Below are 275,457 nucleotides of genomic sequence, written 5' to 3' on the forward strand. Positions count from 1 at the left end.
TGAATCTTTTCAGTCTGGGTTTAAAGCTAATCATTCCACTGAGACAGCACTTGCTAAAGTGACTAATGATCTCCTCTTAGCTATGGATTCAAATACTTCGTCGGTATTGTTACTACTAGATCTTAGTGCTGCCTTTGACACTGTTGACTTCAATATTTTGTTAGAGCGTCTTAAAGGTTGTGTTGGTATTTCGGGGTCAGCACTAGACTGGTTTCGTTCGTATCTATCAGACAGGACGCACCGAGTGGTCCATGGCAATGCGTCCTCTGAACTCTATAAAGTTACGTGTGGTGTCCCACAGGGATCGGTGCTAGGACCACTTCTATTTAATATTTATATGACTCCGCTTGGGGACATAATACGTAAATATAATGTTAGTTTTCAATGTTATGCGGATGACACCCAATTATATATGCCATTATCAATGACAGATCCGCGGGACTGTTGTAATCTTGAGGCATGCCTTGCAGAGATCAAGCAATGGATGTCTCTCAACTTCCTTCGTCTGAACCCAGATAAAACTGAGATGTTGATAATTGGTCCAGCTCGTTATCAACAATTATTTAAGGAAACCGCTATAACTCTGGATAGCCGTATTATCACTCAGAGTGATACTGTAACTACTCTCGGGGTAATATTTGACCAAACGCTCTCCTTTCAACAGCATATTAAAAATATAACCAGAATAGCATTTTTTCACCTTCGTAATATTGCTAAGATTCGCCCAATCCTCTCGACCAGTGATGCCGAAATTATTATACATGCATTTATCACGTCGCGCCTGGACTACTGTAATGCATTATTCTCTGGTCTTCCCAAGTCCAGCATCAAAAGTCTACAGTTAGTGCAAAATGCTGCTGCGAGGCTGCTCTCACGGACAAGAAAATTTGATCACATTACCCCAATATTAGCCAATTTACATTGGCTCCCGGTCCATTTAAGATGTGACTTCAAAGTTCTTTTGTTAACCTATAAATCATTGCATGGCTTAGCGCCTTCATATCTCGTCGACTTAGTTGTTCCTTATGTTCCGTCTCGTAACCTTCGTTCGCAAAACGCTAGTTTTTTAGTGACACAGAGGGCCAAGAAAATGTCTGCAGGGGCTAGAGCATTTTCCATTCGGGCTCCAGAGCTCTGGAATGCCCTGCCAATGGATATTAGAACTGCTACCTCAGTAGAAACATTTAAGACACGTTTAAAGACGTATTTCTATGATGTGGCCTTTAACCTCTCCCCGACCCCACTCCCCCACCCCTCCCCGGCTGGGGAGGTGGTTAGGTGACACCCATGCTGACGATGGCTATCTAGATTCTCGTGGACCAATTCACCATGAGGGAACTGCAGTGGAATACCCTCCTGGAGGACACTGCCAGGACAATCGAAGGCACCTCCGACAGCTCTTGGCTTTGGCCTGGGCATCCACTTTTTGGTTTCCATATGATGTATTTTATGTGCCCTCTTTGCATCCATTGCAGCCTGGTGATCCTGAAAGGGGGATCCTTCCATCTGTGGTCCCTTCTCAAGGTTTCTCATTTTTCCCCTTGTAGGGGTTTTTTGAGTTTTTCCTTGCCCTTTTGGGAGCCTAAGATCAGGGGATGCTTTGAGAATTATTGTCAATTGATTGTCTATGTGAAGCCCTTTGAGACTGCTTGTGATTTAGGGCTATACAAATAAACTTGACTTGACTTGACTTGACTTAAATCTGGTTCATATGGCGAGATTTTAAAATGATCGTCCGTCTTTCCGAACTTTGTATGAGAGACCCCACACAAAATGAAAACGGCAAGAGGCAAAACATCAGACCCGAACCAATTTCATTCATAAATATTCTGACCTCGGACAAGAAATCTCCTAATACCTCCCGATTAAACATATCTTCAGTGTAAACAAACATGGCGGACAAAGAAGCTACAGTTTCTGGTTTGTTTTTAGCAGACTATTTGATATAGGATGAGCATTCCAAGCGGAAAACTCAACTCGTAAGTCAAGGTACCACTATACTCAGACACACATCCAGAATTGTAATCTCACTGGTATACTAAACCACAAAACATAGTGTATCTGACATTACATTCAACGAGTTTTCTGAACGATTCAGTAATGACGCTAATTTGTGCTCTCCAAATGATTTGGGGCTTGAATGAGGGGAGAAAACTTCAGGTTGGCGTGGAGGCACAGACCACAGGGATGAAGAAAGGAGAAGTCTTTTTGTTCTACTTGCTTTTCAGGTGAGACTTTTGCATCTCTTTAGCAACGAATCGGGGGGCCTCGGGAAGTATCCGTTCGTGCATGGCTTATCGGGAGAAAACCTGGGAAACTTGTAATCCAAAGGGAGATCTATGAAGAAAAAAATATATATAGAAAAATATTATCATATCTGCAGGCTACCGCGGGCCGCATAAAACGATGCAGCGGGCCGTATATGGCCCATGGGCCTTATGTTTGACACCAATTACAGTTTGTGTCTTTTTTTTTTTTTGGGGGCGGGACCTACTTGCTATGTGCTCAACACTCGGGATGGCCATCGTGCTGTATTTGTGAATACAATGGCAGCACCAGGTCAATTTCTGGATGTCCTCATCCTCGCCACCACTTCTATGGACATCAACAAAATAGGAACCCCACTGGTTGGACATTGTGGACGGTGACTTCATGCTTTCCTGTTGAGACACAATGCAAAGCGTATTTCATTTTTGAACTCTTCATTTCCACACAATGACATGAGAGCTTACCTCAAACTTGCCCTTTTTCTCCTGTGGCTCTACCTGAGCTTCATTTGACTTTGCTGCATCACTTTTAGGCACACCCTCCCCTTCCATTTCCTCCACAATCATCACCGTTTCCCACTTTGCAAAACTGCTGGCAGGGAACATATCCGACCTCATGCTATCTCCAAAATACACGACCTATAAGGTGAAAAAAAAAAAAAGAAGAAGTTAACATGAAAGTGTCAGGGGAGAATCCCGCCTATTGTGTAGGAGTGATCCTCCCCATGACAAGTAGGAATTTTAGAGACATAAGGACATGAACGAGGACCTCAATGCTAGTTCCAAAACATGTTTGTTTCTGTACTGTCCTTGGCCCATGTGTATTTTAGGTTTTGTCCTGGAATAGTAGTCAGTATGCCCTTCTCTGAGCAAAAGTACAATAACACAGGATATATAAAAATTATAAGGAGTAAAGAAGACATGACTGAAAGATTACATTTGATAATATGGTAATATACAATTTTCTTCTCAGGAACACGACGGCTATTCAAAAATAAATGACCAGTTTGCACTCTGCCAAAGAAACAGCAAACAAGTCCAAACACCTCACATTCCAATTCCATAAATTGAGCTGCAAGCAACACTCAATGATTTAAATCTGTATGTCAAAACTCAGTAACTTCAACTCAACATCCAAAATAGTTTTGAACACATTGTTTGTGAAGATCAGTATTAAAAAGACTTTCCGCAATATGCAAGTTGGTGTTAATACCTTGGGCTCTGCTTTTCCTGTCATGGTTTTAAGCAGTTCATGGAGGTGCATCCAGTTGCCTTGGGAGTACCAACCAGGTTTGTCCAAAGATGGCATATCTTCACTTTCCTCGACATCATTCACTGGAATTGAAGGAAGAATGAATCCACATATATCAATAAATAAAAATAAATGATGTGGTTGACTGTGTGAGAGCGCTCACCAAGATTTTTAAAGGATCTCTGTTGTGGTTTTAAGGAGAAGAAACCAGGCTTGAGGGCATTTGTGATGATGATATCAAAAAGCTCTTCAAAGTCCTTCCTGCAACATGAAAGAAACAACAGTGTGTTTTCTATTGAAGTGGGGGGGGGGGGGGGGGGGCGGATCTGTGAAAGTTTCCATACCCAAGGATGTGTTCACAGATGAGTCTACAATAGTCACTGTGTGAGCTTGTTATAAGGAGAAGGACTTTCCCTGCATTCTTCATGCTACTGAGCCAAGTCTTTACGGACTCGGAGCAAGTCTGCAAATAACGGCCAGGGTCTCTCTTAACATTGGGGAAATAAGTCCCTGCATCCTCTGAAAAGACAAAAAGAAATAATTACGATAATTTACGATAAGTTAAAAAAAACCAGTAGAAATAAAAATACCTCTGAAAGTTTCAAGTTCTAATAATATTATAAAAAATATGGCGAGTTAGAAAAAATTCCATACCTCGAAATGCCGATGTGTTGTAATTGTAATCAATGGCAGCTACCATGTCTTTCCAAAAATCGGAATTCACTTCATTACCTCGCTGTTCACAAAATATAAACATGTTGTTTTTTTTTTAATTATAATTTCAACAAGTATATGAAACTACATACAATACACGTTTTTAATGAAATATTACCTTGTGCAACATGTCCACAATTCTTCCACAGAGGAGGGCACCAGGTAGATCAAAATAGTTGTCGTATAAATAGTATTTAGCTGCATAATTCAAAATAGAGTAGTCGTGAATTAATAAAAACTAATGATATAGTGAAATATTGCAAAAAAAAAGGCCTTTTTTGGGGCAGATTTAACACAACAGATTAAGCAACAAATAAAATCGTGGAAAATTACCAGATCTTGCAAAAGAGGTATTGAGGCTGTTAAAGTGCTTCCACTCCCTTTTTGGACCATAATGTTTAATGATCTCTTCAGTGCTCAGGTCAGTTGTTCCATGTGTTGCTCTAATCAAGGAAAGCATTGAAGGACACTATTAAAAATGATGAGATTGTTTCATTGGGTAAAAGCATACCTCAATACTGTTCCATCTTCAGAAAGCTTCACTAAGTTTCCATCTTCAAGGTCTACCACAAGGCCCTTAAAACTGGACACATAATGAAACATTAAATACCCATTCAAATAAAGTTATAAAAATGTTTGTTTCTATTTGGAAAATTTGAACACAGAATATAAATGACTAATTTATAGCTATTATTAATATTATTATTTGCAGTACAGCAAAAGAACAAAAAGTAGTCATGAGGACTACACAACAACCAGAAAAAGAATAACAATATGTTCAATGTTGACAACTGTTGACATGCTTACTCAACTTTTATTTAAGATGTTTGTCCAGGTCCCAAATTTAATTTTGGTCACTTCTCCATCTGACTTACCAAAAATCCCAAGTAGCAGGTGTTAGGTTTAATAGGTCCTTATCGTAGCCTTTATGTTCCACCAGATACCTGGCAAAGCTTTCGTAGATTAGCTGCAAAAACAGATATTATCACATTACCCAGAAGCAATAAAATAAATAAATAAAAATAAAATAAATTTACTCTTACTACTTAACATTGTAGCAGTATTAAGTTCTAAAATGATATCCCTAAATGAAATATTTTCAAAATTGTGAAGAATGGCCTTATTTTGAGAGCGAATGTCACGACACACACACACACACACACACACACACACACACACACACACACACACACACACACACACACACACACACACACACACACACACACACACACACACACACACACACACACACACACACACACACACACACACAAAACACCAGTGCAGGAAAATCTCCTACACAAATAGCGACAAAGAAAATACATTATCTAGACCTAAAATCAAACATTAAAAAAAATGTCATTTATTTATTTTCCCGATGAATTCATCTATGCGTTTCAAATGAATTGTGTCCACACTTTTTTTTTTTTTAATCAAAATTGTCCATCGAAATCAGGACGTGCCATTGTTCATATTCCTTTGTAATCTGCAAATACATTCAAACTTTAAACACATCCAAAGAACGTGCATGATGCATTTCTATGAGTTCCTCATCAAAAGCGATCACTGCAATATGGTGTGAAGTGATTCTCCACTGCGCTGTGCAGCGTCATGTAATGCAGGTCGGGAGCATGCGTTTACCATACTCACCTTGGAGGTCTCCTTCAGATGATAACGGCAGAGAGTATGATCTAAGTCAAAACCAATAACATCACTATCCAGCAAACTGAAAAATTCGCTCATCGTAGCTGAAGCTGGAAAACCTTCTGGAAATGTGCAGAATCGGTCACAATGAACACCGTGACATATACTGAGCCAAACAATAAGATGACTCAAGTGTTGGTGAAATAATAATGCGGTCTTAAAGTTTACTACACTGCTAAAGTTAATAGTACAGCAGTACCGGTTGGTTTAATACATTTAATATGATATTCTTTCACAACCTTTGGTGTAAATAGCTCATATGAGGGCGCATGCGTCTTCTTCGTCTTTTTGGAGAGATACGGAGGGTGGTATGGATTTAAACAGCAATACTGCCACCTTCCGGTTACAGATGGAAAGGTATTTGGTCACTTCTCCCATTTGAAATAATGTGTAGAGAAAAACGGCTTTTTAACATATCACAATTTAATCAAAATTCACAAAGCATGTCCACAGTGTCGATGTTTTTTCCTTCATTTTTATATGCTAATACAATTATTTTTTATATATTTATTTTTTGCATTAGTTGTGAGAAAAAAAATGCATTTCAATTTTTAAGTCTAAACATATAGAAAATAGAGAAATTCTTTAATTCATGAGCATCCGAAAGAGCTTTCATTTCCTAAGAAAAATCAATATAGAGAAATATAGCTATTTCAGAATTTTATTTCATTAACTTATTTTATTCAACATAAAATTCAGTAAGATGATCTAAACAATAGTTTAATATATAATCACTTCATGATATTAAACACTTGTTAAACTGTACAAAATTACCTACGTGGTCTACTTATCTACTTTGTTAAAATGATACACAATTATATTTGCAAATCAGATACAATACCATAGAGTGAAACTAGGAAAAGAACTCTCAGGTTGCTCAGTACAGCAAAAGGAATGACACCCACTGATAACCAGACACACAAAAGTTGACAACAAGAATAACAACAAACATGTTTTTCTAATTATGTTTTAAAAAGACTAACTACAGTTACTGTACATGAATCTTCAAGAATTTAGATTGCATGCAATCAGCTGAGGTAAAATGTTGTAAGTATGATTCACTCATTGTCATGTATTGTTAAAAGAACAGCAGGTCACAAAGTGGAAAGAATGCAGCTAAGTTGAATTGCAAGTACAACTGGTTCATCGAGATATTTGAAGAGTATATTTAGTACTTCTTTGCTGAAAGCAGAACCTATTCGGATGTCAAAACACAAAACCGGGAGGACAACAGCGACAGCTACCTCTCAGGGTGTCACAGTATTACATCCGAAGTCAATCAGGTTCTAAATTTAACGAAGAAATTTCAAAATACATATTCAATGTATGTATGGATTCAAGTGATTTTCTTTTCAATTGATTATTGAGTGCTAATATTTAGCAGTGTCATCATAGGAGGTTGCACGCAGGTCAAAGAAGTCCTCCAACTTCCACTGCAAGGTCTCAAATGTTGGCCGGTCTTGTTCATTCTCATTCCAGCAAGTCGTCATTATGTCATACATGACTTGGGGGCATTTGATTGGACGTGACATTCTGTAGCCTTGGGGAACTTGTTGGACAACCTGGTAGTTTGTCATGTCTTAATAAAAACAAAAACAAATTGTCAAAGCTAATAAAAAAAAAGGAAACATGCTAGTTGATATAGTGTCTTTTTTTTTTTTAACCTCTTCTTACCTGGGTATGGCATTTTACCAAATGTCATGATCTCGTACAAAAGAATCCCAAAGGACCAAACATCAGATTTGATTGTGAATAAGTTGCGATGGATGGCTTCAGGAGCAGTCCATTTCACCGGGAATTTGGTACCTTCTCTTGCCTCATAGACTTTTTCATTCTAGATACAAAACACAAATGAAATTACACAATCAAAATACTCCAGAGTCACCAACATTTCTTCTTGTTTGACAGTACGCATACCTGAAAGACCCTGGCGAGACCAAAATCGGCCACCTTGCATATGTTGTTTTCTCCTACCAGCACATTCCTGGCAGCTAGATCTCTGTGAATGTAATTCTGCAACTCCAGAAAAGCCATACCAGATGCCACCTGAGCAGCCATCTCAATCTGGTCAGTGAGATGTAGTTTGGTACCCTTGTCCTCTGAAATTATTTCGAGAAAAGTAAAAGTCATTGTGTGGAAGTTGTATATAATTATTCTTGTTATTATTCTTCTTCTTCTTATTATTATTATTATTATGGAGCCTGCTAGCATAATGTAAATTGTGATGCGTTTAAGTTCCACAGAAAATATGGGAATTTCGGCCTTTGTCAGAATTTTTCTCAACCCTCTTTCTCACGTCAGATTTTCAATTCAGCAAGGAGATTAATTTAAGGAGCCGGATATAAAGAACACATATAACAGATTTCATGATATTTACTCGTTTTAAGACCACTTTGAGTATCAATGGTGGCGTACTTCCTCTCTCGCGCTCCCTTGCGATTAATGATTAGTCCAAGGTATGCGACTGTGCATTGGCTTGATATACATATAAGATTTTTAAAAAGAACATACTGTGGAGGTATTCGAGCAAGCTGCCATTCTTCATCAGCTCAGTGATTATATAGAAGGGCTCTTCCATGGTGCAGACAGCATAAAGTTGGATTAACTTGGCATGCCTCAGTTTCTTCATGATTTGAGCTTCTCTGAGAAAATCATCTGCATCCATGGTACCTTGGAGATGAGACAAAAGACTTTTAGTATCAGAAATACCAAACCTGAATTGTCGCCCTGTTTCTCGCGCCACTAAAATAACCTACTGTTAGTGACTTACCAGGTTTTAGGGTCTTCACAGCAACGGCTGTGGTGTCATTCCATAGGCCCTCGTAAACCTCTCCAAATTGACCTGCTCCTAGTTTATGTAGGAGCTTGATGGAATTGCGGTCAATCTCCCATTGGTCCACAGTGTTATAGGATAGACCATTAGTCTGTGGAGCCTCAAACTATCCAAACAGACATTTTCAATTTGTTATGCAGTGTTCAATATTAGCATTGAAGAAGCTAAAATTTAGCATTCTGACCTTTTTACATGGTTGTCCCAGACACACACATAGCCCATCTGCTTGTACGGAATAGTGCTGCACTAACTTCTTCAACGAGTCAAATACTTTGGTCCTTGAGACATAGTAGAGACCTTCTTCTGTTTTTTTTAGTTTGTAATGCTTCACCTTCCCAAGGTTTAACACTGAAAGGCAAAAACATGATGAAAATATCTCCTGGGTTAACTTGGTTTCACTTGATTCTTACCTGAGAGGGAGAGCTCCCCTGGTTGGGTTTCACAGTTTCTAATTAGGTAGGCTCCTTCTTGATTCTGTCCTATCAACATCTTCTCTGCATCCGCCCTTTTTGTCTCCGGAAAATACCAACTACACATTAACGTGAAAACAGAAAAGAAGTTTTTCAGACATGTCAGAAAAAGTAAAGTTTTTTTTTTTCTTGACGATTAACAATGCAGAATCTCTTGAAATGCTTAATAATAATAATAATAATAATAATAATACACACATTGTTTGAATGTAGCAAATAGCCTATTCAAAATAAAAATAGTTATCAATAGAACTACACAAAAATAAAAGTATTTTGCTGATTGATCGATTGTATTCCATATTGCATTCATAGATAGGTTGAAAATGAAATATAAACATATCTATAGGCCAACCTGTGAGTTTTTTTTTTTTCCACTTTAAACATACTTTTCTATATTACACGCAGGCCCGGAAGAAATAGAGGGTATTTTATTTTACTATGGTATGTTGTATATAGTTCTCTGACAATTGATGACACATTTAATAACAATCATCAAGTTTTGTATACTATTACCTCTTTTAAAGTTAGATACACGTAATGTATTGCAAATCTTATTTTTACTTTCGGTCTTCTTTTTCAGACAAAAGAACCATGACATGACGTCATAATCCTTGAGCAGCCAAAACTACTTTTAACATGTAAACAAAACAGGATAAACCTGTGTACACCACACCGTTTCGTCAATCAAAACAGCTCCAGAAGATCTTCCAGTAACCCAAATTCCTATCTTCTCTCGTTGCATCTGTACTTTTAAAAATGACGTCATATTATTTAGGTAACAATGTATTTACTAAGTATTCTTTTGGAGTAATATGCCGTAAGAAATCTTGACATCTTGACAATGATTAACTTTTGACAATTACTGATAACATTATAGGTCAATATTAAAAGCATTTTTTTTTAAGATTAAGTTTAATATTGGTCAAATCTTGAAATAGTTGAAAGTACGGGCATATTATACATTAATACTATAAAAGAAGAATGAAACAAAATCTGATCATACTTTGCAATTCAGGAAATGGAGAACATGACGGGTAAGGGCGGCACCAAGACTACTCACGGTTCTGCGTTGATACTCTCCACTGCTGCCACATAATTTGCGGGAATATAGCCCTCTTTCGACGCCGAAAATCCAATGAGCCCTTTTGCAAACCACCAGTCTTTGGTATTTTTATTCAGAACTTCCAAAAGGTCACCTGCATTGAAGCTTAAGTCCTCCTCGGTACGAGCAGAGTAGTCATAAAGTGCGACATGGCGATTCTCGATATTAACATGATCTCTCAAATTTGCCTTGGGTTGGATTCTTCGGACAGCGTCAGAGTTTTCAATGACAACAACTGCTTCTTTTTTCTCGTCTTCTTTCTTAAATCGACTTGGACTAGGTTTTTTAAAATATGTCAGACAACTCTCCCAACACACTGAAAACCTCGTTTGGATATCCATGCTCGCAAGTCAATCATAGCAATTCATTTTTGAGTACATATTCCAATTGAGGTCTCTTCTCATGATTTACCACAAGACAATTTGTCGGAGCGCAGCACTAGTCCTTGGTGAGCATAGTCCATGGTTGACACCTGATGAGGTGTCTGGGGAGTGTCACTTTTTACGAGGCAATGTTGCCTTCAAGTACCACTGGAAAAGTCGGGAAATTTCCCCTCCTGATTTATGGAAATTCTAACACACGCACGCACACACGCACACGCACGCTACTACATAAAAAAACACACAAATACTTTACATACGTGTAGTGATGTGTGCTAACAGATGTCACCAATAGATGTCAGTATAAATTCCATCCATTCTCATCACTGCTTATTCTGTAAGGGGTCTTGGGGGGTGCTGGATCCCGAAAAGCGGACCACACCCTGAACTAGTCGCCAGCCAATTACGGGGCCAAGTCAAAATTATTCAATTAAATTTGTGGCACCGTTGTGAGTGGCAAACTGTTCTAGAAGTCTATTGGGTTATCTATCTATCTATCTATCTATCTATCTATCTATCTATCTATCTATCTATCTATCTATCTATCTATCTATCTATCTATCTATCTATCTATCTATCTATCTAATCTAATCTAATCTAATCTAATCTATCCATCCAGTCCGTATAGTTGACATAGCAAACTTCCCAACTGTCTTCTCTTGCACTCTCTCCCCTGCCTCTCTCCTTTTTCCTGCCTTTCTTTCCATCTGCATGTGATTTAGACACACTGACTCAGGCAGTGGGGGGAGGGCAGTTTGACCAAGTGAGAAGATTCAGCTCTGGCAACGAGAGAGACAGAGAGAGAGAAAGGGAGGCAGTTCACACAACTTTGTTTATTCTACTCAGCCTGGGCCAGAACTAGGCAGAGTGACAAATCAAGACATTGGAGCAGTGGAAAACGGAGTTACGCAGAGACTCTCCCCACTGTGTGTCTGAACGGACAGACACAGATTGAAGGGAGTCCAACTAAGCCAAAACAGAATAGGCTATGGCTCCTAAATCTATTTGCTACCTCTGCCTTTTAGGCATTTTCACCGGGATTGCTTCTGCTGTCAGATTTGGAACAAAGCAACAGACATCATTGAAAGTAAGTGTTTTGAAAAGCAGCATTGATTTTTTGACACCAATATTCATCGTGTAGATAGTTCATGCAGGATGGATATTGATAAGTGTTATTTTCAATTGTGTAGTTTTGCTTTGAAGATTCCTGCATGGTTTTAACTTTGAAAGCCTCAATATCTTCTAGTTAATGCTTTCACTGTCTCATTTGCCCCACCCTGACTAATACGGTTTTACTTTTCGATAGGTTGTCATGAAATGTTACACTGTTTTTATTTTCATGCCAATATCCATATTTTATATTGGGCATTAGTTAAACAGGGATTTTAGAGTGACTTCATTTCCCAAATATGGAAAAACTATTCCTTACAGCATGCCTGATGAGGATTTATTCATATGTCTCCGAGTCGTCTGACTGCATGGCTCAACTCCCACAGATTTACTGTGAGCAGTTAGGGTGACATTCTCATGACCCGACATTTTTTTTTTTCCATTTGAAGGACATTCCAGGGGAGTTACCATGAATAAGTTTGTCGTTTGTGTTCCTCCACAGATCACAGGAAGGAGATTCTGAATGCAAAATGACATTTAATAATCAAGCTGTTGTCATTTGATAAACAGAATAAAATAAATAAATAAATAAATAATCAGAAACTTGTTTTTGTGTTTAACACTATTTTCAGCTTCACGGCATACCGAAGCCGAATCACAGCGACACAGGCTATAAAAGAAGTTCGAACAATTGAAAGACTGTGACTTTCTCTAAAAGACGGCGACTAGTTGAATGTCATCTTTGTTATCCAGCAGAGTGAACATGGTGGGAGGGACACACCAATGTGAAATGAATACTGACTCTGCTCACCAAATTTATATAACGTCACACCAAGAGAATGATGTCTAATGTTTCCAAACAATAAAAATATCGATATTTATATCTAATTTACCTCTACCATTTATATACAGTATCATAAAAAGTCCATGAAATGTATACATGAGCAGCAGGACACCATCTTGAACAAACACAGATAATTAAGAAAAACAATATGGCGGAACTCGCCCGGAAAAAATAAACTTCTGAAGAGGAACATCATGTAATAAAAAGCAGTAGGAAGTTCAACTACATAAACAAAGATGTCAACTTTGACACGACTCAAGACAATGCTGGCATCAGAAGAGTCAGAGAAAGATGTTTGTGTAACAAATGACCAATCCTATAGAAAGATGTACACAATGCAGAACGTAAAACTCAAACTTTGAATTTAGATCACGTTGGAGCAGAGCTTCCTGACCATCTGTTGGATTTCCTATAAGCACTTCAACCCCCTTCCCATGCATTCTCAACAGCGTAAGCACTGCAGCTGTTTGACACGTCATTCTGTGGTCAAAGAGCCAAGGCCTTAACCGGGTCCAAACACTTTAGGTGACTTTAGAAATGGTAAACAACAGATAGTGTTTCTCAAATGTGATTTCTCACTTGGTTCGTTTTGGACAGTAAGAATCATTCAAAAGGTTTCATGGATGGACAATGGAACATCTACAATTGCAGTTGAGATTCCTCATAATGAAAAAATCTGCTGAGCTAATGATTAGAACGTTTTCAAATGGACCCCTTTAGCTGCCCAACAATACGCCTGACATAAATTAATGTAACAAATGACCCCTCCGGCTGCTTACAAACATGTCTTTATAAAAAAATAAAAACTTTCTATACAACGTGCTTTTGGGATTAACGCAATTTCCACATTTTAGAGTTCAAAGTCTGATTTTAATCAAAAAAGTAAATCAAAAAAGATAAATCGAGATTTAGGTCTATCTGGGGTGGCACCTAGGTCTCCCAGTGTCAGAGGGCAATTATCTCTCTGATCCCATTACAAAACATCATTGTTCATCCACTCTATTTTTTTAATTGATTATTTTGTCCACTCTTTAGGTGTGTGCTAAGGGATTTTTCCTGAGTGAACAAAACAAATGCTTGCCCTGTAACTGCAAAGGCCATGCGGATCATTGTGAGGAGATCACGGGAATTTGCTTTGTAAGTTAACACATTTGTTTCAAAGACACAAATTTGATTTATTTTAGGAAATGAATGCTACTTGTAACCACATTAGAAAACCTTAAAGAAGACATGCATTTTATTTGATTGTATTTCAGAATTGCAGCGATCACAGCGTGGGTGATTTCTGTGAAATGTGCGAAGATGGTTATATGCTAGCACCTAGCCAGGTTGGACGCCATAGCTGCCAACCCTGTGCCTGCCCTCTCTCTGTCCCCTCAAATAAGTATGCATGTCTGTAATTTTTTTGCACAATATAAAAATTGAACATTGCTAAGCCTGTTTTGCAACAATTCTGCCTGTATTTTTCTGGCCAGTTTTGCAGTCCATTGTGACAGACAAGGTGACATTCAAAGGTGCAAATGCAAAGAGGGTTATGCTGGACATATCTGTGAGAGGTGAGACGTGTCATCCATCGAGGTCAAGAAGAAATTTGAGCTTTATTGTAATAATAATTTCTTTGTCCAGGTGTGCACCGGGTTACTATGGCATGCCAATGAAAATTGGTGGTTCCTGCAAGCGATGTGACTGTAATGGCAACTCTGACCCAAACTTGATTTTTAATTGGTGCCACAATGTAACCGGCCATTGCCAACACTGCTGGAGTAACACCGCTGGTCCGAATTGTGAGAGGTGTGCACAGGGTTTCTACGGCGATGCCATCACTGCCAAGAACTGCAGAGGTTTGGTCATAAAAAATGTTAACAGAGTAATTTAAATTTGTGATGTTCCAATAATAAACCTGAGTGACGTTAGACTCGTTTGCCAACTCAAATGAAACATAAATATGTGACAAACACAAGATTTTAATTAGGTGAAGGTTCTCCTTCAGGCTTTGCAGTTCCAAAAATAAACTTTTCACAATACCTGTTACACAACCTCTAACACAATGCTGTGTGTTCCATGTCTCTCCCAGAGTGTGAGTGCAACAAATGTGGTACATCCTCATGTGATGACAGGACAGGAGTGTGTCACTGTAAACCAGGCGTCACCGGGAAACTCTGTGACCGCTGTGAGGTAAGACAAATCATGGTAAATCATTTCATTTCTGCCGTTAATTGGATGATTGAAAAAAAAAAACCACAATAGGAGAAACATAGTTGCAGTAATTTTAATATTGACACGTAAATTTGTCTTTGCGGGCCACATAAAATGAATTGCTGGGCCACATCTGGCCCCTGGGCCTTAGGTTTGACCCCATTGTTGTTGTTTTTTTTTGGTACTTACCAATACTTTTTCAGGAGGGTTACTCGGGTTTCTCCAGCTGCCAAGGATGTCAGAGATGTGAATGCAGGCCAGCTTCTCTCCGTCCCACCTGCCATTCCCTCACTCACAGCTGTCTGTGCCGCCCGGGTGCTGGAGGACGTTATTGTGAGAGATGCCTTCCAGGATTTTGGGATTATAGCCCCTCTGGCTGCAAGAGTAAGTTGTTGATTCATCATGCAATTGTTCTCAAGACCACTTAAGTGAAAAATGATCCCTGGCTACTCTCCAATGGTAACGTATGGTAACAACTCCCCAGCCAGAAGCAGTTTTATGGATTTCTTCCCCCACCCTTCCATTTCTAACAGCTGTAGAACATTTTTCAGTCTTTATGCCAAAAGCCATAATGATGTATGGAATGCATTTTTACATTGTTTTACAGAATGTGACTGTGAGAGCAGTCACTGCGATATGCACACAGGAGAGTGCCTACCAGAGTCTGCAAATGTTAACCTATGCAATATCAGTAAGATGAGTTACCTACCAATCAGGAATTTAAATAATTTCAACCTTGATCAACCATATCTAAAATTCTTTGCAGGTTGCGATGAATGTATCTGGCATGTTATCGGAGATTTGCGGCTGTCCAATAAAACACTGGACCATTTGAGGGTTGGAGTGTTGAATGTTTCTACTGGAGCTGCGGTTAATGATAGAGTCAAATATTATAACTACACAGCTCAACACCTGCAGGTAAATAAACAGATGTGTATGTATAAAAAAAATAAAAAAATAACATTTTGAATGGTTGACAATATATGCATGTCCTTGTGTGTTTCAGAATCAGTTTTCTACCTGGAGAAACAAACTGTCTGAAATAAAAACAGAGACTGGGGAAGTGGAAGACTCAACACGGGAGGTCGTGTCAGATATAAAAAAGCTTAGTAAATCGGTCAGTAATGTTTTTCATTTTTAATAATGTCTTTAATAATGTGTAATTTTTAATAATGATTATATTTTGATTTTAAAAAATGTGCAATTTCCCTAGAATTACAATTGATAAGGTTAAAAGGTTAGCTTAGTGCACAATGTCTAAATTAATTGTGTTTTTATGTTTTATGTTTAAATTAATAGGAAAACACAGTGAAGAGTCTGGGGAGCCAGCTTGATGAGGAAACACAGCAAACCCTAATGCTAGCTAAACATTTCAGCAAAAATCTCACTGACCTCAATACGCGCATTGAAGGTAACATATCGCTTAATTGATAGTTTTATAATCTATTTGTGTTTATATTTAACTTTTTAAAATGTCTAAGAATCTGTATGCAAAATCCCTGATCCTAAAACATATTTTTTTTTTTTTTTTTTTGTTGCTTTTTTTAAACCAAGCATTAGATTTAATCTATGACCCCAGCACACAATAACACTGTGATATTTTTGTTTTTGTCTGCAGAAATGATCCATGAATGGGACCTGTACAGTGTTTACCAGGAAGCGGACCCCGAGTTGGTCAGAAGAAACACAGATGAAGCGATAAGTGTTGTGAGCAGAATGAGGAATCTTGATTTGTCTACACAAGGGCCTTTAACCATTGAAGAATCAACTGAAGCTCATGATTGTAAGTATTAGTACGTTTTTTTTGTAAATGAATATACAGCACATGTCTATTGAGTGTAATACAATTCTCGTCTTGGCTTTATTTAGTGTTAAGGCGTATTCGTCAGTTGGAGAAGAAGTCACTGATTACACAAGGTCATCTGACCCCACTCAAGTCGAATTTGTCTCGCTTTACGACCAAGCTGTCTGACGCTGAGTCCTTCCTCCAGAATGCAACTAGTACAATTGAGAAGACGCGGGATATGAACAGCGGCAATGTCCTCAAATTCCAGAGGAATGAGGTAATTTCTCATGACCTTCAGGGTTAAGTGAATGCAGCTTTTCTTGGATCTCTTCCAGCATTTTTTCTGCACACGGAGTATTTAATTTCATACAGTAAGCATATGTTGTAGACCCTAACCTAATAAGGTTAAATAGATAAAAAGAAGAAAATAGATAAAAGTATAGCATGTCTACGTCAGAGGTGTCAAACCTAAGGTCCGGGGGCCAGATACGGCCCACCACATCATTTTATGTGGCCCGTAAAGACAGATTTTGCATTGACCATGTGTCATTACTTAAATTACAAATTGTCTTTACGTTTTAAAAATAGAGATATTGATGGACTTGTCTAAGGTGAGTCGGAGTTCAAGCATGATTGAGATTTCCTTTATAACGCACTGTAATGTAGCACATGAGTTTTGACGTTTCTATTTCTTGTAACAATCAATTTCTACTTCTATTTGTTGGTGTTTAAATGTTTTCATGTTTTTTGGGTTTGTTTTTTACCATCAGGAAAGCCTGCAGAAGATGACAACAGAGTTCGTAGCTGTTTTGAACAGTACGGAAAAAGCCAGAGAGATAATTTCTAAATCACAAGGAAATGTGGATGAGATGGATATGTTGGTCCAGGTAGGATTGCCTTTTTTTTTTTTTTTTTGACATAAAACTTGCTGCATAATGTTAAAGTGCTTGACTGGCTTTCTTTTCCCAAACAGAATATTACACAGTACCATGCTGCAATTGATGGTGCCAGTCAAAAACTGACGGAAAAGATGAAAGAGCTCTCATCTGCTGACACTGAATTGGTTGGAAGGGCAGATGAGCATGCTGAAGATCTTGAACGACAGGCCACCAAATTAGAAGAGTAAGAAAATTGTCTCAGTAGAGCATCGGTGTCAAACCCAAGGCCCGGGGGCCAGATACGGCCCGCCAAATCATTTTATGTGGCCCGTGAAGACAAATTTAATAAAACATATGTTATCCTATGTCTCAGGGACCTGCGAGATAGTGATACCAACGGATTTGTGCAGAAAGCCATAACTGCTGCCAATGTCTACATCAATATAGCTAAATACGTCAACGACGCCAATATCACATCACTTACGACCTTGAATTTATCCGACACAGCAAATGACGTAAGTTGACAGAATCCAAAACAAATATATATACCGTATGCTCATCAACTTTATGTCCTATTTTTTTCCACGTTTCAGTCCGTCACTGTGATCAACATGCAGCTTGTTGATCTAGTGGTAAAATGCGACAATGTTTTCAAGGAGTCTGTTTCATTGCATTCTGAACAAATAGGTAGGGATTATTCAAACGTTATATCCCGACATTGTCGTGTATGATTTTTTTTCTACATTGACATCATTCTTATTCCAGAGGTAAAAGCCGAGGTGGTTGATAAAATGAAATACATTGAGGAGACGAGAGAGACCTTGGAGAAAAACACCAAAAAACTGGAAGAAATTGTGCAGGATATTTCTGAAATTCAAAAAGGTAGAAAAAATACCTCCAGTATTTGCCTAGCTACTGTATGTCAAGATAATACTGTGAACATTTTCTGTGTGTCTGTGTCAACCATAATTCTATAAATATAGACAGATAAATTAATTTACCACAACTTCTGCAAACTTTTCTAGTTAGAACTAATGAGCGACTGGAGTATACACTCAAGGTGGCTGAGGGAACTCTCAACCGATCAGCAGGAGTCCTCGAGACAATTATGCCCATTAGTAACAAAGTTGAAGAATGGGCTAATAATCTGAACGAAAATAAATACTCGACAGTTGCCTATGAGCAAGCCATTGATTCTGCAAAGGAGTCAGGTATGTTATCTTAAATGATTTGAACTAGTCATTTCTTGCCGTGCTCAGTTTTATGTACTTTACAGTGGATCACCTCAATTTCCTTGTTCCTGAACTTTTGGATAAGCTTAAAGTGGTTGAGCAGAAGAAGCCCGTCAATAACATAACTGCTAATGTCATGAGAATCAGAGAACTCATAGCCCAAGCCAGAAGTGTGGCAAAGAAGGTTTGTTCTTACATAAAATATCACCGAGATAAAACACAAGTGGTTCCAAACCCTTGATATAGTTTGAGCTTGCTCCAATGATGCAAATTTGACATATTTTTTTCATTCTAGGTTCAAGTGTCTATGAAGTTCAACGGTCAGTCATCAGTGGAGATTCATGCTGATACCAGTTTGGAAGAACTGAGGGCAGTGACGTCCATCAGCTTATTTATGAGAGTTGACCCAGACACAGACCCAATAGAGGACCGTTTCATTTTATATCTGGGAGACAAAAATGTAAGTATGTAATTATAATCATGTAATTTAATAGTGAATGCACAAAACAAAAGAACTCCAGGAAATGTCGTTTTTGTAATATTACAAAATCTTCTGTAACGTTAGGGTAAGAAAGACTACATGGGACTCGCCATCAAGAATGACAACCTTGTGTATATGTATAAACTTGGTGGTGAATACATTGAAATCCCACTGAGCTCAAAACCTGTCAGCCAATGGCCTGCTGTATTCAACTACATCAAAGTAGAGAGGTACTGTCAAATCAAATTTCATTCAAAGAACACAGTGGTAATATTTCCTTTTTTTTTTTCTTGGCAGGTTGGGTCGACATGGGAAAATCTACCTAGTAATTCCCAGCCAGAGATCCACAGATGAACAGAAGTTCATTCAGAAAGGCGAAGCTCCGGGAACGGAATCACTTTTTGACGTTGACCCAAATGACATGGTGTTCTTTGTTGGGGGTGTCCCGCCAGATGCTACGGTATTTCTTTTGGAATTAGAAACAAAACAACATAATATTGAAGAATTTCTATATTTGAATGATTTCATTTCAGCTCCCACCACCTTTGACTCTGGCTCCCTTTGTGGGCTGCATCGAGTTGGCCTCACTGAATAATGATGTGATCAGTTTATATAATTTCAAAAGCACTCACAAAATGGATGTGGTTGCATCACCACCATGTTCCAGGTATTTTTTTTTTCAGTTTAATATATTCTTAGTGAATGTTGGACTTTTGTATCCAATAACAAACTAATTTTTTTCTTGTAATTGAAGGTACAAACTGGCTTTTTCACAGAGTCGTATCGCAAGCTATTTATTCGACGGAAAGGGCTACGCACTGATCAATAACATAGAACGGAGGGGGAAATTTGGTTATGTCACAAGATTTGATATTTCAGTGCGAACCGTCGCAAACAATGGCGCGCTCTTCATCATGGTCAATGCTGTAAGTGAAAACATTTGGAACGAATACTCAAGGGACACCCTGACGTTGAAAAAAACTGTTGACTGTTGCTTTTATTTTCCCAGGATAAATTTTTTCTTTTAGAAATAAAAAATGGATTTTTACGCCTAATGTATGATTTTGGATTCAATGAGGGGCCAAAAGTTTTGGAGGATAATATACCAAAGCTAAAAATAAATGATGCAAGATACCACGAGGTATGTTTTTTTTTAAGATATATATTTTTTAGAATAAATACTCAAGATAAATAGGCAAATTTTAATTTCAACTAATATGTTGCCTGTGTTTGACTCATGGTACAGATATCGGTGATCTATCATCAGTCAAAAAAAGTTATTCTTCTGGTGGACAAGAGTCATGTTAAATCTTTGGAGAATCCCAAAACTACTTTGCCATTTTCAGACATCTACATAGGTGGGGCACCCACACACATTCTATCGTCTAGGTGAGTAAAAAAAAAGCTGGAATTAATAATATTCAATGTTAACGCTAATGCAAAATCATTTTCATGCATTTGCTGGACAGTTGAAAGGTGTGAAACAAAAAAAAATGCAAAATTTTGATTGATGTCACCAAAATATGTTTTTCTTGACAGGCCCGAGCTGTCTGCTGTGGTTGGCCTCAAAGGTTGTGTCAAAGGCTTCCTGTTCCAGAAAAAAGACTTTAACCTCTTAGAGGAGCCTGGCACCATTGGCATCAGTAGTGGCTGCCCTGAAGAGTCCTTTGTAAGTGACATGCTTAGTCTTTTTTTTTTCAGTATTAGATTACGTGACATGTTCATTTATTTTTTTCCCAGGCATCTCATAAAGCCTATTTCATGGGTGAAAGCTATTTGGGATCTTCAGCAAAGATTTCACCATTTGACGATTTTGAAGGAGGCCTCAACTTTAGAACTGTTCAAACCAGTGGATTATTATTCTATCACAATGAAGGGGTATTAAAAAAATAAAAATTCTAATTTAATTCATCAACATGTCTTACTTTAGTTGCTGGTGCCATTATTCGTAATAATTATTATTAATTTTTTTTGCATTTTTATCGTTTTAGCCGGACGAATTCAGCATCTCCATTGAGAACGGAGCAGTGGTGATGAACACACGTGGAACAAGAGTAAAATCACATAAGAAACACTATAATGATGGAAAGACACACTTCTTATTGGCCTCAGTGAATAATCAAAAGTAAGCATTTGATTTTACTTGAATAAAACTTTTTGTTTTTTTTATGCAAAGAATTACTATACATTTTGATAGGTGTGGTCAAATAATACAATTTTTTTTATTCCGCTACATTTTATTCAGTTATTAATATTTTGCTACATTTTTAGTTATTTATTATCAATGAGACTCAATAACAGTATTTTCTTTTCACCCGAGGTATTTATTATTGGTGGACGATAAAGACAAGCAGGAGAAGAAACGACCACAATCAGCCACAAGACTCGCTTCTGATTCATCAGTAAAGAACTTCTACTTTGGTGGATCACCAAGTGGTATCTTAAAGAACTTTACAGGCTGCATTACTTATGCCTACATAAACAGGTAGATCACTTCTTAACATAAGAAGCATGTCAATTGCCTGAAATGCTAAAATTGCTTCTTTCAATTAGTAGATCAATTTACTCAATTTACTCTTTATGTAGGAAAGACCGAGATATCGAGCCGGAAGACTTTCAGCGCTACACCGAAAATGTCCAAACTTTCCTGCAAGACTGTCCAGTGCAAAAGCCGCCTGCTACTCTTTCATCGAGAAACAGGGATGACGAACATATAGCCAAACGTAGGCAATCACGCAAGGTAAAAAAAAATAAAATGAATTAAAAGAAATTCAGGAAATATTTGTATTGTTAATTTTGACCAAAAATCTAATTTGCTACAGGTTAACAGGGATGAATCCATCCACAAATTAAGAAGTGACATTGCTCCTTGCCATCTTGCAAGTCACCAAGCAACACAACATGCCTACCAATATGGGAGCTTTGCAAACAGTAGGCAGCACTACAAAGAGCTCCCCAAATCCTTTTCTCATAAGTAAGTCTTCTGAGGATTCTTAAGTATCTTAAAAGCTTTCTCCAATAAAATAACCTCACTGTTTTTCTCCCAGGTCCAACTTTTCCTTATCCCTAAAGACCAACACATCATATGGCCTCATTTTTTATATATCTGACATCCAAGAGAAAAATTTTATGACTCTTTTTCTAGCCAATGGTAGACTTGTATACGCCTTCAATGTAGGTGATCAGCGAGTGGAAATCTGGAGCGACGGAAATTACAATGATGGAGCATGGCATAATGTAAGTTGATGATATAATAATATAATATATATCAAATATATATACAATTGTACAGTAACAATAACTTCTGCTTCCTTTCTGAAGGTAATTTTTATACGTAATGGAAATATGGGAAAATTGGTCATCGATGGGCTCACAGTGATGGAGGACCGAGTTATGGGAAAAGTTGTGCCCTGGCATGTCAGCAGTCCTCTCTACTTTGGAGGCGTGCCTCCAAAGCGAGCACAAAAAAATATTCAGGTATGGATTTATTTTTTTTTTTTTTTCAACTGCAAAAACTATTACTCCAATATGGAAAAATATTTATTGAAAAGGACCTGAAAGAAATAATTATTTCTTATATGCAATATATAAATGCTAGATAGATGTATTTTTATATATATATTTTTTTTTCTTTAGAGTAACTCAGTAAACAGCTTTTCTGGCTGTTTGAGAAATATTCAGCTCAATGGACACTGGTTGTCATCAGCGGATGAAACATTTGGGGTCACGCCATGTTTTGAGGGACCTACTGAGGCAGGAACATTCTTTGCAGAGCAAGGAGGATTCATACTTTTGGGTAACTTTTTGCTCTCCAGTATTTAAACCCCTGACATAAAACAGTAGGGCGTGCCAGATCTGGCCCTCGAGCCTTATGTTTGACATAAGCACAAAATAAAACTAACACATTTTTATGTCAAGCCAACCTCACAGAATTTCTTACTTCCATCTTTTAGACGTACTTGACTTGGGACCTAGATTTCAGCTAGAAATGGAGGTGCGACCTCGTGTGACATCAGGCGGACTTCTCCATGTGCCCATAGCAGAGGGTTATTTTTCAATATACATTCATCAAGGAGCAGTAAGTATACGCCACACATTGATTATGCTCAAATAAAAAAACATCTTGGAAATTTTGAAATGAACAGAATCTATTTTTCAGGTCATAGCTGTTTTGATTGATGGGACGAATGAATTATTGGCAACAGTTTCTCCAAGACGGTCCCTGTGTGCTGGCCACTGGCATAAAATTGCAGGTAAGTATTATATTGTGGTCAAAATGCATTTAAGAATTTCTTCATAAGATGAACATATTTTGTAAAGAAAATGCATGCGATATTTCCGCAATTTTATTTTTTAATTCAAATAATTTTCTCATATAATGGCAGGCAATTTGATTTAATATTGATTTAACCTGTTCTGTCCAATTTTATCACAGTGATAAAAGATATGAACAAACTCAAGTTGCAAGTCGACCAAGAGGTCCACAGTGTGGATGGATCTCTTAATCTTCATTCTCCAATCACCGGAAAGATTTATATTGGTGGAGCTCCAGGTTAGTTATCTCCCAATGTTTGTACTTTTGTATCTTTTCAAGATTTTAAAGATTTGTCTACCTTTCAGATCTCTCCCTTGCAGGAAGCCATGTAAGCAAGGAGCCTTATGTAGGTTGTATGAAGAACCTGAGGATCAACAACAGCGACGTAAACTTCTCTGACGCATCTCTCGTCAGTGGAGCGGTCAGCATCGGATCCTGTCCGGCTGTGAAACAACAATAAAAAAAATATCCAACTGCCATATTAATCACAAGAATGAGGAAAAATATAACAATTTTTTGTTACAACCACACTAATGGCATTAATCAAACTGAAATACTCAAAGTATACATTTGGAACATATTGTCCAATCACACGGTATGCTAACCTTGCTAACTAACAATGCATCAGGTTTCCTATCTTGTATAAATGGCATCATTTGGGCAACACAATTTTCTTTGTATTAAATGTGTTGAAAAAATTACATTGCAGCTTTGAGTGTCCAATTCCCAACATATATACTTTATATTATATATACACACAGTTTCTCTGGCCTGGCTAAATGTGTGATGGTTAGCATGCATCTCTAATAAACTCATAAACCATATTTAATAGTCTGTGTCACAGATCGGAGCACGGTGACCAAATACTGCTTGGACCAATTTTTATTGACGGGAAAAGGGGTAGTGGGGAGCAGGAATAACTGCAGGTGTCCGCTCGGATAAGGCTCGGTCGGCAACGGACGTCCACTTGGACCAATAACAGAAACAGGTAACAGCCGACAGGTAACGAGCCATGCCAACAGGTAACAATCAGGTGAGAAGAATAGTCAGACATAGAGACTTACACAATCAGGTGGCAAAGTGAACAGAGAAGTCCAATAACATGGTGAAACGACAAGGAGATACACGTGGGCAGGGTTTAAATACACATTGGAGCAGATGACATTGATTAAGGTGATTACGGTAGACGCACAGGTAGGAAGGGGGGATGAGAGCGTCTGAAATGTGTAAAATTGCCCTTTTAGCACCCAACAACTAACTAGCAGTTAACTAACATGGTCTGGTAAAGTTGACACTGGGTCAGTACAAATGTGAAGGAGTCAGGCACTGAAAACAATGGACCAAAAATGTTCCTGTTTCCTGTTGCACTTTGAAGACTTCCTTTGTAGTACATGTTTCCAAACTTAGTCTGGGACCTGTCGGAAATTGTTTGTGTTTATACATTCTGGACCGCACTCATGTTTTTGTTTCAATTCATTTAAAAAAATTAAAAAAAGACAATTGAAGCAATTTTCTCTTGGATTTAAGATTGAACGGTGATAGCACCTGGATGGGTAAAAATCAAACTGCCAGAAGGGTAACATCTCATAGCAACTTTATTTAATTGGGGGAAGAAAATAACGATAAATTTTTCAATTTTTTGGAACCATAGTTCATCAAATTCATTTTAAATAGAGAATGTTTCAAGGCAATCTTTTCAAATATCATAGCTGCGAGGATACAAAATGTAATGAACCATCCATTTATAAACATATATTATGTTTATATATATGACACCCCTAAATATTATTTTAACATGACTTGGTAGAACTGGAAACACAAATAAACGGTAGTTGTGAGCTGACTTAAGCAGTTTGGTATCACTAAAAAATGCACAACCTATATTTTGCATTATTAAACTGGATCTTGGTGAAGCCAATTGAATGAGTCATATTATTAGGGCACAGTGATTACTGCATGTCAACGGAACAGTATACTGTAGCACAAAGAGGCAGGCATTATTCCCGCTTAAGCACATCGTGGTAAAAGAGAAAACCCAAGGCACAAATGGTGGCATTTTAAAACATATTCTTTTCACATACAGATTCTTATGGACTCATCTGAATATCTAGCTCTTTCATTTCAAGTGTTTCATCATTTTTGTTCTCTTTGGTTTGCTCAACAATAAGCCCATTATGTGACTTGTAAGCTTCTACAAACAAGGGAAATTCAGACAAGCTCGTATTACACTCTTTGTCTTCGGTTTCTTTGTGTTCGTCATCCCTGCTTTTTTCTTCGTTCATAACGGGCGTGCTACAATCAAAGGTGGCCGTCATCCAAGCGTAGGCTTCGCTATGAGGTCGCCGACTTTCTTCTGTGATGTTTTTCTTTAAGTCTCTATTTTTGTTGCGTTTTGCCAGTTTGGTGACAGAACTCAGGCGATTAAAAATATTGTCCTCAGAGGTTGTTTGGTGGTTGGACTGAGGGTCGCACTGGTCAGTGCCCTTTAGTCGAAGATTGTTCAATTTAGTGTCAATACTCTCGTGGGAAGAGGTTTTGTAGCTGTTGGTATCTAGACTGTTGAAGATGGCTCTACGTTCTGGAGAAAGCATATCCATAGACACCGCACGTTGATCCAAGCCGAGTTGTCGTTTTTCCATACTTCGGATCGTGGCGGCTCGTTGAAGTTTGTCGCTGACCTCAACACTCATACGTCGCCTTGTCTCTCTTAGCTCTGCTCGGACATTTGCTTTCCACTCTGCTGCGTGAGCCTTGATTTCCCCAACCTTGGCAAAACAATACACAAATTATTTATTTATTTATTTATTTAGTCATTTATTTATTTAGTCATTTATTTATGTATTTATTAGTGCATTTGACATGTTACGAAAGACGATACAACAGACATATTCAACTGATAGTTACCCACGTTGCAAAATAATTCATTCCAAAATAATTCATAATACAACTAGATGATGTCAAACATAGGTGTCAAACCTAAGGCCCGGGGGCCAGATACGGCCCACCACATCATTTTATGTGGCCCGCAAAGACAAATTGTGCATGGACTTCATTTGTCAGTCACAAAAATGAGTTTGACACCACTGATGTAAAAGATCTGAGTGAATACCTCTTCTTTGGTCTTTTTGGATAGTACCCTCAACCAGTCGCCAATCATGTTGAGCACTGCAGCAAAATAGGCCAGACCACCCAAGATCCAAAACCACACCAGTGGTCTGTACCACTTGCGGTACTCAATCCTCCGATTTCCACCTGAAAATGTATGAAACAAAAATATTTCAGAGATATAAGCATTGTCATTCTTTTAGTTCCAACAGAAAATGTTTCACCTGCCACATAGTCTCCTATTCCAACAGTAGTCAAAGTAATGACGACAAAATATGTCGACTCCAGAGCTGTCCAACCTTCGATGTATTTGAAGATCACAGCTGGGATGGTCACAAACAGGATGCAGCCAGCCAGGATGAAGAGGAGGGTAGATGCTACTCTGATTTTAGTTTGACTGATTTGGTTGTGTTTGTTCTTTCCAGGAGAAATCACACACAATAAAAAAAAATGGTCCAATAATCGTCGATAATGTTTTAAAATTATTTTTCTTGGTCGGGTGTGTAAAAAAAAAACTATATATATATCAATTGTATACATTGAACTTACCCGGAACATCTTCTCAACTTTGGCAATACTTTTGACAAATATGGTCCCGAGCTGGTCACCAACTCCTGCTAAGAGGAATCCAAAGAGTGGGATGCCAAATATTGCATATAGAATGCAGAAAATTTTTCCTCCCTCAGTGCTTGGAGCGATGTTACCATACCCTATGAACAGGGAAGATAAGATCAAGATATATTTTTATACAAATATATAAATCAGAGACAAGCAAAAAGTGTTCAAATATTTTGGTAGTAAAAATTACAAGCAATATCGCTTTTTGTTTTCAAAAGTGAAAATAATTTGTAATTTTAATAATAACACAAAATCAATACAAAATTTGTCTTCACGGGCCACATAGAATGATCATGGGCCGTATCTGGCCCCCGGGCCTTGAGTTTGACACCATTTTTTGTTTGTTTTTGTTTTTTTATCGTACCTATGGTTGTGATAACGGTTCCAGCAAAGAAGAAGGCACTCCCCAGATCCCAGTGGCTCGAGTTATAAGAGGTATCACCCACAGGATTCACACCAGCATTCACAGCATCAACAGAGTGCTGGGGAGTGAAGCCAAGAGAGAGTCAGTTGAAATAGTTAATTCATTTATGGTTGACTAACTATGCTCCAGTTCCCTGTGACTCAGTGGTACGGAAAAATGGATAGATAGTCGGCAATAAGATTATGAGATCACAATACATCAGCACCTCATAAAAAAATGCAATAAAAATTATCTTTGAGGTAAGTCTCAAGACAATAATATCTTAAGTATAGCTTTTATTTTTTGGGCTCAAGGGAAATGCTGTAATATGGTGTAAGATTATTTACTGCAGTTTTCAAAGATTCGATTTGGCTTTGGATATTCTAAAACTTCAAGTGCAATAGAATGATTGGCTTTTTCTCACGATTGCATTCACAGAAATATGCAATGTGGAAATGATTAGATTTGACATTTCCAAACAGAGAACAAGCAAGACAGAAAGGGTAATTTATGCAACGAATCATCTTGAATTATAAACCATGACTGTAAAGGAGACTGCAATTTTACATATCTGAAAAGGTGCTTATAAATACATGAATAGGAGATTTGAAGTAATGTGTCGGCGGCTGTTACGGTCACATGACGCTACGAAGCTATTTTGTACTGTTTATGCCGAGACTCAGAGAAAACAAAACATCCGACTTGAATTTTTTTTTTTTCCAGTTCTATACTTGGAATAAGGAATGAATGGATTATGAAATGATGACACAGAGAGAATGTTTTTTTTTCTCAAGTTGGCGCTTTACTAAAGGACTATTTATTCTTTTTTCATCTACTTGAAACTAATGAAAGTATTCTTGTGTTTACCTCAGTAGTAATCGGCATTTTTTTTTGTACTTTTCAAGGTGAAGTGTGGTTTTATCAAATTACAGAATGACATTACGATGTGTTGACGATAATGGGGTCAGATTGATTGGAAGCTAAGCTTTCACTTGCTTTAATTTCCTCTCTCTCGTACTGAGGTAAAACTGGAGTATCGATCCGTGTCTGGTCTTACTTTGATGATGGCCTCCAGCTCATGTGGAGACACACAGGGATGTTTTTGTAGGAAAGCTGCCTTCTCTGCCGTGATGGTGATCTTCTGGTTGTTTTCAAAGGGCTGCTCTAATGCTTGGAACACCAGTCCTCCTGCTACCAAGTAGGCCACCACCACCACAAAAACCGCCAGCACTGTCTTAAGTTTCATCATGGTAAAAGGAGCTGCACCTTCAGCTACTGCTTCCATGCTGGCTACCATGCTGGTGGGCCGGGAGATGGAGAGTCGGGGTAGAGAACAGCCCATTGGGTTCTGCATGGTAGCCACGCTGGCGTGCACCAGGCTGGATTGAAGCATACCCGGTTGCATCTTTTTGGGTGGGACCAAATTGGTCTGAACTGCCGCTGAAGAAATATAAAAGATTTTTTTTTTTTTGACATTCTGATATGCAACAAATGAATTTTCAGATTGGCATAGTTTTATATTTTATTTTTATATTCTATTAGAGCTCCCATAAAACAATATAATACACCCTTTAAGAGATTTAATATGCAGTAACTGTTTTGTTATACAACATGTAAGTTTTCATCTAAAGGTTTATAAGAGTAAGCAAACGTAGCAAATTTCTCTTTGCCAGGGTTTGTTCAATGTTGAAAATAAGTCAAAAAGTTGCAAAGACATTCAGCAGATATTCCCAAAGTTGAAAATTGAAAACCTTTGCTACGTGCGCACACAATCGCAAACCACTCGGAAAAATGTATCGGACAAAATACTCCGATTCAATAGGAAGCAATATTTTCCCTCAAAACATTTATCAAGATAGTGTGAACAATTCACTTTCCGAACACTTACCCATGGTCGCCTTGAATGCTAACCACTGACAAAAGAAGCTAAATGACTGTCCTTTTATATCAGAGTGGTGTCCTGAACTTACCCTGCCTTGTGTTTGTAGCTCATTACACATAGCAGGTGAATAACTCCCGAAAAGAAAAAAAAAAAAATGGTGCCAGCATGGGAATTAAAAAAAAAAATCACAAGGCCTACTAACAATGTATCTATCCCTAAAAAATATATATAATATAAAAATATATATGAAATAATAATATCTATATTCTTATTATATATAAAAACAATATAATAAAAATAAATACATTTATAGAATTCTTAGATCTCCCAATTTGTTTTCATTTAACTGATTTGACCTCTTTTAGTTTCCTCATAGAAATGCAGTATTATAAGAAGCATGTTGCCAAATCTCACACAACACACTTTGCTTCTTTACTGTGTCACAAATGCAGTGGAAGTGTGATTATATTTGCATTTCCTAAAAATTATCCCAAAATGACAGCAGTGTCATTTGATATTTCTATTAAGTATATGCATTTCCTGTTAGGGGAACCACCACTGACCACTCTGTCGCATATGAGTGACACCTGCCACGATTGCTCGATTACTTCGAGTTATGTAATTCTTGGGTTGCAATGTGCCAAGAATGGCTACAATTTTCACATTATCCCAAAAGACATCCGATTTAAAGAGACACCAAATGGCTGAAATTCATCATATCCACAGCTGGATGAACATGAAGATGCTGTGATAGAACGTGACATTCATGCAAGATTTGAGGAGGTTGTACCCATAGTGGATGAGGTAATGCTAAATACAAAAACAGCAGTGGAAATCTCTCCACTGCGCCAACACTGAAGCCATTGGATTGGCAAACCTAATTGTTTTCCCACCAATTTTCAATATGTGCTTAATTAAATAGAAGTAATATGCCGCAGCTATTAACCATAAACTTCACCATGCAGGCTGAAGCTTCCTTCACTGCTGTATTTTTCTTTTCATTTTTTTTTTTCATGACCAGAAAAAAATATTTGTGGATGCACATGTATTAAGGCAAGACCTGCATACTGCAGCAATTAAACATTTAAGTTCAAATAAACTAAACAAAACTAATCCATTTAATGGAGGATAAACAAAAAACAATTGACAATCTAACCTGGTGACGGGCTGTTCCCTGGTTTTCTTGGTTTTTCACTGGGAAATTTCATCTTGAAGGTCCAGGTTTCTATAGATCAATCTATATTTCTTTAATATCTTGCAGCCTTCCGCGTTGCCTTTAACCGAGAAAGGATGGAGAAGGGCAGCGAATAAAAACACATCCTATACGGCGAGATTGTCTGCTGTAGTAGACTGGGATGGCTTTTTTGGAGATGCGGTTCCTTCTTCTTCTCTTTTACCTATGGCGCACCGCCACTGCATCAGCATCGGGGGAGTCAGGAGGGAGATAAACAAGACGCATGGACTCCCAGCGAGGAGGAGACAGACGTACGCTTAGATTTTGGAGGATTTTATTGGACGTCGTGATCTCGCTGCGACAACTGCATTGCATCGTGCGCATACAGCTAAGCTATGTGTCGAGAGATGATGATCCGATGATTGCTGCAGAGGTAGTGAAGATTGGAAATATTATTGCTGCAATCCTGGGAGGCTCCTTTAGAGTGAAGTATGTTACATTGATCCTATTCACAATGATAGTTTGTATTGACCTATGTGTATTGTGTGTCATAGGTGTTAAACATAAGGTCCGAGGGCCAGATACGGCCCGCCATATCGTTTTATGTGGCCCGCGAAGACAAATTGTGCATCGATGTCACGTGTCGATATTAGGTTTAAAATTGTCTTTATTTTACAAAATAGAGGTATTACTAGCAATTTTTTATTGTCATTCATCTTTTTTTTAAATATTGAAACAGTTTTTACTTGTCTCTTATTTTAAAACTCGTTAATCATCAGCTTGTTGTACAAACAATAATGATGAAACAAAATAGTACTGAAAACAGCTTGCATGTGGTAAATATTTAATGAGATTTTATATTCTCAAAAGGATTAAACAACATCAACAATAATATTTTGGTGCGCTAGACTAAGTCCTGAATATATGTAGATAAAAATATCAGTGGTGTATATTTTTTTATTGTTTTTTTATGTATTTGTTTTGTTATGGAAATGATTCAAATGAATACCTTTGTTTTTTGTTCAACTAATTCAAATAAAACAATTTTGAAGATATAGAGGTATTATTTCACTGCTTTTTATTGATGTTTTAAGTTTTTGCTGTGGTATCTCACCATTTTTTGTCTTTTTTAAAATTATATAAATTAATTTGACAGCTGCTGCTTGTTGCAAACAAAGTTGGTGTTACATTAAAACATTTTGCAAATTTGTCTTCAGTCTCTGTGATCCATGATGTTTATGATCTGATTGGTGGTGATCCCTAATTGCTGTCCCTGTGCTCAGCCGACCAATCAGTGCAGGGGAGAGTGACGTTATCTGTGATTGGTTGAAATGTGCCACCAGGTGTGTTCTTCAAAAAGGACTCTGTGCATTCAGCCTGGCTGTTTGTGTCCTGTGAGTTGTGTTGTAGTCTTTCTCCATTGGCTTGTGTCACGGGGATCCTTGGGTTACGACGTCCTCGAGTTACACTGTTTCATGTTGACAACACGTCTCATATATCATTTTTTTTATATTATTGATTCATCTCATATATTTAAAGCTTTATTTCGACCTAAGCGGTTTTGCGTCGTAAGCGTCGTAAAGGTATTCTAAGATTCGTAACGTGCGGGAACTAGTTGGTGCGAATACACCGCGAGAGAACCTGTGGACCGAAGAAGACTGCGTTACTGCGTTACGACGTTACTGCGGACTGGACTGTTACGTCGTTTCACTCATGCAACGCCCCTTCCAGTGTGCAAGGCAGCTACAGGAATAAAGGTAAGGACTTGTTTTTCTCTTTTTTTATTACTGTACTATTTAATTTTAAAACTGTTCCGACTTACACGGAAATTCGGTTTACATCGCCGCGTAGGGACAGATCAGCGTCTCAAACTAAGGACCGCCTAGAAGTTGTGATTCATTTCTTGAGGCATCGTTTGCTAATTATGCTATTTTTGTGTGGAAATCTTCAATAGCCAAAGAACAGCCAGTTCAACTGTTACAATGGCCACAACTACTAAAAAATATGAAATATTACTCACAGGAAATAAGAAAAATGGGTTGGATAGTGTGTCACCAAATTTGGCCAGTAGATGGCGGCATTTGCCTTTCCGACTGCACCAGACTATTATCATTGCATTCATAGGCAGTTTAGACGCCCTCATTGAATTTATGCCTAGGGGTTGCAAAAATGAATAGATACTTTCTTTGATACAATTACATTTATTGCACTGATCTTTGATTTTCATTGACTTTAAATGTTAATATATGACTTTCACTTTCTCTCAAATGTGGTATTTAGTTCATTGCTATGTCATCCGGCTGTTAAGTTTTAGTGCCCCCTCACGCTGTCTGTGCCATCATGTCAGAATACATTAAAATAATAGGCCCAAATTAAATACGTTCCATTAAATTGAACCCTATATACCAGGATCAACAAATGGACAGCTAAAAAAAAAAAAAAGACTACCAAATAAAGATAATTATTGCAATTTATAAAGCTGCTGATATCATTGAGCATCCATATCTGGTTGATTTATGGACATTATGTCAACACACACAAAAAGAAGCTTAAAAGAGGAAATTCAAAGAGGGATGATTTAATGCAGAGTGCAAATCCACACACCATGGATGTGTTCAAAAAAACCGTCCAGTGAGTCTTTGTTTGGAATTAACAATTAAAATTATCCAATGGCAACATAATGAGATGGCTGGCTTCTGTCCACAATGCCCAAGGGAATACAATATACACACACGCACACACTTTGAATGGTTAATGACCACCCAGATCTTTAGTGACAGTACAAAGCAGATCCAAAAGTAATGAAAGAAGGGGATTTTTTTTTTGGGGGGGGGGGACATATAGAAAAGAGTTGGGATTTGAGTCATTTCAAAGAATGATGTATATAAATGGACTATGAATCATTTGTTAAACTACAATTCTTAAAAGGCAAACTAAGTTTGTTTTTCTTTAATAGGATGCTATTGGGTATCATGGTGTGTGAATAGTTTGCATAACCGACGGGGGACTCGCAGTTTTCGCTCCTTTATTTTATTATATATATTATTATATTCATCACTGAATGTCATGCAGTCTCTCTTGCTGCTACATTACTGGATGTTATGCACTTGAAGTTATTTTATTACTTGTTGCTAAACTCTCATCACTATGTAATTTTACCTGATTAATGTCACGGAAGTATTAGCTTGGAGTTAGCATTAGGTTAGCTCTGCTTTATTGTATTATCGGTATTACCAAAACAAATCTTTTTACAATATCATAAAAATCCATAAATAAGACGCATTGGATTATAAGCCGCAGGTTTTAAAGCTTGTGCAAATTTGTACAAAATTGTGTTTGTTTGTCTACACTTTTTTTTTTAAATATGTAAAATCACATTAAATTAAAGAAGTAATTTTACTTACCACACTGTGCTAGATAAGGATTTTTTTTTTTTTTCTAAATAGGCAACGATATTCTCCTGTGTCCAGTGTTGGAGATTACATATCGTTCGTGTGTTTTCTGTGAGGCTGACTGCTACAGGGTGATTAATGTGTTCATTTCCCATTATTAAAGACTAGAGCAGCGCTGCGGGCTACAGATATAGGACCTCGTCATAAATCTTAGCCAAATGAACAGTCAAATAATCGCTCATCGAAAATGAAATCTGGGCTCATTAATACTGACACCCAGACTGGGGGGATGAGAACACACACACACACACACACACACACACACACACACACACACACACACACACACACACACACACACACACACACACACACACACACACACACACACACACACACATACCAACCAGTCTCGGGCATGAAGTCACACATTCGCATGAATACACACAAAAATTGATAAACAAAATGTGGACTTGAGGGGGATTTGGTCTGGTCTGCCACCTTGGCGCACCACTCAACAATGACAGGCTGATCATTAGACGAGCACACGTACACACACACACACACACACACACACACACACACACACACACACACACACACACACACACACACTCATGGGCTCATTGTGTGTATCTTAGCTCCAACACACAAGAAAGCAGTGACCCATTAGTGCAAGACAAAGGGATCACAGGCCACAATTGGAGCCATAAATAAGATCAGTGTTACATACAAACACTGAGTTATGTTATGTTGATCCACGGATGACTATCACTTTGAAAACATTGGAAAGAACAATGAGGAAGTCGGCCGCTTGCATCTTACATGGCTTGCTTCATCTCGAGTGACGGGTCATCCAATAATAAGAGAGGCAGAGCAGCAATGGGTAACGTGCATGCTCTCAGCGTCATTGTTATTTTGATCAACGGATAGAAAATGATGACAATCACTTTGTAGCTTCTGACTCAGGGGTGTCAAAGTCTTTTTTGTCGCGGGTTGTATCATAGTCGTAGTTTCCTTCGGAGGGCCATTATGACTGTCAAGCCGAATAAATGTTTGAATGGCTCATGTTATATGCAGTATAGGCTGCACAACAAACTGATGAATAAGTAGTTCTGAAATTAGAACTGTTCAAATTTTTAAAAAGATGAATGCTAATAAAAATTGCTTGAAACTTTTTTTTTTTTTTTAGAGGGAAGACAATTAGCAGTTTTATTATTGACACAAAGTCGATGTAGTTTGTCTTCACAGGCCAAATATAATTACGCTGTGGGCCAAAATTGACATCATTGAATAAATCCATCATTTTTTTACACACTTCCTCCTATTTTGTATGCTTATAAACAAGCTATTTTTGTCAATGACTCAAAACTAATCGCACGAAGACCTGATTTTTTTTTTTTTTTTTAAAACACATCACATGAATTTCTAATAAAATGTCAAATATTTAATGTGGTTTCCTTCATTGAGGTTACAGGTCGGGTGGCAAAACTTCGTAAAATCAGTGATTCAGTAAGTCTAGACTACAATACTACATTTTTGTGCAATTTCCGTAAAGTACAGTATCTTTCATTCTGCATATAACACTATCTGTCCCACAATGATGCAAATACACCCACCTCCAACAACCACCCCACCATACCCCTTGCCCCTGCTCCCCATCCACCCAGGTCTCTGCTGCCCTCCTTTCTCAGTCAGTTCTGACAATGCTAATGATTCTCACTGGGGTACAGGATGACGGGTGACAGAGGCAGCTCGACCGAGACTGTCTTACGATGGTAAGGGGGGGGGGAGTTGACGTTGGTGTGTGTGTGTGTGTGTAATGGGTGGGGTGGAAGAAGAGGTCAAGGATGGTGGTGCACTGGCCCCTATCTGGTGATGCGTCGAAAAAGATGCATATTTGCCTGACTAAATGGTAATTTATTTCATTTATGACAGGGCCTGACACTCTGAATCAGGATTCATTCAGATCTCATTGGCTGGCCGAGTTTGTGTGGGAGGGATGAGGTAAAATGAGGTAAACAGAAAGAGAACATAGGGAGAAAGAAACAAAATGGGCATGGAAATAATATGCAATGAGGGGCGACGTAGCCCCCGGGCATGGGACATGTTTTGCTTGTTTCCTTATCGTTAGTGTATTTCTAATTCAAATGTATGCCTTTAATAATTCACACGCGGCATATCAAAGAATAGGGTGGAATATGTGTGTGTTTGAAATAAAGCAAGAATTATTTCTCCTGAGAAAATGCGTCGACCATTCATTTCCTAACAAATTTGGGAGAGAAAAGGTTAGGTTGATTGCATACGTGTTGATACAAAGTAAAAATATAAACAGTAATTATATATGAAAAATATTAACAAAGTAGTTCATTCATACTTTGATGCCTGAACATGACTTTTAGCATCTGGAGATGATAATTATTATTAAAACCTTAACAGTATTTAAGTATTTATTGTGTCTAATAATGATCACGATTATTACAATTATTCTTATTTGCTATAAGTACTATTTATTTAAATTAAATCATAAAATAAAATGAATCTGAATCTTGACTGAATACACACTATACACTAAAATATTCATACTTGAAAGTTGGAAAACTCCTCCACCAGGTTTCAGTGCCGAGCCTGGAGGTAGCAGTCAAGTCGGAAGCACACTGACCGGAAACAGTATGTTATTTTAAAATAAAAGCATCGAAACAAGCAAGTGGGGGCATTGAAACGTTCTAAAAAAGAATAATAAAAAGCCTTCAGCGACATTAAAAAAAACTTTCAGTATCAACTTGACTTTAATGGAGCGGCAATCATTGAAATTAAGTAAAATAATAATATCAGGACAAATGGGACTGCCAGAGACACCCATATTGTCTAGTTGCTAGATAGGAAATAAACAATATACTTTATTCGTATTTTAAATCACACATAATGCATGATACATTTGCACAATGCAGAACGTCATGGCATCAACTTTTATTGTGAAGGCAATAACCGGAAATTGCAATTGTCAACGTTAGCTGAGGATGGCTGAATCCAGCCTTGACCAAATTCCGTCATCAGCATACACTGCAGTTCTCCCTTCATATAAGTGGCTCCTCAGCCAATCTGCGAGTAGAGAGCGTGTCGGCGCGCACGGACAGAGAACACAATCCCCCCCCCCCCAAAAAAAAAAAAAAACAAGGAGGGAGTTTCTATCCAAGACTTGGAACTGATGCGCAGATGAACATCAAACACACGCACTGATTCTCACAGATGAGATTTAATCCACAGGAATCAAGTTTGCAAATTGCGCGTTAGTAGCGAGGACAGATGATGATTACTTTTTTCCTCTGATCACGTTCTATTGATTGTCATTCCACTGATTTGCCAACGGGACTATTTTTTGATAACTAGGAATATACTTTTCTGACTCTTGGATTTTTCAAGTCATCCCTGCTTTTCAGCGTCACTTCTCTTGTACGCTTGAAAATTGCGCTCAACGATGGCGCAAAGGGTAAGTAACACAGTATGATTATTTTTTTATATATATATTTAGTTTAATCTTTTTTTAAAATATGTAGATTATAGTTTTCAATTATATGTGGAAACAAATTCCATCATGTCATATATGAGCGGAAAAAAAAACTCATCATATATATTTTTTCTTATTAATTATTAAGACATTACATTTAATTGAATTGTCTATCACCTAAGTACGATGAGTTGGCTCATTACGGAGGCGGGATGGATGGAGTTGGAGTCCCGACATCCATGTATGGAGACTCTCACGCCCCGCGGCACCTACCCCAGGTCCACCACCTGAACCACGGGCCACCCCCGCATCCCACGCAGCACTACGGAGCCCACGCACCGCACAGCATCATGCCAGGCAGTATGGGCAGCGCAGTCAACGACGCGCTGAAAAGAGACAAGGACCAGATTTATGGGTATATTTATTTACAGAATAAAACTATTTTCCCTACAGCGATAATAAGAAATGTGCGCAGGAAAATGTTGATTGGTATGAGACACCTTAAAAATACAAATATTGTCAAATAATTCCAGTTTGAAGTCGACATTAATTTTAAAGTTTGCATTATTTGTCATTAATACAAAATTCCGAGAATCAAAACATGGAAATAATTTTCATTAAAACAAAAAAAATATCATATATTTCTTGGGATTCAATATTTGTTAAAAAGGATTTAATTGATTTATTTTGGTATCAGGTTGTCCTTTTTCTTTTCCTCTGCAAGGCCAACATGCATGATTGTTATCTTAACGGGAGTTTGACGTTCCTGTGCTGCAGACATCCTTTATTCCCGCTTCTTGCGCTCGTATTTGAGAAGTGCGAGCTGGCGACGTGTACGCCAAGAGAACCTGGAGTTGCAGGCGGGGACGTATGCTCCTCGGACTCCTTCAATGAAGACATCGCGGTCTTTGCCAAACAAGTAAGAACGTGCAAATAAAAATAGCAGAAATAAAAATACTCCGTTCTGGTCATTAATATTATTCCTGCATTCAATTGCAATGATATTGACAAAATATTTGCACGTTGTTTTCTAATTTCAGATCCGTGCAGAGAAACCTTTATTTTCTTCCAATCCAGAACTGGATAACTTGGTGAGAACATTTCCTTTTTTTTTTTTCTTTCCACGTTGCTGCGCTTGCCTGGAGCAATCACATCCCTTTAGGGCGCAGTTATTAAAATCATTGTTGTATTCATAACGCGCATAACGTTTTATAAAGCCCCTGAAGGCTTTGTGCATTGGCACTGTTGATTGATGGTTTATTGCATTTCTTTTTTTTCCTTTTAGATGATTCAAGCTATTCAAGTGCTGCGTTTTCATCTACTGGAATTAGAAAAGGTCAGTGGCAGTAAATAATAATGTGTTGAGGTTTCTGATAACTTTTCTTGTCTGAGCTGTTGAGTAAAAATGTAAAAAAAAGAAAATCAGTCTTTAAAATGATATTTGTTTTTATTTTAGGTGCACGAGCTTTGCGATAACTTCTGTCATCGGTATATCAGTTGTCTGAAAGGTAAAATGCCCATCGACTTGGTCATTGAGGAGCGAGACGTCTGCAAGTCGGACTTTGATGATCTGTCAGGATCTTCTACCAACCTCGCAGATCATGTGAGTTTACTGGATCATAAAAATGTCTCCTCATTGTGTCGTCTTATTCATCATTATGGTGTCATGGTACAAGTAGAACTCGTGGGATACAATAAATCAGAAGGCCTCCATATATTCATGTTCTTTAATGTGATTTTTTTTTTTTTCATCAAGATCAATAACATCTTGAGACCCAGAGAAAAAAATAAAAAAAAATTTTTACACCACATAATTCTTAGGGGTGAAAAAAAATCAGTCAAAATAATGTCAAAACATGTTTTTATTTATTGATTACAATATGCTTTATATATGACTCTGTTTTATGCAATTTAAAGGTTTTTAAAGTCCATCAAAGCATGAATGCTTGAAGCACCATAAAGCCATTAGAAGTACTAATTGTATCCTAACTAGTCTGGTGTGTGTCTTACCTGATAACCCAGACAACTGATAACACTCACTGTGATATCGACTGTATGTTAACTTTAACTCGAGCTCTGCAACGAAGGAAGAAAATGCATTGTTACAAGAGCACCTGGTTGAAGTTAGCCTTCAAAAATCTTCCTTTTGTTGTTATTGTTAATATTATTATTGAAGAACGCTCAGTTGAATACAATGGTGTCAAACTCATTTATGTCGTAGTTTCCTTAAATTGTTGTTCAAATATTTAAAAAAGATGAATGCTAAGAAAAAATGCTAGCAATAGCTCTATTGGTAATTTCAGTATTGTCACATGAAGTTAATCCACAATCTGTCTTTGCGGGACCACATAAAATGATGCGGCGGGCCTTATCTGCCCCCCGGACCTTATGTTTGACACCGTTGACTCAATACATAAAGCATCCTTGTTTTGTTTTTTTTAATAGACGGGATGTGAAAAAAATAAGTCCTTCATTAGCTTGATAAATGTAGCAACACATGGCGTTTCTTTGAGTCGCTTCGTTTACAGAAGAGTTGCAATTATTTTTGGGGGGAGAAAAGAGAAAAGAGGGGCCATGGTGGAGAGGCCCCCCCTCCCCTTCGCTTTTGTCCTTGTGCTTCTTGTTGTCATCTGCTGAGCTCTTCATCTGATCACCATCAGGCAAACAGCTGACGCAAAGAGGTTGAAGAGGGGAGATCTACTGTTTGGCTTGGGCTTAAAACCGTCTGAGTACCTTGACCAAGGCTCCCAATAAATACAGGGCTCCTACCTAAAACCGCTCACAGAAACCACAAGAGCTTCACAAGGTTCACATGCTGCAGGATTGCCAGATATTCACTAGAAATCGACTTTTTTTTGTTTTCTATCGGGTTTGATTTCAAATCCACCACAGGCAGAATGGTAATTGATCTTTCATACGATGTTTAACTTACCGCCTTGCAATGCTAATTGCTGTCTTTTGTAAAAAGTGCATAATGGAGCACTTACTGGACCTACTGGACTTTCCTCATCTATCCCCCCTCCCCTTCCCTCCTCTCTTCTTTACTTTTATTTTCTTATCTCCTGTCCCCCGGTGTGCGGACCTTACCCTGACCTCTCAGAACCCAGCATCCTGGAGAGACTTGGATGACGCCCACTCCACACCCTCGGTAGGAACCCCAGGACCGTCCAGTGGGGGACACGTCTCTCAGAGTGGAGACAACACCAGTGAACTCGGTAAGAAAACCCGCCGACAAGTCTCCTCCATATCAAAGCATTGTATTTTCCGTGACCCCTCTTAAGCTTAGGTGACTCGGTGGGACAGTTGATGTACTTTTGAAATCAGAGACGAGTAAAAACTGCTCAAATATTTTAAATAGATGAATGCTAATAAAAATTGCAAGCAATTTTTCAATTCTTTTTAATAAAAAGTGAAGACTATTTGTGATTTTAGTATTGACACATAAAGTCTTCATGGGCCACATACAATGATATGGCGGGCTGTATATGGGCCCCCGGGCCTCGTGTTTGACACAGATGGTTTATAGTAAGATAAGGGAGGATGAGGATAAGAGTTTCCTTCGAATTTTATACATGATGGGTAGATAAGGTCGGGTTGGAAAGTGGCAAAACAAGCTGTTGCCAGTGGCAAATTGATTTTGAGTGCAAATTTAAAACGAGACGGAGTGCAAATTTCAGTTTTATAAGATTTGTTTGTCAATGACAGGCTTGCCTTTCAACAATTAACAGAAATAAAGGAAGGCTTTTTTTTTTTTGTCCAGCCTGCTGAGCCTTGGCTGCAATTCATAAATCAGAACTCTGACAGTATTCAAACTAAAAGTTGCTTCATTAGGGAAGATCCCTGACAATGGCATCCTGGGTTCAACTCATTTGGAAGTGATAAATAGATCTTTATTTTCTCTCTAAGTGTGGCCCTTGTGTTGTCCTAATACTATCTTAGCAGTTAATGTGGTAATTGGAGGCTATAAGAATTTTATGGTTTGTTTTTGTTGTTCTGCCCTTTGGCGGGAGTAAAAATAGAAAGGACTTTAAAGCAACTTTCCAGCCTCTGCCCATCAGGCATCAATGAGCAGAGCATTGATAAGAACAATAGGAGGATGCTTTGCAAGACAAGAGAAACTGAGAGGATTAAGTTAACAATCAGAACCAGATCGTGATTTTTACTTTGATATTGCACCATGCATTTAAAAAAAAAAAATCATTCTTACCGCATCAATTTTAGAGGAGTTTCTTGGAGTTTTTTTTTTTCCCGCTTATGTAAAAGTCAAGTCAGCCTGGGTGTGAATAGATTCTTTGCTTTAGGGTTTTTTTTTTTTTTTTTTTTTTAGACAACAGTGGGGGAAACCTCAAGGTCCGTGGCCTTTTGACCTGGAAAAGAATACATTGAGGTTGGGGGTGCAGAATATCCCCCGTGGGGATGTAAGGGCAGAGCATTTTATGTATATGAAACAAAGGCAAAGAGGAGAATGGAATGATCAGAGCTGCAGTTGCTGCAGCAGGGTCGGCTTGTGTGCTACCTGCTGAGGCTCCTTGGGTTCTTGCTTTATTCTCGGACTATGATACAGAGGAATCAAACTGCGGTTAAAAAGCATTTTGAGACTACAGAAGTCCGTTCCATGTCTTTAATGGATGCCAAACTCGAGACATGACTTCATTACGTGTAACTCTGCCCCCCAATTTGGTGGACAAAGCAACACCACTTCATTAAGCTTAGTGATTTTTTTTTGCTCCCAAATGTACGGTCAATTCATAATTGAATCTGCATTGGAGGTTATTGAGCAAGCAAATGGAGAAATGAAATAAATCTGATAGTAAATAAATAATAATAGTAAATCAAAGCATTTTCAAAATAATAAAAGAAATAAATCATAGAAAATAATAAAATAATAAATAAAATCTAAATAATAAATAAAATCTAAATGATGCAGAACAAAAATTTAAGGATGGATGTGTCGTGCATCCATAATATTTTATGTCATCATTTTTTGGAAAGCGTAGTAACTAGTGGAGGCTTCATGGAGCATCAGAGCAGCCGCAAATTTAACCACCACATTTTTAACAATTCATCTCTAGTCATTGAAAATCATCATTCATAAGTGACTAGACTTTTTCTTTATTTGCACAATATTTACCTTTCAATAACTCTGGTTCTATTAATTCTGTAAAATATTCTCTTATGTAATTATTGCATCAAGTGCTTGTTTTAACATTACTGCAGCGTGAATACTAACTCGCAAAAGCAACCAATGTCATTTGGGAGCGCTGTGGTAGTAGCAATTGGCTTAAAACCACAGGGAAAATGATCCTATCCACTCGTGGTTGAGCTTCTGGCTGCCTACTTCTCTGTGGCCTCCCAGCGTTAGGTTGTTTCCTTGTAAGCTGTGTGATATGTAAAGGGGGTCCCCTTTGATACAGCTACCCCCAGGGTTACTGCTGTTGACCACAGCTAAGGGGGGGCTGAGCTATCCGAGGAATGTTTGGAAGAGGTCTGGGGGTGGACAAGGAGAAGATTTAAATGTCCATCACAAAGAGTGAGATAAAACAAAAGGCGGGAGAAAAAAAGATTTGTATTTTAAAATGTATTGTAAGGAACAGGAAATGTGGAATTCTTCTGTCAGACTCAAAGTAAGATGGAATGTTTCATGCTATGGTTGCTCACATACCGGTGACATCACAGATTCACATGTTTGCATCTGTCATGGATCTGTGGGTGTTTTAGAAAGAAGGGCAGACTCCATGGGAATGAAGGAGGTGGGACTTGGGGAAAGAAAAATGACGCACACACACACACACACACACACACACACACACACACACACACACACACACACAAACACACACACACACACACAAACTGTGGCATTTGCATAGAGTGAAACATATTGTGCGTTAACTCTTGAACCCGAATCGTGTCATAGCCACAGTAAGGCCTATTTGTAGCAGTATGTGTGTTGCAACATAAAACAGGGCAAAGAGCAATAAAATAAAATAAAATAAAATAAAATAAATTAAATTAAATTAAATTAAATTAAATTAAATTAAATTAAATTAAATTAAATTAAATTAAATAATCCTTCAGTGGATCATGAGAGATAACCATCCATGCAAAAACGGTTGTGCCTCAATTTACGAGTACCAAATGTTTATTGAGCTGGAAAATCAAACACAAACTGAAACAGTTGAATGGAGCATGGAGCAATCGCTTGATAAAAAGCCAACCTGACTGAATGCAGCTCCTTACTAGCCACGCCCCTTGCAGGTGCACCAACACGCATGTGTGTGTGCACGTGTGTGACTTTTGGCTTAGTTACACTTCATAAAAACACCCAATTTATTTCCTAGGTGAGTGTATTATGACCTTGGTCACTGAAAATTTAAAATTTGTATTCAAAGTCAAGTACCACTCTCTTAAGAAAAAAACACTCAAATGTTTGTCATGCTTGCAGAAAACATTCTGCCATTCTGATTACAAAATGCAAAAAGTGCTCCACTTTAAATTTAATCATCATGTTCAGATCCCAACACAGAGGTATTCCCCGAGACTTGGAAACAATCCAGACTGCTCCATTTGGAGCTGTGCATCATGCCTAATAAGGGAAAGAGCTGTGTGGTGTCACTGATGATGGATCAGGGACCTGCTGAGCTCATTAGATAGGCATGCTGGCTTTGCATCACTGATGCAAATGGGGTACAGCAATCAGTTCTGCTAAATGCTCCCCACTTTGTCTTTTTCACACACCATCCACTGACTGCTCGTCACACCATAACAGTGTTTAAAAGAGCAAAACATTAGACCAAAAAAAAAAAAAAAGAGTGTTATTATTATTAAGAAAATGGTAATGTTACTAATGTTAATGTAATGTAAACTGTGGCACATAATGGAAATTCTAATTCTCTTAGTTCATCTTTACAAACATCTTAATTATCTCACACTCATGTTTAAATACACCAGTTAGTAAAATGGGTGTATTTGAATGTAATAGTGGGGGATAGTATTTTCTAAAAAAATTCTCTTTTGTCTTTTTCACATTGCAGTCATAATAGGCTCCATTTGATCAATTCTGAGATTAAATTCCAATGAGGAAAACAAAAAACACGTTGCAGAATTGAAGTAAGTGCATTTTTCAGTGTTAGGTGTGTTAAATAAATAAAAGAGCAGGAAAAGGCAGTGTTGAAATAAAAAAGCATTAATATATAACAATGTCGAAAAGAGCAGAACGAAGAGTGCAAATTCTTCTTCATATCTTAGGGTGCTGCTTTTTGTGTATGTTTTTCTTCTTGGCCCGGGGGCAATACTCCAGCCAACCCTGCAGTAATGCCCAACCCTCCACCTCCACCCTCCGGTGGGTGTCACGCGTGCAGACACTGGCAGGCAGCGTGGAGCGCGCCCTGATGGGGGGGGGGGTGAGCAGGGGCATGGCAGAATTGCACGGGTGTACGACTTTGAGACTGGACCGTCACACACTGCTTAGATTGGCTGAGTTGCCGGGGAGCAGTCAGAAGCGATTAGTGTAGCAGAAGATCTGCCCTGCGGCTTTCCCCTCTCTGCTGCACAAGAAAGAGGGATGAGGCGAGTAGAGATGAGGAGAGGTAGACCAGGGTGAAGTGGGGAGGGGGGGGGGGGGGGGTGACATGCCATACGAAGAGATAATTAGTCTGAGCCTAGCGTGTTTTTTTTTTCCTTCTGTACTTTTTGTTTTCTTTCACTTATTTACATTACGAAAGACGACAGGTAGACTAAGCTCGAATTGATGGAAAGTATTATTTATTCAATAATAGTGTATTTGATTTCAAAGCAGAAATATATTTGATTAAAAAGTCAATATTTAAGTTTGACATAAAGAACCTATTTAAAAACAAACTTATGGATACTAAAGAAAACGCAGACAACAACACAGAGGCTGTCTCATCTCTGGATGCCATCCGTCAAAACTCCCACCCTCTTCTCCCCCCCTCCCCTCATCCATGGAACACATCCTTTTTAATGTCAATATTCATTAGCTGAAATATTTATTCATGAATATGGCTCATATAGATGCGCTTGATTGATGCATCCCTAAAAACAAAAAGACATGCTAGGGCAAATCTTAAGAAAAGTAGGGTTTCTGTCCCGCCTCGGGGGAGGAGTCTCTCAGATGCATTATTCACATGCCCTCCAGGCAGGCTTTCAAGGCTACTCTGCCCCGAGGGCAAGAAAAAATAACCACCACTGTTAAAAGTAAATCATCTCGGCTGATGCACAATTAATGGCAGAGAGGGAAGCAGAGTGCCCCTTGCGCAAAGCAGGGGCGGAAATCCGAAGCCTCCTGCCTTGATCCGCTTCGGCTTTCTTCTAAAATCAAACAAGGATGCTGCTAATGGCAGAATCCAGAGATGCAGACGATCGTGACGCAGACGTTGTATGGGATGCTTGGGGGATGGGAATTTTGGTTGAACACAAGGGTAATGAATTTCTTATCCTTGCACCCAAACGTGCACCTCACGTCCAAGTTTGAACAAAACAGAGTTTGATGTTATCGGATTTGTATTTTATACTCTGTGTTTATTTTTTTTTTATAAGGAAATCATTAGTCTCAATTCAAATAGAGGTCACATATAAATAAATGTAGCACAGTGCCTGTTCATTATTTCACGTTGGGTACACAACTCCTGCAGTCATTACTTCATGTCAAGCCAGTGACTCAGATTGTATTAATAGCTCTTTGGTCTTATTGAGCTCCCACACCCCCAAAGTCTTCTTCATTATCCAATGTCCGGGGGAGTCAAACAGAGGTGAGAGGAAATATCTTGTGTGAGCATACAACGTTGCCCTTTTTTTTAATTTTTTTTGGCAGGGCTGTATAAAGTCCTGGGTGCAAATGTAATTTTTTTTTTCTTAACTTGTATAGGAGACGGGCTCGACAACAGCCTAGCATCACCGGGCACAGGAGATGAAGATGACCAAGATAAGAAGAGGCAGAAGAAAAGAGGCATCTTCCCCAAAGTGGCAACAAATATAATGAGAGCGTGGCTATTCCAGCACCTTACAGTAAGACATTTCGATTTTTGTTTTTCCTTTCCAATTGAAAGCCATGGGGTATTTCCTCCAAAGCATCTGTGTCAAACCCGAGGCCCGGGGGCACAGATACGACCCGCCACATTATTTAATGTGGCCCCCTGGATACAAATTGTGCAGCAACTTCATTTGTCAATACTAAAGATACAAATTCTCTTCACTTTTAAACAATACAGATATTTCTAGTAATTTTTGTTACCATTGATCTTTTAAAAAACTGTTTTTATTTATTGTTTGATCCTCGAAGAATAGACCTTCATGTCAAGGTCCAATTTGTACAACTATTCCTTGGTTTATACAGATATCAACATCAGAAAGAGAATAAAAGCGAACTTGGAGTGCTTTACCTTTTGTCCAAAGTCCAAAAGATCGAGCCAGTTGCTTTCTTCTTCTTTTTTTTCTTTTCGATACTTCACACTGTCAGATGTGTCATAAGCTCTTAGTCGTTTAGTTTATAATAGGCCCACACAGATCCTGTACTCATCGTAATCCCTTCCTTTCCAAAACCCACCTTTTAGATTTTGAGATGGAAAAAAAAAAGGAAGATAATTGAATTATCCCTTTTCTGTTCACAATCCTCTAATTTGTTAAGCAAAAGTGTTTGCAATGGCAGGATGTGCCAATGAAAAGTGTGCAAGGAGACTTTGGGCTTCTGAAAAGACCATTGCAACACCCAAGCGATCAAGCATTCATCAGTTGTTGAGGTTGTGAATGGAGCTGGATTATGTTTTGTCACACGTTGCGGAGTAAGGGGGGGCTCCTCGGTCGTAGCCTCGTGCTTTTGTCACCCCATTCTGAAGAGACTTGAAAGACCCCCCCCCCTCCCCTCTTCTTCTGAGGTAGCTACCAAAGAACGCAGCTGTAAAGGTTCCAATTCATTATATCATTCATTATGGTCTCATTAGCCTGGTCAAACCGTTGGTTTCCATGCAACCTTTACATATGACCACATTCAAAGATGAATGCTAAACTTTGAATTTAGTCATCACACGCTGGAATTCACTGATGGCCTCACACTAAGTAAAATGGGAGTTGGCCGGCTATTCAGGTGAGGTCTGCAATATGAGACCAGATATCTACGGAAGCGTGGGGATGCTAATGTGGAGTAAAAAAAATATATATAAATATTGACTGGCAAATACGTTTGAATGTACTTGGGACTGCATTGGAACACATTTTAATATGATTGAACATAAATACATTTAAACATACTTGGAGGTAAAAAAAAAATTCCCCCAAATTGCGCATGCGTGAGAAAAAAAAACGATTTTGTTTTTAAGCATTTGAGCTTTATTATTCCACATAATAAAAAAATATTTATTCATCTTGTCGCCACGGGCGTCCTGAAACCTATCCCAGCAGTCTTTGGGTGGGGTATAATTTATATTTGAAAAAGATGAATTGGAATAAAAATTACTAGCAGTATTTCTATTTTTTTGTTTTTAAGTGAAGACAATTTGTAATTTTAGTATTGACACCTGAAGCCGATACACTATTTGTCTTCGCGGGCCACGTAAATTGACGTGGCGGGCCATATCTGGCCCTCTGGCCTCGAGTTTGACACCCATGTCATTCACAATCACACCTATGAATCGTGTCGAGTGGTCAATTGGCCTACCATGCATGTTTCTTTGCACTCCCAAAATTTTAGTCAATTTCTGCTTCAGCAATATCGAGCACTATTTGTGTGAAAATTCAAAGTTGAAACGTTGATGAGGAGTCGAAAATAGGACTTGTTGAGTCATCAGTTCAACCCCTAAACCTGAAAAGAAGTTGAAAATGAAGTGCTTGGAAGCTCATCCTTCACTGATGACCACAGGAGGCAGCTGATGGCCTGACAGCAGCAGAATGGCGACTGGCCCACGACCCTGTTCCCAGTACATGGGTCACCTCTGTCTGCCATCTGCCGCCCTCCTCCCTCCATCTCTCTGTCTGTCTCTCTCACTCTCTCTCACATACACACACAGGAGAGATGGAGAGAGGTGGGGAGGGGTTGCTCGCAGGGTGACGGGGGGGCCTGGCCTTACCAAGACCCCAAACAAAAGACACTATTGTGCCCCTTTACAGCCCACCCGATCGTTTGTCAAGCAATGTCAAATAATGTCAAATAATGTCACACAAAGCCACGCGCTTTTAGCCTCAAGTGTTAACAGGGCCAAACATTGCTCAGGCAAAGTTTTTTTTTTGTTTTTTTTTTAGAATATGCTTGCAGTCACATGACTTGATTGTCAATATTAACATTTAATTAATTTGTCTTATCCTCCACAGCACCCGTATCCATCGGAGGAACAGAAGAAACAACTAGCACAAGACACCGGACTCACTATTCTTCAAGTCAATAACTGGTGAGTGAGAAAAAAAAAAAAAGGGAATACATACATGATCAAATCTAAAGATGGAAATGACCACATTTAGCTTTGGAAGCTGTAAAGCGGATGTCAATGCATTCCGATTCATTGTGCTGCCTTAGGGATGTGTTCATGAAAAAGCATTGGCAGACCAGTTAGTCTTATTATAGCCTGTGGCTACAAGGCTAAACCTAAATCAATAGATTTTTTTTTTCTTTTTATAGATATGTTACAAGGTTCTAATACACCAGATTGTATCTGTGGTAGTGAAGCGTATTAGTGAAGTCCCTGGAGATACGGCATTGGTTTCCAGTTTGATTGAAACTGCCACATCCTGAATGTTTTAACTGAAGAATTAGGAATTTGATATGCCATGAAAAGATGGGGAATATCAACCCAAGTCATGTTAAAAATAACTAATTTATTTTTTTAATTTGAATGATAATATCTAATTTAATTTATTTTCATTTTAAATAAATGTAAATATTCAATAAATGTAATTTAAAATAAAATTCTGTGACATTTTTTGTGGTCAGTTGTGGTCATAACCTGGGGAAATAGTTACTGTATATATATTATTTACATTGCATATGTTTGATTTCCAGGTTCATCAATGCAAGGAGGAGAATAGTTCAGCCAATGATTGATCAGTCCAACAGAGCAGGTAAAAATAAAAAATCATAAAATAATATTACTGAAATACAGCCACACAAATTTAAACCGATTTAATGCATGTTGTGTTGAAATGTTTTTTGTTTTTTTTCTGTCAAGTGAGTCAGGGTTCAGCTTACAGTCCAGACGGCCAACCAATGGGAGGCTTTGTCCTTGATGGACAACAGCACATGGGTCTCCGACCCGGAGGTAAGCGCCTTCAAATGACATTAAAAAATGAATGGAGACAATGCACCCTTATCATTTATGCAATTGTTATGGAGCTCATGTGCAACTCATAAAAGTTAAAGACTTTACACACTCTTGTTTCAGGTCCAATGGGGGGAATGGGTATGAACATGGGCATGGACGGGCAGTGGCACTACATGTAAGCCCACATCACTGAGGCCAGCCTCAACAACAGGGTAAAGTAAGTATTTTAGTGCAAATTTAATTTATGAAGGTGGTGCACATTTTTTTTTTCAATGTATTTCTTATGATTTTTTTTGGTTTTATTGTGAGGTGACCTTATTAAGACACCGTTGGGAGGGGACGGGGTGGTTAAGCCAAGAGCGAGACGGCAGATATATTCATTTATTGACCTGCCTATTTACTTACGGTCAGTATTGTGAGAAAATTGCGAGAATGATTCAGATTCGTTAAAATCTGACCCCAAAAAAAAATGCCGCGTTGTACTCAGATCGTGTTGTATTGAAGAGGTGGCCGAGCCAAGAGGGCTTGTCAACGTCGCTGCGTCACGGCTCTCCTTTGGCTCCCCTTCTTTCAGGCAACATGGCTGTACCCAAAGCATCTAAAAAAAATAGGTTCGTAGAGCCCTTATAAGATTACCAGTGCAACCAAAAATATACTTGGAATTTTTTTTTTGGAGATCATCGCTTTGAGATCATCTTTTGTGTATGAATTAATTATGAATGTATTATATTGCTCCTTATTGATGTCGGTCCACACAAGAGGAGCAGCGCAATGTCCAGTGAAGCATGATGCAAAATTCTTATTCCTATATAAATATTCCATTTTAGTATGTTATTATTGTATGTTGCAATACTGTACAGAGGTATTTATCTCATTCAAAAAAGTAGGGGCCTGGAATTATTTTTCAAAATAATTATGTGTATCATATAATGATATTTTGAAAAAATAAATAAATCAAAAAAATAATTAAAAAATATAAATATATATATTTAAAAAAAATTCTTAGACATATGTATAAAGCCTACATTACAACGAGTTTGACAAAGGTGGCCTTGTTTGTTCGATGATCCTTGTCATTTATAAATAGAAGTGGAAGTTGCGTCACATTCCTTCGCTACCATCTTTTCTTTGCCCTATCCACATTTATTTTCTCCATCTTTTTCTCTCATTAAGAATCAGGCTAATCCCACCCCTTCCTCTTCCTTCGGCCCCCCGATCAGCTTCATACTGCTGCTGACAGTTTCTCAAATCAAGACATATTGCCTGCCGAAGGCATCCAAGCACAGAGAATTTTATTTAACACCCACACTCCACTGCTCAATGAGCCACGCTGTAATGACACTTACCTTGATTAATAGAGCTCTTTATATGTAAATAGGGGGCTGCATTTGCTTCATTTTTTATCCAGTGGGCCAATATTGGCCAACACAGCTGCTTCGTTCCTTGTCTCATAATCCATCCCAATGTTGCTAATGAAGTTCAAATGGTATCATTCATGATGCTTTATGTGAAAAAAATTTCGAAGAAAGATCGACAATGGCTTTTTCCAACTAGAATAAACATTATATTGTACATGTATTTGGCGGTGATTTAATCAAATTACTTCTCATTTAATGATGAGTGGCTAGTTACTGTGTAGTTCAATGAAGCCTGGTGTATTTTCCTCCCCCAATTTCATCTGCAGTGAGAGCATATGCTGACTGCAGCAATAAATTTCCTCAGGACTGCAGAAATATTACGCTTTTCCATGCACAATAAAGCCAAAGCCATAACATTTAACCAGCATGGAATACATGACTGAGTCTGCATTATGTTTTCTGCATAGGCCTGGCACTCTGACCTATGCACATGCAATGCTTGTGATATTTGAAAAGTTATTTTCAAAAATTAGGAGGGTACTCTGGAATGAAATATGAAATGATGGCTGAACAGTTTGTCCTTTTTAAACAGAATTGTTGATTTTTATTAGTAGACTGAAAAAGGACAAAACGATTACAATAACCAAATGCAAAATTTTAAAAGTGTAAAAAAATTATAAACAATAATTTAACACTTTATTCTGCTGGCGATAAGAGGAAAGTGGGTCTTGTGCTGACTTATGACTCCAAGTATGTATGTTAATCATACTATTGTCTGATAATGTTTATAAATATATGAATGGATAACTATTATAACAATTCTTATATCATTACATATAATTATAATATTCAGCAGAGATATGTAAATTATAATGTTACATTTGATTATCTTGAAATAAGTATATGGTCAAACTAAAAATCGGAAATTATAAGGCTTTTATTAGGTGTTTCTTTCAAATTTAGACTTTACATATTTATAATCATGAGTGTGCCCCAAAGAATGCCTGAATTATTTCCTGTGTAGAGCAAATGTATTTTTTTACTTTTTAAGGGGCATTAAAAAAAAAAAACAATGAAGACATTTCTGATATTTTATCTACTAAGATATAAGACTATTGTCCTTCTACTACTTTGAGGCAAATACTCGATGATACATTTATTTTATTTTATTTATCAAGGTTATTTGCCATTATTTTGACATACTGAGAGCATTATTTTGCCCACATAGGCTCGTGAGTTTTATTTCTTACCCATCATCTGCCTTATGTTGATCTTTCCAGGCCTCCATGGTTGGCTCAGGGATCTTCATTTTGAGGAGCTTTGGAAGCAGCCGGTGCATTTCCACGTGACCACCCCTTGCGCCCCACTTCAACTTTGTTGCCCTGTGGCTTGCACGCACACGAGTGTTGAAGATCACATGTCGGGGGTAAAAGCGTCACCTGTAGGCAACTTTTTTTTCCCCTAATGCAGTTGAAAAAGAGACTTAAGTTTGAGCTCTAACAACGGGAATTGAAAAAGACCCGGTGAGGTGGGGGGGCTGCTATGTAAAATAAAACAAACAAACAAAAAAATAAAATAAGACATTTAGAAGAAAAGCAGTCACGTATTTCCCCGCAGTTTCATTTTAAATTATTTATTTATTTTTATAACACAACGGACCACAGGGATGACACTTTTTTTTTTTTTCTTTCTTTATGAATCCAATCTGTGAAGCTTTACTTCCATATTTGCATCTCCTTTCTAAACATCAATGTACAGACACAACACACGCACATACACGCAAACACTGGAATAGATTTGAAAAATATGTATAATAATTTCAAATGTTGTGCTGTATAGATTTGTGCTTTTTCATTGCGGCTTTTTTGTTTTGTTTTATTTTTGGGGTTTTGAAAATACAGTATTGTTCTTGTGACCTCACCACACATCTCCAACTCATGTTGGTTTCTATTGCATTTTCTTTTCATGCTTTCCTCTGTGTGCAACTGAAGGGAATTTATAAAGAGTTCAATCTTTTTTGGGATATTGTTTTAATGATTTTCTTTCTATCACCAAAACAGAAAAAGTCTTCACTGCAGAGCCAAAATTGAGATCAAATAAAGAAGGACAAAGCATAGTGTGTTATGAAAAGAGAAAGATGGTGAGGTCAGTGTGTGGGCGTTGGGAGAACAAAAAAAAAAAAAAAAGCAACAAAATTAGTTGAAGGAGCAGGTCACGTATCCAGCTTCGGTTCGATAGAAGACGGAATTGCACTTGTCTGCTGTTATTGGATTGATCGTGACAGCCATGATGGATGGGCCGACTCCTAAATTCAGGAAAATAAGAAAGAAGCTGCTGCAGCTGGTTTTTCACGACGCGTCTTTGTTTGGGAAGGTTTGCACGCGTGTGCGGGCTTGCGTGTTTATTTAAGTCTGTGCGTTTCTGATTTGATGGTCAAAGATAGGATGGCATAAAAGAAAAAAAAAAAGTGCCGAAATTTGTGGTAGTCCTTTTATATACCTTCTTTATGAAAACGGAATAAATTATTTCGTTTTCAAAGCAATAACAACGCTTTATTCTTTCTCTTTTTTTTTATCCCGGTTTTTGTTGCACGGTGTATGTACTATGGCCTGGATTAAAAGAGGGAAATATAAATAAATAAATGCATAAACTGCACAGAGGAGCTCATTTATCACTGTCAGACGCCAACGATCCTCAGAGGCTTGAATCGACGAGAGCACAAGCCTGAACCGTCCATTGAGCAACTGTAGTTTCATAATTATTTCTAATCAATAAAAATCGAAAAAAAAAACAATTTAATAAGTTATAGATTAAATTATTTTTACTTGAGTTCCTCAACAAAGAAACAATTTTGATTTGACTCTTGATTTAATACAATGAATTATTATTATCATTATTATTATTATTTTGTAATAGTAAAGGACGTCCATTATTTTTCACTATTCAGTTCAAAGAAAAATAAATGAAGGCTGCGGACCAAAATGATTTCTATAAACGAGGTGCATGTCTTTAAGATGCCGGTTACGTTTAGATTTGCATGTATGGTGTTTCAATAAGAAATTTCACAGCAAAAAAAAATAATGTTGAATAGCCTATACGTGGCATAATTCGTCTGAATCGCCGTAGCAAGCATGTGTTTCCTTTATATTTGATGTTTTTTTTATTACAAGTTAATTCTAAAAAATATCCTGGCTGTAATGTCGGTATATTATAATATTTCTAAATATGTTTACAAGTTGTATATTTCTCATGAGAGAGGCATTATTTCTTATTCAGCGTGCAAAGATTTTCCATATATTCTCCATCTCTCACCATGAGCGCCAACAGGCCTAATTGGTTCGCTTCTGCAGACTGCGCGCAAGATAAATGCGTTGTGAAAGCTGCCGGAAATGCGCGACGGCCTGTATGAAATATAGGTCAGAGCTGCAGCAAGCTGAATGCAGAACGATGTATCACATGATTTCCAATCTCTATTTTACACTGAATTGCACCATAGTGCCGCAGTAATGCTGCTTAATTGTTTTTTTTTTAATTAACAGCATAGGAGTAACGCTTGAAAATATTCAAAAAGAAAAAACATCTTTTTTTCTACTTTATTAATGACATCATTGCATGCATGACGCAAATACGTATATAGCCATAAATGCAAAAATGGAGACAATAACAATCATGTGAATTAGAAAGAAAGGCAACGGTAGCAATTGACGTCTCCTGCAAAATACAAACACCTATTGCAATATGTATGTAATATGTGTAATACAAATAACATTAATTAATTCATAAATCATTGAATTAAATGAGGCCATACTGAGTGTTGATGGGGTGAAATGGTGAATCAGTGCAAATGCACTGCTTATGCAATTATGCAGCACAACAATACATTTAAAAGAAAACCTGCAATATATAATGAGTAATAATGTCCCTAATATCACCATCTTATTAATAATGCTAAAATAAATAAATAAATAAATAAATAAATAAATAAATAAATAAATAAATACGAGGTCAACGTGTGCACTGAAAATGAACTCCCTCGTTTGCAAAAAGGCTAATTCTAAAAGGGAGCAGTTTTGTCAATTGAGTTGAGCTCACTGGTATTTAACATTGGTCAAAAAATATTTAATCTTTTAATTTTCATTTCACAGTTTATTTTTGTCCAGATATATATCGGAATATTGGAATCTAATTTCCCTCTCTGTAAAGCTCGGTAAGGTGCATTTTAAAAATGCAGCAAACAATTTGGGTAAAATAAAAAAAATACAACTGTGCCTTTATAAAACTCAATAACTATGCAGACTGTCAATGTCAAGCAAATGCAACAGCAACAGGTGGTTCTGTTATATCATGGCCCCAAAGCAGCTTGAAGACAGCAGAACGATGAAATACATTAAAAAATATATATTTTGACGTCAAACAAAGGATACAAGCTAGGTGAGTAAATAAATAAGTACAAAATTCTACCAATTTTGTGGCAGTCTAGACTCTCTCTCTCTCTATCCGCTCTCTCTCCCTTTTCAGTATATAATACAAAATATATAACACATTTTGGAATTCGAATTAATCTGTGTAGATAATGCACGTTTGCTTGAATATAAAAAACATGTTGGCTTTAGGTATTCAATAATTTCCATAGCCTTGTCAAATAAGTCAATCTCAACACTAATCAAGTCATGTGGAAAGTATCAAGTTACACAAATGCTGATGACTTCACCATACATTTGATGGCAAGCAAAAGGAGCAAGGCTAATGATAGGAGACACGTCGTGACCCAACCTCTGGGTTGCCTATGTCAAACATCATTTGATATATGTATGTCCGTGCCTTCTAAATGACTCATTTGATTCTTTTAGCCCTCATCAACATGGGAGATGTTTACCTCCAACGTGGATGGCTGATGCACATTGTTTCAATTTGAAATAAGGGAACTCATATGTGGGAAGAGGCCCAGGAGGTAAAAAGTCAGAGGTGAGAAAATGGTCAGGAGCCTTTAATTATAATTGTTACTTTTACTTTTTAATGTTATGATGCTATTTAACTGCCCCCCCCAAAAAATCTCTACAAAAGAATCAACTGTACAGACAGCTCAACTTTTTAAATTCAATTTCGTCTCATATAATTCAGTTGAATGTTTCAAATATTTTCAATTTAAATTTCTTGTTTTGTCATTGTCAACTGGTCAGTGTTGTCTCAGAAAGTGACCCAGACCTAAAGTGTCCTATTTCTTTGCTTTTTTTTTACTCGGTAAATCAGTGATTTCTGTCAGGCTGCTCCATCTCGCCCTGGAGCTGCATCTGGCTTTGGACATAAATGGTTTCCTTCAGATTAGAGGGAAAGTGAGTAGGATTCGGACAGGCACGCTGGACACAGAACTTGCCACACTGGTCTCTGTTTTAGAATTAAAGTGACACATGTCATCCCAGGTTTTTCACCTGACATTTTTGTCCGCGCTATTGTCCAGCTACGCTATAGTTAGCACATCACCCGACCCCTAAACTCACTGGTCCTTGAATCTGAGGCCTCCTCTTTTTTTTTTTTTTCCACATGGTGGAGAAATGTGTCACTTTGTGTATATTTTTTAGTGGCAGTCGAGAAAGTGTAAGAAATATTGAAATATTTACATTCAGAGACTTTTTATCTTTCTTCATTTGAGTTTAATCATTTGACATTAGTGTCACCTTGAAAAAGATTGTCAAAAGTAACTTGGTTACTGATTACTTGTGTTTAAAAGTAACTAAGTTACAGCAGCCTAAAATAAAAATGCCAACTGTTTTTGCCATTTTTTTTTTTTAATCGGAACAATTTTTATTGGTTTAAGCATAGTTTTTATCAAAATTATTCAAAAACAGCTGTCTTAAACTAGGATGCACTTTTCTCTTTTCTTCAGTTCTCTTCAGCCTAATTAAAATAAATCAAATACATGTGAAGGATAAAAAATTTGCTCAGAGCTGAGGTCATGCTGTTGTTGAGTTTAAAGAATGGTCAAGTGCAAAAAGAAAAATTGGGAAATTACTTCGAGGCTCAGACTGTATCCATTTCCTTTTGGCCTCAGATTACAGCTGAGCTTTCCATTATGTCAACTAGCCATCATGGAGGGAAAGCAGCATCAGTGTGATCGTATTAAAAGTGAAGTGTTAGCAAATCCAAGGCTCTTCTTAGATTACATTTAAGAGAGTCCTGTAAAAGCAAGTTGTATTATTTTGATATAACAAAACATCCATTTCAACCCAGAACTAGTTAGGAATTAACTAAGAAGTGGACTTTTCCTTGTGAAACTTGGGTCAACGACAAATTTTTTTTTTTTTGGATGGAATTAACTCTTTGCTAAGAATTCATGACAAGTTGAAAAGGCCTTTGCCCTTTTGTCTGCAATGAGGCCTGACAAGGTCATTTCATAGTAGAAGCTTGCCCAAAGCAATCTTATCTGATAAAAAGCACGAAACATGCTACAGAAATATTTGACATCCACTCCCCCTTTAAAAACGAAATATTTTAGATGGTAATTATTTATGACATCAACTCTTTTTGTATTCTTAACTTATTTTTCTCATATTTATGGATTCATTTAGTTGTTCAAAACTTAGGTGAAACATTTAAAATTTACTTAATGGAGAAACTGCTTTCTGGTATACAAGTGATTGTGAAAAGTGAAGACTGGACATTTTAAATCTGATCCGAGAAATGCACCAAGGTGACTGAGAAAAACGATAATGGTAAGTGGACTTTCCTAACTTGCTTGTAACCCAACAGCTGTGAATGAGAAAGGAAAATAAACCATTAAGGTTAATGGGTCTACTCAGAGTGTATATTTAGTTAGGTTGATAACATCAATCACTTGGAGTCATTGTAATTACATCATAATAAACATTCCTCCAGCACAAGCCATCTATGCTTGGCAGTATTTGTCAACCACTAATATTTTGCAAGAATATTAGTCATGTAATTGAGAAATCTATGACAATGAACAATAAATAAATGAATGTAATAAGTCATAAAACATAATTATAAAATACCTGTCAATGATTTACACTCCAAAACAATACCCCAATTGAAATTCCAGAAAAATGAGTTGCGTTTTAATTTAAAGTACAGTGATATGTCTACTTACGAACGCATACACCTACGAACCTTTCGAGATAGGAGGGAATCCTCTCAATTTTATTTGCGTCGTCACAGTCTTTGGGGCGGCTTTACTATATAAAGTAATCGGTGCAGTCAAACGGTTTCTCTCAAATCCGCCATGTTTATTACTCGGAGAGACTTTTGTAGTCCAAACAACTCAACGATTTTTCGTTTTATTGAGGGTTCAGTTCCTTCAGTCTATGGAAAGGACCGACACAGTAAAGCGGTAAACTTGAAATGACACAAAAGTAACAAACTTTATTTCACTTTCATATTATTGCGTGTCTATGATGCCCTTGTTTTCATAGCATTAGCATAGCATTCGTCTTTCTGCTGATTTTAGTGCTGTGCGCTGTTTGTTTTCACTTCTTGTGGGTGTATTTTGAGTAATTATATCTGATGAATTGCATCAAATGTGCTGTTTTATTTTTGGGGATTGTGTAAAATTCATTCGTTTGCTTCTCGCTAATACTCGCGCTAGCATTAGCTTAGTGCTTAGCTAAGCGTTGACTGCAGTGTTATATTTATATCGTGAGGGGGTTCATTTTGTTACGTGTTATGTATGGTAGTATGGACAAGTCTTCTGCTGTATCTCATCATCTCACTTCTTTTAATCAATCAAAAACTAGTAGCTAGGTTCCTTTTCTTTTCTTTTTTTATATTGTCATTCACCGCTTCTACGCAAGGTACGTTCAATGACCACTCACACAGTCGGAAAACGAACTAATTGCACCAAAAGGTAATAACGAATATGAGCACAGGACAATTAGTAGTTTGTGAAAGCAAACAATAATTTATTCGTCGGACTTTAGTGTGTCTTCTCGGGGGTATTTTTTAGAAAATTAAAAGCCCCCCAGCAAAGTTAGGTCAAAGTCAAAGACCAACAGGGCAAAAAGTGTGACTTTTGGGATAATCTGGCACGCATTATTTACTTTTACATTGATTCCTAAAGAAAACGTTGCTTCTAATTACAAACCCGATCGTGGAACCAATTAAGTCCGTAAATACTCCAAAATGACTCTCAAACAGTTGAAATAAAGAAGATGCCCACTCACACTTGACCAATGTGATGAATGAATAACCTCGGCTTGGACTCATCCATCACCTCACTTCTGTGCCTAGCAAAGAGCAATGTGACAGGAACGGTCAAATAACGTTTAGCACACGGGGAACCCTGTGTTTGGGGAGAGATTATTACTGTCACAGCTTTAATGGATTATCTTGGACCAGCAAAGGTTCAACCAATGAGACTCCGGGGCTGTGCATTAGCATAGCTATCAGAGGTACAGGCAGGCAGCAGCAGGTTGGTGATTGACAGATGGAGGTGGCTTGCCCAGCATACATGCAGCCAGTCTCAGGCCAAGCAGCAAGGAGCCAATTATATGAGGAGAAACAGGGTCATTCATCATTCAGTTAGACACATGTCCAGGCACACAAAGGGGAGCTGGAAGCCTCAGTTAGCAAACCGAAATGGAGATGATGCTCATTAGATTGGACTGTCTGGTCTGGGAGTTATACAACAATCGCAGGGTTCACATTTAGAGCACATTACAAGCCAAATAATATTAATTGCAAAAAACGCTGGAAATGATCCGTTCCGTTGTCAAAACAAACAAAAACACAGATCATGACGGTGTGTTAATCAAAACACTGGTCATGCTTCATGAAGCTTCAACTCACCGCCCTCCACTGATCACACACTATAAACCAATGCATAACAGTGAAATTAACAAACACTTGACATTTGCTCTTCAACCAATTACTCAATATCCAAGGCTGAGCACATGTTTAATCAACATTCCGAAACCCATGGGACAAAAGGAAACGCTCTGCTCTACCACCCCTAGCCACATTAGGACTCATCCCTTGGGTCCTCTTGGCAGGCGTCATTGTGTACCTTCTCCTGCAGACCAATCGAGACAATGTCATCCTCTTGGTCTCTGCATTGCACATGGCACTGGAAAATGAGAGCGAGAGAAGGACAGAAGAGAGGAAGTTGAGTTCCTCACAGCAGGAGGTGTGCTGGGCAGATGACTCCAACAGCATCTGGGATGTGCTCAGCAAATGCATGAGTGGTTTACAAATATGTAAAGAAGATAATGACTCCTCCATCCATGCAGTAGCAGCTGTACTGTGTGCCCCGTTCTGATCTGCATGAATTCAACAAGGGGTCTATTCACCATTTTGGAAGAAATCAAAAATAATTTTAATAAAAAAATATTTATTTTCCAAAGATTGTGGGAAACCATTTTGGAAAAATTAAAAAGAATAATAAAAAAAGAATCAAAATAATTTATTTTCCAAGGATTGTGCTTGCTCTGAAATAGGATTAAAAGAATTCATCCAAAGCCCAAAATATATATTATTATTATATATTGCCTTTGCATTTTTGTGATCATGTAAATATTTCTTTCACACAGGTATGCATGCACTTTTAAAAATGTATGGAGTGAAATGTTGAAGGGGGGGGGCACTCCCTCCACCCGCACCTCTTCTCCCCCTTTGCATTCATCAATGTCAAGGTATGTAGATCTTAAATTTACTATTTTATTGATGTATTTCTTATTTAATTAATATTGCATATTCAATTTATATTCTCGCCGCAATTGTGCTATATGGGGGTTAATGAGTTCACGTCAAAGCTATTTCTTTTGTAATTATTGAATTCAAAACATTCAATATCCAAACTGCGTATCCAGAAAATTTAAAACAAAGTAAATTTATCAACACAGTGATTACTTACTGTATGTACGACAGGTGTCTGCACGTTTTGATAAATACAGATTTTTTTGTATTTAGGATTTCCCTGCCTTAATCTGTGGCTAAAGCCAATCTGTGGATCGGTTTTTACTTTCTGGCCCTGCATTTCTAATTGCTACCAAACAGTGACAAAGGAGTAGCAAATAGTTGCTAATCTTCTCAATAGTCGCTAATTATTATTATAATTTTTTTGCCTATTAAATCACACTTGCATTCATACCCAGCATACAGAACCGAAAGTCCAAGGGAGAGACTTGCAGGCTTTGAGCGTGCACTGTGTTCGAATCACTAGATTGCTGATCAATCAGAGGATTACATCTGTATGTATGTGTGGTGCAGATGTAAGTGGATGTGTCACCCAATGATGGATGACCAGGGGAATGTGCTGCATCCCTGAAGTCTTATACAAGCGGCCCAATCCCCCCCCCCCCCCCCCTCCATCCATCTGAGCCTGGCCCGGGCTACCTCATCTGTCAGGGAAAAGCCATTTTCTGTGCACTGGTGCATGATGCTTAAGGTTATTCCATTTCTTTATTACAAACCTGGCCCCACCAAAAATACTGTACAACCAATCTAAAACAAAACACCCCCGCCCCCCTCCTATAGAACACCTATATTAAAGATATGGTTCACTTCAAGTCATATTCAGGATTAATGAACTTAATTTTGCTGTCAGACAATCATTTTGATTTACATAGCAAGGTGCATGTTGTGTGTGGTTAATGTGAGACTGGTCGTATTTGGAGACTGAGGGAAGCCACGCAAGGGAGACAAAGACAGGGCCACCGTCATCATTAATCTTAGTCATTGAGCTAGGCTGGCCCAATCTGCATGACCAGGCCAGTGACAAATGCCACTATTGGACTGGGGCGTCGCATCGCCCCAGCTTCATTTCCCGTTAATGTCAAATCCATCACGGCCCGGCCCTGTCCTGCCATGTCAGAGGAGATGAGACTGGTCGTGGGTAAGAATTAATTGGATGGACAAGAGCAACTTGATAGTCTGGTCAGTGGAAGACTTGCGAATGGAAGATAGCTACACAAAAAAGCGTGCGGAAATTCTGACCTTTACCATTGTCGGGTTTAGTTTTGGTTGGGGATGGCAATCGTTATTTTTTTAAATGGAGCAAAACGTTATCTTAAGTGCTGCGATGATGTTTTATCAAGAGGCCATCAAATTAAAAGATTCTTCAGGATCCTTTTAATGGAAGACCCACCTTTGTTATGACTCTGTTCAATTCAAAATTCACCCAATAACACACGACTGCCCTCTAGTGAGAGATGCCGGAAATACAAGTGTTTCATAAAATAAGGCTTACAAACGTTTTTTATCAATAGTTTTATTGCAGCTTTGTGAAACATTTATTTTAGCTGACTAATATAAAGTATAATAAATATTTTGCAATGTTAGATATGTACTATTTAAAATTGTATAGCTGTTTAGCTGAATTGATTGATTACTCATATTTGTTTATAGAGCTAACTTTACTTTTTGGTCCCACAGACCACAATGACATTTCCTGCATTGTTTTTATTTCACTGATCACCACTTTGTGCGCATGTGTGTCGCTGTTCTTTTTTTTTTTCTTTACGCTTATGCGTGACATGGAAATTATGTTCTCAAGATTGACTTCTTGCCTATGAGGGACAGACTAGGCCCACGTGGGTCATTGATGGAAACTCAGGGACTGACGGACAATGGCCACTTCTGATAGTAGCCATTACATCACTTGCAATGTAGCTGTTGGTTGAATGTAAACAAACAACTTTTCGTAGGTTCACCCGTTGGCGTGCAACATGAGATTTTGCAAAAATAGGATTGATTTTCTTTTTTATTTCATAATAACGTTATGTAATCTTTAGTTTCAGTCAAATGTTATAAAAAGAAACAAATAATTTATTTGTATTTAGTTTATAAAGTACAGAAATGGGAAGATATAAATAGACTTACAGGGGTTTATTATTTCTGTAAAACATGTCATATTAAGAGATTGTATTTTTATAGTGGATGATCACATGACCCTGGATTATTTCAAGTTTGTACTGTACTGGATTGTGGATACGAAGCAGGAACATATATGGAAACCCCCCAAAAAATAAAAAAATAAAGCACAGTATTTTGCCAGACATTGACACATGTAAATCCTGAATGAAATTGACAAGCTCATCTTGTGACAAATTAGACATAATGTGGCATCATTCCCTCCCCACACACACTGCAGACAGTTAGCCCGAATTTGCCATCTAAGTGGACGAAAGCTTCAGCCAGAGGAGACTGTTGAGAGGTCTGACAGCAGTCTGATAACATGCCCCCTCCGAATGATCCAACCAGGCAGTTTAGCCCCTCAGCCAAGTACAGAGACATGCAGATCCCTGTGTGTTAGAATGATTTTGATGCACATGCATGATGAGGGATGAAGGAATTTCTCATTTGCATTACTGATGGGTCCACAGCCTGTCATATCCTATGGGAACTTGGCAGTGGAAGTTTGGAAGAATATTTTGGGGGATTCTTTTTTTTTTTCATCTGTTGTGGACAAAATTGTTATTATTTTTTTAAATTCTGCTTTATTTTATTTTGTATTGATAAACAGTACTTGTCGCTCAGGGAGATTCTTATTCATGGGACATGCATAAAAAGTGTATGGCAATGAATGCAAGAGGTTTCATGGTACTTGTAACTTGACAAAAAATCGAATTCAAAAATAGGATTTTTATTATGTATGATGAATTGGCATGAGGCTATGATGGTAGTTTTAAGTAGCTCAGTTGTGATAATTATAGTAGTTAGTATTTCTAATTTCCTAGCCCTAGTTGCAGCAAATGTCTGACTGATATCTTCAATAACACATAAATAAATAAACATGATAAATATTAGATTGACCATCTGGTATGCATACCGTTTTTGAAATCACTTTTGCTTTGAGAGGGATTATTGCTGCCTCTGATTAACCAATAATGGTTATTTGTAGAATGAATGAATGAATGAATAAATTAAATAAATCACTTTTAGGACATGTGACAATTTAAATATTAACATTATTTGATCATCATGTGAACAATTATGATTGTATAAATTACTAAGCATCTTATTTATTTATGTATTTATTTATTTATCTATCTTAAGTGTATTTTTTTTTATATGTGATTGAACACAAGCTTTCGTTTTTTTCCAGGGTGGTGTAATAGTATTTTTCTCTCACAAGGGGGCACTCTTTCATTACACCATAATGTCTCTATAACCTTGCTAAAGAGTCAGAACACCATGAATGAATGATTTTGTAATATGTACGGTCTAAATTTTGTTTTGGGAAATAAGATTGATGATTTGGATACTTCATAGTGTAAACGGCTGGTAATAAAAGCTCATTATGGACATGATTGAACATAACACAGGCAAAGGGAATACCTGAGCATAAAATCTAATGAGTTCTGGCTGGTTCTAATTCATTCAATTGATTAAAACCACCCATCAGAAAAACCCAAATGTAATTTACTTTCTAAATTTATCACGTTCACTTTAAACAGGGAAGTCAAGATTAATTTTGACCGCAACTTTGCTCCTTATCATTAGGACCACAAACAATTGAGTTTGTAGCCATGCAAAACATCTTCATACTGTTTTGTAAAACAATTAATTCAGATGGCGTTAAGCGCTAATACTAAAATGCATTCCTTTTGTGTCCTTGAGATTCCTGTTTAGTACTTGAAGGATTTAACAATGAAAGTCGAGGGTCAGTCCATTCCTCTAGTCACCACAACGGCATATTTTATAGGTCAGATGGTGATTACAGGGTAATTTAATCTGTGACATCGCTCTAGTTACATGTAGACATAAAACATAATCCCATGAGCACCTCTCTGACCTATGGGGCTCTTTCTTTGATTGCGTGAAACATCTGTAGCCAGATACTACTAGTAGAGAAATAAACACAATCGGGACAGTAATCCGTCATCCTGCGTATTGTACAAACCAACCTTAAATGTATCTTTTGTTTATTGTGTCTTGATTAGCCATCTTTGTTGAGATTTGCATAGATCGCAAATAATGTTAATTCTCTGCCTCAAATTCACAGTCAAAGGTTAATCTTATTACCCACCCCAATAACAAAAGTACATAATGTAAAGTGTTTAGAGCACTGGTGTCAAACTCAAGGCCCGGGGGCCCAGATACGGCCCGTCATGTCATTTTATAATTAATAATAATAATTAATTAATAATGAATAGTCCTTTACAAATTAAAGTTACCAAAAAGCTAGCGCGCACCAAAGCTCATCATAGCTGAATGAGTTAGCTACCAACTGAAAATCATCAAAAGCATGGCAAATGCACGCGTATCTTTATGATTTCAACAAGCCTCTCATTTGAGGCCTACTGTAAACCCGAGCAAATCATTGCAGAGATTTAATAGTTGCAGAGATTTAATGGTTGCATGAGAGCGACATCTGTCAGTAAACATCTGGAGTCTTCTACTCGTTTGACACAATTACGTCAACAGGAAATGCTCATCAATACCAGAGATTAAACATAGACATACAATAATGAAAACATGTTAAAACTTCTGCTTGTGAAGTCTCCACGTGAGGAAAAATGCAAATATCAGGTTATTGTGAGAAGAAATAAACATGTGGGTCAAGTCTGTGTGACATCAGAGGATTAAGGCCACAGTGGGTGAAAAGGATATGAACATACATGTTAAGTTAGTGTAAAGTAGAACAAGAAGGACAATTTTGGCAGTTAGTGACTATTGTCTTTTTTTTTTCTTTTGAATTTGAATTTTCTAAAGCATTAAAAGTGGAGGTGACTATTTTTCGACGGCAAAATTAAAAATCCTATAATTGTGTGTTATGATTCATATGATGGTATTTGAGTGATGATAGTTCATAGACAGGACAAGGTTTCAGAGAGACAGCTTGTTGAGAAATGGGCTGCTCAAACAAGGCCGTATGGGCTGGAGGTTAGGGTCTACTTCATTACCTGGCAATCCATGGATCTGCTCCACAACAAATGACCTGCAAATTGTTAACAGGTTCTGACAAGGAAACTAAGACTGCTTTTTTTTATGACATTGTTAAAATGAATATTTAAACCACAGACTTGCTTTTTTGTTATAAGTGGGGACTAAATATTGAATATTTAATATTATATCTGCACCTTTAAGAGTGACCTCAGACAAACCAAAATGCAAACAAAAAGCTAAACTAGATGGAGCGCTCTTTCATCCTCATTTATACTTCCAGACGGACAATGGTCCTGACATGCCAGTCTGTTGTTGAACTCAACAGTCAGGAGATATCATGATCAACTTTTTCACATCTGCATCGGCTCCATGTTTATATGGTAAAAGAAAGACAAATTATGTCTTTTAATATATTTCTTGTTTCACTTTCACTAAAAAGCCAGTTTATAAACTTACATTTTTTAAGTTAATATAAAATTAAAATGATAATTATATACATAGATAATTAAAAAAACAACATATTATAATTAAAAATGTAATGTATAATTATAAAATTATAAATATATATATATAATAAAAGATACATATTATCATTAAATAGAATATATAATAAAAAACATTATTAAAGATATAATATATGATTGTAAAATTTATTATAAAAATGGCCACAAAAAAAATCTGCAGTAGTATAAGGTTCACTCTGGACTTTGACCAGCTTTATCCTGGGTATCCCGTACCACTGGCCTACTTCACCTGAAAAACACTGAGACTGAGAGGCAGCTGTAAATCCCATAATCCACACATGCTGCTTGCCGCTGTGTGATTAAATAGACCAGATACAACTCTCTGATTTAAATAACACAAATATGCCTAACGGTGTCTCCATCGAGGGACTGAGACACACAAAACAAGAACTGTTTTGAAGGAAATTACACCAAAAGCAGCATTTTATTAATGATTCATAAAGACATTATTTTTATAGCAGCGTATCGTGTAGACAAACAATAAGTTACCGACATCTGAATGAAATTTGGTACAGTAAAGTGTGTGTTTGTGTCAATGTCCTTCTCTCCCAAAATCCATGCCTTGGCCTGGAGCATCTTTGGGTGCTTGGTGGGCACATCCAGGTGTCAGCACATTGCACCCTGGCATGTCACAATAGATATTTCACTTGGTGACAGTCTGTCACATCTACGAGTGACCTCCAAACCAGAGTATCAGTATAACGTGACTCGTGATGTCACATGTAGTGATGGTGAGATGAGGACAAAGCTGGGCAAACAGATGAACAAATACACAACACCAGAACCTCACCCGACCATTCTTCAAAACGAATGGAGAAAATAGTACCATATTTTCAGGACTATAAGGCGCACCATTAATGCATCATGTCAGAGTTTTAATCCAAATCAAATAATTCTCCATTTTATCTTTTTTATTTCCACTTCAGACGCAACAAATTACTTTATAATCACAAAATAATGATCCATAGTCTTCTTGATTCATGATTCATAGTCTTCAGCGGGCCACATATGATTGAATGATTGAGTTTAAATTTAGGAATTTGGTCCATATATAAGGCGCACCGGACTATAAGGCACACTGTCGGCTTTTGAGAAAATTTTAGGTTTTTAGGTGCGCCTTATAGTCCGGAAAATACGGTAAATGATGTTCTTCTCATATAATTTATTATATCAAGGATTGTCCAAATAGCTTTGCTCAGCAAGCCCATCATAACTGCTCCTAACTGCCATAAGTGCAATGTAACGCCTCTGTGAACACAAATACAATATATGCTCCAGCACCTAAAGCGCAATTGGACCTGATCATGCAGGACCCTGACTTATCCCGGAACCATCAGTCAGGGACGTTCACAGGGACACATTGGTGTGGTGTGGTGTGTTGCAGAAGAGCCCATTTATTTTAGCCTTTGATGGATCACTGACAGTTCGCTATAGACTGTAAATGTTGTCCAGCTATGTTTGATAAATTGCTAAATACGTTTTCAGAACGTTGAGTAGAAAAAGACATTTGCTGAGATTAGCAGTTTAGTGATAATATTATATTGTGTGACCCTGCACAACTCTGGGACACTTATAACATCGTCAGCAAAATGATGTTTATAGGTGGGGTGTGAAGTCTTCATGGACTGGAAAAATCACTGGAGGATGGTGAACTCTCTGATCAGTTATTTTTCCAGAATTGTCGCAATGTAGAGATTAAAAAAAAATAAAAATCGAATGTCACTAAATGTCCAAAAACTGCAACCGCTTTCATTCATTCACGTCATGGCAAATTATTTGTATTTCCAAAATCATCACAATGAAAACATTGCGATTAACTCGATCTAACCATCAAATCTTAATAACGAACTAATTGAAATTAATTTCTTTGTATTCAAATACAAACATCAGTGAACGTAACAAAGTATTTTGTGAGCATATATTTTTATTTCAATTTTACTATGTCAAAGTTTTGCTCGTCAAAATATCTGAAGCTAAAGAGACTTTAGAAAAATAAAATAAAACAATTTAAATAAATATGCCTGAGCATGCTAAGTGTGTTAAAGCCTGCTATAAATGAGAATTTTTCTAGTGCATTTAAATCTAAATATACTTACTTATATATTTACTTTTGTCAAATCAGACATCTGGCATGCCCTGTTAGAATCATATAGAGTACATGCAATACCAATATTTTTGCACTCTACTATCCCATAGCATCTGGATTCTTAATCTGGATTAAGGGAGCCATATTAATGCACTCATGCAATACACTAATGTCAAATAGGTCAGACTTCATTGTGTGTAATTTGGTGTCCAAGCCAGTATACCACTGTTCCATCTTAAGTAGTTAATTTTTGTGAATCCAAGGTAAATTCTCGACCCAAAACGGATTTTTCGTGATGTGAGATGACAATAGAAACCAGTAATCCATTTTGCTGTGATATTAGGTCATGGATAGATATAAATCGGACACATTGCAAATCAATACACCAAAATTAAACCTACTATAATTGTTCATAGGGCTCATTTTTATTGCAGATGTTTAAAATACATGACACATGTTCAAAACCTGTGACATTAGCATTTTCCATCCATCCGTTTTCACACGTAAACAAGCAAACGCACATAGGCGAACAATCATGGAGCCAACATTCGCACGTTTGGACTCTTCTGTTAATCTAACATGCATAACATGCAGACTTTTATTTTTCGCAAAAATATTTTGTGGTCGTCTAAATGTAGAAGTTGGTATTTCGTTACAGAAGTTACCTTAATATAGTGTGTTTATGATGTACTGTACATATATGGCACCGATTTAAATACATACATAAATAAATATATAAATAATTTATAAATAAATAGATGAGAGCGCTTTGGTTAGTAGAAAAATGGAAGGAGACCTCCAAGTAAGGCCGATGGTGCAAACGCAGACATTCAAAACAATGAAAAAAAAAACAATTCTTTTAAACAGATAAATATATATATATAAAACAATATACATATCAATATCCACAGTATACCCTCTGTCTTAATTTTTTAAGATGCACTTAAATATAAAACCAGCATCTGCAGTGGTTTCTAACCAAACAGTCCAGCCATTCATGTCCATGTTTTTCCCCAGAGACAAACTTACATAAGTGTACATCAAATGAAAAAAAAAAATTGATGAGATATGTCAGCCATCTAATGAGAAAGTCCAGTCCAAGACAAAAGTCCTTTAGAATTTGCCACTATTTATCTTCTCAAAGAACATTATTATAATTTCATATTTAAGTTACTGTAGTTTCTTACACAGCTGTCCTGCAGCCTTTTCCTGTTACAAATATTTATACATATGCAGAGTCACTAGACTGAGTGCGTCCAAAGTTGGGCATACTCATCCTTGGCAAGTCTTTGTTGCGGATTTCATAAATAGACTTCCTCCTGGCTCTCACTCCTCTGACAGCAGCTTTGATCTTCCTCCACCCTAGATGGTTTAGCTCGGCTAAGTTGAGCACCACACAAATGCCACTGACTGCAAACATGAAGACTAAAAACACCGTCTTCTCTGTTGGCCTGGAAACATAACACTCAACATCTTTTATGCAAGGGTATCGATCGCACTCATACACAGCGGGCACATTGAATCCATAAAGGAAATATTGACCCACGAGAAATCCTATCTCGAGTGCATTTCGGAACACCACCTGGATGATGTAGAACCTGGATATACCTTCCTGCCTTCTCATTTTGGACTTGGTAGTCCGCACGACTGAATTGGGAATGTCCTTGACTTCAAGACAATCAGGCTCCGCCTCCTTGTTAGTGTTCTCCGTGTTTTGTAGCCCCCCATTAACAATAGTGTTCTTGATCTTCTTGCTGTCGTCTCTTTTCATAGAGTCTTGGTCCTTATCCAGGGAAAGGTACACTGTGGAGTAGCGTCGCTCCTTCTGCTTGGCGGACTGGTGGACAGAGTAGGTAATAAAGCAAAGGCTGGGGCAGCAGACCATAATGATCTGGAACACCCAGTACCTGATGTGAGAGATGGGGAAAGCTTTGTCGTAACAAGCCTGGTTACAGCCTGGCTGTAAGGTGTTACATACAAACATGGACTGCTCATCGTTGTACACAGTCTCTCCGACTATTGCCACAATCAGAATACGAAAAATCACCACCACTGTCAGTAGGATCCTGAGGAAACAAACATAGGCATTTAGCATTTTCTGTATAATTATGTTTTTCCCCGACATTTTACATCACAATTTGTCATTTTAGTAATGACACAAAGGTGATGAGAAATTTGTCCTTGCGGGCCACTTTAAAAGATATGGCGGCCCATATCTGGCCCCCGGGCCTTGGGTTTGACACCTATGCTTGAATATTATTCAAATCTTCAGAAACTCGGTTTTTAAAGGTGTTTCACACAGTGGCGTAAATTCCCTGACTAACTCAATGCAAAGCAGCTGTCCAGCAAAATTTGCGCCACCTTGTGGTGATGTTGCCTGGTCATGTGAAACTAACTTTCTTGAGATTTGAATCATGCCCAACAAATGCACAAACACACAAAACAGTTCCTCTGATTCACTCCAAATAAGGCTCGTGCCAACCTCTCCACAAGTTGTTTTGCTACCTCCGAGATTGAACCTGATAGGCTACATTCTCAGTCACTAGAAGTGTGCATACTTGTGCAATCGCATTATCTTAGGTGGTCAGTTGTTTATTTTTTATTACCCTCTAGAAATGATTGTTTTTGTTAAAAAAAAAAAAAGGTTTCAAATGGTGCACACCTTGAGGAGGGTGTGCATACTTTTGCAACCACATTTTCACATGAGTTGTTTTTAATCACTAAACAATACATAATAAACAGCAGTAAATGCAGAAAAATAATTTTGCAATCCGCTTTTATACAAATGTCACCCGATTATTCCATTAATTGATATAAAAATCAATTCTGGAAGTATTTGATAGTGACAGCCCTAATATTGGACTCCTTAACAGCAAAAACTAATTCCAGCAATTGAACGATGGGGCTTGAAAAGATGAAAGTCCTCATTCTTGTTCAAAATGATGAAACTTGAAATCTCATTGGAAATAAAATTAAAAAAACTTCATGATGATTTATTCAATTTATTGCATCTCAATTACTGCCATGAGCAAATTAGATAACCAAATTTGCTTACACTCAATCAGTTCATCAGACAACAATCATGTTCATCTTAATCATTAAAGAATGAGACTTATCCAATTTAAAGCCTTTTATATGTATGCTTCTACGACTTGCAGCACAGCTTTCAAATATGGAGTGTTTGAAGAAGTGCTATTTATAGAACAGCGCTTATTTCTATTTGGGCGGGCTATGCTAAGATGAAAAGGAGTCTGACTCCTTATCAATGGATTGGACCCTGTCTAGTCATGATACTGTTAAGGTGCTGTCCATTTCTGAAATAGCATCACTTCTGTAAAATTCATCGGTGTCAAACTCGAGGCCCGAGGGCCAGATACGGCCCACATTATCATTTTATGTGGCCCGTGAAGACAAATTGTGCATCGACTTCATGTGTCAATACTAAAATTACAAATTGTCTTCATTTCTAAAAATACAGTGATTGCACCCATTTTTAGTACCATTTATTTAAAAAAAATAGTTTTTACTGTTTATACTGTGTATTATGACAACATTGCGGCCCGTGACAAAAATGAGTTTGACACTCGTGCTATAGATGCAAACTTTCATTTGTCATTTTTATTTGAACCAAATGCACCTTAAATTTCTCTACATTGTAAAGTCGTGTATCAATCAGAGGTTCTTGATGAAACTCTTACCTTCCGATCATCGTCGAGTGCTGCTGGACTGCCGCCTCCAAGAGACGTTCCAATATGGTCCACTCTCCCATGACTGTTCATTCGGATAAAATCAAACTCCGATGAATAAAAAAAATAAAAATAGTGAGGCTAAAAATCTATGAGCGCAAAAAAAGTATCCATGAGGTACAGCATGTTCCAACCACGCCGTGCGTGGGAGTGCCGCCGACGCAACTTCCACACAAGCAAGCTTCGTCTCTCACTATCAATACCGTGTGCCGGCTTAGCTTGTTAGGAGCCCACTGAATTTGAGTGAGCGCGGGGGGGGTTGTTGCACTCTGCGTTAATTCCGCTTTAAGTAGACTTCTCTGCGTCACTCACACGTACGTCCGATAGTCAGCGGGAGAGGTCGGGGGGGCGCACGCTTGTTGAACCATCATTCAATTAACGCTGACCTCTTCTTGCGATAGTGAGACGAGTGAGGAGACTCACGCACGTTTCTGTACGTGTCTCTTACTATATTGCCGTTCTTTTGCAGCTGTCTCTAAATTTTTGATTCTTTCGAGTGGTTAAATTGAATGGATACGCAAAGAATACGTCAAATAAATGAGATTTTACTCAATTATACTGACAGCCATTCCAAACAGCTTGGATGAGTAGCATTATTTATTTATTTTTAACCGTTTAGCAATGTGGCAGGAATGATCACGCTCGAGGAATTTTTCCAGACCGAGTTTTGTCGATTTGCTTACTGCTGTGAAGTTGTATTATGAGTCAGTAAATAGTTTACGTTAACATTGGAAAAGCACATCTGATAGTAAAAGTATTTCTCGTAACTAACTAACTGAAAATACATCTTACTTTTGTTATGAGCTTTGGTTATTATATATTTATATAGTTTTGTTCTATACATATTTTTTTTCAATCTAATTCTTAAGTGTCGCTTGTGTCTGCGATATTGAATAAACAGTAAGAAACATACTAGCAAAAAAAAATATGTTTCCTCTGCCAACTATGTGTCAAGGAAAACCAATAAAGTATAGACACATTACATTCATGCTACATTACGAAAGCCAAAGATAGAGGGAGGCAAAATTCACACTGTAGTCACAATACTACCTTATTTGGTGAAGAAAGTCTACAGGATTATTAGACACACGAGAGACAGGCAGGCTGGCTATATTTAGTCCTTTCTTTGTGGCTGAGGCTGAGGAAGACTATACTTGGTTTCAGGGACAGTAATCTTTTTAAGTTTCTCGCAGGGTCTCTAAATATAGAATGCATGAGGACAACCTGTTGTCTATGTGACAGCATCAAGATAAGTGTTATTGATGCTGCTCGGGTCAAGAACGAAAATACGTTACGGCATCGTTAAATTTCTTTATCGGAGACTAGTAAGAACTGTTAATTTTTTTTTTAAAAAGATGAATGTAATCAAAATTGCTAGAAACATGTCTATTTTTTAAAAGTGATCATTTGCAATTTTAGTATTAGCACAAAGTAGATGCACAATTTTGTCCAAGCGGGCCAAATAGAATTACACAGCGGGCCAAATTTGGCCCTCAAGCCAGAGTTTGACACCTAATACTGAGATGTCCCTGCATGCAAAATGATTATCGAAGGGTTGGCCAAAAAGTCAAATAGCCTAGCACATAAAGGAAAATAGCAATATTCCGGAGTGGATGGTGACATTATTTGCTCTAAAACCCAAATTAGCTTTTAGATGGGATTTTGGGGCCTTCAGTGAACTTCATTTGAACTTGCAAAGCTCCTCACCAGTGGTTAAATGACATTCTCAGAGTTCATATTAAACACATAAGCCGGCATTACTAAATCTGTTTGAGAAGCAATGGCCAATAGTGGCATATCATGGGTTACCAGCGCCCAGGACGAATAAATATGAATTATTATTATAATCTGGAACTATTTGCAATTCCTGAGCCATTTAGAACAGTCCCCACCAATTACATACGCACAAATACGAGGGCTGTCACCATCAAGTTTATTTATCAATTAATTGACTAATCGGATAAAATTGTATTTGCATAAAAATGTATTACTATGGACTGTTGTTTATAATAAATTATTTAGTGATATATATATACAACTAACAAGTTGGTCATGGTGCAACATGAACAATTTTTATTCAATTCACATAGACAAGACATACTGTAAATTACATAGACACAAAGACTAGCTGAACCTTGGCAGCATACAAGACTTGGATTCATGTTCTAGGAACATAGACAAAGACACAATAGACGCACAATATTATTTTACAGTAGTAGCCATCACTGAGTTGTGATAACATGCAGACAGCTTTGTACAAAGTTTTTAATAAAAGCACGACTAATAAAAATGAGATTCATCTGATGGCTGGCATCAGATTTACATACGTTTTTTTTTTTTTTAGATTTGATTATTTATTTTTTATACTGTATGAGAATCATAGTCTTGTGTTTTAAATACAAACAATGATTAATTATGTAATTCTGAATACACCAAGTAAGTGGCTGCATGTAGATCCTTAGTTTTCTTGAAATATAATTTGATGAGGGAATTTGGAACTGTGTTTGCATCCACTTGGTTTTCACCTCCTCCATCCTATAAGATTCTATTTTGCATGTTTCAGGGCCATCTGAAATAGATAGTGGACTAATTAAAAGGACATTTTCAGTATTGCAGACTTCAAATTGCTGAAGAGAGTCAAGCATTAGTGTTTATCTGCTAGCCTGCCTGGAATTCTTTAAGGACTCAAGTAAATTCTTCATTTTTTTAATGTTCTAGCTTTTTTTGTATCAGTCTTGTGAAATTAGAAATAAAATGAATTACCTTGTGAGCAATGTCCGCAAGCTGCTGGGCTGTGTGGACCAGCCCGACGGTCTTGTCTTCAGCTGGAGTCAGTTTGTGCCCACGCTCCCTCAGAGCCACTTTTAACCGATGGACTGCATAACAATCAAAAGTTTTAGTTTGTATCAATAAAATGATTAAATGGAAGACATTCATAGCATATTTACATTAAATTACGACATACATACAGGTACTATATCACACATTTTTAATTTCCTAATATTAAAATGACTTTACAGCATAACTTTATAAAGTATCAGTTTTGAACTCTTGATAGACATATTATTCCTTTTTTGGTTTAATAATTAGCATAGTGAAATATTTTGAGCAGTTATTTATTATTATTCATTTTAAAAGCAATCTTTATTCAAATTGAAATGCATTTATTGTTCATTTGTTTGAGGACTGTATTTTGCTTCTCCTCATAAGTCATGCTGGTGATTTAGCACCATCTAGTGGCCTAAGAATGTAATTACTAGATTGGTTTTGGCACGCACGATGATCAAAATTGCTATGGTGAGGGAAGTCAAATTATTATTATTATTATTATTATTATTATTATTATTGCTTTCCTGGGGCTCAGAGTGGCTTGTACAAATGAAGTGGTACTTGCTGCTGTTTTGCAGTCTGGCACCTCTCCCATCAATTACACGTCTTCTGTCACTGGGTTCAGTGATCTGAGCTCCCCGTAACCAGCAGCTATTGTTTTGCATGGTATTGTTTCCCCCGAAATCAACAAAGTCACCACTCATGTGACCCACCCACCCAGCCATAGAACACAGATGCCTTTCAACTAGAAAGGGGTGCAGAATAAACAATGGACAACAGACAAATAAATCAAATAAAAAAAAATCCCAAAAGTAAAATTCTGGATAAAAACAATTGACAGTAAAAATCAATTACCTCTATTTCGTGAACTTTGGCTTGCAACCATTTTCTTCGTCATATGATTCAAGAAGGCTTTGCAGCGGTAGATGAACAGATTCATGTCTGAGGAATCTGTTATTTGAAAAAAGAAAAAAAAAATCACAATTAACAGATATCTGGTGAAGGTGAAAATTGTACGGAGTAAATTTGGATTCTCAATTTTGCCTGTTTTATGAATTCTATAATGACCACAGAATAATCTGAGGTGAAATAACAGTTACATTTATTTAGTTTTTTGTTTATGGAATATATATATATATAGATATATATATATAGATATATATATATATCTATATATATATATATATTTTTTTTTTTTTCTTCTATATTGTTTTATTGGCCATTAAATCAATGAAGTTAATAATGGACGAAAACATTTCCACAAGGCTTTGTAATCTCATTCTGTTACCTCTTGTGAGTTTGGACGGGCAGTTGATGAATTCTGGTGGTCTGGGTGCAACTAAGCTTTTTCGTCTTGACGTTAGTGTCCCAGATGAACGCCGAGTTAACGAATCACTGGGACCAGCCCCCCCATCCTGGTATGAACCCCGGCGGCTCAATTTGACCAGGCTTCCTGCCTTTCCATCCCAGTAGGTCCGGCAGGCACGATATAGAATCTGAATGAAGATGCACTTTTCTGCTGCTGAGCTGGCCACCCACTTGTCCACAGCATTGACAAACACCAGGTCAAATTCAGGAATGTCCTAGTGGAGAGTAGATAACATGTGAGCAAGGAATTACTCTTGATGAACTCATATCTTTATTGACTCTTTCCGTGAAATCAAAATGAGATAGTGACCTTGTTGGGGTTAATGCCGTTGACCTGTCGTAGCTGCTCCACCGCCCACTGTGATGTCCTTGTGAAGGCCAAGGAACCACTAAACTGCTTCACCTTTGAAATGAGAAGCTGCTGCGGCCTTGTGTTGGTCACTACACAGAGAGCATCAACTGTCGTTTACTGATGGCGTACTAAATCGAATGAATTAAGGTTGTGGAAAAAGTGAAAATAAATATAAAGATATAAAAAAGCAGAAATGTAAGAAAAAGAAAAATGTTGATATTAAAACATTTAAATTTAATGAAATTAAATTAAGATATTAAATATATATAGACTGTTTTGAAAATCTTACATTCTTCATGAAATTCTAAATTGTACATTAATAAAAACTCACCTTTAAAATCTATCAACTTTTTTTCTCTGCAAAAGAGATGCTATTTTTTTTAATATATATATTTGCGTCATGGCACACCTTACATAAAGTGAAAAAAAAAAGTCATATTTGTACCTGAAACACAGATGAATGTTGCATATTTTTTGGGGGATCCTAGGGAAAGGAAAGACATCCTCTTCTTATTTCTCCTCTGTACCTCCACTGCCACCAGCATCCGTTCATTACGAGGGATGAAGACTTCTTTGTTAATGCTAGACTGACTATTCATTGTCGACCTGAACTAAAACGACATGAGGTACTTGGTGAAAAATCAGGCAAGGGTATATTGACATATCGGCAATCTTACATATCTGTGTTACGTACAATAATAAATGTCAAAAGGTCGTACAGAATGAATTTACCTGAGGTATTCATAACAAGCAATGTGGATAAAATGAGAAGTAGACTTAAATGTACATCACAAGAAATAAGACATTATGATTATAAAAAATTGTACCTCACCCAACTTTCACTCATTCAGTGCCATTGACGGTTATAGACGTCAAAGATATTAACAGGGTTAACACAAAGTCCCTTTAATATCAGCTGTTTGACTTACCTCTTCTGGTTCTACTCTTGAATCTCAAAATAAATTTCTTGTTAGTTAGAAGTGAGGTTAGTTTCCTGTTAAGATTAACTACTAGATTGGAGAGCTGTCATGAATTTATACCCTGGTGGCACACCGAGCGGTGTGCCTTGTAGTGAAGGCTCACACAAATCACAGTGACCCATTAGAGGAAGTTGACACTGGAAGCCAGAAACAGACGCTCTCTGTTTGAGACACACACAATCACGGCCCACTGCACTTTATGGCAGCTGGAAATCCAAAGAACACGTTGGTATTTAAATCACTAAATCGTAAATCATGAGATGTTCATGAAATTCTTTATGTGGTTAATCATGCTGTCAATCTCTTTGGATTTTTTTTTTTTTGTCAGCTAAATCTGATGTTGATTAAGTGACTCAAATATGGTTTTTAATTATGCTATAATTCCATGTGGAGCACTTTTGCTTCACTTGTGTACTAAATATAAAATGTAGTTAAACAAAATATTCCTTTTTTTTATCATGCAAATTTGCTGTTTTTGCTACTTTTCCCCAAAAACTAGGAAGTTAGGAATTTCTAGACAAGGAGAATATATGGCATTGGAATTTGCAAACTCGGGGCAGATCACCGATATGTACAATTCTTACGTCACGTTGTGAATGCAAAACCTCAAATGAAAATGAACTGTACTTCCTGGTTACACGATCATTGATTGAATGACAAGATTTATCTTATTCAGTTTGGCAGTCATGTGTTTTAATTGGTATACCGTCTAATAGTAACAGCCTTGTATACAAAATACAAGGAGTTAATATTCTACTTTACACATTTTGAATTGCTTTGAATGATCAAAAAACAATATTTTGCATTTCCAGTTTCATATAAAAAAAAAAGGACACACACACAAACAAACATGCACAGACACACACATTGAGCAAATCAATCAAGTTAGAAATTTTGCTAGTATTCAATTTATATACTGGTCATCTGGTGTAAATGGCACATTCACCAAAATCATGATTGTTGAAACCTTGGCATTGTAGTATAAATAACATGCATTCAAAATTGAAACACTGCATTCAACAAAAGACATCTGAACTTAAAAAAAAAAAAACATAATAAAGAAAATGAATAAAAAGCCCAAATTTGGCAAACATGTTTTAGAAACAGGAAAAATATATTTTCTCATTGAGAGCTATAGCAGAAACTTTATACTGTAAATGTTAGATCAAAGGATGTTTTTTTTTTTGGTCATAACATAAGAAATTTTATTAGACATTAATTTTGAAAATATATAAATCACAACGTTTTTTTGCACTGTTAGTACTCTTAAGTACTATATAGGCTATTCATATTCCTAAACAGTTTTGATGAAAAATAATATTTTGGAACATTATGAACAAAACAATGTGAACCTGGTTACTTGCATATTTTTTTACTATACATTTAGAATATTGCCTAATATGTTATGAATACATTTGGACCTGAAACTTGTCACAGTGGAAAGAAAACCAACCTAAAATTAGCTAAACAAAATCTAAACTCATCATTTTGTGTTTGGACACAGCTTCCACATTACTGAATGTTTTACACAATGCTTGATTTTGCAAGGTCATCATATTGTAAATATGATATATAAATATAAATATTTGGCCACGTCACATTGCTATATGACAAAATTACTCTCATGATAATTGAACGGAAGATGCTATTATTGTGCTCACATGGCAAGATCAATAAAGGCATGATTTTTAATGTGGAACATATAATAGTATAGAAATAGGATTTTTTTTTAACAGTGTAACAACCGGAGGAAAAAAATATATAAAAATATTTAAATACGGTTGACGACTGAGTCATTTTCTTTTTGTTTCAATTGTTTCCATTCAGCCTGTTTTGATATACACAAAGACGAAAACATAGACGAGCACGCACACAGGTCGAACAATACAAATTTGTGTTGTTGTAAAGGGCAAAGTGGGAGCTAGTTTTGAAAAGTAACTTGTCTCTCCGTGTTGGGAAAAAAATGATCACAACAGCAAAGCTGAGCATTGTACTGCTCAATGTTTAGGAGCAATTATGGGACGACATGAGGATACAGATACACGTAACATCGTACAAGTTCAAGAACAAAACAGCACAAGTTGTTTCTGCACAAGATGGTGTGCAAGAACTTACTGAATGTGGTCAGAGGACAAGGCTTTGAGGTCCTGTGTGTGTGTGTGTGTCCGTGCTGATATGAGTATTTGTCAATTCAGTTTCAATTCACTTGGTAAATCATTTCATTCTCTTGTTTAAATAAGCCAAGGTTGAAATAAATTAGAAAATAATCCGTTTTTATGTTCAAAAGCTATGATATATAAATGTCAATAAAATAAATATGAATTTATATTAAGGATTTTAAAAAAAAAATCACATTTTAGAAATAGTACCAGTGTATAAAATAGAATATTTTTTTATTTTGTTGTGAGAAAGGGAGTGCTTTTTTTTTTTTTTTTTTTTTTTTTCCAATTGTGTGAATAGAAAATGAATTGAGTGACCATGCCTTAGTGTGCATGGATTTATTTATTTTTTTAGATGGGATCTGTGTTGTCCTCAGCAGTCTCAGGTGGGTCTTGGGGGCGATACATGAAAGTAAGGAGAAAAAGCGCCACATCATAAGAGCACCAATAGGCTGTATGTGATGTCACCGCTGACCAATAGCGGCTCTCAACCAAGCCCTCTCGCAGTTCAAAGTCGATGCGTCTTTCCAGTTCCACTAAAACGCAGAAAAACAGCACTCGTAGAAACAAATATCAAATTCAAAATATCAAAACTTTTGGACTTACAGGTGGTTTGGTCCAAGACCACTGAAGTGGATTGAGACATTGCTTGCTCAATTTCCCCAATTTCCTCCACTTGTTTCTCCTTCTCATCACTTTCGGGGAGTAGTGTCTTCTCTCCTGCTGCGTTATCCCCCTCTGTGGTTCGACCCTCAAAATCTGAAGGCTCTTCCTCCACTCCTCCCACCTGGCCACTGGATCGAGAAAAGCGAGAGAACAGGATTCCTCCGATCCCCTTTCCGATACTTGCAGCACCTGAAGGGCGAAATGATCATACTCAAAAATGGGTCTTGCATGTTTGGAGATGGTCCTCTTATGGGAACATTTAAAAAAAAGTATCTAACCCATGATGCTGGCCTTGCCCAGATTGGTGATGGACTCTCCATAGTGTCGTCGCGCTTGGGGCGGGGAGGTGCAAGGGCTGGGAAGGCTTTCTGAGTCTGATATCGATGTCGTCTCCTTGGCGAGGTTTAGCAGTGTGGGGCGAATGTGATCATATGGCGTGGGGCTGGTGGTGTTGTACCTGTCACATCCAAGTCACATAAATCAAATTTAATGTACATATGAATACATAAATATGTTGATGTTATTGTTCTGTTAAAATACACTAAAGCTGTATTTCCAATCAATGCCACCGGAGGGCGCTATTTCTTTATTTTTTAGGAAGAACAGGTTGTGAAATGAATGATTGCATGTGTGACCATCCATCCATTTTCTCCTAGTTATCTTGTTTAGGGATGACTAGTTAATCAAAGTTAGGCCATATAAGAGGAAAAACAACTATTCACTTACCAGTGAATTTGAACAGGTGCAATGTTACTGTAGTGCTTTAAAATAAGAGGCTCCAATCTGTATGCCTATAAGAGCAGAGAATGAAAGAATTATTTGGATATTGTTTTCCCATCTTAGTTTTATTGATTCAATGTGTGTATTTCAAATACATTGTAAAACAGAATTCAAATCAGAGCGGCTGAAATGGATCTAAAACTGTAGACTAGTATCGACGTACTCACCACAGGGTCAGTGGGATGAAATATGTTGAAAAGGCGTTTGCAAATTGAGGTGGGGAGGATATGGTCCTGCACGACATTACTACCTGGACGGATGCCTCGTAATGCCAAGAATACGGCCAGTGGGGAGCCCATGCAGAAGAAATTCTCCACCTAAAAGATCAAATAAATTACAGTATCAAAAAGAATTAAAAATGAGAATTGATTAGTTTGCCAATGAATGTTATTACCTTGAATTTTAAAGCTGGAATTGCAACACAAGACAAAGTCTGCAGACCCTCGAATTGATCCTCCAAATCTCTCAACCTGCACAGATTTTTTTAATTATTTTTTAGAATACACATGTTACAAAGAATGTCACAAATTGACAACTTCAAGTACCTTAGGCGTGTGAGTCTGAGCTGCTCCTGTAGATGGCGCTCTTCATCACTTGGCCAGCGGGCCTTTGTTTCTTCTGGATCTGGTACTTGTGAATGATGAAAGCGCACAGGGTCCCAGCCAGTCATGATATCAAAAGTTATGACACAACCTAACGAATGTGACACAATGGACACCTTTCCGTTTTTTTCAAAATCGGGATTTCTTGAGCAGAAAAGTGAGTAAAGACGGTTCAGCTCCAGTGTCAGACCACGGGTAATCTGCAGACAAACACACCAAAAAATTATATTTTGTTGTCTTTCTTAACAAATATTGATAGAACTCGTATATCGTATATAAAACCGAAATTCTTTCCCCAAAGACAAACTTACAGGTAGTCATAAAATAGTCTCACCTCGTCTCTGTAAAGCGGACTAGTGTAGTACATGATGTCCATGGCGCTGCTGTTCAACATGTCTCTAAGACCTCGAAGTTTGTCTGGAGTGATGGTGTCCACCGTGTCTGCAAAAGCCCACCGTGCAATATTATATGTCTCGAAAAGTAACACTGTATTTAAAACATGGGACAGCCCATCTGGGAACTATTTTGGGAGCGTTCGTAGTGCGTGAAATACCAGATGGAAAGAATCATAAATTTTCATGCTAGCGTGTGGGGATGTAGCTCAGTGGTAGAGCGCATGCTTAGCATGCATGAGGTCCTGGGATCGATCCCCAGTATCTCCATATTTTGGTAGCCCAATCTGGTCCTCCATTGTCCATGTCAGTGGCTATTTTAGCAATTTAGCCTCTTTGCTGCTAACATAAAATAAATAAAAATACTCCATGACTAGCTACATAATTTCATAATTATGGCATGTAGTATATATCCTCATCATTAAAGATAAAATCAATATATGACTATAAATCTTACCTTAACAAATTATATAGAAATAAATCTAATGCCAACATTAGCTTTTACCTCCATCAAGAGCCAGTTTCGAGCGCCATTCGACAGGAAGGAATTCAACATGCTCTGTGGTGCGATTAGGAAAGTGCTTCTCCTCCATCTTTCTGGCAGCATCTCTCATCCTGCCAACAAAGAGTGTTCCTGAAAACAATCACCTTGATTGCATATTGTGCTGACTCATTTGTCTTACATGCTAGTGTTTCTAATAATGCGACCCTGGTCCATTTTTTGACCGATGCCATGCACCACAAATACGATGTGAGTAGTTTCCGGTGGAGTGTCCTCAGGCGCTGCCTCCTCTACGTACCCTCTGTGGAGACGTGTCCCGCTGCTTGAAGCTGTGAATAGGACATTGGCATTTTTTTTTTGTGGTCATCTAAGAATATGTAATAGAGTTTATTCATACCTTTAGAAAATCCCAGTTTCTGAGTAACAGTTCGTGCAATTTTGGACGTGGTGGCGTCGCTGTAAAGGTAGACCAAATCCACACTGTGCCAGTCAACATGGCTGCGGCTCAGCTTCAAACTGTGAATAGCTAACAGAAAGTGACACAGTAATAAACACTTGATCATTGTAATATGAATCTTTTTGGGGGTTTTTTTTACCATCTTTGCTGTCTACTGTGGTGGTCACTGCCTCCATTTCATAGGTGTCCCTCATTTGTTGACCACGGAAACGAGCAAGGTGCTCTTGCTCAATCGTGTCACTCTCATCTTCCTCTAAAGGAAGCCAGGTTCCATCGATGAACCACTGACCTCTCATCACGGGAATGCGATCTTGCTCTGGGGAAAATTAAAATCACATTCGTGTCATTCGTATTTAGAGAGTGCGTGCAACTTTTAGCCATGATGAGAATTGTACTTGGGGGGGGCCACTGTACTAGTCACCAAAGGGGTTAATAGTACACTTGTGCTATAATGATGTAAATAATGGGTACTTCTTTAACTAGGCTTATAGTACTGTATTTTTCGGACTACAAGGCGCACCTTCAATGAATGGCCCATTTTTGTCCCTTTATAAGGCGCACCGGACTATAAGGCGCACCATTAATGCATCATGTCAAATTTTTAATCCTAATCAAATCATTCTCCATTTTATCATTTTTATTTCAACTTCAGATGCAAAAAAAAATACTTTATAATCACTAAATAATGATCCATAGTCTTTTTGATTCATGATTCATAGTCTTCAGCGGGCCACTTATGATTGATTTCATGACACAATGCTTCGGGCCAGTTTAAATATAGAAATTTGGTCCATATATAAGGCGCACCGAACTATAAGGCGCACTGTCGGCTTTTGAGAAAAGCGCCTTATAGTCGGTAAAATACGGTAAACAAAAGCATTGGGCGCTTACGGTTCCAGTACACAGGGTAGCATTCCTTCTCTCTGATGTCCACCTCATAGAGGCCTCCTCTCACACACACTGCCTCCATGTTAATTCTGTTTTCGCCCAGGTCCCTCATCTCGTCGGACACCGAGGGCCGTTGGTGTACCACCGACTCATTTTGACCACCGCACTCATCCACCGTCACGCTCTCGTCTGGCTGGATCTCGCCGGACGTGTTTGCGTCTTTGCCCTCAGTATCGACGGGCTCAATGTGGCGTTTAACCTTGTCAGGGTTCTGCTCACTGAACCTTCCATAGGCGGTTTCAATTTTTAACGAGTCATGTCCAACGAAAGGTTTCCACGTCCGCTTGTCTTCTTTGTAAAACCACCTGACCTCCTCCGGGCCCAGTTCCGTGACGATCTCACCCCTGTGCCGAGAGCTGTTAGAACGTATGCGTTTCTTGGTTGACACATTGCCGTCACTTTCCGTGTAGTTCGGCTCGATGTCCAAATACGATGGGCTCGAGTATTCTTCTTCAGACAGGCCCAGAATGATGCCGTCTTGGGGTAAAAGCGGAATGTGTCCATCCAAACCGGGTTCTCCTGGGTCACTCTCGCCGTTGCGGGTTTCCACTCCCATCGGGTTATCGTCGTAGCCGGACACGAAAACATCATTTGCCATGTCCCATTCACTGCTGCTCACCGAGTTATTATCCGAGCTCTGCTGGCGCATAGTCGCTTTGTCCTTCATACTGCTCATGGTTTGGATTCAAATTGTTCCAACATAAATACAACACAACGCGCGCCCCTATAATCCCTGCATAAAGGTTTCTTTCTCCGCAGCTTGGAACATCTGTGCGCCTCCCTATGACCACGACGATTCGCTCACATTATAGCAACTGATTCCAACATACCGATCTAAACCTTTTAAATAGAATAATAAAATATATCTTTTTTTAGGTTCTACATATTCCTCAAATTTTTCCTCGCACATGACAGTTACCGCTGATAGAATAAACGATGCTAGTTTCGAAGGCAAGCTCAGTAGGGGGAGGGGGGGGGAGATTCAGAAATTAACATGAGAGGTTCCGGTTAAACCTATCAAAGTAAAGGCATTTTTGACAGATATGTTTCATATAAATTTAAAAAGCATAAAGAAGTAAATAATGTCGACCAAACAATAGTGCAACTAATTATGTAATTGTTGTAAATCATTTTGTAGTTCAGTTAAAAAAAGTTTAAGTTATCCAGATTGTTTTCTTTTTATTTTAAATCCGTATCAATTTAATGGTTAAATGTGCTGCAGAAAATACATATTTTGTTTCTATTAAGTATTTCATATATGTGAATAAATTTTAAAAATTTCAATTTAGCGCCGGGATGGTTGCATTAGTAAACAAAACGCGTTTCTGTCAAATTACGTTTCTGGGTTTTAACCTCGAAAGCCACCGTAGTTAAACTTCAAGCTGTCATGGCAGTCGTGAGATGTTCCTCTTTTACCGTTTTCGAAAATTCGTTTCTTTTAGCGTCTAATTGATAGAAAATGGCAGGAGGTTTCTTAATTACATTGTATGAGTACTCGCCACTTTTCTATATTAGTGTGGTTTCTTTGTGTTTTGTTGTTACCGCTGCCATGGTCCTCGGATGGTAAGTCGTTTCGCTATGATATTTTACACTGTAAACAGAGCAATCGTCAATATGACACAAGTGGTTTTGCATGTTTCTTTGTACATGGTATGAAGTTTGGGCATTGAACAAATACATAATACAACCTTTTCCTTTTTTAAGGGTATATTTTCTTTGTCAGTCACATATTGTTGAGAAAACCTCTGACATATCAAATATCTCAGATATCGTGTATGGTGATATTGTTTTAGCTGGGCCTCCTATTTTCACAAAATTAAAAGGATTATTAAACTGTATATCGTTCATTTAATGTAGAGCTATTTGTGAAAATATCTGATAGTTTATCAAATAATAAATTCAGATTAATCCCAAAATAGCGAGTCACTTAACATTGTTTTGCTTCAATTTATGCAGGGTTGGTTTTGATGTCCCAGTTATCTTGCGTAGCTCCGATGACACCGAGTCTATCCTACCTACTCCCGAAAAGCAAATGGTTCAAGTGACAAATCCTTTTTCCCTCGAGATGGGTTCCGGATCCGCATCTGTTGCAAGTAAGAATTGGAAGTTTCATTTCATTAAACTGAGCCCTCGTGGTGATGGCAGCTTAGTGTGAATGGTTTTGTCTGAGTTGACATTCTAACATGACATTCTACAGATGGTGTGTGGTTGAAGCCATGTTGTTTGGAGCCGTGTATCTTGAGCTATTTCTGGGGTTGTGAGGTTAGTGCCCTGCAGCGAGCATTGCAGGCCCACCAGGGTGTCTCCAGATTGAGCAACCCCCAGCATTTCCGGGAAGCGTTATACGGCTTCTATCATCACTGCCAGAGCATCTAGTATCCTTTCTAAAAATCTGATATTTTATTAGTTTCTACTTCTGTGATAGTTTGCTTCTTTGACACAATTCTTCTAGTATCAACAGTGAAGACGGAGAAGAACACTTCACTAGTATTCCACCTGAACAAGCACTCTCAGATTTTGGCCCATTACCCAGACAACGCTATCCTCTCGTGGCTGTGTTGACCTTGACGGAACAAGAAGCTCGAGAGACATATAATATTGTGAGTTCTTCGAATATCACGATTTAAGGACCCAACTTATTAGAACAAATCATCTTCTTTCAGGTAGCCAGCGTCACTGTAATTCACGTACCTGATGATAAATACAACTTGTCCGCAAGGATTCTCTTCCAATACCTTCTCACCTCACAGGGGAACATGTACGAATTAAAAGTAGGTTTTCAAAGTCACCACAATCGAATGTTTGTTTTTTACATTTTCAAATGATTGTCAAATCTGTCCTCGCAGGCTCTTTTTATGTCAGCTAATAGCGGTGGAGAATCTGGTCATCCTACCGAACCGATTGTCCGTCCCAGTGAGCCTGAGGAGGAAGAAGAGACTGGAAAAGAGGTAGAGGATGAGGAAGATGATAAAGGTCTGTCAGAGAGGCAGGGAAGAGACTGTGTCGTATGTCAAAATGCAGCTATCAAGAGAGTTTTGCTGCCCTGTAGACATGCTTGTGTGTGTGACAGTTGTTTTTCACACTTGAAACACTGTCCCATATGTCGAGCTTTCATCCAGGAATCATTTGCACTGACTTTTGGTTCTGCTGCATTTGAGCAATGATAGCAGTTAGCTAACTGCTAATGCAAAGTAAACAAATTTGTGTCACTATATTGTGATACTGTATTGGAATGATTTGATATCATTGCTTTTCTATGAACATGAATTTTCTTTAAAAACTGAAGAGAGCCAATTGAGTTAGGCTGTAATATTTATGATACAACTTTTTTTTTTGTTTATTGGTATTGAGATGTTCACATTTGTGTAAATATTTTGTGCTATTTGTGTAGTGAATACACAAATGTAAATTAATTCACATTCAGTGTAATGTTCATTTATGTCTGAATTAGTCAGCCCCGACTGACAACTCGGTACAGAATACAGAAAAAGGGTGACGCCTTATTGAATGTATAAAAACAGTATGATGCATTATTTATTAACCAATCAAATCTTATTCAACTCCCATTTTTAATTCCAGGTTGGAGCTAAATGGTTAAGTCGTTATCTTGTCAGTGGTGAGTTGACGCAAAAGTATCATTTAAGTTTGATGCCTGGTTCTGTTGTATTAACTAGTTGAACAAAAACGTTCATTTGCACTAAAAACAATGAAGATTTAAACTGTTTCAGACAAATGCAAAATTAGACATTAAAATCTATAGGGGAGGAAAAAAAAAAAAAAAGAGATGTAAACAGAACGGTTTATTGCCATATATGAAGTTTTTGTTTGTTTTATACAAGTGTTGAACACCAGAAGTGACAAATCTTTTTGTCCTGCGGCCACAAGATCAAAAATCACTTTGGTAGATGACAATATATTTTTTATGCAAATGCTGTTCCCACAAACATGAATACATTTTTCTTCTGGCCAAACGTATACAACAGCAAATCCGAAAAAACAGTAATATCTATCTATCTATACAGGCTTGTAGTCCAGCTTGGACTCCAGCTTCTTTGAATCGGCCACTTTTCGCACAGCTTTCATGAAGTCCTCTTGTGTGACGTACTCTCTGTCGGCGCGGATGGCAAACAAACCTGCGCATATTAAGTCCAATAAGTGAATAAGGGTGAGGGCTCTTATAAACAGACAAACTAATTACGCTGAATATCTAACCTGCTTCTGTGCAAACATTTCGTAAATCAGCTCCGTTGAAACCGTCCGACAGCTTCACAATGGCTTCGTAGTCTGTACGGAAAGGCAAAAATTAATTGTCTTCCGTCTTGTGGATGATGCATAATTGGAAAAGTAATGTTTTGCTAACCTATTTCGCCATGCTTGGTGATAGGACTGGAGTGAATTTTGAGAATGTCCAGACGAGCCTGTTCATTGGGCAGCTCGATGTCTGTAGAGCAGGTGAAGGCATATTAGTGTCAACATTTAGCTGTACAAAAAAAAAACAATACGAAGGATATCTTACGGATTTTGCGGTCGAGCCGGCCGGGTCGCAACAGGGCAGGGTCCAGAGTGTCGGGTCTGTTTGTTGCCATGATCATCTTGACTCTGTGTAGTGTATCAAATCCATCCATCTGGTTCAGCAGCTGTCAAGTAGCACAGCAACAAACATGTATCACGTGAAAAGTCCTGAGACACTACAATGCCTTATTTACCTCCATCAAAGTCCTTTGAATCTCTCTGTCGGCAGATGTTCCCTCAGAGAAACGTCGACCGCCTAGCGAGAACAACGTAAAATGCTTCAAATTTGACATTTTAAACGTACCCAAATTCAACTATGACACAGGAGCCCAAACTCTTATTGGAGCAGAGAATCGCCATCTCTCACCAATGGCATCAATTTCGTCCATGAAGATGATGCAAGGCTGATGGTCCCTGGCATAGTTGAACATCTCTCGGATGAGCCTGGCGCTCTCACCGATGTATTTGTCAACGATGGAGCTGGACACCACCTGCGGGGTAACATCAGTTGAGAACCTGAACCAAAGGTAAGGCAACTTAATCTGACTATTTACCTTGAGAAAGTTACAGTCCAGCTGACTTGCAACAGCCCTGGCCAGAAGTGTCTTCCCAGTACCTACAGGGTACAACAATCCATCAAAATGAAAACAATGTTATCAAAAATATACAATGACTCATTACAAAACACAAAGTGACTTTTAACCTGGAGGCCCATAGAGCAGGCAGCCTTTTGGGGGGATGATTCCGACTCTCTGGAAAAGCTCGGGATTGGTCAGGGGCAGTTCTATCACCTGCCATAAAATCAAAGCAATATTATTTGTGATTTGACGCTTATTTAGAGACAAGTGTTTTTGTTGTTGTTGTTTTTACCTCTCTCAGCTCACGAATCTGTTCCGACAATCCACCAATTTCAGAGTAGGAGACGCTACCGGGGTCTTCATGGGACATATTGTACACCAGAGGGTCTACCTCTCGTGGCAGATACCTAAAAAAAATAATAATTAATTTCGACCAAGAAGTGTAGATGGATTTGAAATTAGAATCAAATAATTAAAACATTCAGCCAAGTGAGCCTACCTCATTATAGTCAGCCTACCTCATTATAGTCAGCGTAGTCATATCCAAAGCCACTCTGGTGCCTGGCTTCAATTGTGACTTATCCAACTAGGATAAATAAGAAACGACATTTTTAAAATTGAGGTGAGGGTGATTAAATCAAATGAGAACACTTAAGATCGTGAGGTGTTGAGCACCTACCTGTCTGCGACATCCAACCACATATCGAGGACCATTTGTAGCCTTGACAATGACTAATTAAAACACGTACACAAATATTAACATCACATAAATGACAGTATGACAAAAAAAAAAAATTTAACAGGAATCTTACATTTCTCTTCTGTCAGCTGTTTGAGGACTTCTCCAATAATCTGCAGACAGCATTGATGTGGTTAAGCCCCATTTATGACTAAAATGTCTATTATGTTCTACCAATGCAAGACATTAATTATGATCAGGATAATATTTACAAATACTTCTTACCTGACCAACACTCTGCAGAGCTTTGAGGTCATTCTCTGACTTTTCATACTGTTTAGTTTGTTCTCGCAGTTGTTCTCTCACTGAAAATCAAATGGGGGTGAAAGGTTGCGTTTTAATTTCAAAATAAACACGGAAAGGACTTTTATTCAATAACTCAAATTAAAAACGCCTCCAAGAACTGCTGGCTAGCTGGTTAGCAGTAATATAAATGCTTGACATAACACGACAAACTAACGATTACGGGTTATGTGACGTTATTTACGTTGATGTTCTTTTTTTGCAATTCAACATAACTGGGCTTATTTGATCCACGTTAGCATATCGTTATGATAGTGGACTTCCATTCAAATGTACTACGATGCTCACTGCATGACAAAGCACTAGCTAGCCAGCCAGCTAACAGATACTGGTTGTATGATACTGTCATTTATATAAGCGCAATACAAGTGTACACTGTCATTAACTTATCGATACATGTTAAATTGGATCTTACGTTCTTTTAACCGCCCGTCTACTTCCTTGTGTTCCAATAATTTTTTACGGTAATCTTGCAGCGCTTTCTCCCTGTTGTCCGCCATGATGCCGCAATGGATTCTGGGTATCAGCCGCGTCACTGATTGTTTTTGCGGGTCAGGTCAGCAGCGCCAGCTTTGCAGACTTTGCTGAGCTCGCTCTCTGCAGCAGAAAATTGGAATAATTCATCAATGAAACATACTTTAGGAAATTAATATTTGCTTTGTGTTTATTATATTGTCACGTTGCTAGGTTGTGTTTTACCATATGGTATTAGTAGCTCATTCCTGCACTAGATAAACGTGTGAAAGACACCCCTGGAGCACCCTAGGCCACCCCTGGTACCTAAAGTGCCGAGGGCACCCGCTGAACGACGCCCGGGCAGAGTTCCAGGCGTTCGGATTGATTTACATGAGCTCCCGCTGGAGCGCTAACGGGGAAATGTCGCCCTCTGGCGGACACGCCTTTGTAAATGAATGGGAGCAGACACGCAATGACAAGACGGATACCGAGATAGTGTTTTGACAACTATGGGTAGTCGTCAGAAAACAGAAGAAAACTTACAAACAAATTTTACACATTTTGATCGTTTTTATTATTTTTATTTTAGTTTCGACCATTAATTCATTCTGAAGATTGGCCTCTAGAGGCGCTGTTTCCTCCCCGGCTGCTGCGTGCAGCTTCGCAGCCGGAAGGCCGCCGCGACCGTAGCTGCCTGCTGAAAAGGAACTGCGCAGCGCCGCTGCTTCAGGAAAGGTGCTGTCTGTTTGTGGGGAAGCCAGCACACAAACCTGGACTTTTACAAATAACCACCACCTCTTCGTAAACATCTAAAATGACAGCGGCCAGCATTTCTCCTCTCTTCGACAGTGAATTTTCCGACAAGGTAAATGAGAGCGATCGCGGACCGAGTTTAGAACAAACATGCTAACGTTAGCATTGACACTTTTCTGTCAACTAAAATTAAGTCGGGTTACGGAACGGACAAAAAAAGACTTAACATATTTGTTACACGTGGTTACGCGTTACGTTTCCTCAATAAGGTGAGCACAACCATTAGTATGTGATGGTCGCTTTAGTGTGTAATCTTTACGCAAAGTTTGCAATATCACATCTGATGACATGAACAATGTTTTTGGCGCTAAATCTTTTTTCGTCTGTGTCATTCAAAGTTTTACTTTAACTTTATTAACATTTGGGCTAGAAACTAAAACGAGCCACAAGTGTTACAACTTAATTGACTGCCAGTGTCCAGCTGTTTAAACAACGCCAGTGTGACGTAACAATTCGTTTTTAGCTGTTGTCTATAGTGGACGAGGTAGCATTGCCAATATTTTTCTGGCCATCGCGATTTGAGCATAAATTGCAATTTTTTTTTGTTACTTTGAAGGTGATATTTTGATTGTGATTTATCACCTTAATTCGTTGACATTTACACGGATTTTTTTCGCTCATTTTTTAAATAAAAAAAATGTTGCTCACCCTCAAACACAACTTTCTCAGGCTATAATATGTTTTATTTGCTAAAAAATAATAAAGCTGATCAATTTGAACATTAATGATCTTTTCTTTGGCATGTATTCAATGAAAAATAGGTTGAACATAATTTGCAATTTTTTTCAATTATGTTTAACACAACGCCCCAACTTAAATAGAATTGGGTTTGTATTTAATTGAAAAAAACCAAACTAAATCTACCGGTCACATTTGTGTAAGTGGATGAAAGATTTCCTCATGCTGTCTCATCCTTTACGTGACCATTAAGAGACAGCCAGAAGTCCCAACGAATATTATTTGTTGACTGTCAGTCCTGCAACAACAAACACAGATGTCATGCAGTGACTAGGAAGTCAGGCCCTCGTCTAGGCTGCCATTTCTAATCTCTATTTCCCCATCTTTGCCTTCCGCTCTCAGACCAAGATGTTGAACTACAACCAGGTGTGTGCCGGCGGAGGCGTCCATGTCAATTCAAGCCGCTACAAGACCGAATTGTGCCGGCCCTTTGAGGAGAACGGCTCCTGCAAATATGGAGACAAGTGCCAGTTTGCCCACGGCATGCACGAGCTACGCAGCCTGACCCGCCACCCCAAGTACAAAACCGAGCTGTGTCGTACTTTTCACACCATCGGATTCTGTCCGTACGGCCCTCGCTGCCACTTCATCCACAACCCCGAGGAACGCCGCGGACCTCCGGCACTCCCGGGCTTCAACAAAATGGCTTGCCCTCGCCTCCAGCACAGTTTCAGCTTCGCGGGCTTCCCCAGCTCTAGCAGTTCACAAAATAGCCCCACCTCGGTCACCCCGCCTCCCACTCGCTCCACGGAAGACCTGACCGAGTGGTCCAGCAATCCGTTCACCTACTCGAGGCAAGAGATGAGCAACCTATTTGGCCCCAGTTGGGGGCCCCCTTCTGCCAGTGAGCCTCAGCTTCCAGCCCCACTCTCCCCCACCATGCCATGCTTTTTCCAGCCAGCCTCAGAGGGCCCTCCAAGCCCTCTCAGCTCTTTGTCCGACCAGGAGGGTTACCAGAGCAGTCTTGGCAGTCAGAGTGATTCCGAATCCACCCTCCTGGATGCATCCCGCCGGCTTCCCATCTTCAGCAGGCTCTCTGTTTCTGATGATTAAGATGATTTCTTAAGACCACTCTCCTCCTCCCCTCACTTCACAGCTCTGTTTACAGAATTACTGGGATCACAAAATCAGATGCCTTCTCTTTTTTTGTACCCCCCCCCCCCCTCCCCCTTTTCAATTGCAGTCAAATCGATTTAACAAAATGAACAATTACTAACCCAGTATCGTGTCCATGCGCAACGCCCCCCTGGCCGGTGCCATGTTGAAATGAATGTGAACCATTGTGGAATGTAGCTCCGATTTTCTAAAGCAGTCAAACGCACACTCGGTAATGAGCGAGGGCAGCGTGTGAGTTGCATATGTTGGCGTTGCCACAACTTTTTAAACCTCCCTGTTAAAGCTCAGTGTTTCATTTCTAAGGATCACCTCAGCTAAGTGAACAATAGGACATCAGTGGAGATTAGATTGTTTCTTTGTGTGTTTGTGTCTGTTGAAGCCAACAATTCTCCTCATCAAACTTTGTTTCTTTAAAAAAAAAAATGCTGAGGCTGCAATCTTGTAGATTTATGGTGGACACAAACGCATCATTTATGTCGATTTCCGAGGAATTTGATTTGACACTCGCGTCGCTAGTAGTTGCCATGGCTTATGTTTTGATTCAGTTATTTGATCATTGAGCCCCCGTGATGCCTCTTAGTTTTCATTCCGACATGTTGAGCAGTCGTTTATGGTCTCTCATTCATTGTGGAGATCATGTCTTAGTTGATGTCCTTGTCAGCCTAAGTGCTTTGGTTGATTTCCCCCCATGTTCATATCTATTGTATATTTATATTAGTATCATTATTATTATTGTCTAGTTTATTCCATAAAGCCCTAAGCGTATAGGCTTTGGTTGTCACTGCTTATTTAACAATTTCTATTTATTTCGGATCTTAAGCATTTTTACGTTGTATTTATCTGTTGACGGAATAATAGTATATATTTTCTTTTGTTAAATTATGATCTTCCATAATCGTAAGATTGTGAAATCAATTTTCTTTTTTTTCCCTTTTTTTTTTTTTACAGTAATATATTACACTGCAATGACATTTATTTTTGTTCTACTTTGTTTTGGAAAATTAATCTAAATTTGAAAACAAAGTGTACAAAGGTGTAGCATTTTTATTTATTTAACTTTTGCTCCTCCCATGTGTTGGACTCCAGGTGGATTTTTTTTTTTGTGGTCTGAAGGCACAAATGCATTGCCAGCTTGTGCAGGTGGTGTTCATGTTCTATTACCACAGTTGGAATTTTGCACTAAATATTTGGGAAACATTCTTGTGCCTCTTGACATGAATCTACAATCGAGAACAATACATTTGCTAACGGAGGTAAAGTGACCAATGCTAGATAAAGTTTTTTTTTCGTAAATGAGTCCAGTTTACTTCACCACCTGCATCATGCATTGGCAAATGTTGCTCTAGAATGTAGACTGGTTCTGCAACAGTCCTGTCATCATATCAGTCATTTTGAATCGGGATTCATGTCATGTGATGCATCTCGGAGTCTAGAGAAACATCTCAGCTAATATTGAGAGTAAAACAAGCTTGCCTTTTTTTTCCCTCCTCACTCTCGCACAGATGTACTAGCACTTTTTGTCTTGATAATGATGATGTAAAGGTTATTTTTGACCACTCTTTCCCATGAAGTGCCTAAAAAAAAAAATACATTCCAGGTTTCCCAATTTTCGTGCCTTCCTATTTTTATGGTATGAATGCTAAAAACCTAAAATGTATTCCTATAGGTAAAGAGGTTAACAGCATTGGAATTCAACTGCTGCTGTTCACTACAGTAGTATCTTTAATGGTTTATTTTGTGATGACAGATTGCAGTTAAAACCAATAAAAATGTGTTTATATTGGACGTATAAGTGTCTATTTGTGAACAACAAAGCAAAGGTTCAAAGGTTGTCCTTGATAATATTGTCTGAGCCTCAAGAACGTACTGATCATTGAAAGAAATCACAATATTAGGCACACCAAGTTTTAATTGACATTTTATTTGAATGAGCTACACATTATCCTTGAATGAAAAGTGTATGTGACACCAAAAATATGCAGCCAGACAAACAAAATGGAAGGGCCACAAATGACACCATTGTTACCTAATTGACAAACCCTGAAGGCCCCCCCCCCCCACCATGGGAACTGAAGTCATGGGAATGGGTGCCTAGTAACAGCCTGTCAAAGCCTGTTAATGATCTGAGTACCACGAGTTGTTTTGTCTTGACCATAACCAGTCAATCATCATCCTCAATATTTTTCTAGATTAGTAATTAGCAAGTGGAATAACCAAACAGTTTTGTATTTTTTGTTCTTTTATTGCATTATAACTGTGGTCATAATTTTTATTGCACTTGGAGCATCTACTCAGATTGTATCGCAGTTCTCACTCTAATAGCCTGGAGGCTGGGATCAGTGCCCTCATAAAATGTCTCATTATCATTTCCTAAAACACACAGAATAAATATCAGCAATTAAAAACGCTGTCAAGCACCAAAAAAAACAAAAAACAAAAAACCCTCACCATCGATACAGATTCCTTCCTTCCCGATAGTGTAGTTCATCACAGCAAAGGGAGCCATAGGTGACTTGGCGACCAATAACTGGATAGAAATACGTTCTAATGAAATAAAAAAAATGAATTAGCAAAGGTATAAGATTATAATTCGAAATCCCACCTGTCTCTTAAATCCATCGACATATTGAATGATAAATCGTGTGTTGACAATGTGACTCCATGTGTTTCCCAAAGCTGCTGTCACAAAACCTGAATCCCCCTCAGTAGCTGAACCAGAACCTAAAAAAGACAAATAAATGCACAATGCCTCTTGAATTAGTTTATTTAGTGTGAAAGTGAGTTACGTTGGTAAATTGGTTGGGTTTATAAAGAAATAAATATCCTCCTGACAAACTAGATGGAAAAGACTTTCTTACCTTGATGCCCTATGTGAGTTGTGATCTGGTTAGTTAGGACTACCTGGGGAAAGAAAACAAATCCCCAAACCTATTAAAAATGGTCAAATATGTTATATTGTTGAATATAATTAAATTCAACACTATTCATTACAACTTTCCATAAATTTATTGATTTATTCATAAAAAAGGCTTTGGTAGTTAATTCTCAGAACAGCAGCTGTTGGGCGATATGAATATTTACAAATTTTACCTGAGTACCAACTCAGACAAGTGTGTAATTGTATTCATTGCATTTTAAGACCAATGCTATTGGAAAACACCATTGCCATCTAGTGGTCATTATATGGTATTACACTTGCAGAGACTGTGATAATGTGATGGATCACTGACATGCATTGTTTGAAAAAAAAACACCCACCCCATTACCATTGCAGAACAATGTGTAGTACTTACGGCTATGTTGAATTGATGGGCCAAATATTTGAGGGTACTAGCTTCTTTTCCCAGCAGGTTGCTACGGTGCATGAGGTTGCCAGGTAACGTTGTGTCAAATTCCTTTCGAACCACTGAAGCAACTGAATCGAGGATTATCAGCCCCGCTCTGGTTGAGATAATGATCTCCTCCAATCTCTCCAGTCTGGCAATTAAAATAAATGTGTTTAGAAACTAAATGTGATATTCCGTAAATCTCAGTGTTTTGTGCGACACAAAATATATAGCATTGTAAATTTTATTTCCTGTTGGGGGGGGGGGGGGGGGGGGAATTTTAATGAGAATAAATTGGATAATAAATATATAAATAAATTAGGAACTAGTTGTGATTTTTTTTTACAAGTCTACTGACATGAATAACAATGTTCAGAATGGTTTCACTTCTCAAAATTAAAATGACTCTAGTATGATGTACCTGCAGAGGACATCCTTGCAGGTCATCTCCCTGAAGATGTGGACCCGACCTGCCATCTGCAGGATTTTCTCCTTAGAGTTGAAGTAATCTGGGAATTTATTCTGTGCAATCTCCACCAGCCTTAGACCACACAAAGTCAATTTGATCACGAGATAAGTTATCATGCTAACTCATACAGTAGCTGACTCAATACGTAACCTTTCAGCAGAGAACGCAGACTCGGTGTCGATGTAGATTACACTGCGGTCCAAGCCGCCCAGTTCTTTCGGCAAAGTGGCCACAACGCTCAGCATCAAACAAAATTGAGTTTTCCCACAACCAGAAGGTCCTGTTACCTGTAAAGAGTATCATAATCAATTTTTTTTTCCTCTTTCCTCTTATTTTTTTATACTGTTTATTTCTTTGGTGCACCTCTGTAATGGTTCCACATGGAAGACCTCCTCTAAGCACTTTGTCCAAAGGAGGGATTGAAGTCGAGAAGCAAGAATCTGAACGTTTCCAAATCTCCCAGACCTGTCCGGGAAAAAAAAAAAAAAAGTTCTAAAGTATTACAACAATATTAATTTGTTTTTGGGAGAAGGTCTGTGCTTTTGAACTCACCGTGGTAAGTGGAGGAGCAATGGCCTTGCTCACAGTCTCCAACAAGCCCAAAGTTTTCTGGTAACTCAATCCTGCAGCATACATCACTTCATATGCTGTGTGCGTCAACAAATCCTGTGGAACAATAAAATGAAGAGTTAGACATGGTTTTCATTCATGCACATCATGCTATTAAAAAGAAAAAGCATACCAAAAAAATTGAAACGTACCTTACAGTTTTCTATTTTATGTCGTTTAAGTTGTTCGCATAACTCGGGAGAAATTCCGGCTCGTTTTAACGTTCTTGACGCCATTATTATATTTTTGGAATACAGTATTTTTTTTAACCCATTCTAATTTTTAAACAGTTAAAGCAAATAACATTACGATGAGTGCATCACTGGTCTTCTTCGTTTCATATTGTATTTCCTCGATCGATACCAGACGAATGAAATCAGCGATGTAGAAAACACGCCCCCTTTTTGTAATGATGTCACGCTCGTCTCAACCAATCCGCGACTTACGTGTAACTGAGGGTTCAGAGGTCAGAGGTTGACAGCGCGAAAGCAAGATGGCGGCAGGGGGGTGACATCGGCAAGGATTTGTCAACCAATAATTTACGTAGACAAAATAGACTTGTACTGCACTTATAATATTTTAGAATTAGTCAAGGATATTAATGGCGCTGTTGTACAGTCTATTCTGGCGGCTCTTGCTGTTCCTTCTTCACAGCAACAGAGCACTCGTCTCCTGGCTCCGTGTGCGGCTTCGGAACTGGAAGGGGCTGTTGTGGGAGCGGGCGATGGCCACATTGCTACTTCCAATGGCCATGGCTGGCTTCCAGGACCATCGGAGGAAGATAAACCATAACCCCGACGCTAATGGGACTGCTGGAAACTGCAATAGCCGGCACCGGTGGCTGACTGACGGCAGGTCTTTGGAGAAGTTGCCGAGCCACATCGGCCTGTTAGTAGCTGAAGAGGAGCCCAGCTACACGGACATTGCCAACATAGTTGTGTGGTGTATGGCTGTTGGTATATCCTATGTCAGCATCTATGATAACCACGGTAATGTAAATATATCTCCTAAAGAGCTACTGATGTGATATGTGGTTGACACTAAATGATAGTTTCCCCTTCTTAAGCATTTCTTCCCACAAAATGTTGGAATAAATTGGACACAAACAAACATTTATCCTATGCATTCTAAATAACAGTACTGAAAAGATACAATGGCAAAAACATCTCTTAAAATAGATGACGGAACATGCCCTTCAATTTCTTTGGAGTTAATTCAAAATAACTTGAAGTTATTGAAATATATCAACCACTTGATTAAATACCATAAATGTCGATAGACGGTCCATTACTGAATGATTTTAGGTTCTGAGATTTGTAGCCTTGCTTGTAGTTAAAAAAAAATAATAATAATCACTTGAAAGAACAAATATTGACAGAGTTGTTTTTTTGTTTTTTCAGGTATATTCAGGAAGAACAACTACCGTCTTCTCGAGGTGATTTTGACACAACAACAGCATCTCCTCGGTACAGAGGGCTCCAAATACAATGTGGAGTTCCTGAGTGATTGCACCGACAAACAACATAATAATGGTAAAAACTATTCTAAACTGCTCCAGTCCCTTGATGATGACACACTGCATTATGTAATAGTGTACATAATCTTTTATTACCCCACATATTCTGGAGTGAAGGTTAAATCAATGAAAATAAGAGGTCAAAGGAGGTATCATCCCTTTAAGTGGAAAATGTTTGGTTTTTTTCAGTGCTCTCGTGCAAACCCACAGTGAAGGTGTTGTCCCCAGAAGATGGGAAGCAGAGTATTGTTCAAGCTGCGCAGCAACTCTGTCGTTCTGTGGAAAACAAAGAGAGGAGCTCGAAAGACATCACCGTCTCCATGCTTGACGCATTGCTCAGAGGTAATACTTTTATTTATGAAAAGGAAACTGCTTCATATCCGAATAATGATTTGCAAAGCACTGTATTTTTATTTATGATATGCACAGCGTGTCGGTTTCATTGGAATTGAGACTTCTTCTCGTTATTTTATGAATAACATAACCTAACTTATAGTATGTTGATTTGCCAGAGTCAAAGAATATTCCAGATCCAGAGTTGGTGGTGAAGTTTGGTCCAGTCAACAGCACATTGGGCTTCCTGCCCTGGCATATCAGACTCACAGAATTCATGTAAGACTTATGTTTTTTTTTTTTTTTTTTAATCAAATTATGACATATTCACTTAATTTGTATGTAAAACCAATTGATGGACATGTTTCTAGTATTTATATAAAACCCATGGTAATTCCATATTGTATTGCAAATACTTGTAAATTGTTTCTGCATATATTTTCTTGGATTCTAAGTATCGGCCTTTTTCAGCTCCCTGCCGTCTCACAGAAACATCTCTTATGAGGACTTATGGGATGCCCTACAACGTTATGGTGAATGTCAGCAGCGCATGGGCCAGTGACGTACAGGCTGGTCTCAAATTCATCACAAATGACAAGTTCAGGGGTTCAAACGTTCAAGACAAGAAGGCTTGAGTAAGACTGTGACCTTTCATGCCTCTGTCATGACTTGAACCCCCCCCCCCCCCCCTCTGTCCCACACTCTGGGCTTCTCCTGGATTGCTGCGACAGTGAACAAAGCCAGGAGTCAGAGCCGATCGCTCACTTCCTGCCACCAGCTACTACAATAAACTGAAATTCCAAGGCCACTGCAGCATGTTCTTTGAGCCAAGAGAAAATAGCCCTCTGTGACACATAACATGATGAGAGAACTGTCTGTCCTCTGTGTTTGCTGGAATTCAATCTCCAGCTGCTGTTTGTCACTGAGGACTTCATTTTGCAGCAACAGAATATGAAACCAGCCTTTGTGCCACGTCGTTGAAATCTTGCTTCATTTTAGAGAGAACATATTCAAAACATGAGAGGAAGTGCTGCTAAGGGATTAAGTGATTCATTGTGTAAATTTAAGAAGTTCATGTGGCTCTATGTGTTCATGCCCAAAGTCATTGTGTTAAAGTATGGTTCAAGTCATTTTTACTTAAGGCTTCATCTTGACTCACCAGACCTCTGAAATAAAGAAATGCACTGTTTTTTTTATTGCTTGTGTGCTTTTGCTTGACCCACAACGGCACTTACAAAAACAATTATGTAACAATAATATCGTTTTAGCTATGGACAAAATTATGAAAATCTGAGTATACTGGTTGCCCATTGAAATGCATTAAAAAATTGACATTTTTGTAAATCCTAAAACAAAATACTACAGAAGATGCTGACAATATTAAAAAAAATAATCTGTAATGTGAGTATTTGGTGATTTAAAAATATGCATAGCACCACAATCAGTAATCCTCAGTAAATTAAACAATAAATACACCAAGTATTGCTTTCTTTTTTTTGACAGGGGCGGTTACAGCTATCTTCCAGGCGCTACTGAATACAAGGGCGCCCCTAGTGGTAAATTTATTCTACTGTCCACATAGGTCCTGGCTCTCGTTTTGCGGTTTCAAAGGAGTCACTCACAAACCTAGAAGCCGATGTGGTCCACCTGGACATCATCTGAGCTCTTCAACCTGCAACTCTGAACATAGGAGGCTCTTTTTTTTTTTTCTTCTTGAGGCCATTGCCCATCTTCTCCCATCATCCACGAAGCGGTAATGTTCTGATCTCTCCCCCTCGCAATGATGATTTCCGTCGTGTCCACTGTGGAGAGCCTTCCCAGGGGCACGGGGACCCCGGCACCGAGCGTGTACCAGCGGATCAGGAAGGTCTTGAGCAGGTATGGCGTGCCCGCGCTAGCATCCTTTCACATCTAATTGACGTTGACAGTGGTCGGCTCCTCACTGCAGGAGGCTCCTTTTGTTTCAACCTGTAACATCACCTGTCATGTCGTTTTTCTGCAAAGCTTCATCATGTGCAACAGATGTTAACAGAAACACGTTGCGTACACGTCACGCGTGATGTTCAAGTATATTTCACGCACAGATTTGCACGTCTTGTTCGGGTTGTCAACCTGCACCTTTTGATTGTTAAAAAAAAAAAAAGGCCATTGTTTTATTTATTTAATGACATGCAAACTTGTTTCTCAACATCTTAGTGAACCCATGCGTGCACGAGTACACGCCAAATAACTCCCCTTCACTTTCTTACCATCTGCTCTTTTTGGCCCTGGATGATCTTGTCTGTCTTCAGGCGGTTGGACAGACTGCAAGCTGAGTTTGAGATCAGCAAAACAGGCCCGTGGCATTGAGAGTGTGTGTTCGTGCCCGTGTCAAGTCATTTCAGTGGAAACCTCCAAACATGAATTATAAAGTCTTAGAATAAGTGACTTGAAAGACACATGAATTGATCTAAAATGTGCATAGATTATATTATTCGTACACATTCTGTGCTTAGAGAAGATCAATAACCTAATTTAATCACAAGGCATCCTTCCAATATGTAGTTTAATTTTTTTTTCACATGCTTGTTTTTGCCATACTCTATCTTACAGCCACATTCCTCAAATATGCACAGAAGGTTGTTTGATAACTCTAAATTGCCCATATTGACAAGTCACTGAGGCCCCAGTCACTCCACAAACGCTCATTATGGGGGACAAAAAAAACCATCGTCGAAATAGAGCTGCTGCAGTACTGTAAGGTTTCTTCCGGCCACTAGAGGGCAGCAAGCTATTTTTTGATTAGTTAATGTTCCGTCAATATTTTTCTTCTGGATCATTTTTTTACGTGGATCTCGTATCGCATTGCCAACTTTCCCTCTGTAAGTAGTCCCATTTTATTTATTATTAATTGTGTTGCTAGTGTTCGCTGCACATTAAGTTTATCATTATTTATTATTTAATTATGCTAATTTTGTATGTTTGCAGAGCTCCTTCCTCTCTGTCAATAAACTTTGTTAATTAAAGGCATGCATATTTTTCCTAATAATCCTCTTTGTTTTTATTCTCTTACAAATCTATAATATGCAACTTGACACAGGACTCAAACATGATTAATTTATCTCCTGTTTTTTGCAGGGATCTATTTGTGACATTGGCCTTGGGTCAGGTCCTGTCCTTGTTAATTTGTGCCATTGGCCTGACTAGCAAGTACCTGGCTGATGACTTCCATGCTAACACACCAGTGTTCCAGAGTTTTCTCAACTACATCTTGTTGTTTCTGGTCTACACCACCACGCTGGCAGTTAGGCAAGGTACGTACAAAACATGCAGACGCAGTATTGCGACACCTTCTTATAACCGCCACCCAAAAAAAAAAAAAGAACATTGAAAATAAATGTCTCCATCTCACCAGGTGAAGGCAACTTACTGGCCATTTTGAAACAGCGCTGGTGGAAGTATATGATTTTAGGTTTGATTGACATCGAGGCCAACTACCTGATACTAAAAGCTTACCAATACACCACGTTGTCCAGTGTACAGGTATTTTGTATTTACTGACTGTAGGAATAATATTGATGTGGCATTTGCTGACCTTACTGACTCAAATTTCCAAGTCGTAAAATTCAATAATGTTCTCATTTTCTCTGGAGGAGCATCCATTTGGTGACAATGTGATTTATAACTGTGTGATAAGAAATGCAGTGTTTCTTGAAGAGGTTTTTAAGTAGCCGTTAAATCACTTTAGCTGTATTATGCGGGCCTAATGAAGTAAATTACACTCTTCTAAATCGAGATACAATACAGTGCAAAAGTGTTTGATTTATTGTTTGAGCAATGCTCGATCTCAATTTTTGTTCTTTCTCCTCCTCTCAGCTGATAGACTGCTTTGTCCTCCCAGTGGTCCTACTGCTGTCGTGGTTCTTTCTATTGGTGAGATACAAAGCCGTCCACATTGTAGGCACATTATTGTGTCTTCTGGGTATCGGATGCATGGTTGGAGCTGATGTCCTACTTGGCCGGCAGAAGGGTCTCGGTGAGCCGACTCAAAAACACAGTCAGTTTTTATGTTTTTCCATAAGGATGAAATAAGTCATGTATTTTCTTCATACTTTATTGTTTAGGGGAACAAAAGTTGTTTGGTGATATGTTAGTTCTGGGTGGAGCAACTTTGTATGGGATCTCCAACGTCTGTGAGGAGTATATAGTGAAGAACCTGAGCCGTGTGGAGTTCCTGGGCATGATGGGTCTCTTTGGGTCGTTTTTCAGTGGCATCCAACTGTGAGTAATAAATCAATCTGTGTTTAAAATGTAAATCTGAATATTATACAAATCATATTTCATTTCTGAAGATGAAATGAGGATGCAAAAATTCTGCTCCACAAATTGTGATGCACATAATTAGTCCTCAGGAGTTTGTCTATTGAGTTACAGGGCCATTATGGAACACAAGGAGCTGCTGAAGGTTCCTTGGGACTGGCAGATTGGCAAGTTTTGTCCATTTACCTCTCTGTTGGAGTTTTACATTTCTGCAAGTAAATCATTGTTTATGTCACAGGTCTTCTCTATGTGGGCTTCAGTGCCTTCATGTTCATCTTGTACAGCTTCATGCCAGTGGTCATGAAGAGGACGAGTGCCACCTCGATAAATCTCTCTCTGCTCACAGCTGACCTCTACAGTCTTTTGTGTGGCCTCTTCCTCTTTCATTACAAGGTATAGGCTAAATAAATAATCATATTCAAAATACATATTTTTTCTAAAACTATGTTTCGCTTGTGTGTTGCAGTTTTCTTGTCTCTATTTGATGTCATTCTTCTTGATTATTTTGGGCCTGGTGGTTTATTCCTCTGCATCCACCTATGTGGTTCAAGACCCCCGAGTCTACAAGCAGTTTAGAAACACAAACAATCGTCCTACAGACTCCCTCCAGTCCAGTCATCGAGTTTTAGAGCCAACTGTTGCATACACCAGCTTAAGTCCTGAGTCAGGGGGGGAACCTACTTTACGTGTAATTTAGGAAAGTATATGACCTAAAATACTCTCCTTAAAATATTGTTGACTGTTGGAGAGTACCGGTGGATATGTGGGATGTTTTGGCCCACAGTTGTGAGCGGGTAAAACTGGATGATCACTTCCAGGCGTTCTTCTCTAAAAGGAAATGAAGCTTCAGATCCCTTTGACAAATCATTGTACACAACTTTAACGTGTACCTGAAAGAGACTGAATGTTATTATAAAGACTAGCCTCTACAGTGGTGAATGTAAATTATTATGTACATAGTTGTAACAGTATTGTTAGCTTTCTTTTTAGTTCTTTGAAAATCATACTCTTCTTGCTTGATGAGCGTGTGTTTCTGTATTATTATTATTATTTTGTACATTTTACAGTGAAGCCATCTGCTCAAACAGAACTACATGGTCATTATCCATTACTTGAGGTCTTACAGATGGAAATGGAAATAAAAATTTGTACCGTATAGTAAATACGTTTTCTTTGTTTATTTACAATGAAGTTTTGAACACTGAAGGTAAACACAAACATGCATTTAACACATAAGCACGTTTTTATGTTCAAATAAAAAAAATCTAAATAAATTTATTTGTTTATTATATTAATTTATAGTGTATTTAAAAACGTATCCATGGTGAAAAAAAAATGTCACTCCAAGTCTGAAGAGTACCTTTGTGGTCCTGTAGGGGGCAATATCATATATGTACACACTTGGGAAACGACACAGAGCAGTGAAGAAGAGTAAACGACCGTACGTTAAAATCATCCATCTTCTGTTTAGAGACTCGCGGCCATCTCCGAATCCGAGTTAAAAAGAGTAAACATCGACCATCATGGGAGCCGTTCTGGGCTTGTGCTCCATGGCGAGCTGGGTATGTAACACGTTGATAAATGATATATTTCAATAACATAATCATACGTGTCAGTATTTATTAGTAGTTTATTTCCCTTTCTCATTTGATGGCATGACTGTGCAATAACAAAAGCAAAGGCCGTGTGATTTTTACAGTGACGCAGGTCGTTATTGCTTACAAAATGGTGACTTTGGTTATGTATCGAATGTAAAGTTTCAATTATATTGTAAGACTGATGTTTTTAGTCTGGTTTTCTCTTCAAGAATACAAAACCGAAACAAACGACGTCGATTAATGTAACGACATCCGGGGGCTCTGTAGTGTTTGTGTTCGTACATAACAAGCGGTTTGTTTTATTTTTCTTCAATTTGTTAGTTTTTGTCGTGTGTCGTAAACGGTCAACAAGAATCGGCAATGATGTCAACAAAGCAAGCTGATACGAGGTTGGCTATTGCGACACAGCAGCCATGTAAACAAGTCTGCAACAGTTTATTAACGGCCTGACATCAGACTATATTGAGACTCACTCGCTACCCTGACATGCGATTTATAACCTTATCGTGACGTAATATTAGCTTTAATAACTTATTTTCTCATTTAATAACCTATTTTCTCCAGATCCCGTGTCTGTGCGGCAGCGCCCCCTGTCTGCTGTGTCGCTGCTGTCCTAGTGGAAATAACTCAACGGTGACTCGCCTCATATACGCTTTCTTCCTTCTGCTGGGAGTGGGAATTGCTTGTATCATGCTGATGCCTGGCATGGAGGAGCATTTGAAGAAGGTAATGAGTGTGATGAGGACATTGGTAATAATATAATCATGTCCGCTGTGTACTTGCCATTATATAAAATACAGACACGATTATAACTTGGAGTTGTAATGACAATACGATGTAATGATTGTTCATGCTTTCTTTTAGATTCCAGGATTTTGTGAGGGAGGAACGGGTTCATCCATCCCTGGCGTGAAGGGTCATGTGAACTGTGACGTGCTGGTTGGCTACAAGGCTGTGTACCGCGTTTGTTTCGGCATGGCGATGTTTTTCCTTCTCTTTTCTCTGCTAATGATCAAAGTCAAGAGCAGCAAAGACCCCCGAGCTGCACTGCATAATGGGTAAGACCCCAGACAGAGGAAAAATAAGCAACATTTCTATTGTGTCTAATAGTATCTTGAACATTTGGAGGAATTCTGTAATTCATTTTGTTTTGCAGGTTTTGGTTCTTCAAGTTTGCAGCAGCTGCTGCTATCACCGTTGGAGCTTTCTTTATCGCAGAGGGTTCTTTTACAACCGGTAATTTTACCTGTTTGTGATCTATCCACAGTTTGGAGTATATTTATCTCTGATTGGATTGTACATCTTAGTCTGGCTCCAAAATCGGGCAAATTTGTATGACAAGTTTGGGGAAATAACCTCTTTTTTTTTCCTGCAGTCTGGTTCTACATCGGTATGGCGGGTGCATTCTGCTTTATCCTCATCCAGTTGGTTTTACTTATTGACTTTGCCCATTCCTGGAACGAGTCATGGGTCGAGAAGATGGAGGAGGGTAATTCACGCTGCTGGTATGCAGGTATGGCCCTCAAACAAATAGAAAGATTAAATTGAACATTTCATAGCTGTGATGAAATTAAGGGGAAAAAAAAACCCATCAGGCTCTAAGATTACTCTTTGCTTATATTTGCAGCCCTGCTGTCTGCCACTGCTCTCAACTATGTGTTGTCCATGGTGGCCATTATCCTTTTCTACATCTATTACACCCACACCGATGGATGCACTGAGAACAAGGTCTTTGTCAGCATCAACATGTTGCTCTGCCTTGGGGTGTCTGTTCTTTCCGTCCTGCCTCAGATCCAGGTAGCCATCACAGAACACACACACTTTTTGACACGCTATACATGATCTAATGTTTGTTGTGTGTGTGTGAGTGAAGGAGTCCCAACCTCGATCCGGCCTGCTGCAATCCTCTCTCGTGACTCTGTACACGATGTACTTGACCTGGTCCGCAATGACCAACGAGCCTGGTAAGAACTCGAGCATAATTTGTATGATAACTATCAGGACTGTTTGAATAAATGTAACAAATATGAGCAAGTTTCAGTCATGTTTTGTTGACTTTTCAAACCAATGTCCAATTCTGGTTTCACAGATAGAAAGTGCAACCCGAGTCTTCTGGGTATCATTGGGTTGAACACCACCACCCCTTCGAGTGAGGACCATGCAGTCCAGTGGTGGGACGCCCAGGGCCTTGTGGGATTGATCCTCTTCCTCATGTGTGTCCTCTACTCCAGGTAAGGGAACAAGCAGTTGAGCTCTTAAAATGGACGCACCCCTCCCTCGTCTCTTTGTGTAGACTGTCGCCCGTCTGTCTTTGGTCTTTGCAGTATTCGTAACTCGTCCAACGCCCAGGTGAACAAACTGACTCTCACGAGTGATGAGTCGGCTCTGATCGAAGACGGACCTCAGGCTGACAACTTTGAGGAGGGCGATGCGGCCAACCGGGCTGTAGACAATGAGAAGGACGGAGTCACCTATTCCTATTCCTTCTTCCATTTCATGCTGTTCCTGGCTTCACTTTACATCATGATGACTCTCACTAATTGGTACAGGTAAGTAGTTGGAATGGCTAAGACTCACAGAAAGGGATTCAGATCAAGGTTATTGTAGCTAATGAAAACCAAATGAAAGACTATGGGAATTGAAAATAATATTTTTGGAACAAAAATGAAAACGCTTGGAAAAGCTACTTTTAAACTGCATCATCCATCCATCCATGTATAATATTGCAAAGGCAATTGAGACAGTATATTGTGTTCTCCCTCCAGCCCTGACTCCAACTACGAAGCCATGACGAGCAAATGGCCCTCTGTGTGGGTGAAGATCTCCTCCAGCTGGATCTGCATCGCTCTCTATGTCTGGACGCTGGTGGCTCCACTGGTCCTGGTCAACAGGGACTTTGAGTGAAACACACTCATCGTCCCCCACCGCTTGCACATATTAGCCTCGCTTGTGTTCTGTTACTGCAAAGCCCATAAAAAAGTAGGTGTGCTCGCTTCTGCTGGTTGGTAAATGGGATTTTATTTCAGCTTTTAATTTTTCTTTGCGTGCGTTCCATCTCTAAATTGCAGGAGAGTCTCTCTGCTTGTAATTGTGACTCGAAAGCAATGTGTTGTGGTTCCTGTTGTAAATATATTCACGCATGTTTCCCAGTTCTTTCTGTTAAAACTGTTGCATGCTTTTACTTTAAAATCTTAGGTGACAGCTGCTCAAGAATTTGAGGGGTTTAATCATTATTTGGACAAATGTGGAAAGTCTGGAAGTGAAGTCATTCCCGTTATGCTGGAACAGAAGGAAAAAAAAAAAAGATTTCCAAAATAATCCCAAAAAGTACACTAATTTGCTGACTATAAAATGCACCAGTTAAAATTAGACGAAAATGTTGTTGTATTTATATTACAGTTTGAAATATTTGGTGAAGAATGTTGCCTGGATTATTTAAATGTTTTAAATATTTTTGTCCGTAGTGTTTATCATCCAAACATTGACTAACTGTTGTTGTTGAAATAAGCAGGTCTCCAGAGCAGCTGTGATAGTAACTAGTTAGCTGCCTCCACATACAACTGATTCCTAATTTTAGATATAATTAGCTCTACCTTTTGATTTTCAACTTTTGAAGTTTTAGTGTTATTTTTTTCCACACTCTGCACTTGTCAGGTATTATGGCTATAACCTCTGCTTTGATCCAAATCTGACTTTTGAAATGTTAAGTGTATTGTAACGATTTAATAAAACAATAAGCCGAAATGGAACATGATGTATTGTTATACACTAAGGTTTCACCAGACTTTACTTTGACTGCAAAGGTTTTGTAAACCAAAAGCAATGTGATGGAACAGATGTTTATATCTAGTACGTCAGTCTTTGGAGCAGCACTACCAAATAAGCTAACAGACTTTGAGCGAAAGTTAACCTGTGGTTCATGCCTTATGAATTGGTTCATGTAATGACTCCAAGCAACCGCAAGATGGCAGTGCCCCCATTCACTCCTATATAACCCAGCGTAAAATGAACATGTCCAATTTTCGTTTTCGACCAGACGTCCTCCATGTACAATACACTACATAATAAAAAGGTCGCGTTTCCCAGGCAAAATGTCAGAATGGTTTATAACTTTACCCGATGAGCGAGAGACCATGGTTCGAGTCCGACACGAAGCAGACTATGAGCAAAAGTTTGCATAGTGTTAGACTGCGGTTCATGCTTTATGAAGCGGTTCATGTAATGATGCCAAGCTACCGCAAGATGGCAGTGCCCCCATTCACTCCTATGTAACCCAGTGTAAAATGAACATGTACATTTTGCCTTTTCGGCCAGACGGCCGCTATGTACAATACACTACCAAATGAAAAAGCCAAAATTCCCCGGCAATTAATTCAAACGCCTTTTTTTTTTTTTCTTCTAGTGACGTCATCACACAAAGAGTATAAAAGGCGTCAAGTAAGCGACCTCGCCCATTCTGTCACTTACTCTGACAGCGAGCGCCACGCTGCTCTGGTCGCTCCGCCAGCCGCACTCTCTTCCAGAAATGACAAGGTGGGTGTTCAATATTTGTTAATCTTTTAAAACTAACTGCTTTTGCTCTCTTTCAGCGTCAACTTGCACTTTGGGCGTGCTTCCATCTTGCAAGCATGCAAGCTAAAAAGTTTGCAGAAGCTAGCGTTAGCAATTAACATCTTCAACGACCACCAAAACGCATTTGTTTGAATGTAACATGTACCTCCCTCCGGACAATGAAATGAAGATGACGAGGGAGACGTAAAACAAGAAATAAAGTTTGAACATAAATGTTTACTAAAATATAATAATAATAAAAGTACATTTCAAACCAGCAATCTAATGTGAAATTGCAGTAGATATATTGGATAACAATATTTCGGCGTGTATATGCATACACCTTATTAAAAAACTACTGTGTGTTATAAAATAAAGATTGCCCAAAGAGAAGCATAAGTCCCACGGAAACCCAGCGGGTCGTAGAACATTTACAAAGTGTCATTCGGGGGGGAAATAGAAAATGCACTAAGTGCCAAACCCCATTCATTTACAACGGCGTGTCCGCCAGACGGCGACATTTCCCTAATCTCCCCCACTGTAACGGCGCATCCTTTCATGGAGTAAAGTTAGTCGTTAGATTGGAGAAAACGAGCACAAAAGAAGTGCTCTTTCAGTGTGTAGTTCTTTCTTTCCTTGGCAAATCGTTGATCTCCATTCTGGATCACGTTCATTCACTGAATTGTTCACGCAAAGGAGCCGCAACGCGTTCGATGACTTATACGTTGATGCACGGGGAAGGAAGTTGACTCATTGACTCATTCCCTCAGTGATCCGTTCGTTCTTGCGATGAACTGGAAATGGAAATCATTCACTGACTCGTTCACTCCCAGATCCGTTCAGTAGTGAACGGGAAATGCAATTCACGACTCGTTCGTGAACAGGAACTTAAGTCATTTTCTTCGTTTTGTTTTACGGCATGGTGCCACCAGCTTCAATGTGCATGACTGACATCTACTGGTTGAAGTCATATGAACTGAAAAAAGAACGAATCACTTTAGGAAGTGATTCGTTCACTCTCGTTCACTGAAAACATACGTTCTTTTGAACGAATCGGTCACTCACGAGCCGACACTTGTGCAGCAAAACGGTTTCACACAAATCCGCCATCTTTATTACTCGGAGAAACTTTTGTTGTCCAAACAACTCAAGGATTTTTGCATCTCCTTTTGTACTTACTAAGCTCATTAAAATAGCTTTGTTCCAGTTGTCAAGAATGTTATGAAAACAAGTCCAAGGGAATTCAGAGAAGCACGCCTGACAGTGACTCTTAACATCAGGAATGTTGCTTTATGAGAAATGTTGTGGAAAGACAATGAGAACAATAAACAAAATCTAACCAGAATAAATATAAGTATTTACAGTCTATTTGCTAAGGAGAGCTTATCAGTATTTTCTTTTAGCTTTTGACCTGACTGCGGGGCCATGTCGGGGCCATTTTACACCAGCTACAGTTTGTGCCACGTACTTAAGCATAAGATGAGAACAGGCTTAAAACCAATCCAGACCAACAACAAACGTGAACAAATAACAGAAAAGGTTTCCCTTTAACAAAGCACAAGACAAGTTCCAGCTTCTCAAGAGAGAGATGCCCCCAGTTTGTGAACTGTGCCCAGTTTGTAGTCATGGTGAAGAATGTATGAACAGGTGGAAACTAATCCTGGAGTTGACCTGACATTTAACGGCTGATGCAACTCTTAGAAGAAGCAGTGCAATTTCTTTTTCACATGGCAACAAAGCCTCATGTAACAAGTACAGTAATTATAAAATGTTAGCTTAATTTCCTTTCATAACCGGTTCAGTGTAAAAGCCTTATCGTTGAAGGCACACACTGCAGCTAGAGGGGGGATGCAAGATGTCGTAGGGACAAAACAGTATCGTCGCCTCCATGCTTACACCCCATCCATCTCGGGGCAGATGGCCTGAGGGTCGCACAAGTAGAAAAGGGTCTCTTCGCTGGCTTCGGCCTCTGTTAGAGGCTCCAGGCGGATGAGGGAGCTTCGGACGGGCTGCTTTGACTCCACGCTGCTGTCCAGCAGCTCTGACGGCGGTTCTGACCCGACATAGGTGGTTAAAGTGGAGGAGAGCTCTGGCTGGGTGTTGCTCCCTCCGCCCACCTCCACTTCTGCAGGCGTGGTACAGCCATCCAGGAAGGCCAACAGCGGACAGGAAGTGTACTGAATCAACTGCTTGTCTGAACGCAAACAACAAGGAATCAATATGAAGTAAGCAAACAACTATCCCAAGTGTGACCTTAAGAAGTCAAATGTGAGGAAACCCACTCACCTGTGTTGTTTTCCATCAGCTTGCCGTTATTTGTCTGGGCTGGGATCTGTTTGGATGACGCACTCTCCTGGAAACAAGAAGAAATCGAATAGATTAGGATGCTACTTGAAGATTTAAGTACCGGTAATGTATTATATTTAACCTCCAAAGTATCAACGTCGACGCCCGGTTTTCCATACAGCATGGCCTGAAAATCCTCAAGACTGCAGTCAATGCTGTCCAGATAATCCATTAGCTCAAGTCTGGCAACAGGGACAAATACACCAAAAGAACTTGACTTTCTCCACAATTTTTTTATGACAACTTCAAATGCCCAGTCAGAATAACGTCGATTTGTCAAAAAGATAGCAGACATGACTGTAAACCTACTTGCCCAGGAGGTTAATATTCTGTGAGATGGCCCCATTTTCCTTTAGTATGGCGTCCATTATCATGACGGGGTCATCTAGACTAAGACCGGATGATTTATTGAGCTGAAGAGCGCTGCTGGTCGGTCTGTTGCTATCCAATGTGCTGCTTTTCGGCTGTCCCACGTCAGGTTCTTTGACGTCTTCGATGCAGATTGTGCTGCCCTCTGCCTCGGCTTCCAGCACCGGGCAGTCGTCTAAATCTACTTCCACTATTTCAACGTCACTGAGGAAATCAATTCGTTGAATAATATATTTTTTTTGTATACGTCGCCGAATCGTTAAAATGTTAGGTCAGTTGACTCACCATAGCTCGTTGTTTCTGGGTGAGCCATCTGTGATATCGGTGGCTCTCTCTACGTCGTTCTCCGTGAAGTCGCAGATGATGATGTCATCTAGTGCGTCAGAGGCCTTAACGCTATTCCGACTGCTGACAGGTGACTAGTAGGTCAGAAAAATCAACCTCATGAAAAACAATTACCGAACCACTCTAATTATACAGAATCACTAGTCACTAGATTACACATTTGTCATGACTTGAACATTTATAGACTGATAGACACAAATTTCTGAAATGTAATAAATGTTTATTGTGCGTGTTAAATTGCTGGCACTGACCTGCTCTACACAAACCTTGTCATCGTAGATCTCGTGAATATATTTGGTCTTCTTTCCATTACTGTTCATGAGACTGGGCCTGCTTAAAAAAAAAAAAAAATTAAAAAAGCCAAGTGTGTCATCAAATATTGCAATTCATCTCTACTTGAACACTCACCTTTTGCGCTTTAAATTCAGCAGGTGGTTGTTTTGTACCAAAGTGACAATGAAATGTACTAGCTGAAAAAGAAACAAAACCAGGCCCAAGTTGTAGTCATTAAGAAGAAACACCATGTAAAGACCCACATTTACAGTACCTTCTTGATGACTTGCTGCTGCTGTGCATGCTTCTGCCTTAAATCAGAGATCTCTGTCCACAGAGCTTCATTCTCCCTAAACAAGAAAATTAGTGTGAAAGAAAAGTAGGCTTAGATGAGGAATCCAACCCAACTTTCTGGAGGCTGCACTTACCTCTTCAGTGTTGCTAGTCTGACGTCAATGTTTTCTTGCTTGCTGTGAACACTCTGAAAGCTGGCCAAGATCTTGGACAGGTCTTCTTGTCGAATTTTATTTTCTTCGGGACGTGTGTTTGAGACCTAATTGATAGATTTTGACCCCGCCCAAGAAAAACACACAGAAATGACAAATTCTGTTCATCTTTAGCAGTTTCTCTATTTGGCTGATAACATGACAGAATTAAAAGACCAAAATCAATGATGAGCTACATGTATATAAAAAATGCCCCTTTTGAAAACGTGAACATAAGAAATTCAATAACATTCACCTTTCTCTTGATGTTCTCAAGCAGGTCATCCTGTCCATGTTTGAAGTAAGTGTGCTGAAACTCCACAGGCCCATCTCTCTCCTGCTTGATGCCTTGGTCAATGTGCATCACTTTACGGAATCCATCTGAATTTACAAACAAAACCTATTCAATATTGTCACTATTAAGCCAAAATGAACAATATGAAATGTATTTTGATAGAACAAATATATAAAAATCAGGCAGATGGTTAAAATAACTCAACGATTACAACAATTAAAGTAGATCAGAATTTAATTCATTGTACAGTAGACACTGAATTCAAAGGACGATTATGGAGTACTTCTTTTTTTAAATTGACCATCATCTTCAAAAAAAAACTCCAAAGTTTGTGTGTGATCGTGGTCGTAATCGAGACCTCCCGAACCTTCAAAGCTCAAACACCCACCGCACATTCATTCGCCCTTGATGCAATGTTGTATGACAAGCAAGGGATTTTGCTAACTAATGTTCTACTACTTCTCTGATATCTTTACAATAGTTTCTTTATTTTTCCTCCTATACAAGAATAAACCTATAGCATTTCCAAGTTGTTTCACTAGTCTCTGAATTCTCGCGATGTTTGGAGTCGCTAACTCAGACGAATGCAAATAAAAATGTCTTACACATATTGAGCTGCCTGATGAAGCTGGCCATGTTGTTGTGCTTGAAGAACTTTGGGAGAATTTCCTTGGCAAACCGCTGCTCATCCAGCACCAGGAAGCTATTGCCCTCCTTAAAAACAAAATTGGGCATTGTAAAATTATTTTTTGATGCGTCCTAATGTAAGACGGAAATGACTGTTGACTCAGCTAAATTTGTGAGCATACAGCTTTGACACTACAATGTTCCTTGCTAGCTACTCTCAACCGTTCGTGTACACGTTTAGCTGGTCAAATAAAATCCCACGTTCGATTTATATAACGTTTAAATTTGACAAGCCATGTTACTCGTTAACTTGGTAACAGTCACAACAATTCAATACAACTATCCGTGTGCTATTGTAGCGAGCACCTGTTTTTTGTTAGCTTCTCCAACAAGCAGGCTAATTCCGCAGCCATTACCTGACTCCAGCAAATAAGTTCATTCGTGTCTGCATCCTCGACCAGCGTCCACAACTTGGTGAGGAAAGCCGGGACGTTTGAGTTGTGTTTCATCTCGAAACCTGGACGGCTTTGACGAAATATTCTTGGTTTTCGTTTTTTTCGAAGGCTTTGGGGGGATGCGATGCGAATGTTTACCGTTTTGTGGACGAGCCTCCTTCAACTTCCGTTTCTAGTGCTTTGGTGCTGATTGGTCAGAAAGGAGTTTTACGTAACAATCCTCACGTGGGATTCCACGCGTGGAGCGAGCTCACGAAATGTCGACTGTAGCGTATGATTTATTTTTCTTTTATTTTATTTTGACTCGACTGAGCCGCTTTAATGGGTCACTGTGTGCTCATGTCTGTTTAATCTTTAAAAATTGACTTTGAAAATTTCCTATTGGGCGCAATTGTTCACAATTGGCAATTCCTTTTCCGGTTCCAGGGATAATTTTCCCTGCGTTTTAAACTTATGCGTATGTTTTTTCCTCTTGATAATTTTTCCTTTACTGTAATAGTTCTATTGATCAGTTAAACGCGTTATGTTTGACTTTTTCAAAGATAAATATTCAACTTGAAAAATCAATCTTGAATCTTGAACTGTTAAAATACTGTTCGGCAACATTACCTGCCTCACAGACAAGATTCGGGTATTATATATTCGGGCGGGAAATTTGACGTTAGTCAAAATAAATGTTTGTTGAGGCGATGCTGTCCTATATCTTAATTTAACTGTAATTACAGACATTATTATTCTTATTCTTTTTCTTATTATTATCATCACCACCAGGTACGTAGTTAGAAATCGGAACAAAAATCAATTACAATGAAAAATGCTGCAGTTCCAGTTTACTACGCGACGTAAAGTTTGGGGCCTTGCTTAGCTGTTGAAGCTTTTTTTTACACATTGAAAACTACGCCACAAATTTATTGTTAAGAAGCAGGGGTGCGTTTTATGGTATGTTTTTCCCGTTCAGTTTTGACATTTCATTGAACGTTTCGTCCAAACTTGTGGTCATAACATTTGCCTCGTCTGTCATTCCAGGTGGATCTCCATTGAATATGGCTATAAATGCAGAACAGGAGGCTCTGATTAGCCAGATGTTTGAAGCCTATATCACAGAATATCATCTCGACGACATTATCAAGCAAACTGCAATTTCCAATGACGACAGTCATCAGCCTGTTGTTATCAATGCCATGTCATTGTTTGAAGCCAGTATGGAGGTGATTATACTAGAGCTATTGAGTATAACATAAAAAAAAAAAAAAAAATCAAAACAAATGTCTTGGCACTCATTGAATAAATTACAATGATGGTTCTGAATTCCATTGGCAGTACTGTTAACCCATTGCATATTTTTGATGTATTTTCATTGTATTTTTGTGTTATTTGTCTACAGATTGGTAACTATTTAAACGCCTATCCCAATGATGTCTTGACAATATTTGACAAGGTTTTGCACAAAACAGCCATTGAATTGTCAAAGAATGCCTCCGTTAAGTATTTGCATGGATTACCTCCTGAGGAGCCGAGAATGAAAAACACTCTTCATGCCCGTATCACAGGTAAGTTGAGAAAATGAGCCTAATGTCTCTCATGTCCAACCAGAATTTTTCTTTTGCTTATTTTATTAGCTTTTTTTATACGCAAATATTTTAACTTACACTAAATCCCTCATGTTAAATAATTTAGAAGCGAGTGTGTATAATTATGAGTTTAAATTTAATCGTTATAATTTAATTGTGTTTTACATTTTCATCACAAAGGTAGACAAACTACAAGAACTGTTATCATCTCTCTTGTGTGCCCAGGTCTACCAATTTGCCCAGAACTCACGAGGGACAGAATTCCTCGATCGAGAGATGTTGGGCATTTCTTGTCTGTCACTGGGACTGTCATACGCACCAGTTTTGCCAAAGTAATGGAAATAAGCCTTTATGTGTAATCTTAATGAAAAATGTTCCATGTGATCAGATCAATTATTTGTCTGCAGAAATAATACAGATAGCATATTGTCTAAAGTATCTGTTTGTATCTGTCTGTTGTTTCATAGGTCCTCGAGCACGAGCGTGATTACATGTGCGCCAAGTGTCGCCATGTTTTCGTTCAGCAGGCAGACTTTGAGCAATTCTACTCCTTCGTCCCACCGGTGGTCTGCCCCAATCCCAATGGCTGTAACTCATGCAAGTTCAGCTGTCTGTCTGAAGGCTCCGAGCCTACTGCCTGTAGGGATTACCAGGAGATCAAAATACAAGAGCAAGTAAGGTCAATGATGTACTGTGGAATTGCGAAAGGAATCATTTCAATCACCATCCCAATCATAGGTGCAGAGGTTGTCAGTGGGAAGTATTCCTCGTTCTATGGTGGTGGTTCTGGAGGATGACCTTGTGGATAGGTGTAAGTCAGGTAGGATCCCCAAAGTTTGACGACCAAATGAATTCAGATTTTTTTTTTTTTTGTATTGTCAGCTGATCTGATGTTTGGCTTCCCAGGAGATGATGTGACCGTTTATGGGGTGATGTGCCAGCGTTGGAAACCTTTTTATGATGGTGATTGCTGTGATGTGGAGTTGGTTCTCAAAGCCAACAACATCGAAGTTAACAATCAGCAGGGTGCTGCTTCTTTACTTCTGGAGGATGTTCAAAAGGAATTCAAAGAATTCTGGGAGCACTACAAATGTGATCCAATAAGTGGTGAGAAATCAGACCCACTTCCAATATTAAATTCTGCTTGAACATTTCTATTCTCTCTCCTCAATATGTAGGGAGGAACCAGATCTTGTTGAGTCTGTGCCCTCAACTATTTGGCATGTATGTGATTAAACTGGCCCTTGCCATGGTGTTGGCTGGAGGGGTGCAAAGAATAGATTCTTCCGGAACCAAGATCAGGGGTATTTTTTTTTTTTTTCCTGTTCGCTAGACAAAGAAATATACCAAAAGAACTACAAGTTGATTGGTGTGTCTCATTGTGAAGTATCTTCTTCCTCTTAAGGTGAATGTCACATGTTGCTCGTGGGTGACCCTGGTACAGGCAAGTCTCAAATCTTAAAATACGCGGCCAAGATGATGCCACGCTCTGTCCTCACTACTGGAATTGGTTCAACAAGTGCAGGTATGTGACCCCCCCCACTCCACCCATCAGGACATAGCCAATCAGTTCATATTCTTATCAATTGCTTTAGGACTAACAGTTGCAGCAGTGAAGGACGGAGGCGATTGGCATCTGGAGGCCGGAGCCCTCGTACTCTCAGACGGTGGTTTATGCTGTATCGACGAATTCAACAGCATCAAGGAACACGACCGTATCAGTATCCATGAAGCCATGGAGCAACAGTCCATTAGTGTTGCCAAGGCTGGGTATGACATTTATTTTAGGATGATTATTTAAAAAAAAAAAAAAAAAAAAGGATTACCGAAGTGTTATTGTATTCCTCTACATTGTTTTCCTCTCCGCAGTATAGTCTGTAAGCTGAACACTCGTACAACAATTCTGGCTGCTACCAATCCAAAAAGCCAGTACGACCCAAACGAATCACTGTCTGTCAACATCGCACTAGCGAGTCCTTTGCTAAGTCGATTTGACCTGGTTCTGGTTATGTTGGACAACAGAAATCCAGAGTGGGACCGCGTCATCTCCTCTTTCATTCTGGAGGGTACAGGTAAGGAATAAAAACTTTATATACAAAAATTCATTTTTATAAATGTATGTATCATATTTTTGGGATTAGAATATTGCAATTTATTCTTCATAGCCGGTCCTGCAAATAGATAGTATTCATTATTACAATAATACCATCGTTATCCACTAGAGGGCAGCAAAGTACCTCCAATTCTATAATTGCAACAAAACTGTGCAATCGATTATCTGGCAACCTAGTAAAGCAAGAAATAGATAAAGACACCAAATAGAGACCCTGCTCATGAGGAATACTGCGGATACCATACCATTGATTCCATTTTTAATTCTTTGTTTTTAGGACTGCCCTCTGAAAGCTCCCCCACACTATGGTCCATGGAGAAAATGAGGGCTTATTTCTGTGTAATAAAGCGTTTGCGGCCACAGGTTTCAGAGGAAGCCAACTCCATCTTATCAAGGTACTATCAACTGCAAAGGCAGAGTGAAGGCCGCAATGCTGCACGCACAACTATCCGCATGCTGGAGAGTTTGAGCAGACTGGCTGAAGGTGACCATTTGTTTTAAACTGTTGATGATTCATTTCAGTATGAATTAAAGCTGTACATGATTTTAAGAACTACAAATAACAAAACTTATTATTGAACTAACTGTTTCAAATCCACACAGCTCATGCTCGTCTCATGTACAGAGAGACTGTAACGATAGAGGATGCTGTTATGGCTGTCTCTGTGATGGAATGTTCCATGCAGGTATTAAAAATAATCCCTGTTTTGTTAATTTTTTTTTTTTTTTACTCTTGCAAATTTGTAAAATAGCAAGAGGACATTACAGTGTAACTTGTGGAGAAGCTACATATACACATTTGAACCTTCTCAAGCTAAACCTGCACAAAGCCATTCAATAAAATGAGAGTATAGACATGAGAGTATATATATTTTTTCCCATTTATTGAACAAAAATTCCAATTTTTTCTGCACTCTCTTAGGGTGGCGGTTTGCTAGGATGTGTTAATGCAGTGCTCACTTCATTCCCAAATGACTCTGGTCAGCAGTATCGGACACAGTGTCAGGTACTGTTAGAAGGCCTAAACTTGCCCCTTTTGATTCAAAAGGAGATGGACAGATTGGACAGGTGAGTAAAAAAAAACATTGAAAGTGTAATCTCAGTTATAAATTGAGAGTTTTGACAGATACCAAGCTACTTTTTTTTTTTTTCCTCATAAGGCTTGGTAGCAGCAGCATCAAGCCTTCTAGCTCTGATCAGCCAAGTGATCACAACAATCATCACTTGGAAGAAACAAAGACTATCACCAAAACACCATCTGACGTACCAAAGACCTGCTTGAAGGGTGCTGAGCAGGAGAAGGCTTTAGATTGGTTTTACTCCTTAACTGCTTCTCAATCATCAGATGAAATCCTCTCTCCAATATTCACATCAACTCAATGCAATGAAAAAACACATTCCGAGCAAGGTGGAATGATTAAAGAGAAACAACCTGAAGCTCAGGATCATCTGCATGGATCCCACCAACGACATGCACAAACTTCAGGGCATGTGATTCAGAAAGTCTCTAAAAATCTACAAGAGAGAAGAGTCAAGGAGCTTCAACGTAAATCACAGCAAGGACTTGAAGAAAGTGAAGTCATTGTAAATAATGGAAGTGAAGATGTCAATGTTTCAAATCCAACGTCCCATACTGGTTTGGATTCCAGAATTCAGGATAACCCTCGGTGTCAGACAACAACTAAAACCATTCACACTCTGCTACAAGACAAAATTGCAACTTCAGATGAAAATACTCCTTTCAAGTTTTCAGACTTTATATTCAAACCGAAGAAGATAAAATCATCGGTCCAAAATGACGTCATCGATTCCGCTGTGAGTGCACCTGAATGCAGAAAACGTACAAACAAAACAGACAAAGACAGTCAACAGAAGGTCGGCAGCTGTGATAAGACCAATAGTGCTCTTAAAGACAACAAATATAGAAAAAATGAAAAGCATCCGAGCCTCGGCGAAACAAAACAACGAGATGACATAAGAAACCAAGACAGTGACAAGAGTAAAGAATTTTCTACACCATTAAAACCTCCCGATACTTCAAGCGCTACAAAGTCAATAGTCCCCGCCTCAACTCTAGCTAAACTCTCAAGATTTTCTTTCACTGGCACAACGGAACGCAAAACACCAGCGCAGACAGAAAATGGTGGCAAGATGAAGAGAAAGTGTTTTGAATTGGACCCGCCAACAAGTACTCTCTGCGGTTTGAAAAGTGTGTTCAACACATCTCTCTTTGATTCCGGTGAGTCAATTGATGACATTCTTGACACTGACTGGGACAAAGAGGTAGCAAAGAAAGCCAAGGTTTGATATTATCCTCTAGGTTATCAACATAAATTTCAATTAAGAGGAAAATAATGGATGTTGCCTTTTTTTCTTTTTGGAAATTATGCCGTAGATGGCCACTAGGGGGAAACGTTTATCCACTGTAAATCCCCTCTAACTGTTCAACACAACTTCTGTTGCCAGGATTATTCAACTCTTTTTCTTTGCTTGCCTGACTTTGTTTCTGTTGTTGAACCTGTCTGTCCTCAGTGAACATATTTATTTAATGCTATTGCACTCATATTGTGAGCCAAATATGTTTCAATTAACGATAGAAAGACTGACTTTTTCTGATTAATTAAAGTGGATGAAAATCACACTCACTTTATTATTATTCACTATGTTTTTAAACTATAGACACATTTACATATAAATAATCCATTTTATTTCCCTGCATCTAATTTTGAGTCAAATTATTAGTTAATTCAAGTATTAGTAGCGACTTGACGTCAATCTCTATTACCGCAATAAATTCGCAACATAAAGTTTGTTTGTATTTTCACAAATAATTGATTTTTGCATTTCCACAGTACAGGTACAGTATAGACAAAGGTATTGTGAATTTGGAGCCAATGTGTGGACCATCACTGCAAAATGATGTTGACAGTGCTGACCTAATTGGATTTGGATAGTAACGTTACATCAAAAGATGTCATGCGCTCCTTTAAAATGGTAGTAATTAGGACTTTCTTTAACACAAGGGAGATTATGAAGTAGGATTAAGAGTACAGTAAATTATTTCTTTTATTATTGCAAACACTAATATATATGTACAGTTTGCAATAATAAAATTTACTGTACTCTTAATATATATATACACGCATAACAGGACAGCAACATTTAATAGGCTTTGGTTTCCTGTTACTGTTTGTGTTTTTCTTGTCAATCTTCTGCCAGGCTCAATTTTCTGCTGAGCTTAAAACTTAACAAACCATTGCTGCAAATCACTCTCTCTTTCAGATGCAATTCAAAAGTTATGTATTCAATGTTGAAATGGAGTTTACCGAAATCACGAGATATTTTTGCGTGCAAGTTCTTATTCTTTGGTAATTAGAGTTCAACTCACCACAATTCTGACAAATCAGTGTGCGTGTGCACATGTGCGCTTCTGTTGGGCATGTGTGTTTTCATAGCAGGTTTGAGACTTCATACTGGACTGTTGGAAAGAACATGCATTTTCCACTGGATTTAAAACATTGGACATTCATTTTATAGTTGTTGTTCTCCCCATTACTTGATTCAGATTGAAGTCAAGCAGGACAAAAAAATTACTGCTGACACTAGCAGATTTATTTAATGATTAAATATGTTACAGTCTGCCAAGAGGTATTAAACACTGACAAGTGCCAATGCATAAAATTTACTGCACCTTCAAACAATGTCTGATTAAGTGTAATTCAATAGGTATGCCCTTTTGTTCCTTTTTCTATCCCTCCTGCAAACACACAATCATTATGTCATCTTAGCATAAGTAATAATGTCCCAGACACACAGGAAGTTGTTTTTCAGAGAATTAAGTAACCCAATGGAGTCTTTGAAGGCCTAGAAAATATGTGAACATTTGTGCCGGACTAAATCTACCAAATGTTTTTAAGTACTTAAGACAGGTTGAAACAATCATCTACCAGTATTATTTGATAAGTACTTGTGCGTCAGTTTTTCTCTTTTTTGTGGGTCTATGCTCCTCTGCCCACATTGAATAGAAGTAAAAAGTAACAAATGTTCCAATTTTCCTATTTATTATTAATTGTTTTTACAAGTGAAGACAATTCGATGCATAATTTGTCTCTGCGGGCCACAGAAAACGATTGGGTGGGCCGTACCTGGCCCCCGGGCCTTGAGTTTGACACCAATGCTTTATTTCATCAAACCGGAACACATTTTCCTTCATGTGTTTGTAAGATTTCTCTTGTAATTGGACTAAAGGTAAAGCAACTGGTCATGAGTACAACGCACGTGAAGAAGACAGATTGTTGTCACGAGCTTCTTTAGTTCCTATTGAACTATGGCCAGCCTCTCTCACCAAAGTTCTTTTCATCTTCTTTTCTCATTTTTATTTTGTTTAGTTTTTCCCCTGCATTTTTTTTTAGATCAATATTAAAACAAATATATTTCCCCCCCTTTTGTTATTGCTATTAGCTTGTGAGCCTTAATTGATAGCACATGGCTAAGATTTAGGGTGGGATTTGTTCAACAAAGAGGTGGTAAGTAATAGGAAATTATGTGATTTTGTATGCATGTGCCTTCAATTTTATGTTTGTTGACTAGGGAGTGATGCAAGGTTGCAACAGAGCAGGTGGGGAGTTACAAGCCCGGATATCATTAACCAAGGCTGAAGTCACTACTTTGCCATCAACATACAGTACATGGAAATGAGGTCAGTCTAATTAACAGATGGTGGATGAATGAAAACATTTCCATTTATTTGCACACATTTATCATCATAAGAGATGATTTGAGATGTGATTGCTGCTTTGGTTGATTGTGACTTCGGAACTGTTGTCATTTTCAGTTGACATCAAGAGGCAAAATGGCCGCCCTATGAGATGGTTAAAAACTGGTGGATTTTGACATTTTGATTCATATTCCACAAACAAAATAATAATTAGGTGTTTTGACTAGCTGGGCTACACAGAACATATTATAAAGAAAACTTTTAGGTTGAGTTCCCTTTAAAAATAGGCATTTAGCTTACAATTCAGCAATGGAATCGCTAGTATGACTACAAGGATGAAAAACATTGTTGATGAAGAAAGCAATTTTAAACTACAAAATTTGAGCAAAGAATTTAATAAAAACCACCCATCCATTCTTTTTTTTTTTTTTTTATACTGCTTGCCCTCATTAGTGTCGGCGGTAAACTGAGGACTACCCAAGCAGTTAATTGAGCGAGAGGCGGGGTACACACTGTACTGGTCGCCAGCCAATTGCAAGACATTCGAACAAATATGAAAAAGTATCTTGTGTCCCGCACGAATGTGACCCCTAATTATTTTATTTATTTATTTATTTTTATAAATTGCTACTTTTTGGTAACTTGTGTGCACAATCACACTAGACAAGTCTTCAATTCCACATTTTAATTCCCACTCTGAGTGTTTGGCTTGATCAACCAACATTTTTCTTCTTGGACTTCTGGCATGTTATTAGAGCAGCTTTACTTTCAGACCGTAGAATTACAGCAAGCCTCCTTTCTCACCCCCCATGGGTGCAATTCTTGAAGACTCTTTGTCTTGGCTCAGCTCTGTGGCCTTCACAAGTCCAATTGTGGAACAACTTTGTGGTTACTAGTTATGCCTCAGATAATGCACACTCACCTACATGCATTGGAGACAGTAATGTTTGCAATGTGTTTTATTTTTTATTTTTATTTATAGACTAACATTATCAATGGACCAGAAAAAGTTGCTAAGAGAGTTCAAATTAGAAATACACAACAATGCTAGTCCTGCTTCTATGGTTCTGGCAGAGGCCCCTATAGTAGGATTGTGACTTTTAATGAAGCAGCATTGAATTACTGAGGCTATAAATACTCAGATTGTCCCTGGACTAACATTTGTGGAGGAGATAAGAGAGGGTCTGTTTGCTGCCATGTGTGTGTCAGAGGGGCCAGCCTTTGGTCTGCTTCATTTGGTACTTTGTTAATCCGCATTGAGCGTTGAGAGGAAATATGGGGATGAACAAGCTGTATGTTCAAAGCGTCGGAATTCAAGTGGCACCGTGACAGTCTACGGAAGTCGACCGCCTTGTTGATATCAGAAGTGTGTTAAATACTCAACGGCTGTATTTTAAAGAGCAGACAAAAAGCAACAAGAGAACAATACATGGAAGGAGTTGAGTGTTACCAAGGTTAACTCAGCTGTATCACAAAGATAACCTGTTCCATCTGCTCTGATAAGATGAGAAACATCAACAAATCCGTAATTGCGCTAAAAACCATAGAAAATGTTGTTTGGGACGTAAAACTAGACCTAATGACTGAAAATAGCACGTAAATTCAATTAGAATAATAATGATGATAATAATAATAAAATCTGATTATATTCTTTTTATTTAATTCTTTTGAGTAAAGAAATCACAGTCACATGTACACAATATATTTGTAATTTTGCGAAACTGACTTATGCTGATGAATGTACTGTACGATATAGGGAAATGTAATTCATCGATATAACTTGGTAGAAACTTGTAGGACTCAATTTTCGTGCCCAGTGCAGTCTAAATCTGGGCTAAGGTCGAGCTCGACCAACTTTTAGTATTTTCGCAGACCAGTTCAGCGTGACGCATATAAACAAAGGCATTTTGTAGCATTTTGGGCAGTTGATTTAATTTGCCGCCAATTGAAGCGACTCCCATCATTCCCTTTAAATGTCTCGTGCAAGCGGCAGCCTGATTGGAATCTTGTAAACCACTTTAAATAAAATAAATGACTATTTTACTTGTCACCATGTGACCTTTGTAAGGAATGTAGTCGAGTGGTAACAGCTGGGCGTATATGCAGAAGTATATGTGTCTGTTCAAAGGTTACCTGCTGTCAGATGGTCATGTTTTTCTTGAACTTTCTCTGGCGGCATGCTGACTTTCCGTCAGTGACCTATGGCCTCCTCTCAGTGGTTTTCCTCAGGGATTCACAGAGGGCTCAGGAAATACACTTGCTAGCCACTTTATTAGGTACACCTGCACAATCAAAAAACAAGGACACACATTCTAATATGGTGCTCTTGGTATTCATTTAACAATATTGTGGTTGTTTTTATCGTATTGTAGAATAGTACTGTATTATAGATTTGAAACATATTGGTACCCTTCCATAAAACCCACAATGGTCTCTGCAATCATTTGAATTTGGCAAAACAAATACAAATGAAAGTTACATTTTGAGATCTAAAATGATTTACGGAATAAGCTCCGCTTTGGTTTTCGTCTGATGCATTTTTGTTACATATTTTGCGGATAAATTCAGTTGTACCAGTAGCAAAGTGGGTATGCAGTGCATTTGTGAGTGGTTTTGCCACTCCCAGTAGTCTCTTGCATATAAGAACATAACAAACATTTTAATTCGTACCACTTGTTGTAACAGGATGAGGAATCAAAAGCTTGTTTATCGTGTGATTACTGGAACTAAGCATTGACGAAAACAGACTGTAACAATGTACAAACACTTGATACCATTAATACTGAGCCCCAAACAAGATCCCAATGTGACATTCTTCGAGTTATTTGCTGTTCTGATTTAAACACCTCAACACATATGGTGACACTTAAAATGAAAGTTAAATTAAGGGGGTGATTAAATTCACTTTTAAATAGAAATGTTGATTGTGTGAAACAGAACAGTGATTCATTTAACTAGTCCCAGTTAAATTCTTTCCCCCGTTTATTGACGCAGGTTTAGCCACATTACACGTGTTCAGCAATCTTGGGATTTAAGTGCCAAACCTGTAAATTTCCATTTATTTGGATCAGAGAATGGAGCATTTGTACACCAAACAAAACTGAAGAACTTCAAGACTGATTGTTACTGTCAGTTATTGTTTTATTTTTTGATTTTTCAATGAGAGCTGAGAGTGGTGTATTTTGAGCAGTTGTATTCGATGAATTGCATCAAAGGTGCTCTTTTATTCTTGGGGAACACAATAATTTGTTAAATGCATTTGTTAGCTTCTCGCTAACGCCAGCATTAGCTTACTGCTTAACTTGACCGCAGTGCTTGTTTACAACTTTTTTTGATACTGTCTTCCCGCACCACAATGAAGACGGGCTTCTGTCATGATAGATGGAAGGCAACATATGTAGGTCAATTAATTTGCAAGTTTACTTGTTGCATGCTCGTGCGATGTTTCTTTAATGAACAGCCATGAACTCTGCTCCCTCCCACATACAGGAGACTCACACAAATACAATCTCGACACTGCACCTGTCAGCCGTTCACTCCAACACAGCAGTAACCGCAACAAAAGATACGTTTGTCATTTTCATCTGTTACGTATCAGTATGGCCTTCAGCTGTACACCTGTTTGATGAATTCAAGATATATGCAACAGTATATTTATGATCGTACAGTTATGAGTCTTAATTATCGATAAGTGTGATGATGAGCATGAAAATAGTATCTCTGAAATGACAAGACACAACTTAAAGCAAATACAATTTTACCTTTTAAATTTATTTTATTTTAATTCTTTTTTTTTTTTTTAAGATTTATTCCTGCTTGTATTATGAGTGTGTTGGACATTATTGGTATTTGTGTTCATTTGAGTCCATGAAACCATGACTAATAAATATTTAAAGGGTAGTGAATATAAAGTTTAAAAAGCGAGCAAGCCAAAAAAAAAAAAAATGATGGTCCCATTTAACCAAAGCATTTTTTTTCCTCCCAAAATCTAATCTAAACATACTTTTAAGCAAGTACCTGAGAAAACTACTTCAGGCTTCGGTTCTTTAAGCTTAAAAAACAACAAATAGACGCTTAGAATTTGCAGGATAAAAATCCAATAACTCAGTTTAACATTCTTTATTTCAATTTGATTCCTTGCATGGTTTTCGAGTCGTTTCTATGCTGGGAGCAATACTCCCCTCAGATTCCAAACAAAGTGTTTAGGCTCAGTTGTGGCCCTCAGAAATATTGCCTTTATAACAGCACTTTCATTTCCTGAGGCCGTCACACAACAAAGGCCCCAGACAACTTCAATAAAACCAACAACCCCCCTGTAGATTTAACTTAAAAGTCTTCTACCCCCTTGAGAGGACACATACAAGCAGCAAGAAACCAAAATGTAGAAATTCAGTATTTGGCTCTGAGAGACATTAAGGCCGTTTAAAATCGTAAGGAAGTATCGGAAGATACAGTTTGATACTAATTTACTCTTTCCACTTTTACCCTTGATACCTTTTTCCATTACCATGTTACTGTTTGTAAAATTAGTGTGAGTTGCAAAATCGATTATATTTTAGAGGTTTGTTGTTGTATGTGCCCCAACATGGCTGGGGGATTGCGAGGGTCCTTTTTAGCTGCTCACAACTCTATTTGCATTTTATTTTAATCAATTCAATACCTATTCCTTTGATTTAGTCAAATAAAAGTACTCATTCACTCAATTTTTATGTTACTTCGCACTCGATACGTAAATGTCTCGAATCCCGATGACGCGTATTGGTGCATATTTGTTCTTGTGTGTGTGTTTGAGCTGTTTGAGTTTAGCCAGACAAAGCTGTTGCTAAGCTGGATCTTTTGCTGCTGAAGAAATGCAGTCTTTGTCATTATTTGTTTGGGTGCCACCTCCTGGCTGATACTTTGAACACTGGCACCCTGGCCATTCTTGGCAGGATATTGCTTGATCCTGTGGGTGTTCCTAAACTCAAATGCCGTACTTAGTTTTAGATGCATAAAATGAACGTTTCTTCTTAGTTTAGTTACAATTTGGAAAAATTGCGCAATTTCTTTTGTCCTTGTGAGTGTGTAGACGTGCGTGTGTGGACCTCCACAGCAGAAAGCTAGTGAGGCTACAAATGAGGTTGGGAGGCCCTCTTCACAGACACTTGGCACCCATGGGACACAACATCATTTGGACAAAGGGGTATTCATTGGCACTTATAGTCACAATTTTCGTTCTCTCTCTTGCTCTCGCTCGCACATACACACACTTGACTTGTACACTTTTGAGGTGACGTCCTGACATTACATAATCTTAATTAAATCCTTAGGAAGGCTGGTGATGTCATTGGACGCTGAGCATGTGTGCGTCGGCAAAGAGAGAGAACATTGAACGAAATTCTGATCGCTCGCTCTCTTTGTCATCTATCAACAATAAAAAAAAAAAATCACAAATATGCATTACAAGGAGAGTTCCCCACCAAAAGATTTGGTAAATTATTGAAATTATTTATCAATTAAAAGAGGAATTTGCAGTTGAAAATATTATCCAAGAAAAAAATAAACATTTGTCATCATTTGGTTCAAGTAGGATAAGACAAGAGATTTATTTTTGACCTTATTGGTTCAATTCTGTTTGATAGACTTTTAAAAAAAAATAAATAAAAAAAGAAAATATTTAGCATCGTCTTTCAAATGGTGCTCTTCACCTGACATTTCTCTTGATAATTAGACTGTGACTAAATCCTCCGATTTACCTACTTCATTTAAATGGCTTGTATTCCCATGGGAGCATTAAGGTTAAAAATGTCAACCAAATCAAAAGGCTGCTTTGATTTCATTGTGTTCAGTCAGGTCAAGCAGGGCACATGAGTGCCAGCAGTGATGGATAGAATCCCAGGGGGAGAAATTGGGTTGTCCATGGGTTGCTGTGTTGGCTGGTACAAAGTTCAATACCAGGCTGTACTAGGTCCTATCCGACCCTAATTCCCAGATGTAAATAGTAATTATGCTCTTTCACACCACAAGTGCCCCCCCCGTGCCTTTTTCTCACATCATGCATGGTGAAAATTCACAGGATGTCTTAATTCCCAAGGATTTATTTCCTCGAGAGATTTTTTTTTTCCCTTTGCATAAATTGTCATGAGACTTACATTAAGTCGCTGGTGTAATGTGACAGTCAATGTTTCAGGAAATACACTGATCCCTTCAATATGCAGGTGTGTTTTACACTTGTCTGCATGTTCCCAGGAAATAGCAATCGTTATAAACTCACAGGATAGTTTTGATGTGTTGTTGTAAATATTTCCCCAATGAGATTTGCCACAAATGTGGTCAAGATGGTGCCGTGATGAGTTTCGACAGATATGGAAAATAACACCAGATTTATTTTATTAGTACTTCAGGAAACATATATTTATAATTTGGTTCTTGAGTTAAAAAAAAAAAAATTGAATGCCCTTCAATAAAACCACTAGTTATGCGTCCTGATGGCGGACTCTCATTTGCCCACGTTTGTTTTGCCTTGTTTTTAGTCCAAAGAGAGGAAAAAAAAAACCCAACCTGTTTCTGATTTTCAGGAAATGTGAGCGTGTGCACTGCAGTGAATGATCCAATAAAAAAGAAACAGGTAATCTCAGACCAATCGGCTTTGTAATTAATCTCTGAATTTATTACACCCAGCAGTTTAATGATGCAGTCCTCCAGTTTTTGGAAAGAAAGCTCAGTAAAGTAACTCTTGTCCAATTCATTGTTTGAAAAGGACTACAGATTAAGTTGAAGGACAATTCACACCATCCGGGCCAGATGCAAATGTGTTCAAACATTTGGTGAAAAAAAATAAATAAAATCAGAGTACTTCTGGATAGCAGATGTCATCAAGAACTAGGCTTGATCAATGGCTTTGTAATAAATAATTGCCTCACTTCATTTTGTTTGTCCTACTAAGAGAGAAGCATTTTAGATACTTAAGTTTTAGATGTTATTATATTACTCACATATTTCAGGTTTGACACATCAAGTCGATCCACAATTTGTTTTTGCGGGCCGCATAAAATGTGTCGGGCCGTATCTGGCCCCTAAGCCTTGAGTTTGACCCCCGTGGATTAAGTCTTCTCATGTCTTTTTTTATTTCATACTGCAGTGGTCCAATTAAAGTGGAAATTGGAAACAAGCTGCCGCCAATGCAATTGGCCTGTTTTTCATGTGACAAGGTCACATGGCTTCTTTAAAAAGACTGTGTTTAGTTAAGGGTCACACAGTTGACTGTTGTATTGGCATTTTTACACATTATTATTATCATACATATTATTATTATACATGAAATAAGCATCAAGGGAAAACGTGCTTTGCCAGAAGATACCCATTAGTGGCTTCTGAATATTGAAAAGAGAGTGTGGCAGCAGTTGGCACGAAAAGAGAAGATCTGAACCGCTGCCAGCTTTTGATGCGAGAACCGAGAGCAAAGAGGGGCTCAGTGGTCCACGCCATTAAAACAGCAAAGCACTGTTTTTCCTTGGTGAGAAATTGAGTGTGTCCATGTGTTGGTGTGTGTGTGTCTTTTATTTTCTTCTTAACATCACATTCAATAAATGTCCTCAGCTTGTCAGTGTTCACAAAGGATCTCAGTAACAAACTATAGAAGCTTTTTCCTACTGCAACTTTATGGCTGTGAATACAGATATGGTCATGTTGCATAATATCAAACATTAGCTTGTCAAGTGGCAAATCCAGAAATATTTCCCGTCATGATGTATATTTGCATTTTGATCCGGAGAACGGAAACCAAGACTCGGACCAGTTTTCTACTGATATTGTCAAAATGTAGTTTGGAATCTTGGCTTGACTAAAAACATGAAAACCGAACATCGAAACATTCGCGTGGTAAAGCAAAGTTCTTTGATGACAACTACTCGGTATCTTTCTGTTGTTATGATTCAAACCGTCAAATATGTAAATGTTTGCCTGACGCTGATGGAAAAAAATGTGCAGATGTTCAGATCAAACTCCGGTGAAATCATTTATCACATCACTTTTTGATGGTCCAAAGTGACCAGCATTGGTTTCAATTGGTCAATTGAAATTATTTTGTATTCTGTGTGGTTAACCAACATATGTCACATACCTGTAAAACAAAGGAGCATGGAAAAAATTCATATTATTCTTTGTAATGAAAGTCCAGATGGTCAGCAGTAGTTGCGTGAGAAGACTCAAAAGACTCAGGCTTTCCACATGCTCATGTCTCTCATCACTTTTATTCCGAGCTTAGTTGTTTTCACCAACATGGTGTATTATTCAAAACAGAGCAAAATACCTAAATGATCTTGATCTAATGAGGCCACTTGGCAACATCTCAAGAATCATAATTACAATTGATTCAAATGTTGCATTACATTGTACAACAATTTAAGTCTCCGTTAAGTCTATCATCATTACCAAAATCGTGTTGGATCAGCCGCGCCACAATTTACACACGGTCCGAGCAGGTTTAAATTTAGACTGACTTTTTGCTACCAAATTGTCATTCTACTGCTGTACTTATGTTTTTTTGATTATATTGCTTTATATTGTGTCCGAGAAGTGTTTAGCTATCATGTTTGACTTTACCACTACGTTATTTTAGGTTAGTGACAGATCATAACATGTTTGGATTTAGCTACATATTTGGGTTAATAACACACAGTTTGTCTTCAGTTACTGGCTTTGCAACATTTGACATTTGTTTATGATCCATTTAACTGCCTGCTACAGTGTTTATTAACCACAAGCATTTGCTTTAACCACCCCATATGCGCAGGTCTCGGCTGCAGTCAATCAAAGGCTTAAATCTAGCGCTCTGTCATGAGCGTATGTACATAAAAATGACGAATAAAGCACAGTCAAACACACACAGAATAGTGACAGGAAATAGATTGATAATTTCAGTTCTTTTGCTGATGAAAGTTCAAATTTTTCTTAAATCCCTCTCTCTTGTGCGCTCTGTCACACTAGGGGACAACAGCAACTTCTCACCATGGGAATTGACAGGAAGAGCTGAAGATGAACGCACACAAACACGTTTTTTTTCCAACGGACATACGGTACAGTGCTTTTTTTTTTTTTTGTCTTTCCCCTACTGTACCCAGAGGGGGTTGATGTGTAGCGGATTTGGACATCACTTGCTCCCTGTCTCAAAGTGAAGACCCATAAACACATTGGACATGACAAGTGAAAGTATATAGACATGACATGCAGTTTGACACTTTTGCATATTATTAGATAACTATTACTTCTCAAATTATGAATTATGGGGCGGCACGGTGATGCACTGGTTCGGTACCACCCCTGTGCGGAGTTTGCATGTTCCCCCCGTGCCTGTGTGGGTTTTCTTTAGGTACTCCGGTTTCCTTGCACATCCCAAAAACATGCATGGTAGGACAATCATATGTAAAAACTATTTGTTCGGATAATAATAAAAAGTATTGTAAGCATTTGATACTGAGAGAAAGGATGAATGGAGGTTTATGCTAACAGAAGCCTTGGAGGTCCATTGGTCGCTAATGTGCCATGTTCTTAAGATGCTGACATCAGCTTTAAAAGAATGAATCTGAAGTCTAGACACCATTGATTATATCCTGTGGCCGAATGGAATTTTCTAAAACCACCTGGGTGGTGATTGTAGCCAACTGTTATCTGTCACGAAGACCAGAGGCTGCAAAAAGTGGGTCTTAAAAAGTTTCTTTTATTGAAATTTCACTTTTAGATGCATTCAAACGTGTGAGCGTTAAGTTTATTAACATAATTGCAAACTGCTGCGGTGCAACGCGTTTTGAAAAAAGTAGCTATTAGCACTATAGCAGATTTTCTGGCATGATTCGAAACTGAATTATGTAGTGGCATTTGGAGAGGAAATACAAACAAGCAATTATGGTTAAAGGTTTCACAATATTATTTTTGGTTTTCTTGGATGAATCAAAATAGTTTTCCGTGTCAGTTGACTGCAAGTTGTGGTATTGAGTCAGAGGAATGTTGAAACACTTCTGTCACTGATGGTCTACTGCGGCATTTAACATCCTGCTGCCCACATTTAAAGCCAAATTAAGCACGGGTGGAGAAGAGAATGGAGAAATTGCTTGGCCTGACCAAATACTACGAGGATATAAACCACAATATGGAAGTCAGTGATGTGTAATCAATGGAAACTGTCGCTGACACACAATGATAATACAATAATAATGATAACAACTGTAAAGGATCACTAATAATGTTTTTCCATTGATTTCTGAAAAGTTTCATTCTCTAATGTGATCAAATAAGGTTATGGAACTATTTTTTTCAGCATGATTAGTCTTCCTGCAGTTTGTCAACTAGGTCGATTTAAGCCCAGCAGAGAAAGCCTTGCTAGCAGTGAATGCTAACCACTGTTTATATCAAATTATTGTTCAAATGCACTTTTCCCCAAAGAATAAACATATAGCGATTTTTTTAATATATTTTTTTTTATATCCTAAATCAAATAAGTCCACAGTGTTACCTTTTCATAAAAGTGAACAGAAAGATTTTGAGATTTAAAAGGGTTTGAAGGCTCTCGGCTGTTCTGAACAAGAGGCAATTTGAGCTTTTCATTCCAACTTTGGCTTGGTCTCTGTCAGTAAGGGGCCTAAAGAGGCTGCATGGACGCAAAGCTTCTCTGTGTTCTTTTCACGTTTTCCCAGGCACATCCAAAATAAAAGTTCCATGGTGCTTTTGTTGCCGACGGTTGCATAACATCAGCTGGGCTATTTGGTGTTTGGTCACGGAGGTCCACAAGGCTAATGGTAAACATTACATTGCCAATCCAATGAAGACAAAGCACAAACTTCCTTTTACATTTGCCGGACATAATGGCTGGATCTTCCCCCCTCCCTCATCCTTCTGAGCAAATTGTAAAAATAAAAAAAATCATGTAGTGTTGCTATAAACTAGGTTCATATCACTCACTCAGTGCCAGTGTTTGAGAGTCACTTTATTTTTTTCAATTTACACAATAATTAATCAAGCCTATGACTCTAAACCTGCTCCAACTCAAATGTGAAGTAAGTTAAATTACTGTTAATGTTATTTTGAGCAGTTCGAGAACAATCTAACTCAACTGAGCACAAACTGGACTAGTAATATGTTGACTAAGTCGATGTTTACATATAGTAGTAGTATAAAGACTTTGGTAAGGCACAATAAGATAAAAACGAAATAATTTTAAGAATAACTTTTTAAACGACGTGATCCCCCTGGAAAAGCTTGACCAAGTAGCTAGGGAGAGGGAAGTATTGCTTAGGCCGCTTCCCCCATGTGACCTAACCTCGGATAAGTATAAGAAGATGAATGACACGAGGTATTTATTTAAATATCACAATGTTCGTCTCAAAGGGATTGCCGGAATAGCTCCTTTCAAAATTCCCAAAACGAGGTCAAACTTATTTCCCGTTCCTGTATTCTACTAGCTAGGCTAATCTGAAACTTTTTGTGTTACAGTAACAAGCTAGACATACATAGACACACAGCATCAGTTTTCCGTTACTTGCCAGTCTGACACGAGCTAATCCTTATCAGCGGCCTCTTTGTTTTGAGCATCATTTAATGTCTTTACAGGTGACTGAGTGACCCCTGCCTGAAGATTAACTAATTTCTTTAACAACTCTGTGCACTGTGTCACATTTACTACTCATTCTGCCTTCAGATATGCCGATGTGTATTGTGTGTGTGTGTGTGTCCGTTTATGTGTATACAATAAGTGAAAATAGACTTGTAAAGAGTGGATTGCATCAGCAATGCGACTAATATGTCCCGATACATAACCATTTATGAAATTAGTCAATCTTGACTAGAAGCTGAGTCATTAACTGACAATTGTTACATTGTTGATGCCAAATAGGAGGAGTAAGCAAAGATGTGGGTATGTTTGAGTGTCCTGATAAGTTCTGAGCATTGAGTTAGGGTCATGCCAGTGAGCCTGACAGGCCTCCTCTAGGCAGCTCTCTCTAATAGGTGCTAATTGCATTCCATTCCTTACTGGTCAGTAGCCAAGAGGAATGTGACTGTTATTATGATGAATCCCTGTAGCCTTGGTCGATCAGCACATTCTTCTGCTCTCAGTCAAAATCCTCCTGCAACACCAAAAGGCGTGACAGGCAGTTATTAAAATGAGTAACCAATAGTCATACAAACTAGGTAATAATTATTGATAACAGAACATGAGAAATCAAATATACATTTCAAAAGGGGTTAAACTGTTAGTTGGGTCCATAAAAAGTTGTGATCATTTTATTTAAGTAGACAACAATGATGTTTCTGCACGTAAAGTACGTATTTGGGAATTACTGATCCCAGGTTGTGGTGGAATTTAGATGATTTTCAGATTTTTATATGCCGCCCCGTCCAACTCTTTAAATTTGGGAATGACTACACGCCTAGCATTCGCTTCAAACCATGTCATAAAAAGAACACAAATGTTGATCAGTTTTCTAGGTCAAACAGAATCTCCATGAACCTCATGAACCCGTGAGCATGAGAATGCCCATTACTTCATGAACTCTTGTAATTGCAATGAAATGAGGTTCTATAAAGTATTGGCTCGGTATTTTTCCCCCCTCAAGCCAAACCTATTAAATTTAAAACATTAGTGACTGATAATTACAAAAAGTTTGTGACTGATAATCAGCGCAAAGTTAACAATGTCACAAAATGGAAAACGGGATCACGTTGTGGAAAAAAGTCATCAAATTGGTTTGTCTGTTGGCAACTGTTGGCCCAGTGGTCATTGTGTGAGAGGCCGGAATCTTGGAACTAAGTCAAACAAAGATAGTGAGGGAATATTTAAGTAATACCGCACAACCACACACACACAACCAATGAAACGTTAGCAGGCTTCATATTGGTGGGAATTGCCATTTTTCGAAGTCGTTAAATAGCACACGCTTGTGGTGTGGTTGTCTGTTTTTGTAGACATCATGTACGTTCCCACCCTACGGATGAGAAAACATGAGGAAGCGTGTGTGTTAGTGCCAGCCACCCTCGCTCCATATGAGCATGGAGCCCATGACTAGTGAGGAAGCAAATTAACTTCTATCCTTCCTGCCGCCTCTCGACTCATGTACTCTATTTGCTTCCCAGTATTGTTTGCCACAATGCAGATGACACGAGGAAAATGGGTTTGTCGCCACTTTGTTTTAAAGTAGTTAAATCATTTTTTATATTGTGATCCCACTCAAGGGTGTTAAACTCATTTTAGTCGCGGGTCGCATTGAAATCTTAGTTTACCTCGGAGGGCCATTATGACTGTCAACATCTTCTATAACTAGTTTTGATATCAGATATATTGAAAACTATAGCTTAAAAAGATGAATGGTGGTAAAAATTGGTAGCGATAGCTCTATTTTTAAAAAGTGAAGACAATTTGTAATTTTAGTTATGACACAGTCCATGTAAAATTTGTCTTCTCGAGCCACATAAAATGATGTGGCGGGCCGTATCTGGCCCCCGGGCCTTGGGTTTGACACCGATGTGCTAAAATGTAAGCAAAATTGGTTATTTTGGTAGTATTTATAATGAATCACCATTTTTTTTTTTACTTTTTTGCATTGGTTGTCTGTTCCCACATCTTTTTAGTTTTGAATGAGAATCTCAACACCTGCTGTCTCAGTAGGCGCAGCAGCATGGGGGCCCAATCTTAACGTTAACTGTGCTGTTTTTCGAAGTCAAAGTGAAGGGAGTCACCTTACTGTTATTATTGTCATATTAGAGGCCCCTCTGAACGCTGTTGGGAGGTATAGATAAAGAGCTGCACTAACAATGTGTGATCTTTCGTGAACATTGCTGTTTAGCAGATGTGTTAAGTCAAATAAATAGGACGGGGAGTATATCAAATCCAGATCTCTGTGAGGGAGAGAGCAGCAACAGGTGTTGAACTGCAAAAGAGGGAACAGTTCAAAGAGGACTTTAATGTTCGGGGAAGAATTGGAAAGTAGAGGAATTCATTCCTTGAAAGAAAATCAAGAAGTGAACAAATGCATAGATGGTATTTTTTAGCACACAAAAATAAAACTACCTAAATAGGATTTTTGGCAAAACAGCATCAGAGGAGGTCAGTCTAGAGTTACCAGAATATCTTCATGCCAGTGGGAGTGGGGGCTTGGGAACCGGCGACTAGTTTTGTTCTCTGCCATTGTTCGTCTTCAGGATGTCCTTCTGGGATGTCACGCAGGAGGTCAGAGCAGAGGTTCTCTGTTACTGTCTGGAGAGAAGCCAGGAAGGCCATGACTCCTCTGATGTTGGTCAACCATAAAGGCTGTTTGTTCCACACAACTAAACAACATTGCACGTATTTGTCTCACGTTGCTATTGAGGAATTTTAATATTGGTAAGCATTTTCCTCACTATTTTCTTTTTAGTAGTTTGATTGACTGAATATTACTATATAGGTGGATTTTTTTGGGGCTGGGATTAATTATTGTATTGGATTTCATTAGATTTTATGTATGATGATGATGACGATAGAACTTTATTCATCCCACAGCGGGGAAATGTTCTTGTCACAGCGAGAATACAAGTGCCAAAATTTCAAAAAGGATCAATAACATTTAGACAAAGACATTTAGTGCCGCTATGTATACATACACATATTTACATGTATTTAAGGGAAACTGGGCTTTACTTGAAGACATCCCAAAAGCTTTTTTAGAGCCTCTGACTGATGTTTAATGCCATTTGGGTGGTTTTAATACTTTAAGAGTGACTGAGGTCATGAAAAGGGCCAATCATCATGTGAGTCATTAAGGTGACATGAGTCAAGGTGTGGTTGAACATTAAGTTGTCCATTGAGACAGGACATTGTAATTGTTTGAATGGTGATGTCAGAGATCACCTCCTATGTTGAGTGAAAGTTATTTCATTTTGACATTCTGACCTCAAGAATGTTGTTTTACGTCATCTTCTGTCAAAAATCCACACACGGTATTTCTATTGTGTTTACAGTCTGCATGACTTCCTACATGAGCAAATTTGGACTTGTCTGTTTTTATGGATTTCTTGACAATATCTTAAATGCTAAATTTCTGCTTGGAAACAACATGTGGTTGTTCTGCTTTCTGTTCCTAGTTAATGATGCCTATCCGCACACAACCATGCAACAACAGATTGTACACATGTTTATTTGTGTGCGTAAAGGTAGTCGAGATGGCAATTACACCGATTAAGCTACCCATGATGGCATTTATTTTTCTCATAGGCAAGGCAAAGCGTAATACAGGCAATTTAACCAATGTTAACACACGCGCACGGCTATTTCTTAGCAAACATTAGTTGTTAACTAGTTAAAACGGGTCATCTGGCTTGGTGGTCTCCTTCATGCTAGAATATATCTTATTATGTTACACTCAGGTTTCCAGGAAGCTAAAACACCGTATGATTGCTATCATCTCAAAAAACAGGCTTCAATGGGACCCAATCCTCTTTAACCTCCCGTAGCAACAATAATAGGAGTTGTTCACTTCAAACCCATGAAACAATAATCTAACACTGATAAATTATTTATTTTTTTTGCTCCACTCTCATGCTCTACAGTCACCTGCCCTAAAAAAACACTTGAGGAGTCTCCACCAGCATCATTCTCTAAACACACCCAAGGCGTGCACCCTCAGTTGTTAGATTCCAGGAAATTATTTGTCAAATGAATGTCATGGTTTTAACAATCCGTTTATTTCAATGCCACGAACATTGTTTTCTTTGAAAGTTCAATGCATGCGGTCAGATTTTGATTGAACTGTGAACAGTTTCCTAAGGTACAGTTACTACTTCCTACTTTGAAACCCTAACCCTAGTTTGAACCCTATCTTAAAACCATAACCCCAATTTAAAACTCCACTTTGAGACCCTGACCCTTGTTTGAAACCCTACTTACCAAGTTTTAAACCCCAGTTCAAAACCTTAACCCTAGTTTGAAACCGTACTTCGAAGCCTTGATCTTAGTTTGACACTCTACTTTAAAACCTTAACTTGATTTAAATTTTCCAAGATCTTTTCTAATGACAGGTTGTTTGTTTAAAAGGCTTAAATCCAATTTTAAATGGAAACAGTCAAGACACATTAAATTATTATTCTCTGCAGACAACCTGTTTGGACTGAAGATTGTCGATGACCACACGGACTGGTTTGTTGTCAGCTAATATTCTTGGAAGTGATGAATGACATTTAGAAAAAAAAAATCCCCAAAGATTAAACAATTACTTTAGCGTTTTTTGTAGTCTCATGAAATCATTTTTGGAATCAAGACAACCAACAACATTGCCTCCAAAAAAATCACATTAACATTGCATCATCTTTTATGTTTTGTTAGAAATTAACAGCCACAGTTCAAATTATGATAATTCGATGGGTGGATCTTTAAAAATATGTTGTCACCAAATTTGGTGACAACACATGTGACATCGAAAAGGCTTATATAATCCAAAACTAATTTTTGGGAATTTTGCACCAACATTAAGCACTTCCAAACACGTATTAATGTCACTTTGCGGCTTTAATTATAAAGTTCCACTCGATTTGAGTGGAGGAGGACGGAGCTGTCAGCACTTGTGTAAACACACAGCATGTATGGGTTAATGGTCATATGTCTATTTCCTGTCAGGCTTCTCTGGGAATACTTCCTATGTTGACATTGTGTGTGCATTGCATCTAACTCATTTGGCATTAATAGGAATAGATGTCACATCCTGCATCCTTTTTGGGATTTTTTTTCTTTCAGATTACTAGGAATATTAGCGAGATCCAACACTCCTTGACTACCAGAGGTCTCAGCCAATCAATGACAAGTATGGTTATTGAATCAGGTTGATGGGGTGGTTGTATATAATAGGAAATTAATTAAAAATCATTTCACTCTTTGTTTTACATTAGCTTTTTCAAAATCTCTGACTAATTGCTTGTTTTGTGCTCCAGAGAGAGTAAGAAAGAATAATGTGCTATTTGGGCAACATCCAAACTTTCACCGATTTGCGTACGTGCTTATTTATCAGAATGACGTATTTATCTCCTTGTGGAAAATTGCTTCCCAGAATGTCGAATGACTTGAGGGTTTATCCAGGGTCATGTGTATGTGTCACTGTGACATGGTCATGATATCCCTTTGCACTCTGATGACAATATCTTTCTAAATACCTTCACTCATTAACGGTGTGTTTCCAGCGACGCTCCTCAAGCCCTATCCAAAAACTCAAAACTTTTCCTTCTAAGTTCAGTTGTGTAGGCAGTTTATTCTATTTGCATCCAGTATGACAACAAAACCATGTTTGTTTTAAACTCTGGGCTCCTCTAATTGACTTGAGTCTTTGTTGTGGTCAAAACGTGAGGTTCAGCTATGTCAGGGCTCTTCTAAAAATGTCCAGTCAGAAGACTTTTACAATAATCAAGTCTACTGGAGATATAAACATGGATAAGGTTCTCTTGGAGCAAGCAAACTGGATTTAGTACAGATAGTTTTTGTACCAAATCCAGTTAAGATTTTATTATCACAATTACTGGTCTGTTCTGTTTGACCTGATGGATGGTATTGTTTTGCTCGCTTTGAGAGGACTTTGGAAGAAGTCTTTTTGCCTTGATCAGTACGGAAGAAGAATCTAATGGCCCGACTTGCAAGTTAAATACCTCTTGAAAGGTTTCTCTGTTGTGGGGGGAAAAAAAAAAAAAACCAGCGGAAAGTTGGGGTGTACAATCCACAGCATTTAACGTTGGTGAATAGCTCCTCATTATTCAAACTCTGCCAACACAAAGCTTTGGACTGTGTGCCAATTTTGTTTTGTTTTGGAGTTTTTTCTTCAGACCAAATCTTGAAGTCAGCTGGTTTTGTTTCTTTGTGTTCAAACTGGGAAACTAATGGTGTTTAGCAAAACACTTAAACTCCTCTCAAGGAGAACAGGAAGACCCTCATTTGGTTCGAAACAATTTTCAAATTTTTCATTTGGACAATACATTTAAAATAACAATGTGTTTTAAAATACGTGTGAAGAATTGTTAATTGGCATTGACCAAGAAATCATCCCTACACTCCTCATCTATTTTTTTTTATTTTTGAAACATGGGTGATGCTTTTATTTAGAGGCAGGCAATGGACTGAAACACAAACTAAACTGCGAAAGGCAGGAAACTGAAGAGCTTTGTGTATTTCGTAAACAAAGGACAAAAGCTTGTGCACTGATAGGTTCGTATCAGGAAAAGGATCATAATAATGTCCGAATAAAAAGAACAAACAACAAACTGGAAACGGAAGAGACACTGAAGAACTAACGGCACTCAGAACTAATTAGAGTGTGAAACTCATAAAAACAAAACACAATTGTAAATCCTTTTCAACTAATATAAGGACAATATATTTAATGTACAAAGAGATTTATGTTATTGATTATTTTCCAAATATTCTCTCATTGTAAAAAAAAAAAAATGGGAAAGTTGAGAAATCCTTCTACAGGTGAAATATTTAATTGGAAACGTCGAAACGAAAGGTCACAAGATTGACGCTACATATTTAATGAACAAATAAAACCGCTTCACAACATGAATCCAACGGCAAAATAATTTATCCAAGAATAAAGTTGTAAATGATTTGTCAGCACAATGTCTCTGCAGGAAAGCCAGAGGTCGGCTTAAATGTGTGTGGGAATGTGGATGTAATCATGTAAGCGAGAGGAAACATAAGTTTGCACTCAAAGACCTCAGCCGCACACTGCTGGAGGCCTGAATGTAGTGAACAACAGAGTAAACTGCTTCAGTGAAAAAGACTAATGTGGAGGATTTCCACTTTTTATGTACACTTCAATCAGTAACAGTTGCAGTAAATGGCAAAATTTAGGATACTGAAATGATGCCGAGAGAAACTGAGAGAGCGTGACAGAGAGAGAGAGACTGTCTGCATGAATAAGCCATCTATTGTGTAAGAAAGTGTAAAATCTACTAGAATAACTGCATCTTTGGAATGGCATCTCCGAATTGTTCCTATAATACCAGATCTGGCGGGTTCAACACAAGTCCAGACCTATGGCTGACTTTGTATTAGCAAATAACCACAATGAATACTTTTTGATACCGCAGTCGTTTTGAGGTATGTTGTATTGACCAAGTTGCAAGGCCTCGGGGCTTTTCAAAAGGAAAGCGCATGGTAACGGTGAGTCGACAAATCCGAGCACTGTTAGTAATTTAACAGTCAATCTGATAATTTGCATCATTTGTGAAATTAGTCTTTGCTGCTGATGTCTGCATAAAAAAGAAATCATCATTTTGACCCATCCATCCACTATTACATACACATACACCAAACAGATGGAGTGCTTCTTTGAAAGCCCACACATGCTTAGAAGTGGAATCAAAGTTACTTTTGAGCTTTCTCACCACAAATAAGGGATATTGTGAACGTTTCAGCTGCAGCTGTGAGATTTTTTTTTTTTGTATAAGAATTCGAACAAAAATGCATTTGTGTGTTAGCTTGCCATCCCATGCTCAGTCTTTCAGTTTACAGCTGTGTAGCATCACGCTGACTCAGTCTTGTTGGGCAGAGTCAAGCGAGGCCACAAGAGGTGCAGGTTTCTTGCGTTAAAAACCACTGGATGCTGTACTCAGCGTGTGCGGACGTTGCCGTGCACATGAACGAGTATTTTCTGCCGAGTCAGTACTGTTGTCCAGCGTGCAATTGATTGTGCTGCAGCTCTGCCAGCCAAAAGCAGTTAAAAATACCCGGCTCACCCAAATGAGGTGCAATTTGTTTCTCTTCAAGCCAGTAAAGTGGAAAAATTTGAAGCAAAGACTTGTCGGCTGTTTTTGTTGTCTTGCTTGGGAATAGTGGGCATTTGATTTTTGCTGCAATGATATAAAATGTGAAACTAAATGTATGTATTTTGTTTAAATACTTTATTTCTTTCTTAAAGGTCTGTTATAAAGCACGGAACTAACATCTGGACTCTCAGAAATGTCAAACATGCCAAGAACATTCGCCAGGTACTGAAGCAACCATGACATTCATTTTTGTTGACCAAGGATGAACACAACACTCAACGAATTCAACTCAAAAGGTTTGAGGAAACAAATTGCAATGATTTATTTAAGTTGAACTTAAGCAACTTAAGTATTAAACATTTTTTATTTGACTTACAAAAACTCAAATCGTTATCGTTTCAGTAATGTGAGCGAATTAAGTTTTATTGAATAATATTAGACTTTTATTGTGAAGGAAAATATGTGGCTACATTTTTGTCAATATTGACTCAATCAAATGATTCGAGCTGGAGTAATTAGGAGAGGCGAGACTGTTTTTTGCCTTTTTGTTGACTTGAAAACAGAAGTTTAGATAAGATACTAAAACCTTTTGAGACTTTGAAGTGTGCGTGTGTGGTGGAGGAACACATTCAACAGCCAAAAACACTTAAACTATATAAGGGATAATGTCGTTGTTTCTGCTTCATGCTGACTGCATTGCCTGGAAAACTCCAAAGAAGTTCACAAGGTATTTAAGACCGAGAATCGTGATAACTAGGAAGCTAAATTGCCTCAGTTCTAAACAATCACTTTTCAACAGTCTCAGTCTTTGACGCCATACAACTCAACTCTTAACCTTGTTCAAAGACATGTTGTTTTCTCTGTCTCACCAAAAAAAAAAAAAAAAGCTACACCATATGGACAAAAGTATTTGGACACACAAGCAACATAAACATCTTCTATCTCATGCAGCGCCTGACAAAAACAGAATGTCTCAAAACCCTTTTCATTGGCCGACACTGGAGATAAAACGATTCTCCATTTAATTGTGACATGTTCCCAAGCCCTATTTCTATATTTTTGTTCTTTCTCGACAATGATAACCAACATTCATTCACCAAACGTGCCCTGTCTGACTCCTGATTGGTTAATAGTTTCCAATCTTAATTTAATTATAAGTTGTTATTATGGCAAAATACACACACACCATGCCATGAAGTGAAAAATAGTGGAGCAATTAAGGTGGAACCTCTTAGTGTAACTATTATGTTTCTCTTTGTGGACACTCTTGGCAACCACATGGAAACTTCAATTGGGCTTTCTCTAACTACGCATAAACATCATTCTCTCCATGCGTCACTTATTTCAGCCAAAGAATGACTTGCTTCACTACTAAATGTTAAGGTAGCCACAACATGCGTGTTAAACTTGCTGGGTTTCCATTCAATCTTTCTGTGCCATGTTTCTTGGAACACATCTTCTGTTATTGTAGACTACTCACATAGCTCCAGGAATTTTCCTCCCTGAAGTGTCTCTTTCTGCTTTTCACCCCAAGTATTTCTGCCAGTTTGCCACTTGCTCATTTCCTCTGGAGACTCGACTCGGAATTACAAACACAGCTCTCGCGGTGTCATTGTGTGTTTTCGATGAAAACAGAATGACTAGTTTTGAAACACATTCTCTTAATGAAGACTCTACCATTACATATATTATCATATAAATAATATGATAAAATACAATAGATACAGATTCAAGGAAATTCAAAGTAGTAAACAAAATTTGAATATGATATTGGCACACACACAAACAAAACAAATGAGCACACATATTGTAAGTTCAATTGCCTTTCCTTGCTAAGTCTGGTGTGTTTGGAGATGGTTACTGAGGAGACAGTATGCAGGAGGCCTCCCGTGCCTCCTACTGAAAGCCTTTCTTTGGCTGATAGATGTCCGAGTCTCTTGCTGAGTCCAGATTTGTAATCCATGGAGCAAGCGGTTCACGTTTTTTTTTTTTTTTTTTGCAATAACGCTTACAAATTCAAAAGTCACATAAACTTGTCAGTTCAACCTTGATTAAGTTCATTTTCAGAATAAATAGCGTGGTTGCGGTTCTCATGTCCGAGATTAAGATTTATTAACGTTTGCACCTGCTGATTGCTTCGCAAATGTAGCGACCCCCTCAAATGTGGTGCACATTTAAATATTCTGCTGACATTTGCCCTAAAAATTAAACACTCAAATACAGTTAGCATGTTCTTTCTAAGCTGCAAACAAAGCTACATTTGTATGGTTATCAAATAAACATTTACTATCATGTTTCAGTATTTGTCAAACATGCAGAAATGTAGAAATGTGAGTGAGTGAAAATGATAAAACCATTGAGATAAATAGTCTCCTTTCAGGCATAGTTGGTCAAGCACACTGATTTGTAAAAGTCACCTTTGGAAGATATAGAAAATTCACATATAGGCACGTCCTGAACATTTGACAGAATTACAGTCTTGCAGTTAGTCATGATTTTTTTAGGTAGTCCAATGCAGTTTTGTTTTAAATAAAAATCCATCTTGCGCCTTCAATGAGTGATTCTCGAAAATTGTTGCGTCAGAGACGCAATCAAGCGGGCATTCATAAAAAGTTGCCCACTTTTACACTGCAAAAAAAAAAAAATCAGCCTGTAATCAGATAATGAATTGCGCAACATGGTCAGTGATGACAAAAATTCAATGTGACAACAAAGAAATGAGACCATGGCAGCCGCTACTGCTCATGATTAAATGCCAACTGGCTAATGGCTTATGTCACAGGGTGGCGTAACATCTCGTCTAATTTATTACAATACGTCTCTCATTCTGATTCTTTGTCATGATTTTGTATATTCCGCAACTGTCACGCAATTGAAGGTGCAACAAAAATGATGGGGATTCGGTTTGTCTCAAACATCCTCCATAGCGATGGTCCCTAAACCTTTTTTGTACTCGGGACCAGTTTCATGCATGAACATTGTATACACTAGCTAGAAGTGTGGGAGTACAAATGACAAAAACATTTACATTACGCTTAATATCAAGTGATCAATATTTCCCTGTGGCTAGATTTTCTCATTTTGTTTTGGTAGTTTTCCACAAATTCTAACCCCACATTAATCCAGATTGCAAAGAAATTTGAAACCGTTGAGGCCATAGGTGTCAAACTCAAGGCCCGGGGGCCAGATATGGCCTGCCACATCTCATTTAATTGTATTTATTGAGTTTCATTCATGAATTTCACATTTTAATGTGATATTTTAACCCCGGAAAGACTATTTTTGGGCTGACACCAAGACTTCCTGGAACATATCTATTGCTTGGCGACCTCGTTGGGATGACTGTGCAGAAATCAACATTAGTACTCAGTCTTTGATTTATTGGAGAAGCTTGGACAGCTTCCAATTTGTTTCTGGGAATATCTGTGAGAATGATGGAATTAGTTGGATCCTTATTTGCTTTGTCACACTGACTGTACATTTTTTAATGTTTTAAATGAAACAAAAAACTTTTAACCATTTTATACATTTTTGCATGGTTAAAGGGGTGAAGGTTCTTTCTTGAATGAAAGATGAAAATTAACATGTCTTGTTCTGGTGTCTGTGTGTCAAATTCATTGTAAACCAATCTGAAGATATTATTAATGGAAGTTTACAATTCCCATTTGCTCCCCTATTTTTTTAACTCTGACACATATGGTCTTCATGCTGTGGCTACAGTCTGCACAACATGTGGTTTGATTTAGTGCGATGGAAAGATTAAATGGGGAACTTGGAGAAGTGAAAAAGCTGTGTCCTTTCTTGTTATGAAATTTAACTACATCTCTCGGAAGCTTTTATCAAAGCTCGAGTAAAGCTCAGCGCTGAATACCTGGAACCTTATTGCACTCCTTTTTGTGGATCATGATTTGGTTTATGTGGTGTTCAGCAACCATGCCAGCATTAGTTGGATGAATTTAAGAACATGATGCAATTTGCGATTAATGTCAGTAGTTAACTAAGGAAAAAAAAACAGAAAAAAAACAAATTGTTGAGAAATGTGGTTACATATGTCAGGATAAATTTTGTATCGTTAATATTTAGTGCATATTCTTCTACATTATGGCTCAACATTACATTTGAGTGTCAAAACAAAGGAATAAAGTATTTTCAAAGTGGGCATGTGATATATATCATAAATAGAACAAAGCGTTAACTGCTGTTGACAGTCAGTTGTTCTATTTAATGAAATGGAACAAAAGCAAACTAGCATAAAGTCTGCGTGTATGTGCCAGTGAACGGAAAGAAATTAAGTCAATGACGTCAAATGAAATACCAGTCTGCAGTTTTACTTCAATTTGAAAATGCATACCTGACTTTGACTGCAGGTTTTGTTCATGCATTCCCAAAAGTATGTTTTTACACAACAGGAGACATAAATGTTTGTTCTCATTCTGCTTTCTTGAATTCCACAAATCCATTTATTGTAACAAACAGGATCCCCCAAAAAAGTAGACTCCAGGTGAAAGTAAACAAACTAGTGTGTTGAAATATAGTATCATGTAGGATGAAACGTATGTATGTGCAGCAGAAGAAAAGCTAGCCAAATATTTCATTGTTTAAAAGACTGGCGCGGTTGACCCGATCAAAAGAAGCGCTTACATGCAGCAGAATCCTATGGGTCCTACAAATGTTCATAGACAATCACAGGTGTGCTTTTCGGGAATTTGACAGATTGCGCTGCGCCTCGCTCGGTGTTCTGGGGGACCGAGGATGGTTTCTATTCCACGTTGATGATTTGGTTACAGAGAGTAGAGTACACTTTAGACCAGGTGAAACCAGGTCTAAATTGTGGCGCGAGTGATGTAACCCAATTCCCACTACGTGTGGTTATATTTTATGAATTGATGACATCAGTGTGCATCAAACCCTTTAAATCTTAGAAATCAATTCATATCATGCATTATTATTATTATTATTATTATTATTATGCATACCCAGTACAAAATGTATTAAAAGAACTGAAAAAGACAAATTATTGGATGTGATTAAGATTAACTTGACGAGCATCCAGTGTCAGCTAGAACAAGTTTTAGTCAGCAAAATAATCAATAAACCAGTCAATCAGATTATTAAGAATGGAGAAACATTTATTGGTTAAAATAGTTTTCACAGATACAATGAATGTTTGCTTTGCTATCATGCACTTTGCACTGAACATAGATTAGCACTGTCTGAACTACTATAACAAATTTTTCCCGCCTTGTCAGTGAAATATTAACATTTGGCCCATAACAATTAAACCAGCAGTTGGATGCTTCATATCACGCACCTTAGTGTTTTTATTTTGTTACAAAATAAATTAGCAACATGTATACAGTATCAGAGAACTCTTCTCACGTTGTGGGTGCATCATATTAACATATAGTTATCGCCTAGTAGATAGATCACAGTGCAAATGCCATTGTAGCTGAAAGATCCATGTAAGTACCAACACAACGACTCATTTCCAAAGCGCAAATTGAGATTGATTCTAATGTTTTGTAGTCGAGGAGCTACATTGGCATATATTTTAATATAACTGACTAAATATTAGTCCAGATCTAGAAGATGTCTTCTGAAAACTCACATTTTCATTGTGACAGTTAGCAAGGTTTACAGTACTAAGTAACTATTTCTCAAGCAGCAACGCTGACATCGAATTGGTAACAAATACGCTAACGAGATCATTCACTCCAATGAATAAAAAAAAAAGAAAAAATATCTTTCTGTTGTCTCCCAACTTGCCACAAATATGAAAAAGGCAGCAATGATTTTACCAACCAATACACTGCTGTGTTACGATGCATCAATTTTGCCACTAACACGCTCCTTTAAAAAAAAAGAAACACACAAATGAACCCACAGAATGAAATATCACATAAATTCAAAGTTTATCAGGAAAAAAACATCCAGACTGACTACATCAGTCAGTCTGGATGTTTTGTGACTGTAGAAACGGCCAATAAATATACACGCTGTAGGGAGTTTAAAAAAAAAAAAAAAGAAAATTATATAAGATGTACTGAATAGTAGTCAATTCTTAATTGGAGTAGTGGATTTCCATCATAACCCAAGCAATAAATACTCAGCAAACTCCCAAAAGCCTTGTTTTGCTTTTTTTTTTTTTTTTTTTTTTGCAAAGTGGCTAACATTAAAAAAAAAATGTCAATGGAAAGACACAGCTCTCAGCCTTAATTAATTTCCAGTAATAAAATAGTCTTAGAATTCTTAAAAATGTGAGTCCACCAAGCAAAACCGTTTGTTCAGTTTGGTCCTTCCTAAATTAGAACTACATGAAATGCTTGGTAGTAAATAACCATCTTGTATCCTGAAATTGTTTATTATGCTGCACCAGAAATGTTGCAAGTTTTGGAAATGAGAAATAACTAACGTGACTTTATAAAAACTGAAATAAGCGATATATCACCTATCTTTGGCAGACTTCTATGTTTGTTTGCCAAAACAAAGACCATCGTCCTTCATCCACAAAATGTCCGTCGCTACTAAAGCATACCGCTGTGAATCAAACTGAACTGTCCTGCTTGGTGGAAACGTGGCTGACACGATATAAAATGATCAAATAGTGTTTATTGAACATAAAACTTGAATCAAACAAATCGCTTTGTTCAACTGTATCTCAGAATCACCTGTGCCTTTGCCCGACTTCTAAGGGTGTGCTTTGTTAAGGCTAGGTTAGGCGATAGGCCCTAAATGGAAAGTCCTCAAAAACTATTTGCAACTTGTACCTTTTATCAGTGTTACGTACAGGTTTTAATGTCTCTTGACGAACATGGGCTACGTTCACACTGCAGCTCAATTCTGATTTATTTTTTTGCCCATGTGTATCTGGTTGTTTCATGCAGTGAACAATTACGATTTTTTTTTCATCAAATGCGATGTGGATTTAAATCAGATATGTAACTGACATCTTCTGTGAATCTGTAAAAGTTGATTTGAGGGACAGTTTTAAAGTTTGCCTTTAATTCAATCCCACTTGAATCATAAAGTGGACATTTCCGGTGATGGCCATTGGGCAGTGTCAACGTAGCCCAAGAGTCTCTACGACAAAAACAGTAACTGAGGTTAGACCCAGTTCCCGTTCAAACCCAAGTGATCGTTTCCTGATTCTCAGGCTGCCGGCCAGGTTTACACGTCCAGGTCATCTGGCCTGGCCCGGCTACTCATCCGACTGCTGGCCCGGCTGCAGGGCCGAGCGTCCATCAACGGCAGAGGTTGCATTTCGTGTCCGGCTGTTGAGGACAGTTTCTTATGCTCGTGGGTATCGTCGGGGAAGTCAAAGGCTTGTGCGTGGGAGTTTGAAATAGTGCTCCCTCCTCCTCCAATCTGACCAAGGCGGTTCTGCTCCGTGGAATAGTTGGCCCAATTCTGTTCATGGGCCTGCTTGTTAAAATTACGACAAGACCCTGTACCCCTCTCTCCTGTGGCCAATTTGTAACCTGGAGGTGACATGGGTGAGAGTGGGGCAGTAGGGGAAGAGCAGCCATTATAGTAAGCATACTTGGTCGTGGAGAGATCCTTAGGGGTTGGGCTCAAAGTGCCCCCACTAGCATAGAGTGTGGGTTGCTGTTGGCTCTTCACACGATCTTTGATCCTCTTGAAAAACACATAGAAGAGCTCAATGACGTTGAGAAGCAAGGATACCAGAGAAACCACCAGCATGAAGATAATGAAGACGGTCTTTTCCGTGGGACGTGACAGGAAACAGTCCACCCTATGCGGGCATGGATCTCTCTCGCAGGTGTAGACCGCCGCCAGGCTGAAGCCGTAGATGTACCACTGGATCACAAGAAAGCCCACTTCAAAGAGGGACTTGAAAAAAATGCTGACGATGTAGGTTCTCAGCAGCGCCCCCTTCATCTTGACTTTGCCGTGCTCGTCAATGCCGTACTTGTGCTTTTTCATTTCGATTTTCTTCAACGGGAGGTCAACATCTCCTCCGTCATTCTGTACAACTTTGAGCTCTTCCTCTTTCCTGTTCAGTTTCTGTTCCTTCCTGTTCAGGTAAAAGACATGAGCCAGATAAAGTAGTGTCGGGGTTGACACGAAGATAATCTGGAGGACCCAGAATCTGACGTGGGAGATGGGGAAGGATTTGTCATAGCAGACGTTCTCGCAACCAGGTTGTTGGGTGTTACATTTGAAAGCAGACTGCTCATCTCCCCAGGCGGATTCAACTGCCGTGCCCAGGACCAGGATTCTGAAGATGAAGAGGACAGAGAGCCACACCTTCCCCCCGGCGGTGGAGTAGGCCTGGACCTTATCCAACAAACGACCAAGAGCGCTCCAATCGCCCATTCTCAAGTAGCCTACGCTGGGGAAAAAAAAAAAAGACATTACATCAATATGTAAGATTTTTTTTTTTTTTTTTTCCAAAGTAGACAATTCGCAATTTTTATATTGACACATGAAGACGATGCACAATTTGTCTTTGAGAGCCATGTAAAATGATTTAGTGGGCCATATCTGGGCCCCGGGCCTTGGGTTTGACACCTATGAAGTTTAAGAGGAACACCAATGGCTTACAATTCACATTGGATTCTGGAAATCAGATTGCATCAAAGGATTATTTCTGCATGTTTTGCTTTTCCTTGGCTTTGTTTAATTGTTTTTTGAACCAGCTTCAAAAAGAGCTGTTGAGGGAATAATGTGCAAAGACAAAATAATAAATATAAATCAGAGCCTACAGACTATTTTTACCCCCAGAAAAAGATGAGTAGGAACTGTTGGATTGTAAATGGAATTTCAAAAAGACAACTCCCATTTTTACTAGATCATTATTTTAACTACTTTGAAGACTTTATTTTCTTTGGTAGTGGCAACATGAAGTGTTAGTGGCTTCTGTATATTGTTGGAAGTTTATTGGTCCTTGTTAATTCAGTTGCTGGGAACAGACACAGGAAACACTCGGAAAAAAAACAATCTTGTAAGTTTGAGAAAGTATGCCACAATCTTTACACCCAATGTGACTCATTAAATGAGTCATTACATAAATACAGACAAACTTAGCAAAACCTTGAATCAGAGATATCCATGAATCATGCCATTAAGATAATATTTGTGGAAAAAAAGGATAGAAGGTGTTCACTTTGGATTATTCCAGATCAAACTGGTTGGAGCTCTTGATTAAAAACATTTCAGTCACATGAGGGGATTTTAGCTTAAGTATTTCCCTGCTGCTCTCGTTTTCAACACTCCTATTGTGCCCATGTCAAGTTAACATGCTTGTCAACAAACTGCTTTTGCTATTTTGAAAAACGTGCAATTTATTTATATGGCTTCTCTTTTCTTTCTGTACATTTATTGTATGTGCTCTTTCAAATGTCGTGTGAAGAACCACAAATAAGTTGCTGCAGACATGGAGCTTCAATGACCATCCCAAAAAAAAAAAAAAAAAATGTTGTAAAGTGTGTGTGTGTAGCAGACCGGAAAGCCCTGCTGGGAGTTTCTTTCTAAAGTGCTCACACTGTCCTGTTGACAGCTAAGCATTGTGACACAACTGCCATCTATACAATTTATTTTTATAACCTAAACAGGCTCACATGGAATTTGGATCTTATCTGAGAAGAACATCATGAACTGATCACAGGCATGACATACCCACAGTCAGGATTTTTAATCAATACGTTTAAGATTGGGATGCATCTCCTTGAGTTTCCTCATTGCTGTGATGCTTCTTCCAGTGATGGAATATTTTAACAAAGCATTAAGAGCAACCTAATTGTGCATATTTTCATTCATTTTTAAACTGAATGACACTCAATGAAAACAGAAAAAAAAAATTGTACTGTGTATTAAGAAAACTGGTTTTCTTGAATGAATGATGAATTCAAAATTGGATATTTTTTGGGTTAGTCAGACTTAAATAGGCATAGTCAATCATGCCAAGTGATATTAAATAAATAATTTTGTAGTCAGACCTAGAAATTCCCGCCAATTTCTAGATGAGTGGTTTTGGTGGTAAATGATTCAGACAGCACAGACAAATCCAACACAATGGCCCGCGTAGAAGACACAGGATATGAATGGAAAAACAAGTCCCAGTTTGAGGTTTCCTGCTATTCCTGCAGCAGCTGAACAATCTTTTTGAGGTTGTTTAACGGCTGTAAACTAACTGGGCTGACTGGGAAATACGCTTTTAATTAAATCACATCATTCACTTCAAGGTTTTACAAACAGGATCATGGGTCCAAAATGCCACACAAAAAAAAAAAAAAAAAAGTTGAGTTTTTAGAAGAAAATACTGTGGGGCATATTTAAATTATTATTGTAAACAGTTCATCAAATGACATTGTTGTAAAAGCACAGCTCTGTGTTTATGTCCAAACACAAATATTTAGAGGGTAACTTGTAATAAAAGTTGTAAATATAACATTTGGAGCTTTAAACTCACCTGGAAAGTTACAGAAAGGAAAATAGAGAGCCCGTTGGGACCCTTTCCGTTACGTTAATTGGAACTCACTCCCCAAAGGTCAACATCCAAGTTTGGGAACAGACTGGAAACTGAGCCTAACTTATCAAACTTCCCTTATAAGTGTCCCGTCAGAAGAGGGAGTCACCTGACCTTGACGTCAAAACTTAAACCCCTTTCGTTCTCCATGAGGACAAAAAAAAAAGTTAGGCAGGCCAACATGAAGTTCAAAGCAGCCAAGAAAGAGGAAAGAACTAATACGTGTTTAGCTTATTAAACAACTTTTAGAAAAATGTGTTTTTGTCACTTAAATGTATCTTTAACGTCAAGCATATTGCCAGGAGAGAAAAAAAAAACTTTGCAGCAGTTTTTTGTCAAGCACATCTTACGTCTTTAGATTATGTTCGGATGCAAATACGCATGCATAAAATTAAGATTGATTAAAAAAGATTTTTAAAAATCCGTAGCCGGCATCGACACCTGTTGATTTGAATGTTGCCGAAATGTATTTTTTCTGGATTTTAATATAAATGCTTCTGTTATAAAACACGAAACATATGCCATCTCGTTTCAGCAAACGATTATAAAACATATTGTTTCACTCTAAGCCTGTCGATTGTTTGCTTTTTTGTTTACTTCTATCTATTTTGTATTTTTTTTTAAAAAAGTCTCGTTTCTGTCAACTTTTCTTATTGCGATTTGCTGGTAAATAACGCCATCTAGTGGTAGAATTAATAATATACAGACAATCACTTTTGTACCACAAATGCTGCGTGCGTACTTGGATGGATTTTGCCACAGTATTTCAAAATATACCGTGTTGATGATCAGACAGGCGCAAACACACAAAACAGTTTTGTAACTATTGTGAGAAATCAATATAATCAGTTTCATCACGCTAATGGATTTCAATTATTCAGAACAAAAACTATGACTCAAGGATTTTAATCCTTTTTTGTCAGAAGTATGTCTCTAATTCTAAACAAAATAAACAAATTGTAGATCGGTTGCAAAATGCAATAATTGGTACCCCAAAAGTATCTCAGTTGGTGACCCACCTGTTCCAAAATAATCCAAATAGTGGCCAGGGCGCACCGTGGGCACCTTCCAGTCAATTACACTGAAAATAAGAGACGGATACAAAAAAAATATATATTTAACAGCTGTAAACTGACTCGCCTTAAGTTCAAACACATCATTCATTCCAAAGTTTTATAAAAGGATCAGCTAGTGAGTGAACGTTTTTGTCACAGAAGAAAAAAAAGTTCCCCAAACTCAAAGTTATGTTATCAAAGCATCGTTCTGTGTTTCTGTGTCCACACAAAATTTAGAGTATAATACAAATACAGCATTCAAACTCACCAGAGAGTAAATTAGAGACACGTTAATTGGAGCTCGCTCCTCAGAAAGGTTGACGTTCATGTTTGCAGAAGGGAAACTGGGCTTCTTTTATAAACTTCCTAGAGCGAGTCACCTGACCTTGACGTCAAACCCGAAGCTTCTCGGGCTCCGTTAGGATAATAGATGCAAATAGGGCGCGTTTAAATGAACCTTTTATGTCAATCAGTACTGACGGTGCGCAACGATAAAAAATAAAAAAAATCTATAGCCATAAAGTCTTTGATACTTTGATTCTTTAGCGCTATTGAGAGTTTGCGCTGTATTGCAATATGACGACACGTTGATTTAAATGTCAACGAAATACGCTGATAGAAATTTTAGATAATTATTTACTAAAACATAGGGGGATGCATTTATTCCTAATTGTAATTTAATTTATTGATGCAGACACGCAGTTGTATTTTATTATCATTATTATAATAAGAATTATTATTATTTCTATTGATTTTTGTCTGACACACTTCCACAAAATTTGTAGCAAAGAAAACACAATTACAATTGAGTTGTTATACCTTTGAGGCTCCTTTACTGTAAAGTGCATCTTAATCAAATGAATAAAGTTCACCTAACTTGCAGATCAAAGGCCTCCTGTTGGTCAGCTACATGATGCAACCTGTTCAAGATCTTGCTTGAGGTGGGCCAGTAGTTAATCTGCGGCTACTTTCTCATGCCTGATAAGATTACGTTCCAAAGTGGAAGTTGTCGGACTGACACAAACTGCCACATCGGCTGTCAAACTGCAAAGAATATTTATCATTTTTATGTTGGCGATGGCTGTCATCTCTGTACTGCTCAACATTGCTGAAATGTTTCATCAGATATGAATGATCAGGCAAAGATAAAAGAGGGGCATTGGCTCATTTCTTCGCCAGTAAATTTCCTAATTGTTTCAAAATCCAAACAAATGGGCCAGCTCCCATTGATTGAAAATTGAAATTTTACCTGTTATCAGACATGGCCAAGACACTGAGGTCAAGGTTAATATTATTATTATTATCATTATTATTGTTATTGTATACATTTTTTTATTATTTGTTATATATTCTATTCCTCCTAACTGCAGGGATCACAGAGAGGTGCTTTTTTATTACAAAGATTTCAAGTAGAAGCAGTAAAATATTCAGGGACATTATAATTGACAAGCACTTCAACCTCAAATTAAAAGTAAAACAAAATAAAACAAAGTTTTAGGACTTTCTACAAGAGTAGCTGGCATTTGTTTACATCAGGTCACGTGAAAGATGTGGCCTTTAAAATGAGGCATGACTACTGTTCAGCATCATGTGACATTTAATGTAATTTCATTTCAAATGTAAAAAAAAACTAAAAAAAACATGAAACTTTGAAGGCAGCAGTAGAAAAACAAATAGTACACTTGAGTTTCACTCTGAATGGATGTGACTATCATCGTTGCTTAAGCACGCGGTGACTTGAGAATGGACAGGCAACAGAGGGTAGCCTAAGCCTCCATATTGGTTTCCCATGCTTCCCCATGGCGGCTTGGTTGGTGCACACGGCGTCGCCGTGAGCACCTGAGGCTGAGCTGCGAGTTTTTTCTTTGCGATATGCCTTTTACTACACAGCAGGTATACAATCTCAACAATATTGAGAAGTACTGAAATCCCAGAAACCACAAGCATAAAGTAGATAAAGATGGTCTTCTCTGTGGGGCGAGAAATATAACATCTGGATCCGCTCTCATGGGCACAAGGTGGTGAATTCTTACAATGGAAATCCGAGACAACTTTTAGAGGGCCAAAGACATAGAACTGTCCGATGGTGAACCCAACCTCCAGGAGTATTTTAAAAACGAGCTGGGTCATGTATGTGGAAAATAAGAGACCTTTAAGTTTCACCTTCCCTCTTTCATCAGTGTATTTAGGTGTCCTTAGTTTGTTTCCATTGATTTTGCTATGCTCCATCTCGATCATTTTCTTCTCCTTGTGGATGATGAAGACAGCATGGCCAAGGTAGACCAGTGTGGGCGTTGACACAAAAGTGATTTGCAGTACCCAGTAATGCACATAAGACATTGGGAACATCCAGTTATAGCAGGAGTGTTTACATCCTGGTTCGAGAGAGTCACAGTAGAACTCAGACAATTCGTCTCCCCAAACATTTTCTGCAGCGGCGTTCAACACGAAGATCCTGAACACAAAGAGGACACTCATCCAGATCTTTCCCACAACAGTGGAATGAGCTTGGACTTTGTGGAGAAGTTTGGACAAGTACGCCCAGTCACTCATGGCAAATAACTAACATCTGAAAGAGAGAGACACATACGTCAAGAATATTTAATAAATTCCAAACTTTCTCCCAAGAATGTGATGAGTAAGCCACCATTGTATTTAAATTAATTAATTAATTAATTAAAGTAATAAATACATAAATAAAAGTAATAAATGAATAAATAAATATATGAGAGCAATAAATAAATAAATGCTTATTTTTTTACATTAGAAGAACATCGACAACTGTGTGTTTTTTTCCCATATTTTGGCTAACAAAAGAAAAGTATGATGAAATTGATAATTATACAGGCCTATGTTATGTGAAATTTTATCTGCCGTATGTTTCAACCATGAATATGTCAACATGTTTTTTTAGAGGTATAAGTGTCTTAATCTGCATATGTACTAGATATGATCCATATTTATAGCATATTTTGTCGAATACAAGCGCAGAAATCTCAAAGCAAGATTTCAAGCACAATCTCACCCGATTTGAGGAAGTATAATACTCTACTGCGTTACATTTAAACCAAACAAATATTTAAACATAAAAAATATACTTGCCTGACACACTCCTACTTGGCAGAAAAATAAATGTGTAGAAAAGAAAACACAATATCAATCGGTTTGATATCGACGACAAGACTCAAATATAACCAAGTGAAGTGGGTTTGGTTTGATTGACTCACATCAGCATAACGCCCACAGCTTCTTTCTTTTCAATATGTCTAACTCGTGATTGTTTTGAAGAATTTCATCAGTCCAGTTTCCTGGAAGAGAGCTCAGTTTATGTCAGACTGTGTAAATTGCATTATTCTCTCTGTAAACATCCCTCCCATTGGACATATCCCACACCGAGACATAGTTACAGTTATTATAGTTATTATGAACTTTGATGATGAGCATTTGTTACAAAAAGTCAGTCCCCCAAAACTGAATATCATTAAAAATGTGTCAAGTGATATAACGTGTGCTATTCTGTGTGCTCGGAAACAATCACAGGTGTCCAAAGTTTTGCACCCACACACTTTTAGGCCTTATGGTGTCAAACCCACAGCATCATTTTATGTGGTCCGTAAAAGCAAATCATGTCTGTCATGACAATCGCAAAAATCTTTATTAAAATGTTTCTCATGTAATAAATGAAATTTTGAATTTACAAATTAGAATTTCTATATATATATATATATATATTGTTTTTCAAGCCTAGAACTTTGAGTTGTCAATGGACGACAGCTGATTGTTCTGCTTCTGAGACCAAATCCTGCTCCTCTTGAAACACAAACATTTTACCGGGTGTTGTCTTAATACTTTGTAGCATCTGAGAGTTCCGTAAGTTTCAAGACGTTATCTTTAAGGCAGTACGATGAAGAAAGGTTTATTCATACATATTGTAAAAGCAAGGCGTTACAATATGCTAGTAAATAAGGTGACTTGTGAAGAAATTGTGTCATGTTCTGTTGAGTCATTGTCACGCATGAGGGGGGAGGCTATTTGAGAAATTTGATGTTGCTGCAAAATTAAGCTAAGCTTTAAGAGAGAAGTTAAACCGTTATAGTGGGAGCACAAGAAGAGGAGCAAGCAGGAACCGTTGCCTCGGTAGGACCCATTATAACTTTTAATGAAAAATCCTTTTTTAAATACAGTAAATTCATTTATGAACCTTTTAAATGATAAAGACAGATGATAAAGAATACTTTGGAGTGTTTTACAACTTCTGGGAATATGAATGTATTGATCAAAAGTAATCTGAACCAAGTTTGAAGGTAGCGTAAAGAGAAATTCATCTGATGAATATTTATTTTCTTTTTTTGAACGTGTGTGTTAATGTGTATTATTATTATTATTATTATTATTATTATGTGCTGGAGCCTATATCCAAAATTGATTACGTCTCACATTACCGCTACAATTTTTGGGGTCATTTTTAATTGCTAGCATGAGCACTGAATAGCCAGAAAAAGATAACTGTTTGCATCTTCTCCCACAGATTGGCTGCCATCATGGGGGAGTGGTCCATCTTATCAGAGCTGTTGGACAAGGTCGAATCACATTCGACTATATTCGGCAAGGTCTGGATGAGCGTTTTGTTCATATTCAGAATCTTCATTCTAGCAGCTGGAGTGGACAAAATATGGGGAGATGAACAAGCAAATATGGACTGTAACACCCAGAGCCCCGGTTGCAAGAATGCTTGCTATGATAAGTCCTTCCCCATATCTCACACACGCTTCTGGGTGCTCCAAATCCTAACTGTTTCAACACCTACATTCATCTATCTGGGTCACGTCCTGCTTGTTATTCGCAAAGAGAATAAGATCAGGCGAAACAATCGTGACCCGAACAGGATAATGAAATCTCCCAAATATTCTGATGAAAATGGCAAGGTGCATCTTAAAGGCTTCTTATTGGTCAGCTACATGATCCAGCTTCTGTTTAAGATCTTACTGGAGGTGGGCTTCATCGTGGGCCAGTACTTCATCTACGGTTCCATTTTCATGCCTGATAAGATTACGTTCCGAGGCGGAAGTTGTCGGACTGACACAAACTGCTTCATTAGTCGTCCAACGGAAAAAAATGTGTTCATCATTTTTATGTTGGTGATGGCTGTCATCTCTGTAATACTCAACGTTGCTGAAATGTTTCATTTGATGATATTAAAGATCAGGCAAAGACGAAAGAGGAGCATTGGCTCATTTCTTTGCCAATAAATTTGCCAAATGTTTCAAAATCCAAACAAATAGGCCGGCGCCAAGTGAGGTCCAACATCATAACAGGAAAGACTTAAATTTTACCTGATAATTTATGACCTACTATTTTGAGATGATAATGGGATGTACTTTGTAGGTCACAACACAAATACAGCCCTGCACTTTTGTATTTTTAGTTTATACAATGTGTTATTTTTTTGTGACATTTTTCTAAATTCTTGAGCTGTGATGTAAGTGCAAGATTGTTGCCTGCAAGTCTTGAGTAAAACTATGTTGGTGCCATGTTATGTATTGTATGACAACCATCTTTTTTTTAAATATACTTTTTGTACATCTGCAAATGAACTGCAAATAAACTAAAATACAATATGAATTGTATTTTATATTACCAAAACAGGCTTTTTAGGCTAATATCAAACAAGAAAATTATTTCGTAATTCAGTACGTGCGCAAAAGTTGTTGTGAGAATATATATTTTTTATGGGGATCGGGTCGATGACGTCACTTCCGCTCCGGATGTCATCGTGTGTAAGTAAGAGACCGTTACTTGAGAACTGTCTTGAGACAAGACATGTATTTAGGGCCTTAAAGACACTGTTTCACACTAAAATGTCACCAATACCATAATAGTCGCGTTTAAATCCCATACTGGCTTCCTGTATTCCATTGAGGCTTTTTCCTTTCCGACCGCAAAGCTGTTTTCCGACTGCTGTTATGTAAAACGTCTTACCATTGCCAATGTGGAACAGGGCTGATCTTGACGATGGATACGATTCGAATAAAACAGGTGAGATTTATTATTATTATACGACTAAATATGTCGTAATAATGTGACTTGCTTGTAAGTAGACATGTAATACCCGATATACGGCGTTTGTTGATTTAAAAGGATGAACTGCGGTCGAGTAGAATTTACGTCTCTTAGTGGGCAGCAAGGACGCACGAAAACGTCGCGTGGCGCAGAGAAGCTAGTTCATCTATCGTTTTTTCTTCTCCCCTCAAAAATATTTCATTTTATTTTCAATTTAACTGTACAGCAGTTCACATTATTGGTAGAAATTGTTTGAAATAAGGTATTTAGTCCAAAACATGTCAGTTTTTATCACACAAAGACCTGGTATTGAACAGGGGTGTGTAGACTTTTTATATCAGCTATATCTAATTAGCTCAGTATCTTGTACATTAACCATTTAATCTTTGTATTCAGACAAGTTTGTGGGGTGAGGAAATGTCTTTACGATGTGTAGTTGGAAACCTTGCATATATATCATTCTGCACCAAAAAAAAAGTGCTACTAATGTGAACAGGTAATTTTGGAAATAAAAAGTATTGTATTAATCGTATTGTCGTTTTAAGCTTCGAGTAGTGGTGGCTCTCCTGGATGGGTCCCTACCCATGAATCATCCTGGCACAGCAAACAGCCTGGACCTGGGAACAGCATCTTTGGACGTAGACACAGTGCCGTGTCTGACAGCGGCGACACCGGCATTGGTACCTACTGCTCTGATAGCGTGGAAGGTATTTTTTTCTTTCTTTCCCAAGCTTACCATGAACTCATTTACTGCCATTGACAGATATAGATATCAAAGATCCATTTTAACTGGGCCCAAATTAATTGTCTCTTCTCCCTGTACCTCCCGAAGATGACTCCTGCTCAAGCACCACACCTTCATCTCTCCAACCGTTGTCCCGACGTCACTCTAGTCAGGAGGATGGGTTCGGCGGGAGCGCCCCGGTTGTCCATGTCAAGCCATCACCATCCACATCATCATATGCTGGTCTGAGAATGACAAACTCATCCAGCAGTACCGGTCATAGGACCAAGTCTTGCCAGCTGACTCCTCCTACCACGTCTCCCCTTGGTGCAAAAATTACCATTGACATGCAGGATCAACAGCCCATCAGAAGGTGGTCTTCTCTCACTAAGTTGTCATCTGGTGTTGATAAGAACTCCAGGAAGACGTCAGTCCATCAACACAGTACAGATTCACATGGCTCCCTAGACAGGGGTCTGCTCCATGGCTACAGAAAAGAACCCCGTGGTTTAAATAGGGACCTGTATTTACCTCTATCTTCCTCCTTGCTCTGTCACAGCTTATTACAACGCTCTCCTGGTGCAGGTCCTTACTACTGGAGCAAACATAGTAGTAGATCTGCTTTGGAAACTGATTTATCACTGTCCTCATCTCTATCCTCACCTAGTAAACATAGCAGTTTGGACATGAACCATAGTAGTTTAGCAGAAGCTAAGATGGCTCTTGGAGGTAGTCAAGTTTATGGCCTCAGTTTATCAAAGCTAGCAGACTCAGCTCTTGGTCACCCGGTTGACAGAGACTCCCCAATTCAGCCAGCTGTCCGCACACAAATGTGGTTGACTGAGCAGATGGAATACAGCTCCAAAGCAGAGCATGGAGGAGGAGAAAATGGCCAGATGGTTGGTAGTGAAACAAAGATCTGTGGTGGAGATGGAGCATCACGCGAACAAGGCATGAACCAGGTAAGAGTGACAGTGCACCACATTTTTTATTTTTATTTTACTAATTTAATGAAAACATTGTGCATTTGCAGACGCTACATGGGACATCTCATTTTGCCAACACTTTAGTGAAGGTTAAAGAGGGAATGCTGAGACAAAAAGAACTAGAGATAGATAGGTAAGTCGTGACCCACTTTCAACCCTTAGGCTTAATAGGAGAGTTAAGATTTATTTTATTTTTTTCCCCCAGACAGAAGCAACAGATTCTGCAACTCCATGCCCGCATTCGAGAAAATGAGCTGAAAGCCCAGCAGGTTCTACATAGTCAGAGGTGGTTTGAAGACCCTCAAATTCTGAAAATGAAGGTACCATCTATCATAAATATTTTCTCACTATAATCTGAATATGCTCTTTATGGTAACGCTTGTGCTTGCCCTGTAGGAGTCAGTGAAGGAAGTACCGTCTGATCGACTGTGTTGCGATGAAGAACTCGGCAGGAAGCTGGCAGTGTCTGAACTGGAAGTACTTCATCTTACTGAACTGTACAAGCAAGCTACTCAAAAATATACTGAAGACCTCAAGAAACTGGAAGATAAGGTAGTGGGAATCACACATTAAAAAAAAAACGAGAAGAATCACAGGCTGCTTATTTTAATTATTTTTTTTTATTATTGTTTTGCAAAAAAATGAGATTGACTATGCAGTTATGCCTTATCATGTTTTTAAAACAAATGCTTCTGTGATCAGATAAAGACAAGGGATCGCTACATCTGCAGTCTGAAGAAAAAATATCAGCGGGAGAGTGAACAGAACCAAGAAAAACAGCAACGTATCGAAACCTTAGAGAAGTACCTTGCTGACCTACCAACTCTGGCCGAAGTCCAAGTCCAGGCACTGCAGGTACGTGCACACCTTCTTATATTATTTTTGGGGCAGTGCTTTCTTAATTAAAAAAAACTAAAATAAATAGTTATATTTTTGATTCAAAATTTAATAGGTCAGTATTTTAAAAATAACATAATAATGTTGGTCCAATAGTATAAAATCACTTCTGTCATGATCTATCGCTTAAAAAAAAAAAAAAATCATAAAAATCGACTGCTGAATTTCCTAATTGCACGATGTGTGTGTGTGTGTGTGTGTGTGTGTGTGTGTGTGTGTGTGTGTGTGTGTGTGTGTGTGTGTTTTTTGTGTATGTTCAGCTGGAAGAGGTGCAATTGAGAGCTCAGAATCTGGAGAAAACGGCGTGTCACTTACAGAAAAAATTGCAAGACAGCTATACTCTGTTGAAGGAAAAAGACATCAAACTTGAGATGCAAGCCAGGAGAGAGAAGGAGCTGATTGCATCTGTACACGGGTACTATTCTGATTTCACCAGCTACTAGTAGCTTAGTTCAAGCTTTCTTCCAGGCTCTTATCATGCTTAAGTATTTAAAACTTTCCTCACCTCTCTGCTAACACCTGTTCCTATCTGTCAAAAAAAAATTTTTATGTTGACTCAAGGTTGCAGCAAAAGGTGCAGAGATGTTTGGAGGATGGAGTGAGGTTGGACTTGAAACATCTTGAGGTGGAAAATTCCCAACTCCTGGAGAAACAAGGCCACAGCAGCAAGGTGCAATTTGGAACGGAGCGCCTTTGTGCTTAAGTAGATGTAGCGAATGTGGTCATTAACATTTTCTTTGTGCATCCGCTTAGCTCATTGAGCATCAGAAAAAACAGATTGAGAGGCTCAACACACAAGTGAAGGTATGCTAATAAAAATCTTTCTAAAAAATCTATAAGTGACTCCAGGTCAGGTTAAAAAAAAACATATATTGGAGAAATACATACCCCTATTAATTATTATACTCTCGCTACCTGCTGTATGTTGATAGGTGACCAGTTCAAGACTTCAGAAAGGAAGAAACCTTTCACAACAGTTAAGTCCTCCAGACAACCAAGAAGGTTCATCCTTAGACTCTACAACCTTGTCACAGGTATCAATTCAACACAAAGTTTATTTTATGTCTTGGCCTAGAAAGGATTGTGTACAAATAATTTGGCTAACGTTTTTTGAGAAGATCTCTTAAAGGTGTTCAATTTGTGTTAACGAATGAATAACTGCCTCCAGGACAACACTCAGTCAAATGTGGAGATGCTGCAAATGGGGCGACTCTTGAAGGAGCTGTCCCTTTGTCTTCTGGACCTTCAGGCTCTTCGCAGCATCCTGGTGCAGAGAGCTCAAGGAAAGGAACTCAACTTGTCCCTGCTGCTGGGCATGACATGTAGGTGGTCCATTTTAGTCTGACTGACTGATTACAACTTTGACATTTGGTTTCAGTCCTAGTTGACCCGAAAGAATTAAATGGACCATGTTTGTTTGTTTAAATTGACACCAACAGCTTGACGTGAAAGCTCACTGACACAATACTAATGAAATAACTTGACACATCAAACATGCGGTTTATGACTAATATGAGTCACTATCACTTTTGGTAAAATTACACCTTTTCTCTATACGGATTGCTCAAAGATGATAAAAATGTTGATTCAGAGAAATGAGATCCAAAGTTCTCAATTGCATCATATCTGTCATTTCTCTGCAGCATTGAGTCTGTCCGCAGAGGAGAGCGAGGGCAGCGACGCGCAGGAAGAAGTCATCCCGTTGAAGCTGCTTGAGGTCAGCCAGCTGAGGAGGGGCATCGATGAACTGAGGAAAAACATTGGCGAATGCCACAGCCACTATGTGCTTGACAGCTAAGTTGCCACCAGCTTGGGATGGCACTTTTCCCTTTCTTTCCATGTCCAATTCTACTAAGAGGGACACCCGCATCGGACCCACTTCTGACTCACGCCATTGATGCGTTTCCAGGAAAAGTGTGGTGAAAGTGACTTCCAAGGGACAAACCAGTAGGACGAATGGAAAAGTGGTGAACGGAGTTCACCACAACTATGCAAAAATTATTAAGGGCGTTTTGATATGTGAAGTTACAAAGTGTACATTTCAGCCAGTATGAACAGTTAAGCGTTTTTAGGCTTCAAGTTTGTGGGAATTTTGGAACTTATAATTAAGATCTAATCCTCTCGATATTACAACTTTATTCTCAAACAAATATGACTTTGTTCCAATGTTATCTTGTCGCAATGTAGTTTTGCTTTTCAGTATTTAAATAACCAACACACCTTATTAATTTGTTTTCTTAAAATGTGCTTGCTCAGAATTATGGCAGCTTGAGAGACAAACTGGACAGAGATATGGCAATTACGTCTTCCCTTGTTTTACAATTGTATTCTTGTATAATCCAAAAATGTACTTAATGTGACAATATATTAATGAATTATTTTTGTATAGTTTTATATTTCTTGCTTGTATTTATAGAAAAAAAAGCATGGGTCAGAATTCATTTTAATATCAGTACACCATGCATAATTGCTTCCGTCCCGATATTAGATTGTGTATAAATGAAATAGTTGTGTTATGCATCATGAACAATTAACTTAAGCAAATGATGATTTATGTTTAGCTGCTTAGCAAACCAGAAAACAGATATTGGTTTATGTATTTATTGACATCATGTTTGATCCATATTAAGCTCTTTTTTATTTTAAAATCCATACTACCAAAGGGAAAAACTGAAAACTTGATGTTATTCTTAAACAGAGTCAGTTGTTTTATTACTTTTTGGGGATATATATTTTTTACATTACATTTTTTACATATACATGTCCATTTTTCCTTCGACCAGACGTCCTTTATGTACTATACACTACCTAATAAAAAAAACAAATTTCCCCGGTAAAATGGCAGAATGGTTTCTAACTTTCCCCGGTGACCGGGAGAGCATCGTTCGAGCCCTACACCAAGCAGACTTTGAGCTAAAGTTTGCATAGTGTAAGACTGCGGTTCATGCTTTATGAAGCGCTTCGTGTAATGACGCCAAGCTACCGCAAGATGGCAGTGCCCCCATTCACTCCTATGTAACCCAGCGTAAAATGAACATGTCCATTTTTCCTTTTCGACCAGACGTCCTCTATGTACAATACACTACATAATAAAAAGGTCGCGTTTCCCAGGCAAAATGTCAGAATGGTTTTATAACTTTACCCGATGTTCGGGAGAGCATCGTTCGAGCCCCACACGAAGCAGACTTTAGGCTAAAGTTTGCATAGTGTAAGACTGCGGTTCATGCTTTATGAAGCGGTTCGTGTAATGACGCCAAGCTACCGCAAGATGGCAGTGCCCCCATTCACTCCTATGTAACCCAGTGTAAAATGAACGTGTCCAATTTTCGTTTTCGACCAGACGTCCTCTATGTACAATACACTACATAATAAAAAGGTCGCGTTTCCCAGGCAAAATGTCACAATGGTTTTATAACTTTACCCGATGTTCGGGAGAGCATCGTTCGAGCCCCACACGAAGCAGACTTTAGGCTAAAGTTTGCATAGTGTAAGACTGCGGTTCATGCTTTATGAAGCGGTTCGTGTAATGACGCCAAGCTACCGCAAGATGGCAGTGCCCCCATTCACTCCTATGTAACCCAGTGTAAAATGAACGTGTCCAATTTTCGTTTTCGACCAGACGTCCTCTATGTACAATACACTACATAATAAAAAGGTCGCGTTTCCCAGGCAAAATGTCACAATGGTTTTATAACTTTACCCGATGTTCGGGAGAGCATCGTTCGAGCCCCACACGAAGCAGACTTTAGGCTAAAGTTTGCATAGTGTAAGACTGCGGTTCATGCTTTATGAAGCGGTTCATGTAATGACGCCAAGCTACCGCAAGATGGCAGTGCCCCCATTCACTCCTATGTAACCCAGTGTAAAATGAACGTGTCCAATTTTCGTTTTCGACCAGACGTCCTCTATGTACAATACACTACATAATAAAAAGGTCGCGTTTCCCAGGCAAAATGTCACAATGGTTTATAACTTTACCCGGCAAGCGAGAAACCATGGTTTGAGTCCGACACGAAGCAGACTTTGAGCTAAAGTTTGCACAATGTAAGACTGCAGTTCGTGCTTTATGAAGCGGTTCATGTAATGACGCCAAGCTACCGCAAGATGGCAGTGCCCCCATTCACTCCTATGTAACCCAGTGTAAAATGAACATGTCCATTTTGCCTTTTCGACCAGACGTCCTCTATGTACAGGAGGTGGGGGTGAGGGTGGGTCCACACTTTTCACTTTCATTTAAGTTTTGACCATGATTTTTCCCTAATGAAGTGGCCTGTTATTAGGTATACCTCATGGACACTTCAACAGGTACACTACACAAGGTTAAAAAAAAGAAAAGAAATAATAAATAAGAAAGTGTAGCGAACGATTCGGTGAACGATTCTTTTGAATGAATCTTTTGAGTGAACCGATTCTAAAGATTCGGTTCGCTTAAAAGAACTGGAATGCACATCACTACATTGGTTGGCTTTTTAACAAAACAAAAAAAAAGACTTAAGTTACTGATAAACTGTGTAGGTAGTCAATGTACTATGTTTACATATTCATTGATATTCATTGTTGGCACTTCTCCATTCATACTTCTCCCCTTTGAGACATTTAAAAAATGTAATCAAGCTATTATCCAAAATAGATTAAGATACGAAGCAAACTTTATTTAAAGGCTGAAATAACTGCTCGGAATACATTTATCAATAACAATGCATACGAGTGGATAGCTTAAGTACAAACAAGAGGAGCCGGATTAACAAAAGCAAAACAAATTACACAAACATGTTAAGGTCAGTGAGTTTTGGTTTACTAAGTTTTCCACTTCAAGTGGCAAAATTACACCAAGTCTTTCCGGGCTGTCAATGTTGGTGACAGTGAGTACAAGTCTCTTACACAAAAGTGATTATTTTGTACATACGGTGGAAATAAAGTCTACACATCCCTGTTAAGACCCTGTTTCTATATATAATAAGTCAGCAAACATCTGCCATTATTTAAAAAGAGTTTGGTTGCCCCCTAAATGTTTCAAGTGTTCTAGTTGACTTTTCCTGTCATGTTAGTTGTCCAAAGATATTAAGAGTATAAAAGAAATATAAACAAATGGAATACATCATGAAACAGTTAAGACAGCAAGTTGAGAATAAACATTACCAAGAATTGACAATCCCTTTAAAACTGATAAAAAGACATTCAAGGAGCTGCAGGAATTGGTGTTTGGTTTAGATGACAACCAATCATATTAATTTGTTTAAAATGTTTTTTTTATGTCACAAAAACCTGCTTTGTAAAGAAGCGTGTAGACTTTTAATTCCATCGTATACCCACATTAGTGTATGAAGACTTGTATTAAAAATGGATTACATCATCAAAGTTGATGAGGCAGTTAGAATTAAAAAAAAAAATAGTAGTGTAATATTAAAGACCAAAATGGATTTGAACCATAGTCACTACCATATAAATAGGATTTTAACAGGCACGGGGACACTGTCAGGTTTGGCAACAGAAAGAGTGACTCCAAATATTTGGAAGGAAAGAAGGTGGTGTAGATAACTAGTATGGAAAACTTACAAAACAAATTTGTCCATCAACACAAAGGAACCACCACTAAGTCCTTTTGGGACGGTTTCATCACCTTCACTCTGCATTGCACTATTTGCTGAGTTTACGTGCCCGGAAAATTGGGTCCAAAATGTATAGTCTGGAACCCAGTTAATGTAAGTAACAATTCCTTCCTCCAAATCATTGCCACGAGCCCACTCCAAAGTAAAAACATGAAGCTGTACAGAAAACAACGGGGAAACAAACTAACTGCTTGTCACGGACTTGATTCGGTAATCGAAAAAAGAAATTTGCACAATAAAACTTTGATTGGTGCGGCTGAGTGCTCTTAAGAGGAGCCACGACTGTTGGGAGTTTCCTCTGATGGTGCTTCACTGGAGATTCCAGTGTCTCCATTTTCTGTCCCGTTGTTCAGCAACATACTTGCTAGACCTGCTGGAAGGTATAAAACACAGAATTTCCTTTTTTTTTTTTTTTTTTATATTGTACAGTAGCAGCAGTCATTCGTCAAATAGCAAACAATCATCCCACTCCTAATTAAAGTTTGATAACTAAAAAAAAAATTATCTTGTGTATTTTTGGTTGCCAAACAACAAGCCGTGCTAGCTTAATGCTAGTGAGTTGTGATTTAACATTGCTCATATTCATGTTCATTATCCTTTGCGTATAACAATTAGTGCCGTACTGGTGAGCTGAGAGAGAACTTTTGCATTGGATTTCATCGGATCGTGTCATTATGTTCGGACTAATGGGTGAATCTGAACATATACCCTGTAATGATGGTGCTGCAGAGTTCCCTCTAGGTGGCGCTGTACTGTTTTCCTCGAGCTCATCCAGATAGAGTCTGTAGCGGTGTCCGTTGTCGTCTTCATACTCCACATTCTCATCATCGCTGTCCACCTCTGGAGCCACGTACACTACTTCAAACTCAATTTGTCCTGACTGGTACGAACGAAGAAGACAATGAAACCTCCGGATGTGCGAAGCGTGTTGTAAATAAAGTACCTGTTGGGAGAGAATGGTGACAGCTTCCTTGTGTTTAGCATCTCGCAGATTGATGCTGTTGACAGCCAAAATGGCGTCTCCAACATGCAAGCCTCCACATCTGTCGGCGGGCTGGGTTGGGTGGATTTCTGAGATGAGAATAGGAACACCATGCTCTTTTCCTCCCTGAGAACACACAGTGGAAAAATTCACGTTCTCCCAGGCCATCCGAGTACGAATGTTACTTTATTATGATTGTGAGATTATGATTTTTATTTGAAATGAATACAAATCAAGTGTTGTGGCTTTGAGCGCTCACCGTGATGGAGATGCCCAGACCCTCATGGTCCTCTTTGACAAGTGACACTTTCCTGATAGGACCCACTCCCTGAGTTTTCTTCAACAAGTCTGGATCCTACAACAATAGCAAAGAAATGAGCTACAGGAACCTGAAAGATTTCGCATCAGGTTTTGACACCCACATGCCCAACAGGTGAGGGAAGCGGTTTCTTGGGATCGTTGCGCCCCTTGCATGCTCGGATGACGGTTTTGTGGCGGTGAAGGTGGATCTCGGCCTCTAGTTGGTTCCACAGCTTGTCGTGTGCCGGCCCTTTCATGTCACGCCCCAGTAACTGAATTTGCTGCACCCTAGGAGGTGAAAAAAAAAAAAAAAAATCATTTTCTTGAGCTAAACCTCCAAGACATCACTTTGGGACCAAGGTAAGGTAAAACAATGAGCAATAAATATTGTTCTTCAGGTTAATTTTAATACCTGCCAGCAAGTTCCTTGTCCAAATATTTGGCAGCCAGTCGAGCACCGTACACTTCAGCCTGAAGTACTGCCATGTGTCGACGAAGCGCTTCATTTTCTTTCTTATAAAGTCTCACGTCAGCCTCAAGCTTTGCCTCTGCAAATTTCTCCTTCTTGCTGGCCTCCAATTCATGTTGCTGCAATGGAGACATCCCATGTAAACACCACAAGCAGAAAATATTCCAAAATTCAATCTTCAATACAACAATATTTGAGAAATGGCGATCTCTTTCTGCTACTACAACAACTAAAACTACAAAGACATGCAGACAAACTTACCATCTGTTCCATTGTTGGGGCAGGCTTTAGCAGAAAAGAGGCAGCAGAAGAAGAGAAAGAAGTCACCCATTAGAGAAATGAATGATTCCAGCACCAGAGGTAGTTAATGCAATACAATAGTAAAATTTAAGATCTTATCAGTAGTGAAGAAAGCATCAGATCTCATAATGCAGAAGAAACAGAAAAGTCAGACAAGTTAAAAGAATGCGAGAAGCCCAATCGAGTAGAGTGCCAAAAGATGTGCAAGTAAATCTTGTGATGGCTGTGAAAGTGCTTTTTATAATGATCAACTTAAAAACATCTACTTACGAGTCTGTCTTTGATGGAGTCCGAGTCTGGAGCTTGGCCTTCCTTTGCATGGAGCTTTAATTGGAGAGCGTGAAGCTGCAGTAACTGCTCATGGACTTCTCTTTCCACAACCGCTCGCTCCGCCTTGACATCGCTTAGCTCAGAGCGAAGATCTACCAGCTGGGCCTGGAAAGATGGAGAAGGTTATGGACAGCCATTTTGTATTGCCACTATATGAGTTCGCCTAACTTGAATACATTGATATCTTTGAAGCGTTTTCACATTATTTTCTGTCACTGTGGTCAAAATACCAATGTGTAAAATTTAAGTTCTAGATTTTCAAATTCATCAGCATCATGTTGTCAGAACCATGGACGATAATTCTGAGTCTCTCAAGTATAAGTCGCGATTCATAGAGATAAGCTCTGAATGTTGTAAACAAACTTTCAACCTCAGTTTATCTGTAACGTCCTAAAATTAGATTTAAAAAAAACTGGTAAAAGTGAATTGACGAACGGTCATGTACTAACCTCCAGTTTATGGTTAAGTTGGAAAACAGTCTGGGATTTGTGGCACAATTGAGCAAAGCAGGAGCTAAGGCTGGTCATCTTCTGCCGACCCTCGTACGTAATGTCCACTTGGTCTGGGTCTATTTCCCCAAGCAGTAGATCCACGTCCACGAAAGCTTTATCAAACTCCTTCTCAAGCACTTCTAGCCAACGAAACATTGACATACTAGAGCTGAGGGCCGAGTTGTGGCCCACCGGGGAGCATCCAGCAGAGGCGGACATGGCGAAAACACAGCAAACGTTGATGCTAGGTTACTAGCTACACAACGTAAGCTTCCTTTGACGATGACAAATCTTTATGGAACCTTGTCGCTTTTAAAACATTCAACAAATATTAAAATCACGGTGACGTAATGATATAAAAATTAAAGACAGGAATTATACGACGTTATATTTTTGGGATGAAAGTCACCAGGAAGTCCCTCATCATCAGCCATCCGAAACGACTACTCAGGTCTGGGCCGTCTGCGTGAGCTCAGGGCAAAGTAATAGATTGTCGAGCGATTGATCCAAAGTGTCAAAAGTAACCCGAAGGATTTGTTGCGTTGGGCAAAGTAATAGATCGTCGAGCGATTGATCCAAAGTGTCAAAAGTAACCCGAAGGATTTGTTGTGTTGCCGTTCTTGCTTTATTTAGGTCTTTAAAATGGCTGCACAAACATTTTCGACATTTTGTTTGGAGCACACTAGTAAAATAAATGATCTGAATTGCATTGAATTCACGTCCACTTTATGTAATTCTGATTCAATTGCACAACTCCAGCCACAAAGTGCAGTATATTACAAAAATAATTGCTTTTTTTTCCAGAAGCAAGCGTAATAATGTATTTATCATGTCTCTTCAGTATAGGGTGAGTCACTATAACGTTTCCTTTTCGTATTATTTTCATCTTCTAAGTGTCCTGGAAGAGGAGGTATCTCAGGAAAGCTCTGCCCCTGTCCCAGAACCTGTCTGACTGTCATATTAATCCTGGAGCTATGGATGTACCTAGAGCATACAGTCCAGTCCTCCTCGGACACTTGCTCCATAACGGAACCGCCCTCCCAGCAGCATTTCCCAGGTTCCAGAGCTGCCACTTCCTGGTTGCCCGGAACAATGCGAGGTACGGCGTGGTAAAGGAGGCGGCTCTGCCCTGACATGATCATCACATCGCCGCTGTGCATGTACATGGCGGTGGGGGTGTCCTGTCTGTGAGTGCCACCCAGGAGGAAAATCGCTGACTGGCCAAAACTGATAAAGAAACATGTTTACAGTCGATCATTTTACTTTACTACAAACAAAACATTCTCTTGTTTTCATTTAACTCCATTCCCATACCTGAAAGACAACAGTGGTCGACTATGATCTAATTCGGATTCATCTACGTGGATTCCTAAAGAGGAATCCGACCTGTAGTAATTGAGGATTCCAGCTTCAGCATTGAAGCCTGTGAAGCCGCAGGCAGTTGCTATTTGGGAAGACAGGAGGTGGAGCTCACTTGGGAATGGAGTGTAGTGATTTGCGGAGTAAGTCTATGGAGAACCAACAAGTCATTCCACACAGAAAGCGGCTTCAGTATAATTATTGTTACTATTCTACATCAAAGTTGAACGTGTAGAATAAATTGATAAAAGTGCATTACTTAATGAATAAATTAATTTAACAACTTGGGTTACCTTGCTATTCCAGTTGTAATGATAACCCAAGGTGACCCAACGTAGCCTCTCTAGAAGAGTTCTGGGCTCTCTCTTTCCAACAGAGGGACAACTGGAGGATATTTAAACATGCTACTTGAAAATGTGTCATGGTGGTCCAAAAGCTACATATTTATTACTTGGAAATTTTTGAAAATGACAACAATAAAGTTAACTACATTACTTTTAGATGTATGCAGAGATATAGATGTTAGGTAAACTTGCCTCACCTGAGGTTGGGTACACTCTTGGCCCAGATATCCTGAGTGTCAGTGGGAGACATGTGCATGTCCAGGTTGCAGACATTTGGCTTTTGAGGGTAAGTCTTCAAACATTGTCGAACCCAGAAGGGCTGGGAGCCGCGACGGAATGGGTTAGTGATGAAGATGAACCCTGAAAAACAATAAGCAAACAATGTCATGATCTTTACCTTATAGTCAGAGTCTTGATAAATTTACCTGGGTAGCCCTGCAAGTTGAAAGCTCTCCAGTCTTGGACAGGATGTAATCCAACCTTGGCAGCATTACTATCACTCACAGCAGCTGAATCTAGTTTCACTGGAAATATCTGCCACATATACACTTAGAAATCAGTCTAATTTTCCGCTTTTCTAATCATAAATTCTTCCTGTATGCAAGGAATATAACAATTATGAATGTCACACTTCAATTTACAGTAGACAGATTGCTGATGAAGTAAATGACGTTTACCATTGCAGGATTACAAATTAGTGTAAAAATAATGTTTGATAAGATAAATTCAGACAGTTCATTATTTTATTTTGATGAATTAAGAAGTCTTCAAAGTATAGTGTTATTTACACATGCCTCGCGTGAGAAAAGCAGTTTTCAGGCTGTATTGGCATTTGCTTCACCTTGTCATTCGTCAGACATTTGGAAAAATCAATAACATCGTTGAAATCCGGCGGAGGGGTTCTGCGCTTATACAACTTAAATATTTTTCGAAAAGCATCCTCTCCGGTTTCCACCACGGACGCCGCCATCTTGGCCATGTTTAGTTCTACTGTCCTGTCAGGCGTCGGTGCAGGGACTGCCGCCTGGTGGACCGGAGGTGCAAAAACTAAGCAATGTCTAGCCGGAAGTTGCACATTACTTCCTAGGTCAAAGTGTCAATTCAGGTGGAAACATGGCGGCGCAGGCGAGGAAAGTGTTTGAGCTTTTTGTATCCAAAGTTCCATGGACGGTTGCTAGCAGTGAGTTGTTTTTATTTTAAAATCTAAATATATGATTTCTGTGATGTGGTAGTTGTGTGTGTACGTTCACTGAACGTTTAATGTGTTTATCACCTTTTGTCTATCAGGCAGTCACCTCTACTTCTAGCTAACATGGGCTACTCGTATGTGTTTCAGAGGAGATAAAGGAGTACTTTGGCCAGTTTGGACAAGTTAAAAAGTGTCTACTTCTATTTGTAAGTAGCCCCATAGACGAGTTATTTGTAGGACATCTCATTGTATTGTGTTGTTTTTCTAATTTCCTACACAGGATAAAGAAACTGGGTTCCACAAAGGATTCTGTTGGGTGGGATTCAGCACCGAGGAGGGACTGAACAACGCACTGCAGAAAGAGCCACACTTACTGGAAGGAGCAAGGGTAAAATACATCATACATCATGTGCTTATTAGAGGTTTGGATATATAATGTCGGTTATTTATGCATCCTGTATATAATAATGTGGATGATTGTTTATATCACAATATGAAACTCAAATGGTTGCAATATTTGTTTCGATCAGAGCTTTAAGTCAGTAAGTCTGAAGAGAACAGACTGTTTAATATCCAAAGGATCAATTTGAGCTCCAAACTTAATGTTGTTGTTTTTTTCCAGCTTCAAGTTCAGAAGAACCAGCGGCCATTTTCCGGACGGAAATCAAACAAAAATGAAAATGATGGAATTGTCTCCCAATGATCGCCCCGAAATGACCATTTATGTCTGTCAACATCTGTCAGAGTGTCTCTGAATTCAATTGTGAAATTCGTTTTTTTTTTCCTGTCATGTCAATAGAATTTATTTCATGTTGCTAATGTATGACAATAATAAAATATTAAAGCCCAATTTGGTAACTGATTCGTGTAGTAGCCCTACTTGGTCATTGGGAAATTCATCAAGTTTTACTGAACTTATGTCAGAAGTCACCATTTGACTTAAGCGCGTCAATGAATGTTAAAAAAAAAAAAACTAAGATGAAAGAAAAATAAAATCTTTATTTGGGCTGCAACGTGTATCCAGATATACTTAAATCAGTTGTTTTGCGGAGGTACGTTTGTGTTATTAAGATGAAATATGGCAGATTTATTTGTAAATAATACAATGGCCCAAATTACAATACAAAAAAAAGCAACATTAAATATCTATAAAGAAAAAAATCCTATCATGTTTTGTTCTCCCACGAATAAAGCAAAAATATTTACAATTTTTTCAGTTCAAACGTTGCAAATACTGAGCTTGCAGATTGATGTAATTCATGTCTGTATGGTATCACAGTATAAATGTGTCATTAATGACATGGCATTAAAGCTTGGCCCATCCAACACATTGGGCAAGTCACCTTGAGTTTCAAAATCCTATCAAATCCATTATGCAAGGAATTAAAACAACAACTCTTAAGTCAAACACTAGGCATCTATACAAAATTTGAGACTGTACAAATTTATGGAAGAATACTTCTGGGTCCTGAGGAAAATAGAAGTTGTAGTTGCAGTGTACAACTTATTTAGTTCCCGTCCATCACAAGGAAGGACTAGTTAGAATACAATCATTAAAAATAAAATCCTAATTGGAGCTAAAAAATGAAACAAGTGGTTTTGTTTTACCAAAAGTATAAAAACAAATGTGTATGTACAAAAATATATACATCCTACCGAGACTTTCTTTGCAGACGTTATTTTTGCATCGCAGTGCAAAATATTACATTTTCCTCCTCATTCTTTTGCAAATACTTCCTGATGCAAACACAAGTTCATTTTGAGTTTTTCTAAAACCTTTGTTAGAATATACTGACGCGTAAAAGATCCCCAATCCAAATGTTTAAAGGAGCCATATCATGCTTAATTAAATGTTAAAAATGCTAATTCCCCACCACAAACACCTAAAATGATCTTGGAGCATTTCTGCTCATTCCTCCTCTATAAGCACCAGCCCCAGTCGATCCAAGAAAACGACTGGGTCTTCACATTGTGACATCACAAAGTGAAGAGCCACTTCCGTATTGCCGGCGACTTTCTCAGAGCAGCTGTCTCTGCAACTTGAGTAGTCAAGCGGCTGTTCCAATTTTGATACATCAAATAAATTATAACATGTTTACACGTACCCTGTGCAGAATGCTCAAGTCCTACTGATTGTTATTTGGTGCAATAAATTATTTTTTAACATAATTTTTAGATGTCCTAGTTTTAGAGAAGTCATTGAACGCACCTCAGCCTACCAAAGTGTGAGAACTGTGAAGGTGGGTTTTGTTTTTTTCCTTCTAGGTTAGATGAATAGCCACCAAAATAATTCCTATTAATCAAAAAATGTCATCACCGTTATAGCATATACATACATGCCTATAATTACCTGTGGAAAGCTTAAAATAGCATGATACCGCTTCTTTAAATTGAGAGAATAAAAGTTATTGGTGTGTGAGAATAATACCGGCTCAAAAAGGGTCCATCACCAGTCCCCTCAGTAGACACGTGGGATGATCCGATAGCGGACCGTTCGGCAGTATTCGTCCCAGGCCGAGCCGTACTTCCTCCTGCAATTGCTCATGTCTCGAGAGTCTCGGTGCACCAGCAGGATGATGAAGTAGATCATGTAGTACCACGGCAACAGGTGACGAAAGCCTACAAAATTGCACAAATTATTTTGGGTGAGGTCTGTAATAATTTGGTTTAAGGTTATGTTTGAAGAGAAAAAAAATGAATAAATGTATCTGTGAAAAATATCTTACCGCAGGGTATTGACCAGGCCAGAGCCATTATGAGATCACCTAAGTAGTTGGGGTGACGGACAACCCCCCACCAACCAGACACCAGCAGACTCTTTCCTGTTGCTGTGGGAATGGTCCTGAGGTCTGTTTTTTTTTAAATAGCACAAAGGGATAACAATGGAATAGTATGTAAACAATTTAACAGTTTGTGAGTCATAATTCATTCATTGGCTCCTTTTGGTCTGTGCGACCTGGCCACCAGGGGGAAGTCTCACTAATAGTTGTTTTCCAGAGAAAAGGTATGGCTGAAAGTGTTGCACCTTTATTGTTATTATTTATAATAACCACAAATGTTATGCTTATTTTCCAAGACTAGCACGGCCCACTTAACATTCAACACTCACATGACAGTTCGGGGGCTGCTGGGTTTCTCCTGAAGGCATTTTTCTCAGAGTTGGATTTTCTGAAGATGTAGAAGCCAATAACTGAAAGAGAGAAATGCAATGTTGAACATTCAATTATTAGAATGATTCCTGCAATACTAAAGTTGAGATTTTTTCTTACGTTTGAGCAAGACGATGGCAGCGACAGCTGGGAGGCTCAGTTCATTTGGGTGACTGACCAGATAATAGGCCTGCAGGGTATAAGTGAAAGGCACCCACACCAGATCTCCAAAAGCCAACATGAAGCCAAATCCGTCATGCATCAAATCCATGGTGGTCAAGATGGCCTCCTGAAATGTAACTTATGTTATGATCAACCGTTTCAGTTTCTAGGGAAAAAAAAAGAAAATTGAAAATCTTTCTTTTGTGTACCTCATTCCAAAGACCATCCACGACATAGATCAGCTGGAAGGCATTTACCAAAATCATCGCATAGGATGGAGTGGCCAAACCTTGTTGTTTCATCTCTGTCAGCGCGAATGCAAAGTTGATCAAGCACTAAAAAGCAAATGCTCGGTCAGTAGGACATCTGCTAAATTAAATCTGCAAAAAATGGCAATTTAATTGTCGAATGCACCAAAAAGACTACATGACTTCAATGTCCACTCACCCAGCCGATCAGACCTGGACGCATCTCACAGAAGAATTTCAAATCAAAATTTTTAATGCGGGGATTGAGCTCATGTCCCTTGAAGAAGTCATAAATCACATTGCCTGGAAATGAATGAAGAAAATGAATTAATAAAGCAGACAGGGCATCATGACGTGTACGCTTTTCTTCATCTTGGCCTTACCGGAGCTTCCCCCAAGTGCATGCTGGTCTGGCGGAGCATAACGGGAACGGATATACAAATAGACACTCAGCAGGACGGAGATGAGGAAGGTCGCTACGGCAAGTTGCAAGAAGTGGCTGTGGATGTAGGTGAGGTCGATTCCCTGATGGACGGCTGCTGCAACAACTGCAGCACTCATCGCAATGGCAAAGAAACCTGATGGAACAGAAAAACACACACAAGTAAGTGGAAGTCCAATATTACATCAAGACCATCCAGAAGCTTACCGTTGGTTCTGTATTTGAGCCTCTCACCAGATCTCAGTGGCATCCCTTCGCTTAGCTGCAGAGGGGGGGAAAAATATAAATTAACAGCTTCCCTTACTGCAGGATGCACTGATGGTCAATCTTTGTTTTGTTTTTTCGGTGTCATGAACCTATTTAGTTTTTTTAATTTGTACTTGTATCAGCTGTTTACTAACCTTTCCCACAGGCAGGATATAAAGGAGGACGTGAAATAAAATCCACAGAACAACATAGCCCAGAGCCTGAGCATCCCAAAAAGTCTCAAGAGGTGGCACAGGGGGTGGGAAATTGACTAAACTGGGATCCTCCAAGTTGACTTGGAGAATGACAAAAAGAACCCAGGATGGCAAGAAGAGCAACCAGAAGTATGCCCCTGCAAGATGAAAAAAGCAACAACAATTTGTTTAAAAACATCACCAATTGTGAATACCATACAATGATTTACACATTATTTTCAATTTATATTTAATTGAACACAACAAAGATAAAATAATCTGCATTTAGTGTCTTTAATGGTGTGAGTAAAAGGTTAGAAACCACAGTAACATTTTACAGTTTGAACATGAGAGTTGGCGCTCTCTAGTGGTACTATATTGTACTGCAAAATGTAAATTTATCCTAAATTAAAATAAATTAAATTGAAAAATAATAATAATGACTTGAAAATAATTAACTGTAACTAAACGAGATGAAAGGGGCTGTGCAACGTTTGAAACTGGCAGCACTGTGACTTCAAATTTACCTGGAGGGATTACAATTCATATATAAAAAATACAATGTAAACATTTCTCAGTGCATCCAGAAACCTACCAATCTTGCCCCCAAAATCAAGTTGGGTGGAAAGTCTGGAGACCGTGGCTGCAGGAGCTGTAGCCACCTTGGTATTTTCCAGAAGCGGTTGTGGTTTAGTCTCACGCTCATTCTTCCTGCGGCGCAGGTTGTAACGATTCTGGTTCACCTCAGGTTCTGGCTCCATCTTTGAATCAGCCTTAGGGAAGATAAAAAATAATTTGATCAGTAATAGTAAGCACTTGTACTGCAGTGAGGCATTTTTTATGAATTTACAAAACATAATGTACCATCCTCAACTGTGGACTCCATTTTTTTCACAACATTACGACAACTGAGAAAGTAAAGCAAGAGCACATGGCGGTATGCCTTGTGACCGGCTGAATGGCCAGGATCTTGTGAGGGGAGCCTCTCTCGGCATGGCCCCCCCTAACGTGCATGCATCATGACATTCCATTAGCTCTGCCTTAACTCAAAGCCCATTCACAAGCAGAAAAGGAGCACTCCCTGGAACATCAGGGCTTGTGATGATAATTATCTGCCTCGTCGGAAAGAATTTACAGGAAAATTTTACCCATAAAGTACAATAAAGAAATTTCAGTGTCTTTTATTTTCATCTAAAAATTGATTTAATTGCAGTTGGTTAATAATTCGGTCATTTTGGCCGTAAATCTATCTGTAAAAGGGATAGGCCAATTAAATTTAAGGGAATACAACACGATGATCATTAAAGTGTCAAAAACACTCCTTTTGTGATTCCATTCAACTCACCTCATTGACTTTGTTTGCAGTGTAACTCTCCTCTTTGTGTTCATGCATATTGTTACTATTGCTCTCAGCAGCCATTGTGGGTTCCTGCTGTCAAACAATGGAGGGACAAAAAAAAAAAGACAAAAGGAAGCGTGACAGTGGTGTGGTTAGAAATCGGAATCACAGAAAAATTGGTGTAACTGGCTAAAGACTGAAAGCAGCTTTAGGATAGTTTTAAGCAATTTTTTACGTGTATATTGTTTATTTAACACAGAAAGGAATAAAGCGGCTTGGCCTCTTACCAGAGGATTGAGTCGAACTTCAACCATTTCCTTCAACTTTGAATCCCGCCTTGACGGTGGCGTGCTCTCCGTTACCGCCGCAGTAGCGGCCGCCATACGGGAGGAAGAGCGCCGTGTCGTCCTCGCCGGGGACCGGGAACGGCTGCGACGGCGGCCAGGTGATCGGGAACGAGAACGGGACTGTTGCTGGAGACGATAAGGATTCTGGAAACAATAGTAATTATTTCAACATTGAAAAGAAATGCTTTTTTATTTTTATTTTATTTGGACATGATATGAGGTCACATAAATGGTGGAAAACTTTTGTAATTCTTTTTGTTATCATAATAGTATTGGGACAGGGGTGTGTAAATGTTTTAAATCTACTAAAGTTCTGGTCTTACCCTGATGTCCTGCTCCCTCAGCTCAAGCTCAGTCCCATCCTTGTAGATGACTGTGTACAGTTGACTTTTAGCATCAAAATCTAATACCTTAACTTCATAGTACAGGCTGCTACCAGGCCAGCGGCCCATCACCATATCCCCTCTTTGGTACTTCAGACTCGGCATTGTCTTCTACGGCAAGAAGAAATAAAAAAAGACAAGAGATTAAAAAAAAAAAGGGAGGGCAATGTTAAAAATAAGGATATAAGCAGTATTTCAAACTGTTTTGTATATATATACACACATCAGTATCATTAGTGACCAGGGAGGCTCAGTGTATTGAAAACCAACACTAATGCAGAACTGCTGACATGTCTGTCCCTGCTACATTTAACCAGAGCCATGCGTCATCCGTGTCAGGACCATCCAGCCATTTCTAGTGAACAACTGTCACTGTCTTTTATACCAGTGTGAGAAACCAAACTTTAACTTAGAACAGCAAATGACAATATTTAGGCTAATATATTATTACTTCTATTTCAACGGGAATAGTTTCATGGTCAATGAGCTTGACATCTAATATTTACTAGTAAACTGTGTAGTGGTAATACGCACTGAGCTCTTTAATAAAATTAAACAAAATAATTAAAAGCAGTACTTTTTAACACTTTGACCAACAAAATGTAAAGCCGATTTCATACAAATACTCACTGGCGGGTTGGCTGAGAAGGATTACTAGACTCAGGCAGGGGGAAACAAACATGTAAAAAAATTGAAATTCAGAGTATGACAGGACACACCCAAAGTTAGTTCCTGGGATCGTACTACTGGCTCGTGTCCTGGTCCATATGGGATGCCACTGGTGAATTTGGAATGCAGTTTCCCATCAGATCGCTCAGAGGCCAGAGTGTGTGTGTGTGTTGAGTGGGTGGGGTCGGGTAGTGTGGGATGAGGCTTTTAAAAGTTACATCCCCTCTGCTGAAAACACAAAACTCAGCTTGGTAGCCCCTTTGAAATGCAGCATTTGGATCAGATTGGAGATAGACAATTTGCGGGCCACATAAAATGCCCCCCGGGCCTTATGTTTGCCACCTGTGCATTAGAGGGTCATTATGATAAAAATGTTTGATCATCTTATCATATTTTACATTATTTTTGTGAACCATGAAGTCAAGGATAATAGTTTGCTTATCTATTGTTAAAGTTACGATGGCGTTTGCTGACAAAATGTTATTATTTATGACATGTCACTTGTAAATTTTGATTTTTGCAATAATCATGATAGTTGACACTCACGCACACAGTGCGAGAACACGTTCTTGCCGTCGGAAGAAAAAAAAAACGTTGCCCTCAAAAGACCTTACAACGTGAGGGGCAGAAACAAAACAAATAATATAATATAAATAAATACATATATAATAAGTAGGTCGCAAAGCGAAGTAGCTTTCCAAATGAAAGCGTCTTACTTATCATGAATTGATAGTGGTGACGTTATAAAGTTGGAATAACACAATGATGATGATGATGACGAACAGAACAGAACGGCGCCATGCGATAAATCAAATAGATTATGTGTCGGAGGGCAATATTAAGTGAAGCTATGGTTACATGCACAGCTTCAGAATAAAACCAGCAAAACTAAGTCATAGCTCGAGAAACTAGTCGGAGTCACAAAACCTCAGCGATAAACTCAACTCTAAGCTAGCTGCGGCTAAAGCCTATCTAAAGTCCCAGGGAGGAGAAAGGGGAAGCGATTTCATTTTAAGCATCACAAATATAAGTGAAGAACAAATGCACTTACCACTTGCAGCGATAAATCCAAATAAAGCAAAAACAAAAATAAAACTCCCCCCCAACAAAGTTACGACTTAACAAATCAATCTTAATATTTAGAAATTGCAAGTCCCCTAACGTCTGACGTAAGCTTGTATCCCTCCCTCTTGACAACAGCCACCGGTGACCAGGAAGGCGCGAAGGCATCTGATTGGCTAGCTCCCCTTCATTTCAAACGGCTCTGCATTATCTCATTGGTTGTCACGATTTTTTTTTAACTACGTTAGGACGCGCGCGCAGACGCGTCAAAAAAATGCACCGCACTGAAGGAAGACTGCACCGTTATTTTTATGGTGTGTGTGTGTAAACTGTAAAATAAAATTGTCATATTTTCTGTTTTATATTATCTCTATAAATGACAACACAGTAAGCTGTTCAATGTACACTGAACACCTGGTTTTACATGCATGAATGCTTTTTTTGTTGTTTTTAGTGACCCAATCCATTTATAGTAACATAGGCAGATTTTGTTTTCCTGTTTTAAATTTTAGCCTAACACCGCTGCAAGTCAAACAAAACCTCAAACGAGCTGGAAATGCAGAGCCAGACCTTGGGTGTGTCATGCCTTCAACATCCAACAAACTGCAGGAAGCTTCCTTTCATATTTGCACTGACTTTCATTACTGCCAAAGGTATGCATTACAGATGGCAGTAGAATGAACTATAACCTTTTAATTCCACAATTTTAACATTCACAAATGATTAACAAGTTGTGTTTGAGTGTTTTTTTTTTTAATTAGTGTGAATCATTTTTTTTGTGTTGCTAAAATCCTCCACCAGTTATCATAACACTGATTCTGTAAACGTCACCTTGATTTTATGACATTAAAAAAATTTTGAGTCGTGGCAAGGACTTTAAAAAAGCCTGTAGAAACTTCACACTTGCAATTTCATTTTGGGTGTTATTTGCTCTTCCTCTTCCTGTTCTTCGCTGAGGGTGAATGTAGGACGCTGTGGCTCAGACTTACTCACACCGGGGAAGCGATTCAAAATGAAATTCTTCAAGTAGTGTAAGACTACAAAAGTAGAAGAGCTAGTGTTGGGCAATTATTTGTTTGCAAAATAGCAAGAAAAATGAATGGTAATAATTATGTATAATAATGACACATTGACAAAAAAAATGACTTCATGTCTTGTATTGCAATTTTATTTAACTTGCTCAAACAAAACAAAATGTTAGCATGTAAGAAAAGACTAATTAACATGAACACAGTATAGTACACAATGTGGATGTTAAAAGAAAAAGTCTGGAAACACAACTTTTGAAACATGCTGTGGCTTCAAGCTTTTAACCAACCCCCTTTGAAAAGTTCTTTCAAACTCTACAATTTCTTTCCCTTCACATTATAACCAAACAAGTGTTTCCATGATCAAACTGACAAGACCGTATGGACAGAAGCATTCCTAGTCCCAATTCCAAATTAGGCAAAGAAAGCAAAATTTTTTGAACACATTTGACTGGCAACAAAATGTTAAGATCTCCCCTTAATCCTCATAGGCCGACATTTGATTGTACTTCATAGCGGTAAGAAATAAAAAAAAAAAAGCCTCAACTTAGTGGAAACAACTAAGCAGATCTTGTTGCACAGATGTTTCCTCGTGAGGAACAGTACCAAGGTCATTAAACTCTCTCCTCAATGGAAAATATACACTATAGAAATACACAACATATGTATTTAATGGACAAATATTATTACTAGTCATCTATTAAATGCAACTTCGGAACAAGGCACAAACCAACATGGAGTCAACAGAGAGATTGTATCATTTAACTAGTCCAAAACGTAGATTTTTATGATGCATTTAAGATATGATACTGCTATTAAAATTCTCCTGATGAGGATGATTGAAAAATAAGCAAGGTGACTTAATTGATTGATTGTTGAGTCCTTTGGTGAAATATAGCCACACTGCAGTTGTGTTTGTGTGTGTCTTGCTTTTGTACTAAAGTGCATTAGAATCTTGGTTGTATGTTTATAATGAAATTGAGGATTTAGAGATGATGTATTAAAATAGAATTTACACCTGTATATTTTAAAGGATAGATGTATAAAAAGATCATTTCTGTGATGCTGATTGATTTGAAATGTTCCACTACAAACCCTCAAACAAATTGTTGCATGTTTTAATATCCAAATTAAGACCAAATTATTCATTCCCTTGACCAAATAGTCAAACTAAAATCTAGTTTGTTCAACATGACACAAAAGTTAAAAAAAAATTAAAATGATAAGATTACAGTTGGTTTATGACATTTTTGAGAAAATATTTTTCTCAAGTAGAATTTCAGACATTGGATATAAACTGTATTATTTTTTTATATTCCATCCCCGAATAATTTCTTGGGAAGTTTTGCAACAGTGTTGTGCAATTTGTTGAACATCTACTCTAAATTACTTTTCATAGACTTGTAAGAATTCAATTGAATGCTTGTTGAATAAAATTAGTATCAAAAATTTCATAAGCTATTTTGGACCATGGCTTTGGATCTCACATTAATTCCTCAAATATAAGCTTGGAGTGAAAAAAAAAGAACTGTCTGAATTTTTTTCTTTCTTTTTTTTACTTTAAGGCAAATAAAAATAATGCAAGCACAGGTGAAACGACTGAATGGCACATTGACATCTTTGAAGACACCCCACACAAGATTATGCACTCTAGATTTGTGGAAAAAAAATGAAAAAGAACAGATCATTATGACAGTAAATGACACAAAGGATAAAATATGACAGGATGTTACAGAGAGATCCATGAAATCATGCTTTTCAGTTAGCAAACAAACCACACGGTAATTTCCTTTCCAAAGCGAGCTCTGATACAGAAACATAATTGAAGGGGCTTTACAATAGATGCTACACTTATTGCTTGTAATTAACTTGTGGGAGTGAATGAATTTTCTTGGCAGATTTTTTTTTTACCCTTTACATTTTATAAAGGAAAAAAAAAATATTAAAACAGAGTAAGGACACAAAGTCCATCTACAGTGTCCATGCTTGACTAGCATGATGGGTATTAGCAAAATAGCACTTTTTTGCTAGCTAGAAAGCTATCATGGCTGCTATCTGACATGCAGCTTCCGTCACCAAGCAACAGAAAGAAAGATGAATGGATGTAACCTGACTATGATGATCATGGAGCTACTTGATATGGCCTTTGATCGATAGGCTCGAAACAGATACATGGTTTTCGAAATCATTTCTTCTCTCTTTTATACATATTTAGGTTCAAATAGCCATTTGAGGAAGACGAGCTTGACGGCGTCCAGCAGTGGCGGTTTGCCCCATTCGCATTCATTCACACTTGTTCGTTCGCTGGCACGCACGCTACTGCTATGGCATTATGGGAAGAGGGGTGGGAGGGAGATTTTCCATCCCTACTTTTTTTCCTGTTTCTTCATAAAACATGCCTTTTGATAGAAAAAAAATCACCAGAATGACTTCTGATTCCCTTCCGCACCAAATGAACTTTACAGTATCTTTGAAAAGTTCTTTTTTTTTTTTTTTCTTCGTATATTTTCTCATTTAAGGATAAAAACCGACATTATTTTTTTTTTTTGCATAAAGACATGCGCTTTTCTTTCAGACTTCTGAGTCCTCCAGGGCGCGATGCCCTCAGCGGAGGGTTGAGGAAAGTGTGAGGAGGAGAAGGAGTTCCACTATGAGAGTTAAACATCACTCAGGATGATGCTGCTCTGCCTCAGGTACTCTCTCAGGTATTTGTGGTTGCTTTCTTCATTGTCAACGCCGCTACTAGGTGGATATCTTGTTCTGGGCGGTCGTACTGTCTACTGTAGTCTTAGAGTGACCCAAGTTGGGTTTATGTAGGCTTGGATTTGTAGAAGTGGGAATATGGAGCATCTATGCTGTACTGGACCTGCCCAGTTCCTCCCTGATTGCTGGAGACACGAATAATAATACAAAAATTAGATATATACCAGTTAAATGCTTTTTCTTTTTAAAAAAAAAATATATATATTGCTTTTAAGGTTCAGCATAAAAGACAAAAAGCAAATAAAAGCTCAATACCATCAATGAGTTCTTCTTTTAGCTTCGATAGCTCTTTCCTCATCTCATCCATAATGTCCTACAAGGATAAAACAGAAGACATTTCCATAAAGTCCAAGTGTGATCAATGTCAAACACTATTGGAATATTCCTGAATTATCATTAACCTTCAGTGTGCTAACCTGTTTCAATCTGTCATAGTCAACAGCTTCTGTTGGCACTCCGTTGGCACTTAAGGATGCGGTAGGTGTTGGAGTAGATTTAGGTCTGAAAGACAAATATGGTAGAGTTAAACTAAACGAAACCCTCAACAAGGACAGAAACAAGGTGGTCAGAAATCAGCACAGTATGGCTGCAAATCAGATTAGCAGTGTGTACTTAGTATAAGTAGACCTTGGCAGGAAAAAAAATAAAACATTGTTGCTCCGTCTATCCTATCAAAAATAGTCTTCTGAAATAATTCACATAGTATCCATCTGCTATACCATAATAATAAATAACTAAAAAAAAAAGAAACAAAAAATGAAAAATAAATAATAAGGGCTATTGTACACTGGCCGATGCTTCAGAATTTGACCAGAACTTTATTGTGGGAAATAAAAAAAGTTTTGCATTCCTTTTTAATCCATAAAAAGATGGTATGCTACAAAAAGCGGATGTGGGCGAAAAAACACAAAAAAATGAGTGTAATATATATTGAAAGGCGGGGCTTACTCCCATTCATTTGAATGTAACCAGCGTGAAATCTATTATATGCCGCTCACGTATTTTTTTTACTGCAAATGTCACTATTTCATTCAGATACATATGAAATAATATATATGATGAAGTATTATTGTCAAACACAATAGTACGTGTGTATTTCTATCGCTTGCAGGCGCACACACCCAAAAAAAATATTCCAATGTTGAAGTTGGTACTTCCAAGCACACAAACTGTACATGCACACAGTCGTGCACTAATACATAATGACAAGCCTTTATCTCTGGATGCCTGCTGGGCCGTATAATGATAATTACTGTGCAGTCTACACTGCACTGGGCGTTCCTCTATATTTAGAGAGAATTATATGACGCACATATGGATTTCCCTGTTTTCAGTTGAGAGGGAAGCAAGCAGAGCAGCATGCAAAGAAAATCGATATCACACTGGCAGTGGATTAGAAACAATGCACACAATGTCATTTTTCAAACAATTGATAAGCAGAGCTGCACTGTAGTTTGATCATGTATAACCACAAATAAATCTGGATTCATTCCAAATGCTTGTATGAACTGTTTTCCATTAATACCATGACAAAACAGGGGAAGGATTTTATTTTATTTTTTTAAGAAAAAAGGTTCTCAAACGCTCACAGGTCCTCAGTCTACCTGTTGGCGGAGTCTGCTGCCATGGGATTTCTCCACGGAGAATCTCGTCTGTGTGAGCAGCAGAGACACTGGCTTAACAAAGAACACCTTAGTATCTACCTGTGTGTCCGTAACCATGTCTGGAGCAGCATTATGTAGTCAAAATAAAATAATCCTCTATTTGCAAAGGGGTGGGGGTCGAAAACTAAAACTAAAACAAAACAAAAAAAAAAGAACATCAGATAATTTGCCTCATTGTGTCATCTCATGACATGAGCGCATTAAGCCAACATAAGCTTTAGTGATGTTAGCAAGCACCGGGAAACCCCAACAGTGCAACATGCCATTGGACTAAAAGGGACTTATTTATTCTGGTTCTGAAGCATTTTTTTTTTTTAGACCATATCTACTTAAACAGAAAAAGGAAAATGGATATTTTCTTGAGTATAAATGAAATAAATAAATAAATGCTTAAAAAAAAAAACTATTCGAATCAAGTGAATGCTGGAAGGGATACAGTACCTTCCAATAACTGGTGACTTGCTACCATTCATAGTATTGTTTGTTCTTTCCCATGGCTTTCTGGGCATGTCTGTATGGAAAAAAAAAAACAGAACTAATTAACAGATTATTTAAGAGAGAGAGCAACAGAAAGCTTGTTGGACTCTCACCTGGCGTGCTACATGCTGACACTTTAGGGGTCGTTGTTATTTCATTCTCCTCCTGATGGACAAACAAGAGAGTTGGATTATCCACACAAAGTCATCATATACAATTGGAAAAAGATATACGATTACACTTACCGATTTCTGGTCGGGTTCAGGTGAAGATCCCTTCTCAGCAATTCTTCTTCTATAAAAGACAAGATGCTTTCTTTCATTTGGTATTTCCAATACAATGCCAAAAGCACACAATTGACCCAAAGCATAAAGCAAATTGGAATTAAGAAATTCTGCTGGTACCTTCTAGCCAATAAGGCGCTCATCTCTTCCATGAGCCCACCACCTCCAGGTAGAGGGCCATTGCCTCTGGACTCCGATTTGGCCCCCGCAGCCCCCAACAAGGCTGCTGCCAGAGCTGCCCCTGCATCATCACTCTAGAAACAAAATAAATAAAATAAATTGACACCTATGGCCGACACAATACATGAATAAATACATAAGTACTAATTGTTGTGTACTAGTGCTCACCCTTGGCACTTTGCGAAGTTTAGCTCCTGCCAGAGCGGCAGCCAGGCCTGAGACAGGGCGCTCCTCCGAAGGAGAGAAGAGGCCAGCGGGAAGAGGAGGCGCCGGGGGTGGTGTCGAGCCCACGAGAGGAGGAGGAGGTCCGGGCGGGGAAGTAGGGGTCACAGCCGGGGTCAATGTAGGAGGCAGAGGAGGAGGCGGCGGTGGGGGTGGGTGTCCGGACGGTGTGGTTGGGGTAGCGACCGGAGTGGCGGCCACAGATGTCACAGTAGAGCCGGGTGGCAAGGGTGGAGGTGGGGGAGGGGTTGGAGTGGTCAACCCAACGGGCTGCACAATGTCTGGTAAGATGGGGGAGGAGAAACAAAGAGGAGAGCTTAAGGATCAAACTGTTGACCTTTAGTTTACATTGAATGATATGTTTTAAGCACTGTTTATATGCTTCAGCATGTCGAAATAATACACAAAGTGTAAAAAAAAAAATATTTTGTCATTTAGGGGTGTCATGCGAGAGAGAATTAAATTGTTTTTTCGACATGCCATGTTAGTGTGTCAATTCCAAATGTTAGTTGTTAGTCGTAATGCAGGCACTACCGTTCGATATGTAGAGTAAGATCAATATTTCATCACTCCAACACATAAAATGTCCAATCTCATCTCTCGACATAAACAAAAACCAGACAAACTTTTTCATTGTTTTTGTAAAATGTGATATAATTACATATGATAATGATCGAACCACCATCGAATTAAGAGTTTACTTTTACCGTGATCTTGAATGACTAAGTCGCAGGAGGACAAACTGTACAGGTCAGTATATTGACCGAACAGATGTGGAGAACAACAAAGTGGAAGTGATTTGTATTTTGCAAAGATGACAGTTATGATGCTCAAAGACCAGACACGTTGCACTTTCTGTGAACTTCCAACAAACTGGATCTTTACTTTTAAGCAGACACAGACACACAAGGAGCTATCGAGAAGACCGACAAAGAAGAAAGACAACAGCGATGGCTCTACATAGAGGTCCGGTATGAAACATACGATCGTTTTCCAGAAAGAAATGAAACGTCAGAGATCAGGATGAATTATTATTGTTAGTGTGTGAGTCAAAGGCAGTGAAAGACAGAAAGGCGGTAGAAAGTGGACTAGAAGCCTTACCCTGGGGCTGATCTGAGGACCCTGAATGCAGTTGGTGAGTTTCTTGGCCTGCGTCTGAATCTCCTGGCCCGATTGGGCCCAGTCCCAGAGGGAGAGTGAGGTGCTCAGCGGAAGCAACAGCAGAGGGCGCTGTGGAGGGAGAGGGCAAACCAGGAGCATGGGATGAGGAGGGGGGAGACGAGACGCACGAAGAAGAATGGGGTGCTGCTGGAGAGGCGAATGGTGGCGGGGTGGGCGGAAGCGGAGGGGTCGGGCAGGCCATGCCCAGAGGCTGGCTGTGTGGTAAAATGGTGACCGGGGAAGGTGCGGGAAACATAGGCGGACCGTTAGTAGATGGTGAAGGAGACTTCTGGGTGAGCGGGGATGGGGCCGCGATGGGGATGAGAGGTCGTGGGCCAGCGGCCTTCCCCGGTGGACTGCTTATCATGACCGGGGGTGATGGCGGCAAGGGGGTGAAGTTGTATGCTGAACACACCGCAGACTTGGGCGCGTTGGCGGGGACTGGGGCGGGAGCCGGGGGTGGCGCTTGGGCAACCGCCTGCTGTCTCCTTGGGACGGTGGCGTAGTGGGGAAGGACGGGATGGAAGGCAGAGCCGAGCGAAGTGGCAAAACGGGAGGCCGAGTGCCTCAAAGGTGGTGTGGGGGGTGTTGCGGAAGAGGATAAAAGGGACCCCGCGGCTGGATAGATCAGTGTGGATGGAGATGTCGGTGTGGATGATGTCCTGTTATACTCCTGAGGGGTGGGGCTGTATAGAGTGCTTTCGAATGCTAGTCGCACGGATAATACACGGTGATGGACGACAAGACGGACAGAAGGGAAGGTACCGACGGAGGAAGGAGGCAGCCATCGTGCACAGGACAGAAGGTCGACAGGTCAGGAGAGAGAGATGGAAGGAGGGTGTGGGGGAAGGAGGGGGGAAGAGAATGAAGCAGGTGAAGCAAGAAAAAAAAAAAGGGCACAGCTAAACCACAGTTTGATTCCAGGTTATTGAATGTATTTCATTTAGCTGAGGTTAGTGGACAGATGTTGAGATTGTGCTGTAGAAAGAGTAAATAAAGCTTGGATAGATTTCTTGCGAGCACAAAGACAAATATTCAAGCCAAAGCCGAGTGACACAAACAAACTTGATTTAATATCAACTCTTTTTCATTTTCTGCCTCTCTAATGTTGACAGAAATTGAAATGGGAAATGGTTCCAACTCATGACAGCTCACCAGTAACAAAATGCCCCCCCCACCCCCAGATGGATAAAAATGGGTGAATTTTGCTGCTATACTCATATTTTACATACAAAAAATTAATGTTGACTCTTCCGACTTTTGTCAAAAGTATCTCTTTAAGCAAATATCAATTTTTATTTATTATACTCTAACCACAAATGTGCACAAAACAAGTATTCAATTCATTGTAAATGATGATATCTGACCTTTCTGGACTAAAGCAATCAGTGAAAGAAAAATGGTCGATAATGGAATTGCACAACACATGATCAAAATTGAAGCGTGATAAAGTTAGGAACCAAGTAGTAAGTACCAAACCATATTAGATGATATCCCGTAAAAACCCAGTGTAACTTTGCATCCTCACTCCACCCCCTTATCTAAAGCCTTTTGCAAGCATTCCTACTAACACACAAACAACCCCGAGGGTCTTACCAGCATTTTCCCTGATGTATTTTTAGCTTGTGAGTAACACCGCTGAACTGTGTCAGCCTTCATGTGTGGCCATGCGTGCATATGCTAATAGGGTGAACATTGCAATCAAGCGTTCCACAAAGATGCCATCCTATCTGAGTGGATTGAAATTCTCCATCTTATGACAAATCATCAATTTCATCATCAGTTATGGACACTGGGTCAGCGCTGTAGTACTTCCTGCAGCTCCACTGTCATCCACTCACTGTGTCAACATTTTTTGTCTAAGAATTTGTAAGGCTTAACATTCGGAATATTCAATGATTTGTCATCGTAATTTTACTAACCACATCCACACACCGCAGGTATACGTTGCTACCTAAAACTGCAGAATCCACAAGGGTCATCTAAGCCATTGGTGTCAAACCCAAGGCCCGTGGGCCAGATACGGCCCGTCACATCATTTTATGTGGCCCGCCAAGACAAACTGTACATCGACTTCATAACAAGTGAGAAACTAAAACAAACTATGAACTGTATTATGTAAAACCATATTGTACAGTTCAAAGAAAACATCCAAAGCCCAATATTGGCGAGTGTCATTATCTCTTAACCCTACAGTATGATTCATCTTGAGCAAATTGTAAATGAACAGATATGAACTGATTTATCATATAAAATTCTAATAGACTGCAATTCTATATACCACGACGTGGACTTGGGGGTTAGTGAAGATTTACGAGTGTGAACAGAAGCATAAAAGCTGCCATGCAACCAACTTCAAATTGAAAAGGATTAGGGAAAATATTAATAAAATTACGGTAAAGACTTCAAACCTGATCGAGTGTGAAAAAATAGTGTTGCTAAAAGAAAGGTGCATCACTCACCAGCATTAGAGATACGTCTCCCTCTTTCCCAGTCTTGCTGCTCTCTGTCCAACTGCTCTTGCTGCTCCTTCTCCTGCCGCTCTCTCTCCACCTTCTCCCTCTCCATCCGCTCACGCTCCTGCTGCTCCTGACGTTCACGCTCCAGTCGCTCCCTCTCGGCCTGCGCCTCCCTTTCTCGAAGCTCCCGTTCCTGACGCTCTCGTTCTTGACGTTCCTGTTCCTGACGTTCCCGCTCTTGAATCTCTCGCTCCAGGCACTCTCGTTCCTGACGTTCACGTTCTTGACATTCGCGTTCCTGGCGTTCTTTTTCCAACTCCTTTTGTCGCTGCAGCTCCTGGAGCTGCCTGGATGAAGGGAAAAAAATAAAATAATCAAAGATACAATACAATTCAATAATCCATAAAGACTTAAACCATAATCAAGGCCAGAATGCATTGTAAAAACTTCCATACGTTCTCATAACTACAAACATTCAAAATATCTGGAGAAAACAGAACGATTAAAAAAAGCTCACAAGTGCGGGCCAGCTCTTGACCCTTCTGACCCACAACCAACTACTGATGATGACATTACATAACACTCAATATTATTATATAACTTTTGCTACGAGGCATCACAACCATGTTACGCAATCTAAAATTTAGGTACACAGCAAGTTGAAGTCTCCCATTGACTCAACACTATCCTTTACTGACCGGCAGGAAAAAATAGATATAAAATAAAAATGCATTATTTTTTGGGGGATAAAACATAAATACAGTATATTTTTCTAAATGTTTAAGATGCTAAATTAGCCTAAATAAAGAACATAAGCAGAATGCAAGCCATGTAAGTCGCTTTGCATCTGAGTATATTTATTGTGTGAAGTTTATGAATTGGCCGCTAGGTGTCAGTAGAAGGCAGTAGTTTATAACGGGAGGCATGACAGCAACATGTTTAACAGGCTTGAGGCAAAAGACTTTCTACTGGTTCTGTCTAATTTGGTGAAAGTGTAAAAATAATTTTTGAGAACTAAAGCTTTACAGTTTGAGAGGAATCTTGGATGCAAAACAATTTTGGAAATTAATTTTTCCGTTGGTCTGTTCTTATCACAACCTGATGAACACCAAGATTTTCCAGAGATAATTTCAACAATTCTTAAATGTTGTTATTTCGAGAGCACTTTTGTTTGAAGCTGGGTCACACAAGGCAATGCTTCTTGACACATAAAACACTCAAAACTGCTGTGTGTTTTATAAAGCGGGAAATCACAATAGGCTCAGTCATACTGATTTCACTGAAATCCGACTCACAGGGAAAAAAATTAAACCATGAGCATAAATATTGCTTTATTTTAACACAGTTGTTCCCTTTTTTTCCATTTGTTATGCTAATGGTGTCATACATAGACATTATTTCATCACTCCCTAGCATTTGTAGCGCAACAGACCAGTTTCCTTTTTTTCTTAAAGCATGCATCCGTCCGCCCATCTGTCCATCCATCCATCATGGCCTTCAATCTAATAATAGTTCTATCAATTGCCAGCTGTGTTCCACTATTTTTCTCTTTCAGGAAACTAAACCCAAGTTTCCACCAAGTGGGGAAGTTTGGGTTGATCCGCTACACTACTGCACACGCTGTCCTAGTTCCCTCAAATAAACGTCTTAAAATTTAAGTTCGTTCAAATGGGCACACTGTACTCTCGTAAAATAAAGTTTTATATTTGATTTTATGCATGTACAGGACAAAAGATATTCGATAGTAGAGTTCGGTTGATTCTGTTTACATTTTGAGAGGATTCCATTTTTAATCCAGTTTACATATTACATAACATAAATTACCAGGCAGGACTTTTAAGTCTATTTATCTCTCACATATGTTTTTACTTCTCAGCGTGGAATTGTGTGATCTTTTTTGTTTTCATCTTCTCATGGACTCTTAATCCATATTCTGATGCCCACTGTCAAACGCCCACACAAAATTAACACAGTTAAGCAACTAAGAGTTTATGATATAAAATAATGTGGGAACCAAAACATATTTCAATCACTTTATCGGCTTATTTCTAATATCACTTTATTTGAACAAAATACAACAAATATCCTGCTTACTTAGCCGTATTTCAAGTAATGTGAGAAATGAGGCGGATTATAGTAATCCATGTTTAGCTACTGTTGAAAAAGTCAGTCAAACTCAAATTTCAAACGATTTTTTACATTGGCAGTGATTATTAATATCAAACAAAAGAAGAAAAAGAAACTTGAACATAAAGTATAGGCTTTGTTTTATGCCCTAGTTTTATTCAACACATCGGTTGATGAAGTGGAATCGCTTGAATTGTCCCCATTAAAAAGGCCGCCTCAGCTATTCTGATAGTTGTTAGCTTTAACCACATTCTAAATTCAACCGAAGATTCAGACTATGCTAACTTAATGTAACAGGAAATTAGCGTTTTAGAGGCTAATGACTCAGTACAAAAAAAAAAAAAAGGCTGTCGTTCATTACAATGACACCTTTGGTTTCTTGTTGGCTGTTCGGCATATGCCATGTGACAGTGGAAGCTATTCCAAGTCCGCATTCTTGAACAGTGAGAGCAGCTTCTCCCACTGCCAAATGTTTACAAGTAGAACACGGTTTCATTAAGACTGGCAGAAAGAATCGAAAAAGAAAAAAAAAAAAACACATATGACTCAAAGCCACTGGAATACAACGCTGGAAGTATATAAAAAAAATAAAAAAAAAGACTGTCATCATCAATATCTTCTATCATTATTTGTTTTGAGTTTGAATTTAAAGTTCTTGCCCCACCCTGACTAACATCTTGAAACTTTTTTCCATGTGGAAAATGAAAAGAAAATCACCAAATATCTCCCTTCCCACTTGGTGGGAAACATCAGAGGGTTTAACGCTGTGAAAAGCCCTCTGCTCTGTTTAACTGGCGTCTTATTCGCCCCCCTGACAAGAGTTGCCGAGGAAACGGTTGCCAAGGGAGCGTGGGTGGCGCTGAGGGCTGAATTGCTATGTATATATACATGCAACTATCATATATGTTTCTTTCCTCTTTGCAGCAGTTTACTACAAACCCCTGAGACCGATCACAATGTATCCTGCAAAAGTTCATTGTACCGTATACTACTGTAAACGTGTCAATGTTCGGTAAAAAAAAATCTCAAAAATTTTTGGGGGAATGACATTGATTCTATATGAACCTAAAATGTAAAACACAGTAAGTAAAGGCAACAAAAGAAAATGGAAATTTGCTAAAGCCTTTAATGTGAAACGCGTAATGATGAGTTAGTTTTGCCTGGTAAAAAAATATTCCCCGGGGGTTTTCCCATGTTGAAGTAACATGCATCACTTGCTGCGAAGAACACACTGACAAAAACCAGGAAAACCAGATGCAAATGACCGTCAACAGTATTAAGAAACAAGACACCTAAAAAACAAAAAACAAAAGGCGGGGCACTTTCAGTTATTACTCAGAAGCTAATGTGAGATTTGTTCTGTAATTTAAAATGGCACTTGTACGATGTTCTAAAAATGTTAAATGGCCCTTTATTTACATTGATTAAAATTTAATTGTACCGTATTTTCCGGACTATAAGGTGCACTTTCAATGAATGGCCCATTTTAAAACTTTGTCCTTATGTAAGGCTCACCGGACTATAAGGCGCACCATAAATGCATCATGTCAGATTTTTAATCCAAATCAAATCATTCTCCATTTTATCTTTTTTATTTCAACTTCAGACGCAACAAATTACTTTATAATCACAAAGTAATGATCCATAGTCTTTTTGATTCATGATTATGATTGATTTCATGACACCATGCTTCGGGCCAGTTTAAATTTAGGAATTTGGTCCATATATAAGGCGCACCAGACTATAAGGCGCACTGTCGGCTTTTGAGAAAGTTTTAGGTTTTTAGGTGCGCCTTATAGTCCGGAAAATACGGTAGTTCTAATTTTAGAAAACATATAGTATCAGAAAACAGTTGTAGGTTTAAAGGTTCTAGACTTAAAAGACTTGAATATTGTCATGCTAACATTAGCTAAAAAAAGAGATCATGCTAATTTGATGCATCGCCTGGAGTTTTCCATTTGGAGTCTTATGTCCAAATCTTGTTTACCACTTTTCAACAAGTAACAAATGTGCTAAATCTTCCACGACACTGAAGCCTGGCAGAATCTGTTAGCCAGCTGGACTCGGTGGCTCGCCTGGTTGGCTCCGAGAAGCATGAAAAGTCAACCGAATGGATACGAGTGCAGATGGACCATATGGACCCATTTCACTCCAAAGATCTCGTCACTGTACGATACACAATCTCTCTCGTGCTCTCCGTGTGGTGTGTGTGTGTGTGTCCTAACAAAACACCCTAAATGCTATCCAAGCCAAGAGCAAACACTTTGTAGTTCGAGTAATCGTGTCTGTGTTCATGTCCAAGAGAAGATCTGCCAAAGTCAACATGTGTTACAGACACTGCTCCATTAGTAGCAACAGCTAAATGCCCAAGCAGTAGATTGAAAATACTGTACCATATGAAAAATCAATATATCTTAGAAATGATGTCTTCATCTTCTCTTTCATTCAGCACATTTACACACACACACACACACACTCCTTCACCAAAAGCCTTGCTCACCCCCGACACACTCCCACATACTGTGTAGCTATTTATACCGCAGCCCATTATTTGCAGCTCATGTCTTTTTAATCTGAGGGTAGCGCCCCACAATTCTATGCAAGTGGTTTATCTTTCCACTTCCAGCCTGTCATTAATGTGCTCATACATGAGATAAATATGTCCGTTAGACCATTGGAGCATTTTCTGCCTTGAAAAGGAGGATTAGAGCAATGAATGGTGGGAGCTGGGTGATGGGAGTTGCGGAAGTGCCATTTTTTTTTCTTTTTTTTTTTTATTCCTCGCAAACCTCATACTGTTTTTTTTTTTTTTTTGCTCAGTTCTCTCCGTCTGTCGCTTCTGAAGCCTTAGTGTGTCCAATGAATTTCCAAACAAAATTATTCTCAAAACAAACAAGCAACAGTACTGCATGTCTCTATTGAAGTCAACATCTTTTGTTCATTGGATATAGCCAACCACCACTAGTAAGGGATTTGAATTGTAATCCATCGCAGAGGGAAGATGGAAACAAATTCTGGTCCTCTCTCAATTGCTTTATTCATCTATTTAAGATGAGAGCGCATTATACGTTTTAACCACTAGAGAGCGCTGTTACGTATTTCTCGCTTTAAAAACGTAAGATGGGTCTTTTTTTTTGTTTTCCTAATTCTCGATCTCATAGCTAATTAACAACGCAATTGAGGACTTGAAACTAGGAGAACCATTAGATCTGGATTTGTGGGTTAAAAAAAAACATTTTTGTGGACAACGGAGTAGAGGACAAAATGGAGGGCTAATTTTAATCGAGGCTGCCGGGGATAAAGGCAGAATTTTTCTTTGGTCTTTGCGGGTTTTGTCAATTTCCAGGGTGGTCTGGAACGCAATAAACGAGGGATTTATACAACACATTCTCAAAATACACATCAAAAATAGACAGCAGAACACTGACTTGAAATATCCTACAATGAATCTAGTGGTCTACTTTGTCTTAATGAACTAATAGCAAGACTATTTTGCCAAAAAAGGGGGGGGGGGGAATGGTTGGGACTGTAATTTTTCACAGATGTTCTTTGTGAGTCAGAAAATAAATACGAACAATATGCTGTGTTAAACAGTCTGCTGTCTGTGGCTGAAAATGTTTGTTGCTTCCAATTTCTTTTCCCTTTTAGAGAAGCAAAGGCAGAATATGCCCCATTTTATCTATGTTTTCCTCTTTTTTCACCTTATTACAACGATGGCGGATTATTAAAGTGTCCATCAGCAGACAGCAGATGACATCAGCAACAAATGTTCATGTGTGCATGACAAAAAGAAGCGATGGAAAGCAGCCAGGATCACGAGACACACATACTTCAACTTCCTGGCAGTTGATCTAAAAAAAAAAAAAAAATAGCCAAACCATTGACTCACACCTGGAGAATGCATTACTACTGAGACATGTCATCGTATTATTTATGATTAGCTTTGCTTGGGGGAAAACAGACGTCTTATAATCTTCTTTTTTCATTCAATGACTAATAAATAGGGCGATATTGGGCCAAGTGTCATAGGTCGCATATGGTCGGAGAGTCTGATTACTTGTGTACGGAAGAGATGAGCATTCATATTTCAGCACTTCACTTTTTTTTTTATGGTAGATGGGCTGTACAAAACAGATATAAACAACCTACAGCATTCCATTTTGTTCATGATGTTTTTTTTCGGTTTCATTTGAATTTTCTTTACTTCATTCTTGAAATCTGAAATCCTAACGGAATGATGGTTTTTAACACGTTCACTGCCATTGACGGCTATAGACGTCAAAATCCATTTCAACTGGGCTGGCAGTGAGAGTTATACGTTCGAGCCTTTGTCTTGGAGAGACCATGCTCATGTCTGAATTTCAAAAAGTAAAACATGAAACAATATCTAAGGTGTGTGCAGTACCTTCTTCGATGGTCAAGTTCCTCTGGTGTGGGGCCATTCTGAACATTTGGTGACTGCCTGGGCAATGTTGAACCTACAGATGGCAAAACCACAGATTAATAAAGGTATTCAAGATGTGAGAATCATTCCTGGACTTACACCACTCACAATATACAGTATTTCAAACCCAAAACACAACAATTCTAAAAAGAAGTCCTGTGGCATTTATGCCGTTCAATTCATCAGAAGAGGTGACTAAGCATTCAACAATTCCTAGTTGAGAACATCGTCCAACCTCTCTATTCACCAGATCTAGGTCGAAGTGATACTATAGATCACAACAGTCAAACTCAAGGCCCGGGGGCCAGTTCTGGCCTGTCACATTATTTCATGTGGCCCGCAAAGACAAATCATATAACAACTTAATGTTTATTAAAATATAAAAACAGTAAAAAGTCTTATTTTTAAGTGAGTTATTTTGTGTGTATGTGATAATATGAGGGGCCATTTATTTCTATTTAAGGGAAAATTTAACTACAACAAACAAAAATGAGGTTGACACCCATGCTATTGATCATCTTAAAATAATATTACCAGGAGAGCATGAAGGTGTGGCAGAGAAGGGAAATACCAAGCAAAGGCCGTATATCCTTAATTTGTTCGATTTAATTACCGTCATCAAGAAGCACATAAAGCAACATAAAACAAGGGCGACCCTCACACTGAGTGAGAAGCATTTGGCAAGAAACAGGCCCACTGTGACAATGCTGCCTAATTTACACTTGCTAATGAGCTAACCTTTTTGCGAAACCTAAGCAGAAGCAGATGGACCCACATGGAGCTTTCTCACACACTGTTTCCTAAATAAACATACAAATACAACAACAGGAGATGTTATGATTAAAGGGAAGCCGTAGAAGGTATTGAATAGATTAAAATCTGCTGATGACAACAAGCGAAAGCAAACTGTCACTATTTAGAAGACTACTGAGCTAAAAGGAATGCTTTGTTATGAATCACTTAAGATATTTGTATTATTATATTTTCGCTCGGGGGACCAGAGCAGTAATTAAGTAATATTTTGATAATGAGCAACTCTGTGATAAAAGCATATTCCAATTGATAATAAAAAAAAAACGTGTGAATCAATGCTATCACAACTGATTAAAAAAAAATAGATATATAAACAGAAACATTGGCCATATGTCCATGGAGGCTGAAAGTAACATTTTCTCCCTCTGGCAGGAACATCATCTTGTAATTGTGTTACTGTCTGTCCTAATAATATTTGTGCCATAATGACACATCCCAGACGGTCACAGAACCAAAGCAAAACTGAATCGGTGGACAGCCGATGTTTTTATAATCTCTCAAAATGCAAACCGGTAATAGAAAAGGAAATGAAATAACAAATACTGTTTCCACAACTAGGTGTAACATCTCAAATCACATCAGGACCACTCTCTGTTGTATGTACATACATGAAGACAGCAATAGTGTGGGTCTCTTCTGGCAGCAAACATAGCTCCACAGTCCATGTGGGGTCTTGTCTGACCCATTTCTCTGTCTCAGTACAAATTCCATCCCGTTGCTGCTAGTTCCACTCACTTGCCCAGCAGCTCCAGTACATTCCTGTGAGCTCGCATACAAAACCATAGCTGAGCCGTCAATTTCCCGTGTGGCTCAACTCTGCATGACCTCAGGTTCCCTGCTACCCAAAAAAAAAAAAAAAAATCTCTTCAGAGATGATCAAGTCTTTTTAGTTGCAGAATACTGGCAAGGGTTTACACGCAGATGGCTCCATTCCCTGTTTGTAGAATATTAATGACGACGCACAAATGCTGGGTGTGGTTACTCTCTGCTGCTTCTCCAATGGAGTACAAATGATGGAAGCAAAGGGAGAGGAGAAAGATGCAAGGAGAGTAACATGGACGGCTTTACACGTCAGTAAAAAAGAAAGCTCAAGAAGATGTGGATGATAAACAGAAGGTAGCCCAAAAAAAAATGAGATACAGTAAATTGAGAGAGAAAATAGGAGCGAGAGAGAGAGAGAGAGCACTCGACTTGATGGGGTGGGACTTCCTGGATGCAATTTATTATTCATACAGTGGATTTATAACGGGAAGGATACATAACTAATGTTCCTGGTATAGAATCTGTTTACATCATCAATTTGAACTATTAAGCCTGGAACATTAAACAACAGACATTAGCCATTTTATTAATTAATAAGGAGGGCATTGTACAATTTCAGTCACATATTATTATTTAATATTCATTCTTCCACAAATTTTAAAGTTAAAAGAGAGAAGCTAATTTTCAGTTTTGATCCTAACTCCCATATCAACATCTGACATTGGCAGGAAGTGAAGCCTAGTAACTCAACACATACGTACACAGATGTAACTAGTTGGACCTTGCGAAGAGTTCTCCATACAAAGGAAATTCCACATGTCCTCACGCTGTCAAAGTTAAACATGACAGGTTTATTTAGACTGCCAAGTAAAGACAGCTGGATTACAATATCATATTTACCTCATCGCATCATCAAATTCAAAACAGCCTTCTATGGTTTAAGCATGTTTCAATGCTCTTATTGGAGGACAGCGTTCCTACTATAAAAGGCTTTTTAAGGTCTATCAATAACGATTAGATCGGAAAATGGCCTCCCTGGCACATCTAGACGTCCTCCTCCTTGGTCTGGTTTCAAACTCTTTCCATCAGACTTTTTTTTTTGAAACCTTCTGTTCAGTGATTCCGTTTGATTTGAAATAGCCTTGCTATTATGCATGAGCCAAACTGATATTGAAGTTGAAAAAAAAAACCAAAACATTTTTTAATAACTTTCTGGGTGGTCTTTGATCTTCAACGGAATTCAGTTCAAACAAATATTTGAATGATCTTGAGAGCCAATGAAGGCTTCAGTATCAAAAAACTCAAAGTGATTAGTTGTGGGGATCCCAATCTTATTGCAAAAAAACAAGTTTTGAAGAAAACTGACCTCCATGGGCTATCAGATCATGTCATCTTTAAACAAAACAGCTAATTATATTCATTGCAATCATATCACCACTACTATACAGTACCAAATTTGTATAATAAAGACATTTATACATTAATAGTATAAAATCCATCTATAGCCATATGTTGTTGTTCTCCTACAATGTCCTATATTCCACAACATTATTTTTGGTCTCAAGGGAGTCAGGGTGTCGAGGAATGCGTTAGTATCCCAATATACACATCTATCATATTGCTAAGCTATAACAACATCGTATAGGAGACACTTTGGTCCCATCTCCCTGGTGAGAGAATATCGACGAGAATATCCACATGATGCAAGAACCGTCACAGTAGGTGACACAGCCCGCAAACTTTAAGTTACAAATGCCAGACAAGTGCAAAGACCAATCGTGATTCATGTAAACACTTGGCGGCTTACTGCGGTATTAGAGCAGAGGAGTTAAGTCCCCATGGGGATAAACAATAGCTAGGTCAAAATATTCGCAATTTTAAGCATAAGCGGTAAAAAAAAGAAGAAAGAAAAATTAATATCGGTCATCACACCTCAAGACTTCCTTTGGCTTCTTTTCACTGTAAGTAATTGAAGACAAGATGTGAACATGAGTGTGAATAGTTGTAGAGGAACTGACTGGCAACCAGTCCGTGGTCTCACCTTATATCAGCTGGGATAGTCTCCAGCTCACCAGTAACTATAATTAGGACATGGTTGTATGGATAGACAGATCATTTTAGACTTCTAAATATTACATGAAGTTTAAAACAAGAGTTTAGTAGTTTCAGGGAGTTTCCCTCCTATTGCGTTAAATTTATAAGTAAAATACAAATATAGTCCTTGTTACATTTAATTATTATATTTATTATTAGTATTTATTTTATAAGCGATTATTTTGTTGTCTGAGGTTTGTTAAGAGTGTTTTTTTTCTCCTCAATATGTTATTAACCTTAGGTATGAGCAATATGATTTGAAATAGAATCATAATGAGCCAATCAGGTGACATCTTGAGGCTTGTTAGCTAATTTAAGATACCACCGCCAGTTAGAATAAATTATAGTCCCTTTAAAAGGTGGTTCGGATAGAGGGAATATAGAATAAGCTGCTTTTGCAATTTCTCCCACTTTATTGACAGAATTTGCGAAATATAGTCGAGTAAACACACGCATGTGACCGTCATTGAACACCAGAGTGGCTAACTTTTAGCTAGCTAATAGCTAGCCAATTCGACATTTTTATGTGCTGACGTTAGCTTCATTCAACAGGTCAGGCCCGGCTTTTAAAGGCGAACACACATGCAACGTCACAGATACTTCAGTGTTGAACGTGAGGATGTCGACCTCTTGTGGACATAAATATAGCCGCGTATGCTTTTGTATTCTACGTAAAGCTTTAAAATATATCAATAATGCCATACTAAAAAAAAAAAAACGGAAGCACACGTGACATTTTGTCCTTGTCTATCACACTTTCCAAGAAAACGTTAAGATTAAAAATGCACTGCATTAAAGCCACTTTGTCAAAATTCACTTAAATGCCGATTGTCACTCATCATTCAGTCTATTCACGAGCAAAGCAAACACTCCAATCCACTTTTACTCACTTCTGAGGTAGATTTGAGCACAACTAATCTTTTGATGGTCCTCGGAGAATCTCTGAACTCTTGCTACAGCAGGCATGACGATACGGTAAGCGATTGTCTGTTTCGAACTAGCAGTTACGCGAAATAAAATGAAATTTGTTCCACGTCTTGACTCGTCTCACTCCATCTCTTTACTTCATTATCTTGTGACTTGTCAGATAACGTCACGATCTACTTTTAGGAGATAAAAGTCTTCTTTCCTCTATTTCTATCTGAAACCTTTTTAATGTTCTTCCTTCTTCCAGTCCTTCTACGCTCTTGTCCAGCAATGGTGTAAGTGTGTAGTCTGCCACTTTGGTGGGGTATTGAAGCCTGAGACTTTATGCTCAAGAAAAAAATAAATAAAGAGGGCAGCCAGAAAGGGGTGTGGGATTCCTCTAATACAAGTTTGCTCACATGCTATTATGATCCAACCTCTAAAAATGTTTACTCCGTGCTTTCAAGCACATGATCTGTAAAATAAAACTAGTAGGTTGTTTCTATGGGGCTTGAAGAGGCTTCTCTGGGAGTCTATGGACAAATAGCTGACTCAGGTTTCAACCCCCTCCCCTTCCAGAAAAAGATTGATTGCTAAATGGAGTGTACTGCTGTCAGAGACCGTGAAGGTACCGAAAATAAATGATGACCCCTTTGGTTAGTAACTCGTCAAATTTCGACATGGAGACACACTCGTGCTACATCTGTCTCCGACTGCCCGAGTTAACAGAAGTGACATTTTTTGAAACAGCATCATTTAAAATTGAAAATGATATTGTGGTATACATCTAAATAAAGAACCGCATATGCTCAGAGCACCTCTCAGCCTACAAAACACTGACTTGCTCTATTATGTAAAACCCGCTGTGATCCAATTAATTCTTTCTGCCTTAGATGTTAAACACATTTCCGGGAAGATGGACTCGCAAGAATTGATGCGTGCAATTGCCCAAATCTATTTAGCCAAGCCTCAAACTAACATAGTGAAAAAAACAAAACTTTTCCAAACCATATCCTTTTATGACAAAAGTGGGCAAATATAATTCTGAATATAAAATTCATTGGACAGGGAGTGGATTGATAGGTTAACCAGCATTGCTACTGTTGTGATAGGTGTCAAACTCAAGGCCCGGGGGTCAGATACGGCCCGCCACATCATTTTATGTGGCCCACAAAGACAAATCTTTACGTGCCAATACTAAAATCCCAAATCGTCTTCACTCTTAAAAAATAAGAGAAACGATGGTAAAAGTGAAACCCTAGAATACATATTTTTCAATTAAGATGCTGTTAGCTAGTTCATTCATTTGGTCTCTCTTTCCCTCTCTGTTAAAATGTATATTCATGAGGCAATGCAAAGTTACCGACCATGCAATATATGAGAACTATGTGAATATATTAGTCAGATCGGTCGACAAGTTATATACATATGAACACACACACACACACACACACACACACACACACACACACACACACACACACACACACACACACACACACACACACACACACACACACACACACACACACACACACACACACACTACAGAGCATAATGCATTATAATGATGCTTATTACAATAACGAGGGATCACTAAGAGTTCAATTAGAAGACAGGATTATACTGTGATGAGAGACTCGCTGTAGAAAGGCTTGATGGGCATAATAAAGAGGAGTGGGCACGGCGGATCATGTGGAGCAGCCTCTGCGCTCGCAATTACCGTCCATCATCTACTTTGTTGAATTATAGGCCCCGAAAATTGGAAAGTATTGGCAGATAATCAATCGGAGCTCAAAGCGGAACACGAGGACATATTTAAAGATCTGCACTCAGCCATGTCACAAGGTCTCCCCCCCCCTTTCCCTCTCCTGCCTCTTTATCTAGTCCAGCATGCCAACAAATACACTATATGCCGCCAGAGGATGAGACTACGTAATGAGTGGATGAGTCATAAACCAAGGCCAATGTGCACCACCAAGGTTACAGTCAGGGAATATTTGTAGCAGAAGTGAGAACAGCTATGAATACAACAGTATTTCAAATGTGCAATGTCTGATCAGCACTCTCTTACCATGAGGTCATCTAATGTTGGGAATATTTTTAAACATGACATATAATATTACCAGAGGTGGGCATTCCGTATCAGGGTCGTAACGGTCTGTCCATCCATCCTGGACAAGGGACGAAAAGGTTTTGAAAAACGACGGACTAGTTTTGCGTAAGTCCCTGTAGTAAATGTCCCCATCTAGGTCAAGTGCCGACTAAACTCTCTGACCATTTTGGCACACTAACATGGAATTGGGCCAGAACAAGGATGGAAGGGTGCCCAGGTCACGGATGGTCCGGTAAAAAATGGTAACATGCCCACCTCTGAATATTACAGAACTATTTACACAGTACAGACATTGCCTATATTTAATTTATTCATACTTGAACACTCATTACCATAACCTTTCTCTTAAAGGTCATCTATCGGTAAAACAATTAAGGTCAAATGGCTAAGGCTTAATGAGAGTGCTGAAAGTATTTAACCTAATGACACTAGTAGGCTTCAGAAAGTGATGTCACAATAACTGGAGCATTAAAAAGTGTAACAATAATCAATATCTGCCATAGAGCTGATAGACACATATTTTGAAGGCTACCTGTCTCCTGGGAGTTCAGCACCTCCAAGGCATGCATCATGGCACTGGCAAAGACATTGGCGTCCTCCTTGCTGCCAAAGTTAAGACCATAGACCTGTCGAGCATCCCGCCACTGGTGGAAGGTCTGCGTGGCCTGGTTGTACTTCAGCCCTTTGGGAATGGCACAATTTATCACCACCTGGAGATGGAAGGAGACAAAAGATCTGAAATCTCTTTAGATTTGAAATTATGGGCAAGTAGGGTAGAAATTGGTGGATTTAATAAAGACGTTTGAGTTGAGAACAGTTAAGAACTGTTATTTATAGTTGTATTAGTTTGGGATCATCAAATGCTCGGATGATGGACACACACACACACAAATGATTTTGTCTCTTTTGATCAGATAAAGCTTTAATACCCAGAACGATGTGCAGTGCAGTAAAATCATTTAATCTCTGTGTAAAATCCTTTAATCTCTGTGTCATCTTGTGTTCAGACTAATGAGTGAGGGACTTCAAAACATTTCCCCAACAACGGTGAGGATAATTCAACAAGGGCCCCGAGGTCCGTCGAGGTTTTAGAAAACTAATGGAAAAAAACAACAACAGCACGACTGACAGGTTTCGAAACGTCTGGTGTTTATATTAACATAGATCGTAGGTGTCAAACTCAAGGCCCGGGGACCAGATGCGGCCCGTCACATCATTTCATGTGGCCCGCCAAGACAAATTGTGTAACGACTTTATGTGTCAATACTAGAATTACAAATTGTCTTCACAAAAGAAAAAAATGTTAAGAACGGAAGGAGAAGTTTAGTTCCGAGACAGATTTGTGTTTTTCCTGATTGAAGTGATTTGAAAAATGTTGTTGGATAATCTCAGCTCAAATACTTTTTTTTTTCCACAGTGTTTCAACAGAGGGAAAAATATTTGAGTAGATGGAAACATAATACTTTAAATGTTCCCAAAAGTCTTTATTAATTAGGAAACTATACAATGCAACTCAGCGCTTGTGCTTACCACAGAATTCCCAAGCTGTGGAGTCATGCAGGAAGAAAAAAAAAACCACCATATTTGGTAAATTGATTTCGATGAACTCATATCCTACTATAACTGGAAAGAAACACTTTTTATTTCGAGACCAAATGTGTCATAACCCAAAAATAGCCACAGATATTTTTTTTGAATGGGTTTGATAAAATGTAGTTACATCAAACTTCCTTTTTTACATTTTATAACACCAAAGATGGTCTAATTGTGAATGGCTTGGTTTTTATCAACAGATACGCACTAACCTGATGATCTTGGATCTTGCGGCCCACGACACGGAAGGCATTGTTTCCTGTGTGGTGGTAAATGTGGACTCTACTGAAGCCAGTCGAGCCTCCCGCTGGCACCCACTTCTTATTGGCATCGTCGTACACCATAACTGCAGCTCGTGCCTGGCAGATACTCTGTTCGCTAAAGAAAAACGAGACACAAAAGCAGAAAACGTCATTTCAAAAGTCAAGAAGATTTGAAAGAAATGACTGCAAATGTAATCTGCGCCACAATTTAGACCTGCTTTTACCTGGTCTACTTTCTGTCACTAAATATGTGAGAGAATTTTCTGTTCACCGTTTCTCTGGGACAAAGATTCCACTGTATTTGTAACTAAATTGAGTAGCAATCGAATTTTAATATCATCAATGCAAGAGTACAAAAATATACTCGATTACCTCATATTATATACTGTTTGTAAATTCCCAAGAGCTGCTACAGATGATTGTATACCCACTTAAATCTGATTACAGATTACTGCAGTTAGGTTTTGATTATACTGCAATCAAAAGGGTACTTAAGACAATTATATCTGAGTGGGAATAATTATATCAAATTTGCTGATATAGATATGCGGAAAATTAGAGATGAAGAGACCAAAGCTGATTTGCATACCATTATCTAAACGCCAGCGCCACAAAATGTCCAAGACTTTCCACATTGGACATTTTGTGTGGGATTTATCAAAGTTTCGATGTGCGCAAGTACTGATTATTTCATATTTAAAGGTCTAGAAATCTGTTTGAAAAAAAATATTATATAATATAAAAAAATATATTGGAATGGTGACTTTTTTCCTGCAAAGTTTTGAGACAATGGTATGTTCCGATTTGTGCACTAAGAGATGAGTGATGGAATAGAGGAGCACACACAGAAAGAAACTATCAGACCAGAATAGTAAATGCAAACGGTAATGGAAGATGAGAATAAGTTCCCTCTACTTCATTAATGTTAATGAGGGTCGGAGAATGACTTTCGACTTCAAAGAGGTGCAGAGCCACTTCAGAGACTTCTACCCAATTATGTCTGCGCCAGGACGAGCCGGGGCGGTATCTACTCTATGAGCAGGTTTCATAATCGTAATTGAATTTCGATGAATTGCACGGCCTTAGCAGAAATGCAGTTGGATTTTTGCTAAGAGAAAGGAGTGTAAGAACAGAGGAGCAATAGGGAGGGTCTTGGATACATCTGCATCCTTCCTCTTTTGTTGGCGGAACCATTTCCAGTTAACTCCCTGCGGCTCTTGCAGTTCTGAGACTCATTGCCCGTATCCAAACCCAGCTTGCACATCTTTAGAAGGAGCCTTGAGCTCCTTTATCCTCAATATACCGCTGACCGTTTCAAAGTTGAAGAAAAAAAAAAAAATTATATTTAGCACTTTAAATGATTAAGACTAGAAATTGTTTTGGCTGAAACGGCAAGAAAAATTCCAATCAATATGATCAGAAAATTTGGCAAAAACTGTTAAATAAAGTTTACACGGCTTTGATCAAATGCCAGGTTTTTGAGAAATGGACAAATCAGAGCACAATAACGACTAATTTTTTTCTCTCTTTTTGTGTAACATAGCATAGGACAAAAAGAATCTGAGAGGGGAAGTGAAAACAAACAAAGCCAATCTGATTGCACAAGTGCGCACACCCTCATAACTGGGGATGTTTTCAGAATTAACATTTGCTCCCAGTACCAAATATTGTAGTTCAGTCCTCATATTCACATATCATTGGTATCGAGTGGACTTCCAAGATCACTTTGAGGTAGCACTTAACACACTGCGCTTACTTTTAATATCCACTCTATATTGAGTTTCTCACAAAGGACACCAAGGTTACTACTTTTTGAATTCATTGAAACATTTTCTGATGGAACCGTGAGAAAAAATACCAGAGTATGAGTGATCTCAACCAGATGGATCGAGAGAAAAAAAAAAAAAAAAAGACAGAGCAAGAAAGAACCGACACGTGGCGTGATAGCGGGGAAAAACGCCTCAGGTGTGACAAAGCAGCTATTATCACAAGTGCTAAAGATAGTTGCTAAGATTATCTGTGCATAATGCACAGCGATAGTGTGGGAATGACTAAGTGTGGCAGGACAATGTCCAAGTCTTCCAGTCAGATAAACAGGCATAGTAATTTCTAAGATTAAAAGTTGCTTCTAATGCCAGCAACTTTAAAAAGTTTTGTAAATAAAAAAAAATAAAATCAGAGAGAGGCGTAAAAATGGCACACCATGCCACAACAGTAACTACTCTAACATGATGGCCGTTGTTTACTATTGAGAGTTAATTTTGTCCAATTGATATATGATTTTTTATCTGGTTTTAAGGAAGTTTAATTTTTTATTATCATGCACTCTGGACCCTATGTTCTGAGAACCACCCATGTGGCATTCATCATAGACATTACCAGTTATGCATTTTTTAGGGGGGGGGCTGTGGGGTCCATGGGGGATTTTACCAACCAAAACAATCATTTGTGTTAGCTAAACATGACTGCTGTCTTGTTAATTAATCATCTAATTTACATCATTGTGGTAGAAAGCATTATAATCTGCTAATTACCTGGACCATCAACTGATTTAGTTAAGCACCAGGCTGGTTTAATGAGTAGAACACACGCAATTCCTGGATTCAATTAATTGTAATTAGTTACTTAGAGAAACCATTAGCTCAATGAAGAGGTAGCTCCCAAGAGGAAAGATCCACATGTGGTTTTCCAGAGTTTTATTACATTGAATGGAAGCCATTTTCCATGAAAAGTAACACTGATGTAATGGCCTCCCTTAGAGAACTATCAGAATCCCCGCAATAAATCTGTGACCTTTCACTGACTAATACAACACTTTGTCGAGTCATAAAAAGTATGGCTCAGCCCTTAGCGGTGTGAGAAAATGTAAAGTGGTCTAGTAAAGAATGTAAAACAATAAGACAAATAAAAATGATATGCTTAGAAAAGTTTAAAAATGTTGGGCCAATGATTCAGATAAGGACTGCAAGATGAGGTCTTCAAGTAAAGACAATTTGTCTTTGGGTGCCACGTAAAGTGATGTGGTGGACCGTATCTGGCCCCTGGGCCTTGAGTTTGACACCTATGGTCCCAAGCATCACAGCCAACCCGCAAATTTATAGTATCGATAAATTAATTTTTGAGTTACAGCTTTGTGAATATTATCAGATCAAACTACAGCTTGAAATCTTTCATCACTGCATTATAATATATGATGTATGGTCATAAATGGCAAAATTTTATTTTCATGCATCATGAAAGATTATCTTTTTATAAAAAAAAAAAAAAAATAGAACAAAGAGCAAGACTGTTTTTTTTTCTCATCGATATTACGTAAGTGGAATACCCAATAAACAAAGTCAAGTCGCATGCACGCAAATGTGTCCGTAGGTCTTTTAAGGGTGTTACCGGGGGTTCAGAGTGCCGGCTGTCTGTTTAATTGGGGGACTGGCACATTTAACAAGATGGTTTATTACATTACCAATTCATACACACACAGGGCGTGCATTGACAAGAGAGCAGGTCTGGACTGTATTAGACTGCACTCCACATGTTGAACTATCGGGAAAGAACAATTAGTGCTTTCAAATGAACAACTGCAAAGCTTTATTGAAACCGTAGGAATGAAAAATGAAATGATGTCAACTTCCTTTCGAGGTTAATCAACAAATCAATTGATGAGCTTCCTAATGTTGCACCGGGAAATGGCATTCATTCATTCATTTATAAATAATAAACTAAACAGGACACATTGACTTTCACAAGATTACTACTGAATGAAAAGGAAGTTTTATGTACCCTGTATAGTTCTTAAAGCAACCATAATCTTTCACACTTTTCACAACAGTTTGCCAAAACTTTCCTTCTTCAAACTTCTCATGGTACTTACAAATTCCTCCCTCCATGTCTTGACCCCCACCATACATCACTGACCTCTTCTATCCTTAAAACTAGCTCAAATCGATCATTCACGAAACCACCGTTTTCCATCCCACACAGGTGTAAACAGTGGCATGGCTGAGAACGTTGGCTTATGTTAGGTGTTACATTTGAGGTGACCTTTTAATGAATGTACCTTACAACCGTGCTAGCAAACAAACTCCTCATTCTGGCAAATATGCATAACAAAAACAAACACGTCGTTTATATACAAAAAATAAAGCTCTCAGGACTGACACCATAGAAAAAAACCATACCCAATTAAAAAGTATTTTCTATTTTTCAGATGCATGGATAAGATGAAACATTTAAAACTAGCATCCACTTTCACTGACTAAGGCTTTTTTTTTTTCCCAGGAAATGTTCAGTGCCGCAAATACATAATTACATGTATATCGGCCAAACACGATGGATTTGTTTCTGTCATGTTATGAAACTGTATCTTCTTAATAATTATAAAGTATCTTATGTTGCAGCTGCTAAATATGGAAGTTGGCAATGTAAGGTAAGCTATATCCGAAGCAAGCCTTCGGGATACTGGCGGCACTACACAGAAGGGAAGGGAAATCCTTGGGAAGCTCTGAGAGTACAACCTTACGTAAGGATTCAAATCAAATTAAAAATAATCTGATATTTAATAGTTTCAGTTGTGATCATGTCAACACAGAGCACCAAACACATTAAGATTCTCTTCAACTCCCAATCTAGAAAGATTTGTGTGATTCCACGTGTTCTCTCAAAACTGAACAAACACTCCCACAATATGCTGATGTTACCCGGAGGCGGGAGCGTTAGGAAATGGCCATGTTGTCGAGAAAAGATTTGTTTTGGAAAATACTTCTTGCCATCTGGGTAATCCGCTTTAATGTAAAAATGACATTGGCTAGGGCATGATTTGTTTTTATTTACTGTTGGTTCTTTGATCGGTTGCAGATTGGTTACAAGACGAGAAGGAGGAAACATTTTATGGCTGGGATACAGTTTTGAATTGCTCCTGTGAAAAAAATTTTTGTCAAAGAATTATGACAACTGTCTTTGCATATTGTTTTGGCATTTTATATAGCTCATAATTTTAAGGTAGGAGTTTCAGCCATAAAGCAATCAGTTTATGCTGTCTAAACCAATGAGAGTGACAAACTGAGCACTTTAAACTAAACCAAATGCTACAATAGAGAAAAAAGTGAATGGCAGAAAATGTCAACAAACCTAGTCAAATAACAAATTTGGAACAAAGTCCCTCTCGTCAACTCAATCGAGCACGACAATAGCAACGTGGAAAAGATAACGAAACAAAACGAATCATCTGAAAACCGTCTTTTGGGAAAAACAAAAAAAACTACCTACCGATGGATTTCCATTTTGGATGCCAGCACACATCTTTCATTGAGGACGAAAATGGAGGATTTGCAAAGTGGACCTGAAGACTGAACCTGCATGACTCCAGGTTTTGTTCCCCGATACCTTCCACTTCTCTAAAGCTTCCACCAGCCTCACTTCTCACCAGCTTCTGTTTCTAAAAAAAGACTACAAACCTTTTCCTGGCCCCGAATTGCCTTCCTTGGCCAGATCTTCCCTTTTCTTTATATACTCGCTGTTGGTATCCCAAGATAATCTGACAATTTTCCTTCTCTCTACCAAATGATTGTCCTCTTGAGCATACCTTGGTTCCAATCAGCACCTCCTACAGAATCTAGGGAAAAAGCCACTGTGTCGAGGGAGATTCCTTACTTATTCATACGTGCCATGTCAGCAAGTCAGCCAGTAAGTGAGAAAGGGAGCGAGCCGTCGGTGCTTTTCCCATGGCAGCGGCGGTGCCCGCCAACAAACACAGCTCATTCAGTCCTGGTTTTCTCTCGCTGGAGCCGCAACACCAGTCAGGTATCCAGGCAACAGGCTCCTGCGCTCACGGAGCTCCGTGAAAGCTGCTATTGCGGGAAACACCCCATAGCCGAAGCATCATATAGCCCAATTCGGCTCGGCTCCGGAATGTTCAATGGTGGCTGTTCTCGCTCTTGGGTTGAAGCTAACTCACGTTGCTTTGCATCCTACTTAATCCAGCGTCTTTCATTTGTTCATGGCTCCCTCCCTTCGCTTGCAAGCTTATCAGCATGCGCTATTTCTAACCCGCTAGACGCCCACCTAACTCAGCTCCCTCTCTCTCTCTCTCTTGCTCGCTCACAGAGAGAGATAAATGTGTTAAGTAAGTTAGGAAGATTGAGACTGTCATAATATTTGATGGCACTGAAAGAAAGACCGCTCAAACATGGGTGACAGACAAGAATAATAAATCCTTGGAACTTTACATATTGTAAGCTTATTTTTGCCTGCTATGTAATTCTTTGCATTTATTTCAGAATTGAATCTATCCACGTTACTGTCAAAATTATATCGCTGGAAAGAATTATGGAGTCATCCAAATTTAATCATTAGGTAGTTCTAAGTTGTCAGGTTTTTCAGCAAAATGTTTATTGAAGATGCTGCAAATCTTACCGGCTTTTATTGGTTGCTATGCCGACAATTACGCTTGCTTGGGAATTTGCTCCGCAGTGAAATTGAAAAGAAACTGCTGGCACCATCATATATTTTTTTTTTGCACAGAGTAGCTTTTCTAAACATTGGATTTAACAGATACAGACTCTTTGAATATGAAACTGATCATTTAGGATGGACTAACTTGGCATAGAGTTTAGCTAATGTCTCCACAATATGCTGAATTGTCTGCTTTGTTGTAGATGGCAGAAGGGCAAAAATGATTTTGAGGTCGTGAGCAGATATACTTGATTTGACAACTTGTGACGTGAACTTAAAAAAAAAAAAAAAAAAAAAACACATGATGCATGCAAAGGTCCAGGATAGCTCAGGCATTTAATTGTTGACAGTTGCATAGACCCCTATTGAAATATGGCCAACTATTTGGAAGCATATTCATGTGCTGTGTATTCGGGGTAGGGCACGGAATAACGTAAACACCGGAGAGGGTACGAACAAACACACTCTGACACGTAAACAGATTCACAATGACAGGACTGCAAGGAAAATACTAAACCAAATACTCATAGGCCGGACAACAAAGGTTGAGGATGACTATGTAATTATTCGACCTTAGCACAAAACTCGACCCATGTATACGTCTCAGGGGAAAAGCGCAAGTAAAGATCTATTATGTTTATACAACAGATGGTGTGAGACCTGGGAGATTATGCTTCTTGAACATTTTTATTTTTTTTTAAAAGAACATTCACCAACCGTTGTTTCGTCAATTTGTCTTGAAACAAAACCAGATTCGTTGACTTGGATACACAATGGTAAGACCTTTTACTTTTGGCTTTTCAATTCAATGACTAGACTAACCTTGACTTCTTTTGTGTAACTTCCTAAAGACATAAAACTTTATGGTTGGTTCCTAACTAAGCAACAAACAAATACAAGTGTTAATGGTCTTGCTTATCTGACCTATAAAACATTAATGACCTTAAGTTACTTTCCAATGCAAACAGCTAGTAATTCAACCACCGACATTTTTTTTAAAAGCACAAATGAGTAGTAGTTGGCAATGGTCAGCATTGAAGATTAAACAATTCAAGTCAGGTTGAGTGTGTATAATCTATCCAAGTGGATTTATGGGTCTCACTTTTGGATTTTCTATTATTATATTGTGATTATTCAATTCAAAATTAGCACTAGTCTGAACAATGCACAAAGACTCTATTGAGATAAAGACACAGGTTATAAATAATCAGGAACTTATGCATGCAGGCAGCAGAACATTTCAGTTCTCTACTCATGATCAACAGCATAGCTCTGTGTTGTTGTCATATGACCTGCACTGGTTCTGCAGCCTCGCCTGGACAATTAGGTCATTGTTGCCGGGTGAATTTGCCACATAAGGCGAGTCTGACACCATGTTGGCTGATGCACAGTAGAGAATTTTTAAAAGAAGGGATCAGTCAGGAAAAAACAGTCAGCTATTGACCTTTTCCATCAAAATCAACTAAAACAACTTGGTAACCTTCAACTTGTCTGGATTTAGTTATGGCTGCATCGTTTGATGGACACTTCTACTGGCCCATGGAGAGTGTCGAACACATGTAATCACAACATAATATTTCATACGTCATTAAAGTCGAGCAATCCTGACATCACGAATTCGATATACGTGGTTCACAGACGTTGATGTTGTGAAAGATGAAAGACATAATTTGTGACTGAAGCACAGATGCTAACCCTCGCAGAGATCTCCATGGCTGCCAAGAACATACCCTTCCCACCATAACCTGAGGAAACACATCTGCAAAGAGCTTTTTTTTCCTGTGTTTTCCCTTTCAACTCCTTTAGGAAATGACAGCAACTTCAGAGGTAATGAAGGAGAAAAGCATCCAGTCACCACATGGTGTGATGAGTCCTATCAAAAAAAAAAGAATCTTCCCCCGATTAGACTCCGAGGTCTAGAGCAGTCACAGCTGTTCTATAAATATAAAGGCTTCCCATCTGGTGAGAGAACTCTTAAAGACAGGGATTCCAAATAATGAATGAATGGTTGATGGCACTTAAAGTTGTCTGAGAGGGGAAGAGGTGGCCCAAAGCAACGAACAAAAGAAGTGCAGCCAGATTGTCAGCCGATTGTTATCTTCAAGCCTTTAACATTGTGAACCGCAAACCCAACCGGACAGGGTTAAGACTGTATAAGGAAGTGCTTCATTTATACCCTTGATTTGACGACGTGAGCCGAGACTAGAATTTGATCCCCCGACATCCATTAATAACTCCAACTGAGCAACCAGAAACTTACGAGTCACGAGTCATCTTGGCAACAACAATGCGTGAATCCAGCACCTCCGCCTTCAAGGAAATTCTGTTGTTAGAAGGATTTGTTCCGATTGTTGAAGTCTCCACTGTCTCAACAGACTACTTGGCAGACTGTAGGACTGACTGGCTGATTTCAGAGGAGGGGGGGGGGGCAAAGTGACTGGGGTTTAGACCGACTGACTGTGGGAGGGTACCCACCCACACTCACCTCACCGGAGCCCGGGCTAAAACTGGAATAGCTGGGGGAGGGGATGGGGGGGGGCTGCTGGGTGTTGTGAAATTCTTCGAATGTATCTCTCCTCTTCACCAAAAATAGATATTGTGACCTGTATGCATCATCAGCCAGGATTATCCGGGGGATTTGTCGGGAGCCACTAGAGCAAGGTCTGTTCATTCCATCCAGATGACAGCATCTTTTAGAACCAAAAGGAAACAATTGATAATGCCTTCAACTTGCTAAGTGGTTTGGGACGGAACAGGGGAGTCAAATTCATTTTTTGTCACAGGCCGCATTGTTTCCCTCGGAGGCCCATTATGACTACACAGCTACAAAACAAACTGACAAAGTCGCTTTCAAATCAGACGAGTAAAAACTGTTCAAATATTTTAAAAGATGATTTTTAAAAGTGAAGACAATTTGCAATTTTAGTTATGACACGTGAAATTGATGCACACTTTGTCTTTGCGGGACACATCAAATGATATGGTGGGCCATATCTGGCCCCCAGGGCCTTGGGTTGAACACCAATGATCTAGAATACGATTGGAACTATCTCAACTCCATGATGGGGGAATGCTCGGCAGCCTGTGGCATGATTGTAATTCCAATATTTGGCATTATCTCCTCAGAGGAATGATCTTTTTAACCTTATGGCTCAAAGTTAAGGTCAGCCAAGAATAATCATTTCTGAATACAGGTTTGGGAAGCTTACAGGTTGATTGAGGAGGACAAGGGCACACTTATCCTGCTCCGCTGGGGAAGCTAATAAATGAATTACTCGAAAGAAGAAGGTTTTGCTTTTTATGTGCTGCTTCTGCTTTTCCCGCATACGCTTGAAGCTAAGCCTATGGAAATAGAATCTCGGCGGGGCTAATTTAGGAACAGTTGTGGGTGATGCGTTACAGTAATATATTATATTTAAAAGGTAATGAAATGAGTTACTCAACTCAGTTACTAAGTTTCTCATTTTTGTCTGCACTGAATCGTGTATCATTTTTTTCATTTTCTTTATCATTGAAGGAAGGATGTCATACCTTTCTGAGGATCACGGTTATGCAATTTTCATTATTTGACAATGACAAAAACAATATGTGCAATGTTAATGGTTTGATAAACCTTCATGGTTTTGATTTCCTTAAAATTGATTATTTGGCTGAACGGCAGCATTATGAGACGCTCTCATTTGAATTCAGATAATAATTGCCAATGATCATTAACGATTATTAAAAAAAAAAAAAAAAGCTCTACTCCAACACAGAATTTCCTACTCAAAAAACATTGTTGTCAAACAATGAGAACAAATTTAAAATCAGTTTTCAGTAGTAAGCATCTGAAATTAAATCCCCACTTCAAAGTTTTTTTTTTTATATGGTGAAAAGACAATGACGAATCAAATAAGCAATTCTCCCTGCATCAATCTCAACATCCGTTAAGAGAAAATTTAAAGAGCAATTAAACAGCTAAAACCTGCTTATGTATTCCAGAGGAGAAGAGCGACAGCAGCTGAATAGAACAAGCTACACTTTATCTCACCAAGTGCCCAATGACTCAGATGCATTAAATCTCTGTGATTTGATGGGAATACTAATGCAAAAAGGGGAAAAAAAGAAAGAAATGGGGACAGAACACAAAGAAACACGGGGAAAAGCACAATAAAGCTCAAGGGGATCAAAAAAAAAATAAAGTGATAAGGTGTACAGCAGGGGTGTCAAACTCATTTTTGTCGCGGGCCGCATTGTAGTCATAGTTTCCTATTATGACTGCCAACGTCTTCTTTATATAATACAAACCGATAAATCACTAGTTTTGAAATCACAGACGAGTATAAACTGTTTAAATCGCTCAAAATGTTGAATGGTAATAAAGATTACTGGCAATATCTCTATTTTTAAAAAAAGTGAAGACGATATGCAATTTTAGTAATGACGCGATTTTTTTTTTTTTTAAATCAACTTACCGTAATTGTGCTTACTACAGCACAGACTGAGGCTAAACCATTGTGAAAAAAATGGGCAGTGTAGTTTTGAAATACTCCTGCTATCCCTCGCCAAAAACAAAAACAAAACATATTCAATTACTTTCTTCCCCCCCAAAAAAACAACCATGTTGGGTATTCATGCTTCAAGCTGTTCATTAGTCACTTCTGTGAAATATGCAAATTATATGTGACATGAACAAAACCTGGAAGGGCAAAATGGTAAGGAACAAAAGGTTGACGTAGATGTTACGGAGAGAAGGTTAGTTTGTGAGGTTCGACCTGAGTAAAAACAACAGACACAGACAGCTGCCGGCGACACGAGCAGACAGATGGACAAACAGAGCAGCCACCTGTTTTACTGCTCACACGTCCACGTGCCAAACCCTGATTCAGATAAATACCACACACGAGAACACATCACGGTAACCTTCCAAATTGACACCTCGACATTTGCTTATAAATGTGGTATGGTGAAAACTTGACGCTTTTGAAAGTAATCCTTACATTATCCCCAAAAAGTCTTTTGACATCAGCGGTGTCAAACTCGTTTTTGTTGCGGGCTGTTTTGCCAATTTGTAGTTTTAGTAATGACACATAAAGTTGATGCATAATTTGTCTTCACGGGCCACATAAAATGATGTTACGGGCCGTATCTGGCCCCTGGGCCTTAGGTTTGACACCTATGTTCTACATAGTTTCTAAAACAAACAATCAACTGTAATTCAAACACTGGATTCAGACACAAAAAAATCAACCATTAAATAAGAAAATGCAACAAGCTTTTGAATGTTTTCAGTCCAAAACACAAATGCGAATAATACTGTATGTCCCTTTAAAGTCTTTTGTCCAAATGATTCGAACAGAATAAAACAGGAGGAAGGGGAGAAAAATGAGTTGACTCGAGTAATTAGAGAAGGGCTGAGTCGACTGGAAAAACTAACAACTAACAAACACCCGACTGTGCGTACACCTTCTCAAGTGTCAAAGTGTGCTAACCTGGCAGTTCACAGTTTCACAGCTGCTGCTTAAAAAGCTGCCAGAGAGAAAGACTTCTGAAAGTTTCATTAGGATCTCATTTCCTTGATAAGAACTAAATCCTCAAACTTAAAAGTTTTAAAAAGGAAGGATCGTGGCTTACGAGCAGTTCCGCTTTTGTCTGGGAGGCGGTGATGTGCACTATTATCTGCTAGCCAACTGGAAAACAAATAGAAATCAGTTATCACAACTGAATAAATCCTCCTTCCACAAACCGCCAATGAAAAACTAAATCTATGCAGGAAATTCAAGTAAACCCATAGTTGCCGTGAGCTGGGTGCAAAATGCTCCCTTAGCAGACCGACCGAGCAAAATGAATTATTCAGTACGCGCACACGCTTCTTTTCGACACTACAACAGGACAGCGGCGTATGCCTTATTTGGACTAAAATCAATTTGAAAACGATTTTCTGAGACAGACACAGTCTTGAATTAACAATAGAATAAGAAGGCTTGTTGATCCATGTCTTTTTGCATCACTTTTCTTTTTTTTATACCTGATTTTTCTTTTTTTTTGTCATTGTGTCTGAGCATTATAAGATTGTGTGAAAACTCAAACGCCCCTAAATTTATTTAGTTTGACGTTTGACTACAATTTATATTGAAATACAATTCAAAAGAAGAATATCAAAGCCTGATGTTGTGTCACAGTCCAAAAAATGTGTTAGCTTAGCGTGGAAAATTATTTTTTGACAATTGTAAAGTCACAAATGGCAAATTTTTGCTTAGTTTTTTTATGTAAGTATTCTCATTTTATATTAAATGCGACCTCAGTTAGATGATTTTTTTTTTTTTTAAGGGAACAGCTACAATTTACAAGCTTTTATAGGGTAAACTTAAAAATGATTCAAAAAAATTAAATAATGCTAGGCAAAAAAGTAACAAAATCAGTCACATTGCTAGCCATTGTCTCGGTTTGCTAGCATGTACACAAACATCTTACATATTTAAAAACGACCGCATACAATTTAACCATCATATCATATTAGCAGATGATAGTATTAGACATTATGCAAGATGTTAACATTTACAACCCGACAAACTACTTGGACTATCTCTCACTTCATATGGCGAGCCTCTGCAATTTTTATGTTTCCAAGTTACCGCTGGCCTTCGTCTAGACACCCAACTGCAAGTTCACAGCATTCCATCCTCTCATTCCCGATATGTGATGTCAGTGGCAGGAACTTACCAAAAGTGCAGGATAGCATCTTACAGGTTAGACAAACAATCCTTCCATCAATCATCCATAAACTATGGGAAATATTTGGAGTTTTGCAAACGTCTGTTGCTATCTGCTGCAAACACATTGATGCACTTATTTTGAGAATGGTAAAAACAACTTTTACTAATAATAACAATACACACGGACATGTTGAAGCTTGTCTTGCTATGTTACACTGACAAAAATACAGTGAATCGAAATAAAATGAACCCGTGAGGGAAACTTTCTAGGGATGCAATCTAGATTATAAAAATAAAAGGACCGAGTGTGGTTTAAGTGACTGAAGCGGCATCTTCCACAAAAAAAAAGCCTCAGGGAGAGATGGGGCAGAATTTGAAGAACAGCCATCTGACAAATAACTCGAGACATAAGATTTATCTGGGACAAAAATATAATACTTTTTTTTTTTTTTTAAATCCTACCTCAAAGAAAATCTGTCAATTTGGGGGGAAAAAAAGGGCAGTAGGGAGTGTGGGGGGGATTAGGAATGGATTGTCAGGAAGAATATATATAAGGATGGAAGAGACGTGGTGTGAAGAGCAGATGCTGGTGATTTAAATCTTTCTGAGAACTTCAAAGAAAATTGCTGACACCCAGTAACAGCATCATCCATGATATTATTGTACATCCATCTTGAAATTCAAATTTCATCATGGTCGTGCAGACTAAAATTTCATTACAATGAGGGTTAACAGGACTAGCTAATCCTAATCTGTGTTCAAATTAAAACTCTGCCTACTTTATGGCTTGATATCATCATACTTTCCTGTGACTGGCTGTCACTTGAAAGTGGCTCTGGATCTTCACCCAGCCCAACTAATGATGTACTGGAAATTCAATTCAATACATTTATTTCCATTCCAAATTGGCCTCAGATTCATTAATGCCTCGTTTAGACCCAACTAGTCGCAGGCCAACTCAAACTCATGAGTTCCGCCACTGTAAGTAAACAGGTCTCAGCTTCTGTTTTTTATCTGTGGCGTCAAGTGCAGCGCCTGGGAGGCACGTCGCCTGTCCACAGTTGTCAGGGCTTGTTACCATGACTCTTCACAGTCCAGTAACCCTGACGATGCCGCTTATCTTCCTTGCCACAATAAGACGACATCAGCATTATGTGCGACTTGACACATTGCAGGCAAATCATCTGACCGCCACCGTTTCTTTCTGCACATTGGTTCGGACCAAGTTCTGTCAAATGCAATGTCAATACATTGCCATTGATGGGAACAGCTTTGCTATAACAGCGCGCTGGCATATCGAATCTTCATATCTGTGTTTTTGCATGATGATTTAATGCTGCAATTCATTTCATTGTGGTGACCCTTCTGTTGTACCCAACTTGGCCACCAGGAGGCAGTACAGTGTAATAGTCATATATGTAGACACAAATATAGCAGAATAGTAACTCTTCTACTACAATTGTAAGTGACTTAGAAGAATGCTGTAACAATTATAATTTATATTATCGCTCCACATGTGCTTCTCAATTTTTGGTGTTCAAATATCTGCTTTCCAGAAGCTTCTTTTTTTTTTTTTTTTTAAATAAACCTGTATGGTTGAATAAAATCAGTCGAACTTAAGACAAATCACAAGCAATCACAGAATTCATAGAACAAGTTTAAAAAGGGGTAAAATTTGTGTCCAAAAATAAGAAATAAAAAACATGAATGAATGGCTGTAAAGCTGAAATTTAACCAATTGAAATGGGAAAGTGAAATGAGCATTTTTCTGACTGCTCAGCACAATAAGGCAACAGAAATGAAAAGGAGGAGTGACTATCATTCACTCGACATTTTTAAACAGTAACTCAACTAAAGTGGCCGCAGAGAGCGTTCATCCAAATGTTAAGTAGGGCTGTGCTGCCCATCTGCCGCTCAGTGTCCTCCATGAGTCAGCTGTGGGCAGCTGAGACTGCCATTCATACAGACATGTTACACACTCAAATAAGCAGAACTGCCCCTTTAAATAAGAAAAAGGAGGACAAATGTTTCCAAGCCAGTTCTCTGCTGTCATCACTTTTCAATGCTGACAGCAGATCCACTTCCAAAAGATACATGTTTTAATATCTCATCGATCAGAAATGATATCAAGAGGATGGAAACAATCAGTGAAAAGACAGTGAAATTGTTTTCATGCTGGAACACGAACAGCAAGCTGCTCTTTGGTAACAACTAAAGCTTTTGTTCACTTCGGTTTGGCCTACAGCTGGATTCAATTAGGGGGCTTTCTTTGAAACGAAAAATAAAAATAAAAAAATGAAAAAGAAGAAGCCTCATCCACTCTGCATGAGTCCTTGAACACAAATTCACAATGGGTTTATCCTGGATAAAAAAAAATAGAAACCACACACTTGCACTGAAGTTGTTAGGGAATGAAATGAAATGGAGCAGATGCATTCATGCAGCTCGAGATCATTGTTGCCCTTTGGAAAGACAGCCAGCATTATGTTATTCTTGTTTGCAGAAAAACTGTGCATTGGTGTCATCCAATTTCATTTGCCTTAAAATGAACACCTAATATGTTTCAAGGACACTCCCATTTTCACTTCTAATTATGAGTGCCAATCTATATATTGGTTATCTTCTATCATTGAACCCCGTACCTCTGAGCGTTTTTTTTTTCAGGGTTACTAAAAAGTTGCAAACAGATGCAAAAGGTTACGTTTTTTTTTTTCAGTTCAGACTTTTTATCTCATTCAAATCTGAACATGTTTAATCATTATTTGTCACAATAAAACCAGATGATGACTATTAAAACGGTTGGCGAAAGTCTGGCGAACATCTTTGAGACTGTTTGCGACCTTGAACGAACCCTGCCGAAAACTCAACATTCTGGCCATGCGGAAAAACTCGCCAACCTTCGCTGCTGGTTGAGATACGGGCTTAGATTTACGCATCCAATGTTGTCGCGGTATTATTATGACATCCTGCCATGTGCGTGATTTCTATCTTTACCAATGAACATTTCGTTTTAAGTGGACATATTGACTTATAATGTACATGAAAATGCTTAGATGAAGTCAATTCACAACATTTGATTGTGTTGGGGTTTATGTGTCCATCTAATGTTTGCATCAAATACACGGCACCCCATCATAATCCCCCATGTTGTGCGGGAGTAGCAGGAGAAAACAGCACACACGCCATTCCAAACCCAAAATGCTGCACAAGCAAGTTACCGATACTGTTGGCGTTCACATCGTTGACAGTATTTCGTAACGAAAACACTCAACCGGACTAGGCACTATGTGGCAATTCTGGAATCTGAAATTCATGCGAACTTTAGGGAGCTGCGATTGTTGCATCAAATCCACGCGTTCAGCTAGTTTGCGTTGTTCTTACTTCCAACTTCCATCATGTTGTCGAATGGCACTGTTTCATAGAAAGTGGAGCTTCTTACCTCATGTTGAACTTGTTGTCACGTCGATTATTTTGCAGATAGGCTGGTATTTCGACGACGTGTAACTTGGTAGTTTCCTCCAAAAGTTCAGTGGTGCAACTGTGCAAAGCGAAGAAGTGAATGAGAAGCGGCGTGTGCTTTTAGTTTATGGACCAGCCGATAAAAAAAGTACACATAAATAAAATGGAAACAAAAATTCAGTGCCCCTAGCAGTCAAATCCTACATGGTCTAATGTTTTGCTCTTCCACTTCTGATGAGGGCTCACTGAAAGAAAAAAAAAATCGCAGTGGTCCTCGGGGTTTCGTGACGAAGAGATGTGATGCGGCGCCGAGCCGCTCAGATACCAGTCGGATCGGCTGCAGCTCAGTCTTCCCTGTAACAAGTGATGCGTTCAGGGACACACCGTAAACCTTCTGAGTAATTTGTGCGTCTTCACTTACGCCACGATGTTTGAAATGCCATTAGTTCATTCACAACCCAAAATTTATTTTGGACTAAAACAATGTATTCGTTATTACTAACTTTCTTTGATACTACCACTCAATTTTTTTTTTGCTAATAAACTGTGAGTGAGTGAGTGAGTGAGTGAGTGAGTGAGTGAGTGAGTGAGTGAGTGAGTGAGTGAGTGAGTGAGTGAGTGAGTGAGTGAGTGAGTGAGTACGGGCGCAGATACGAGTGACGATTGTCTATTTTGTCGGGAATTCGCCCCTATGAGCGAATGTTCTAGAATTCCCATTGTAATTGAAGGCAGCATATGACGCAGTAGCGAGACGTAGCACGTCCAGGTTGCCTCTGACAACCAAACTGAGCCGCTGTGGCTCTTGTGTTTACTGTACTGAACATAATCTGAACCGTTTGGACGAAACCTTAAACATTAGTCACGTAGTTAGACTGAATTTACACAGCTCATCTGCTCTTTTTTTTTACATAATCTAAATAAATTCTCAGTCGCTAAATACATTTCATCCTGTGACACATTTAAGTTGCGACATTGTAAACATTGACAGTAAACTGTGATCACAACTCCAACACCGCTGTCCTCTTTTACACGTAACTCATGACTGAACAGTTTCTAATGATGGTATCGTACTCATACTCCAGATTCATAAATTCAGAATATCATAAATGATCAAACGTATAGGAAAGAAACCCATGGCTGGAAATATCTCATACAAAATAGTCCACCAGCTCCTGAGCGCTGGACCACAGGTTTTCATCAATATTGCATTGGATGTGGTTTCTTCAGATGCACCTTGTAATGTAGTACAACAACGTCATTTAAATAGTAATTTAAAAATGATGATTTACATTTAAGCATATGAATGTCCATACAGGTGTTAATGGAAAAGTTTTGTCTGGGATTATTTTACAGTTTTCCTTTTTTGAAAAATAAAATCGAAATTATACAGCACTATAGCATACACGTTTTTCTCTGAGAGCCAAGCAATGCAATGGCTCTCTCTAGCGGACAGTTTTAGATTGCAAGTTGCAAAACCGACTGTGATGGATGCAGCTAGAATTTATGGTATAAACGTTCTATTTAAATTTAATAATAGTTGATTTTTGTTTTATTTAATATAATTTTTAGTTCGTTCACGCGAAACGAAAACTTAATTTGTTTTGAAGGGGCAACCCGGAAGTACTTATTGCGTCACACGCTATCTCCATGTTGTTGCTGATGTGGTGTTCGGAAGTTAGCCTATCTGTCACCCCGTCTCACTCAAATTGTTTGTTATAATACGTTTTTCACTTCATCCAATATAATGCCTTACTTTCAGACTTGGGAGGAGTTTGCTCGTGCGGCCGAAAAACTCTATCTGACGGATCCCATGAAGGTAAAATGCTTCTTTCGTAAGAGCCACCAGGCTAGCCACCTAGCATTTTAGCCTGGACTCCTGTTAGCCCTGTGGAAGACAAAACAGATGTTGGATTTATTTTGGATGAAATGTGTTTGTCCTCTCTTCTTAGGCCAGAGTGGTAATCAAGTACAGACACTGTGACGGCAAAATATGCATTAAAGTGACGGACGATGCCGTGGTAAGTTTGGTTCCACAATCAGTTATTTACAAATAATTAAATTAACAGATTAACAGATAAAAAAAGCAAAAAGTTGACTTTTTCCATTGTTTTGGGGTGGCATAAAGTGATAAATGAGAATATTTTTTTATTTTTTATCCTGCCCTGCCACCCAATGTAGAGTCTGTGGAATAAATCTGGCCAACGACACAGTCTGTGGTGTCAATTATTAATTCTCGTATAGGTTATCAGAATAGTTGTGTAACCATTGTCTCTGTCTGTCTCTCCTCAGTGTATACAGTACAAGACGGACCAGGCTCAGGATGTGAAGAAGATTGAGAAGCTGCATGGGAAATTGATGAGACTAATGGTGTCCAAAGAGACACACAGCGGCGCTATGGAGACAGACTAACATAGTTGAGAAGAAGTATTGCTGCCCGGACTAAGTTCATTGTGGTTGCTGGGAGCACAGCACCGGCCTGAGTGGAATTGATGGGAGAAAGTGTGATGAGGAGGATTCTACGAGCTAGATGAGCTCATTCAATACAAGCAGAAACAAGATTTCTACATGCTATCTGTACATTGAGTTTAGGATTTTAATATTTTCCTAGTTCTTATCCTGCAAGGCATTAGATCACATTTTTGTGATCGTCTGTGAAAGTGCAGATGGGCAAAATGGGCTGAAAAAACGTTTTGCTCATTGAGCAACATTTCTATAGGGGAGCTTTCAATTATTTTACTTTGCGATGACCCCAGAAGATTTTCAAACCTAATTTAGAGTAAATTAAGTGGCTAAAATTTTATTTGGATCCAGATCAAAATTGTACCCATTATATGGACATGACTTGAAACGAGACCTGATTTTCTTACAAACCTCAACATCTTCCATAACATTTGCTGACAACAGTTATATATTCAATAAATGTTTATTTACTCATGTAGAACTTGTGTCTTTATTTGATTTTGGATGCAAATATGGCTATGTATGTGATGCTTTTAGAGGTTTATCTTGAAACTACAATTATGCCCAAATTTGAGCCGGTTTATTGAGCTAGTCTGAGAGCTATATAATTAAAACACACTTTAATTTGACATTATATAATCTGAAGTTATAAAAAAAAATAACATTTTGATCTTTTTATACGTTGAGTCGTAAATTCATATTTTAGCATTCAAAATAACTTGAAGCTTTTACCGTGTTTTTGTTTCCTGTTTGCGTTTCCGTTTTACTGACAAACAACTACATTTCCCATCATGCACTTCTGGAATGTGGACGCAACTCTAAAGGTTCACTTGAAATTCGTGTTAAATCAGGACAGAGGGCGACCACAGTGTCCGTGGTCACAAGTAGAAGAGAATCAGCACGCTTTGCAGCAGCGGAAAACAAAAACACACAGGTAAACTTTATTTCGGATTCACTTCCATAACGCGAACTATGTCATTAAAATTATGATCGATAACAGTGTTGCAATATTAGGTTCTGAAATTGTCTATTAAGTCGCTCATCTGTCATTCTTTGTTTGAGGTTCAATACTGTAGTAAAAAAAAAAAATCTAGTTAATAGATCCGTACTGGTTGTTTTCTAAAAACTCACATATCGTCGTGTAGTGAGCAAACTTATATGTTCTCGAAATATTAGCCCCGCCCCTTTTTAAAAAACTTTTAAATCTTTTTTGGGGGACTGCGTTTTATGAATACTCTAAATTGTTCTGTCAGTCGTGGGCGCATTGTCGTTCATGGCTTCCAATGTCCTTTTTTGTCCAAGCACGCATATTTCCCAAGCGGCTGTTCTTCTCATAATCCTCCCTGCTGGCCCCAACGCAACACGCATATATTTGTGCTCCCACATTTTTCCGTTAACACTTGGCTCACGAGCTGCGTGTTAAGCTCTCATACAAATAGCCTGCTCCCAACTATTGTAGCACACCTCCATTATTTCAGTCCTCTCGCTGTCTAAAACATTATGCACAATCTCTTTATTAAAAAAAAAAAGTGATTGTGTTAATTCCACGTACTGCCACATTGTGAGAATATTCTAATATTTTGGTAATTGCCTTATTTGGCATTATGCGAATATTAGAGCCAAGGGAAGCAGAATTGTCAACAGATTGTTAAATATATGATACATTATGATGACTGAAACTGTAGCATCAATCCAAATGGAATTCTATCATCTTTGCTGGGCAATTCCACTTTGTCCCAGTATGATGAAATAGAGAGGTATTTAGTTCATGTCGAAATCTGGATTATGTCAGAGTGGGAAGTACATAGCGGGTGCTAACTGAACTTTAGTGCGATTATTGGATTCTTGAAAAAGTTGGGGAAAAAAATGGTTACAGCACTGGTTTAGTGTTTGAAATTTCTATAGCTTGTTTTTGAATGGGGCCTTGAAAAATTAAATGGCTGAGTTTTTAATTTGAAATGAGCGTTATTTGAGTTAAATTCCATTTGTCCTTTTTCTCTACTCAGTAATCATGTTGATAGAGGTTCTGGTCGGTCTGGTGGTTGGAGGAGTCGCTTTCCTGCTGGTGCTTCGAAGAAGAAGCCATGTTTTGAAGACAGAGGATGGCTGGTGGGGGGTCGGTCCAGAACCTGACGGTGAGCAGGACACTACCATCTACCCTTTTAAAGTGACCACCAGCGATGCAGAATTGGAGGTAACGTCCCCTCGCATCAAATCTCCTCATTATCGGAAAACGCAAAATGTTTATTTTTATTTTTTTTAACAGTTTGTACTCATGTTATTTTCATTCAGGACCTACACAGAAGAATAGATCAAACACGCCCAGTTCCCTCACTGGAAGACAGCCAGTTCCAATACGGTTTCAATTCGGAATACTTGAGGAAGGTGGTCTCTTATTGGAGGAATGACTTTGACTGGAGAAGACAAGTGGACAGACTTAATCAATATCCTCACTTTACAACCAACATTGAAGGTTTGTTTCTATCACTGACACAAGCCGACTTGTCTTGTCCTGACTTCTCCCTCCAAATCCATTTTAGGCATTAATGTTCACTATGTCCATGTGAAACCCAAACGGGTGCCAGAGGGGACCGATCCCATTCCTCTCATAATGGTTCATGGCTGGCCTGGGTCCTTCTATGAATTTTATGGGACAATCCCACTGCTAACAGAGCCATCAGACCCTCAGGCTCTTGTTTTTGAGGTGGTATGCCCATCCATACCCGGCTATGGCTACTCAGAAGCACCACATAAGAAAGGTAAGGTGCCTCTGGCAAACTAGCCAACAACGGTTAGCTTTAACATTGAGGCGATATTCAATTCTGTCTGCCGCTTTCCTACATGATTTGACAATTCCTCAATCGATGCGTTTGAACAGGTTTTAATTCAGTGTGTGCTGCTCGCATCTTCCACAAACTGATGAGGCGTCTGGGCTTTCAGCAGTTCTACGCTCACGGAGGAGACTGGGGATGGCTTGTCACCACCAACATGGCTCAGTTGGAACCCAAGTAAGACAACCTACTCTTTGACAACCAGATGGAGAGTTGTTAATCCCCCCAAAAAACGACGTAAACAATATTTGTGAGGTTGTTCACAATACTGTTTATGCAGTACATCATTCTGTCCACTGGATGTCACTGTTTGCTTCCAAACATTTTGGCCATTTGTTGCTCCTGCAGAGTAAAGCTCAATTATTACTCCATAGTCACAATGTTTACTCTGGGCAGGGGGCACAAGATAAAAACACGGCACAAATAATCTAAAACATTCCTCTTGTTCTTCAGGATCGTCAAAGGCTTGCATGTAAACTTTGCTCCACCTTCCAAACCTGGACTGAGCATAACTTTATCGATCCTGCTCGGCCGTCACTTCCCCAAGATGTTCGGCTTTACCAGTGTGGACCTTGAGCGTCTCTACCCCTGCATGCAAAAACTATTTGTGGAGTCCATCAAGGAGACTGGTTACATGCACATCCAAGCCACCAAACCTGACACAGCAGGTGAGAACCAACAACAACCACCATGAGACAACGTTGTGCTAAATTACCCGAGACTACTAAGAATTTTGTGTCGACTTCTGGTCATAGTATTTCTTTTTCCCCTCAGGTCGAGGACTGAATGATTCACCAGTCGGTTTGGCTGCATACATTCTGGAGAAGTTCTCTACTTGGACAAGTCAAGAATTTCGAAACCTCGAGGACGGAGGACTCACCAGGTATAATAATTGCGTGAAACAGAATACACATATTATGAGATACGATACAGTGAGCAACCACTATTTGAGTAAACACGGTTAATCCGATAATCAGAATGTCACAGCACCACGAGTGCTCTAATACTCTTTGACATATGGTGTGCCGAATAAATTGGCGCGTTTACTTGGTATTTGAGACCAGCTCAAGAAAGGCACTTTACTTTGCTTGATGTTGAAGCGATGAGCAAATATTAACAAACTGTGTTGTGTTCACAAAATGGCCGTCTGTGTTTTTTTACCACGAAGGAAGTTCTCCTTGGACGACTTGCTAACTAACGTAATGATCTACTGGACGTCTGGCTGCATCATTCCCTCAATGAGGTTCTATAAGGAAAACTTTTCCCGCCTCAACTCTCCCCACACCAAGTGAGTTAAATTGATGTATCCTTCACTATTTGAGGAATGATCGTACCTATTTGGAATATAACTGTAGATATAACTCACCCATGATTCACTGTTTCCAGGATACCGGTGACGGTGCCCACTGGATATGCATGCTTCCCCAATGAGCTGATGCACACTCCAAAGTTGTGGGTCCAACAGAAATTCCATAATCTCCTCACCTACACACAAATGGCCCGTGGGGGTCATTTTGCAGCCATGGAAGAACCCCAGCTGATGGTTGAGGACATAAATAGATTCATTAAGAAAGTGGAGATGAAAACACAATAGGGCTGAATATGAGGTTTTGTTTCTTTGTTTTGCCTTTCGGTTTAGTACGCATTGTTTGGCCAAAATATCCCTAAATAAACTTATTGTAACACTAATGACAGGGTTTAGTCTCGCTTGTTAAAAAACGTGGCTAATATTAATCAAATTTCATCCATTTTGCAGTGTAAGTAGAGAGCAATAATATTTTGTGCTAACCCCTCTGACTAAAACTGTATGTAAATGAATTCAAACAGTTTGAAAGTGAAAACGTTCAGCGTGTGTTTACTCTCCCCCCCTGCTGGTGTTTATGATTTCTACCTTCCTCTGAGCCTCCCATCAGCCTTGTGGGCCAGCAGCTGCAGATGGAAGGTCAGCGGGCACTTGGTGTTATTGTGTTGACAGCACAGAGAAGGCATCAGGCATTCCTCCAACGAATATCACATCAATCTACTTGGCTACATACATGATGCGTCATGCAACGCATACCTAAAAGTTGCATTTTTCAATGTCTACTAATACTTGATATTAAGAACATACTGTCCTGACTTTATGGCACAATTAAAGCTTTTCAATTAGCTTGGGTTGATTGACTTGTTGGCTGTAAACTTGTAATATCAATGTCCTCTTTTTACTTAATTCATTTATAGTTGATACAATTTATTTTTACCCAGCGTTTGCTTGGTTTTGGAGTTTAGAGTATATAGACTTGTCTATACATAAATAACACGGAACAAAATAAATTCCCTCATCATATTTATGAACACGTCTTGTGAACAAGCCCTGTAGTCAAGTTAACCAGTAAGCTAATGCTAGCGTTAGCGAGAAGCTAACGAATGCATTTAACACATTATTGTTAAATAATAATAATAATAATAATATAATAATAAGAATAATAAAGCACATTCGATACAATTCATCTGATACTACTCAAAATATAACCACAAGAAATGAAGACATAAACACGCAGCGCTAAAATTGGCGGAAAAACGGATGCTATGCTAATGCTATGAATACGCGGGCATCACAGACACGCAATAATATGAAAGTGAAATACAGTTTATTGGTTTTGTGTCGTCTCAAGCTTACCGATTTACTGTGTCCGTCTTTTTCATAGCTTGAAGGAACTGAACCCTCAATTAAACGAAAAATTATTTAATTGTTTGAACTACAAAAGTCTCTCCGAGTAATAAACATGGCGGATTTGTGACGTATCACCGTTTGGCCACACCCCTTATCTTATATGGTAGTGCCGCCCCAAAGCCTGTGACGTAATAGATAAAAACACGTAATAGAAAATAGATAAAACTGAACGGAGTAAAAATATCCCCCAAACAGAATCTCTGCAAAAAGTATCTCTGCAACATCCGGAGGGATAGATTAAAAGTTTCTACAACCCGGGAGATTCCAAGTGCACAATAAAATGTATTTAAAAGCTAAAAAAAAAGAAATCATTAGAAAAAACAAGGATACTAAGACAAAATGCAAGTTGCTATTGTAAAAAAAAATGCCTTTATTTTAGTAATAACATAACCTACAAGAAAAAAAGTATAATAAATGTGATATTGTTTAATATAATAGATTAATTTATTACTCGTGTCCATTTAAAAAATTACAAAATAATTGCATATCAAATTGCATTCTCAATCTCATGCGTGTCATTTATTTTTATATTTTTTTATTTATATGTCATAAACAGACCAAAATACCAGAACTGCTCGACCTCTTGGTCATGCTAGTTAATGTCGCACTGCCCCTGACCCTCTCTGTCCCACCCTAGTCCAGCTGTTACCACAATTTTGAGTTTCCCAAGCCCCCCAGAGTGCCCTGGCTCAGGACCCCCTTCTTGTCCTGCACTCCCCCTGGCCTTACTGCCCGCCTGCGTGCTCCTCTTGGCAGCCAAACAACCAGGGAGGATCAGGACGACCGGGCGGCCAAGATAAGGACCACATCAAGTTCCCCACATTACCTCACTTGATAAGGGAACAAGCGAGACAGCGCAAAGTGGGCGGGGGGCGGAGGGGGGTCTCATTTTTTGGAATGCTCTGGATGGATGCTGATGCACTGAGAACTTTGCTCGTGGACTGCAAGACAGAGTTGCAGCAGGAAAAATTGGAGGACCCACTTGGAGGAATGCTCCGGATAGATGCTGATGCCCTCATGACTTTTCCTTGTGGACTTCTCACCTCTTGTTATTGTTAAGATTCTGGAGACATAATTTCAAACTCTTGAAATCAGATGATCCTATGTGCAGAAAAACATCAAACCCTGGGAATCAATTAATGTCCAGCCAATGGGCGTAGTCAACACAATTCCATTTGGTGAAGCCTCAGGACAATCTGCGCTCATCTACATCACCTCCAGCGCTCATGGCAGGAAATCCTTTGGAGAATCTCATGTCGGTCACCGTGAGCCACCAACCAGCAGAACTTGAGACCCAGCGAGCCTCCACCAGGAGAAGTTCAGCATGTCTGCAAAGACGCAGGAACGGCATTCACAGTAACCGGGAATTGTGTTATCTGGTAAGCAAAAAAGGAAAAAAAAATCTCATTTAGAAAAGAACTTATTACCCACTGACCTAAATACGTATTTATGGATTTCCATATCGATTTATAACAAAATTGCTCTGATATCAAATGCAAGTTGTTCATGTGACAATACTTTTTATCAGGGCCTCGGTTGATTGATTAATCAATTTAATCGGCTGACATTAGATATTTTTAAAATTGCAAAAATATTTTAACTGTTTTTACAATGTTTTACTGATTTTTACAATGATCTGTATGATTGAGAAAACAATCTAAAATTATATCAAAGAACGTGCGCATGCACCAAAGTCAACAGAGCTTTTAGTGAATCTTTTCGCTTTCAATTTTTACAAATATGGAGTGTGTACCTTTCAGGTGCCATCTGCTTGCGGGCCCAGATCAAACACAAGTGATGAAAAGCTCTCAATCAGCACATCACGAAATCATCACTCCCCAGAAAATGCAGCACGAGAGAGAAGCCGCGTGCGCAACCTGCGTCAGGCCTTCCACACCCTGCAGGTACTCAATGTTGTGGTTTTGGAATGTGTTCATTCACAGTCAGATTATCAGAAAAGATATTAAAAAAAAAAAACAAATTTAAAATATTTAGCCCTTTAGTGGCCGGGGAATGTTTTTATTGTCTCTGGGCAATCCTACTTTTTTCAGACTCTGGCTTGCCACTACCATCAACCCAACTCTGTTGCTCTACCCTTGGTTGTCATGGTAACACAAAATCGTAGAAGGAACAGTGTGAGCAGACAATTAAAATCATGATTAAAAAAATGTGAGTGTATAGAATAGAACAAATCATTCCACTTAAAATATGTATGGTCCTTTAATCGTATTGCAACCAATGTAGTTTGTAATTGTTTTTTATTGGAGAGATGCACATCCTGATTGACTATAATGCCAAGTTTTGTAGCCAATTGGAATTTTGATTTCAGTTTTAGTTATGTGTGAGAAGAGTAAATCTCCTTGGTTGAAGCATTAAATTATGACACAAACTGAAATCTCATGTGCAAATTCTTTCCAAGGCTGCTCTACCTTCAGTCCCTCGTGACACCAAGTTATCCAAGCTAGATGTTCTGGTTCTGGCAACCAACTATATAGCTTACCTGACACAAACCCTGGACCAGGGAAGAACTCTAACTGAGCACACATTACCACCAAGACCAGGTGGTTACCTACACCCAGTTAAGGTAAACCTGAGCGGCAGAAGAACTATGGATGTGCATGATGACCCTGAGTGGTTTTTTTTTTTCCTGTTTCTGTACATATGGAGTATTAAAGATTTGTCAGATAATAGAATCAATTAAAACAAAATTCTGCTCAAATCTGCTTTTTTTTTTTTGCATTAAATGATTGATGGAGATGATTTTATAAGTAAATGAATAAATAAATAAATAAATAAATAAATAAGACCTGACCAATTCATCAGATTTTTTTCCCTCCTGATTTAATTTTTATTTTTTACAAATTGGCACATTATAGCATAAAACAATGATGGTCCCAGATTAATAGAAAATAGGTGTGATCGATCCAATCTTCAAAAGTGCTAAAAATAATTAGTTTATAGAGCAAATAAACATACTACCAGTGGTCGTTCAGTTTGAGTTTCATAGACGAGACCATTTATGTTGACGCCGTATTCTCAGCCCAAAATAAGCATTTGACATTGTAGAATTTTTTTATTGCGGCCGAGAGGGGGGCAGTATATTAAGAAGCGCCTTAAATGGACAAGCAAATCAGGCAGTCGCAACACCAAATACGTATATTCCCCCTTCGATACACACAATTGCATTAAAACAATTAAATTCCTTTTTTTTTTTTTTACACTGCTTCTGAACACATCATTCACTCCAGCTCACACATCAAGCAAGTATTTGGATGTTTAGACGATGAACCTGGTTATGGCGGTAGAGCTGATCTTAAGTTGAATAAAATTGTTGCGTTATGGACAAATAAATATATAATGATTCTTTTTCTCCAGAAATGGCCAATGCGTTCCCTGCTCTACTGTGGAAGTGTTGGGGAGGTGTTTTCTGAGGTCCAAGCCAATCAGAGACCGACGTCTGGACAAGATGCATACCTGCCTGATCGTACAATAGCAGACAAGGAATGTTAGGAACATCAAGTCAAATGTTTCAAATCTTTCGAACATTTTAATGATGTGGAAAATCACTGGCCGCGATAGTCTTTCCTAAATATAAAGTGGATATTTTATTTTCTCATTAAGGGCAATGAAAATATGTTTTGTTGATGTTGTCCATAGTCCAAGTCTTTAAAATGACATGTTATTTTAAATATTGGCTAACATCTTTTTGTAAGAGTCAGTCAGAAGTGGCTTAGGTTAATGGTGGGTTAAAGGTATTTGTTATCTAAGTTGTTTGTAAGGAAAAAAAAAAGACAAATGCTCATATTGATATGCCTAAAGTGAATGATTATGTCATCATAGCAAGCAGCAAGTTATTTGTTATTTGTATGCCATGACAATATTACATTAGGAAAATGATCTTGGTAATGAATAAATCAACTAAAATAAACAATATCTGATCTTATCTTGTACCTCTATTTTGATTTTCTTTTTAAACCACAATGTTTGAGGAAAAACAACATCAAGCATAATATCATCAAACACAAATGCAGACAATAAAGTTTTTTTGTTTTTTTTTAGATAAATATAATTGGTTAATATCTAGACATTGCAATTTCTGGAGGAATACTGATTCGCTCAATAAAAAAAAGAAAACAAATATTTTATGGAATGATCTCATGCTTAACATAATGTATACTTACTTAATCTAAGTAGTCAAAACAAAGAGACTCGTTCTCCCTGTCCTCCCTCCCTTAAGCTATTAACTTGACAGATAATAGCACATTTTCACTCCTAAGGATTCAAACAAAAAGAAACTTGGTCACGTCTGACATTCTTTATGAATTTACACTAATGATTTACTATGTGCTCTGCTTGCTCAAACGAGAGCTGAGCATTGAAGTCCAAACCAACTCATAAGTCACGTTGATAAGTGAGCGGGGTGGACCAAAGCTCGGACTGACTGAACTCATCTCCCCAGAACATGATGGGCTCCGATCCATGTCCAACTATATTCAAGGCTACTTCCATAAATCTGTTGGGAAAGGGGGTGAGGCCTGGGGGACATCATCACCTATTTCCAGTATGTAGTGATGACTAATTTGGAGTGTCTGGATGGAGAACACTTTGGAGAACAAACAATATAAAACTTCCAAAATGTAGATGGGTGAATTGTTTGTGAGCTCAATATTCTTTATACAATGATGTTTTTAGTGCAGGGGTCAAAGGTCATGAGCATTCAATGTTGGTTTTTGGACCTTGCCGTTAACTTTCCCATAATCTTTCAATCTTATGATGATATTATGGAATATTATGGAAATCCCTAAAGTCCATGTAATTGTTGATCAATTTCTTACCTGAAAACTTTGGAGTTGGTCCTCGACCTAGTGGTGATGCTCACCTGTTTCCGATTAACCTGTTCATCTGTTGAACGTTTCAAACAGGTATTTTTTTTTTTTTAGCATGCTAACGTTACCAGGCATTTTTTTTTTTTTGAGCAGGTTGCAGGTATCAAATTCAAAAAGAGAGTATATTTAGAAAAAATAAATTCAAAATAAAATATTACATAGTATATAATGTTTTACAAGCACGTTTTTATTTTTATTTAATTAAAACATAAATATTTAATTTAGACATTAATACTTCTTTGGAAACAGGATTCATACATGTTTTTATCACTTTAAAAAAACAACAACACTATAACCTGCACAGATGGAAACCTGTTCTTTGCAAAAGCTTCCGTCCTTAAAAATTACAAAGTTCGTGGTGGTCCATTTGAGCACCTCCATCTGCTGCCTGATACCTTTAAAGTGTATTTTTCTCATCAATCCATCCAACTGGATCATACTGAAGACAACGTGTCCAAATCATCTACCCCCCTCATCCGCTCATGTTCGTAGATAATAACCACATTTTTTACTATGTTTTGCTCATTATGGCCAGAACGTTGATGGCAGGGTGGATTTATGAAGCTCTGTAGCCACACTCCCTGTTTTGGCTGGACTCATTGCTCCAAATGGCCAGAAGCAGTGGGAGAGGATGAACAAGGAGGGTGACTTGGGAGAAGAAAGAAAGAAGAGGGGAGGATACACTGGAGACTTGTGAGGGAAATGACTGAAATAGGATAAAGACGACGGACTTGTAATTCAGCAGGTCAAAATCATAAAATCAAAAAGGATGACACATTGAAGAAGAAGAAGAGAAAAAGCAACTGGAGAAGAAATGAAGTTCTCTTAAATCCTTTTGAAAAATGGATTTGGTCAAGTGCACGCATACTCAATGAACCAGTCACTAGAACTGGATTTTGAGCAAATTTGGTAGGTTTTTTTTTTTGGACCCAGCAGATTCAGTTGATAAATTTGGGCCAGCTGAAGAGCTGCTATTGCCATTTTGATTGCCAATTCGCCATCAGTTATTTTACATAGGTCATTTATGTATAAAAAGAAAAACTTGGTGCCCAGTACTGACCCCTGTGGGACACCATAAATATGAACAAAGTCTTGTCAATGTGTTTAGCAGGTCTATGCAGGCATAATATCGAGAAAGAACTACAAAGTGATCAGACAACAGGAAGGTGAGGACTTTAAAATCACTTTAATCTCTCAATTCAAGTAAATAAAAATTGTACATACATCCAATGAAAAGTGAAACGTAAATCAAGATTTAAAGTTGCCATTGAATCAAGGCTACACCATTTTTTTGCCACTCTTATTGTTCCTCATCAGACACATGAATATTTTCAAATTTTAAAATTATTCAAGATCTCACAAAAAAACAAATGAGATGTTTCAATAAAATAAAGGCACACCCAAAGCTGAGGAATCAGCCCAACATCAGGAAGGATTTTTTTGGAATGCATAAGTTAGAACTCTTGTGAAATGGTATACACAGAACAATAAATATTGTTATGAACAATATTTATTAAAAAGGCAGAAATTACTAAGTGTCATGCTTTTCTTGCACAAAGTGGTATTTTTGTGCAGCCTTGCCTGTAATTGGAAATGAATCTTGTACCGGTCGGTATTAGACAGTAAAATGTATCCATTTCTGTTTCAGTACTAAACTTAGACTGAATGTCTTTATTGTGCTTAAAACTTTTCAAGAAATCTTAAAATAGAAATACCAGCAAATTTCAGTGTTCCAGTTCACTTTCCTCACAGTGTAAAAGTGGATTTATCATTAAGGTGACATTACAGGCACATACACTTCAAGTAATTTCAGGTACTATGAGGGATCCGCAATCGAAAAAAAAAAAAAGATTCCTTACATACACAGGATTCATTTAAATAATTATATTAAAATATGAACACAGCATCCTGAATGTGGGATGTGGCACTATGAAAACAACAATCCTTAAAACGATTGTTGTTTTAATGGACTGCTACATTCCCAATTCGGTCTGTTATTCATAAAAAAAAAAATACAAATAAGTGTTATTGCATATAGAATTTCACATTTCAATTCATGAAATGTGTGGAGGCCTATTGTGAAATTATAAAAATATACAAATATGATCTAAAATAGATACTCTATCAATACAAATCAAATAGGCAAGCCTTGTATTCTATATGCATTGGAAACATTGAGGTATTTCAGGAGGACAAAAACATTTGTGTGGCTACAAACGGTCCAACCAGACGCGCTCAGCTGCTTCTCCTCTGCGTTTGGTTTCATCCCCTTGATTGTCTGGACTGTGCTTTTTTTTTTTTTTTTTTTTAAGAACAAAAAACCATTTTCATCGCAACAAGGAGCGTGTGTAAGGCAACCCAGACTCTCTTTTGGCTCAAATGATGTTCGAAATGAACTTTTCAGTCCTTCGCTTTTCTTTCCAGATTGTAGTCTTAAAACAAATCATTCGAAGCCATGTGACTAAAAATGGCTGTGGAGTTTATCACATCTCGATAAAACTCTCACTTTAAACAAAGACAATGGATGGATGAGAAGACTATAGGATGAGCAAGAATTCTTTGATTCCAAAAAAGATGAAAAAAAAAAATCAAATAAACTGAGACATGAGTAAAATTAGTCACATACTGGCAATGACAGTTTACAATACAGGTACAAAACAGGTTTTCATTCGGGGGGGGGGTTGAGTTAAAAATAACCTGAAATTCAACTCCAATTCTCATTCTCATAAAATGAGGACAACTGAGTGTGATTAACAAAGGAGGCACTTTAAACTGTGCGACTGTCTATATGTGAAATAAATCAGAGCGTGCACGTCCAATGTTTTACTTAACCAGATGTTTGAGGTAAAGCAGTTTGAAAGAACCATGATGAGAAGTAAACGAAGGAGAAAGGAAAAATCTTATCTCGCAAGAAGCACTAAATTGTTGATCAATAATGATGGCGTAAACTGACGTTTTGATAAACAATAATAATATCGATATAATCTTTCTATACAGCAAGTTTAATCTACTCATTGGCAAATGTCTTTACTGTTCAATATGAATTCATAATAATTAATCATTTCTCTAATTTATCAAACAATGCCCCTCTGTAGGTACGGCCGTACATAAAGATAAATTAGACAAATGAGACGCCATTTCCTTCTAAAACACTGTTTGGAATTTTTTTTTTTTAGTTTAAGATGAAATGTATTCATCTGATTTAACTCAGACCATCCCTGCACTGATCGGAACACGTAGACGGACGGGGGTATCAAACATCCAACGACGTACATCTACATTAGCTGCTAAGCGTCACTTATCGTAAACCAAGATCTGCACAGAACAAGAACGAAGGCTTTGTTTTGTTATTTTCTACTCTCATATAATATTTCTCTTGTAAAGAGTTTGCTGTTCTCGAGCTAAATATTTCTCAAGTCAAGTCAGAACAGCTACTAGTGCTTCTTTGACTATACGCAAGGAGCAATCAGAAAGGGAATCCTTTCTGGGGACTGTCAACTTCCGGAAGGTGCCGCTTTATAGTTTTTTTGTTTTTCAAAATGAAAAACAAAAAAAAACAAGGTACTCTTCCGTGACAGAAATCAGAGCGCATTAGCTCAATTATTGCAAAACCCAACAACTACTCATCGGCTATGTTTACATAGACACATTGATTCGAATTAAAAAATGAACTGGGATAAAAATGCGTACCGTACACACCCTGTTCAGAATATTCTGATTGGAACAAGCCCATTCCGATGAATGGGTGAGGTGGATGTTAATTGATAATCTGATTGGCGAGCAAAAAAATACATTTCGGAACTAGCCTGTCTGTAATGTCAGTTTATGTATTTCTGTTATTCCCGGAAGCTCATAATCTGGAATATAAATTGCAGCTCCACTAAGAAGTATTAATTTAACGTAAAAGTGCAAAACGAGAAATAATCCTAATGTAGAAATGGATGTAGTGATGTTTGTCTTCTACTATTATTTCCGGAACAGCATTCACGTGACACGTGACAAAAGGATTCGCTTCGATCGACTGTGATGCATGACCAAGCAATATTTTTTAGTGTCCATGAAAATCCGATCATAATTTTAATCCAAACTCTGATCGGATTGAAGAAATGTTGTCCATGTAAACGTAGTCATTGTCGTGGATTAGTGTATTTATTCCTCATTAGGAAAAAGTTACTGACCGCGTGAGATGAAGACAAGTCTTAGAGGGCCGTTTCTTCGAGGCAGTCAGGAGCGGTCATCTTGCACAATGGCAAAGCCGCCCTGCTTTCCTCATCTTCCGTTTGCACGCTGTCACTTTCCATTTCTTTGTCTTCTCTGATGGTGTCCTCTTTGCAGTAAGATGCTCCATTCGCACCTTTCTTGGCCCTTTCGTAAGGCTGCGTGTTGACTTCGTTGGGCTGCTCGAGAAAGACAGGACCAATTAAAACAAGAAAAGAAAAATGGCCACTTTTTTTTTTTAAATTAATGCTCATTAAATAAAGGATTCAAATTATTTCGATGACCACTTTAGTGTTTTCCTTCTATCAACAAAGATGACAAATGACATCATTTGTACAAAACACCTTTTGCGGTAGAGGAGTGACGCAGCAAAGTTTTTCTTTGTAGCGTTGCGGCAGAAGGAAAAGCAAATTCCCCAAGACTGGGTACACGGTTCCCGGGGTCAACTGCTTCTCGTTCATTGGTCCTGAAATTGGTAGATTGAGTAAATTCATTTTTGAAAAGAAATAAAACAGGTCGACCACATTTGACTTAAGCTACCTGTAAGCAAGCTAACGATCAGTCCCACTACAACCACAGTGGTAGAATTGTGAGCACTATACCACATGTAGGACAAGGAATACAGTGCATCCAAACCTGTTGGCCTGAGAGGTTGGAAAAAAAAAAAAAAAAAAATCAGACTTTTTTTGTGATGCTCCATGTAAGAAAGCTAAGTATGACTTTACCTTGGTTTTGTTATCGTAGCATTGACCAATGAAGTCATGACTGTCGTGGTTATGTTTTCAAAAGGCGACGGTGTGACCGTATTGTTTGGTGACACACTTGCAGGCATACGCATGACAATATTGCCAATGCCGATCCAGAAGGCCATGGCCAGACCTGCTGCTAATCCAACTAATGCCCCCTGGGAACATCAAATAAAAAAAATAAAAAAAATGAGGGAATCTGCATATCACTTTGACAGTATTGATGAAATCAAAAATTCATACTTACAATGGAGTTTGCCCAAGGGAAGAACATTCCCAGGCAAAATAAACCCAGAAGAGGTCCACCCACCATCCCAAATATGCTTAAGGCTGCCTGAAGGGGGACAGATATACATGGACATCGATACAGAAAAAGACAGCTCGACTCCTCACAGAGGATAAAGAATATATGAATGAGTAGCCTCGTACTGAATGTTTTGTTACCTGCAGTACAGATCCCATTATGGAGGCGAGGTAAGCCATGGCAAGACATATCAAGCCATAGGCCAGCGCTGTGAGAGACAACCACAAATCATAAATATACATAATAATGATTATAGTAATAAAAAATACTTTTTTTTTACCAAGTCCTTTGGATAGCAGTGTGGCTTTTGACTCAGTCATGTTGGGAAAATGAGGTTTAATGAGGTCTTCCATAGTTACTGTTGCCAGGGAATTGAAGGCTGACGAGATGGTGCTGGAGGGGAAAACAAAATATTTTAAAAAATATCAGGTTTTTTTTGTTTTGTTTGCCTATTCAGGAAAATGAAACAGTTTTTCCAATCTTCCCTTTCAAAAAAAAAAAGAGACCGGCAACCCATCACCATTTCAAAGCTATCGCATCAAATAGAAAGCCTTATTTGATATGTAAATCTAAATTTTGCTTAGACAGTAGAAGCAAAACTACTCATCATCTCAAATCAAAATAAAAACTATAAAGCCAAGAAGATATTTGTACTATTAATGTTATTTACCTAAGCGCTCCACTAAAGAGGCAGGCCACAAAGAGTCCTGCGAGGCCAGGCAGATCCTTAAATACATCCATCACAAAGTATAACACCATCTGGAAAAAAGATACAACAAACATGAAAATGACTGATATGAATAAACTATAAGACAATGAATACTTTTACCTGATCATTTGTTTTGACGTAGCCCTTATCGAGAGGGCTGTCTTCTCCGTAGCGAGCAAACATAACCAGCCCCATCAGACAACCTAAACACAGGACGATCTGCTGGCATGGGAAAACAACATAGCACGACCTAGAATGGACAATACGGAGAAGAAGAAAATGATGACTTACAAAGTTGTGTGTTATTAAAACAAAACAAAAATACAAACTTACATTATGGCCTCTTTCTCAGTCCGTGAACTGAGGTATCTCTGGACTTGGGCCTGGTTGACCCCATATAAGGCCAGCATCAGGAAGACTCCACCCACACCTAATGTCCAGAAGGTATGGCGCTCCAAAGGATCTGGGTTTAGACTATAATGTGTTTCAATGTTAATTTGCATGAAAGTCAATTTGGGGTGAGGAATAATCAATACATAGTTATGACTCACTCAAGTCCTGCAATGCGGCTGCCGTTCACTGCTTTCCTCCAGACCTCCGCCATGCCCCCTGCTTGATGTGCACCTACAATGATAACCGCCAGCTGCCCTGCAAACATTACGACTGTCTGGAAGACATCGGTCCACATCACTGCCTTTAGACCCCCCTGAGGGACAAAAAAAAAAAAAAGACAATCCTTGAGCCTTGAAGTTCTAGCAACACATGGAATCATGGAGCAAAATCTTACAGCTTGTCAAATTTTGGGTTTTGAGAAACAATTTGAGGAATAAAAAGGTCAAGTCAATGATTACTATGTTTTGTTTTATCCTGTTGGCTTTATGGTGAAGGGTAAAGTCATTAAAAGCAGTTACACTGTACTTTAGTCATGAACAAAAAAAGTTAATATAGAAAATAAATTTCGGACTCACCAGACAGGTATAGAGAGTGCACACGAGTCCCATGGCAAGCACAGCTCCCCATAAATCAACATCAGTGACTGGAAGCAAATACAACATCACTATTACCACTGCATCTACATATTCTGGTGAAGTATGATAGACAATTGGTTTTCTTGAAATGATTTGATGAAGGATACATAAAATATATACGGTGAAATTCATTTACATTTTTATTATCCATTCATAATTGTACTGTCCCGCCATTTCATTTCAAATCATGAGACTTGACGTTGATGTGAGTGCAATAATCTTTTCCTAGTTGGTGTAATGTACTATTTTAAAAAGTCCTAAAATACATGTTAAAACTAGATTCATGTTATTTACTATAAATTACAGCTAATGGTCAAAGGTAGTGCTGTGGTTACAAGAAAAAAAAAAAAACATATATATATATATATATATTTTATTATTTTTTTTTCAATCTCACCTGCATTGAGTGCCAAGGCTGGAGCATAAAGGACAACTCCCATATAAACAACCTAGAAGGTAAACCATTTTAAAACATTAGTATTTGCAAATAATTGGTGATTAATGAACAATTATAGCTTTACAGTTAATGCTTTGATCGGGCTTCCGTAAGAAAATTATTAATTACCAATAAACAGCTGATCAGTTTCTCAAATGCAAAAATCTTAACTGTTCACATTTGAATTTTTAATCACAAACATAACAATTATACCAGAAAGACATATCCAAAGATAAAAATACCATTTGAAAGATGAAGGTCACAGTTCCACATTTACGGACTGTCTTGTTGAAACGCAGCTCCAGATACTGTAAAATAAAATCAAAGAAAACAAACAAAAAAACAAATACAGAAAATGCCTGTTACATATAATCTCAGAGTCATATATGGTTATTGATAACCAGATCATGTTTTTGGTCACAGTACACTACTGACTAGAAATGACTGATAGGTGTCCTAGATTTTGAGGAGGAAAAAAAAAAAAAATCGGCACAGTCTTCAGTCTTGTATGTTATTGCTGATTGTTACAATGTCAATGATTAGATCGCTAAGAGGACAGATAAGAAAGCCGACCTCTGAGATTATTATAAGACAAACACAAGAGAAAGGGAAGATTTGAAGGGGGGGGGAAACAAAGACAAGAAGGAAGACGACATTAAGCGTTTTATACTGTATAAGCGAAGTAAGCCATGTGGACTGTACTTTTTATTTACCTCACTGCAAATTGTGATTCATTAAAAAAAAAATGCACAAAAGAAATGCTGTTTAACACTTTCATTTTCAGTATTTTCACAAACTTTAGAGAGTTCTTAGTGTCCTTCCAATATATTAATAAATGTAAAATTAGTTGTTTTCTCAACAAAATCCATTTTGTTGAAATATGAGATTAATCACAAAGTGCTGATGGCTCTTTCTTTTGGATGATTATTTTCATACTTCCTTTAATAATTTCCAACTCGTTTTCCACCCTGTGTACCTCATATGCGCTAGAAACCCGCAGCCTGTAGAAGACTGGTATGAAAACATGAGCTGGGATGAGAAGTCCCAAGAAGTACGAGCAGCCCAGAAACCAGTACTGTGTCCCGAACGTGTAGACTTCAGAAGGTGCACCCAGGATTGCCACAGCGGACTGGAAAGTGGCGAGAAGTGACAGCGAAACAGGCAGCAAGCTCATTGAGCGGTCAGCCATCAAGAACTCCTGAAGGAAAACAAAAAAAAAGGTTTCCAATTAGACTAAAAACTTTTTTTTTTTTTTTGCAAAAGTTAAAAACAAAAGCCTACCTGTGTCGTACGCTGGCGTCCACCTGAAAATGCATAATACAAGCCGATACCAGCTGAGGCCACCAACAATAATGCAAAGATGACGTAGTCCACCGTGGTGAAGTGCATCCGGACTACCCCCATGGTGACTCTGGAAGTCGGATTGATTTGCTGAGTCTGGGGACTGGAGGACGTCGAAGAGGCCTTTAGGTGTGATCACAATGCTAAAGATTGCACATCACCCATTGTGATACCCAGAGAGCTGGAGGGAGACAAGGAAGAAAAAGTTTGGAGATGGTGGTTAAAGTGTCCCTTAAGGTCAAATACATTAACGGGGTATGTCACATATGAATGATAATATTCTAAATAGAAGATGCACTTTTGTCTCAAACTTTAATCTTCCTTGGCCTAAAAGACAAAATACAACAAAGCAGAAAACTTAAATTCAATACCTGTGTGATCTTTTCCCAATTTTGTAACAGATACATTCAAGCAAACAAAACCAAATCCCTTGTTGTGTTTTTGTAAAAATGTAACCTCATCCTTGTACGGATTTCATAACGGGGAAACGCAACAGGGGAGAATTGCTTTTATAGGGGCACACTGACTTAGTACACACAACAGGTCTTCAACCTGAGGTTGGGGGGGGGGGGCATCTGCAGAAAACAGCTTGGATGGCCACAATGATAAAGAAAAAGTAAACTGTTTTATTATGTTAAGTTTTTATTTATTAATTTTCACGCAAGACACATGGGCTCTTAGTTAGACCCATAGCAAGGCGACCCTGTTTTGCTGAGTACAGAGGTTGCTTGTTCATAAACCCAATCTAAATGTCAGGGAAACATTTGAAAAGTTGCTTACATTCCAGTCTAAATGTCTGCTTTCCCGGGGAAACCAATGTTCTGCCAGTCACTCCACATGTAATCAACACATACAGGGTGCACGCTAAGGATTACCAGTGGTGCGCAAGATGTCAGATAAATGTGGATAAATGATTATCACAGATTTTCAAAGTAAAAGCAGATATTTGTAAATGTCTTATTTTCTTATACATTTTTTTCTGTAAAATATATTTAATTTTCAATCATGTAAACCTATGAAATTAAAAATTCCTATGAAAATCAATCATTACAATGAGGTCACGCAGCAGCATGGGGGTTGCTTAGCAACAGAGGGACAATGGCTATACAATATCAGCAGGGGTTTAACAAGTATTGCTGAGCATGTATTTCAACACACACACAAAAATGTGAAGAAGAAAGAATCACATTGAATTGAAAGCTACATAATGGAGCTGCAAAACTGGCACTTGACAATATTACTGTAGCAACAATACAGCATTAATATTAACAGTGTGACAGAGTCGTGTCAGTGAGGACAGATTGACAGACTTGTCAATAATGACGCTGCAAAATTGCGAGAATGATTCATCAGAATCGTGTGTAGTGGCCAAATTAAGGTCCCTCTGTAATCCCGCCTTCTCCATGACCTGTCAGATGTTGTCATTTATGACTCTTTGTTGAGACTATACTTAAAGAAAAATAGTCCTTGGTGGAGCCATGTGACTTGTGATTATTATACCAAACAAGTGATAATAGCAGATGAGCAAGGGAGGTCACAACATCTCACTCGGGCTCACTTTCACCTTGTAAAGCATCTGAGAATTTGCTTAATGACATTCAAAATATGTGATTCGACCAGTTGTTTGTATCACCATATCCTGTACACTTAATAAGATGCATGCATTTTTTTTCCTCCACAAATAAAAAATGTTAGGAGGTGCATATCCAGCATGCGTCATGCTTGTGATCAAGACTTACAGAACACTTTACACTCCATTTTTTTCCTTGAGAAAATTTGACTGCTTTGATCATGAGTTCCTTTCACATGCAAACGAGTCAGTTCTTGTGGTGCGTTCAGGGGACAAATCACCAAATAAAAATACCCATCATCTCCATATTAAGGTTGCTAAACATTCATTGTAAATAATGCCAATTATCAGAAATCTAGATAGATGTAACAAGATACAAATCAGCAAAGCAACGCAACAAAGACACTGTAACACTGTAACACATTGCAACACTAATTGTTTGAAAACGTAATACAGCAATACATACACAAGAAATGACTTTGTTTTTTTCAATAATACGCACCCTTTAAATTTCTGAGTTGACTAAAAGCAATCAACAAAAACATTTACATTTCTGAGTTGACTGAAAACATTAATTTCACATATGCTCGTCAGATATTCAAGCTTCGCGCTCTTCTACCTAGTGCTCTGAAAAAACTCCAATATTTTGAAGCGACAATTTGAGAACTACATTACCCAGACTGCAAAATGTCATTTCTTTGACCGATCAGGCATCTCAGTCTCCAGTGATGCAGTTAGGCTTTACATGCTAGTTGCACTATAGACTCCCACTTTCCCATAAACGCAACTGGTCACGCTGTTATTAAATACGAATCACGTGTTCCTGTTATCTTCCAAATGACCAAAACCGGATGCTATCATAGGCTAATTATTCTGCACGCGCTCGCCATACCGTTCATTAAGGTCCACCCAGTATAACCGTTAAATTAAGTTGACAGTCACATCTTCGTTTTTTTTTTTTGTGCTGACTACGTTAATTTAATTTGACAAGCGGTAGTGAATGGAAACATGAAACCCAATTTGACAGCGCAACAACGTGGTGCTATCACCCACACCAAACTTTGCTAAACCGTAGTGCATAGTACACGAATTCAATCCCGAGTCTCTAATGTCCATCCAATTTCAATGAAACTAAATTGACAATTCAGTGAAGCAATGTGACGATCTTACCTTCATAAGATGGTAAAATACAATACAATGTCAAAATCTGGTCCGGTAGGTTAGTGCGGTCGTACGTTAAGAGACCGCCTACTCTCCTTGACGCGAGCGATGGTGCGTTCACTTACATATAGTAAACTGGCAACTTCATTTGCTAACGTTACGAACAGTCTTCGGTTAATTGTATTTCTAAGTTGATAGGTTTTATCAGTATTCCGTCGTGTTTCTTACTAACCTTCGCATTGGTTCACCACGACTGCCCATTCTAATGTCTCCGTAGCATATCTATTTTTTTTTAACCATCGTCGTTCAAAGCGACGTACCGCATTTGTTGACATATCAATATGTCGTGACAACGACGGAGACACAATAGGTTTGGTCTAACGTTGTGACACCACACATCACTCCCCTTTTTCTCTCACCTGGACGTCCATTTCAATTCACTCTGACCGGAGCATCTTTTCTACAAGTCGCCCACCCCCTGCAAGCAAGCTGCAGTGGTTGCCACTTGTAGCCCCCTCAAACTGATGACGCATGTTTCGCCTGTAATCGCCGTGACATTTAAGTCCAAATATTAACACGAGTTCACCTTGTTTAAAGGCTACTAGCTGATTATAGTGTACAATTTTATTATAAACATTGTTTCAAAAATCACACTTCATTGTTTCATTTATAAAACCAGTCGTGTGGTTTATGAATGGGCTGACAGGCCTTGAGAGAATGTGCAATAACATATCAAAGCAATGCATATTCATCATTTCAAACAAACTATTTTACAAGTCTACAGATGAGTACCACTTCCAAGCAGAACAGCGCCCACCAGTGGCATATTTTCAAATACGACACAACAGCATCATTAAATAATGAGGTCAACATAGTGATGGTTGGTATTTGTCCCTCAAATCAGTAATCCTCTTTTTAAATTGCTGTCGAATGTCCATTTTGTGTCTTTTTTTCCTCAGTTCTGTTGCCTGATGATGGTGTTAATGTCTGCGCCACGAAATCCAGGATTTCCAAGGTCCTTGAGGAGACCCACTTTGTCCTTGGTGGCATGACGGGCCACCGACAGCTTGAAAGGCATCAGGAAGTTGTTGACCACCCGGAAGGCCTTGCCAACCGAGTAAACTTCATGAATCAAATCCTCCAAACAGATAATTCCATATTTACCTAAAAATCAAGCCATAGAGCAGTCAGTTCATCTCTGCACACAACTGTTAGATGTCAAATACTAATTTTTTCTTTTAAGTATCGACATTTTATTATCTTAGTTTTGCTATTTTCATATTTAAAGTGAAGACTGACATACCCAAGTGTTCTTCAATGAAGGTGTTGTCAGTTAAAGGAACCGGCCTTCCTTTGCCAGTTTTAGTCCGTCCCCTCTTCAGAATAAGCTCACGTACAGACTTTAGGTTTGGATACCTATTTGGTAAAGAAGTGTTTGCGATATGAAAATAAGACATTTACAAATGGCAGCGATGTAATACTTACCCCCAGGCCACATAGGGCTCGACAATTTTCAACATGTCCAGAGTCGTCTTGTTGATTTTCATAAAGGTTCCGTTGAAGATGTTTCTCACCCTCAACATGTGGATAACCTTCATTACTTGAGGACTGATACCTTTAATACTAATAAGAAAATAACAATGAGAATTTATTGCGCGTTAAAGAAGAAAATTAGGCTAGTGTAATACTCACTCTCGAATACGGACAGCGAAGGCTAATTTATACTTTTCAGGAGGCGGCGGGCCACACGGTTTCTTTGCCAATCGACGGATGCGAGTATCATCACGAAGTCTCTTATGGTTGTCCTTCAACATGTCTTCCAAGCGCTTGAACTTTATCGGCGCACCTTTAGAGACCTGAAACAATATAAAATATATAAACTGTAATTACCTGTGTAAGTCATATGGGATTGTCTTTAGCAATGCACTTTTCATATTTGCATCAGATGACAAAAAAGCTGATCCAGATAATTGCAGCATACTGATTAGTTGGTTAGAGGAAGTCAATGCAACTTTTTTTTTTTTTTTTTTACATTTCAGACAAAAAAAACTATTTGGAAACATTTGACATTTTTCTCTGTCGTAAATGTAAACAAATTGTGAAAAGCATTTGCAAAGAGCACAGTTACAAAACGAAAAATAACACACTTACCTTTCTCTTTTCGAGAAGTGCAAGTTTGGCTTGTGTGGCTTTTATGGCTTGGTACTTTTTCCTCTTTTTCAAGAGAAATTCTGGCACCAACTTGATAACTTTCTTTGAACTGAAAGAAGACAAGGGAGATAAGAAACAAATAAGAATTACATATGATCACATACATTTGCAATCAAAATCGCTGATTAGCATTTGCCATCATCAGTGTAGCTAGCAGAATAGCATAGTCACCATTTACTACTAATAACTCATTTTCAAATCATACATTTAGTCAAACAAATAGTTGCTGTATATTGCACACGCTGACATTCCACCCGAAATAGGAAAACATCGGAGGCTTGACACAGGAACACGTGAAATGTTGAATTCAAAACAGGTTTTCTGACTAAGCAATCGTCGAAATATCAACATTAACGGAACAGATAAATCGTATTTATCAAAGTAAGTTAAATCCAAAGTCATTAATGAACAAACAAAGACAGATGGACTGCGATGTAAATAAATTCATGACATACTCGGATTCAGCCATGGTGGAAAGTATCAACAAATTGGGCCTACTCTTCCTCGATTGTTTTTATTCTTCTTCGCCGTGGTTTGCTAAAACGCGCAAGAGAAGAGGCTTGTCGCCATCTAGAGTATCGGAGTAGAAGTGCATAACGTAGTAACAAGTCACCAAAAGATTATGGTAAAGCAGAAATAAAAGAAAACTTAATATGATGAAGAACAAAACAATCCTCTAAAATATTAAAATAGTTATATAGCTGTTGTACTCGTACCAATTTGAGGAAATTAAATGCAATTATAACAACCAGTGAACGCCTTCTGGTGTACATGTTTAGACCACTTGGAAGCAGTATAATACAGACTAACGCAGTATCAGTCTGCGGAAAAAGTTTTAGTTTTAATGTAAAATTCAAGAATTTTTCAAATCATGAAAAAATACTAAATTAAAGAGCGTTTTAAAGAGAGTAATGAATATTTATGAACCGTTTTATTGTCAAATCCGTTCAAATCGATCTGACTTCATCTTCCCGTGCGGAGGCTGGCCTTTAAGTCTTACCGCAGTCTGATACGCCAATCGTACTGTCATTCAACTTAATTGGCACATTCACGTACAATTGGTAATATCCAATGTATGAGAATTGAAAATGCGCTCAAGGGACCCTGGGTTGAATTAAAAGCATGTAGTAACATTAGAAACATTTAAACTTGAGATAATCACCACTTTTGCGCTATATTACAACGAATATTGACATGATTCAGTTTACAAAAACAATATTCTTTACACTCTGTGTTTGAGGTAAACTTTGAGTCATGACGCTATTTTGATAACAATCAAAAGACAACTAAAATGTATGTATACAATTAAAAAATAAACCCATATGTGCGTCCATCCCTCAAAACATTGCGTACTGGTCATTAGTAACTGTGGTTAACGCTTCTCCATTAAATGAAAATTTTTCCCATAGTCCATGAAGGCAGCAGTAGTTTCATTGTGGCCCTGCAGAGCGAACGCCATCACACACAGTGGCGACAACAAGGCGAGCTCCGATTTGATGGCCACAGCAGCCGCAGCCTTTATTGCACTTCTCTAATTCCACCAGAACGCCAATGGAATAATAGTGCTCCGGATTATTAAGTGCACTTTAAACGGGTAAGATCCATCGTTTTATTTATTCCACCTCGTGGTCGATGAGTCTTGAACGATTCGCGAATAAATTACGAACTGTCAAAATTTTAATTATTCTTCACAACCTGAGATAGACATCTCAACTAGCTCTTGCTTTGCTATAATGATGTTTTACAAAAGGCTTTTTTTAAACGTAATGTGTGTTGTGTTTATAAATACACAGTTTAGGTTTGATCGTTTAAAGTGGGATGAAGCTACAGGAAAGGAACTTAATTAGTCGAGTAGATGGAGATGAAACGATATTTGCCTCAGAAAGGAGCAATAGATTTTTTTGTTTTTGTTTTTTCATAAGATGACTTGCAAAGCATTTTGCTTGTGAAGCTTCTTTGACGCTGTACGCCGTTGTTTACCATTCCTCCCACCTTCAAAAGCCTTCTTCAGCACCATCAGCATCCTCTATTGATGCTTAGTAGAGTCATGTGAAGGACACAACCTCGCTTGCATCGCACTGTTGTGGGATGCTTTCGAGTTTTGCTGAATGCAAACGAAGCTAAAAAAAAAATAAAAAAAAGAGAAAAGTTTGATGCAAGTAAAAGTCGAATCGCATTAAGTTGGTTTGTAGTTTGTTTGGAAAAAATGTTCGGTTTTCCGGTGAATGGTACACAATTGTATTTGCACATTTCATTCTTAAGGTTTAAAAGGTTAGTAGGATTATCTGTTTATGTAGTTTCACCCACTTTTTTACTTTGTGAAGCATAAATTGTGTTGTTTTTAGCATGTCTGGATTGAAGCAAAGAATACATTTAAAACATTATTAGCCAGAATTGAAGAAGCATTGTGACTCACCTCTTTGTTTAACAACCTTCAGAATTAGTTTTGTTTCCATCGATCTTTTCAATGACTCACTGTAGTTGTTTTATGCCTATCCCTAACCCTAACCCTAAATTTTCTCTATGAAGGCTAAAGACTAGACAAGGGAAAATAATATATTAATAGATCATTTTTGCAGTGACAAAAGACAGTCTTCATTTTAGCTTTATGAACTCTCGCATTATGTAGCCACAAGTTCCAAAAGCTACCAACAACTCAGCTAAAGCCATAATCCTCAACGTTCTTCAACTTTATATAACAATTAATCCATGTTACTCAAGAATTCCAATTTCTCCGAAAAGTCCTAATCGGAAATATTGAGAAATGTTTAACATAAGAGTGGTGAAGATCCAATGGTTTCTATTATCACGTTGTTATGTCAGATGCTCGAAACTCATGTGTTTAAAACAGGGAACACAGTGAGCCACTGTGTTCTGTACTTGGTGTCCTGCATCATCTTCCAGAGGTCAGAGTCATATCACAACAATGTTGCCCCTTGTGTCACTCCAGCTAGTCTCCCTTTTGTCTTTCTGTTTATTTTCATATCCATTTCTTATTTTTCTCAATTTACTGTGCTTACACTAGTGACAAAACCTAATAGGCAAGATTCAAATCTTGACACCATTTTATTATCTCTTTACCAAGCCACAAATTCATTCATTCATTTCAATTTACTTTAACTTCTACGCCGTAAAACCTACGCTAACAATAATGCTAATAATTATCACATGAAATATTTTCATGACAAACGCTTCCAGGTTATAAATTTCAAACAATCCGATTAGAATATAATATATAGAATATAACGTATTTTTATTTCGATCAGGTTGGTAATCCGAATGAATGTGTCCATGTAAACATAAACAATGTATTGTTACATGTGTCCAACTTTGACATCTTCAGGGGTTATACTATCAGAGAAATGTTGAGATGTGATATAAATTATGTTTGAAATTAATTGAGTCATTACACAAATAAACCCCTTAGGCACTGTGAGTATCATTGCGATCAATCAATGCAATCTGAAATTCTCTGAATCCTTTGAGCCTGTGGTGATAAAATGACCGTGACATATTGCTTTTTTTTTTTTTTTTCCCCCCCACCTCATCGTTTTCATTCCATGAATTCTATAAAGATAAATCACAAATTCCAAACAAACCACAACTCTTTCATCAAGTTGATCAATTGATTTCAATTCCGTGAACAAGCGGTGAGGTCATGATGCGTCAGATAATTGATTCTGTCACAGTTACAAATAGATGAATCCAAAGAGTAGCGTCTCTTAAATAAAGAATTTTGTTTGTATAGCGATGCATTGCTGTAGCTCCCATCTGAACTTCTTTTTTTTAATTTTTATTTTGAAATTGACAAGCTTCATTTTTGTTGCATGGTGCCATCAGCGGGATTGTGTCAACACTCAGCGTGGACGCGACAAAAGACGAGTGTTTTTCAGAAGCTTTGACACCACACGGGATGTTTTAACATGTTTCTAGTCAGGAAGTGAAGGGTGAAAGTCGAAACTTGACAGCCCGTGGAGATGCCCATCTTTGCTTTGCAGGAATTCAATTAGCCCGAGTTGTTTGTCAAGGAGGGCGGCTCGGTGGCGCAGTGGGTAGCACGTCCGCCTCACAGTTAGGAGGGTGCGAGTTCGATTCCACCTCCGGCCCTCCCTGTGTGGAGTTTGCATGTTCTCCCCGTGTCCGCGTGGGTTTTCTCCGGGCACTCTGGTTTCCTCCCACATCCCAAAAACATGCTTGATAGGCCGATTGAGGACTCCAAATTGTCCCTAGGTGTGAGTGCGAATGGTTGTTCGTCTCTGTGTGCCCTGCGATTGGTTGGCAACCAGTTCAGGGTGTCCCCCGCCTACTGCCCGATGACAGCTGGGATAGGCTCCAGCACGCCCGCGACCCCCGTGGGGACTAAGCGGTTCAGAAAATGAATGAATGAATGAATGTTTGTCAAGGTTCTGAGGCACTAGTAGATCAGGCAGCTCATATCACGCAAATCTTTTTGGAGGCAGACCTCATTGCTTCCACTTGCGCTCTGCTCTCTAACATGTAAAGTCTGTTATTGCTGGTTGAAATGAACTTGTGGTTTCATTTCCTCTGAAAGGAATCACAGTTGCTCATTTACATCTGGAGCGCAGGAAAGGCATGGTGCTCTGTTTTTTTTCCTCATATTTCCTGATCGAGGTTTTCCATTTTTGATCTGCCTCATTTTTTCTTTAATCTTTCAATCCCATTCTGCTCTTAAATCCCTTTAGCCCCTAGTCCGAGGTTCAATAGTGCACTAATGTGCATTGGTCTGTATTTAAAATGTGAATACTGAATATATGGAAATCTTTAAGGCTACTAACCATGGAAAGTTTGTACTGTAGCTGAAGCAGAGGTTGGAAATTGGGGGTTCTTATAACAGGTTTTAACCACAAGCGGGTGTGTAGAGCAGTTATGTAGAGCCATGGTATGATGTGCTGTTAGTTTCACAACTTTCCAAAATACATATTTTGTTCTTTTTCTTTTTGAATTTTTGAATTGTCTGCCCAAGTAACTAAGACATGTTTTCCTTGTGGATTTTTGTTTTAAATAGGGAGGCATATCTATAGCAAATAACCCCATCCAACTCTGGTTAAGTATAGATTTTGTCACCATGATAACCAGGGCGGAGCTTGGTGGTTGTGATGCGGTAAGGACCACAACTAGCCACTTGAAAGGTTTTATTTTCTACAGTGTATTTGCCATGTATAATGTAGAAGTCCGAGACTGCAGGACGAGTTTGCACACGATGAATGAGTCAAAACACAACACATGCTAAGCTATGCATGGGTGTCAAACTCATTTTTGTCACAGGCCGGATTATAGTCATAGTTTCCTTCGGAGGGCCATTATGACTGTCAACGTCTTCTATGTACAATACAAACTGATGATTAACTAGTTTTGAACTCACAGACTAGTAAAAACTGTTAAAAAAAATATATATATATAAACAAAGAATATATTAAAAATTGCTAGCAATTTGTTTTTTTTTGTTTTTTTTAAAGTGAAGACAATTTGTAATTTTAGTATTGACACATGAAATCCATATGCAATTCGACTTTGTGGGCCACATAAAATGATGTGGCGGGCCGGATCTGGCCCCCCGGGCCTCGTGTTTGATACCTATGAGCTATAGACATTCAATTCAATGGACTCAAAAAGTTGCACAACAGATATTACATAAGGGCATGTTTTTCATCCTTATTAGTTTCCTTTGTTTTTGTTTTTTCTATACATGATTGTTTTTAAAATAATGGGTGGAATCGATCCTTCCCTAATTTTGCATTTGTTGTAAATGTGAGTTTCTTATCACAGTGTATCTTAAGTACATGGTCAGTCTGTGCCTGCCACACACAAGTAACAATCAAGTGGGTGTACGATTTCTCTATTTTGTATTGAACTGGGAAACAAAAGTGCTTTCTGTCCATGGTTGCATGGTCTTAAACATAAATAACCTGTTGTGATTTGTGAGATTTGTTGTGGAACAAAGGCTGTATATTTTAGCCCACAAAGCCCCCTTTTATTCACCATCTTAATAATTCTGCATTGCAAAGAAGCTGCCAAGTTCTTCAAGCTTCTATGAATTTTAATACGGATGCATTTTACTGCAGATTTGGCTTTTACGCATGCAACTGATGTCCTCTCAGCCCACAGGAAGGGGATGTTGTTTAAAAGCGTGAAGGTATTTTCCGAGCATCATCTCACATATTAACTTCTTCTCAGACGTCAGACTGTGTTTGATAAGAGCCGCTTCTAATACAGGCAATTTCCACTGCAGTGCACAGGCTCCTTAACTCTGCTGCCTGCCCTTTGCGTTGCCCTTCGCCTTGTGCTCGAATCTGCGGTGTCATTTCTCTGCATTGCTCATGCAGCCTCGAGATGCTGACAGAGGAGATGATTGCATTGTATTTACAATGTTAATATGAATCAAAATGGTTTTACGGAATTTTCTCTCTCTCTGCCATTTTTGCTAACCATATCATGGCATTTGTGCAATGTTGTGCTAGGTTGAATTCTGAATTCTCTTTCTATACATAGCACATTCTTATGTATACTCTTTGTAAAAAAAAAATATATATATATTTATTCTTTTTTTTTATTTTTCATGTAATTATTTATTGTTTATTTACATTGATTTATTTGTATTATTTCATTATTACGCCACCTGTCTTGTAAATACATCAATAATGCAAAATAAAAAAAATAATAATAAAAAGAAAAATAATCAAAAAATAGTTTTGAGTAAAAACATTGGGTAGAACTGCTGTACGACAAAATATGGCAACCTAGTTTTACATTTACAGCAAGTTGTGCGTGTTCACGTCAGAGTTAATTCCAGGTGATAAATGTTCGGCAAATGGTCAATTTACAATGACGCTCAAGAAGAATATTCTCACGTCTTCATTTTGGGAACCAGTCATTGTTTGCAACTGTATATTATTAAGGCAACAATAAGTCTGCATTTCATTCATTTGCTAAATCCCGCCCCATGGAGTGCAGGAGAAGGCCTCATGTTCAGTGACTGAGAATAATTGACAATTTAATCCACTCTTCAGCACCAGCCCTCTCTCTGAGGTCGGCTTGCCCTGACCTGTCAATCAAATTACATCTACCAGAATTTGTGTGAAGGTGAGTTTATGGGCTAGCTTTAAGTTGCAAGCATGTCATAGCTCAACAACATACACAATGACTTTTAGGGCTCGAAAGTCGCACAAAATACTATTTCGTTTTCGTCAGAATAATGTCCAACCGTAGTTGTTCATATTTTGCTTAACATAGAAAGACGTGCTGATTTACTGTGACATTTTTATTACATGTACATGTGACTTTTTTTTCGACTGGCTTATACCATCTGCACTGAATTGTTGTAGGTTTGGTGTTTGTGTCAAAATTACAGCCTGACTTTCCTATTTTTGAGTAGTTTGCATCTTGTATGTTTTGCATCGGTTGACTTTTATTCTGTAAACAGCAGATTGGGACACTTTCATTCCTGCCCTAAGGAAGTTGTGGCTTATGTCACTAACAGTTGTTTTATAGTTTTTTTGTTGTTTTTTTGTTTTTTACAGCTCACAAGGTTCCAACGCCTGTTACTCATTTTATACTCGAGCTTCTTTCAGCTTATGTATGTTTTTCCATCCATTTTAACTGGTTTGCATGTTAGTTACTTGTTAAATTTGTAGACTTGGCTGACAAATCCCAAATGTAAAACTGAGCATTGTTGTTTTGTTATTTGTTGTTGAATAACAAATAGAACACATCTGGGCAACGATGTACAATTGTCAATTACATAAAAAATAAAAAAAGTGGTGGACCATTTAGTTTGAAAAATGCTCACAGCTAAGCGCCAAGGGGCACAATCCGATTTTTTTTTTTTTTATATCTCATAGAATATGCATATAGATAAATAAACCCTGGCTCTACCAAAGTGCCTGACTTGCTGCCCGCTTTGCTTCATTGGCATCTCAGCAACATTGAATGTTTCTCATTTTGTATGGATGCTGCTGTCTTTCCGGCCAGTGAATTAGCTCACACATTTCTCCCTGTAGCTGAGCGACAGTAGCAGAATGACTGAGTCTGTTGTATCTTGGCCAGTCATGTGACAGCTCTATGTGGCTGAGAGCTATTATGTTTTATTAGCCAGCGCACTGTGATGAAGGGGTTCATCTCCCCCTCCTGAGGCCTTCTCTCAAAAAACTCAGAGGACACCCCTCTGGGATGTTGTCGCCGTTATTGCGTTGGCCAGTAAACGAGATCAATGGAGAGGAAGTAAGAGTGGCCAAATGGCAATTTTATGCTGGTAAAGAAGACACAAATCACATGTTTCACTCACACTGAAGCTAGAACGAGTATTTTGGGATGGCAAAAAGCTGCAGCTCCAAAAGTTCATTTCTTTCTTCATGAGCAAAACATCTCGACAATCTTCAGTAATTATAATAAAACAAAAAAATATTCGAACTTTATTCATGTAAAAAAAAAGAAACACCACATCCTCATCACTTTAATATTGACAACAAATATTTTCCCGTTATTGTATTCTGTGTTGTCGGTGAATAAATACAAGTTTTGCGTGGAGGCTTTCTTCAGTCTCATTGCCGCCTCACGTTAGCAATCAGCAAAACCACAACGACAGGTTAAATTTAGATTAACGGACCTGAGCCTTAAAGTCAAACGAGGCGCTAATGTGAGCTGAGACGTTTGGCAGCCATGACAGAACATCTCATGTAAATAAAGGCCATGCACTTAACCCCTGCCAAATAATAGTTCCATGATGTAATTCTGCTGTTTACATAATCCACTCACGCTGGAAATATAAAATTCCCATGTACGATATTTATTTACAAAATTATCAGACAAATGGATGAATGTCGCGGCCTTTGATTGTGTATGTCTACAACCTTGCTGATGTTTTTATCCATCATATCTTTATCAGTGTTTACTAACCTTGATCTCTAGTTTAAGGTTTTATCATTTTTTTAATAAAAATGTTCAAACATATTTATGGCATCCAAAGCCTTGGTGCCACCCAAAGCATTCCGATATAATTCACCAAGACCTACTTTTGACACTGCTTGGCACATTGACTCGATAGTCATGTATTATTAAATTAGAAAATGAATAATTGACGGTTTCTCTGTCCCAACAGGGCCTCTGTTTTGGTGGTGAACAAAGCAATGTGGAGAAAATAAAGATCCTGATACGGAGAAAAACAGAGGTACGATCGTTCGCACTTGAGTAGCTTTATCTTTTCTCTCGTACATTTGTAAACAAATAAATTTGTCTTTGTAAACCATAAAATAATGTAGCTGGCCAAATCGAGTTTTTGAGTTTAACACCTATGATTGTGATTCCATTAATTCCAACTATGTATTCAAATAAAATACCATTTTATTTCTTTTGAAACGTATCCACATGGCAGTAGATGCGCTAATATTCTATCCTCAGTGTGCAACCTGACCTTAAAGTACTTCAAATTCTTCCATCTTTAATCCGCAGTGCAGCAGTTAGGTCAGCCCATAAATTGCAGCTGAGGTAACTTTGAGGTCAGCCAGTACAAGATGCGAAATCCCTTCCCTTTAGCCTTAACTCCACTACTGTGATAACGTTTTACTGTTCTATGCAACCGCCAGTTTATTTTAATACTAAAAAAACGCTGGCGGTCCTAGGTGGGTTAATTCTTCAATTGTTGCATTAGTATCTTAATTTTCTGAGTGGATTTAATAACAGTCTAGTTCTCAGATCGCATTGTAGAAGTTTTGTTCATTTGCCAGATTGAGAAAATTGTGAAATATTGTATATTTTATATTCACACGCTACTCATGTACACAGTCAGTTTTATTTGGAACATGCCACCATCTTTTTTTTTTTTTTGAATGTGGTCATGGTGTCGACTTATTGTATGTTTCTTTTTCAGTTTTAAATTCATTCAGTCTGTGACCTGTTGATTTGATGGTCCCTGATTTCACAGTACATTGCATCTGTCTGACCTGCTGCAAACAGTCAAGTGGCTTTAAATCTGTCTCCCTTGCTCACATATTGAGTAACACCAATCACGTTTTCCGGTGTAGTGGATACGCTTTTGAAGGGAGAAGTGAATTTGTGCACAGCTCCTGAATGATATGTTTGAGTGGAGCTTGTTTTAGAATGCTGCAGTGCTGCTTGTAATCATTTTTGGACTTGACCTGCCCACACTTGCTATTATTTCTGAATAGCATAAAACAGAAGAGTCATAATTTGGTAACAAATCAGCATTATAGTTGCATTGAACATTTATAAATTCAAAAAAATACCTCAATAAAAAGAATATTTTGTGAGCCAAAAGTCATTACGCTAAAGTCATAAAGTCAGAATTCTGAGAATAAAGTCAGAATTCTGAGAATAAAGTCAGAATTCTGACCAGAATTCTGAGAATAAAGTCAGAATTCTGACTTTAAAGTCAGAAATGGGGAATTCTGACTTTAAAGTCAGAATTCTGAGAATAAAGTCAGAATTCTGAGAATAAAGTCAGAATTCCGACTTTAAAGTCAGAATTCTGAGGAAAAAAAGGCAGAATCCTGTCACCCCTCGTTTTTTTTTCTTCACTGGCCCTAATCCTCTTCTGTAGAAAACAAAACAAAATCGCTTCAGTGTTTTGTTTTTTTCAGTGCACACTTGAAAAACTCCTTTACCAGTGACCAGCACAAATCGTCACATTGCGCTGAAATCAAATAACAGATTCAAGGAAATAAATAGTCAAATGGATTTTGTCAATTTTATTGCAAAAAAAAACCCATTTCGAGCCTACTTCCTACACAGATCAACACCACACTCAAAGTTCAGATGGTTGCTCACAAACTGCATGCTCGGGTAGAAGAGAGCCGCCAATGAAGCATTTTATTGACACATCTGGTGGCACTTTCCATCTTTTCATCTGCTTGTTCCTTGCTCTTTTTAGTTAAGTGATCTGCTCAATATCACGACTGCGTAGTGGCATGCGGCTGCCATAGCTCACACAGGATGTCTTTAAAGACGCCCCTTGGCCATCAACAATAAGCCTTAGCTTGCCTCTTAACTACCGCTATTGCTAACATGAATTTTCTTGAAGCTAACGCTCTCAAATATTTGGATAATTAACATGGAAATATTTCCAAATTTCCCTATCTTAAATTTCCCATGGAAGCACTGAAAATGTACTCTAAATTTCCCACCCTAGTTTACCAATAAGAATAGTTGAAGCCACTTTCTGAGAAGAAAACAAGCACACATTTTTATGGCTTTGTGGAATCCAACTGCCAGAACTGCAGCTATATTGTGTGGTTACCACCCACCCAGCCTTCCAGACGACTATGTTTTGACAGTTTGATTGTCGACAGAGCTGCAAGAAGCCGCTGCGAAACATTCACTTAATACTCTACTGAGGTTATTATGAATTTGGCCACACAGAAGCTCAAAACAGAATGTCAGTTAGCTGTGGTTTGCGGAATATTTCTGGAACTGGGAGTGGGGGGAAGGGACAATAACACCAAACAAATCTCACATGGACTGCGGAATGATTTGTATTAAATACTCACAGCTCAGCATTTTTGCTACCTAATTCATAGGTGTCAAACTCAAGGCCCGGGGGCCAGATACGGCCCGCCACCTCATTTTATGTGGCCCGCGAAGACAAATTGTGCATCAAATTTGTGTCATTACTAGAATTGCAAATTGTCTTCACTTTTAATATCTTTTTTTTAAATATATTTGACCAGTTTTTACTCGTCTAATTTGAAAATGAGTTGTCAGTTTGTTTTATAGTTTATACTGTATATAATATGAGTTGCTCATGCATTTATTTCAAAGTCAAAGTCCGCTTTATTGGTCATAATGTCATAATAGCCCTCCGAAAGATGCTATGACTACAATGCGGCCTGCGAAAAAAAAAAAAAAAAGAGTTTGACACCCCTGCCCTAGATTGATCAAATCAATCACAGGATTGACAAATAGAGGCAGACAGTGGTTCTTCTTTTTACACCTAAGGCTAGCGTATTTTCAATTAAGTCCTTAATTGTGGCAGAAAGACCACAATCAAGATTTAAGCTCTTATTCGGGTGGACGAGGCAGTACGAACCACACACACCACCATGCTGCCGCCTGACAATTATAAATTGAAGTCATTAACTGCAAATGCCAAGCTGAATAAAAGGAAAACCGGTACTAAGCATTCTATTCTTGAATGCCTTAAAAAAAAAAAAAGAAATGTTGAGTACACGCCAATTCCTCCGTCAGGGGGGGAAAAAAACGCCGTTAACTTTACAGCAAACAAAGATTTTCGACCATTTATGGTGAATAAAAAATATTTTAGATTTTAAACTATTTCTTTCCATTGTACATCTTTTCAATTAAATATTTTAAACGTCTGGGCCGAGTTGTTTTCCTGCTACTAAATGCATTATGGTATATATTAAAAATTTGAATTTGTTTACTACTGTTCCAACTGCAACTACAAAAAGGCATAACGCCTCAATAATTTGCTATTTAGATAAATTGATGATAGATAAATTGATGCGTACTTGTTCACAGAATCTGTATGAAAACAAAACTGGATGAGCTTTGACAATCCTGTCTTGAGATTTCGAGTTGTGGGTGCTTTCTGCACATTCCTCCTTTATTATAAAAAAACGTGCTATACAAAACCACCACTTACGTACACTGTTGCTAAGAGCCCATATTTTTCACATATATAATGCACAAATACATAGTATGAGTTGCCTATTCATCTTTGAAGGCCATCTCTCAAAAATAAACTTATATCATATTGCCTCTCAAAGCTTTTCTCCTCACCGCCAAACTTACTCATTCACAAGCTATTGAATTGGTACTGTCCAATTTCCACTCCATTTTAACACCCTACTCCTGCCAACTGAGAAACATTCCATAGTACTCACCATGTTCAGGAATTTAGTAACCTAGCAACAAGTCTGGAAAGATACTACATTACCGTATTGGGTTGGAGATGGATGACTGTATGTTGTCTGGTTAGATGTAATTCCTGCTCTTTTTTTTTTAAATGTTTTTTTATACATTCGAATTGCTGCTATATTATTAAAAACTCATTTAGACTACTGGGACTTATAATCCATTAATAGCAATTGTGACCAGAGATTTTAAAAAAAGAGTCGTATGTACGAGACGATATTTATTTATTTTCTAGATTGTGTTCACATACATGAGATGACCATGACCAATCGTTAAAACTTTACGTAAAGAGTTGCTAGCAAGACGTGTGGCGATCCCGTTTGACTTCAACTTGGCTTATTAGTGAGAGATGAAAGGCATAAATTAGGAGTAGGACAGCGAAGGCTTTCAAGGCTTATTTATAGAATGAATGTTCAACTGGTGAGAGACACTTCATCAGTTGAAGCAAGCAAATCTAAATGATGGCATAGGGAGGCCATTTGCGACTGAGCCGTAAAGTGACACATTCTTGATGCTCTCTGAGAGGTGGACTGAAATCGTCTGGGAGACTTTTAACCACATCCTGTAAGCAGTTCATGTTCATGTTCATTTTTCTGCAGAGATGCATCACCCACAAATGTAATGTGAGTGGGGGTTAACCTTTGTATGCACCTTTTGTGTTGTATGTTATTTTCACGTCAAATTAAAGGTTGAGTTTGCAGTCTTGGAAGCTACTAGCAAGATTTGAGTGTAGCCTCCCTTTCCTTGTCTCTCTGCCCCCCCAAAAATTATCATTTATCTTCGTGCATGGTGGCATTCTAAGATTTATTGCCAGAATTATTTAAAAGCAATTTTTTTTTTTTGCAATGGTGGATAAACTTAACTGATGACCCCTGAAATGAAAATTAAAAAATAGTTTTTGTATATTCATGCTAGGAATAATATTATGTTATATATTCTAAGAAACCTGTTTATGATAAAACACATTGTTTTCATGGCAAAAAGAAAAAATAAGGATGCAAACATGTCAGCCAGAGGCGTAAAATTGACTGAGCTGCTTGATGTGAGCCCCTGCAGATGTGTGCTGACAGCTGACCTTGTGTTAATGCAACTGTGGCCGAAACTTGACCCGTCAGCCATCTCTCCTTCATTCCCTTGGGCTCTCGATGCATTAACACCACAACGCTTCATTTGCTTTTCATGTTGAAAATATTGAAATGAGAATTTATCAACATTCATTAACTTTCAACTATACCTTTTTGTTTTTCAAATGAGTCGAAATTAAATATTAAAACAGAGCATTAATATGCTAATCACAAAGTTCAGAGGTCAATACAGTAACTCCTCAAATAGAAATGTAAATATCACCTTAAAATAAAAAAATAAATGATTTTTGATCTTACTTTATTACACCTCCTTCATCATTACCTTTATTATTAACTTGTCATGGCCAAACTGCCCCGTGCTCATAATACTGCTAATTTGTTTCCGCCTCTGACATTGAGCCATTTTGACACAATGGTGTCGCTGAAGGTCTTGCCTCGCTCCACTATGACTGACTGAATCGGGCAGGACAAAGACCTGTATCTACCAGTGATTATAATTCAAATGAATTTCCTTAATTTTGATCAAGACTGGCACTAAATTATGATTTTATTATCAAACATAATTGAAGTGTTCTATTAAGTCGCCATCTTCGTTTGTTCCTTGGAGATGTATCATCAAGATAGAAATTTTATTCCCAATCAAATATTATGATCATATCTAACATGTGGCCACACTGACATATTTTACTTATTTATATTTTTCATTATTAATATTCTTTGTAATAAATCATATCCGTGGATCATTTTAAGCTGAAGTTATCAAGTATGGTTCCTTTTAAGTCAAATCGTTATCATGGCAAATTGATAATATGTCTTTTTTTTTTATGGCCTGGCAGCGAGACGAGGATTTGGCTTTGGGACCAGAAGGTCAGGGTTTGAATTGATGCTAATCTACTTCCTTCATTTTAAGAGTGCAGCATCGCTTATATGCTCCATCAGTTTGACATCTCCGCCTTTTTGCTCGTGTGTGGTCTGCTTTTTTTGTGTGGTGCAACACAAATATACAGCAGCTGAGTGAAAATTAAAAGTTAAAATGAGGTATATGAAATTAAAATGAAAGGCTTTACATTTCCCTTCAAATTTTCCAAAGTCATATACCCTTCACTTGTAGCTGTTGTCAGGATGCAGGCTGTCTAAAAATAGTCTGGTTTCCCGTTTCATGCCCATCTGGATGATTCTTAGAATTATTATTTTTTTTTACATTTCCGTGTCTACAGCTGCGGATATTTCCCTCGAAAAGGAAGACCATTCTCTAATTGTGGTGGAGGAATTGGGGGAGGCACGCATCACAGCTGCTGTGCCTCTCATGTTGTGTCTCTGGCTGCTACTAATCCAGACAGATTTAGTTGAACCTTTTGGACCACAGTTTAAAATACTATCAAACCATTACAACGCACTAATACCACCCTCGAGAGCATCCGTCATACCCGTTAAGTGTTCTACTTGAAAATGCGATGATTTGATTGACCGCTGAATAATGCTGAGAAATTGTCTGCATTTATTTGATTAAATGAGGGTTTGGTGTAAGTCTGAACAATTAAAAAATATATATTTAATTGTATTTTTTGCTTTCTTACTACAATCACTGATTTTTGAAAATAATCCTGCATTTTTTATTTTTTTTTTGTCCTACAAACTGCTTGTGAGAATTTATTAAATCCCACGAATGGGCAATTCTATTTTTCCACCACATGCAGAATTCTCTGGCTATGTTCTACTGTAGAGATCTCAGAGTGAGGAAACTGGCCAAAGCCAATGTGCAAAGCCGTTTATGGGGTATTTCGGGGCAGTAGCTAAACTTGAACCGGTCATCGTCCAGCATCTAAGCCAAGTAAAAACTCCTGCCAACCCACATGGTTTCCTTACTAGTCCTTCCTGCCAATAGAATACCCTAAAAATATCTAAAAGGAGAAGCCAGGCAACACCATTTAAATCCGAGAAATATCTGATATGACCAACAACAAAAAGGAGACACCTGCATTTGCTGTGACAACCTCTGATTACGCTGACAGGCGTTCCAGGAAGTGTCTGTTCCGGTGGGTATTCTGATCAATCAATCTGTAATTCGGTAAAAAGAGAGATCAGTTACAAGACTGCTGCACTAATTGGCAGAGAATAGTGTGGCTTTTGATGATACCCTGTCATGAAAGTTCAAATTATATTTGGCAGTTTGTAGTTAAAAAGAAAAACCGACAATGAGTGTATATTTTCTGTCACCAGCTGAGAGACAATTGTGCCAAGATCATTTCAGAAACAGTGTTGGATAAGACCGCACGAATTTGGTACACACGTGTGGTGCTGGCCTGGTATGCAAATTATAGTGTTTTAAGATGTTTTTGTAAATCTGCTCGAATGGGAATTGTTTTGACATTGTTGACTTGGAATGCAAAGAAAGACTTTTTGTCTCTTGAGATTTTTACCCCTCAACCTTTTTTTTTATTTTTAGTTTGTTGTTTTTTTGTGTTTGTTTGTTTCATGGACTTAGATATGGCACTTGAAAGTGTTATTTCTTGTATTTATTTTTTGCCCCATTTTTCATGTTTTAAATATGTTCGAAATAAAGATATATCAATTAATCAATCAAAAAAACATTTTTTGTCTCTGTAGCAGTCTGAAATGTGGCTATTCAGACAGAATAAGGCGGATGCAAATATTAAGTGACATTTTTTGATATTGGTTTGTCTAGTTTAATAGCTTTCCTGTTGCTATAGCGTTACAATGTTTTTTATTTTTTGTAAACCAAATTAAAAAAAAAAAACATTTTAGGAACTTTTTTTTTTTTTTTTTCATCAAATGTTAACCCCAAAATAAACAGCAACAACACAACTGGTTTGTACCACCAAAAAAGCAATGAAAAGAGAAGAACAGCTTGTGATTCAGTATTATTTGTATCGTGCTAAATTACAGAGTTATATTTTTGAGGGCACGGCGGTGAGAGGAAAATTTGCATCTGAATATAAACAAGAGTCAATGAGGCTGTAGCAAAATAGAGTACATGGGGGTTTGGATGATAAAATATTGCAATGCGGCAGGAATTAAAACGACAGTAATGTAAACGTTGGATCATTTTTGGCAAATCTTGGTAATAATTAGCTAAACAAAGATTGGAGATTTAATTAAGTAGGAAAGATTTCTTTCTTTAGAGGCTGCTTTTACCATCTTGTTATAATAAGTGGCTTCTCTCCAGCCAATAATCTTGACACCATTATGCCTCCTGACCATGAAGGAGATGCATTATATTCATGAGTCATCAAGAGAGATTGAGCTGTGGTCAGGTTATAAAAAAAAAAAGATGGCTACTTTCCAAAGCGTGGTGCTACTTTGTGCAAGAATGTCATCTGGAATGAAAGTGGCGTCAAATGACACATTTAAGTAGTGTTGAGTTCATTTGTATGATCTTATTTCATCCAACCAACCTTATTTTTGTTTCAGACCTTTTTTTGCTGCACTAGCTTATTAGAAAAATGCCAAACTCGACATCTTTTGAAATCGTGGATGAGCAATTTCGTCTCAGACGTAAGATGCTCAATCATGAGGAAAATTGGTCATCGTATCTCCAAAACAGCCGTCGTACATCTCGGTGTGAGAAAGAAGATGTCACAGATGATGACATCTATCAAACCATGAGAAATCTACTGTCAATTGCATTCCGCTAAACTAACCTATAGTATCTGTTGTTCTTCCTCCTGTCCTTCCAGATTATAGATAATGGGCTGTGTGCAATGCAAGGATAAAGAAGCAACCAAACTCACAGACGACAGAGACACCAGCATCTCCCATGGTGCGGGTTACCGCTATGGGGCTGACCCCATGCCACAGCACTACCCCAGTTTTGGGGTCACGGCTATCCCCAACTACAACAATTTTCACACACCTGTCGGACAGGGGATGACTGTTTTTGGTGGGGTCAGCACTTCCTCCAACACTGGAACCCTCAGGACTCGTGGTGGGACAGGTAAAGTGGGAGCTAATGGTTTACTCGGCATATTAGGCTATCAAATATCCTGATAAGGAGTTTTGCAATCAGCACTTATACCCCAACATCTTATCTGCACTGACTCTTTCCCTGAAATCTGCAATAGATTTCTGCAATTTTTTTATTGACAAAGTGCGATGTTGTTTCAAGCACCGCACTTAACCTCGCTGTCCTAGTTCCGCGGTGTTAAAATCTTTTAAAGCGGTTTCCTTGACAGTTTTAGAGGATGCACTTCACCAGATTAGGCCATTCTGTTTTCCTTATGGTTTTGCTCCTCCTGATCTATTTAAGGAGGTTCTCCAGAGTACTGGTGAATCGATTTAGGATATTGTAGACAGTTTTCGTCTGGTGTGGTCTTCCAACATTTTAAACATTCTGTCTAATTTTCTACCCATTTCCAAGCTGCCTTTGTTTTCTAAAATTCTGGAGAAAAGCTTTAAGTCCCGCCCTATGGTGTTCCACAGGGATATATTTTAGGCCCCTTGATGTTTTCATTACTTTTGTTGCCCCTATATAGTCCATCCTATGAAAACATGGTATTTTCTGGTTTTCAGTAGGATAATAAGTGTTTCTTTTTTTTTTTATTTGCAATTTATTATTTGGTTCAACAATTATGGCCTTTATACTTCCAGGGAGCCTGATCTTCCACTAAAACCTAGGTGTCCTTGAGAGGGTAGCTAGCACATTTTGTTCAAAATTTCTTTACATCCATCAAAAATTCCTACTACTTCCTGAATTCCCAGCCATCGCCTTCTTATAGGCGGAGCCTCAGCAGTTTGACACCAAATGCGGCCCAGCCCTGTCAGGAACGTCCGGCTGGTATTAACACATGGCTTTGTGTGGAGAGGACATTGTCTAGGAAATGAATATTCCAACTCAGGATATCCTTTGCTTGGCTGAACCTTGTATCTACCTTGAACTAAAAAAAAAAAAATCCCCGCAATTTATACGACTCCACTTTCTCAAAGCATGCTTTAGATCTTTCAGTGTTTAATCCAAATCCACTCAATGGGCAGTGACACAAGGAGAGGCTTATCTTTCAAAAATCCTCCTTCCTGCAGGGAAAATGTGGATATAAGCTGCCCTTCACTGTTGTAGTAACAGCAATGCAACTTGCTATGTATTACTAATACCCATGATGTAATATGCAACCAAGCTAGTCCTACGACCTTATATGTAAGTCCCTCACTGAGAGACAAGCTAACATGAATCAATAAATCAATTTATACTTCCCAATTACTCTATTGGCCAATTGGAAACACTCACACACTGCGATGCAATTGGGGTCTTGTGATTCTTAAAACATTTGAGTGTTACCCTTTTTGCCATTTTCATAAAAAGCAGCAAGCCCTTCCCATTAAAAGCCTTCATTTATTGCAAAACATGTTGCCCAGAGCTTTTTGGGAGTTTGGTTGGAGTGTCTGAAGTCAAATGACTTGAATTCTTATGATCAAAAGAATATTTACAAGACTTTCTAAAAGGCTTCATTTGTCAAGCGCAGATGCCATGAAAACAGATTTAACAAACACAGGCCTGCTTGATCAAATACTTTTTCGTGACATTTTTGGCTTATCAAAGCCATTTGATCTCCAAGACAAAACAATTTAACCCCAGACAAGGGATGCATTCAAATATTAGGGGATTGGCTTCACGGGCCACATGAAATAATGTCACAGGCCGAATTTGGCCCCTGGGCCTTGGGTTTGACACCTGTGCATTATGCAGTAGAAAAATGAGAGCAGGCGAAAAATGTACAAAACAATAATTATATGCTACATTGGGTATTTTTAGCCTACAAAAAACATACTTCAATTCAAGAGACAGGTTCCACTGAAATGTTACTACTGTTCTACTGAAGTTTAGTTTCCACTGGTCAGCAGCAATGCCATCCTATGTTATCCAATCATCTGCTTCCCTGCCCTTTTGTTCCACTAGCTTTGTATTTATTGATGCTGCACTCGGGGGTAGCCTGCGAGTTATTTCATAACGGACTGAAGCGAGGTTACCCCTTTCCTTCTTCTGTCCCTTATTACTCACGTCGCAGAAGAAGAGAAAGAGATGAGAAAACATGGCTTTTATATAGTTGCATATGTTCACTAAAATCATCAGTGCAATAGATTTCCACTGTCTTCTACTAACATTTCAAATATCATCACTTCAAATTTTAATTTGTTAGCTTTTTTAATTTTTTTTATTATTTTTTGCTTTATTGAATTAATTTATGTATTTGTTTATTATTCAAATTTTATTTTTTCAGGCTTTTTCAAATTATTTTTTGCTTCATTTTATTTATTTATTTGTTATTTAATTAGAATGAAAGGTCTTGCAAAAAGATGTTGATGTTCCCTTTTTTTTTTTTTTATTCTTTGTGCAGGAGTCACCCTCTTTGTGGCACTTTATGACTACGAAGCACGGACAGAAGATGACCTCAGTTTCAGAAAAGGAGAAAGGTTCCAGATTATCAACAGCACGTAAGTCACTACAGTCGCTTGGTCTGAGCGTCTTTACTTAGGAAAAATATACATTTACATTTATCACTGGAATAGCGAGAGGTAAATGTACTTTGTAGTTAGCTGAGCTCAGAGGTTTCATTATCTGCAGTGAATAAGTGCCGCTTTCTTTCATTGGAAATATAAATATTACTGCTTTCCTTTCTTCCATGCCATCCAGCCTCGAGTGTTTATTTTTTAGATACTCTTATTGGACCCAAAAAAAAAAAAAGAAACCATTCATTGACTCGTGAACAGGAGCAAGAAAACACGGTCATGAGGTCTCAGACTGCTTTTTTAAAAAATGTCCCCCCCCCCTCTTTTCTCTCGTCTTAGTGGAGCCCACAAAGAGCTGCATCACATCTTTAATTTCTCTCTCTACTCTGCTCCCCTTTTTTTTTCCCATGCCAGCCATCTTCAAATATTTATTCCTTAGCCACAGTGACTCCTGTTGGACAAACAATGAAAAAGCCTGAAAGCGATCGCAATGATCAAGTCAAGTCAAGTCAAGTCAAGTTTATTTGTATAGCCCTAAATCACAAGCAGTCTCAAAGGGCTTCACATAGACAATCAATTGACAATAATTCTCAAAGCATCCCCTGATCTTAGGCTCCCAAAAGGGCAAGGAAAAACTCAAAAAACCCCTACAAGGGGAAAAATGAGAAACCTTGAGAAGGGACCACAGATGATCAAATAGCAGACTATTGACAAGATTTTATGATTATGCTCATCCCTTCCAAAAAAACTCCGATTTATTGATGTTACTTTCCGCCCACCCCGAGTTTATTTTCATACCCCGTGAGGGAGCAGCTCTCATTTTGACAGTGTTTGTAATTTATTTAAATAGTATCGTTCACACAACAGAGTGGTGGAGTGAATGAATGCGTGAGTGATTCATCTGAATCACAAAGGTCCACTGTTGAATTATTCTCTCATCACAAGACACTCGGGGAGAGAGAGGATATGAATCGATTCAAAGACACAGGGGAGCTGCATTGTTTATTCCATTTCTTTTCAATGATATGCTGCATTAAATTGTTGCTTTAAATGAGTTTCTTTTTAAAAGTTTGCAGTGTTTCCCTCCCAGGCTCCATCGAGACACAAATTTCAATATGTTACACAACACAAATACCCCCCCCTGTAGATAGTTCTCCATCAGAATGCAGATTATTAGCATCTCAGACCCTCCCACCTTCACTCCCTCCTGAGGCTTCCCTCTTGAAGCTGTCGAGTAAATCTTACACAGGCAATCCTCTGTCACACTTTTATTCAGCATAAATAAAATGTGTGATGTCACCGGAACTGCCATTTTGTTGCTAGCTCTTGTAGTAGTCAAAGTGGCTGGTGAGCTAAAAGGTTATTTTCCGGACTATAAGGCGCACCTAAAAACCTCAAATGTTCTCAGTGCGCCTTATAGTCCGGTGCGCCTTATATGTGGACCAAATTCCTAAATTTAAACTGGCCCGAAGCATTGTGTCATGAAATCAATCATAAGTGGCCCGCTGAAGACTATGAATCATGAATCAAAAAGACTATGGATCATTATTTTGTGATTATAAAGTAATTTGTTGCATCTGAGTGGAAATAAAAAAATGGAGATTGATTTGATTTGAATTAAAAATCTGACATGATGCATTAATGGTGCGCCTTGTAGTCCAGAAAATACGGTAATTAGCTAAACTAGCTAAGAAAGTATTTGTATAAGAAAAAAATGCCACTTTTAAATTGAAAAATAGGGATTAACACAAAAGGTGAAGCAACAATTAGCATGATTATTTTTTTTATTTTTTTTAAATAATGTGACTAGAGGCTGCTGATCTCGCTTGTGGCAATAATTCGACTTTAATAGCTAAGTGAAGGGTAAAAAACAAACAGAGATGCAGGGCTGGGGTAAAAATGGCAAAACACAACAGAGTCAAATTGGGCCGTACTAAAATCCAAAACGGGAACCCAGAAAGCAGTGAAAAAGAAAACACAAGAGTACTGTGGTAAGTCAATGTGGGTGCTTCCAGACCATCTAAATTTCAAACTGTCTGTGAATCAGGAGATATACTATGTAAAAACTGTCCAGTGGCAAAAAGTATGCCAGCTCATGAGACTTGAGAAAGTCTAAAGATTTCTGCTCTTCTTATTCTGAAATTTTCCAGTGAAGGGGACTGGTGGGACGCTCGCTCGCTCACCACTGGTGGCAGTGGTTATATACCCAGTAATTATGTGGCTCCAGTGGATTCCATCCAGGCTGAGGAGTAAGTAGAGAGAAAAAAAAAGAAAAAAAGATTATGTATGTGTCAAAGTGCTATATCGAGACAGAAATGTTTCGATAAAATCACTCATTTCAAAACGCTAACAATATTCAGTCCTACTTGACTTTAAATGACGAAAGAAATGCTGTGTGTTCAAGTGTTAATCTTTAATTTGACATTTTTACAAAAATGTCTTACTACATGTTTCATTTGTCTCCAACTAGTATTCCCGTTGGGTTAACGTGAACCTTCCTCTAATTACAGTTGGTATTTTGGTAAACTGGGGCGAAAGGAGGCCGAGAGACAGTTGCTCTCTACTGGGAACCCACGAGGTACTTTCCTCATCCGGGAGAGTGAAACCACAAAGGGTAAATTATCAATATTTTTGATTCTAAGTATGTCAAAATAATATGTGGCTAAAAACACTTATCCGCAAAAACCTAATTATCCCTCCTAGGTGCCTTTTCCTTGTCCATACGGGATTGGGATGACATGAAAGGTGACCATGTCAAACATTATAAGATCCGTAAATTGGACAGCGGTGGTTACTACATCACCA

At 38.4% G+C, this 275,457-nt stretch overlaps 32 protein-coding genes, 1 long non-coding RNA gene and 1 other non-coding gene across 70 annotated transcripts in view; 16 read left to right on the forward strand and 18 right to left on the reverse strand.

Moving 5' to 3' along the window:
• Window positions 1-948: 948 nt before the first annotated feature.
• On the reverse strand, window positions 949-6,214 carry nt5dc1 (5'-nucleotidase domain containing 1). Its single transcript, XM_085938085.1, has 12 exons — window positions 5,887-6,214; window positions 5,109-5,200; window positions 4,745-4,816; window positions 4,567-4,676; window positions 4,352-4,431; window positions 4,174-4,255; window positions 3,864-4,038; window positions 3,683-3,780; window positions 3,481-3,602; window positions 2,733-2,906; window positions 2,495-2,660; window positions 949-2,337 (listed from the first exon to the last, which is right to left on the reverse strand). Exons 1-12 carry the CDS (start codon window positions 5,977-5,979, stop codon window positions 2,225-2,227), a joined length of 1,377 nt encoding a protein of 458 aa, XP_085794211.1. The 5' UTR covers window positions 5,980-6,214; the 3' UTR covers window positions 949-2,224.
• A 131-nt stretch (window positions 6,215-6,345) lies between these two features.
• On the reverse strand, window positions 6,346-10,841 carry frk (fyn-related Src family tyrosine kinase). Its single transcript, XM_085937208.1, has 8 exons — window positions 10,304-10,841; window positions 9,184-9,302; window positions 8,958-9,121; window positions 8,711-8,879; window positions 8,452-8,610; window positions 7,858-8,039; window positions 7,615-7,774; window positions 6,346-7,519 (listed from the first exon to the last, which is right to left on the reverse strand). Exons 1-8 carry the CDS (start codon window positions 10,684-10,686, stop codon window positions 7,311-7,313), a joined length of 1,545 nt encoding a protein of 514 aa, XP_085793334.1. The 5' UTR covers window positions 10,687-10,841; the 3' UTR covers window positions 6,346-7,310.
• Window positions 10,842-11,428: 587 nt separating this feature from the next.
• lama4 (laminin, alpha 4) lies at window positions 11,429-24,379 on the forward strand. 2 transcript variants are annotated; one of them, XM_085937206.1, is made up of 40 exons: window positions 11,429-11,812; window positions 13,715-13,816; window positions 13,936-14,063; window positions 14,155-14,235; window positions 14,306-14,520; window positions 14,754-14,854; window positions 15,079-15,259; window positions 15,483-15,566; window positions 15,642-15,793; window positions 15,882-15,992; window positions 16,175-16,286; window positions 16,494-16,658; window positions 16,745-16,938; window positions 17,432-17,548; window positions 17,635-17,783; window positions 17,913-18,054; window positions 18,133-18,226; window positions 18,305-18,421; window positions 18,565-18,750; window positions 18,816-18,955; window positions 19,067-19,231; window positions 19,337-19,482; window positions 19,550-19,712; window positions 19,786-19,919; window positions 20,007-20,178; window positions 20,262-20,393; window positions 20,499-20,641; window positions 20,792-20,921; window positions 20,993-21,130; window positions 21,244-21,377; window positions 21,573-21,737; window positions 21,839-21,992; window positions 22,075-22,226; window positions 22,300-22,489; window positions 22,574-22,729; window positions 22,889-23,048; window positions 23,206-23,330; window positions 23,412-23,505; window positions 23,688-23,804; window positions 23,873-24,379. In XM_085937206.1, exons 1-40 carry the CDS (start codon window positions 11,714-11,716, stop codon window positions 24,025-24,027), a joined length of 5,595 nt encoding a protein of 1,864 aa, XP_085793332.1. In that variant the 5' UTR covers window positions 11,429-11,713; the 3' UTR covers window positions 24,028-24,379. The 2 variants fall into 2 exon arrangements, with proteins under 2 accessions (XP_085793332.1, XP_085793333.1); XM_085937207.1 differs by having other exon boundaries at window positions 23,888-24,379.
• Window positions 12,741-24,010, reverse strand: LOC147042507 (uncharacterized). Its single transcript, XR_015068854.1, has 3 exons — window positions 23,866-24,010; window positions 15,065-15,251; window positions 12,741-14,847 (listed from the first exon to the last, which is right to left on the reverse strand). It is a non-coding gene; the product is annotated as an uncharacterized LOC147042507 (long non-coding RNA).
• Window positions 24,380-25,654: 1,275 nt separating the features above from the next.
• Window positions 25,655-30,783, reverse strand: kcnk10a (potassium channel, subfamily K, member 10a). The gene is made up of 7 exons (XM_085937829.1): window positions 30,732-30,783; window positions 28,751-29,133; window positions 27,655-27,772; window positions 27,222-27,382; window positions 26,897-27,089; window positions 26,677-26,819; window positions 25,655-26,332 (listed from the first exon to the last, which is right to left on the reverse strand). The coding sequence occupies exons 1-7, from the start codon at window positions 30,781-30,783 to the stop codon at window positions 25,655-25,657; spliced, it is 1,728 nt and encodes a 575-aa protein (XP_085793955.1).
• Window positions 30,784-37,619: 6,836 nt separating this feature from the next.
• Window positions 37,620-53,262, forward strand: meis2b (Meis homeobox 2b). The gene is made up of 13 exons (XM_085938289.1): window positions 37,620-37,631; window positions 37,823-38,064; window positions 38,427-38,568; window positions 38,690-38,740; window positions 38,935-38,985; window positions 39,106-39,252; window positions 40,750-40,864; window positions 46,537-46,676; window positions 48,972-49,048; window positions 49,657-49,715; window positions 49,823-49,912; window positions 50,036-50,132; window positions 52,554-53,262. The coding sequence occupies exons 1-12, from the start codon at window positions 37,620-37,622 to the stop codon at window positions 50,092-50,094; spliced, it is 1,185 nt and encodes a 394-aa protein (XP_085794415.1). The 3' UTR covers window positions 50,095-50,132; window positions 52,554-53,262.
• Window positions 53,263-58,555: 5,293 nt separating this feature from the next.
• cgrrf1 (cell growth regulator with ring finger domain 1) lies at window positions 58,556-90,955 on the forward strand. Of its 3 annotated transcripts, none has more exons than XM_085937002.1 (7): window positions 58,556-58,618; window positions 60,813-60,914; window positions 86,459-86,595; window positions 86,700-86,877; window positions 86,955-87,102; window positions 87,166-87,273; window positions 87,349-90,955. In XM_085937002.1, the coding sequence occupies exons 1-7, from the start codon at window positions 58,593-58,595 to the stop codon at window positions 87,664-87,666; spliced, it is 1,017 nt and encodes a 338-aa protein (XP_085793128.1). In that variant the 5' UTR covers window positions 58,556-58,592; the 3' UTR covers window positions 87,667-90,955. The 3 variants fall into 3 exon arrangements, with proteins under 3 accessions (XP_085793128.1, XP_085793125.1, XP_085793127.1); XM_085936999.1 differs by having other exon boundaries at window positions 58,594-58,640; XM_085937001.1 differs by lacking the exons at window positions 58,556-58,618; window positions 60,813-60,914 and adding an exon at window positions 85,785-86,065.
• Window positions 69,136-72,776, reverse strand: gjd2b (gap junction protein delta 2b). Its single transcript, XM_085937003.1, has 2 exons — window positions 72,420-72,776; window positions 69,136-70,787 (listed from the first exon to the last, which is right to left on the reverse strand). The coding sequence occupies exons 1-2, from the start codon at window positions 72,488-72,490 to the stop codon at window positions 69,944-69,946; spliced, it is 915 nt and encodes a 304-aa protein (XP_085793129.1). The 5' UTR covers window positions 72,491-72,776; the 3' UTR covers window positions 69,136-69,943.
• Window positions 75,013-77,615, reverse strand: stxbp6l (syntaxin binding protein 6 (amisyn), like). Its single transcript, XM_085937794.1, has 6 exons — window positions 77,462-77,615; window positions 76,975-77,105; window positions 76,585-76,879; window positions 76,152-76,247; window positions 75,231-75,343; window positions 75,013-75,036 (listed from the first exon to the last, which is right to left on the reverse strand). Exons 1-6 carry the CDS (start codon window positions 77,613-77,615, stop codon window positions 75,013-75,015), a joined length of 813 nt encoding a protein of 270 aa, XP_085793920.1.
• On the reverse strand, window positions 78,592-85,476 carry ddhd1b (DDHD domain containing 1b). The gene is made up of 13 exons (XM_085936994.1): window positions 84,446-85,476; window positions 83,694-83,870; window positions 83,495-83,623; window positions 83,279-83,426; window positions 83,101-83,210; window positions 82,538-82,644; window positions 82,147-82,403; window positions 81,996-82,071; window positions 81,769-81,918; window positions 81,548-81,612; window positions 81,100-81,278; window positions 80,762-81,010; window positions 78,592-80,691 (listed from the first exon to the last, which is right to left on the reverse strand). Exons 1-13 carry the CDS (start codon window positions 85,176-85,178, stop codon window positions 80,507-80,509), a joined length of 2,565 nt encoding a protein of 854 aa, XP_085793120.1. The 5' UTR covers window positions 85,179-85,476; the 3' UTR covers window positions 78,592-80,506.
• On the forward strand, window positions 82,794-82,865 carry trnaa-agc (transfer RNA alanine (anticodon AGC)). The gene has a single exon. It is a non-coding gene; the product is annotated as a tRNA-Ala (tRNA).
• psmc6 (proteasome 26S subunit, ATPase 6) lies at window positions 88,288-91,208 on the reverse strand. The gene is made up of 14 exons (XM_085936995.1): window positions 91,050-91,208; window positions 90,557-90,636; window positions 90,405-90,444; window positions 90,272-90,324; window positions 90,111-90,178; window positions 89,885-89,999; window positions 89,718-89,805; window positions 89,569-89,630; window positions 89,382-89,505; window positions 89,209-89,270; window positions 89,019-89,139; window positions 88,863-88,943; window positions 88,715-88,786; window positions 88,288-88,635 (listed from the first exon to the last, which is right to left on the reverse strand). The coding sequence occupies exons 1-14, from the start codon at window positions 91,132-91,134 to the stop codon at window positions 88,517-88,519; spliced, it is 1,170 nt and encodes a 389-aa protein (XP_085793121.1). The 5' UTR covers window positions 91,135-91,208; the 3' UTR covers window positions 88,288-88,516.
• A 551-nt stretch (window positions 91,209-91,759) lies between these two features.
• On the forward strand, window positions 91,760-95,542 carry zfp36l1b (ZFP36 like 1 zinc finger CCCH-type b). Its single transcript, XM_085937004.1, has 2 exons — window positions 91,760-91,955; window positions 92,984-95,542. The coding sequence occupies exons 1-2, from the start codon at window positions 91,905-91,907 to the stop codon at window positions 93,692-93,694; spliced, it is 762 nt and encodes a 253-aa protein (XP_085793130.1). The 5' UTR covers window positions 91,760-91,904; the 3' UTR covers window positions 93,695-95,542.
• A 106-nt stretch (window positions 95,543-95,648) lies between these two features.
• rad51b (RAD51 paralog B) lies at window positions 95,649-98,521 on the reverse strand. Of its 3 annotated transcripts, none has more exons than XM_085936998.1 (10): window positions 98,319-98,521; window positions 98,105-98,218; window positions 97,916-98,017; window positions 97,703-97,839; window positions 97,505-97,624; window positions 97,051-97,234; window positions 96,616-96,658; window positions 96,360-96,478; window positions 96,206-96,284; window positions 95,649-96,127 (listed from the first exon to the last, which is right to left on the reverse strand). In XM_085936998.1, exons 2-10 carry the CDS (start codon window positions 98,186-98,188, stop codon window positions 96,045-96,047), a joined length of 951 nt encoding a protein of 316 aa, XP_085793124.1. In that variant the 5' UTR covers window positions 98,189-98,218; window positions 98,319-98,521; the 3' UTR covers window positions 95,649-96,044. The 3 variants fall into 3 exon arrangements, with proteins under 3 accessions (XP_085793124.1, XP_085793122.1, XP_085793123.1); XM_085936996.1 differs by having other exon boundaries at window positions 98,314-98,521; XM_085936997.1 differs by having other exon boundaries at window positions 96,206-96,301; window positions 98,314-98,521.
• A 93-nt stretch (window positions 98,522-98,614) lies between these two features.
• nus1 (NUS1 dehydrodolichyl diphosphate synthase subunit) lies at window positions 98,615-101,199 on the forward strand. Its single transcript, XM_085938229.1, has 5 exons — window positions 98,615-99,150; window positions 99,562-99,693; window positions 99,867-100,019; window positions 100,190-100,289; window positions 100,482-101,199. Exons 1-5 carry the CDS (start codon window positions 98,763-98,765, stop codon window positions 100,570-100,572), a joined length of 864 nt encoding a protein of 287 aa, XP_085794355.1. The 5' UTR covers window positions 98,615-98,762; the 3' UTR covers window positions 100,573-101,199.
• A 497-nt stretch (window positions 101,200-101,696) lies between these two features.
• Window positions 101,697-105,452, forward strand: slc35f1 (solute carrier family 35 member F1). 2 transcript variants are annotated; one of them, XM_085938227.1, is made up of 8 exons: window positions 101,697-101,888; window positions 103,128-103,303; window positions 103,405-103,532; window positions 103,866-104,025; window positions 104,114-104,270; window positions 104,418-104,476; window positions 104,548-104,702; window positions 104,776-105,452. In XM_085938227.1, the coding sequence occupies exons 1-8, from the start codon at window positions 101,791-101,793 to the stop codon at window positions 105,004-105,006; spliced, it is 1,164 nt and encodes a 387-aa protein (XP_085794353.1). In that variant the 5' UTR covers window positions 101,697-101,790; the 3' UTR covers window positions 105,007-105,452. The 2 variants fall into 2 exon arrangements, with proteins under 2 accessions (XP_085794353.1, XP_085794354.1); XM_085938228.1 differs by having other exon boundaries at window positions 104,424-104,476.
• Window positions 105,453-105,730: 278 nt separating this feature from the next.
• On the forward strand, window positions 105,731-109,656 carry serinc1 (serine incorporator 1). 2 transcript variants are annotated; one of them, XR_015068958.1, is made up of 11 exons: window positions 105,731-105,871; window positions 106,472-106,633; window positions 106,772-106,965; window positions 107,064-107,143; window positions 107,283-107,420; window positions 107,535-107,704; window positions 107,781-107,871; window positions 107,997-108,138; window positions 108,232-108,456; window positions 108,673-108,886; window positions 109,103-109,656. XR_015068958.1 is itself a non-coding variant. In XM_085938091.1 (10 exons), the coding sequence occupies exons 1-10, from the start codon at window positions 105,833-105,835 to the stop codon at window positions 108,809-108,811; spliced, it is 1,380 nt and encodes a 459-aa protein (XP_085794217.1). In that variant the 5' UTR covers window positions 105,731-105,832; the 3' UTR covers window positions 108,812-109,656. The 2 variants fall into 2 exon arrangements, 1 of the variants encoding a protein (XP_085794217.1); XM_085938091.1 differs by having other exon boundaries at window positions 108,673-109,656.
• Window positions 109,657-111,694: 2,038 nt separating this feature from the next.
• Window positions 111,695-115,996, reverse strand: hsf2 (heat shock transcription factor 2). 3 transcript variants are annotated; one of them, XM_085937278.1, is made up of 12 exons: window positions 115,792-115,996; window positions 115,177-115,285; window positions 114,533-114,657; window positions 114,220-114,344; window positions 114,066-114,141; window positions 113,927-113,988; window positions 113,770-113,851; window positions 113,459-113,592; window positions 113,114-113,377; window positions 112,887-112,986; window positions 112,745-112,811; window positions 111,695-112,652 (listed from the first exon to the last, which is right to left on the reverse strand). In XM_085937278.1, exons 2-12 carry the CDS (start codon window positions 115,205-115,207, stop codon window positions 112,351-112,353), a joined length of 1,368 nt encoding a protein of 455 aa, XP_085793404.1. In that variant the 5' UTR covers window positions 115,208-115,285; window positions 115,792-115,996; the 3' UTR covers window positions 111,695-112,350. The 3 variants fall into 3 exon arrangements, with proteins under 3 accessions (XP_085793404.1, XP_085793402.1, XP_085793403.1); XM_085937276.1 differs by having other exon boundaries at window positions 115,615-115,995; XM_085937277.1 differs by having other exon boundaries at window positions 113,770-113,848; window positions 115,615-115,994.
• On the forward strand, window positions 115,201-149,678 carry mcm9 (minichromosome maintenance 9 homologous recombination repair factor). Of its 8 annotated transcripts, XR_015068860.1 has the most exons (18): window positions 116,116-116,592; window positions 116,680-116,861; window positions 117,038-117,203; window positions 117,450-117,556; window positions 117,692-117,898; window positions 117,963-118,044; window positions 118,131-118,331; window positions 118,403-118,528; window positions 118,630-118,749; window positions 118,820-118,994; window positions 119,094-119,296; window positions 119,615-119,821; window positions 119,941-120,023; window positions 120,260-120,405; window positions 120,498-121,576; window positions 123,928-124,036; window positions 133,022-133,110; window positions 143,956-149,678. XR_015068860.1 is itself a non-coding variant. In XM_085937270.1 (17 exons), exons 2-17 carry the CDS (start codon window positions 116,697-116,699, stop codon window positions 143,977-143,979), a joined length of 3,180 nt encoding a protein of 1,059 aa, XP_085793396.1. In that variant the 5' UTR covers window positions 115,201-115,370; window positions 116,680-116,696; the 3' UTR covers window positions 143,980-144,094. The 8 variants fall into 8 exon arrangements, 7 of the variants coding, with proteins under 7 accessions (XP_085793396.1, XP_085793397.1, XP_085793400.1 ...); XM_085937270.1 differs by lacking the exons at window positions 116,116-116,592; window positions 123,928-124,036 and adding an exon at window positions 115,201-115,370 and having other exon boundaries at window positions 143,956-144,094; XM_085937271.1 differs by lacking the exons at window positions 116,116-116,592; window positions 123,928-124,036 and adding an exon at window positions 115,897-115,919 and having other exon boundaries at window positions 143,956-144,094.
• On the reverse strand, window positions 148,919-155,754 carry gja1b (gap junction protein alpha 1b). 7 transcript variants are annotated; one of them, XM_085937284.1, is made up of 3 exons: window positions 155,616-155,736; window positions 155,312-155,373; window positions 148,919-152,151 (listed from the first exon to the last, which is right to left on the reverse strand). In XM_085937284.1, exon 3 carries the CDS (start codon window positions 152,138-152,140, stop codon window positions 150,971-150,973), a length of 1,170 nt encoding a protein of 389 aa, XP_085793410.1. In that variant the 5' UTR covers window positions 152,141-152,151; window positions 155,312-155,373; window positions 155,616-155,736; the 3' UTR covers window positions 148,919-150,970. The 7 variants fall into 7 exon arrangements, with proteins under 7 accessions (XP_085793410.1, XP_085793409.1, XP_085793412.1 ...); XM_085937283.1 differs by having other exon boundaries at window positions 148,919-152,156; window positions 155,616-155,688; XM_085937286.1 differs by lacking the exon at window positions 155,312-155,373 and having other exon boundaries at window positions 148,919-152,156; window positions 155,616-155,754.
• Window positions 155,755-156,726: 972 nt separating this feature from the next.
• LOC147042524 (gap junction Cx32.2 protein-like) lies at window positions 156,727-158,749 on the reverse strand. Of its 2 annotated transcripts, none has more exons than XM_085937292.1 (2): window positions 158,575-158,749; window positions 156,727-157,916 (listed from the first exon to the last, which is right to left on the reverse strand). In XM_085937292.1, the coding sequence occupies exon 2, from the start codon at window positions 157,898-157,900 to the stop codon at window positions 157,037-157,039; it is 864 nt and encodes a 287-aa protein (XP_085793418.1). In that variant the 5' UTR covers window positions 157,901-157,916; window positions 158,575-158,749; the 3' UTR covers window positions 156,727-157,036. The 2 variants fall into 2 exon arrangements, with proteins under 2 accessions (XP_085793418.1, XP_085793417.1); XM_085937291.1 differs by having other exon boundaries at window positions 158,450-158,749.
• Window positions 158,750-159,888: 1,139 nt separating this feature from the next.
• LOC147042525 (gap junction Cx32.2 protein-like) lies at window positions 159,889-160,939 on the forward strand. Its single transcript, XM_085937293.1, has one exon. It carries the CDS (start codon window positions 159,889-159,891, stop codon window positions 160,594-160,596), a length of 708 nt encoding a protein of 235 aa, XP_085793419.1. The 3' UTR covers window positions 160,597-160,939.
• Window positions 160,940-161,098: 159 nt separating this feature from the next.
• On the forward strand, window positions 161,099-166,853 carry cep85l (centrosomal protein 85L). The gene is made up of 13 exons (XM_085937275.1): window positions 161,099-161,383; window positions 161,953-162,114; window positions 162,240-163,093; window positions 163,165-163,250; window positions 163,323-163,437; window positions 163,514-163,669; window positions 163,820-163,972; window positions 164,275-164,429; window positions 164,576-164,684; window positions 164,768-164,818; window positions 164,947-165,048; window positions 165,183-165,336; window positions 165,658-166,853. Exons 1-13 carry the CDS (start codon window positions 161,335-161,337, stop codon window positions 165,810-165,812), a joined length of 2,301 nt encoding a protein of 766 aa, XP_085793401.1. The 5' UTR covers window positions 161,099-161,334; the 3' UTR covers window positions 165,813-166,853.
• Window positions 166,854-168,645: 1,792 nt separating this feature from the next.
• On the reverse strand, window positions 168,646-172,943 carry gopc (golgi-associated PDZ and coiled-coil motif containing). Of its 3 annotated transcripts, none has more exons than XM_085937281.1 (9): window positions 172,454-172,943; window positions 171,945-172,109; window positions 171,636-171,659; window positions 171,318-171,493; window positions 171,028-171,193; window positions 170,865-170,960; window positions 170,567-170,731; window positions 170,332-170,503; window positions 168,646-169,993 (listed from the first exon to the last, which is right to left on the reverse strand). In XM_085937281.1, the coding sequence occupies exons 1-9, from the start codon at window positions 172,712-172,714 to the stop codon at window positions 169,890-169,892; spliced, it is 1,329 nt and encodes a 442-aa protein (XP_085793407.1). In that variant the 5' UTR covers window positions 172,715-172,943; the 3' UTR covers window positions 168,646-169,889. The 3 variants fall into 3 exon arrangements, with proteins under 3 accessions (XP_085793407.1, XP_085793406.1, XP_085793408.1); XM_085937280.1 differs by having other exon boundaries at window positions 168,646-169,996; XM_085937282.1 differs by lacking the exon at window positions 171,636-171,659 and having other exon boundaries at window positions 168,646-169,996.
• Window positions 172,944-173,112: 169 nt separating this feature from the next.
• alkbh1 (alkB homolog 1, histone H2A dioxygenase) lies at window positions 173,113-175,395 on the reverse strand. The gene is made up of 6 exons (XM_085937982.1): window positions 175,040-175,395; window positions 174,624-174,732; window positions 174,396-174,558; window positions 174,148-174,238; window positions 173,810-174,003; window positions 173,113-173,722 (listed from the first exon to the last, which is right to left on the reverse strand). Exons 1-6 carry the CDS (start codon window positions 175,175-175,177, stop codon window positions 173,323-173,325), a joined length of 1,095 nt encoding a protein of 364 aa, XP_085794108.1. The 5' UTR covers window positions 175,178-175,395; the 3' UTR covers window positions 173,113-173,322.
• On the forward strand, window positions 175,218-176,249 carry slirp (SRA stem-loop interacting RNA binding protein). The gene is made up of 4 exons (XM_085937983.1): window positions 175,218-175,378; window positions 175,535-175,593; window positions 175,668-175,775; window positions 176,010-176,249. The coding sequence occupies exons 1-4, from the start codon at window positions 175,312-175,314 to the stop codon at window positions 176,088-176,090; spliced, it is 315 nt and encodes a 104-aa protein (XP_085794109.1). The 5' UTR covers window positions 175,218-175,311; the 3' UTR covers window positions 176,091-176,249.
• A 113-nt stretch (window positions 176,250-176,362) lies between these two features.
• Window positions 176,363-183,767, reverse strand: lbr (lamin B receptor). The gene is made up of 14 exons (XM_085937981.1): window positions 183,618-183,767; window positions 181,838-182,008; window positions 181,455-181,658; window positions 181,174-181,257; window positions 180,424-180,601; window positions 179,790-179,986; window positions 179,596-179,650; window positions 179,330-179,524; window positions 179,146-179,249; window positions 178,908-179,033; window positions 178,657-178,825; window positions 178,497-178,577; window positions 178,114-178,236; window positions 176,363-178,006 (listed from the first exon to the last, which is right to left on the reverse strand). The coding sequence occupies exons 2-14, from the start codon at window positions 182,000-182,002 to the stop codon at window positions 177,846-177,848; spliced, it is 1,842 nt and encodes a 613-aa protein (XP_085794107.1). The 5' UTR covers window positions 182,003-182,008; window positions 183,618-183,767; the 3' UTR covers window positions 176,363-177,845.
• A 1,012-nt stretch (window positions 183,768-184,779) lies between these two features.
• Window positions 184,780-226,071, reverse strand: enah (ENAH actin regulator). 4 transcript variants are annotated; one of them, XM_085937776.1, is made up of 15 exons: window positions 225,790-226,071; window positions 225,566-225,664; window positions 208,934-209,099; window positions 207,661-207,838; window positions 200,399-200,471; window positions 193,870-194,213; window positions 191,348-192,115; window positions 190,193-190,527; window positions 189,965-190,098; window positions 189,806-189,854; window positions 189,674-189,725; window positions 189,525-189,594; window positions 187,836-187,920; window positions 187,675-187,732; window positions 184,780-187,544 (listed from the first exon to the last, which is right to left on the reverse strand). In XM_085937776.1, exons 2-15 carry the CDS (start codon window positions 225,568-225,570, stop codon window positions 187,507-187,509), a joined length of 2,355 nt encoding a protein of 784 aa, XP_085793902.1. In that variant the 5' UTR covers window positions 225,571-225,664; window positions 225,790-226,071; the 3' UTR covers window positions 184,780-187,506. The 4 variants fall into 4 exon arrangements, with proteins under 4 accessions (XP_085793902.1, XP_085793904.1, XP_085793906.1 ...); XM_085937778.1 differs by having other exon boundaries at window positions 191,348-191,476; window positions 225,566-226,067; XM_085937780.1 differs by lacking the exons at window positions 225,566-225,664; window positions 225,790-226,071 and adding an exon at window positions 214,247-214,375.
• A 1,144-nt stretch (window positions 226,072-227,215) lies between these two features.
• On the forward strand, window positions 227,216-228,526 carry srp9 (signal recognition particle 9). The gene is made up of 3 exons (XM_085938058.1): window positions 227,216-227,401; window positions 227,535-227,603; window positions 227,875-228,526. The coding sequence occupies exons 1-3, from the start codon at window positions 227,330-227,332 to the stop codon at window positions 227,992-227,994; spliced, it is 261 nt and encodes an 86-aa protein (XP_085794184.1). The 5' UTR covers window positions 227,216-227,329; the 3' UTR covers window positions 227,995-228,526.
• Window positions 228,527-228,827: 301 nt separating this feature from the next.
• On the forward strand, window positions 228,828-233,024 carry ephx1 (epoxide hydrolase 1, microsomal (xenobiotic)). Its single transcript, XM_085938057.1, has 9 exons — window positions 228,828-228,979; window positions 230,052-230,239; window positions 230,338-230,518; window positions 230,586-230,804; window positions 230,924-231,053; window positions 231,330-231,544; window positions 231,651-231,759; window positions 232,045-232,164; window positions 232,263-233,024. Exons 2-9 carry the CDS (start codon window positions 230,057-230,059, stop codon window positions 232,468-232,470), a joined length of 1,365 nt encoding a protein of 454 aa, XP_085794183.1. The 5' UTR covers window positions 228,828-228,979; window positions 230,052-230,056; the 3' UTR covers window positions 232,471-233,024.
• Window positions 233,025-234,753: 1,729 nt separating this feature from the next.
• tcf23 (transcription factor 23) lies at window positions 234,754-237,660 on the forward strand. Its single transcript, XM_085937767.1, has 4 exons — window positions 234,754-234,968; window positions 235,350-235,493; window positions 236,009-236,173; window positions 236,965-237,660. Exons 1-4 carry the CDS (start codon window positions 234,816-234,818, stop codon window positions 237,097-237,099), a joined length of 597 nt encoding a protein of 198 aa, XP_085793893.1. The 5' UTR covers window positions 234,754-234,815; the 3' UTR covers window positions 237,100-237,660.
• A 1,028-nt stretch (window positions 237,661-238,688) lies between these two features.
• Window positions 238,689-250,536, reverse strand: slc5a6a (solute carrier family 5 member 6a). Of its 4 annotated transcripts, none has more exons than XM_085937322.1 (17): window positions 250,408-250,536; window positions 247,198-247,438; window positions 246,893-247,114; window positions 246,159-246,224; window positions 245,878-245,929; window positions 245,421-245,488; window positions 245,004-245,158; window positions 244,786-244,926; window positions 244,573-244,702; window positions 244,414-244,502; window positions 244,024-244,136; window positions 243,884-243,951; window positions 243,687-243,773; window positions 243,419-243,597; window positions 243,234-243,337; window positions 243,038-243,159; window positions 238,689-242,872 (listed from the first exon to the last, which is right to left on the reverse strand). In XM_085937322.1, the coding sequence occupies exons 2-17, from the start codon at window positions 247,318-247,320 to the stop codon at window positions 242,675-242,677; spliced, it is 1,917 nt and encodes a 638-aa protein (XP_085793448.1). In that variant the 5' UTR covers window positions 247,321-247,438; window positions 250,408-250,536; the 3' UTR covers window positions 238,689-242,674. The 4 variants fall into 4 exon arrangements, with proteins under 4 accessions (XP_085793448.1, XP_085793449.1, XP_085793446.1 ...); XM_085937323.1 differs by lacking the exon at window positions 250,408-250,536 and adding an exon at window positions 250,221-250,367; XM_085937320.1 differs by lacking the exon at window positions 250,408-250,536 and adding an exon at window positions 249,998-250,156.
• Window positions 250,537-250,597: 61 nt separating this feature from the next.
• Window positions 250,598-252,799, reverse strand: rpl7l1 (ribosomal protein L7-like 1). Its single transcript, XM_085937324.1, has 6 exons — window positions 252,655-252,799; window positions 252,140-252,248; window positions 251,681-251,844; window positions 251,474-251,611; window positions 251,292-251,404; window positions 250,598-251,152 (listed from the first exon to the last, which is right to left on the reverse strand). Exons 1-6 carry the CDS (start codon window positions 252,666-252,668, stop codon window positions 250,944-250,946), a joined length of 747 nt encoding a protein of 248 aa, XP_085793450.1. The 5' UTR covers window positions 252,669-252,799; the 3' UTR covers window positions 250,598-250,943.
• An 835-nt stretch (window positions 252,800-253,634) lies between these two features.
• Window positions 253,635-275,457, forward strand: part of fynb (FYN proto-oncogene, Src family tyrosine kinase b) — a 29,246-nt gene continuing 7,423 nt past the window's right edge. For 4 of the 6 annotated variants that reach the window (XR_015068868.1, XM_085937423.1, XM_085937426.1 and 1 more), the window contains exons 1-7: window positions 253,635-253,793; window positions 261,315-261,383; window positions 269,889-270,145; window positions 272,541-272,637; window positions 274,803-274,901; window positions 275,163-275,266; window positions 275,356-275,457. The exon at window positions 275,356-275,457 is cut by the window's right edge and continues 48 nt beyond it. Coding sequence is in view for 5 of the 6 variants with exons in the window: in XM_085937423.1 (XP_085793549.1) it covers window positions 269,899-270,145; window positions 272,541-272,637; window positions 274,803-274,901; window positions 275,163-275,266; window positions 275,356-275,457 (649 nt within the window). In the remaining variant the exon portion in view is untranslated. Of the gene's footprint in view, window positions 253,794-258,282; window positions 258,354-259,227; window positions 259,301-261,314; window positions 261,384-269,888; window positions 270,146-272,540; window positions 272,638-274,802; window positions 274,902-275,162; window positions 275,267-275,355 lie in introns of all 6 variants that reach the window. The other 2 variants (XM_085937424.1, XM_085937425.1) reach the window with 2 other exon arrangements.

This window comes from Syngnathus leptorhynchus, chromosome 18 (genome assembly GCF_054491065.1).
Source record: "Syngnathus leptorhynchus isolate UIUO chromosome 18, UIUO_Slep, whole genome shotgun sequence".
NCBI lineage: Eukaryota > Metazoa > Chordata > Actinopteri > Syngnathiformes > Syngnathidae > Syngnathus > Syngnathus leptorhynchus.

What these genes read in the sequence shown, in the direction of transcription:
- nt5dc1 (XM_085938085.1), bottom strand. Translation starts at nt 5,979, where the DNA reads ATGAGCGAATTTTTCAGTTTGCTGGATAGTGATGTTATTGGTTTTGAC. An exon ending in ATCTGTGAACACATCCTTGG is followed by an intron (nt 3,781 to 3,863) that starts GTATGGAAACTT and finishes TTCATGTTGCAG; the next exon opens with GAAGGACTTTGAAGAGCTTT. An exon ending in AGAAAAAGGGCAAGTTTGAG is followed by an intron (nt 2,661 to 2,732) that starts GTAAGCTCTCAT and finishes GTGTCTCAACAG; the next exon opens with GAAAGCATGAAGTCACCGTC.
- frk (XM_085937208.1), bottom strand. Translation starts at nt 10,686, where the DNA reads ATGGATATCCAAACGAGGTTTTCAGTGTGTTGGGAGAGTTGTCTGACA. An exon ending in TGGGACAACCATGTAAAAAG is followed by an intron (nt 8,880 to 8,957) that starts GTCAGAATGCTA and finishes CTGTTTGGATAG; the next exon opens with TTTGAGGCTCCACAGACTAA. An exon ending in GTCTCGCCAGGGTCTTTCAG is followed by an intron (nt 7,775 to 7,857) that starts GTATGCGTACTG and finishes TTTTGTATCTAG; the next exon opens with AATGAAAAAGTCTATGAGGC.
- lama4 (XM_085937206.1), top strand. Translation starts at nt 11,714, where the DNA reads ATGGCTCCTAAATCTATTTGCTACCTCTGCCTTTTAGGCATTTTCACC. An exon ending in ATCAACTGAAGCTCATGATT is followed by an intron (nt 16,659 to 16,744) that starts GTAAGTATTAGT and finishes GGCTTTATTTAG; the next exon opens with TGTTAAGGCGTATTCGTCAG. An exon ending in TGATTCTGCAAAGGAGTCAG is followed by an intron (nt 18,751 to 18,815) that starts GTATGTTATCTT and finishes TGTACTTTACAG; the next exon opens with TGGATCACCTCAATTTCCTT.
- kcnk10a (XM_085937829.1), bottom strand. Translation starts at nt 30,783, where the DNA reads ATGAAATTTCCCAGTGAAAAACCAAGAAAACCAGGGAACAGCCCGTCA. An exon ending in AACCGTTATCACAACCATAG is followed by an intron (nt 27,383 to 27,654) that starts GTACGATAAAAA and finishes CCCTGTTCATAG; the next exon opens with GGTATGGTAACATCGCTCCA. An exon ending in AATAGGAGACTATGTGGCAG is followed by an intron (nt 26,820 to 26,896) that starts GTGAAACATTTT and finishes ATACATTTTCAG; the next exon opens with GTGGAAATCGGAGGATTGAG.
- meis2b (XM_085938289.1), top strand. An exon ending in ATCCAGAACTGGATAACTTG is followed by an intron (nt 38,741 to 38,934) that starts GTGAGAACATTT and finishes TTTTCCTTTTAG; the next exon opens with ATGATTCAAGCTATTCAAGT. An exon ending in ATCTACTGGAATTAGAAAAG is followed by an intron (nt 38,986 to 39,105) that starts GTCAGTGGCAGT and finishes TTTTTATTTTAG; the next exon opens with GTGCACGAGCTTTGCGATAA.
- cgrrf1 (XM_085937002.1), top strand. Translation starts at nt 58,593, where the DNA reads ATGGAAAGGACCGACACAGTAAAGCG. An exon ending in AGGACCGACACAGTAAAGCG is followed by an intron (nt 58,619 to 60,812) that starts GTAAACTTGAAA and finishes TCTTTCACACAG; the next exon opens with GTATGCATGCACTTTTAAAA. An exon ending in CATCACTGCCAGAGCATCTA is followed by an intron (nt 86,878 to 86,954) that starts GTATCCTTTCTA and finishes CAATTCTTCTAG; the next exon opens with TATCAACAGTGAAGACGGAG.
- gjd2b (XM_085937003.1), bottom strand. Translation starts at nt 72,490, where the DNA reads ATGGGAGAGTGGACCATATTGGAACGTCTCTTGGAGGCGGCAGTCCAG. An exon ending in CACTCGACGATGATCGGAAG is followed by an intron (nt 70,788 to 72,419) that starts GTAAGAGTTTCA and finishes TTGTTTCCTCAG; the next exon opens with GATCCTACTGACAGTGGTGG.
- stxbp6l (XM_085937794.1), bottom strand. Translation starts at nt 77,615, where the DNA reads ATGAATAGTCAGTCTAGCATTAACAAAGAAGTCTTCATCCCTCGTAAT. An exon ending in ACGGCATTAACCCCAACAAG is followed by an intron (nt 76,880 to 76,974) that starts GTCACTATCTCA and finishes ACTCTCCACTAG; the next exon opens with GACATTCCTGAATTTGACCT. An exon ending in CCAAAGTTCACGAAATAGAG is followed by an intron (nt 75,344 to 76,151) that starts GTAATTGATTTT and finishes ATTGTTATGCAG; the next exon opens with TCCATCGGTTAAAAGTGGCT.
- ddhd1b (XM_085936994.1), bottom strand. Translation starts at nt 85,178, where the DNA reads ATGAGCAGTATGAAGGACAAAGCGACTATGCGCCAGCAGAGCTCGGAT. An exon ending in CTACCCTGTGTACTGGAACC is followed by an intron (nt 83,871 to 84,445) that starts GTAAGCGCCCAA and finishes AATTTTCCCCAG; the next exon opens with AGCAAGATCGCATTCCCGTG. An exon ending in TTCCAGCTTTAAAATTCAAG is followed by an intron (nt 81,919 to 81,995) that starts GTAATAACATTC and finishes TTGATCTTTTAG; the next exon opens with GTGGAGAATTTCTTCTGCAT.
- psmc6 (XM_085936995.1), bottom strand. Translation starts at nt 91,134, where the DNA reads ATGGCGGACAACAGGGAGAAAGCGCTGCAAGATTACCGTAAAAAATTA. An exon ending in TGGTTGGATGTCGCAGACAG is followed by an intron (nt 90,179 to 90,271) that starts GTAGGTGCTCAA and finishes TATTTATCCTAG; the next exon opens with TTGGATAAGTCACAATTGAA. An exon ending in AAATGTTTGCACAGAAGCAG is followed by an intron (nt 88,636 to 88,714) that starts GTTAGATATTCA and finishes TAATATGCGCAG; the next exon opens with GTTTGTTTGCCATCCGCGCC.
- zfp36l1b (XM_085937004.1), top strand. Translation starts at nt 91,905, where the DNA reads ATGACAGCGGCCAGCATTTCTCCTCTCTTCGACAGTGAATTTTCCGAC. An exon ending in ACAGTGAATTTTCCGACAAG is followed by an intron (nt 91,956 to 92,983) that starts GTAAATGAGAGC and finishes TTCCGCTCTCAG; the next exon opens with ACCAAGATGTTGAACTACAA.
- rad51b (XM_085936996.1), bottom strand. Translation starts at nt 98,397, where the DNA reads ATGGCGTCAAGAACGTTAAAACGAGCCGGAATTTCTCCCGAGTTATGC. An exon ending in TTGCTCCTCCACTTACCACG is followed by an intron (nt 98,018 to 98,104) that starts GTGAGTTCAAAA and finishes TTTCCCGGACAG; the next exon opens with GTCTGGGAGATTTGGAAACG. An exon ending in TCTGCGTTCTCTGCTGAAAG is followed by an intron (nt 97,625 to 97,702) that starts GTTACGTATTGA and finishes GTGTGGTCTAAG; the next exon opens with GCTGGTGGAGATTGCACAGA.
- nus1 (XM_085938229.1), top strand. Translation starts at nt 98,763, where the DNA reads ATGGCGCTGTTGTACAGTCTATTCTGGCGGCTCTTGCTGTTCCTTCTT. An exon ending in CGACAAACAACATAATAATG is followed by an intron (nt 99,694 to 99,866) that starts GTAAAAACTATT and finishes GGTTTTTTTCAG; the next exon opens with TGCTCTCGTGCAAACCCACA. An exon ending in ATCAGACTCACAGAATTCAT is followed by an intron (nt 100,290 to 100,481) that starts GTAAGACTTATG and finishes GGCCTTTTTCAG; the next exon opens with CTCCCTGCCGTCTCACAGAA.
- slc35f1 (XM_085938227.1), top strand. Translation starts at nt 101,791, where the DNA reads ATGATGATTTCCGTCGTGTCCACTGTGGAGAGCCTTCCCAGGGGCACG. An exon ending in ATCAGGAAGGTCTTGAGCAG is followed by an intron (nt 101,889 to 103,127) that starts GTATGGCGTGCC and finishes TGTTTTTTGCAG; the next exon opens with GGATCTATTTGTGACATTGG. An exon ending in TGGCCGGCAGAAGGGTCTCG is followed by an intron (nt 104,026 to 104,113) that starts GTGAGCCGACTC and finishes TTTATTGTTTAG; the next exon opens with GGGAACAAAAGTTGTTTGGT.
- serinc1 (XM_085938091.1), top strand. Translation starts at nt 105,833, where the DNA reads ATGGGAGCCGTTCTGGGCTTGTGCTCCATGGCGAGCTGG. An exon ending in TGGAGGAGCATTTGAAGAAG is followed by an intron (nt 106,634 to 106,771) that starts GTAATGAGTGTG and finishes GCTTTCTTTTAG; the next exon opens with ATTCCAGGATTTTGTGAGGG. An exon ending in TTCACGCTGCTGGTATGCAG is followed by an intron (nt 107,421 to 107,534) that starts GTATGGCCCTCA and finishes TTATATTTGCAG; the next exon opens with CCCTGCTGTCTGCCACTGCT.
- hsf2 (XM_085937276.1), bottom strand. Translation starts at nt 115,707, where the DNA reads ATGAAACACAACTCAAACGTCCCGGCTTTCCTCACCAAGTTGTGGACG. An exon ending in TTGAGAACATCAAGAGAAAG is followed by an intron (nt 114,345 to 114,532) that starts GTGAATGTTATT and finishes TCTATCAATTAG; the next exon opens with GTCTCAAACACACGTCCCGA. An exon ending in GCTGATGGAAAACAACACAG is followed by an intron (nt 112,653 to 112,744) that starts GTGAGTGGGTTT and finishes GTTTGCGTTCAG; the next exon opens with ACAAGCAGTTGATTCAGTAC.
- mcm9 (XM_085937270.1), top strand. Translation starts at nt 116,697, where the DNA reads ATGGCTATAAATGCAGAACAGGAGGCTCTGATTAGCCAGATGTTTGAA. An exon ending in TCTTCATGCCCGTATCACAG is followed by an intron (nt 117,204 to 117,449) that starts GTAAGTTGAGAA and finishes TTGTGTGCCCAG; the next exon opens with GTCTACCAATTTGCCCAGAA. An exon ending in ATTAGTGTTGCCAAGGCTGG is followed by an intron (nt 118,995 to 119,093) that starts GTATGACATTTA and finishes TCCTCTCCGCAG; the next exon opens with TATAGTCTGTAAGCTGAACA.
- gja1b (XM_085937286.1), bottom strand. Translation starts at nt 152,140, where the DNA reads ATGGGCGATTGGAGCGCTCTTGGTCGTTTGTTGGATAAGGTCCAGGCC.
- LOC147042524 (XM_085937292.1), bottom strand. Translation starts at nt 157,900, where the DNA reads ATGAGTGACTGGGCGTACTTGTCCAAACTTCTCCACAAAGTCCAAGCT.
- LOC147042525 (XM_085937293.1), top strand. Translation starts at nt 159,889, where the DNA reads ATGGGGGAGTGGTCCATCTTATCAGAGCTGTTGGACAAGGTCGAATCA.
- cep85l (XM_085937275.1), top strand. Translation starts at nt 161,335, where the DNA reads ATGTGGAACAGGGCTGATCTTGACGATGGATACGATTCGAATAAAACA. An exon ending in TCAAGAAACTGGAAGATAAG is followed by an intron (nt 163,670 to 163,819) that starts GTAGTGGGAATC and finishes TTCTGTGATCAG; the next exon opens with ATAAAGACAAGGGATCGCTA. An exon ending in TCCAAGTCCAGGCACTGCAG is followed by an intron (nt 163,973 to 164,274) that starts GTACGTGCACAC and finishes GTGTATGTTCAG; the next exon opens with CTGGAAGAGGTGCAATTGAG.
- gopc (XM_085937280.1), bottom strand. Translation starts at nt 172,714, where the DNA reads ATGTCCGCCTCTGCTGGATGCTCCCCGGTGGGCCACAACTCGGCCCTC. An exon ending in AACTTAACCATAAACTGGAG is followed by an intron (nt 172,110 to 172,453) that starts GTTAGTACATGA and finishes CCATCTTTCCAG; the next exon opens with GCCCAGCTGGTAGATCTTCG. An exon ending in TTCCCTCACCTGTTGGGCAT is followed by an intron (nt 170,961 to 171,027) that starts GTGGGTGTCAAA and finishes CTATTGTTGTAG; the next exon opens with GATCCAGACTTGTTGAAGAA.
- alkbh1 (XM_085937982.1), bottom strand. Translation starts at nt 175,177, where the DNA reads ATGGCCAAGATGGCGGCGTCCGTGGTGGAAACCGGAGAGGATGCTTTT. An exon ending in AATGTCTGACGAATGACAAG is followed by an intron (nt 174,733 to 175,039) that starts GTGAAGCAAATG and finishes TATATGTGGCAG; the next exon opens with ATATTTCCAGTGAAACTAGA. An exon ending in ATTACAACTGGAATAGCAAG is followed by an intron (nt 174,004 to 174,147) that starts GTAACCCAAGTT and finishes GGTTCTCCATAG; the next exon opens with ACTTACTCCGCAAATCACTA.
- slirp (XM_085937983.1), top strand. Translation starts at nt 175,312, where the DNA reads ATGGCGGCGCAGGCGAGGAAAGTGTTTGAGCTTTTTGTATCCAAAGTT. An exon ending in TCCATGGACGGTTGCTAGCA is followed by an intron (nt 175,379 to 175,534) that starts GTGAGTTGTTTT and finishes TATGTGTTTCAG; the next exon opens with AGGAGATAAAGGAGTACTTT. An exon ending in AAAAGTGTCTACTTCTATTT is followed by an intron (nt 175,594 to 175,667) that starts GTAAGTAGCCCC and finishes TTTCCTACACAG; the next exon opens with GATAAAGAAACTGGGTTCCA.
- lbr (XM_085937981.1), bottom strand. Translation starts at nt 182,002, where the DNA reads ATGCCGAGTCTGAAGTACCAAAGAGGGGATATGGTGATGGGCCGCTGG. An exon ending in TGAGGGAGCAGGACATCAGG is followed by an intron (nt 181,659 to 181,837) that starts GTAAGACCAGAA and finishes TATTGTTTCCAG; the next exon opens with AATCCTTATCGTCTCCAGCA. An exon ending in TGCCATCGTCTTGCTCAAAC is followed by an intron (nt 178,578 to 178,656) that starts GTAAGAAAAAAT and finishes TCTCTCTTTCAG; the next exon opens with TTATTGGCTTCTACATCTTC.
- enah (XM_085937780.1), bottom strand. Translation starts at nt 214,338, where the DNA reads ATGCAGGTTCAGTCTTCAGGTCCACTTTGCAAATCCTCCATTTTCGTC. An exon ending in GTCCTCAGATCAGCCCCAGG is followed by an intron (nt 190,528 to 191,347) that starts GTAAGGCTTCTA and finishes CCATCTTACCAG; the next exon opens with ACATTGTGCAGCCCGTTGGG. An exon ending in AACTTCGCAAAGTGCCAAGG is followed by an intron (nt 190,099 to 190,192) that starts GTGAGCACTAGT and finishes TTTTGTTTCTAG; the next exon opens with AGTGATGATGCAGGGGCAGC.
- srp9 (XM_085938058.1), top strand. Translation starts at nt 227,330, where the DNA reads ATGCCTTACTTTCAGACTTGGGAGGAGTTTGCTCGTGCGGCCGAAAAA. An exon ending in ATCTGACGGATCCCATGAAG is followed by an intron (nt 227,402 to 227,534) that starts GTAAAATGCTTC and finishes CTCTCTTCTTAG; the next exon opens with GCCAGAGTGGTAATCAAGTA. An exon ending in AAGTGACGGACGATGCCGTG is followed by an intron (nt 227,604 to 227,874) that starts GTAAGTTTGGTT and finishes GTCTCTCCTCAG; the next exon opens with TGTATACAGTACAAGACGGA.
- ephx1 (XM_085938057.1), top strand. Translation starts at nt 230,057, where the DNA reads ATGTTGATAGAGGTTCTGGTCGGTCTGGTGGTTGGAGGAGTCGCTTTC. An exon ending in AGAAGCACCACATAAGAAAG is followed by an intron (nt 230,805 to 230,923) that starts GTAAGGTGCCTC and finishes GCGTTTGAACAG; the next exon opens with GTTTTAATTCAGTGTGTGCT. An exon ending in GAGGACGGAGGACTCACCAG is followed by an intron (nt 231,760 to 232,044) that starts GTATAATAATTG and finishes TTTACCACGAAG; the next exon opens with GAAGTTCTCCTTGGACGACT.
- tcf23 (XM_085937767.1), top strand. Translation starts at nt 234,816, where the DNA reads ATGGCAGGAAATCCTTTGGAGAATCTCATGTCGGTCACCGTGAGCCAC. An exon ending in AGGCCTTCCACACCCTGCAG is followed by an intron (nt 235,494 to 236,008) that starts GTACTCAATGTT and finishes ATTCTTTCCAAG; the next exon opens with GCTGCTCTACCTTCAGTCCC. An exon ending in GTTACCTACACCCAGTTAAG is followed by an intron (nt 236,174 to 236,964) that starts GTAAACCTGAGC and finishes CTTTTTCTCCAG; the next exon opens with AAATGGCCAATGCGTTCCCT.
- slc5a6a (XM_085937322.1), bottom strand. Translation starts at nt 247,320, where the DNA reads ATGGGGGTAGTCCGGATGCACTTCACCACGGTGGACTACGTCATCTTT. An exon ending in TGACCTTCATCTTTCAAATG is followed by an intron (nt 245,930 to 246,158) that starts GTATTTTTATCT and finishes TTTACCTTCTAG; the next exon opens with GTTGTTTATATGGGAGTTGT. An exon ending in GCACTCTCTATACCTGTCTG is followed by an intron (nt 245,159 to 245,420) that starts GTGAGTCCGAAA and finishes TTTGTCCCTCAG; the next exon opens with GGGGGTCTAAAGGCAGTGAT.
- rpl7l1 (XM_085937324.1), bottom strand. An exon ending in TTCGCTGTCCGTATTCGAGA is followed by an intron (nt 251,612 to 251,680) that starts GTGAGTATTACA and finishes TTTTCTTATTAG; the next exon opens with TATTAAAGGTATCAGTCCTC. An exon ending in CTTCATTGAAGAACACTTGG is followed by an intron (nt 251,153 to 251,291) that starts GTATGTCAGTCT and finishes CTTGATTTTTAG; the next exon opens with GTAAATATGGAATTATCTGT.